General features: G+C 41.6%; 1 protein-coding gene and 1 long non-coding RNA gene across 3 annotated transcripts; one reads left to right on the top strand and one right to left on the bottom strand.

The window, feature by feature from the left end:
• Window positions 1-16,997: 16,997 nt before the first annotated feature.
• Window positions 16,998-240,279, bottom strand: PITPNC1 (phosphatidylinositol transfer protein cytoplasmic 1). The gene is made up of 9 exons (XM_061615570.1): window positions 239,498-240,279; window positions 133,334-133,482; window positions 115,971-116,059; window positions 113,884-113,891; window positions 91,362-91,433; window positions 60,163-60,258; window positions 42,442-42,597; window positions 36,549-36,612; window positions 16,998-24,485 (listed from the first exon to the last, which is right to left on the bottom strand). Exons 1-9 carry the CDS (start codon window positions 239,555-239,557, stop codon window positions 24,226-24,228), a joined length of 954 nt encoding a protein of 317 aa, XP_061471554.1. The 5' UTR covers window positions 239,558-240,279; the 3' UTR covers window positions 16,998-24,225.
• On the top strand, window positions 220,159-238,562 carry LOC133379737 (uncharacterized). Of its 2 annotated transcripts, none has more exons than XR_009761250.1 (4): window positions 220,159-220,227; window positions 226,984-227,104; window positions 231,023-231,117; window positions 237,228-238,562. It is a non-coding gene; the product is annotated as an uncharacterized LOC133379737 (long non-coding RNA). The 2 variants fall into 2 exon arrangements; XR_009761251.1 differs by lacking the exon at window positions 237,228-238,562 and adding an exon at window positions 234,547-234,624.
• Window positions 240,280-242,771: the final 2,492 nt, after the last annotated feature.

The following is a 242,771-nucleotide window of genomic DNA, read 5'->3' on the forward strand; positions in this document are numbered from 1 at the left end:
CTGTGCAAGATCCTTGCCCTTCTTGGCTAATAAAAGCTAGCAGGGATGGAACAGCCGGCTGGGGCAGGGAATTGATTAATGCCTCTCTGCGAGAGGGGGTGGTCCCTGGCTGCCTGAAAGAGGTGGTAGTGAGACCACTCCTTTTTTTTTTTTCAATTAATTTTTATTCTAATTTTCAAAACCAAAATAATACAAAAAGAAAACAACACAAATCAATAACTAATACAATACAAAAAGAAAAAAAATACATATATATAAAAATATTAACTTCCGATTTGTCATAGTTCAGCTATAAATCTATAATATATAACAAACCTATCTCTTAATAGATTATAAAATCACCTTCCTCCAGCGGTTATCTTAGTTGGTTTCAAATCTCATTAACATCATATCAATTTAATATTCCACAAAAAGTCAAAGAGAAGTTTCCAATTCTTGAGATATATGTCAATCAATTTTTTCTTCTAAATAAACATACCAATTAATCCAACTCATCAAATCTACTAAATCCAGTAATTTCAAATCACTATAATTCAACTATAAATCTATAATATATAACAGACCTATCTCTTAATAGATTATAAAATCACCTTCCTCCAACAGTTATCTTAGTTGGTTTCAAATCTCATTAACATCATATCATTTTAATCTTCCACAAAAAGTCAAAGAGAAGTTTCCAAACCTTGAGATATATGTCAATCAATTTTTTTTCTAAATAAACATGTCAATTAATCCAACTCATCTAATCTTTTAAGTCCAGTAATTTCAAATCGCTCTTCTGTCATTATCCATATTGGGTCCATCTTCCATCTTTACGCACCCAAAAATCTTGCTGTCATAGTCATATAATAAAAGTCTGATAGGAATTTCCTCCATCACAGATATTTTCTTACCATCAAATCCAAACGTAACACTGAAGTATTGTTGCAAAGCCGCATCTCTGCTCCTCTTTTCCACATGATACACTAGTACATCTCTTGAAGATTTTTCCATTGACACAAAACAGGGATTAATTCTGTTATCTTTCTCCATTTCGAGTTCCATCAAATCCTTCCAGTCCAGGAATTTTTTTGAACCGATAATATCTTTATCTCCAATCTCTTCAATTCCTTCAGGGACAGCGCTGCATTCCAAACTGTAATATTTATCTCCAGGATCCGTCACAGCCAGGAAATCCAAATCTTTTTTCATGTCCATATTTAAGCCAATCTCCATAGATTGAACCTTGCCTTTAATTTCTCTTTCATCCTTTTTTTGTTTTCCAGATCTATCTTTATTCTCCTTTCTCATAGAATCCTGAGTTTCTTTCAGCTCCTGTCTCATTTCGTGAAATTCAATTCTCCACGCTTGTCTATTATTTCTCAGTTCTTGTTTTATTGAGTTAAACCCATTCATTATTTCCTGAAGCATGTCTAGAAATAGAGTCCCTTCTTGTACATCCATGATCTTCTTAATTGTCATTCTTAAAACCAAAAGAACAAAACTCCTTCAATTTTCAATGTCCCAAGCAAAGAGCAGTTTATTTCTTTATCCAGTTACAAAGGAGTTAATCTTTCCAACCAACGTCACACGCTAGACAGCCTTATCTCTAAAATGCCCAAAAGTGTAAAAACAGCTCTAGTTCACAGCGTCCAAACAACTAGTAGCAGAGAGAATGAGCAGATTCGTCAAAAAAAAAAGTAGATCAGGAAAAATAGTCCCTTACATATATTACACAAAAATCGTATAAATCAAAAAGATTTCTTATCTCTTCCAATCAGAAATCTCTCATTCGTTGTAATCTTTAAAATGCAATTTTCCATGTCAGCTTTTTGCAATAAAAAAAAGATAAGCTATTTATATTTTCTTCCCCCTTAGTTCCATAAATAAAAAAGGAAAGTCTTACCTCACCTAGGTTATCTTAATTGCTGTTACTTTGACAAGTCTCTTTAGCTGTATAGATAAGAAAATGATAAATGTAGACAGGAGGATAGATGTTTGCCTGTTAGTCCGTTAAAAAAAAAAAACGGGTCACTTATCCAGCTGAGCTAGCATAAAAATCCACGCTCTGTCTGAACTGCCGGAAGACAGACAATTCTGACGAATTCCAGACTCCAACAATCAAAACAAAACTATGTGGTGAATCTCACGTTTCTTCCTTATCCGGAAGAAATTATCCCCAGTCAGAAAAGACCCTTCTGACTGAATTTAAAACTGGATAAGTTTCATCCAAGACGGAGGTCGTCTCAGAGGCTGCACAGGCGTAGGAATCCTCCTGGGAAGGTAGTGAGACCACTCCTGAAGAGACCCTCCCTGGACCCAGAAAATCTTAATAACTATAGGCCGGTAGCAAATGTTCCATTCCTGGGGCAGGTCCCTGAATGAATGGTGGCAGGCTAGCTCCAGACAGTCTTGAGACCGATTATCTGGATCCATTTTAGTCGGGTTTCAGGCCTGGTTTTGGCACGGAAACAGCCTTGGTCACCCAGTATGATGACCTCTGTCGGGAGAGAGACAGGGGGAGTGTGACTATGTTGATTCTCCTTGATCTCTCAGCGGCTTTCAATACCATTGACAATGGTATCCTTCTGGGAAGACTGGCTGAGTTGGGAGTGGAAGGGTGTGAGGCTTCCTTCCCTGGCTCTCCCTGTCAGGTTCCTACCTGCTCGTGGTTACTGCCTGTCACTAGGCACCACCAGGGACTCCACCAGTCCGGACCGCTCTCTCTTATGGTTTCTCTCCCCGCTCTAGCACAGATCTCAACAGATCCCCCTGCTAAGCAGCACCACCAGTCACGTTTTATAACCAGTATTCCCAGAGACTCTGCCTGAGTCTCCCTCAATCTGGTTACCTCTGTGACTGAGTGCTAAAGCTGTCTCCAATCCCTTTGATTTACTCAGACTGCTTATAATTCTGGTTTGCTCTGAATACTTGTGGTGTTATACTTCCCTTCCCCGCTGCCACCATATTATCCTTCAGCCTTGGTATTTACCTCACCCTCCCTTCTGGTCTGTGAAACCCCAGCCAAGGATCAGGCCTTTGGTAAACCAAATTAAGTATTTATTAAATAACACAGATAACAAGCTAACAAGATTTCTTCATAAGGCACATAAGCATATGGTTTTATCTAATACTAATCCGAACTCCACCCCCTCCTTCTCCACGCTCTCCTGACAAACCACTCTCTCAAAACCCACTCTTTCTCTTCTCCCCCCCCATTCACCTCACATCCAGCCATTTATACTGTCAGCCATTTTAAACATTCAGCCAATCATCCAGCATTCTACTGCCCATTCACTCCTCCTTCCTCTTTCATTCCACTTACCATGTATCTCCTATACAAACAACACTTACCCTATTTACACTAATAGAGGAACATCACATTTCCCCCCCCTTAAAACAACGGCAGAGTATTATTACTGTTCCAGGATTTATGCGTCGCGTTAACAAATAAAAGTCTCTATGGGGAAAATGTCTTTCTTTGTTCCTCCGTCTGGTCACGTCACTGCAGTCCCGGCCACTTGCCTGGAAAGTCCATCGGCCAGTACATTGTCCTTGCCTTTTATGAACTGGAAGTCCACTTGATAGTCCTGTAGGGCCCAGGACCACCTCTGCAGCATAGTGTTATGGTTTTTCATAGTCTGCAACCATAACAAGGCCCGATGATCCGTAGTTACCGTGAATCTTCGTCCCCACATGTATGGGTGCAACTTGTTCAGTCCCCACACGACCGCTAGGCACACCTTCTGGACCGACGAATAGTTCTTCTCCCTCGGCGTCAGCTTGCGACTCAGGTACGCCACTGGATGTCTGGTGCCTTCTCTCTCCTGTAACAAGACGACTCCCAGCGCTAGGTCTGACGCATCTGCAGCCACAATGAATGGTTTCTCATAGTCTGGTGCTATTAATATGGGTCCTTGGCACAAGGCTTGCTTCAGTAGATCAAAAGCCTTCTGACATTCATCCGTCCATACCACACGCTCAGAACACTTCTTCTTGGTTAATTCATGCAAGGGGGTTGCTATTTCCCCAAAATTTCTCACAAACTTCCTATAAAAACCAGCCACACCTAGAAATGCCCTCACTTGCTTTTTGGTTAAGGGGATCGGCCACGCTTGTATTGCCTCCACCTTGCTCCATAAGGGGGTGATTTTCCCACTCCCCACCTTATGTCCTAAATAGATTACTTCCTTTAGCCCAAACTGGCATTTCTTAGCTTTTATTGTGAGGCCTGCTTTTCTTAGGGCCTCTAATACTGTTGTCAGGTGTTGGACATGCTCAGGCACCGATTTGCTAAAAATGGCCACGTCATCAATATAGGCCACTGCAAAATCTGACATGCCTCGCAACACAGTATTGATTAGCCTCTGAAATGAACTTGGTGAGTTCCCTAGTCCCATGGGTAAAGTCACAAACATATAACCCATCTGGTGTACTGAAGGCAGTTTTGGCTCTGGATTGCTCGTCTAGTTCCATTTGCCAAAATCCTTTACAGAGGTCTAACATAGAGATAATGGTTGCTGCCCCCAATAACTCTAACATAGCGTCTACCCTAGGCATAGGATACGCATCTGGGACAGTAATTTTATTGATTAGCCGGTAATCAATGCAAAACCTTGTCGTTCCATCTTTTTTCGGAACCAGGACAATACTCGAGGCCCAGGGACTGATGGATTCCCTGATCACTCCTAATTCCAGCATATCTTCCACCTCCTTTTTGATCTCACTCAAAACTTTCCCATTCACACGGTACGGCATAGATCTGATTGGGGCATGATCTCCAGTATTAATGGAATGTATAACTATACTGGTTCGGCCAGGTTTGTTACTAAAGAGATTCCTATAGGTTTTCAAAACTCTCAGAATCTCTTCTTTTACTTCCTCCTTCACCTCCTCTGACCATTCCACTTGATCTACCCCTCCTTTGTCTTTGCTTTCCTGTACCAAAACTGGAAGTTCAGGCCCACTTCCCTCAGGGAATAAGGTAACTTGTAACACCTGTGCATCCCTGGTATGGTAAGGCTTTAACATATTTACATGAACCACTTTGTTTTTGTTTAATTGGTCTGTGGTGATTACATACGTCACTGTGTCAAGCCTTTCTCTGATGGTATATGGTCCTTCCCAGTTAGCCTGTAATTTGTCATGTTTCCTGGGTATGAATGCCATAACCATATCTCCCACATCATACACACGTTCCCTGGCTGTTCTGTCATACCAGTAACTTTGCTTCTGCTGAGCTTGACTGAGATTCTCTTTCACCACTTCCATCATTTGTTTCACTGGTTCACATTCATCCTTTCTCTCAGCAGGCATCCACAGTCTATATAAAATCCCATTCTCACACACAACTTGATTCCTCAGTTTGTCAGTGAAAGGAATCTGTTGGGTCAGGGCTTGCTCCTTTATTTGATTCAAACTGGTATCCTTATTCAGTTCTTCTCTGAAATGCTCTGTCTCTTCCCCAGAGACCAGCTGATACAGTTTGTCTCCTTCAGCAGGCCTGCTAGTGGTTGTTATGGCGACCTGAGGCTCGCTAACAGTTTCCACCCTGTTTGCTTCAGCCCCCCTTAACATGGCTTCTTTTTCTCTGCCAAGTTGTTGTCTGGTCACTACATATATTTTCCCTTGGGCTCCCATAACATCTCTTCCCAGTATTACTGGTTCTTGTTGCTGGGCATTAATGCCTACTTTATATCTGCCCTGTCGGCCTCTCCACTCCATTTTCACCAGGGTCACAGGCAAGCTTTCTGGTTGACCCCTCACTCCTTGGATATTCACCATTTCCTGAGGTAATATTTCCTCAGATTTTATTAAATCTGGCCTCAGTAATGTCTGAGCGGCACCAGTATCAAGCAATGCCCAATAATTTGCCCCTTGAACACACACTTCCTCTCTTAGACTCGAATCCAAGTCTGTTACTTTTGTCCAGTTTATCTGGCAGAACTGAACCTTTTTCGCTGTTTCTAAAGCCTTGGGCTCTATTTTCACTGCCCTTGTCTGAGCAGGATTACTAATGGGGTTGGCAACCTCACATTGAAAACGTAGGTGGCCTGGCTTCCCACATCGGTAACAGATTTTCTCCTCTGTTTTAGGGAACACAGACCCAAACTGAGGTGTCTTGTGCCCTTCTGATTTTATTTGAGGGTTTACTCTCTGTGGTACCACATCTTTTCTGCCATTGTTATTTGGTCTAGCTTTAAAATCTCTTTGTGGTTTTGCCATCCACCCAGATCTGTTTGAGGCGAAATGATCGGCCAGCTCTGCTGCTTCTGTTACAGTTTTAGGGGAACGATCTTTCACCAGCAACCTAATTTCGGGCGGCAATTGGTGGTACAACTGATCCAATATCATGAGGTTTTTCACCTCCTCCACAGACTGAGCTTTTGCACTTGTCAGCCATTTCCCAAATATGTCCATCAGTTTTGCCCCCAGCTCCACGAAAGACCTCCCTGTCTGTATCTGGCAGTTTCTGAAAAGCTTTCTAAAATAATCAGGCCCCAGTCTGAATCTTTTAAACACTGCTTCTTTGAATTCAGCATAGGTGACGGGCCTGTCTGAGGGGAAATATTGGTATACCTCTGCCAATTCCCCTTTGATCAGATTTGATAAATACTGCATGTATTTATCTTCAGGTAGCCCCCACAACTGAGCTGCCTTTTCAAAGGTTGTGAGATAAATTTGAGGATCTTGACCAGGCTCATAGACAGCAAAGTCCTTTGGAGTAATTTTTATTTTTGCTCCATCTCTGTCTTTCCTCGTCTCATCAGAATGAAACTTCTCTCTTTCAGATTTTAATCTTTCTGCCTGTTATTCCGCATCCACTCTCATTCTCTCAGTTTCCATCCTCAATCTCTCAGTTTCCAACTCCCTCTGCTTGTCTTTTTCCTCAGCCTCAAAGACCCGCTGTTTATCTTTCCCAAAAGCTTCCATCCTCAACTTCTCAGCTTCCATCCTCAATCTCTCAGTTTCCAACTCCCTCTGCTTGTCTTTTTCCTCAGCCTCCCATCTTAACTTCTCTCTCAAATATATATAAGCAGGATTGCTTAAGTATCCTTCTGGGGTCTCTTCCCTGACAGGTTGTTTTTGCTGGGCAGTTGCAAATCCTATAAGTGCTACCCTCAATTCATCTACCCCTTTACCCTCGTGAGGTAAATTGAATGTTATGCACTTCTCCACCAGCTCCTCTCTTTTCATTTTTATATATTCAGCCATGGTGTTTGAGTTCACTCAGTCTTTGCCACACACTCTTTGCCAGTCACTCTCACAAATAATCTTGTTTTGTTATTTCTGTTTGCCACACCACTGTTAGGGATTCTCTAGTATTCGTATCTCTGCTACAGCCAACACCTGTGACGTAGTCTCCTTTGTCACCACGTGTCTTTGGGATTCTCTTTGGTTCGTATCCCACTGCTACTGCCACCACATGTGAGGCGTCCTTCCCTGGCTCTCCCTGTCAGGTTCCTACCTGCTCGTGGTTACTGCCTGTCACTAGGCACCACCAGGGACTCCACCAGGCCGGACCGCTCTCTTATGGTTTCTCTCCCCGCTCTAGCACAGATCTCAACAGATCCCCCTGCTAGGCAGCACCACCAGTCACGTCTTATAACCAGTATTCCCAGAGACTCTGCCTGAGTCTCCCTCAATCTGGTTACCTCTGTGACTGAGTGCTAAAGCTGTCTCCAATCCCTTTGATTTACTCAGACTGCTTATAATTCTGGTTTGCTCTGAATACTTGTGGTGTTATACTTCCCTTCCCCGCTGCCACCATATTATCCTTCAGCCTTGGTATTTACCTCACCCTCCCTTCTGGTCTGTGAAACCCCAGCCAAGGATCAAGCCTTTGGTAAACCAAATTAAGTATTTATTAAATAACACAGATAACAAGCTAACAAGATTTCTTCATAAGGCACATAAGCATATGGTTTTATCTAATACTAATCCGAACTCCACCCCCCTCCTTCTCCATGCTCTCCTGACAAACCACTCTCTCAAAACCCACTCTTTTTCTTCTCCCCCCCATTCACCTCACATCCAGCCATTTATACTGTCAGCCATTTTAAACATTCAGCCAATCATCCAGCATTCTACTGCCCATTCACTCCTCCTTCCTCTTTCATTCTACTCACCATGTATCTCCTATACAAACAACACTTACCCTATTTACCCTAATAGAGGAACATCACAGAGGGACTGCATGGCCATGGTTCCGCTCCTTCTTGGTGGGTCAGCTCCAGAAGGTGGTGCTTGGGGAACGTTGTTCGGCACCCTGGACTCTCCATTATGGGGTTCCACAGGGGTCAGTTCTGTCCCCCATGCTGTTCAACATCTACATGAAACTGTTGGGTGCGGTCATCCGGAGCTTTGGAGTGTGTTGCCATTGCAATGCTTGCATTGGCTGCCTGTATGTTTCCGAGCTCAATTCAAGGTGCTGATTTTAACCTATAAAGCCTTACACGGCTTAGGACCACAATACCTGATGGAATGCCTCTCCCGACATGAACTCACCCGTACACTACATCCAAGGCCTTCCTCCGGGTGCCTACTCCAAGGGATGCTGGAAGGCTGGCAACAAGGGAGAGGGCCTTCTCAGTGGTGGCCCCCAAATTATGTAATGATCTTTCTGACGAGGTGTGCCTGGCACCAACACTGTTATGTTTTCGGTGCCGGGTCAAGACTTTCCTCTTCTCCCAGGCATTTTAGCATGTATTTTTAAATTGTGTTTTTAAATTGTTTTTGGGGTTTTAAAATTTGTATATTTGTTTTTAATGTTTTTAATTGCTGTAAACCATCCAGAGAGCTTCAGCTATGGGGCAGTATATAAATGTAATAAATACATAAAAAGGCTTTAAAAACATCTTAGAAAGCAATTCCAACACAGATGCTGACTTGGATAAGGTCTCTACTTAAAAGGCTTGTTGAAAGAGGAAGGTTTTCAGTAGGCACCAAAAAGATAACAGAGATGGTGCCTGTCTAATATTTAAGGGGAGAGAATTCCAAAGGGTAGATACCACAACACTAAAGGTCCGCTTCCTATGTTGTACAGAATGGATCTCCTGATAAGATGGTATCTGCAGGAGGCCCTCACCTGCAGAGCATAGTGATCGACTGGGTATATAAGGGGTAAGATGATCTTTCCTACTGTGGACGCTTAAGCATTGCAGTTTTACAAACAACACCTACCTAAACTGTAAAGTGTCTTACTTTGTTCAGAAGGGGTACCTGCTGTCACACCTGCTTCTCTGATGGGGGAAACGTTTTGTGTCCTCCACCTGTTCTGGTTCTTTCCTATCCTTCTCGGCAAAGAAACAATGGACACTGCTGTTTTAGTAATACTTAGTACCTAACACAGCAGTAGTCCTGTGCTTGCTCTCATGAATGTACACACAGTTAAGTCATACCTCCTTAGCAGTGAACAGAGAACTAGATCTCTGCTCATTCAGTAATGCCAGTAAGGCTCTCTCAATCCTCTTTTAAAACACACACACACACACACACACACACACACACACACACACACACACACACACACACACACACACACTGAGTGAGTTGCTGAAACTCACATTTAGTAGGCACTACATAAGGCTTTAGACCTATATTTGGTCTCATGAGTAAGCCCTACAGAACACAATGGGATTTACTTCTGAATAGGATGAATAGGATTATGTTAGTAACCAGCAATGCTTGGAAAGTTCATTTTTAAAGGTAAGAAAATAGGTCAGTTCAAGTTCATCCAAATGCACTTTTAGTTCATAATGATTTCTGCCTGCCACACAGCTGTTAGGCACAAGTGCTACTCTGTACTAATGCCAACCCTAAACCATACAAAAAATTCAAGAGTAAAAAGAAAACACACATTTGGGCAACTTAGTAATATATTTTTGAATTAAAATATATTTAAAATGAGCATCTGTAACTGTATGAATGTAATGGATAGAGTGTTGGACTAGGACCTGGAAGACCAGGGTTCAATTCTGCACCCACTTAAATGAGCACAGTGGGGCTTACCTCTAAGTAAAATGAATAGGATTATGATAGTTACTACAGCTAAATCATACCTCCTCCTCGGTACAGTTAACCATTACATATGTGAGACTATATTGCTTCTATGGAGAATACAGCAAAATGTTCAGGAACATTATATTTTATATAAGCTATGCCTGGCTTATTCTCTGACCTAGAGTGGCGTATTTAAGTATCATAGATAATAGTCATTGACTAAAGATCTCCAGTTTCTTTTTTAAAAAATAAAACCAATCTTGTAAACTGCAAGCTACTATTGCTGAGAGTCAAAGATGTGGCAGGTGGGGAAAACAAGAAGCCAAAACGTTAGACCAAGGCGTCTTTCACACCTTATGACCAGTTCTTAATACTGTAGCAGGAAGTTGTGCAGGTTCCTGCAGTATTCCACTGGTGCAGACACTCAGACATTCACACAAAGTATCTTTAAGTTTCTTGGGTTTTATAAAAGCAAGGATTTGCTTAATTCAAACTTCCTTCTCCTTTTCATACAACTACATTTACACAGGTTTGACTTCTCCACTCAGAGTGAAATTGGGGTGGAAGTGTGAAACAACCCCACACATGCCCTGCAGATTGGGTTAACAATGCCGGGATATCTGTGTTATCAACTACTCACCAGCTCTCTTCTTCCCCAGCCCTCTCATCATGAAGGACAGTCCTGGGCTCAAAAAGAAAATAAACATCTGGTCTTCACATTACTGCTAAGTTTTTTTGTTTTAATTAAAATAATTATAATAAGGTCTTGCTCTTATCCCTAATGGGAGTTAATTATCTTGCATAAGCCCATAATTTTTTTTCAGATACTTGAAATAAATAAAAATAAATTAAAATAAAATGGTTCAAGCCAATCCATTCTTGGGGCAGTTGGATGATACTTGGCATCTGTATAGCACAGGTTTGAGTGGTCACAGTGCTTCACATCCATACATATCTTGTAATCTTTATTATCTCCATGTTGTAGATGGGGGACTGAGGGCAAGATATCTAATGCCACCTAGTTAGTTCAGAGCAAAGTTGATCTCCTGATTTGTAGGTAGTCTTTTAGCCACTGGCTCATTGCAACTTTCATACAAATTATATGGTTGAACTGTGGAATACAGAAATGACCCGGGCAGTTGACACGATCGCTCCCGTGCGCCCTCTCCTATGTAGAGCTCATACAGCTCCATGGTATACTCTAGAGCTGAGAGTGATGAAGCAATATAGGAGACGGCTTGAGTGCAAATGGAGATGAACTCCTGATGGATGCAATTATACACTGGTAAGTGCCTATACCAGGTTGTATTTAGGGGCAGTGAGAGCAGCAAAAAAGCAATATTTTGCTGACATTATCAAATCATCTATCTGCCGTCCAGCGGAGCTCTTCAAAATTGTCCGAGGACTACTACATTCTGGCCCTAGGGACACAGTAGAACCATCTGAGGCCCACTGTAATGCCTTTGCTAGACCCAAGATAAAATATTTTGCATCCGTCGGGACTAGACTCCAATGTTATAACAGTTGAATCAAATGAGGTATCTGGAACACAGTCTTGTCCTGATTTTTTGGATGAATTTCAGTTGGTACAGCTTGAGGACGTTGACAAGGTGCTTGGACAGGTGCGTGCAACCACTTCTGTATTGGATCCTTGCCCTTCTTGGCTAATAAAAGCTAGCAGGGATGGAACAGCCGGCTGGGGCAGGGAAGTGATTAATGCCTCATTGAGAGAGGGAGTGGTCCCTGACTGCCTAAAAGAGGCGGTAGTGAGACCGCTCCTGAAGAAATCTTCCCTGGATTCAGAAAACTTTAACAATTATAGGCCGGTAGCAAATATCCCATTCCTGGGCAAGGTCCTGGAACGAGTGGTTGCGGATCAGCTCCAGACACTCTTGGATGAAACCGATTATCTGGATCCATTTCAATCGGGTTTCAGGCCCGGTTTTGGCACTGAGACAGCCTTGGTCGCCCTGTATGATGACCTTTGTTGGGAGAAAGACAGGGGGAGTGTAACTCTGTTGATTCTCCTTGATTTATCAGCGGCCTTTGATACCATCGACCATGGTATCCTTCTGGGGAGACTCGCTGATCTGGGAGTTGGAGGTACTGCTTGGCAGTGGTTGTGCTCCTACTTAGCGGGTCGCCTCCAGAAGGTAGTGCATGGGGAGTATTGCTCGGCACCTTGGGTCCTCCAGTATGGAGTTCCGCAGGGGTCAGTTCTATCCCCCATGCTTTTTAACATCTACATGAAGCCACTGGGTATGGTCATCAGGAGTTTTGGAGTGCGTTGTCACCAGTATGCTGATGACACACAGCTCTACTTCTCCTCTTCATCTTTTTCAGGTGAGGCTGTCGAGGTGCTGAACTGGTGTCTGGCTGCGACAATGGACTGGATGAGAGCTAATAAACTGAGGCTCAATCCAGACAAGACTGAAATGCTGTTAGTGGGTGGTTCTTCTGACCAGATGATGGATGTTCATCCTGTCCTGGATGGGGTTGCACTCCCCGTGAAGGAGCAGGTTCGTAGCTTGGGCGTTCTTTTCGAACCATCCTTGTCACTTGAGGCTCAGGTAGCCTCGGTGGCACGGAATGCTTTCTACCAACTCCGGTTGGTGGCCCAGCTACGCCCCTATCTGGACAGAGACAACCTTGCTTCAGTTGTTCATGCTCTAGTAACCTCTAAATTAGATTACTGTAATGCGCTCTACGTGGGGCTGCCTTTGAAGACAGTTCGGAAACTGCAGCTTGTGCAAAATGCAGTGGCCAGATTGTTAACAGGGACCAGGCAGTCCGAACATATAACACCGATTCTGGCCCGCTTGCACTGGCTGCCTATATGTTTCCGGTCCCAATTCAAGGTGCTGGTTTTAACCTATAAAGCCTTACACGGCCTGGGACCACAATACCTCATGGAACGCCTCTCCCGATATGAACCTATCCGTACACTTTGTTCAACATCGAAGGCCCTCCTCCGGGCGCCTACTCAGAGAGAAGCTCGGAGGGTAGCAACAAGAAAAAAGGCCTTCTCAGTGGTGGCCCCCGAACTATGGAACGATCTCCCCCTTGAAGTACGCCTGGCGCCAACGTTGTTATCTTTTTGGCGCCAGGTTAAAACCTTCCTCTTCTCTCAGGCATTTTAATCATGTAACATTATCACATCTTCGTACTTTTACATTTAATAATTTTAGTATTTTAGTATATTAGTATTTTAATATTTAGTATTCCTGTGTGTTTTTGAATTCTATATGTGGTTTTAATTGTATATTGATGTTTTATTCTGTTGTGAACCACCCAGAGAGCTTCGGCTATGGGGCGGTATAGAAATTTAATTAATAAATAATAAATAAATAAATATATGTCAAATCAGAATCCTCAGATCTTTTTAGACAATTGTAGCCATTTACGTACAGAGCAAATCTACATGGATTTGCAGCCCATTCCCTAAAGAGCTGTGTTGAGGTTTGGTTGAATGGATGGGAGCAGTGGTAGCAAAAGAGATTGAGTACCACAACTTTATAAGCCTTTTCTTGTGCAGCTTTCCTCAGGAATTTCATTGTGAAGATTTATATTGAAGTCAGTGTACGTTAGATTTCAGCCTTAATGTAGTTACTTTCAGTGCTTCATGTGTAACATGACAAATTTCTGGGCTTCACCTTTCCAGCAAGTCACATCCTACAGCCTCTGTTTTCTTCTTAACCCTAGGTGCAGCACTATGGTTATGGGTCCTTAGCAGCAAGATAAAGTAACATTGGTACATGCTCAAAGGCATGTTTTTCGTTATTGCATCATATGTTCTATGCTGAGCCCTGGCCTTAGAAACCAGTGTAGGGATAAGCCCTGGCTCAAATTGTGCTCAGAATTGGTTAGCAGCTTACCTTTTAAAATGGCAAGTTATAACTCTTAAATTTTTTAATCTGCAATTGCTTGATTTAATAATATTGTTTTAGAATTATTATTTACAGCTATTGTGGATTTTGTTGCTGTTACAGCACCGTGAGCACTGGTAAGGCCAGGCTGCATAGAAAAAAATAAAAATAAATAAGATATTGAGCCTTTTGCAGGACCTACATGTCAATCTTTTCAGAAACAGTTAATCTGAAGTGGTAAGGCAAAGATTTCCACTCTAACCACACACACATTTTGAGTTGAAAATACTATTTTCAAATGCAGATAATAAAAAAAAGTAAATGATACTTTTTTGCCCTTCAGTTGTGATCAAAACTTGCCACCTAAGGTGGCTACTTCACTTTTTCACATGGTGGAGTTAGCTCTTCATATTTCCCAAGTAGGTATGTTTAGACTTCGAATTTTCTTTGGTGATGGTATCCATTATGTATATCCTTATGTGTATTAATGAGGCTTCCCTACAGCCCTTCAACCAGTCATATGGATGGTTGATCATGCCAAAGAGGTTTCATTTAAATGTAGATGAGTTCTGCTGCATCTGATAAAAGTTTTCAGAAATGAACAACCCACACAAAGGCATGCATTTCTGTTATTTCAGAAAAAAATTAAATACATAACTTCTTTGCCAGATAAAACCGGCTCTAGGGGGAATTTTATTAAAATGTATTAGTATTAGTATTATTTGCAAGGACATATGCCTTTACTTTAGTTACTAACATTCAGCAGGCAGAGAAGTCCTAGGGTGTGGTGCTGATTCTGTGGTGGAAAAACCATAGCCATGCCAACCAGGAAAGAAGGTGGGGTGAGGCAGATTTTCCAGGTTGCCTCCCTATTTGGCATTTTAAAAGTGTTTCCTCCCATTGACATTAACTATGCCAACTCCAGGGCTGGCATACTTTGTCAGCCTATCTGAGGCCATGTTAGGGGTACAAGGAGGCTTTGGAGCCAGCTGATCTGAGACCTCCCTGGCAAGCCACATTTTCAGTTCCATTGCCCATGAAGCACCACTAATCGCAGTAGTGGCCAGTGGGGCTGGGTTGCTCTCCTGACTTCCCAACAGCATACATTACTGCTGCTTACTAAGAGGGGGAGGGGCAAGGCAGAGGAAAGCTTGGTGTGGGCAGTGTCGGGAGTGTTAGATTGGCTCCACTGCTGTGCTGAGGTCCCTGCTTCCTTGCCCCCCCTCTCAGTAACCAGCAGTGTCGCATGGTCAGGAGAGCAACGCAACCCCACTCGCATAGCCCTGCTGGCCACTACTGACTGATGGTATAGCATGGTGGTAGAGCTTTCCATCACCACACCGGAGAGGCCTCTACCTACATATCTGGAGAGCTAGAGTGGCATAATGATTATAGTGTTGGACTAGGACCTGGGAGACCACGGTTTGAATCAGTCTCTGTCTCTGAGCCTAACCTACCTCATAGGGTTGTTGTGGGGATTAAATGAGGGGAGAACTGTGTACGCCATCATGAACTCCTTGGAGAAAAGGTGGGATATAAATGTAATAAAGAAAGACAGAAACTAAATGTCTCCCACTAGGGATGCAAGAAAGCACTGTTTTCTGTTCCACCTGTCACATTCTGTACCAGTGTTGGATCCCACAGAGAAAGGGGCAAGGCTGGTCAAAGGTGGCTAGACCAGGAATAGCTCCAAGTGAACTGCAAAGGCTGGGAGCACACTGAGACTTTTTAAGCCCATCTCCAGACTACCTCCTCAGGCTCCACCATATTGTACAGAACTTCAGACCCTTAAAGGGACAATCCTCTGGTCTGAAGACGGGCAGTACTCCTCTGTTCTATAGCCTCCCTCCTGGTTTGTATTGGTGCTGCTGGACTGTTGATATGCAGTGGGAGGCATCTGGTCCTTCAGGCTCAGGGAAAGGTGCCCATGAGGGTTTGGGCTCTGCATTCAGGGTCCAGACACTGCCCTGTATTCATCACACACAGCAGTGTTTCTATTCTGTTGCAGTTCTTCCTCCAAAGCTGACAATATATGTCTTGCTATCTGCTAAGGTATGATTAACTATGTAAAGCACATTGTCATTACTTATTCCACTCCATTTCGATGCAAAGGAAACACAATGTAAACGGGGGGAAATGCTACATATCGTTCGCGGCCCGAAAGCATCTGCTGCTTTGAATTCAGGATATTTTGATTTTATTGTATTATTTTAATGATTGTGGGCCCCTTTTGGTGTCTTCTGGCCAAATAGCAGCATATAAACGTTAGCAGAGGAAATGGAAATGATTATTTTAAAAGTGCCTCCATTTCCCATCACTTTTATGATAAGACGAAGTACTCCAGTTCTCTACTTAAACAGTATTTTACCAAAAAAAAAAAAAAAAAAAAAAGCAACCATACGGAAGGTGCTGTAAATGAAAGGATTTCCCTAGGAGAAATGACAGAGCTCAGTGATAAAGCATGTGATTTGCTTGCAAAAAGTCCCAGCTTCAATCCCTGGCCTCTCTTTAAAAATGACCAGGTAGCAGATGATGGGAAAGACCTGCTGGAGACCCTGGAGATGGAGAGTCACCTCTGGTCAGGTTAGTTATTGGGCTAGATAAACCGTCAGTAGAAGGAAACTTCATAATACATTCAACTCATCTAAACTAAGTGGAACCATTCTCACATCTTTTTACAAATGACAAAGACCAAATGGAAAACAGTCAATAGAAGACAGGGTCTTTCATAGTGTAAATGATTGTGACTCATCCTTTGATGACTGCAGAAATGAACTCATTTCCTCCTTAGATTCCACTGATGACACATATAAAATATTATAGGAAGCCTTCAGGTGTCCCAGGCCTTGTACTGAAACCAGCAGGGTGACCTCTTAGTGCTGTTTCAAATTAAACAGCTAGCTATTTACAGCCAGAATGGTATGGTAGTCATTACAACTCACAGCAACATCTTCACAGAACTGATAGACAGCCCAGTGAAAAAGTTCTTAAGGTATTCTACAGTGTTTAATAAATATGGTGTTACCTTGCCTATTTTATCCTTCCACACTGGATCTGAAGAGGAAAACATTAAAAAATAAAGATAGATCAGGATCTTGTTGCTTGAATTCACAGAAAGAAAATAGGCAGCCATGGAAAGAAGATTGCTTGGTAGTTTATTTACAACAGAATGTAAGAAAAGGTAACTTGTAAAACAAGAATAAATAACTTAAAAGCAACAAGTGGTGTGTATGGTAACTATGAGACTCAGATCTTTCTACTTAGTCTTGTACTGTTTATCTCAGGGCACTTGGTCCTCCTTTCATGAAACTAGCTCATCTAAACAATGTAACACTAAACGTATCCACAAAACACTAATAATATACATAACATTCAAAGTCACAAAGATTGCTACAGAAATGAAATAAAAACTCATTTCCATAAGTAACATTCAAAAATCAGAGGAGGCTGTAATTCAAAGACCATGCTGTCCACACAAACTGGGGGTGGGTGAAGGCATAGGAACCAGTCAAGAATTGTTTAGCTTCAAGCCTTTATGAGACATAAGACATCTAAATTAAGTCTGAATAATGGCAGTCAGAAAGCTCCTATTGACAAGGTCATGTATCCTCCCGTATTGCATTTACTAGCTGTAGTTGATATGAAGTGCATATATTTGATATATCCTATATGACAGCATATTTTTAAAGTTTTGGTGTGGCAAACCACAGTAACTTTGATCTAGAGCAGTGAGTGGAATTCCAGTTTCCCAATGGGGTCTTCTCACCCTCTCCTCTGCACTTCAGCCTCCAGAACAGCATGGGATGTGGTGGTGGTGCTGCAGTGAGAGGAGGGAATTAGTTAAAACCTTCTGCTCATACTGGAACACCTTTGGATCTAAGCCAATGTGTTATGCGAGAGTGTGGCTTCTCTTATAACTGTTCAAATTAAAACCACAGGACTTTTTAAAGCGCATTCTTACATTAACAAAGGTTTTAAATATTCCATTACCAAGTGAAACATCACCTACTAAACAGAAATCTAGAAAGGAAAACAGATTGAAGATGCGCATCTCAAGCCATCTATTCTGGAGGAGCACCACTCCAATAGGGTGGTCTGCAATATGTTGTCTGAGGATTACAGCCTTGGAGATGATTGAGCTGTTTAATTCTGTAGATTTACTCAAATATGCAAGCATAAAGTCAATGGTATAACTAGCAGGAATGATATTTACTCATGTGTGAAGAGTGGCAGAGCTTAACTTTATCTTGTGGTAGCTCAAAACTTTTTGGCAAACACAACTGTTGCATGTATAATAATGTTTCCCACAGCAACCGTGTAGCGTTGACAACATAGTCTTTAAGCTACTCTAATGTGGGCACAATGAAGGTTTCTTGATAATACATACATGTGTTTTAAAGATGTATGTATTTTCATCCACACCTTGTTGCAAACACAACTGATGCATATGCACACTTGTTTTTCCTGTAGTAAGTGTGAACCCACTCTTACTGAGACTCTAATGGTAAGTCTTTAAAAAAACTTACTTTAGTTACTATTTTGCCTGAGTATGTTGTCAAGGTTGCAATTTTTTAAATCAACAATTTTGGGAATCTGTTTTACAGGTAGGAAAGGTTAATTTTAAAAAAGCAGTATATCGCCTTCATAACATGCACCTCCTAACTCTTCTCTAGCAGTACTTCAACATATACAATTTGCCAGTCACAAAAAGGGGTAAAGAGCCTACAACACTGCAATGTCATAATACTTCCGTTTTGCTGTGTTGCACCACACATTTAAAAGTGCCAACTAAAATCAGTTTGTTCCGCAAAACAAATAATATAAACATCCGCAGTTCTGTCTGTTCCTCACAATCACATCTAAAAATATACAGCATAATTTGTACAAATGAATTCAGACAAATTATCCTTGAAAACCTTTTTTTTATAAAAAAACATATTAGTGCAACAAAAATATGCTAGAAATGTAATTTAGTTAGTCTTGTGTTGGAAATACTTTAAAAAGGAGGTTGTCATAGCATGACAAAAACTCATTAAATAATTGATAGCTTAATAATGGCAAAAGCAGTGAGGGCAAACAGAATATGATAGAGGAGTCTACTGTGATCCGTGAAAACCGTAGATGATACCAGTTCTCTAGAAATCTAATGGATTACTTTTCTGTTTGCCCTCACCCCATATAAAAACAGAAAATGTGAGGCAGGAATGGATTGTGCTAACCCATCATTTAGACATGCAGTGGAATCAAACTTTTGTGTCTTACACATTAAGCACCAAATTTTGATAGCACATCTAAGTTGAACAAAGGCTTATAGCTACAACATTGAGTGGAGGAGGTAATGCAGAACATTCCATTATTTTTTTTCATGGCATGCCATTATCTTTCTGTTTCTGATATGCTCTATGCAGTTGATTAAGCAGCATCTTTTCTGAGATGTATTACTCAATTACACAAGTGCGTCCTCTTTTCCCAAGTGAAAGTAACACAACTGTACAGTATTAGGATGTGATACAGTTAAAACAAACCAACACAATAAAGCTGAATATTGTCTTGTCCTATTCATCTGTGCGGAACATTCTAAAAGGAGATAGAAGGATAGCAACATTTACTTGTATGTCTGGAGAAATTATCACGATTAAATTGGTAGCAATACACATTTGTTAGCTATAGCCACATGCGTAGTCGGGGTAGATTTATATACAAAACAGGTTGTGATAATAAAGGGGGGGAGATATTACAACAGCCAAACAGAAGACCAGGATGTTGAGAAAGATGAAAAATAAACCCTATGGGCAATAACTGAGAGAAGGTATAAAGCTAAACGTTAGGTGTATCAAGAACTATTGGATTATGTTGGCCTTGGGTTCTTGAAGCTTTCAAAGCTACACAATGTACAGTATTGTTTTCCCACCCCACCATTCCATGACTGAAACTACTCTAAAATCCTGTTATTACCTACTATTTAAACATGCCACTTAGAAGTCGGTGGTGGATTTAAGTCAGCTACTATTTCACACGCATAATCATGCTACCACACTTGCTAGAAATATATCCACTAATTTCTTTTCCCTTATTTCAAGATAATTACAACACCCTGAGGTCTGTATGTTTCTATTTGCCTCTGATGAGAATGTGTATAATCTCACTACAAGTTTATGACACATTCAGTACTTAGCAAGACCTGATGTAGCTTGGAGAGAGCTAATTACTAAGAGCTTTGCTAAAGAAAATGGTTAAGGATTAATTGCAGTTTGGAATTAATTATATATCCTTAACCACTGGACAGCGTGGGATGATTACGTAAGGAAAGAGACTCCTAATTTAACCTGTGATATTGGGAAGCAACTTTGATTCCTGAGACTGAAGGGTGATGCTACTAACAGGCCAGTAAGATCTTGCCTTTTTTCCAAATGTGTAACGACAAGGTGCAACTGATATTGTAATTCTCCATGGTTATTATAGTAAAAATAACAAACCCTTAGGTTTTAAGCAAGAAAGACACTTTCATTTGCACAAGGGTAGCCCTGCCAATTTCCCAATCCTGCTGCAGCCTCCCGTGCCTCATTCTACACCAACCTAGAGGATCTCTCAACCATTTATAGAGTGGCTTTTTTGGGGGGGGAGCGCAGGGGGCTGAATTGGGGAAGAGGATCCAGGAAAGCCCCTTGATTGAACCCATAAATTCTACTCTTCCATGAGAGAAATAAATTTAGCATGAAAGCAGCAGCCCAGGAATTTCTATGTTGGGTTACCCTTGAAAACGGTCCGGAAACTGCAGCTGGTACAGAATGCGGCGGCACGTTTGATTACGAACAGCCGTCGCCGCGATCACATCACTCCGGTGTTACAAGATCTACACTGGTTACCAGTTGTTTACCGGGCCCAATTCAAGGTGTTGGTACTAACCTTTAAAGCCCTATACGGTCTCGGCCCAGCTTAACTGAAGGAACGCCTCCAGCATCAACAAATATGCCGCCTGACTAGATCAGCCACTCAAGACCTTCTCTCAGTCCCACCAGTCAAAACAGCTAGACTGGTGCGGACCAGAGAGAGGGCATTTTCAATCGTGGCCCCCACCCTCTGGAACTCTCTCCCTTATGATCTTCGCCATGCCCCCTCCCTGCCAAGTTTTCGCCAAGCCTTGAAAACCTGGCTATTCAGGCAGGCCTACAAGATCCCTGGGGTAGCCTAATTTTATTGGTTTTAGCTATGGGTGGGTTCGGTTTGTTTTATATTGTAGTTCTTGGGTTTTTATGTAGTTTGTATGTTGTATTTTACTTGATCTTGTACGCCGCCTAGAGTGGCTGCTTGTGCGGCCAGATAGGCGGCCTAGAAATAAAATGTATTATTATTATTATTATTATTATTATTATAGTCTTTTTTGTTTCTCTAACAAGCCTTAGAAGATCTCTACATTACCTTCTCACATAATTTTTTGTGTTCTGTTGTGCACTGCAAAACAAAGACCGGATAGAAACTTCTCTGTCAACGTTTGCAGGGTAACTTCACGAGGTTTCCCTTTCTGAAGTCAGTGTGCTGCAATCATAGGCATTATATTCTGTTGGTCCATATACTAAGAGCTGAAACTGGGCCTCTTGCACCCTTGAGCAGGCTCAAGGCTTGTGGGCTACAAACTGCTAGCTGTGGCTGAAGAGACATAGTTCTTTAGAGAATTCTTCTCCCTTTCCAGAATGTTAGTTGGAATTCTTCCTCACACTGTATTATTGTCTTGTTACAGGATTTTTAGCAATAGAGATCCTCTCTAACTTAGTAGTAGGTCCATAGATCACTAGTAGAGCATCTGCTCTGCATGCAGAAGGTCCCTGGTTCAAACCCTGGCAGTGGCAGGTAAGGGTGGGAATGCCCCCTGCCTGAAACGATGGAAAGCCAGTCACTGTAAACAACATTGAGCTAGATGAACCAAAGCTCCAAGGATAAGGCAGCTTCCTAGAAGTCTGGTTTTATATGCTAATATAGAATTGTTCCCCATACTCCAGCCTGCTAATTACCATCAACACACCAAGCTGTGTGGGTGATGTACTTCCCTACCTGTGATGTAAACTGGTGGAAGAACTTCCTACAGAGTTTTGATGTCCCAGGGGCCATTTAGGGGACAAATATTAAGACATATAATGACTCTTGTTCACCAATTTTTTCTATAGTTCTCCCGGTCTTTGGTGCCAGAATGAAACAAGCCACATACTTGTAGTTAAAGTAATCCTTTGTTTTTGTCAAGAGCTGAAGAAGCCCACTCACCATGCTTAAGAACTCTTGTCTCAACTTGGGTTTAACTGCCTCTAGACCAGTCTTTGCCAAGCTGGTATCCTTCCAGCTGTGCTGAATTATGGCTTTCATCAGTTCCAGTCAGCATGGCTGGGGCTGACGAGAGTTGTAGTCTAAAACATCTGGAGGGTCTCAAGTTGGTGAAGGCTCTTCTAGTCTTGTGGAACAAACCAGTAGTAGCATGTTTATACAAAGATCACTAATCAATATAGTAGCAAATGGACCTTAATACTACCTTAAATTGCCAGCAGTTAGTTTTACCCTTATGAGGGGAAAGGAGAATCTGGCCTATAACCTCCTATCGCCTCCTCAGAATGGCCTACTTGTAAACCTCTCAACAGCTGACTTTCCTTCTAACATCCCCCCTCCCATCTTCCTTCCTGTTGTTTCTTCTGACAAGGGTTGGGGAACTATAGACACACCAGGCCAGGGGAAGGCCAGAAATAGTAAGAAAGCATACATGAGTATATAGAAGAGGGAAGCTAGTAAGCTTAAGAGATTGGGTTGTATTCAACTTAATCCTACTCAGAGTAGACCCACTGAAATTAATGAACCTAAGTTAGTCATGTCTATGAGCTTCAATGGGTCTACTCTGAGTAGGACTAGCATTGAACACCACCCATTGCTGTCTTCCAGCTTTCATGTCTCTTTCTCTCAAAGGCATTGTGTCTGTACAGGAAGTATCAATCTGCATAGGATGTGCAAGGCCACATGAATCAGCCTCATCCCTGCATGTGCCACCCCTGCTGTCTCTGTTCCCAACCTTTTTGTATTGAGGGGGGAAGGCCTGGAGGGGGCAGTCTACCTGAATTTGCTTGATAAAGCAGGGTTCCTGATTGGCTTCTACTTGTGTTCAAGTGACCTTTCCCTTTAGACCTTTCCTCTTCATCACTGGAAGGTGGGGAATGAGCAGGGTGGGGCTGGGACACGGAGTGAGTGTCTGTAGGTTGCACAGCCCCATGCCCCCCTACACAAACCATTTCCTGAACAGAACTTCTGTTTCTCACAAGCAAAGGAGGAGGAATTGGGTTGACAGGTGAGAGGTTAGGCAACATCCCTCAGAGTGGCATCAGACACCTTCAAATCACTTGCTAGCCATTCTTGTCTATCATTAGCAGAATGGGAAGATTTATAGCATAGAATAGCTTAACTCCTGCTCACAATGTACAGTAGCAGAAAATGGACTGAACTCTCCATTTGATTCAACAGGATTTTGGATCAGGTGTATTGGCTGGTTTCTCAGGAATTCTGGGGGATTGAAATAAATTGCTGAATTATTAATGGGACAGACTTCACTCATGTGAGCTTGGTGGGCTATTCAATTGCTTGTGTTCCTATCTCGCTCTCTGCAACAACACTACCAAATACCAACACAGAAAAGCTATACAACAGCACACAATAAAAAGGAGTCACAACTTTTGTGCAAGATACAAATAGTTCAAGGGTCTCAAAATAAGTATAATGAATTACAACCAGAGCTTGCTGGTTCTTTAATTTCGAAGAGCTTAAAGTGTGCAATAGCTACACCCCAAATCCTGAGTTGTATTCAGTAAAACAAAAATCTGGATAATTACTGTTGGTATTCAAGTGTTTATCAGTGAATAGCAGTTCAAAGGTTTACTTTAAGGTGCACTCGGCCTGAGAGTAAAAAGGATTTTAGAAATTGAGATATAATGGCTTGAAATGAGAAATGTCATTTGAACCTGTCCCTAAATAGTCCCTCATTCTCTCAAGATCTCCTTGCCAGCTTTATTAAATCCATATAACATCTCTAGTTATAAATATTGTTATTCTATATATGAGAATTACTTTTGTTTACTACAGTTGCTATGAAGAGATTGATTTTGCTTTTGCAAGCTATTTTATTTTGTGTTGATAGCAACATCCGTCATATGGCTTACAGCTGTAGTTTGAGAATCTGAGCACATGAACTATGTTCTTGCATGCACTTAGCTAACTAGTTTAAAGGACAAGCCTGGGAGGGGGACGAAGTCATACTTCCAGATCTGTAAAATCTGTTTACACAAAACAACTGCCATGAGCTTTGCAAATGCTATTTTTTCAGTCATGGCTTGTCATAAGAAACATGCTGGGCTTAGAGCGCTTTTTTGTCTGGATCTGGCAGCGTGAGAGTTTCTGGGGCAGATTTTTTCCGTGGCCGGTCTTTGGGAACTGCTAGAAATTCAGGTGCATCTGTGGAGAGAGGGGTAGATGGAGCACTAGAAGGAGCGCTGCGGATTGAAGAAGGGAGGGGGACATTAGAGATTGATATTGCAGGAGGGAAGATCCCAATTTTCTTGTTGGTGGCTTCCTGAGTTGCTCGTTCAAATTCTCGAACTTCGTCCATGGTCATGTCTTCAATGAGAAGAAAAGGAAGAAAGAAAAAATAATGTTAGAACCACTGTGCAAGTTTATTCCATTTCAAAGTTTTATTTAGGTGCTTGTCTAAATGACAAATTCTCATTCCACTGCAAAGATTTATGCATAAGAACTCCAAAGTTAAAGAGAGCTCTTTCCAGCATTTTCATAACTGGCCACTGAAATTTCAGGAGTCACATTTCAGGCTCTGTTTATCTCATCCTTGGAGCTCCAGTAAATTCTCACATTGAAACCAGAATTGATTGAATAACGGCAGAATCCACATATAAACAGAAGTTGCATCAGGCCTTGAATGATAACTCAACACAGGCAAACCATTAATTGCTTCCTTGCTTCTATTATAGTTCCTAGTGGACTGATTCTAAAAAGTTTTTTTGCAAATAGATACTCAAGAAAGGGCTTGCTGATTAATGTAAAAAAACAACTGATGTGAGTTCCATTGAAAATCGAGTTGTCTAGCATTCTGACCTTAAACTCCAATATAAGTGTTTATGAACAGAATGCTAGACAAATCAAAAGTAATTTTCTATAGTAAGTTAAGCTTCATAATTGAAGCAGCCAATTTTTATTTGCTGAACACACTGTATCTATTGAACATGTCTTTTAAAACACAGAGAACAAACTTTTTATCAATAAATAGATCCAAATCTCATTAAAGTCAGCTGAAAAGCTGCTTCTGGATTTAAAAGGAGAATATACTTCATTCAACTGTATCTGGGTTATATCATCATGGAAGCTCACATGATTGAATATTATTTCATATATAAAATAATCCTCCACAAAAAGCCCACTATATATCAAGGAGAATTTTTTTAGCCAGACAGGACACTTTTCCCATTAAAGTATTCCATCACGTGAACTTTCACCAGCCTGGACCTATGTCACCATCTCAGCAAAAATTAGGATTAGATGAAATTATTCTATAAAACAGCATGTATAGCTGAGAGGCAACCTTCCAGGGCTGGCACCAGAGGGCAGCCAGGCTGGGCCCTGGGCGGGGCCCCCTGTGACCTGAGGGGCCCCCATGAAGGGCCCCTCTTTAGGATGGGAAGGTAACACTCCTGTTCTGCAACAGCATTGGCTCCCAACTCTGCCACAGATTGCAGAGAAGGAGCTCCCAGGCACACACACCCATACAGTCAGTGTGGGCTTCATTAAGCATGCACATACACCCCACCTACCTTTCTAGTCCCTGTGAATGACATGCGTGCTGTGCGTGAATGCTTGCCATCAACCAAGATGGCGGGGGGGCTTCCCTAAGAGGCTCACACCCCCACCGCCATCTTGGTTGATGGCAGGCATGCGCACGCAGCACGTACGTCGTTCACAGAGACAGGAGAGGTAGGTGGGAGGCACAGGTGGGCTTATTAGCTATGGTGCCATGGGCCCGGGACACGCTAGTGCCCAAGGACCCAGTCATGCCTGGCTCTGGACCTGTGACCTCCTTTCCTACATACTCTCTTGAGTGTTAAGATCAGCAGAGGGGGCACTCTTGGTAGTTCGGAAATGGTGGTAGCCCAGAAGAGGGCATTCTCTGTGTCAGCCCCTAAATTGTTGAACTTCCTCCACACAGAGGTATATCCGGCAACTTCACTATACGTTTTTTGGCAAAATGCTAAAGACACATCCTGGCCTGTGACACTTGAAATGTGTGTTTAGGGCCCACCATATTCCTGTGATTGTAATTTATTTTAAGTGTTTTTAATATTGAATTTTAAACTGTTGTAACCCGTCCTGTGACTTGCTGATGAAGGGTGGGTAGTAACAACAACAACAATAGATTATTATTATTATTTATGTATCATCATCATCTTACATTCAGAGGGGGTTGTTCATAAGAGACCTGAAAGTGCTTTTCTTTTTATAAAGACTAGTGTATAACATTTCATACAGAAAATTATGAGATCACCATCACCAAAAAGAAGCTAAGATTATTGAGAACAAAACAATGGGAATTCTTTTCCATCTCTGTGAAAGGTTGCTCCTTCATGGATTGTTAAAGCACTCAAACCAAAATAATATAAAGTTGAAAGAAAAGTCAAACTCCACTGTTGTTTTTCTGGGCATTCACATACAACAGCAGTGCAAGAGCAAATGTTATAAGCCTCAGTCATCATCTTTCACAATGGACAAAATGGAAGCTTGTGCATATACATACACATAATTTAATACTAGGGTCTTGTGCAAATGATATTTACCTGACTAAGGCTTGCCCAAGAGTGATAAAGAGGGCTTGTATTAATCTTTTTTTTTAAAGAACCTGCTGGATGTACTGCAATTACAGTCTCCAAGGCAATCCCCACATGCACTGTGTGGAGATCTTGAGAGAACAGCTCCTCCTAACTGGCTTGTAGAAATTCAAACATGCTTTCAGCATGTTGCAGTTGGCATAGACATACATGCCGGTATCTTTTGGGCTGCTGTAAACAAAATGGCTAGGTTACAATGCAGGTAAGGAACCAATGGAAGTAGAGGTGTGGTGTTAAAAGCCATCCACTGAAACATCAGACGTGACAAACCATCTTCCAACCCCCAATATATGCTAATAAGCTTCCAAATGCAGTAACTGCAGATGTATTTTTACTTATTAGATGTTCCGTGTTAGTGAAATCAGGATTAAAAGGTAAAAAAAGAAAAGTAAGAGCTGGCATTTTGATGACCATGTCATCTGGACAATGCGGAAAACTGGTGTGCATGAGCAGCACCAATTCACACTAAACTCCCTGTCTTGAAGCTCCCTAACTTAGAAGAATCTGTGTTTGAGGAAACATGCCAGAATTGTTTTCACTCCAGTCATGAACTTGCTAGAATTCAGCTGGTGAATTCAAACCTGAAGGAATAGCACTGCTTAATAATGCCTGATGCAAAACACGTGCAACTAGGCCATAAAACATTTCCTTGTTTTGGCAGTTGGAAGGCCTTAGATTTTCATTCAGAAATTAATAAAATATCAGTTAGACACTCCTGCATAATTCCACCAGAGGGCAGAATTACTTCACCATAAGCATGCCCCCCCCACCCGAAAATTCCAAAGCATAATTCTACCTGGTTATTTTCCCTCTACCAATTCAAAATTCAAGATGGGTTCAGCAAAAGGTCATTTAAGATTTGCACGCTTCATATCAAATCCAGGTTGGTGTTTTGAATACCAGTAAAGGGTTTGTTTACTCAGGGCAAAACTCAGCTTGGTTTCAGTTTCAACTTTTCTTCAGTGAGATGGACTCACATGAAGGAAACTAAGAGAAGCTCAGTGTACAAATGCTGAACGGAAATACCAAACAAAGGCTCTTTTGAAAATATCTGTTATAGTCAAACCTCCCAGTGCCTATCAGCGTGCAAGAAAATCTTTTAATTACTTTAGCTACTCATCAGTTCTATGGGAAGAATATTGGAAAAAAGACTGGAAGAGAGCAAATTTGCATTGGTGTCAATATCATGAGGCTGCTAGGGGCTTTTCAACACTTGAAATTATTAGCTCAACTGATGCCAAAAACACATGATGGGAAAAGGCAGCAAAGGGGGAACAGCAAATGCAGCAGGGTAGGATGGCAATTGAAACCTGTGATCTTAAAAAAGATGAGAGTGGAGCTGAGTAGCTACAGTGTGCCAGAATTCCCACTGAAGTCAACTGGACCAATGATGGAGTAGGAATTTATTGCCTGTTCCTAAAAGCAAATATCTCACTTGCTTGAGATAATTGCACCAGCTCTACTATCTTCCATTTGCTCTTTAATTAATGAGCATTCACACGGTTTTGAATCAATAAAGCCAAAGCTCAGCACACCAGTCCGGAGATCTCTTGTTCACAAAGTTCTGCAATCATTTCAGTGGAGGGAGACTCTCCTTGTGCACAAGAGTGTACAGTCTGTTCCTGAAGTGCTGATTCTGCATTGCCTGATTCTGACCCAATATACCACTGACTTTGGTGGAATGGGCTGTACTGGTACAGCTCCAATTGACCCAGGGAGCTGGGACATGAAGTTGCCACCTAGTCCACCCAGTTGACTCTAACCTGACCATTTCATTTTCCATGGGAAATAGGTAACTATATCTGAAGCTATGTACAGATGTACCCCCAAAAATGAGTTGCAACATATATCTCCCCAGGGGATAAGCCCGGCTTTATGCTGTATTCGGGATACCAGGGACAGATGTGACCTACAAAGCAAATACTAATTCAGTTCATTGTCGTGTTTGCCTTTTAAAAAGTGCAGTGTATACATTCATTCACCTGAACGTTATTTTGAACACATGCATGCAAGAATCCATTTTTTTTAAACATGGAAAAACTGCTTTGAAGAGGGAGGAGGCACATGGCCTTGGGAGTCCCCCAATCAGTGCTGTGCACAGCTGGATCAGAGCAGGAATCATGGGTTTCCTCTGAGTTCGATCTTGAAGAGAAGATTGCACGTCTGGGGGAAAAAATGCATGAAGCATTTCTGAAGCAGGCTCACCCCTTAAATTTTATGTGTCTGCACATAGTCCGAGCCTTGTGTTGACCCTTCCATATCTCCGTTGAGAAAATGGCGCGCAAAAGGAATTCAGGGTGATGCTTTGCAGTGATGAAGCCTGCTCCCACACAAATCATTGTCATATGCAATCTGACCTAAAGCCCAACACTTTTATTTGTCTGTTTTTGCTCTAGCAGAGGGTGGGCAACATTTTTAAAGAGGCTACATACACTTCCTTTGGCATGGCTCTCTATTTCATCCACAGGAGATGAATGTTGATTGCAAACTTTAATGTTGGTTTTTTCATGCATATTTTTCTCATAGTCTCGGACATCCTCCATAGTCATATCTGAAAAAAGTTCAAGATGTTGGATTTTTTCTATTAATTCAATCCAGATTTTAATAAAAGGGAAGAGTCTAGGGAGAAATATCTTTCTAGCAAAAGCCAAAAAGCAGAAGCTGACTAGCTTTATGAGGAATCACTGATAAAGCTTGTTACGTTAAACCAGCCAAGGAAGGTATAAGAAGGTTGAGTTAAGGAATAATTGCAGAACAGAGATGCGTGGAAGCTGGGATGTTTTTGTGAAGTGAGCTCCGTAAGAAGGTGCGAGATGCAGGCTTTGCTAGAGACAAACATCTTCTAAAATAATTTAGAAGATTTCCTGGAAAAGAGAGGAAGGATTAAGGAACAGCTCAAAAATGTACTTACCTTGTCAAGAACTTTCCAAGAAGATTCCACATTATTACGTTTAATGACACATTATGATTTACAACAATATAGCTTTATCGTTTTAACACTACACAGCTCACATTTGAAAGATTATGTAAATCAAACAGTCTGTGGGATGACTGCAGAAAGTACCAGTGAATAATAGATTAAGTTTCAAAGAATTTGAAAGGTAAATCCGTACCAAACGTTGTGTGTGTGTGTGTGTGCGTGCGTGCATGCATGCACGCGCTTTGGGCATTTCAAAGCTCTGCAGGAGCTCCACTGTGAAGGGACAATGTATTCTCTTCAAAGGATCACATTCTCTTACATTCTAGAACAAGGGTGGACAGACTTGTTTTGATAGATCTACTTTGCTTTTTATTAGAAACCCTCCCCCTGCCCAAGATCTACCAGTGATGGCAAGTAGCAAAGGATATACAGTTAGAATTTTAAAAAACCCAAATAAATAGTGCTCCTGAGCACATTCTGAGTCTAGGAATTTATTTTCTGAACCAGAACTGAACTGACCCCGCAGGCCTTTCATACAAGAGTCCACCCCTGGTTAGCTTTCTTCATTTCAGCAGCCTGATTTAGGTAACAAAAGTCATTTTGTTGTTGCTATTGTTAAAGAATTGGGTGTCAGATCTATTGCAAATTAGCTAGAGATCTACCTTCTGCCCGTTGCTGTTCTTGCATATTTCATAGTATGGCTATCATTTATCACATCATCTTCTTGCCACAGTGTAAATGTAGTCCTAACAATACTTTCTATCACCACTGGCATGAGTCATGGATTATCATACTTTAATATTATTGTGCTTCCCCCAGCCTAGAATGTAGGAGCATTAAAGCATTGATCAAAGAAACTTATAAGCAAAGGAAACTGCATGATCAAAAGCACTTTAGCCAAGCAAAGTACATGCTTTTCATTAGCAATACTTCAGTTAATAACGAAATATTGTTTTCTTATAGCAAAGCTAATTGCATATTAAGATGCAAACCCAGGCTTATTTACCTGGAAGTAAAACCCACTGAAATAATGGAAATACTTCTGAGTAAATAAGTTTAAGATTGGGGATTAGATGTAGTACAATGATAGGGATAAAGCACTTGGGTCAACTAAGTTCACATTTTTTTTAAGAAAACCAAATCTGAGTTGTTATACATTTGTTCATTGAACATCAACTAATATACACTTAATAAATATCTAGCTGTAAATGTATAACAAACAACGAGGGAAGATTACCAATTAATTTTTAGATACCTGAAAGGAAGTCTTGCCTTATTTAACTTCTGTAGCAAAATATTAAAAAGTACCAAGCAATTATCTAAAATAATTTGCCATTATTCAGCAATCGCAGTCCAGACACAGGTTTGCTACAGAAGATTGTAGTGCTCCTGATTCTCAATGGCTGTTCATTATTATTTTTACTATTATTCCTACTTTGTGGGGCAGCTTCCCCCTTACGCCAAGGATGTCACTAGCATCCTGTTTCGCTTCAGTAGTTTGATATAAAGTACAAGCATAATGAAGATATGGAAAGCCTAGCTACTGGGGATGGGAGGAAGGAAGCCTGTTAATGTTTGTTTGCGGGGATGCTTTGAGACCAAATGCACAAAAAATGGTAAGACATTGCTGTGGGAAGTGGGTAACTGTGCACTATATATAAAAGGATTCTATGAGTGTGTATGTGGATAAGAATTTATTCTTTCATGTATTAAATTATTTTTCATTATGAAAACTGTTCCAGATTCTCACACACATGAGCATTATCCAACAGATGTATACAACAGCCAAACTACATTGTAAACCTCTATCACAGCAGTTCTGGTGTTTCATCTGGGGGACTGGTTTCGTCTGCATGAAGCACTACATAAAACTGCAAACTGAATGTGCCTCCTGTGCGTAGTGACTGCAATACTGTACCGAGTGTCTGAAAATCTATCATGTGTGTACAAAGCCGTTAGAACAGGCAGACAAAAGCCCCTTACAGGGCAGATCTGATTTTGGTTTAAAAAGAATCAAGGAGCTGCAAAATTAACTTGATTTGGTGCTCCCCCTAGAGAGAATGTATTCAAGGCATTGGATGGGCAGTTAAGGCTGGACCAGTTCTAATAGCCCTACATCTTTGTATCTTTGTTCTAATTTTCCTAAGGATGGCTGACAGTACTAATCCTGGTTCTGATGGTCTTCCTTTTATCAAGTCACCCAATCATTCCCTTTCTCTTTTCCATCTGTAAAATGCAGACTGCTAGGATGATTAATGTGTGAACTGTGCTTTGAAGATTAAAAAATGTAAGCTCTTTTATTGTCCAAGCCCGTTCTAGATTTTCTTCCTCCTCCTGCTGTATTTGCGGTAGTTTGAGGATAATTTCTTCTGCTGTATAATCCTATTTTGATATTTATCTTTCTGTAACCTACTTCTCATTTTTGTTTTTAACCCAAATTCTGTAGGCTTACTAGTGGTTCCTGAAACTGAAAACCTGAAAATAAACATCTTAGGGCACCTTCACACAAAACTGCAGGGGCAGCACCTCTGCGTGGAAACATCACCTGTATACTATACATGTACAATAACATGTGACAATTGCACATCATGGGTGGCTTCCAATATTAACCACATTCAGAGTAGATCTATTAAAATCAATGGACAAGTAATTTAAGGCCATTGATGGTCTAGTCCAAGTATGACCATGTGTTTTTCTGAGAATATTTAAACCCAGCCTTCTAATTGAAGTTAGAAGGCAGCTTACAATATATTTGAAATGCAATATAACAGTTGAGAGTTAGTAGAGCTGGCAAAGGGTATTTGAAATTTCTACCCCCTCATTCTCAGTTGTTTCAGCTGACACTCTGCAGCTATATCTCCTGGCCTGGAAATGGATGTTAAATCCATCACAGGCAATGTTTTCCTTGCTGGACTGCTGCTGAGGTCTCTCCTAGCTTCCACCTACAGGCACTGGGGGGTGGGGCAGTAAAGGTGTTACAAGTCTCTCTCCCCCCTCCCCAATCTCAGACGTTGCAACATGTGTCACTGGAAGTGCATATAGTGGTAAGCCATCACTGATCAAGGCTTCCTAGCACACATATTTACAGCAGAACAGGCAAATGTATTGCCACATGTTGTGTGGTCTATATAGAGCTTTCCTAAATGCAAGTGCCAAGCATATAGGAAAGGCTTGTTTCTGCATTCAGATGGAAACTGATTGTGCCTGGCACTAGCGGCAAGGGAAAGATGAGCCTAACAGGTTAGTAGCAAGGTGGGCTGTAGCCAGCTTATTAAAGAATGGGGACATTTTCAACCACTCCATGCCACTCCTTTAGTTGCCTTGCTTCCTTGACTGATATTGCTGAACAGCGTCAGACCAGAGAGTGGTGTGTGTGGAAGGATGCTGTGTTTGAGAGACTCTGTATGCTGCTGCAGCTGTGGCTGCTTACTCCACTTACTCCACAACTCTGCCATCCTGCTTTTTCTCTGCTCCAGGTATATAAAGGAGAGGGGCTGCCTGAGGCAGCGCCTCGGCATCGCGCAAAGTGCAACGCTGAGTGCGGCGTCGCACTTGGAGGCCTTGAGGTTACCTTGGAGAAGAAGGCCATGGAAGATTCTTTGTTTTTACTGCTTTGTTATGTTTTGTTTTTATTTTTATTTTTTTGCTGACTGTTACGTTATGATGCGGGAATCACCTTATTTTATAGTTAGTTACTGTAAATGTTATTTGTTATTTAATTTTGAGAATTGTTATTTACCGTATATTCCGGCGTATAAGACGACTGGGCATATAAGACGACCCCCAACTTTTTACCCTGATCCCTGTTTAAAAAGCCAGCGTCCCTCTCCCCTTTCTTCCCTGCGTGGCCAGCGCCCCCTCGCCCCATAGCCCGCACCGACCTGTGGGCGGGGATGCGCTGCGCCCCGGCGTGGCCTTTGCCCACCAAGAAGTGGACGTCGCTGAGCACCTCGTTGTTGAAGAGGAAGGCGAAGCGCTCCTGCACCATCGGCTTCGTCGCCTGCCAGTTGTAGGCCAGCTCCCGCGGCGCCAGCGGGCTGGAGGCGGCGGCGGAGGGCGCCGAGGAGGAGGCCGCAGGGGCAGCTGTTGGCAGCGGGTTCCCGCCTCTGCCGCCTCCCGCTGCTGCTGCTGCTGCCGCCGCCCGGTGGTTGTGCATCAGCGGAGGCGCCAGCGTGGCCTGCGGCGGTGAGAGCAACGAAAGCGGCCCACCGTTGGCCACCCGAGGAGGAGCAGCCGCCGCCGCCGCCGCGGCCCTGTCGCTCGCCTGAGCAGCCGCGGGCGGAGGAGCAGCAGCAGCGGCGGGAGGCGGTGCAGGCGAGGCCGCCACAGAGGAGAAGGACGTGGGGAGGCTGCTGCTGCTGCTGCTCCCCACCCCGGCCGCCATTTTGCGACGGAGGAGGAGGCGGAGGAGGCCGCGCAGGGCGCCGCCTTCGCCGCGGTGGAGGAGGCGGAGATGGCGGGGATGGAGGAGCAATGGGGATTCCCCTCAGGGGAGGGGACGCCGGGCCAGGCTGCGAGCAGGAGAAATACCGTATATTCCGGCGTATAAGATGACTGGACCCCCAACTTTTGAGAAGATTTTCCTGGGTTAAAAAGTCGTCTTATATGCCGGAATATACGGTAATTTTGAGAACTGTATTATTTGATTGATGTATTATGTTTTATTGATGTATTATGTTTGTGTTTTTTTGTAAGCCGCCTTGAGGGCCTTTGGGCCATAAGGCGGGTATAATAATAATAATAATAATAATAATAATAAGGGGAGACGAGGGAAAAGACTGCTTCTTAATGCAGACACCTTTGTACTGAGAAGGGACTATGAAGGAATTATTTACCAGATCATCCATCTGGTTTGTGCTCTCTTTTGGGAGCAGGGGCTGCTTTCACAAAGAACTTCTGGGGTGGCTAATGTGTGCTTATTATATGCTGGCACATTTGCTTTGGGCAGAGACTCAGGCTAAAGGGATGAGTGGGTTGTGGCACTCTTCAATATTCCGGGCACCTAAGCTGGTCTAGTAACTGAAATGGGTGTTATCCACACATTCACCTATATCATCTTCTGCCTTTTGCCATTCATTCTCCCAAATAAGCAGACAGGCTGGGTTGCTGCTATTTGGATGCAAACTCCCACAACCTTACATAGTTTCAGATTCACCCTTCAACAAGACTGTTCTTTTCCGATTACTGTCCTTAAATTGCAAGACACAGTGAGAAGAGGAACCTATATTTACTTGATCCTTTGCTGATTGTACTTTAATGTTTTCTTAAACTTCTGAAACTAATTACGTTCATTTTAGAAGAAAGTTCTTTGATATATTCTTAAATTTACAGTCAGTTATAAACCAAGTAAATAAAACTGCATTGGTATCATAATGCCTTTTGGAAAAGGCTACAACTGATTTATAGATATTTATTATGACAGACAATTTTACTGACTTTTAAAATAAAAAGATGTGCAAATTTATTGTACAATAAGAAAATGTTAACAAAAAAAAAACTGTAATATTTACAGTACCGATTCTTACCACTATTGCCTAACATATCATGGCTTAGGGGTTGTATGCTGCTGTATTAGAATAAGCGGGATTTAAACTGTGTCTTAGTTAAATGAGTTTTAAACATGTTCTCATTATGTTAGCATGCCTCTGTTTGCTTATCTATTCATGGTTTTTAAACAATACTGAAGTTAAAATTATGGACTAGTGTTGACATAACATAGAACTATGGTCTGAAGTTTGTAGGAGCCTACCAGGTTGAATATCGGCCCAGTATACCTGAAGGAGCGCCTCCAACATCATAAAGTGTGCCGCCCTACAAGATCTGCCACTCAGGGCCTTCTCTCGGTCCCACCGACTAAAGTGGCTAGGTTGGTGAGGACTCGAGAGAGGGCTTTTTCTGTGGCAGCCCCCACGATTTGGAACTCCCTCCCAATGGATCTCCGACATGCCCCTTCCCTAGATATATTTCGCCGGGGCCTGAAAACTTGGCTTTTCCATCAGGCCTTTACGACCTTTGAGACTTCCAAGGTGAACTAGTTCAATTGAACAATCTACTAAATACTGTAATTTTTGCATTGTACTGTACAGGCTATATTGTTTATTGTATTTTATCATGTTTTTATTGTACGCCGCCTAGAGTGGCCACTGGCTAGATAGGCGGCCTATAAATTAAAGTTTATTATTATTATTATTAATATCATGTGCATCCTAATAATGTGCAAATATTTGTTGTGTCCTGTCCTGGTTCACCATTACATGTAACCATTGGTTGAGGTGTACTCTAATAAAAAATTTAACCAATTCAGACTCTGGCTTAATTTCCACAGTTCTGTGGCTTGCTACCAATCCTTAAATTGTGACTCAGTGCTACTTCAAAACAGCCCTAGTTTAAAATAACATGAGGTTAAAGAGAGGTTCGATAATGAGATGTGGGGACATTCATACACATTACTGCAAGACTGTAACCACAACTCTCAATTTTGTATAGATTCTCAGATACAAATAAAAGTCCACTGGAGTGTTTGGATTAGAACCATACTCTTTAAATATTGAAAATGCATCAAGGAGATACCCTGATTTCATTCTAAAATTCCCTCTGCAGCTTTGGCTATGAAGGATACATTATGAGTGAGCTCGGTATATTTTGAAGGACAGTAAGGCCTATATCCACTTACCTATATTCACTTACCTGGGAATAAGCCCCACTGAACTCAGTGAAACTTACTTCATTGATTATACTGAAAGAAATGTAAAATCGGCCCTCTTTGATACTGTCTTAATGAAGGCTACTGGAGGACAAATAAGCATGCTATGCAGTGAATATGGCCTTAGATATTTCTTGTGTCTGTGATATTTTGAAAACATGACTTACCATACCACTCATCCACCCATGCAAAAGCCTGTCGGTGGCCAATCAGCAATACATCTTTGACCACCTGTAAATTGGAACGAGGATTAAAGACATCTCTGACAAAAAAGCATAATAATCATCAGGAATAACATCCTGCAAGATGTATACACTAGATTAGAGGTGGGGAACACCACTGGGCTCTCCAGATACTGCATCCTTTTGACAATGCTGACAGAGGTAGATGCACTGAGCGTCCAACAACACCCTAGAGGTATACAGGGTGCCCACCATGTTATGATACTGCTGAGAAAGTTGCACTGGCTGCCAGTTATCTGCTAAGCTAAGTTCAAGGTGCTGGTTCTGGTGTATAAAGTCCTATTCAGCTTAGGACCAGGATACCAAAAAGATCATTTCACCCTTTATATATTCAATTGATCACTGTGCTCTGCAGGATAAGGTCTCCTGCAGATATCTTATCAGGAGGTCTGCTCTGTATGATGTAGGAATCAAGCCTTTAATGTGGTGGAACCTACTCTTTGGAATTCCCTCCTATTACACATCAGACAGGTGGCATATCTGTTGCCTTTTTGGCGCTTATTGAAGACTTTCCTTTTTCAACACCCTTTTAAGTTGAAATCTTTCTCCCAAGACTTTATCACTGTTGGATTGAAATTGTTTTTACATATGACATTGTTTTTAATTGTTTTTAAATATGGAAATGCCTGTATCAGTGGGATTATTTTTATACATGGACTTGTTTTCATTCTCAGTGTTTTCACTGTGATATTGCTTTGAGATATTTGATGGGAAGTGATTAATGGGTTGTATCCAACGTGGTGCTAAGTCACGACACTGTCAGTGCAAAGATTTCTGCTTGCACAATGAGACTTCCCCTCTCCTCTCCTCTCCTCTCCTGTCCCTTAAATCTGCTCTTGGGGTTCTCCCAATGTTCTGGAGCAGATTTGGGGGCAGTGTGGGGCATACAGAAGGGAAGGAGGGGGAAGTCCCATTGCACAAGTGGAAATCCTTGTGCTGACAAGACACATTAGTTGAACACCACTCCATAGATGATAACAAACAAACAAGAGACCTAACACCATCTGAATGGTGACCATACCAATCTATAAATATAATGGCACATTTTAAAAGTAGGGTTTTCTGAAGAAAAACAGATTAAGTCACTGCTAATGTAATGTCTGTTTGTTGGGAGGGGCACATACAAAACAGTCCAACAAAAATTGGGCTAGGTAGCAAAAACACCAGTCAGAATGATGATGATGACACAGATGGAAAGAGATGCAAGGCATACCTAGATCTTCAGCAACTGGACTAATAAAATTCACATGGCTTTCATTTTAAAAATGTGTCTGTTCCACATATGAAAGGCCAATGCCCTTCAAAAATTATGCCCTATCCTAAGTGTTAGGCATCTCCTGGGGAAAAGGAAAACACAACAGCTTGTATCTTAGAGAAACAGAACAGCTTGTGCCTTAGAGAGATGATTTGCTGAACTTTTCTATCTGTAAAAAAATAATCCCATCAAGAAACCACAAAATGAGAAATGGCAAAGAATGCTTATTTGGAAACTAGTTTCCCCTTTTATCATACAAAGTTGGGAGGGTCTCTGCAGTTAAACATGATTCATTACCTATTTGTTTTATTTACGTTTAACCAAAACTTTACCAAGGGCGGTATGTATCCAGTGTCCTTGTTGTATTAGCACAAAGGTTTATGCTTGCACAGTGGACATTTTCCCCTCTCCTCCCCCCACGCATGTTCCACACCCTCTCCAAATCTGCTCCAGAGGGCTGGGGGCACAGATTCAGGAGGTGGGGGGAGAGGAGAACATTCCGCTGTACAAGGCTAAATTCTTGCACTAACAGAACAAGGGACTTAACAGTACTTTGGATAGAAGCCAATTTTTAAAATATTTTTAATATTAGAAAAATTGTACAAAATGAAGGATACTGAAACGCGTGCATCTTACCCTATACTGATAAGGGAAGTCATAAAAGTCCACTGCCTACACGAAATCACTGTATGTACCACAATGGTATACAAGTGTTTCGTGAATAACTATAGCCATGTTGTTTCAACATTCTTTGTTTCATTAATTAAAATAGTTGCGTAATGATTAACATATGTTTCAACTACAATGGAAAGCGAGACCGATAGCGAGATGAATAAAGCAGGTTTCAGGGAAAGAAAAACTGTAGTGGAACAGAAACAGCACAGACTGCAGTGAACACAGGACAGAATGATGTTGTACTTTGCAAATTGTTTTGTCATTGTAATAATGCTCCAAACATATTTTCTTTTGAAAAACGTCCTCTCAGTGCCTTTATGTTTTGGGAAATGTGTAAGTATAAAGTTTTGATCCTGCTAGTCATGCAAAGAATAACAATGCCACTGAAAGAAGGGATTCAAAATCAGGTTTGAGTTCTGTGCTCAAGGTGCAAAAAGCATGCACACATAGCTTGGGGCAGAAATGAAGACCCATTGTGATGGAGAGGTTAGAGCATGATTCCTTCCAGAAACTATCGGACTACCGCTCTCATTATCCCTGACCGTTTGTCATGCTGGCTGGAGGTGATGGAAGGTGGAATCCAACAACATCTGGAGAGCTCCACGTTGGCTAATCTTGGGAAAGAAGGTCAGTTTAGAAACTAGGGAGGTTCAGGGTCAAAACTCTACTCAGCCACAAAGCTCACTGGGGTAGCTGGGCCCAGTCACCATCTCTCAGCCTAACCTACCTCACAGAGGAGATAAAATGGGTGGGCGGAGAATCATTGTACCCTACCGAGTTCCTGGGAGAAAGAGTGGTATACTACTGCTGCTATTTGTTATTACTACTACGCACCACCTTGATTCTAATCATAAGAACTGACCTTTTTCTGAGCATGCATGGGATTTCATGTCTGGAATTTGTAAAGGAACGCTAAAGATGTGGCCTGTGGCTAGAATTGTCCATAATGACTTGTGCCAGCATACTTTGTACCAGCCTACCTTCCTAGTTCTCATGTGCTAATTGACTGTATAACCCAAGAGGGAAACGACAGGCAAAGCCAGCATATTATGTGCAGTTTGAAAGTGCAGATTGTCTCTGTGTTGTTAGGCGGTGGGGAATGTTTCTGGCCTTGTGTGAAAGTAGATAGAACTGGGGACATGGCATCATGCCACTCTTTGCTACATGATTAACAAACCCACAACATGCATATTTTTCTCTCTCTCTGACTCCCAGGAATGTCTTGGAATTTGAAATGGTCAGCAAACCCCCACCCCCCACATAAGGTATGCCTGGATCAAATCTTGATGATTTGACATCCCTGGAAAAATAAACTTTTAACCAAATCAGTTGGCTACTAGTCAGAGCTGTATTAAAATCTGTTTTTAAAGGTACATATTTCTGTTTAAAAAGGAAAGCCACATAATTTTTGGTGTGGAGTTATTTCTGTGTTTAATTCTTTCTGGGGGTTTTTTAGTCAGGGGAGGGAAAAATAACACTTCTAGTATAGCCACAATTCATTGCAGAAAACTCTCTTCAAAAAGCATGTCAGAAACTTTATAAGGAATATGGGATTAATTCAAAGATGATGGGAGCGAATTCCAAGGTCTTTGAAATGATGAAGAACTATTCCTCACAACTGTGAATTTATTATCTGGACACTTTGAGCATGCACCAGGATACCAAGCATCAAAAGGAGGAAACATGCTTGCAATGAAAATGAGCAACATTCACTTTCTAATATTACTCTCATAGATTCCTCATCGCATGTCCGACTTTGTTCTTCTTTGCCTGTTTTAGACCTTGAACCAAAGATAAACAAAAATGTGCAGAATTTTGAGCACATACATTATAACCAGCCCCAGATGAGCAAGAATATACATAGTTCAAGGGTTTTTCCCTCTCAGACAGAAAAGAATGTCTGACAGTTATATACTTTATGCGTAAGCTTCTTAGACTGGCTGACTGATGGTGCTGGAGAAGAGTAAGTGAGAGTGGCACGAAAGACACGAAGAAATGTGGTTCTGATTATTAGGTAGGAAGTTGAAAACCAGGTCATTCAAGGTAATTTCGTCTGAAATGCTATCTGTCCCATGCACAGCGCCGGACCTGTTATTAGATAAAGTAAGCACACCTGCCCCTCCCGCACATGCTGATGGAGCCACTCTCAGCTGCAGCCCCACTGAACATGCAGCTGTTGATGGCAACATGGTTGTGCTCAGTAGGCTACGCTGGGGCTGCCTCACAGCTGTCCCCTCTTAGATGCTAGCTGAACTGCTCCCAGCTGCAACCCTGCTCCCTGCTGGCCAATCAGAGCATTAAGCTGCCAGTGGTGGGGCTGGGATTGTCCTTCCTCTCTCATGTGCTCACTAAGCCATTCTCAGTGCGGACCCACCCGTACACTACACTCTAGATCAAAGGCCCTCCTCCAGGTGCCTACTCCAAGGGAAGCTCGGAGGGTGGCAACAAGGGAGAGGGCCTTCTCAGTGGTGGCCCCCAAATTATGGAATGACCTTCCTGACGAGGTGCGCCTGGTGCCAACACTGTTATCTTTTCGGCACCAGGTCAAGACTTTCCTCTTCTCCCAGGCATTTTAGTATGTGTTTTAAATTGTTTTTATATTGTTTTAAATTTTAAAATTGTGTTTTAAATTGTTTTTAAAATATGTGTTTTAAATTGTATATTTATTTTAATGTTTTTGATTGCTGTAAACCAGCCAGAGAGCTTCGGCTATGGGGCGGTATACAAGTGCAATAAATAAAATAAATAAACTGCAGCGCATACAGCTGCTGGCGGTGATTAGGCTGGGACTGCCTGCCTGCCCTCCCTCCGCATCTGGGCTGAAAGAGTGCTGTGGTGCCAAGGGTGTAGCCTTTTGCCGGGATTGAGCTGGCTTGACAATGCCAGCTCTGCTCCCCGCCTCCCCTGCATAAGTAGGGTACAGTGCAACAACAAATGACTGTGGGCAGCTGCAGCAACAATAGCACTCAGCTATCTTTGGCAAGGGCAGAGAGAGTGAGCGAAGGGCAAAGAAGTACTGCATGTGCTGCCCATGCTGCTGCGTGTGAGTACTGCCCGAACAAGGGTAAGTTGAACCAAAGGATTGGATATGACTCTGAATATTAGGTGCTGGGGAACAACAGTGGGAAAAGGCTATCGCCTCACGTCCTACTTGTGGGCTTCCCATACGCATCTGGTTGGTCATTACAGGAAACAGGATGCTGAACTGTAGTCTGATCCAGGAGAACTCTTCTTGTGTTCTTATGACTTAACATCTGGATGGCAGTAACTAAAGCCTCCAATCCCAGTGCATAAAAAGAAGCCTGAGAATTATTTACATTCATGCTTCACAATATTAATATTATGGGAGAAATAATAAACAATCATATTTGTATCCCGCTTTCTCCAAGGAACTCAGGCTGGGGTGATCCCATTTCATGTTCACTACAGCATGCTGAGAGATAATGACTTGCCCAATGCCACTCAGTATGTTTAATGGCTGAACAGAGATTTGCACTTGGGGTCTCCCTGATCCAGGCCCAACATTCTAGTAATTTCACCTTGCTGACTGTATGCAGCAATATGTTATATTCTTTAGAATAAACTGACAAATTATTTCCTGCCCTGTGTTTGCTTGTGCTGCTAATTTTCATCAGTTCTCCTGTGAGGGTGTGTGAGGTTCTTCTTGTATCAACTAAATTGGTTTCAACTGATGACATGCAAACTGTTTCAAATTCTGTGATGGTTTACACATTAAAAACCTGGCTAAATATATGGGCAGAGTATGTAATTGGAAACACTGAAACCAGATTCACACATCAACCTCTTGCTTATGCACACTGCTGTTTCTGTTCACATTCATGTTCAGGATAGGATGATAAAAAGCGAGGGACCCTGCCCTATAGTCACCTTGTGAACAAACTGCTCTACTCGAGTTTGAAGTCCCCATACTTCAAATTTCACAGACACCAGTTTGTAGGAACACATGATGGGCTCTTGAGTATCTCTCCAGCCTTCTTTTAATAGGCCTCTCCCAGTCTTCTCTGATTTGAAGTATTTAGGATCCTGCCAAAAATGAAAACAAAAGACAACTGTAGGGGGGAAAATGACTACATGTTGGAAAAATGTTTGTGCTAGAATATTATACACAATTATTAAGAAATGGGATAGACTATTAAGGCATATTGAAAGGGCTTTGTCCTGCTAGTAACAAGTAGGATTTCGCTTCAGCTGTGCTAATGTAAGCCAAGCCATAGGATCAGGAAATAAGTCACGCCCATTTTCTGTGACATGAGATACGTATGGAAAAGTGTCCAGTAACATCTCTGGTCACCTCTGACCTCCTCTTTTCATGTTTCAATATACAATTCAGCTGCCATCTGGTGAAATACCATGTAAGGTTCAAACATTTATTTCCACAGAGGTGTAATTAGGTTCCTGAAGTTCTTGGTCAAATATTAGACCTGAAATACATTAGACATTCCAACCACATCGACAACAGGTCTAAATCTAGTTTGGCTCAATAAATAAAGTACTGGATTTAGATGCAGTAGTTCATGGCTTTACTTCTAATTCATACTTGGTCTGTGTATAGACACCAGTTCTGAAGATCTGTGGGAATGACTTCCAACTTTAACTCTACCTTAGGACTAGCCCCAATCCAGCATTACTAGCTGGAAAACTGTACAAACAGACTGGAGAAAGAGGGAGATTAATTTTTTTTGGAGAAAAGTCTTATTAATTACTGTTCTAATTCCTAATTGCAGCACTTCTAGTTCCATTCTATTCTATGAACTTGTGAAAATGAGAAAAGCCAATAGCAGGAACTTAATCCTTTAAATGGGCGGTATTCAACTAAGACCCCTCGCTGGATCGTCACCTTCTAGTGGTGAGTGGGCTTGTGTGTCCCAATGGACCCTGTGAGCGATGCCGTCGGGAGTCATGTACTCCCAGCAGGGTCATCCACGGTGGTAAGGTCAAGGGAGAGGAACCAGACAAAGAATGATCCAAGAATGTCTTCAACGGCAGAACAGGCGGAGGATAACAACGTGTATGTTACAACAGATGTGAAGGTGGATGAAGGCTGCAGCAGATAAAAGCCTTCCAATCGTCGTGGTATCCATGCCATTGGATCAAAGCCTTTTTCTGTCAAGATTGTGTGTTGATCGTCATGCACCGATCTCCACACATAAAACAAATTCACGCACAGGCATCTTCCAACCAAAACAAAACAAAACAAAAGCCCCATGGCGATCGGCGAATGGCAACGGGGGCAGGACTGTGAAATCCAGAAGCCCCTAGTCATGGACCGGCACATGGGTGGTGGATACAGACTCAGTCGTCCTAGCTCAACGACCGAGGCGGTTGAGTAGTTCGGCAGCTATATCCATGACTGAGCAGACCTACTCAGGATCCACTCTGCTCACCCCATATGGGGAGGGGGCTAGAAAAGGTGCCTTAAACATAGTCTGCCTCATCTCTCTCCCTGACTGGATCACCGCGTCCAGTGGGGTCACCACTTAGTGGTCGCAAAAGACAAATGAACTTTGGAACATGGAATATACGGACATTCCTAGACAATACAGATAGTGAACGTCCTGAATGCAGGACTGCCATCATCGCGAGGGAGTTGAGACATTTTAATATTGACATAGCAGCACTCCAAGAAACTCGAAGAGCAGGAGAGGGACAATTGAAGGAAGAAAAAGGAGGTTACACCTTCTTCTGGAAAGAACTGCCTGAACAAGAACGACGAATACATGGAGTAGGCTTTGATATTAAAAATGATCTTGTGAAGCTCTTGTCAGAAGTTCCTACTGGCATTAATGAACGACTCTCAACTCTCCGAATAAAACTTGCCAAAAACCAGCAGGCAACTATTCTAAGTGCTTATGCACCAACATTAGATGCTGATGAAGACATCAAGGAAATTTTTTATACCCAGATGGACACCATCTTATCAGAGATACCTAAAGAGAATAAAATTATCCTCCTGGGCTATTTCAATGCAAGAGTTGGGCGTGATATTGATTTATGGCCAGAAACCATTGGGAAAGAAGGAGCTGGCAATGGCAACCTTAATGGAATTCTACTTCTGACTAAATGTGCAGAGCATAATCTTGTTATTACAAACACACTCTTTCACCAGAAAAATAAATTTAAAACATCATGAAAGCACCCTCGGTCGAAGCACTGGCATCTCCTGGATTACGTAATTATCCGTGCCAGAGATCATCATGATGTACTCCTCACTAGGGCCATCACAAGTGCCGATGACTGCTGGACAGATCACCGATTAATTCAATCCACTATGGCCATTAATATTGTTCCTCAACGTAGCCTCCAAGGAAGAAAACCAAGGTGTAAAATGAACATCCAGGCCCTTCAAGATCCTATTAAACAAGCCTGCTTTCAAACAACTCTCAAGAAATGTCTAAACACAGAACTCCCTGAAAACATCAATGAACACTGGAGTAAACTGAAGACTTCCATTATTGCAGCATGTGAACAAACTATTGGATACCAAACTAAGAAACATCATGACTGGTTTGATGAGAATGATAGTGAGATTGAACATATCATTGACAAGAAAAGGAAAGCCATCCAGATATGACAAAAAGACATTAACTGTGCCACTAAGAAAAACATCTATGCCAGTGCAAAGGCTGAGGTCCAAAGAAGAATTAGAGAACTTAAGAATGCTTGGTAGATGAAGAAAGCTCAAGAAATCCAGCATTTTGCAGATGCTCAAGATGCACAGGGCTTTTTTTAATGCCACCAAGGCCATCTACGGACCAACAAATCATGGTACAAATTCCTTACGCTCAAAATCCCTTACCCTACTGCAGGTAAAATCCTTGCAAGGATCCTCGCAAATCGCCTCCTACCTATCTCAGAGGACATCCTCCCTGAATCCCAAAATGGTTTCCGCCCTTCCAGGGGGACAGTGGACATGATCTTCACTGCACGACAGCTTCAAGAAAAATGCAGGGAGCAAAACTAACCTCTGTATATGGTGTTTATTGATCTGACTAAGGCCTTTGATACTGTAAATCGAACTGCTCTCTGTATCATCCTTCTGAAAATTGGATGCCCTGATAAATTTGTGAATATTTTGCGACTCCTCCATGACAACACGACGGCGACAATTTTGGATAACAATGGCTCTCAAAGTGATCCCTTCAAAGGGGGATCAGGCGTCAAACAGGGATGCGTCATTGCTCTGACCTTATTTGCTATTTTCATTGCTATGATTCTACACCTTGTTGAGGGGAAACTTTCCACAGGCGTGGAAATCACATATTGAACAGATGGAAAGCTTTTTAATCTCAGTAGGCTAAAAGCAAAAACTAAGGTAATTACAACCTCTGTCGTAGAACTTCAATATGCCAATGATAATGTAGTCTCCGCACATTCAGAGGAAGATCTTCAAACTATCCTAAATGTCTTTGCAGAAGCATATAAAAAGCTTGGCCTCTCACTTAACATCAAAAAACCAAAGCGCTTCATCAGCAAGTGCGAACTAATCCCTCTGAAGCACTATCAATCCTGCTTAATGGTGCAACGCTGGAGAATGTCAATCACTTTTCTTATCTTGGCAGCCATCTCTCTGTAAAAGCTGACATCGATGCTGAAATTCAGCATCGTCTGAGCTCTGTGAGTGCCGCATTCTCCTGAATGAAGCGTAGAGTGTTCGAGGATCGGGATATTCACAGGGAGACCAAAATGCTTATTTACAAAGCCATTGTACTACCAACCTTACTGTACGCCTGTGAAACATGGACCATCTATAAACGCCACTCCTAACTTCTTGAAAGATTCCACCAACACTGCCCCCAGAAAATTCTGCAAATTACTTGGGAAGATAGGCAGACTAATGTTAGCATATTGGAAGAAGCAAAGACCACCAATGTTGAAACAATGATCCTCCAACATCAACTTTGCTGGACCGACCACGTTGTTCGAATGCCTGGTCACCATCTTCCAAAGCAGCTACTTTACTCCCAACTTAAGGATGGAAAACAGAATATCGGTGGACAGCAAAAGAGGTTTAAAGATGTTCTCAAAGCTAATCTGAAAAAATGTAACATGAGCATCAAGAACTGGGAAGCCTTGGCCCATGAGTGTCCCAATTGGAGGTTGGCCATTATCAAAGGTGCCATGGACTTTGAAGAAGCATGAGTACAGGGCGAAAGGGACAAATGAGCTAAGCAGAAGGCACGTCAAGCAAATCCTCATCGTCACCACCTTCCATCTGGAAACCTATGTCCTCACTGTGGGAGGCTGTGTGGATCCAAAATTGGCCTCCACAGTCACTTACAGACCCACTGTTAAAGACCTTACCCTGGAAGACAATCTTACTTGGCCATGAGCGATCACCAATGAATGAATGATATTCAACTAAGTTTTACTCAGAGCAGACCCACTGAAATTAATAAACATAAGTTAGGTCCATTAATTTGAATAAGTCTACTCCTAATAAAACTTAGCTAAACATCATCCAATGTATTAAATAAAGCCATTTTAAACAAACTTTTGAACAAGTGTTCCAGAGCTGCTACAGGAATGAGGGAAGTAGGAGAAATATGTTAGTTTTCATGGGAATCAGGGCTGATAGGGAGTTGTAGTTAAACAACAGGTGGGGACCCAAAGGTTGGGAAAGGCTCTGATTTACTGTGCCTCTGATTTAGGAAACAGCATATATTTAAATTGATCTGTATTCAAGACCTGAAATATAGGTTAAACATAATCAGGTTGTATATGGGATGTATGACATCTATTTTAAATATGGTATAAAATGTGCTGGTTTTAAAACAAAGTTAGAAATATGGTTTTAATAGGCATGAGCCTTTCATAAAGCAGCCTCCTAAAATATAGATTTAGTGAATAACTACCAGGACTATTACAGTGAATTATAGCTCTTTACTTTTGATATTTCAGGTAGTTCTGCAATGATGGTACCAGATAGTCATTTACACTTTTATATTTTCCATATAAGTGCTCATTTCATTCACAATCATGTCAGTGCAACAGGCCTTTAGCATATTCAGAATGTATCTTTTTGAAAATTGGCACAATCTCCCCCCAACTCTAAAAAAAAGAGGACAATAATTACATTCGGATTCCTATTTTTCTTTGGACCCAACAGAAAATCAAGCACAGAGGCAGCAGTATTTCTGCCTTGTTAGCCCTCAATACTGAACGTGCTATTTTTAAAACATTCTGCACTTGGCATTACAGTGTACTGAAAACATAGAGCAATTTGTGCATTTGCTAGTAAAATTATTCTGTCAAAATGAAGCTGCCTCATAAATTATAGCTGACAGAAGCACAGAGGGAAGGGGAGGGACATTCTAAGCCAAGTTGTTAAAAGAGGTCTTAATATGGTGTTAGCGGAACTATTCTGTTCTGAACTAGACAGATGTTCGCTGCAACCCTATGACAGTTAAGCATGAGTGAGCCCCATTGCATTGAACAGGCATTTGTGATGATGCGGAAAGAGCACCAAAAACGGTTTTTAATTTAAAAAGTATTTCTTTTTAAAAAGTGAATTTACATTTGGCCTGAAGATTAAAGCAAATAGAGCTATAGGGCTGGCAACTAATGAGTCCAAAGGGACTTAAGATTTATTTTTTTGTTAACAGCACAGAACTGCACTTTCCTCCCATGGTAAACTGCTTTTGGAGAGCATTTCAACAGCAGTGTGGTGCTGTATGGCATGGTGGGGGTGGGGGGAATTGATCAGTAGCGGCCCTTTAGATCCTAGTCACTGACTTTGGGTTGAATCACATGTAGACCCATTAAAATTAATGAACATGAATAAGGGTACAGTTTAGCATTTTACTGTTTGATTAACTTTGGTCTGTCTTATCTGAATCAAGTCACATCACTATTTTATTAATGTTGATATTATATACTGTTATTTTAGGCAAAATCAATAGTGAGACACTATATCTGTGAGATATGCGTTCGCTATAGGATTTCCTCTTTTTTACTAGCAATGAAACGGTATCTGTTGTCACAGATGTGGCAAGCACACTTACCTGATATCCTACCATCTATTGAGTGTCATGCACGGTGATTTTAATACATGCACAGTGATTTTGATGCATCCTAAAAATGTATTTCCTTCTTAAATCCTGATTTATGACTTATTCAAGAACGCAAGATCTGGACTTATCTCGCCAAAACCATCAAACTGTCTCTAGAGAGTTTCCCAGGAAAAACTATGTATTGCCCTTGTTCCTCTGTCTATATAATTTTCATTATTATTTCAGGAACATTGGTAGTCTGTATATTACTATTTCAAAAGTACATAGTCCAGAGGGGAAATGGAAGAAGCCTTTTTCCTGGACCTATGCTAGCTAATCATGTTTTTCTCCGAAACTGAGGGGTAGATATTTTGTAGAATGTCTATCTGTAGAGAGTACAGAAAGAAAATTCACAAAGTTTTCATTCATATTAGCTTATCTCTGATAAGAACATAAGAACATAAGAAGAGCCTGCTGGATCAGGCCAGTGGCCCATCTAGTCCAGCATCCTGTTCTCACAGTGGCCAACCAGGTGCCCGGGGTAAGCCCGCAAGCAGGACCTGAGTGCAAGAACACTCTCCCCTCCTGAGGCTTCTGGCCAGGCCTGTCCTTAGCATGTGCGGGGCCTGGGGCAAAAGCATAGTTGCCCCCCACACATTCTTTCTCTCTCTATATATATATTGAGAGAGAGAGAGAGAGAGAGAGAGAGATTTTATTTACAAATATATGTAATTATAATATTTACAATTATTTATAATAAAATTCACGCCTCTGTTGTCTTCCTCCCAGGTAAGTGTGTATTGGACTGCAGCCTTAAGAGATTTTTGAGTAATGGTCCTTTCAATTGCCTTTTCTTAATTTCTCTCGCATTAGCAGAACAATTTCAGGCATGCTTACTCACAGTGAGTTCAACAGGGCTACTCTAAAAGATTGTGCATTAAACTGTAGCTTTAAAAAACTGTGCAAAACGTGGAGCCGGATCCTAGGCATTTTACTCAAAAGCAACCCCCAATGAGCTCAATAGGGCTTACTCCAAAGTGAGTGTGTAAAGGATTGAAAACTGAAGTGGGAAGCTGCACAAAAGGTTCCTCTGCAACCCTAGGCAAAGTTACTAGGGGAGGCAGGTCTGTCCAACTTTGGGGGAATTTCCTTTGCAGTAAATAAGTTAAATAATAGGGTTTGGGGCAAAGATGTTGAATCTCTTTACCCCACCCAAATCACATGGGATTAATCTTCCGGAGTCCCTGTGTTTCGGGTTATTAAGAGTTATTTAGACAGGAACCAGAAAAAGCAGGAGTTTAAAAAATCATTTGTATTTTCTTCATTATTTGCGATTTAAGCTGGAGCATATTCAAGAGCAGGCCTGTGACATTTACTGTAAGTCTCTCTCTCTCACACACACACGAAAGCTAGTGACACTGGCTGAAGGCAAAGGCTACAGCGCAGCTTTGGCCATGTGAGGGGCTCCTAACGCAGCTCGCTTCACAGGCCAGCTGAGCTTCTCCTTGGATAGCCTCCCCCATTAGGATTACAATAGGATACCCTTCCAGATAACAGCCATGGCGATCCTTACCTAGGGGAAGTCACATCAGGAACTTTTACATCCGATTAACCATGCTTTTCCGAAGCAAGGCAGTTTATACGGCTGCTGTCCTACCTAGTTTCGAGGGAGGGGGGCTGTTCCACTAAAATCAAGGGTCTTGCTTCTAGGAATGCCTAATCACATTGACCACAATCCGGCCAAAATTAAATGACTTATAAATCTCATTGCAGGCGCTGAACTTTCTCACTGCCGGCAGCGGCTTCGGCATGGCGGGCGGGCAGGCAAGCGAGCCCATCCCGGGCGGAGAGAAAGCGAGCAAGCGAGTGCTGTGCCCTGCCTGGCGTGGTGAAGGTGAGCAGGGAGGGAGGGAGGAGCCGGCTGGTAAGCAGATCGCCAAGCACGGGGGGCCCCAAAGTGCGGGGCCCGGGGCAACTGCCCCACTTCCCGCTGCCTAGGGGTGGCTCTGCTTCCGGCAACTGGTTTGCAGAAGCATGCTGCCTCTGACTGGGGTGGCAGAGCACAGCCACCATGGCTAGTAGCCACTGATAGCCCTGTCCTCCATGAATTTGTCTAATCTTCTTTTAAAGCCGTCCAAGCTGGTGGCCATTACTGCATCTTGTGGGAGCAAATTCCATAGCTTAACTATGCGCTGAGTAAAGAAGTACTTCCTTTTGTCTGTCCTGAATCTTCCAACATTCAGCTTCTTTGAATGTCCACGAGTTCTAGTATTATGAGAGAGGGAGAAGAACTTTTCTCTATCCACTTTCTCAATGCCATGCATAATTTTATACACTTCTATCATGTCTCCTCTGACCCGCCTTTTCTCTAAACTTGTAAGGGAGTCACTCCATCCCCTTGATCATTCTGGTTGCCCTCTTCTGAACCTTTTCCAACTCTATAATATCCTTATTGAGATGAGGCGACCAGAACTGTACACAGTATTCCAAATGCAGCCACACCATAGATTTATACAATGGCATTATGATATCGGCTGTTTTATTTTCAACACCTTTCCTAATTATCCCTAGCATGGAATTTGCCTTTTTCACAGCTGCCGCACACTGGGTCGACATTTTCATCGTGCTGTCCACTACAACCCCGAGGTCTCTCTCCTGGTCGGTAACCGCCAGTTCAGACCCCATGAGTGTATATGTGAAATTAAGATTTTTTGCTCCAATATGCATAATTTTACACTTGTTTATACTGAATTGTATTTGCCATTTTTCCGCCCATTCACTCAGTTTGGAGAGGTCTTTTTGGAGCTCTTCGCAATCCCTTTTTGTTTTAACAACCCTGAACAATTTCGTGTCGTCAGCAAACTTGGCCACTTCACTGCTCACTCCTAATTCTAGGTCATTAATGAACAAGTTGAAAAGTACAGGTCCCAATACCGATCCTTGAGGGACTCCACTTTCTACAGCCCTCCATTGGGAGAACTGTCCGTTTATTCCTACTCTCTGCTTTCTGCTTCTTAACCAATTCCTTATCCACAAGAGGACCTCTCCTCTTATTCCATGACTGCTAAGCTTCCTCAGAAGTTTTTGGTGAGGTACCTCGTCAAAAGCTTTTTGAAAGTTAGAATCTTAGAGCTGTGGTAGATAAGTCTCTATGAAGGTGCTCTTTGACAGTAAAAAGCAGAGGCTTATATTTAGTCTTAGTGCTGAGGTCTCACAACATTAAGATTATAGATAAGTTTCCCCACTTTTACTGTCAAAGAACAGGAAGCATTCTCTAAGCCATGGGTGGGGAATCTTTTCAGACTGAGAACCACATTCTCCTCTGGGTAACCCTTCTGATAAGTAAGAGTCACTATCATTATCAGAGTTTAAGGTCACATTCCATCCTGGTAAAAACACTTGAGGGTGCAAAGCAGGGTAGGGGAGAGGTTGTGTAACCTCGTGAGAGTTCCAATGGCCAGATAAAGAAGTCTGGATGGCTGCATTTGGCCTGAGGTCCCTGCCCCTGCTCTAAGCGCTAAAACTAGTGGTGTTAGCGCTAAGCACCACAGCACTAAGTAAGCTTCTGGCTGGTCTTTAAAAGGCAAAAGCTAGAGGCTTATATCTGATCTTTGTGCTGTGACAGTTCTTTGACAGTAAAAGGCAGCATTTCTATCCACCCTTCCAGCTTGTGTTCAAACCAGGAAGTTCAAGCCATGTGGAAAGGAATAGCTAGGGTTGCAAAGGAATAATCATCCTTTGCAGCAATAGGTTGAAGTTTGAATCACCTGATGTCTTATGATTTCAGGTAATTGACAGGTGGATTGCCCTACCCACCTGACAAAACGGCCGATGGACAGTGGTCCAGTTCTAGATCTGGCTTTCTAGATGGATCTAATTCCATATCCATGCTTTAGCCCCACAGATAAGACTGCAAATGCACAGGCATACAGCATGGACAGAGCTTTTAAGGAAGAAAAGTGACTTGCAGATCTGTCTGTGTAGCACTGCTACACTGCCAGCAAAATCTATACTGTAATTAGGGTTGCCAGGTTCCTGGCCTGAGACTGATCCTGTATCTTTAGGAGAAGAGAAAGTCAGCCAAGTGCAGGTGTTCTTGCAACACTGTAATGAGAAAAACCACAAGGTGGAATTCTCCCTTCCCCCTGCACAACTTTTAAAGATACAGAAGGCCTCTTGGAGGCCAGGCAGCCCTAATTGTAATATACGAAGGGGTTTTTTTGTGTGTGGCAGTGGTAGTAGGAAGCTTCTATCATGGAATAGCTGAGCTGACATGATGCCTTAGAATGCTCCTAAATATTGCTAGCACCAAGGAATGAAAACTGGCAACATGGAATTTTTACAGTCAGTCTTCTGTGAGAGAAAGGGGAGATCAGATGCGCTGAAACTAAAACCACACAAAGGCTCTAAAACTTCATAAGGGAGTGGGTTGGCAAGGTAAGCAAGCTGAGTGAGAAAAAGTCCTAGGAGGCAGAAGCGCTAACAGACACAGAGAACTAAGAGCCAGCATAGCTAAAAGGAAGGGGACAAACTCAACAGTAAACTGAGATAAGAAAGAAGCAGCAGTGTACTGACAAATTCAGCAGTGCAGGGTCCATTATAGTCACAGCCCCTCCCCCTCCCTTTTTGCTGCTGGGTTGAGAATGAGATCCTTGTTAATGCCTTCTCCCACCATAACCAATGTTTCTAGGAGCCAATGAGCATGAAACAGGAGTGAGCTACTGTTGAGCCCAGGGGTGTTGAGCCCAGCCTCTCTCCGGAGGATCAAGGAGGGGGAAGGCATGAGTTGCAGGTGCCTCAGCAGTCAGCGGCCATGGACGACCCAGCTGTTGTTGAGTCTAGCCCAGACCTTGAGGGAGAGAGCGAGCTAGCCGCCCCGCCAGTTCCCACGGATGGCCCTGCCCCTCAATGGGACAGCGCTCAGCCATCAAGCACCCCCACGGAGCCGTTAGGAGTATTCCGAAAGAGCAGTAACTCCTCCTGTGCCAAGCAGTATCCTAGAGACGCCTAATGCTTCCCAGCCCTCCGCTTCCCCGCCTGCAGATGAGAACCCTGTTTTGTCAGATGAGCCCATAGAGACTCACCCCCCTTCACTGCGCTCACGACGTAGGGAGAAGCGGACAGGGCAGTGGGCGTGTGTGCGAAGGAGTGAGAGGTTACGCTCCAAGACCTCTCCTATTTAAGACTGCCGCGCTGTGAATGGGGCGCTGAGTTAACTTTCATCACACGTTGCAGAGCATGTCTAGAGGGTAGTTAGGGACTTGCAGTGAGTTAGCATAGGGTCTTTTCTATGAGGCGCTCAGCCTTTGATGTATCCATTATGTTAATAAAGCAAGAGTTCCTTGCACCCTCGTCTCCAACTCGTGGTTCCCGCTCTGAACCAGACAGCTACTGAGAACAGTCTTTTCAGTGGCTGACTCACCTCCTTTCACTCTGATTGGCTCCTATCAGCAGGAAAGGACAAGGAAGCATGTTAGAAGTATCTTCTCAGTGACTAATACTCTCCCCTTTTCTGTTGATTGGCTCACAGGATGCTGGAGAAATAGAAACCCTGCTAGGACCCTGCTCCTAAAAAAGTAAGGGGTCTAACGATTACACCCCTGGAAACAAGGGAAGAGTAGGTGGAAAAGGTAAGTGGGAAAGAGAGTGGCATATACAATTAGGCATATTCTTGAAGATAGAATGAAGGCCAAGGGTTGTGGTCTTGATGTAGTTTATGCTCTATTACAACTGGGAATGACCAATATTGCCTTTCAGTTTTTTTGTGGGAAACTGAGATGAGGGGCAGCCTTGTCCCCTCATCTCCCTCCCTTTTTCTGGCCTATAGACCTTAGATTGCGACCTTCAGCCACTGTACCTTTTGCTATCTAAGAACTTGTGTGTTAACATACAGAAAGTCAACATAAAATGCTCAGTCTGAGCATTCTGTCAACTTCAGAATATTAGGCATAAACTGCGTTGTTGCAGGGAAATTAATGTTATTGATGGGGTAATTCTTCTGTTGTCTTATTCCATGTAGATCTATTGTATAACTTTGCCCATGAGCTAAAACAAATACAGCCTGCCTGCTGCCAAACCATATTTAATTTTGTATGCTACAAAATCTATCTTGTCACTTAATTTAATAGTGTATTATGAGAAACATGAGGACATATTAAAACATCATCTTTATATTGCTAACATATTGTACTGAACATTAAAATAAAATATATGGCATAATCACTGCACAAACTGATCCAAAGCTTGGCCAGCTTAATTATGTGTATATTCTCTGGAGCTGCCATTCTTACAGAACAAGAAAAAGACTGAGTAAAGTCAAGACCATATGCAGCTACGTCATTTCACAAGGTGATGTGTAACAACGGCCTAATTGCACAACAAATGTATTCCTTCACAAAATGTAATCAACAGCCTTTTCTCATCAATGTGGCAATGAACTGTTGAACACTGCAATGGTTGCTCTTTCTAGAATAATTTGCTGAATACTTCAAATATTTCCATTCATTATCTGTGCTAGGGGTAGAAAACTTTTTTTTCTGTTGAAGGCCGCATTCCCTTGGGGTTAATGTATCAGGGACCGCATGATGGTGGTGGGTGGGCCCATAACAAGTGGGTGCGGAAGTTGATTATTTGTTTTTAAGTACAGAGCTTCAGCACATTGTCCATAAACTCAGACGTAATGGAGTCTTGCTGAAAAGCTGCCTGTTGCTTCACCACTGATGCTTAGCTATGCCACTTCCATCATGCTTGCAGAGTCTGCCGAGGAAAACTGCCAGAGATGGCAGCAGCAGAACTTCTAATCTGGTTTCTCCATAGTCCGTCCTTACAGTAGCCTCTTGTCTAGAGTATAGGTTGTGCATCAGAACAATCAGATGCTGTGGCACCCCCATTTCTTTTAAAGCATTCCATAGTTATTAATGATCTACACAGTAAAATGCTTTGTTGTAATCTATAAAGCACAGGCTGATTTCCTTCTGAAATCCCTTGGTCCATTATCCAAGTTATGTTTGCAATATGATCTCTGGTGCCTCTTCCTTTTCTAAATCCACCTTGGATGTCTGGCATTTCTTGCTCCATATATGGTTAATAGCCTTGGTTGTAGAATTGTGAGCATTACTTTGCTTGCATGGAATATTAAGGCAATAGTTTGATAATTACTGCATTCCCTGGGATCCCCTTTCTTTGGAATTGGGATGTATATTGAACATTTCCAGTCTGTGTCTTTTGTCAAAATTTTGATTTCTCTAAATCTTTTGGAATAGGGCTCTTTGTTCTACCTTTTTTATTAGCCCCTTCTATTTCTATACAATAACTATTGTAATAGTTCTCTTTGTCCCTACATATTAGTCGCTGTATTATTGCACTTAGGGTTCTAATGTGTTCCTATCTCCTTTTGCTTTCATTCTCTCTTTAACCATTTTAAGAGTTTCGTCAGTCATCCATTGACTGTGAACTACTGAGCTCAAATTCAAGGTGTTAGTATTAGCATACAGTGCCCCACATTACTTGGGAATGAAGTAAGTAAAGGAATGACTTCCCTAATACCAACTATCTTGAGCCTTACAATTGGCAGAGGAAGCCCTGATGGTGGTGCCCCTCTGGCTGCTGCCCAGTTGGCGCTGACCTGTGACAGGGCCTTCTCAGTGGTGATTTTCCATTTGTGGAATGCTCTCCCTGGTGAGGTGTATCTGTCTCCCTCATTACTGATTTTCAGGAGAACTTTTTAACCCAGGCATTTGATGGCTGAAAGATACTGGCCATGGCAACTTTGAAATTAGTAACTGTAAGGATGTATGATTGATTTTTTTTTTAATTTAGAAACTCTTAAATGTTTTGCAATGCTTTTAGTTGGTTTTGAAATGATTTTAGTTGGCTTTTAAATTGTTTTGAATTGTTTTTATTTTATTTTAAATTGTATTGTTTTAACTTATTGATGTTTGCCATGCTGGGCTCCTTTAGGAGGAAGGACGGGATAGAAATTTAATAAAGTAAGTCATAGTCAGAGCAGAGCCACTGAAATTAATGACTAAACTTGAATATCACCCACTATCTCCTGGTAGACCTTACAAATAAGGGTGGAAAGCCAAGACCAAATGTTCTTAGAAGTTAATGTTACATAAAATCCTCCGATTATGCCTTTTTTTTGCATTAAACTCTTTACAGACTCATTCTAATAACAGCAATTTTTGTTACTACTTTTGCTGTTTAAATTCTAACCTCTTATTTGCTACTCATCGGTGGTGATGGGGATGAGGAAATCTCATATTGAGCTATAATTCTGCAAGAGAAACATAGCTGTGATGAAAATAATGAAGAGTTCTGTGACATATTATTTATTTACTAAATTTATATCCCACCCTTCCTCCCAGAAGGAGCCCAGGGTGGTAAGCAAAAATACTAAAGACATCTTTAACACTGAAGACATCTCATTGTGGTGGGAGTTCTCATAGGCAAGAGTATAGATCAGAGATGGGGAACCTGTGGTCCTGCAGATGTTGCTGGACTACACTAGCTCCCATCATCCCTGACCATTGGCCATGCTGTCTGGGGCTAATGGGAGTTGTAGACCAACAACCTCTGGAGGGGACCTGTTTCCCCATCTCTGGTGTAGATGAAGATACACCTTAAGGAGTGCCTCATTCCTTATAGTCTGGCTAGATCACTGAGATCGTCAAGGCTTGAGTTTTTGGAGGTGCCTCGTGACCCAGAAATCAAATCTCTCTATGCTCACAACAGCCCCTGTATGATGTAACACTCTTCCAGGAGAAGTGAGTCAGATGCTGACACTATACAGATTTTTGCATTCCATGAAGACATTCTTATTTCAGCAAGTATTTTAGGAATGCTAATTTTCATCTGGTAACTCTTAGTACTTTTTTTTTTGAGCCTATGGTGGATTTAATTCTGTATTTTATTCTGTTCTAAATTACTTAGAGGTCTATGGTTATAGGCAGTTCATAAATATTTTAAATAAATAAAATAATTAAATAATACCTAGGGTATCATTCAGAGAGTCAACCCCAACTTATCCATTTTTCAGAGCACATGTAGAGGACTATCTCTCCAGCCACCTCACTGGTTCTATGCACCGAGTGACCAACATAGCAGATATGCATGCTAAAGGCAAATGTTCTTCTAAAATACTGCTTTTCTGCAATTCAGTCAGGAGCATGTCTAGATAGGGTCCTTTTAACCGTGTCCCCCTAACTGAAATTTCTTTCCCTGAACTGTGAAATCTGAAGTGGTGTCTTTGAAGGCCATGCACAAAACACACATGTTGTGGCTTGGGATACAGAGGGTGGTATCCAACTATGTTGCCCCATCAGCACACAGATTACTGCTAGCACAGAGGGACTTCCCCCCCCATGCCCTAGCCAAATCTGCTCCAGAGTGTTGGAGGAAGCCCTAGAACATATTTAGGGGGTGTACGGGGGAAGGAGAGGGGAACATCCCTTTGCAGTAGCAGTAATCCTTGCACTGGCAGGATCCTGACTTAGCACTACATTGCATACAATCCAATATGCCTAGTGTACAGATTGCCATTGGAAATCATGTGGAATGAGGCATATGGTTGTACATTGGTGGATTCCATTTGTTGTTTCCACATTGCAGACCTTGTACGCCCATTATAGACCTTTTGCATTCTTATCCATTTTCCAGAGCACATGCAGTGTACATATCTCTCTGGCTACCTCACTAGTTCTATACACCAAGTGACCAACATAGCAGACAGGCATGCTAAAGACAAATATTCTTCTAAAATACTGCTTTTCTGCAATTAGCAACATTGTTGATATTCCATAATAATTTGTGTGAGCATTTTAACTTCTTAAAAGAAATTGTATCTTCTGTCCATAGATGGCACGTAAAGTTAAGAATCCCTAGGAAGCTTCTAGTCTTACTCAGCAAATTTGTTTGTGTAGTAACACATTCACAGTGAGTGTCCTCTTTAACAATCTTTTCAGAAGTCTCAAAGTACAGAAAAAATAATATCTTCGGCAGATCAAGAAGGATTTCTAGATGCTTCTGGCGAACTGCTTTGGGAATATAGAAAACGAGTACATGTGAACAACTCTGAACTGTAAGAAAGGCAAATCAGATAACTGGGTATGAAAGCTCTTTTCATTTTATGGAAATGAATTAAGGCTTGCTACTAAACATAGAAATTGCTTTAATGACTAAAAACCAATGAGCTTCAAGGCTTATTAGGTTTAATGCTGTATGAACAAGACTAAAAACGAACACACACACATTTGGGGAAAAAACGCACATACGGATAACAGAGAAAGTTTGACATGAAAATAAGAGTTCAGTTTTACAATCCATTCTGCCACACATTTACTAACAGCATTTTTACTCCACTTGTTGGCCAAAAACGTTTTCAGAGCAGCTTAAAAAAGGCATGTAAGCTTATATTCTAATCTAAAGGCATGACACACATATAAAAAAGGGGTGGGAAGGGAGGAAGAAAAGAAAAGAAAAAGCTTACTGCACTCAGTGTGCAATCCTCCTGGTAGTTGTGCTGGGCCAAGAAGATTCAGGATGTTGAGGAGGAGGGAGGGTGTTGGCACAGCTGGGTTGGGATGGGGGGAATCCCCCGCCTGGGTGCAGCACTGCCACCTAAACATAGCTGAGGCTGGCGCAGTTGAGCTTGGCACAAGGCCCCAAAAAGGGCATTTGGGGGGTGTCAGGTACAGAAACGAGGGGAGGGGGACTTAGGCCGCATCCTGGCCCTGTTTGGCTCAGTTCTGCATCTCCCAGTTCCGACAGACTCTACACCTGGAAAACAGGTGGTGGAAGGAAACGTGTATTTCATCCTTCTGCCGAGCTCTGCCAGTGCAGCCAGCTTGCTCCCCTCCCTGGGGCTCCTGATAGGAGACAGGATGTGAGACCTTCTGCTGCCTTCTCTTCTGCCGGCCAGCCTCCTCTCAGTACTTGACGAGTGGAAAAATTATCCTTAGCATTTAGTAGGACAACAACAACAACAAAAAAGGACAAAGCTATGCCAGCTTGGATGCAGGGCCGGATTATCCATTAGGCTTAGTAGGCTGAAGCCTAGGGGCCCGGAGCTCTTGGGGGCCCATGCAAGAGCTTCTGAACCGCCCGCCATCCCCCCGCTTCACTTACCTTTTTCTCCACTGTTTTTTGTGGTTTGCCATCAATCAAGATGGTGGCTGAGGTTTCCCTAAGGGGCTGAAGCCTCTGCCGCCACCTTGGTTGATGGCACGCATGTGTGCTACACGCGCGCATTGCTGCCATCAACCAAGATGGCGGCAGAGGCTTTAGCCCCTTAAGGAAACCTCAGCCACCATCTTGATTGATGGCAAACCTGTGCGTGCAGTGCACGCAGCTGCAAAAAAAGCAGAAAGATAGGTGAAGCGGGGGGGATGGGATGGGACGGTGGGCGGCTCAGAAGCTCCTGTCTTGTGATCCCTCCTGCAGCTGTTTCCGCGGATCTACCTAAGACAAGAAGGGCCCCCCAAACACCAATCAGCCTAGGGGCCCTCCTCAGCTTAATCCGGCCCTGCTTGGATGTCCAAATGGGCTCCTTGAACAAGGCAAATCTACACCACTCAAGAGCACAGAGTCTTTTACCTACCTCTGACTCTTTGTAATAGCGCTCGGGAATTTCATCATAGGCAATATCAATAAAGCAGACTTCTCTGTCAAGATCTTTGGCTTCGTTATCAAATATCTGCAAGATTTAAAACAAACACACTTTAAGGTCTAATGGGCATGTATTCTAAAGTTAATCATAAATGTTATGAACTGGCAACAGGTCCTCTTAAGGAACAAAGATACTGGTTTCAAAAACAACAGAGAGTTCTTGGCAATGTCTCAGGCTTGCAGTATGTCAAAGCAACTACAGTTAATATCCTTAAAGTATGAAACAAAATTCTGAAACATTTAATTTCACATTATCAGCAAGTTTTCCAGTTCTTCTGTCTTTTAAAAAACACTTTATATTGTAGTAATAATAGAAAAGTATATTGCTATGCAAAAATAAGCTTTCCAGTTGTTCTTGCAACAGACTGTTTGGAAATATGATATAAGCAGTATGCTCAGAGGCACAGCAGACATTTTCCACTGGTCCCTCTCACCACTGTAGCTCCCTATCTCTCCCAGTACCTTTTTCATAAACACCTCATCCCTGTCCTTGTTAGGGATGAGGGAGAAATTTGATTCAGTTCACATTAAAGCCAAATCTATCAAATTCGCACTTTCTGAACAATTTGAGAACCAAAACATGGCCATCCTTTAAAATTTGCACTTTACCCAAATTTTGCTTGGGGAACATTGCTCGGCATCCTGGACTCTCCAGTATGGGGTTCCACAGTTCTGTCCCCGATGCTGTTCAGCATCTACATGAAACCGTTGGGTGCGGTCATCCGGAGCGTTGGAGTGCATTGCCATCAGTATGCTGATGACACGCAGCTCTATTTTTCCTTTTCATCTTCTTCAGGTGAGGCTGTCAATGTGCTGAACCAGTGCCTGGCTGCGACAATGGACTGGATGAAGGCTAATAAACTGAGGCTCAATCCAGACAAGACTGAGATGCTGCTAGTGGGTGATTCTTCTGACCGGATGGTGGATGTCCAACCTGTCCTGGATGGGGTTGCACTCCCCCTGAAGGAGCAGGTTCGTAGCTTGGGGGTTCTCCTAGAACCATCTCTCTCACTTGAGGCTCAGGTAGCTTCGGTGGCATGGAGTGCCTTCTACCAACTTCTAGACAGGGATAACCTGGCTTCAGTTGCCCATGCTCTGGTAACTTCCAAGTTAGATTACTGCAATGTGCTCTACATGGGGCTGCCTTTGAAGATGGTTCAGAAGCTGCAGCTTGTGCAAAATGCAGCGGCCAGATTGGTAACAGGGACCAGACGGTTCAAACATATAAATATGATTCTGGCCTGCTTGCATTGGCTGCCTGTATGTTTCCGAGCTCGATTCAAGGTGCTGGTTTTAACCTATAAAGCCTTACATGGCTTAGGACCACAATACCTGATGGAAAGCCTCTCCCAACATGAACCCACCCGTACGCTACACTCAACATCCAAGGCCCTCCTCTGGGTGCCTACTTGGAGGGAAGCTGGGAGTCTGGCAACAAGGGAGAGGGCCTTCTCAGTGGTGCCCCCAAATTATGGAATGATCTATCTGACGAGGTGTGCCTGGCACCAACACTGTTATCTTTTTGGCACCAGGTGAAGACTTTCCTCTTCTCCCAGGCATTTTAGCATGTGTTTTTAAATTGTTTTTAAATTGTATTTTTAAATTGTTTTCTGTGTTTTAAAATTTGTATATTTGTTTTTAATGCTTTTTTCATATGTTTTTTATTTTTAAAGAAAATAAAATACAAACAAAAAAAACAAATAAAAAAAATTGCAAAAACAGATGACTTCCGATCTATCTTCGATCAGCTGTAACAGATACATATAAAGATACCTTGTTCACTAATAAATTACATAATCTCCTTTTTTCTCAATTAAATAATCTAATTAATCGTCAAATCCCAATATCACCAATTCATTTTCTGTGTCTCACAAAAAACTCAAAAAAGAATCCCAATCCTTGAGAAATGTGACTATTGTTTTTTCTCCCAATAGACACGTCAGCTTATCCATTTCTGCCAGGTCCATTAGTTTTAGTAGCCATTCTTCAATTGTTGATAATGTTGTATCCTTCCATCTTTGCACATATAGTAATCTCACTGCAGTAACCATATATTGAATCACTCTTCCATGATTCCTTTCCAATTGTACGTCCATCAAGCCCAACAAAAAGAATTCTGGTTTGAATTGAATATTAATCTTTAAAATTCTCTGAATTGATATATTTGACTGCAAAACGTTTTTGCTTGTTTACATGTCCACCACATATGGTAGAAAGTCCCTTCCTGTTGCTTACATTTCCAACACTCATTATGAACAGTTTTGTATATTCTTGACAATTTCTCTGGGGTCATATACCAACGATACATCATTTTATAAAAATTTTCTTTGAGATTATAGCACAATGTAAATTTCAACCCTTTTGCCCACATATTTTTCCCACTGATCCATTTGTATGTTATATCCAAAATTCTTAGCCCATGTTACCATACAGTCTTTTACTTTTTCTTCTTCCATTTCAATTTTTAACAAAAGTTTATACATTTTGGCAATTACATGTTCTTCGTTTGTACACAAACTCATCTCAAACTCAGATTTACCTTGTTCAAAATCAAAAATTATTTTATCAATTTTAAATCTTTCCATCAACTGTAAGAGAACCAATAAAAACTATAACCCTCTGCTGCCAGCTGTTCCCTCGATTTCATTTTGTATTCACCTTGTTCCTTTTCCAAAAGATCTTGATAAGTTAGCCATCTTTCTTTTCCTAAGATTTCCTTTCTATAAAAAGCTTCCTGCACTGAGATCCATAGTGGCATTTTAGTCCATAGCCTTGGTTTATATTTATGCCATATTCTCAACAGAGCACATCTTATAAAATGATTTTTAAAATCTACATTAACTTTAACTTTATCATATCACAAATAACCATGCCATCCAAACCTCAGATCGTGCCCTTCTAACTCCAATAACCTTCTGTTTCTCAACAGGATCCATTCCTTTGCCCAGACTAAACAACAAGCAGCAAAATACAATTTCAAATTTGGCAATGCCAATCCCCCTCTTTCTTTTACATCTTGTAGTAATTTTAATTTAATTCTTGTTTTTTTCCTTTGCCATACAAACTTAGAAATATCTTTTTGTTTTTGTTTTTAATGTATTTAATTGCTGTAAACCGCCCAGAGAGCTTTGGCTATGGGGCGGTATATAAATGTAATAAATAAATAAATAAATAAATAAATAAATAAATAAATAAATAAATAAATAAATAGTTCTCCAACCAAATAATACTTAAAAATGTATATGTTGGGGGAAAGGGTGCATAACAATGAATATGTTGGTGAAAATAACATAAAAATGTGTATTAGGAGAAATTGCTTGCAAAAAAGTGTATATAAGTCAAAACAACATGCAAAAATGTGATTATTGGGAGAAATTTGCACTGGAAAGCTGGAAAATTTTCATGAGGATTTAAAAACAAATTGCAAATTGCTGCAGAAATATGGAGAACTAGATTTCAGACTGGAAAAATGAGAAACAGAGAGAATCAAAATTGACAGATGCTTCCATCCCCAGTCCTTACAAAAAATAAAATAGAAATCCATATTTTGGAATCATAGTGTTCCACACTCAACACCTCAGAGTAATCAGAAGTTCTGGGAACAGTGCTACAGGGTCTGGCTTCCTTTGGAGGAGAGAGAACTGGAGATGTAACGTGTCTTTGTTGCTTTATTTATAAATATATAAACAGAGCCTCAGTCAGAGCAAAGAGGCATTCCTACAAGGCAGCAGATTTGCTATTCCACATCAATCACATCAGAGAGATGTCTTGCACCACCATAGTGCCTTTAAACAGCTCACTCCTTGTCTTTCTCTAGCGCACCTCTCTCTGATAGTGCACACTGATCAAAAGTTCCTGCTGGTGTCATGCTGGATACGAAATAAGGCACACTCTGGCTTATTGTGTTCTTTTTTGCATATGCACCACATGTGGTAAGCCAAGAACAAACCTTGGTCACTGCTTGTGAACCTGGGTTCAGATGACATGACAAGGCAGACTCTGGTTTGCTTTTTCTGCGGGACAGGAGGTGCAGGAAAGAAGAATTGCAGGAACTTTTGAGCAGCGTGCACCAGCATGCTGTTCATTCACATTAAACCATTTCTGTGCTTGCATGCATTGGATGCAATTTGGATAACTTTGCCGCCCTGGGCTCCTGCTGGGAGGAAGGGCGGGCTATAAATCAAATAAATAAATAAATAAATAAATAAATAAACTTTTTCAAGTTACAATCTGAACTTAAGTGAATGTAATAACTATCAAACTAGAAATCAAACACACACATTTAAATGATGTACAGTGTGGCTGCATAACTATTAGTGCTCAGCGCTTTGCTTAGTAGCACAAGTGTATCTTGATTTTTAGGTGAAACTCAAACATAAATTCAGCAAGGTGAACCTTTCCCCATCATCTGCATCTGCCTACCAGGGGGACAAATTCACCCGATGAACTTCTGTTTCATGCGCAGCTGCCAGAATAAAGTTTTCAATTTTAACCAGGCTATATAACTTTATTGATTTATACTGGTTATGCTGTATAACATTATTGATTTATATTGGTTAGCCATATTGTGCTTGTGATCTAATGGAGTACATGGTATGTGCATGTATTCCCCAATTCTGTCCAGCTTAACAAGATTAATACAAGTCTTAGACTTCATGCACGTAATATACATGCTACACTGGAAGGGTAGCACGGGTTGTACATGGCTGCACTGCCGGATTTAGGCATAAGCTAAACAAGCTACAGCTTAGGGCCTCACAATCCGCAGGGGCCTCAAAAAAATTCAGAATATTTTTGGGGGGCTTTTAAAATTTTATGTGTACTGAATATATATCTGGTGTAATTTTTTAACAAAGGGCCTCCAAGCTTTATATAGCTTAGGACCTCACCAAGTCTAAATCCGGCACTGCATGGTTGAAATGAATTTGAGGGGGAGGTGAGATTTGAATCAATTATTTTTTTACATGTAGGTCGATGTTTCAGCCACTATGTTGCACCAGCCCTCATATCTATTGTTCAAATAAGAGGTTATTTCCCATTTCTCTGAACCTCCTTCACCTGACACTTAAATCAGACTGACTCATTCCTTGAGTGCCTGAACCTTAATTAATCCATACTTCTTTCTTGCTCCATATCACACATAGCAGTTTTAACACCCCAGATTTATCAGAAGTGGAAAAATAAGGAGCCATTAGTGTGCAAGACTGATTTTTTAGGGCTAATTCTCTTGCTCCGTCTTCTAGCCAAATACCCTAGAATTCTCTTTAAATCTGTGGGGGAGATAATTTGACTGTTGTTTTTTTCAATCAAGCTGGAGATATTTACAAGTTTTTTATAAGACAGTTAAAGCCCATGGAAAGAAACATAAGGCTCTCAATCTGTGTTCCTATATTGGCAAGAATCAGGAAGCAAATGGCAAGAACATTCTGTGTTCCTAACAACGCAGGGATTGTAGAAAGGCCTAATAAATATTATGATATCAAAAAGAAATTAAGAGAGGTTTGGGTTTTTTTCAAAGCAATATAATATGACCAAACAAAATCAAGGATTTTCAAGTCAGATTAAAAGCTTCCCTTGAAAGCACTAAGTGGTAAAAGCATATTTGAATGAAGTACTGATTTTCAGCTGGTACACTTGCAGTGTTTCATTCACATTTTCCCTAGCACCCATAGTTTCTTTATAAGACTTGGGGGGAAGTAGAGGAAGAATGATATCTTATTTACAAACCAACATTAATTAATGGTGTGCTCTAAATCTATATTTGATAAAGAGACGCAGACTGTCTATGAAACTGAAGTTCTTTATCATGCTATGCTATCAAAAAGGAGTCTCTTAAACTGCCCTCTTATTTTTAAATGCACCCACTACAGCTCACTTCTAACTCAGTTATCAGAAATACGTGTAGCTTTAAAACTATTAATTCTCAGGCAGCCCTTGAATATGACAAGGAATAACAGAAAACTGCTCCATAACTGAGGGTCACCAGGACAATTTGTGTTCTCCAGAAACTTTGCTGTTTAACTGTCAAAACTGCAGTATCACAACTCAGTATCACAACTCAAGAAACATTTGCCAGGTATTACTTTCACAGTGGGCTGGGTTCACACATTACCTTAAACTATAGTTAAACTAAATTGTGGTTTAAAGGCACAGCTTCACTCCTCTCCTTCTCCCCTTGCTGCTGCACTGCCAGAAACCAAGCCATGGTCTGACTTAAGAGTTTCGTCCGAACCCTGGAGTCATGGTTTGTTTCTCTCCCAGCAGCAGCAGGAACAAGGGAGGAGCAATGTGCCCAAGAATTCAGCAGCATTCAATAAACAAACAAACAAACTATAGTTTAAACTACATTTTAAAATGAAGTACAATCAAGTCATTTGGCTTATTTTTAGCGTTTATGTTCATTGCCCACTATTGCCCTATATTCTGCATACTTGGATGAATATTCTGTATTGTCCAATGCTGGAAACAAGACTCTGAGCTAGTTGGAATTGCCTAATACTATTTATTTATTGACTATATTTGTAAGGCTGCCCAATTCCATATGTTTTCTGGCTGGCTCACAGAATTAAAAGTGTACAATACAATATAAAAAATAATAATACAAAAGTATGTTTTATCATTTTAACAGATGTCCAACATATTCCAAATGCAAATATTGCCATTTTTCTTTGTAGCTGGCAAATCTTATATAGAACTAATACATTAGTGGATATATATATATATAATTGCCTAGGTAATAACAGAGCTAATCATCTCACTCACACACGGACAGCTGGAGAACTACAAAAGATAAGTTTCTGTCATCGTGTGAATAAGTGCGTGCCCAGTTCCGGTGTTAGCCGGCAGTGAAGAACCAGAGAACAGAAACAAGTGCAGACTTTGGATAGTTTTAAGAGTCCTTTACTTGAGATAGACACAAGCAGAGCTTAGAAGATTACTTTTAAAAAGTAATAAATTACAGTTACAATTACTTGGCCCAAAAAAGTAGTAATTACCGTTACAATTACAATTGCTCTGAAAGTAACTGATTACTTTACTTTTTCTCAAAAGTAATCATGACAATTACATTTCAGTTACTTTAAAAAAAACACCTACAAGGTGCTGGCCTTGGCTGCTGCACATCTAAGAAGCCTAAAACAATATTAAAAATAAACACACACACACAGGGGGTAGTAGAATAAAAAAAATTATCCATAAGATTAACATAATGGCATAACAGAATCTCACATCCCCCCAAGCAATGAAGATACCCCAACTCTTGAAATCAAATTTTACACTTGAAATGCTTTTATAATATGTTTCTGTTATGTCTCAAAAGAACAAGATGCTCAAAGAGTATGTCAGACAAGGAATGTCTTTTTACAGTCATTACGTTGCCACCAGTACTGAACAGGCGTTCTACTGCGGCGCTTGAAGGCATGCCTGTGTTGTGCTGCAAAAAACACCGCAGCACACGTGGAAAGCCATGGAGTGATGACACTTCCCTGCTGGGAGACCTCAGGTACCTCACCAGTTCCTCCTCAGCAGTGTCCACTGCTGACTTCTTGACCTGGGGCAGAAAGTTAAAGAAGTCATCTTCTAAGTCATCTCCTTCCTGGTCTTTATCTGAAGACTGATCACTGTCCTCATTAAGTACACCCATCTTTATTTCAGCTTTCAACAAGGCTTCCATTGTGTATCTAAGAAAGAGAGAGGATATGTTAACACATATATGTTAGGAAACCATCATCTGCTCTTCATTTCCTGATGCTTGTCATGTCCCCTGGTTCAGGGTCCAGCCTGAGCCTGTGGATGATGACATGGAAGGTAGGAAGGTGACCAAGTCACCACACTCATGGGGCAGCACAGCAGACCCTTAAGGATTACCTGCAGCAACCCAAGGTTGTGATGAGGAGCCCCAGGAAAAAAAGGCCCAGCCCCTGCCTACCACCTTAAGCCCTCTGATGCCTCCCTTGGAGTAATCCACCCAAAGGGCTTCCCTAATGTTCTTACTTGTTGGTATGGGTGGTGGCCTGACACGATTCCAGCCAATCTAGTTTGAAGCGAGGGTGTAGGCAGGCTGCCAGAAAAAGCCTCTTGTCCTCCCAGATAGCTGCAAACCGCTTTCTTAGGGCTTCGCGCACACCTCTCAGCAGCTGAAAACAGTATGTGTACCTCTCAGGTTTGTTTTCCAGTCCTTCTAACTTGCGGTCCAGATTGCAGAGCGTTGGTAGCAAATACCCCATGAACATGCCGTTCTCCCGTTGCAGGATATCTAGGGACTGGGCTAGTGGCTCCATAATCTCTGTGTATTCCTGTACCACTTCAATCTCAGCAGCCCTGCAGAGCTTTTTAGGGTTGTACGAGGACTCTTACATTCTGGTCCTCGAGATACTATTGAAACATCTGAAGCTCGCTGTAACGACATCGCAGGGCACTTCCAAAATAAAATCGCACGCATCCGTAGGGACCTAGACTCCGATGTTATGACAGACAAATCCATTGAAGTGTCCAGAACACGGTCTTGTCTTTCATTATTGGATGAGTTTCAGTTGGTGCAGCTTGAGGAAGTGGACAAGGTACTTGGATTGGTGCGGGCGACCACGTCTGCTCTAGATCCTTGTCCATCTTGGCTAGTGAAGGCTAGCAGGACTACTACCACCGGCTGGGCCAAGGAAGTGATAAATGCCTCCTTGAGTGAGGGAGTAGTCCCTAGTAGCCTCAAGGAGGCAGTAGTAAGACCTCTCTTAAAGAAACCTTCCTTAGACCTAGATGACCTGAACAACTATAGACCGGTGGCGAATGTCCCCTTTTGGGGCAAGGTTCTGGAGCGGGTGGTTGCCGGTCAGCTCCAGGTGCTCTTGGATGAGACCGATTATCTGGATCCGTTTCAATCCGGTTTTAGGCCTGGTTTTGGCACTGAAACAGCCTTGGTCGCCCTGTATGATGACCTTTGTCGGGAGAGGGACAGAGGGAGTGTGACTCTGTTGATTCTCCTTGATCTCTCAGCAGCGTTTGATACCATCGACCATGGTATCCTTCTGGGGAGACTCGCGGAGTTGGGAGTTGGAGGCACTGCTTGGCAGTGGTTCCGCTCCTACTTGGCGGATCATCACCAGAAGGTAGTACTTGGGGAACATTGCTCAACTCCTTGGACTCTCCATTGTGGAGTCCCTCAGGGGTCAGTTTTGTCCCCCATGCTTTTTAACATCTACATGCAGCCTCTGGGTGCCGTCATCAGGAGATTTGGAGTGCGTTGCCACCAGTACGCTGATGACACGCAGCTCTATTTCTCCTTTTCATCTTCTACAGGTGAGTCTGTGGATGTGCTGAATCACTGCCTGACCGCGATAATGGACTGGATGAGAGATAATAAACTGAGACTCAATCCAGACAAGACTGAGACACTGTTGGTGAATGCCTTCCCTGCCCAGATGGTGGATGCTTACCCTGTTCTAGATGGGGTTACACTCCCCTTGAAGGAACAGGTTCGTAGTCTTGGGGTTCTTTTCGATCCTTCCTTGTCTCTGGAGGCGCAAGTGGCCACGGTGGCAAGGAATGCATTCTACCACCTTCGGTTGGTAGCCCAGCTACGCCCCTATCTGGACAGGGATGACCTCGCCTCAGTTGTTCATGCTCTGGTAACTTCTAGGTTGGATTACTGTAATGCGCTCTACGTAGGGCTGCCCTTGAAGACAGTTCGGAAGCTTCAGCTAGTGCAAAACGCAGCAGCCAGACTGCTGACGAGGACCAGCCGGTCAGCGCATATAACACCTGTTCTGGCCTGTTTGCACTGGCTACCTATTTGCTTCCGAGCCAGATTCAAGGTGCTGGTTTTGACCTATAAAGCCTTACACGGCGTGGGACCGCAGTATCTTGTGGAACGCCTCTCCCGCTATGAACCGACCCGGTCACTTCGCTCAGAGTCTAAGGCCCTCCTCCGGGTACCAACCCATCGGGAAGCCCGGAGGACAGTTATTCGATCTAGGGCCTTTTCTGTAGTGGCCCCCGAATTGTGGAATAGCCTCCCCGAAGAAATATGCCTGGCGCCGACGCTTCTATCTTTTCGGCGCCAGGTTAAGACCTGGCTATGCTCCCAGGCATTTTAAAGCGTTTAATGTTACAATTTTAAATCTCTTTGTTTCAGTTTATTTATTGTGATATTTTGTATTTCTGTACTTTTAATCTTTTGTACACCGCCCAGAGAGCTATTCGCTATGGGCGGTTTAAAAATGAAATAAAATAAATAAATAAATAAAAGCTGTGATCCTGGACAAGGAGCAGCGGTCCATTATGGCATGCATTTTTAGTGGCACAGTTGACAGGAGCTCATGTAGTTGCTTCAACGCATCAAAGGTGGAATTCCACCTGGTCTTATTCGGTACCTTCAGATACACACCACATTGCGCACGGATATACTCAGCAATCTGGGCTGACTGGTTCTGCTTGGACCACAACTTGCTGCACTTTCCCATCAAGGAACGAAACTGTTTCTTGAAAGGACCAAGAAGACTACTTTTGGAGGAGTCAGAAAGCATGGCCTCTATGTCTTGTGTTGCCACAAGGTTGAGGGTGTGGCTAGCACATCTCTGGTGTGGTGGTAAAACAAAATCCTCTCCTGAGTCTGCAGCTTCTTCCTCTGCCTCAGGTCCTGTGTCCAGGATCTCACAGATAGGCACAAACTCCACCTCAGCCTCCTCCTCCTCCTGGTTATCACCATCATTGTCACTGGTGCCTGCAGCTTCCACTGGTTCTTTGGCCATGAAAACTCTGAACGCTTTCACAAAGTTGGAGCCATTGTCTGTAGTAGTGCACATAACTTTGTTGTGGATCCTGTACTGCACATGTACATCATGCAGTGCTTTTGAAAGGACATTGTATGTATGGCACCCCTTCAGACGCTTACAAGCCAAGGCCCCGACCTCACGTTTCAGGGTAGTTGGGTTGATCCAGTGGGCTGTTACCCCAAAGTAACTCTTCTTGCCATTGGTCCAACAATCTGCAGTGGTTGCTATATATGCCACAGCACCCATTCGGTTTGCAAGAGTTTCTCTCATGTGGCATGCTCTCTTCTCAATTCTGTGTCTCAGAGTCTTGGCACATATGATGGTGAGATCTTTGGGGAGTCCAATGCGAACCAGATTAATGAATGATGGTTTGTCCACAGTCTGAAGTGGTAATGTCTCCTCTACAATTAAATCAATGATTCTCCTGTCGAGATTGCTCTGGGTGACAGGCTCCCTGCCAGATCCCCACCTCTCAAGGGTTGTCTGCTGCTGCTTCAGCATTTTGGGAGGAGGGGTGTCATGCATTGGTTCAGGAAGGCCACGTCTCCTTGCCTTTATTGCTTCTTCAATTGCTCTCAGCTTCTCAGGGTGTGTCCTCTGAGGAAGAAGAACAAAGCATGAATCCAAGAAAAAATGGAAGAGGAACTTCACAATTTAAACATAAATAGACAATGGACACTCTTTGAGGACCAGCATGACAAAGGCTTACCTCAAAATGTTTCTTCACATTGGATGAGGAGGAAACAGCTGATCTCAGATTTTTGATCCTTGGAAGGCAGTAATTGCATCGTACAACAACATTTTTCCCACTCTGGCTCACAAATGTACAAGCTTTCTCAAAGCCAAACCATGGTACTTGCTGTTCTGCAGATGTGGCTGTGGGCAACTGGCTCTGCTTCATGCCCTCCTCCTCCTCATGCACAGGGCCTCCTTTCTGAACCTCACTTTCTAGTTTTGCCTCCTCAGGATCAACAAGCTGTGACTCAAGTGGCCGCACTAACTGACTGCTGCTCTCAGCAGCAAAACCTGCAACAGGCGTCTCTGTAATAAACAAGAGATAATGCTCCTATATGGGTGAACTTCAGCTGTGATGTGCCCCCATCTCTTCCCCATGCTGCAAGATGCCCCAGTCAGAGTGGAAGTAAGCAGGTCAATAGCACAATTAAAAGAGATCCTATTTGCATCATTTTTGCTCACTGAATAACCCTGCCTGGGCCAGTCTAACCTACTATCTCACAGGGTTGTTGTGAGAACAAAATGAGACTAGGGTTCAAATCCCCACATAGCCATGAAGCTCACTGGGTGACCTTGGGCCAGTCACTGCCTCTCAGCTTCATGAAAACCCTATTCATAGGGTCACCATAAGTTGGAATCAACTTGAAGGCGGTACATATATTTTTTATTTTGAATATGATGATTATGATAATAAATATGCAGCATTTCAAATTAATTCTGTATGAGAAGCATTCCATGCCAAGCTTGGAAAACCAAGGATGAGGTATAAAATGGAGACAAAAATACTTTTGACAAAATGCCGTTTATCTTTTATATCTATATCTATAATTAGCAATACAGCTGAATGATGTATGTAAAGTATTTTTTCTTTCCCTTTTCTTTTTTATTAATATTTTAGTACTACTGCTAAAGTTCTGATGAAAGAATAAAGCATTCATTAGCCAAATTCAAATGATTAGAACACATCACATAAATTCCACTGAAGTTGGAGTTTTTGCCATAGAAAATGAAAAAAACATATAACCTATGATAGCCCAATAGACAATCAGAACTAATATAAAACCCTATTGCTTCTCATTTGCAAATCTTGCAAGATCTAAGGTAACTCTAGATCATGTGAGTTCAGGTGATGCATGTTATGTACATTTGTATAGATATTAGCAGAGATTGTCAACAGTCTATCTCTCTCTGGGACTGGGAATCTCTCTCTTTCTCACAGAACGTGAGTTTGAGAGCTGGGGGACTGAGAGGAGGAGCTGCAAGGACCCTACTTCTCACCTCATCTCTGCCAAGAACAAAAAAATCAGCCTTAAGCCATTTATTATACATCTAATGATTTTTTTATTTTTATTATTATTATTATTATTACTGAGACAGTTTTTGTCCCACATACAATTCAGTCTTGTGATTAAACAGGACAAAAATACAAATAAAAAGAAAGATGGAGTTCAAATAAATATACAATAAAAAGCTAGCCGGCATTTTAAAAGGCAGGAGTGCTCTGTCTGGATAAATACAGCACAGTATGCATGGGAACAAGGGGGAGAGTTCAAAAAGGGGGGGAAGGAAGAGAAGTAGGCCAGAGCTTGGAAAAGTTACTTTTTTGAACTACAGCTCCCATCAGCCTAATCCAGTGGCCATGTTGCCTAGGGCTGATGGGAGTTGTAGTTCAAAAAAGTAACTTTTCCATGCTCTGAGTAGGCCGAAGTTTCAGAAGTGCCTTGTGATTGATGGAGGGGGCGGCAATGAGGCAAGGAGAGGCAGTGGGGGGGCAGAAGGGGCCACGGGAGGGGGAGGCAAAAATGCCACAGGGGGCAGAAGGGGCCGCGGGGGGCACACACACACACACACACACACAAATCATCGTCACTCACCTCCACAGCTCTTCGCCATTCTGCTGCTGCCTTCTCCTCCGTTGTCCTTGCCCTGGCTTTTTCCTCCGGCGTCCATTTTTTCCTCTCAGACGCTAGCAGGCCCTGCCTATTCACCTCTTCCCTCGTGCCTCCTAACACAGATCACGAGGGAAGAGACAGTCTGCACAGAGGTCCAATCAGTGTGAGGCACATGTCTTGTGTTAACCAATCACAGCCAGGAGCTGACTTCCCCTTGTTCCCACCCCCAAGTAACGTCCAACCTAATGTGGAAACGTTAAAGTTGCAGCTGAAAAGTAGGGAAATTACTAGTCATTCCGTTACTTGCCAAATGTAATGGAATTACCCACTCGTTATTTAAAATTGTAACGAATTACAAGTAACTCGTTAAAAATAACGAGTTACTTCCAAGCTCTGGACACAAGCCTCAGACAGTTACAAACCAGCTCCGCTTTCCTCTCCATAGACTTTTCCCCCACACTCTGCTGGCTTTGCTGTCCAGCCTTTATCTCCCTGGTTGCCTTGGCACCGCCAGGTGTTGGCCTTGACAGGCTTGCCAAGCCTCTGCAAGCAGCTTAACCCATGCTCTGCTTTTCTCTGCTCTAGTCTTCATGGAAAAGCACCAGACAGTCATGCCTATGGGTCAACAGCTCCCACCTTTTCCATTAAGACTATCTACCATACATGTATAACTCCATTTTACATGCATTTCATTATCCATTTTCAGCAATACATTTTCAGTTTTACAGTTTCATTTACAGAGTACATTACAAAATACATCTCATATCCAGGATGCTTTATTTCACAGAGGATTTACAAACGCATATACCATCACCACTAGTCCATCACTTTTCTTTTCTTGTATTTTGGTCTGCTTTTTCCCCAGATCAGCTCATTCAGAGCATCTTTTAATGGTATGGTTTCATTTGCTTGACTAGTACCTGGTTGTTCAGTGTCTCCTTCTGCTTTCACCTCTTGTGCTCTGTCACGCAATGTGTGTGTGTTTGGTGAACCATTCCCACATATGTATCCTGTTCCCCTTCCTTTTTTGACATAGTTATATTGCGACTTAATACCACCTGTCTTTCACTGGGAACCCACACCCTATAAAACGCATTCTGAACTCCGATCACATTTCCCTTGTGTGCATTTGGAGCTAACTTCCCATGCCTTTTGCTTTTGGGAACATGAACCCAGCACTTAGCTCCAAATCTCTCAATGTGATTCAGCCTCGGCTTTTTGTCTGTCAGCCTCTCATATGGCGACATTCCGATGGCTCTATGCAGCACCCTATTCTGAATATATGCTGCATACATCATGCATTCTCCCCAAAATGCATTAGACAACACTGAGTCTGTTAGCATGGCTTTAGTCACCTCTTGCAGTGACACACTTCTCGTCTTTGCGGTCCCATTCTGAATCGGTGAACCTGGGGCAGTAAATTGCTGCTCTATGCCTTTCTCTTCCAAGAAATCTCTCAGGGCTTTACCCATGAACTCTCCCCCCTGATCGCTTCGTATGTGCCTAATTGTCACACCATGTTGCGTCTCTATCTTCTTGATAAACAGCTTAAGTTTTCCTTCTGCTTCATTTTTCCTTTTAAGCAGATACACATTACAAAACCTCGTGTAATCGTCTACAATGACCATAAAATACTTCGCACCTCCTTGCAATTTTTCAAATGGTCCTGCCAGGTCTACATGAATCAACTGATATGGTGCATCTGTAGTGCTGTCTGCTTCCTTGTTAATGTTAGCAATTGTGGATTTCGCCTGGCTACATGCATCACATTCATAATATTCACCACATTCTTTTATTTTCATGTCTTCACTATGCTTTGGGGTTTTCTCTATTGTCTCATAATAAACGTGCCCCAACTTCCTGTGCCAGTCATGTACACAGTTCTCATGTGGTTTGCTATTGGCTTTCAGTGTAGCACACCCTGCGTGTCTGCATTGCACATAGAACAGAGAGTCTTTCAAAATCCCTTGCATACACACTTCATTTCCCTTTACAATGTTACATCTCCCTTTTTCAAATATCACTGTGTAATTCATGTCATTAAGCTTCTTCACTGACAATATGTTACAATCAAGATCTGGTACAAACAACACATCAGTAATAATTGTCTTAAGCTTACATAATTTGACAGTCCCTTTCGCCACCACGTCATGTCTGGATCCATCCGCCAAAATCACCATCTCCGTCACTGGCCTCAAGGTATGAAACATTTTTAAGTCATTTACAAGACAATGAGACGCTCCAGAATCACAGATCCAGTCGCTTGGCTCTGATTTATGAGTTTTCGTGCTAATCAACTGTACGCTTGACTGCTGCCAGCTTCTTCCTCTATGCTTTACTGCACAGTCTCTGAGTAGATGATCCGTCGAGTTGCAACAATAACACGCTTTTAGTCCATTGACTCTGCCTTTGAACAACTTCTGTTTGCATTCTCTTTGCTCAGCTGCATTCTTTGCTTTGCATTCCTGGCGTCTCTGGAACTCCTGAAGCAGTTTGCCGCCAATATAATTCTCTGTCAACCCTGTGTCGTCCATAGCCTCGATCGATGTCACCAGCGGGTCCCACGTTTCATCCAAAGATGACAAGATTAGATAAACTTTTTGCAGTTGGCTGTGAATTATTTCTCTCTCCTCCAATTCCGCAAACAGTCTGTTAAATTCCATGAGATGCTCAGACATAGTTCTTCCTTCAACTAGTCTCATCTGACATAATTGACGCACCAGATATATTTTACTGCTCGCTGTCTGCCGTATATGAATTCTGTTCAAAGTCTCCCACACGTCTTTCGCTGTGTTCTGGTCCTTTGCATACAGCAACTGTGAGTCAGATAATGCAAGAATAATAAACGCTCTTGCCTTCTCGTCTCTCTGCGTCCAAGCCAGTTGCGGAGCCGATGGGGGAGCTCTCTCTATAACCTCCCAGAGGTCCTCTTTGATCAGGAAAGCCTGCATACGAAGTCTCCAGCTGGAATAATTATTTTCCGTTAGCCGCTCAAGAGGCATACCTGCTGCCAACATCGCCATGTTCAGCACTCTCCAACACTCGGCCACGCTCCTCAGCTTCTCTCAGCTTGCTTGCATCTTTCAGCCCCTAAGCCTGGGCTACAGTCTTCACAACTGCACTGGTTCTACTGGTTTGCACTGGTTTGCACTGGGCAATCTGGGCCCATAACCCCTGTCGTCATGTGAATAAGCGCGTGCCCAGTTCCGGTGTTAGCTGGCAGTGAAGAACCAGAGAACAGAAACAAGTGCAGACTTTGGATAGTTTTAAGAGTCCTTTACTTGAGATAGACACAAGCCTCAGACAGTTACAAACCAGCTCCAATTTCCTCTACATAGACTTTTCCCCCACACTCTGCTGGCTTTGCTCTCCAGCCTTTATCTCCCTGGTTGCCTTGGTACCGCCAGGTGTTGGCCTTGACAGGCTTGCCAAGCCTCTGCAAGCAGCTTAACCCATGCTCTGCTTTTCTCTGCTCTAGTCTTCATGGAAAAGCACCAGACAGTCATGCCTATGGGTCAACAGTTTCCTATAAGGATTTTAAAACTAGAATCTGCATTTAAGTACCATCAAGCAAACAATAGCCTCTTCTGCCTCATGCATGAAAACAGCCTACACTATACTTTACCATACTGATTGCCTGAATATGCCTGTGCTAGTCTCCTAGGGGAAAGGGGCACGCCAAAGGAGGTCTGTTCCACATCGTTCATGGGCCCTGCCTCACAAGGAGTCAACGAAGGCATCCATTCATCTCATCTCTGATTTCCTGCAAGTAAGTCTTTATTTCAGGCACGCTGCTTCACACATCTGCTTCCACCCATGTCCCAGATTATTTTCACTGATAAATACCTCAGTTAACAAAGTACCTGCTTTCCTGGACATTACTTCTTTAACAGAAACTTTGGTACCAGAGGTAGGAATAACATGGAAGGAACAGGGATAGGTTCCTACACCACAAAAAAACAGTTCAACATATTTCAGCAAACTTTTTTTTCAAAACTAACAACACATGTCTGAAATGAAACCACCAGGTCAGGTAAGCCTTGCACTTACAGACCACTTGAAGGTTTCTTCCAAAATGCATCCAGGGATGCCTGCCTTGCCTTTTTTTAATCATGTAGCATCTTGCTATAGCAATCTCAAGCTTTGAACACCATTCTCCTCTTTCTACACTTGAGCAGGAGGCCAAGGGGCAGCCACCAGGACGCCGTGCTTGGTCTCTCTCTCTCTGCCATCTTCCCCTACACTTGAGCAGACACGTTGCAGTAAACAGTGCTTCCAGGGAAGCCACAGGATTGTTTTCTGCAGAGGCATCTGCACCACCTGGCAAGAAGCACCATTTTAGGCATGCATGAGAGAGCTGCCTGCAGCAGCCTCAATCCAGTAGACAAGGAGCCACACTCTGTCAGAGTGTGCACCTCCTGCCTGCCCTAAAAGACTTTATTAAAAGGAGCTTCTTTCCTGGAGGACTTATTAACTAAGGTATTACCATACAGTCATTTAGCAGCCTGGGATGTGTAATTCCTTCAGTGAAATTCCTTCTCCAAAGCTTCTGATTCTTCTTTTTCTACTTCAGTCTCCTCAGGAGTAAAGTCCAAACCCCAGGAATAGACATATCCTCCCTGAATTGCTTCAGGGATCTGGGACAAGCTCTCACTAAAGAGGCCAGGGGTGTCCTGCTTCAATGATTTTGCCTTAAGTCCAGAACTCCTATGCCTCGTCATGGAGGAGGGAAATTGGGTAAACACAGGATACTGGTATTCATTCTCTGCTGCCATGCAATGGGGCTTAGGGGAAGAGCCTAAAGATTGTTTCTGGCAGGGGGCTTAGCGATTCCAGCCTGCTCCCTGTTTCCTTCCCCTTTTCCTTTTCTCTGAGGCTTTTTATATCCTCCATGTCTCCCCACCCTTCATTTTCCCTGAGACATGGCACCTGGGGTCCTTGCCAGGCAGATGATTGAGAGTGCCCTGCTCTGCTCCTCCTTCTCCCACAAATGGTGCCTCCAGGCACTGTCCAAACGTGGTCTCCTTAGGATCTGCTGCCTGATTGGTGTCTGGTGATGCAGATTGGGGCCTAGTTAAATGGCCAAGTGCAGGCACAGTCAGAACTGGTGAGCCCCCGCATCACAACTCCAACCAAAGGAATATTATTTAATTTTCTAGGACTAAGGAATTATTGTTGGAAATCTATTAATAACTTCAAGAACTCTCTTTATTCACTTACAGGCAAAAAAAACCTTTGCGGTTTAGGAAAGTATATATAGCCAACAGATATTTCTATCAAACTTTAAAAAGCAGGGGAATTGGGCAGCTATAGTGAATCCACATAATGAGAAGACATGATTTACTAGAAAAGAAAATAATGCTGGGGAAAACAGAAGGGAGTAGAAAAAAAGGAAGGCCAAACAAGAGATGGTTTAATTCCATAAAGGAAGCCACAGACCTGAACTTACAAGTTCTGAACAGGGTGGTTCATGACAGATGCTCTTGGAGGTCACTGATTCATAGGGTTGCCATAAGTTGTAATCAACTTGAAGGCACATAACAACAACAACAACAATAGTGAATCCACCAGGGGAGCAGGAGACCTGACCTGCTCTCTGAGATATTGGACTGCCCTACAAATTTGTCAAAATGCAAACACAATTTGGGTTGGTCTTTCACGGTCCAATCCACTTCCTGTGCAGCTTGGAAGAATTTGGTAACATGTGCCTCTGAGCATATGGTGAGTGGTGGTGGCACCTGCCATCTCCAAAGATGGAGTATTACATTTTTTGTGTGTTTGTTGGTGCTCTTCTTAGTTTGCTTCTTTCCTGTGTTACTACTGTTTCTACAGAGGATCTAACAAAAAAATATATTTCACTCATTCATCCTGGAAATCTGAGTCAAATTTATTTTGATTAATTTCAAAGCCTTTTTATTGATATGATGGTATACAATATGTACACTATTATCTCTGTGCTATGCAAGTACACAACTAGTACAATTATCTTTCACAGTAGTGTACTGTTTGTGTGGCTCATCTGGTACAACTGAGCAGATGCTATATTAAACGGATGGGTGTTGTACAAAAAAGACAGTTCATATTTATACCAGTGTATCATTTGGAACTCCTCTGAGCATGCTGGTAGGGTGAAGATGGGAGATACTGTTTTGGAAAAGGGAGGGAAAGGTCTGCTAGGCACTTTGATTTCTTCTTTTGCTTCTATAGGTAGATAAAGGCCCTTGCTTACAAGGAGGACAGATCACCAGTTCTAAAAGTTAGATCAACTGTGAATACCTCTTGCAAAATTCTGTAAACAAGGCAGCAATGCTTCTAAAATGAGATATTTCTTTTTTTGGCATAGCTCTGATAACATAATGCAAGTTAAGTGCTCTTTTACACTTTGTGGCATTGCAGCCTGACAGATGGATTCAAAGTACTTTACTGATCAATATGTACAATACTAAAAGCAAACATATTTTGAAGGCTGTAATGGAAGAACTCTCTCTCAGAGGTAAAATGCAAAGACTGCTGTACTGCTTCTTCAGAAGGAATAGCTTCAAAGTGGTCTACATTTATCAACAGAAAACAGGATATGTCACACTACACTAGTGGTGGGAAATCTGTGTCATTCCAGATGTTGTTGGATTACAACTCCCAGAATGCTGAAGTATTTTATAGAAAACTGGTTTTATTGCGAGATTTTTTTTCAAAAAAGCCCAAACTGGTTTTATTGCAGAATATTTTTCAAAGAAGCCCAACGCGTTTCAGCCTGTAATCACAGGCCTTCATCAGGGGATAATAAACTTTTTCAATAGTTAACCGAAAAATTTTGGTCCTGTATTGCACTGATAACTGATAAAACCAGTTTGGGCTTTTTTGGAAAAAAATCTCGCAATAAAACCAGTTTTCTATAAAATACTTCAGCATTCTGGTCTTTGACCCCCTTTTTCTACATATCGAATTGGATGCTCACCACTCTTTATCTGGATTACAACTCCCAACAGCCCAAGCCAGCATGGCCTAAGGTCAGGGATGATGTGAGTTGCAGTATAACAACATCTGGAGGGCCATAATGAGCCTTAAAGAGGGTTCTCCCTCTCCCCTCTTGTCCTCTCATGTGACCTGTATTCACTCCTGTCTTTGCTTAACCATGGTTAGTCATTTCATCCAAACTGACTGTGGCCCAGTCCCCACATAATGCTAAACCAAACCATGGCTTAGTTCTGGGTAGCACAGCAGCACAAAGGGAGGAGTGCTGCGGCAGCGATCTTTACTCTGGGAACCTCCATGTTTGCTCGGCTGCACAAAGCCACAGTTTGGCTTAGCATTATGTGCAAACCGGGTAAAACTGTTGTTAGTTGAAACAATCCAACTTCAGCTTGGATACTGATGGTTAAACTGAAACTGGATTGTTTCAACTAACGATAGTTCAGATTAGCCATGGTTTGCCTGAGTTTGGACAACATGCTAAGCTGCAGTTACCCTAACAGAGAAGCAAAGGCTTCCAAACTCCTCCTCATGGCTACACTGGAAGAGGAAGAGGAATGTGCATCCTTGAGGGTCACTATATCTTGTTCATGTAATGGTAAACTATAGCTTAGCATTACCTTCGAACTAACCTTCTGTGTTTCAGTTTTAAACACTATTCTCAGATATACTATACTATACTATATACTATACACTATTCTGATATTTATTGACTTTCTTTCACTTATGTCTGTGAAAAAAATCCAGGCTTGTAGCACTCAAAAGTAGGCAGTTAGGAAATGATACATAGCAAAACCTGTAACAATACAAACTTCTTTATCACAGACTTTATCACAGTCCTTGTTGTTCAGCACTGAATATCGCAGAAATGCAACAACACATCAAACAGTGAAAAAAATTCTGCAATTAATAGCAAAGCAAGAAACTTTTGCCTTTGACAAGGAGGGTCTTACTAGTGATTCAAACATGGGTGTGAATAACTTATGTAACAATTTTTTTTTAATTATATATTGAACTACAAAATAACCTTTTAGCCTGCTAAAGCAAATATCTTGCTAATAATTAATATAATGCTTAAGGATTAACATTAAAGGCAAATAGACACTATATATTGAGTTATAGTTTTTAGAACTAGACATGTTTTAAATTTTATATTTTTCAAAGCAACATTGTTTTTGTTTCTAAGGCAATCCTCAGCACACTTATTTAGGCAGCAAGTCGAACTGAACTCAGCTGGACTTATTTCCAAGTAAATGTACACAGGATAGGTTGCAAGTCCATCTCTTCATTGTTGCTGGTTAATTGACTGTGGTCTTCTCTTAAAACTGTACTTAATCTGCTATCCAGGATGCAACCACGGATATGCACAAGGGCCTTGCTGCTGGGCAACTGACCATGCTTAGCACTGGAGGAGGAGAACAACAAAGACAGGCAGGCAATAATGTTTACACATGTTTTAAAACTACAACCTAAGGTTGCTGGAGATTAGTCTTTTTTTCTTTTTTTTGAGAGCAAGTTACTGGCTCATCTATTGTGTGCATTTTGATAAGAATAATATATGCAGTGATTTTACCTCTTCTTCTTTGCAAAAAACAAAAACTAGGGAAATATATGGCAGGAGGCCAATGAGCTCCAACTTGTGATTTAATCTTTGTGAACTGGCATTAACCCAGAACTATTGGCTTGTATTCAGCAATATAGGAGCATCTGACAGCTCTTTGTGTCAGCATTTCCACTGTAAAGCTTCAGCTTTCTGGTGTTTCTGTCTTGGCCAACTAAATGGAGATTTTGTTTAAAAATTCAGTTGTATTTATTAAACTTCTTAAACACCCATTTGTAGGAAAGACTTGGGACGTACAACAATTAAAACTAAACAATATAAAACAATATAAAGTCAAAACTACCCCAGCAGACAAAACTTAAGGGATAATCAACTAAAAAAGGCATTAAAACAACTATTATATCCTGGGGGAAATTCCTGGGAAACATACTGATTGATGCAAATATGACACTTTCTTTCCAAGAGGAGAAGGATGAGGATTCGGGATCAGGAATTAGTCTTATTTTGTAGGAACAAGTTATTTCATACTCCAATGCCTTCTGATGGAGACTAACCAACCATTATAATTTGTGTAATCACACTAAATTAACTATTAATACTCTAAGGATGTAGAACCCTACTGCACCTGTTTGCTGCAGCAAATAATTTAGATTATGAATACATCTCATTTCACATCATTACTAAAAGCAAAAAAATCAAACATACATTTTGCTCTCCTCTAATCACAACATGGTCCTGTTAATTGAATTCAGTTACCTTATATGAAGCTTCATTGGAAACAGTGTTCTGCTATGAGGCTATGAAGTTCCATTTAAAATGGAATCTCAGTTATTCAATCTGCTCAATGGCTGTTTTTACAGTGATCCCAAACTTGTCTATCATAAAGACTGTTCCTTTCTTCAGAGAGTGCTGCTTAGCATGATAGAATACCTGAACGTCCTACAGTGAGACGAACCTAAATTCCCTGCATATCTTGGCACATTTTTAGCAAATGCAAAAAGGTGGGGAACTATGGGCTCATCCAGACGACTGTACAATGTGCGATATGATTGCTTTGTGTATTCATTAATTTTCGGTGGTCCATATGACGTCGTCCATTTTTGCACATTTTCGCACGGTTAAATCTGCTTTTGCAGTACCGCAAAAAAATGCAATACAGTAGGGCCCCGCTTCCCGGCATTCCGCTAATGTGGCGGCTTTCCTCCCCTCTTTAAAAGCCGCTTTTGTGGCATTCTCGCATCATTTTCACGCAACGTGCGCCATTAAAGTCAATGGGGTTCCGCCTTACGGCAATTTCCGCTTTACAACAGGGGTCCGGAACAGAACCCGCCATATAAGCGGGGCCCTACTGTATGCTTTTTTAAATTGGGAATCATCCGCTGTACCTTAAGGCGCTCAGATGCAATACTGCGGACTTTAGAGCTGTGGGCAGTCCATGGGCGTTTCCCCATACCCCTTCCCTCATTCCCAGCCAATCATGTATTTCCACTTTTGCACATGTGCACAAATGTCCGGGGAAAGCCCGGGAAAACTGAACCAATCAGAGCAATGGTGTGGTGTTGGGGGGGGCTCTGCAACTTCTACTGTGCAGCTACAGCCATTTATTTTTAGCCAGCCTGCGAACTGGGTGGCTGCTCCAGGTGAGATCTGCAATTGTGGTTGTTTGTAAAGCCCCCCTTTTCCTGGCTGGTCTCGCTCAAGTGTGGCTGGTTGGTGCAGGGAGCTCGCTTTGCTCTTTCCTCCTCGCTCAGAGACAGACAGACACGCACAGGCACACACAGCAGAGAAAAGCAAGAGCCTGGCACTTTGCAAATGGCCACGGGAAGGAAAGGGAGGAGGGGGGCTGAAGGCAACAGAGCATCAAGTTTTGCCCGAAGTGGTTGGGAAACTGCTGGGAAGCCTCTCTCGGTGGTTCTTCCCTGACACTGATGCCGCCACCGCCTACGCAGAGAGCGAGAGGCAGGCAGAGAGAGAGAGAGAGAATGGGGAGGAGCTGGGAACCGCCACCGAGCGCTGCACTCTAGGAAAGCTTGGGGGTCAGGAACTTGCAATGGAGCCAGAAGTCCCAGCTGGCATTCCTGTGTGGTATTTGATTTATTGGACATTTGGGGGGGGAAATGAAAGGTACAAGGACAACTTGAATCGAAAACGCGCCTGGGCGGGTGTGCAGAAATACGCAGAGTCACAAAGCTGCCATGTCACCCCAAGAAAAGTTGGTTCTGTAAGAAGGGGGGTGCTCCCCATTAAACTCTCAGCTTTCCTGCCATTCTTTACAAAAGAATCAAGTAGTAGCAGCTCCTCGGTGCACCAATACCTTCCCTTTCCATTCTGGAAAAATAAGTGGAATTGCCAGCCGTGTGTATCTCCAGAAACTGCAATATGCATAAAAGCAGAAAAGCATACAGTCGGTTTTGCGAAATATCACAAACACAAGCAAACAAAAACACAGGAATTATTGGCACATAAGTGGTTTGCATATTTCTTTTATCAGAGGGAACACCGCAAAGCCTGTGCTGGGTGCTTCAGCGCAGATTGACACAGCAGCGTGCAGGGCTGTTTGCCCGCATTCCCTGCCCGAGCCCAGAGCGGCCACCCACCGGTTGGGCCTGTTTGCTTTTCTGGGGGCGATATTCCTGGCGCCGAGCCGCACAACAGTCCAGGGCTGAACCCTGCAGTGAATGAGCCCAGGGGTTATGGGGGGATTCACCTGGCGATTACAAGCGCTGATCCCTTGCACTGCCCACAATCCCCCTGGATGGGCAGGGGCACCTGGAGACACCTCCCTGGCCGGCCCTGCTCCAGAGTGGCGAGCAGCAAGGGACTCCATTACAGCCACTACTACCGAACCATCAGGAAATTCAAACTTTCACGCTCTTACGTTCAAGCACATGCGCGTTATTGTGCTTCGGTGCAAAGGGGGAAAGGAGCATACGTCATATTGTGTGGACCAATTGGCTGATAGGGGGTGGTGTTACAGGCGGAGCTGGGAAAAAGCGAAAAGAATGTACGGGTCTTCCTGCTGCGTGTGCGGGTGCAAAGAAAGCGTATTTTTTAGATCGGAAAAGAGCGAACAAACAGGCAAAGTGGGGACTGTCAGATGACAAACCGAATATGGAAAACATGGATTATCTGGGTCAGTTTGGACGAGCCCTATAATTCTGAAGTCTTGCTTAATGCCCCCTCTTGAACACTGAAATTTATAGTGGTTTATAAATCTGTTAAATAAATAAATAGCTAGAACAACATTATGCTCAAGAAGCAGTTTGCTGTTTGCTTCAGAGCAAAGCATGGTTATGCACAATAACACTGATGAAGGACATTTCAGGTCCATTTACAGGGAGGTGATCTTTTTGTGAGGTCTTGAACGAACTATTAGGGGGAAGAAGGCATAACCTGAGGAAATTGGCAGCTTAGCTCTGAGGCTCTGTCTCTCACTTCCACAATTTCAACAGGAGCACCATTAAACTGACTACATCAGCAACTGATGCAGCAAAGAAACCCACAAGTATGTCTCAGGAGACTTTTTTTTTCCAGAAAGAGTGGACTTCATAGACCTACAGGAGGGTGGGGAAGATGATTTCAGCATCTGAAGCAGAGGACAATGAAGATGGGCCTATTGTGGTGCCTAAGTTTGGAAACTGAAATGACAACACAACTAGTAAAACAGCAACATGATTTTATAGTGGAGTGGACCTCTTCATTTAATCATTTGGAGCAGTGGTCTGCAGATATAACCTCTACAATAGATGGGATTGCAGATACTTTAAAAGTCCTGAATCTAGGCTACAAACATAAAGTAGCCTCCTTGCTAAGTGAACTTGAGGGCTGCAGCTCAAATGGAGGATATAGGGTTCATGGTGTTCCAGAATCTGAAAGAGGAGAGAAAGCATTGCAGTTCCTAATGGCCTTGGTTAATGAGCTACTTCCAGACTTTACCTTTGGAATAGAAGTTATTGGGTGGTGCACACAGAACCTGAGTATCAAAAGCAACTGCTGCAATTCCTAGTACTAATATGTGGATGTTAAGATGTGGAGGCCAATAGCACTGCTCAATCAGGATAGAATTTTTTTCCGCCACCACTAAGCAGTTTTGTCTCTCACTGTCTGCCAGCTAACCAAACAGGCTTTTTACCAGGTATACAAACAGCAGATTTCGTTAGACTAATGTTGAATGGGATGTATGCCAATAAAGAAAAAGTGCTTTTATGTTTAGATGATAAAAAGCATACAATTGCTTGGAATGGTGTTTCTTACTGATAATAATGAAAGGGGAGGAGTTTTTTCATGCAGGAACAATGGGTGTTATCAACCCACTGCCCTTGAGTGCCATGGTGCTCACAAAGGCTTTAATTCGCACTCCCAGGCAGGTGGCCCAGACTCTAAGCTTTCATTAAAAAAGAGTAAGTCTCTAGCCCTGCTAGAAAGAATGTTATGAAACAAAATGTGCAGATACCTTTTAACCAATTTTCCTGTTTTTGTCTTATTTTCTAGTATTCCTTGGAATCTCTGTAGTTTTTCCTAGCAATCAGGATACATCTTTCCTGTGGTGGGTTTGTATGAGATCAGAGACACCCTAGAAGTTATATAGCTGACTTTGCATAGTAAACCTGAAGTTGGGGGGAGAGGGGAGAATCAGCCATTACTCTCTAATTTTGTGTTATGCTTTGCCCGCCACATCAGCCATGCTGTGTTATGCCACACAGTTGTTACCTCGATCCATCAGCTTTTAGCATCCAGGTTCGAAACACCATTGCACCAGAAACCAGCTTTAAAATGTACTGTAAACGACTAGTATGATAAAGTGTTGCAAATAGTGCTGGATGGGTTGACGTGGCAAAACTGGCTATAAGATTTGCTAACGAATTTTTAAATGTTAAATTGATACTTGTTTATTTCCTTTGTTAATGTTTAATGAGTTCAAAAATTTTATTTACCTAGATAGCAACCTATGGCAAGAAACTCTGATGCCTTTGGCTTGTTTTCCTTTCCCCCATTTAAGAACCCTTGAAGTGTTCTTTAAACCCTTTCTTGCCTTTTCAAAGGGTATTGTCAAGCCTTGGTACATTAATGAACTGAAGGCAATGAAACAGGCTGGACAAAGGCTAGAGCACAAGTGGTGAAATACATGTTGCCAGGCTGACTGGGCATGAGTGAAACATCATAACCGTGCCTACTGTGTGGTGATGAGGGCAGCGAAGAAAGCCCACTTCTCTGCCTCCATTGCATCCTCAGGTAGCCATCCAGTGGAGCTATTTCATATTGTCCAGGGTCTGTTCATCTAGTCCAGAAAATGGTATTTTTTACCCTTCGGAAGCCCACTGTGAATTGTTTGCAAAACACTTTGAGGGTAAAGTTGTTTGCATCCATAGCTATCTTAATATCCCATCCACATTTACTGTAGTCCCCAGTGAGATGTCCAGTGCAATGTCAGCTGCAACATCTTGGGATCAGTTTCACTTGATGCAGCCTGCAACGTGGACAAGGTGCTTGTGACAATGAGGTCAACAATATGTCTTCTCAACCCTTGCCCTTCTTGGCTTATTAAAGCTCGTCGAGAGGGTATTACCAAGAGAATCCAGGGTATGGTCAATGTGTATTTGTGGGAGGAAGTGGTCCAAGCAGCTCAGAAAGAGGCAGTGATCCAATCACAACTGAAAAAGCCCACCCTGGACCCATTGGTTTGTGACAACTACTGCCTGCTTGCAGATACTTCCTTTCTAGGGAGGTGATCAAGAGGGTTGTGTCACAGCAATTGCAGGTACTCTTGGATGAAACATATTATCATGACCTATTCCAATCTGAATTCAGGCCTGCTTATGAATCAGCACTGGCTGTCCTGATGGGTGACCTTTATTGGGAGAACCACAGAGGGAGTGCAACCCTGTTATTCTTACTGGATCTCTCAGCGGCTTTTGATACCTTTGACCATGGTATCCTTCTCAGTCAACTTGCTGAGATGGATATTGGAGGCACTGTTTTACAGTGGTTCCCATCCTATCTCCAGGGTCGCTCTCAGATAATAGGATTGGGTGATTGTCTGTCAGTCCCTGGCAGTTGTGCTGTGGAGTGCTGCCGGGTGTCCCCAATGCTGTTTAACATCTATATGAAGCTGTTGGGAGTTGTCTTTAGGAGATTTGGGATGAGGTGTCAGCAGTACACTGATGATACCCAGTTCTATTAATTGGTAACATCTGAATCAAGGGAGGCTGGGCAACACCTGGACCAGTGCCTGGACTTGGTGGTGGGCTGGATGAGGGCTAAAAAACTGACTCTGAACCCTAGCAAGACAGAGATGCTATGGGTTGGTACTTCCCGAGTCCAGATAATTGGTCAGTTGCTTGCTTTGGATGGGGTTGTATTCCCTCTGAAAGAGCAGGTTCACAGCCTGGGGGTGCTCTTGGATCCATCTCTGTCACTAGAGGCCCAGGTGACCCCAGTGACTAGGAATGCCTTTTACCAGCTTTGGCTGGTAAGATGGCTGTGGCCATTTCTGGACTGGGATAGCCTGACCGCTGTTTTCCATGCACTGGTAACCTCCAGACTGGATTATTGTAATGTGTTCTATGTGGGGCTACCAGTCCGCATCTGTGTTGGAATTGTTTTTTGAGACATTTTAAAATATGTTTTGTCACTTGTTTGCCACCCTGGGCTCCTTCTGGGAGGAAGGACAGGTTAGAAATTAATTCAATAAATAGATATTTCCCTGCTGTTATGCTTGATAAATATTTCCCTAATTTGGCTGCATTTAAACTCAAAATTATGAGTATAATCCAAAATGACAAAACAATTGTTTGTGTTTGCTATATTTTGATACATCAATAAAGGTTTAGAAGCATGCATTTGAGGCCAGGAACAGATGTCCTGTGGTCCTCCAGATACTGATAGATCATAACTCCCATAATCCCTGAGCATCAGTTATGCTGGCTGGATCTGATGGGAGTTGGAGTCCAGCAACATTTGGAGTGACCACAGGTTACCCATTCCTGACAAAGGTTGTGCTTATACAACAGTATCATTTTTGCAGAATACAAATTCATAAGTGAAAAAGAATTTATTAATTTTAGGTGAATTCTCCAATTTATTGCAGCTTAATATGCAATGACAAAAGCCATCTGCTATTATCCAGCTGGCTTTAGTATGTTCTGGCTATTAATTTGTCAAATGCCATTGTTGTTATTCATCTTTATCAAGGATATGTACACTAGAAAATTGCCTCTCAGTTTCCATTTGATAAATGATCAGTTCTGAAACACTCATTTAAAAAATCTCTCCTATGATGAGGCCAAAGAGTGCATTAACATATATTATTTTCATTATGTGTAGAGGATTTATATGCATCTCCTAATGGATCAGCATTCTGAGTTACATATCTAAATTCTGTGGGTAGAAGAAAATCTGCCATTTTAAAGATGGAAACAGCTTTTGCCAATTGCTTCCAAAAATAATGGCTTTTAAGAATATTGTTTAGCTTTACTGATGACAAAGCTAAGTCCTTCTTAAGATGGTTTTTATGGCAGCATGTACTCATCTAGTAATCTAGTTCATCAATTATCTGATAGTAATAGAAACATTGAAGAGTATTGTGGCACTTTACAGACTAGTGTTTATTGTGGCACAAACATTCATAGACTAGAGTGCCCTTCATCAAATGTCCACGAAAGCTGATGCCACAATAAGTCTAGAAAGTGCCAAAATAGATACGTTAAATGCTGTAAGACTCTTCGTTGTTTTTGTCACAGTACACCAACACGGTTACCCTCTAAATATATAAAGCTGCTTTATATCGAGTCAGGTCATTGTTTACTATTCCCTACTATTATAACCCACCACAACAAAAACAGATTAAAAAAATAAAATTAAAATTAGCCCCACTGATTAATCAACTAAAGCATTTATTGATTTGATTAAAGTCTGCTGTCCTACTTGCTCTGTTGCACAGTACAGAAACAATAATGAACTAATATTACTTATTCACCAATAGGCAAAAAACCTTGTGGTTTAAGAACGTACCTCTAGTCCACAGATCTTTCTATCAAACTTTAAAAAGCAGGGAAATTGGGAAGCTATAAGTGAATGCACCAGGGGAGCAGGAGACCTGACCTCCTCTCTGAGATACTGTACTGCCCTGCAAATTTGTCAAAATGCAAACACAATTTGGGTTGGTCTTTCACTTGCTGTGTAGCTTGGAAGAATTGGGTAACATGTGCCTCTGAGCATATGGTGAGTGGTGGCAATACCTGCCATCTCCAAAGGAGAATTACATTTTTGTATGTTTGTTGGTGTTCTTCTTACTTTTCATTCCTGTGTTACTATTGTTTCAACAGAGATTCTAATCCAGAAAAATTTATTTCTCCCTTTATTCATCCTAGAAACCTGTGTCAAAGCCTTTTTTATTGGTCAGTGTCATGTGATGGTAAAGACAGCCTTTTGTGTTTCAAATTGGAGGTTATGTTCTATTTCTATTTTGGGTGCATTAACAGTTGAATCTGAAACTGCAGTTTGATGTAAAATCAGACTGATTACAATACTCTAGCTGTTGGAAAAAACTACCCAAGATGCATGTTTTCAGCCTGCTATGTTTAAACCACTTCGTTAAGGTAAAATGTGCATTAAAATACATATGTTAGTGAACATAACATAGAAAATGCATTATATTAAGGAAAATATAAATATTAGGGAAAATATACTTTGCAAAAATGTATATATTAGGCAAAATTGTGTACAAACATTTAGGATAAATTTGCACTAAAATGCTGAATGATGAATTTCATGAGCACTTTTTTTTAAAAAAAATCACAAACTGATGTGGAAATGCACAGAACTGAACTTAAGAGGGGGAAAATGAGAAAGCGAGAGAAACTTGATTTCATAAATCTGAAAGCTAGTCGTTAAATTGCACCTCAGCAATAGGAACTAGCTTCCTCAGATAACACATATCAGTAGCCAAATAAAGGTGGTGGGCGCTATGACCAATGAATGCTGTCTGTCCACAGTCCCTGCCACCTTCAAAGTAACCCCCCTCCCACCCCAGATGGAGGAAAAGGAGCTAAGAATCTCTGCTACGTATAAAATAGAAATCTGGGTATTGTTTGGAGTGAAGTTACATAAAGAAAAACTGTACAGATCATTGGGAAACCCTTGCCAAACATTGTACTGAAACCCTTTACATGTCTTTCACATTTAATCTTTAAGAAGAGTCAGTACTTACATTATCATTGATTCCTTTGTTGTCCTCATATTTTGTCTCTATGTGAATGGAGAATTTAGGCAAAAATGAACACTGCAAAGAAAAAAATAAAACTTATCAGAACTGCAGCCATTTATAACTTCAATCATATATCCATTACAATCCATCCATCCATTGAGCTGGGGGTTGGACTTGATGATCTGATAGGCCCCTTCCAACTTTATGATGATTCTATAACTTTATTTAGTGTACGACAGAAATCAATTCACCAGCCTCCATCCTGAGTATCAAGAGAAACTGAGTTTTTGGACCAACACTTTCAGAATCCTTTGGAAAGGGTGTTTCAGAAAGGGCAAGAAGAAACAGAATAATCAAGGCTAGAAAAACCATTCATGTTCCTAGATACCTGAAGAGTCAGCTTTACACTTTTTAGGTGCAAACCCATTGTTATCATTATGTCACATTCTTGCACTCAATCGCCTCAAAGCGACTTGCACGGGAAACATAAAAAAGACATCAAAAGGCTGGATAATTTTTTTAATCCATTAGTGCCAGCAAATTCCATTTCTACCTAGAATTTTTCAGCCCAGAGGATGATGCCACAGCAGACAAGCATTTTCCCAACCCTTGCTGGGCAGACAGACACTTATAGATGCTGGAATGGAAGCATCTGTGATTCATTTCTTGGGAAGTGTAGGCAAGCATTAAGAAAGAAAGAGCAGATCAGGAGAGTAGGAGTAGCAGGAATAAGGGGGAAGCTCTCCTCCAGGTGACCTGTTTATTCAGAATTTATCCTGATTTGTACCGAGTTTATGTTGCAGTTAAAATTATTTATGAGGCGGTTATATGACAATGAATATATAACAAAGAACATTCATTTTACATTCATCCTTATTTGCTTGTGAGGTATTTACACATCTTTCCATAAATCATTCATTCAACCCAACTTTTCAATGCATTTCTACTTCACTTTCCAAACTGCAAAAAGTCCATTAATTTTTGTTGTTGTGCTTTAATCCACTTTAATTGCACAAAACTAAGGTTTAATTGTACGCTTGAATTCCTCATGCACAATACTGGCAGTCTGGAGGCACCCAAAGGGAAATGTTCATCTTCTCCTAGCCTACTACTCTACTCAAAATCACAGCCAAATGATTTTTCTTGCTATATAGTTCCAAAGACGTGTTTGGAGAGGCTTTTGCATTAATCTAAACTTCTTCTTCTTCTTTTAGCAAGTAGCTTGCAGCTTTATGCTCAACAAACAAGAATGAGCTGAGACATTCCCCTTATAGATTGCAAATAGAATAAAGTGGTAGAGCACTTGACTGTCACGCAGATGGTTTGTATGTCATCTCCAATAAAAAAGGGGGGAACCATGGGAAAGCAGCAGTGATGTGAAAGACCATCTGCCAGAGATCCTGGAGGGCTACAGCCAGTTACAGTGCACAATCCTGGGTTAGAAGGCCAAATAGCCTTCTTAGGCATGGGGCAACTTGCCCCATGTTCCAGGGAGCATTAATAATTATGTTTTTGCATGGCCTTTATTCTTCAAAGACCTAAAAAGAAAATTAAAACCTTCTGAACCCTAATGTGCAAAATGTGTGTACAATCCATGGTATTTGATGCCCTGAAGAAGAGAAATTGGGGGGGGGGATGTTGCTTAACCAAGAGGTTGCAGCTGTGTTTAGCACATACAATGAGGTCATAATCATTTTGAAGAGTAAAGCTAACAATTCTTGTTTAAAAAAAGAGCAATGGAAACATTTAGAACTATGTAAAAGGCATCCACATTTGATAACTGTGAATCACAGTCTGAAAATACTTAAGCTTCTGGCACTGACTGTTGGAAGAGCAGATCGTCCCGGGGGCCATCTATACAGTATGCCACACTTTTTAACACTGCCCCTTCGTTGCAACAATTTGGTCCATTTTAATCATCAGTGGTCACCCTTCTTTTACCTCAGTTTTACTACACCCTCTTCTTTATGAGCTGATCCTCATCAGATTTCAACAGTATTGTTCTGAATCCAGATTTCGCTACAAATCACAGAATGTGTTTTGAGATTCATCACATGCACTCAGTAATTGACATCGTGCTTTGGCAGAGCTAGGAAATTGTCGATGCATCACGCAGAGTGCTTCATTTATTACAGACATTTTCCTTTAAGTGACAGCATATTCACGTATGTGAGAATAAAAATCAGATGCAAGATATAAATGCAGGGAATTATGTTTGCAAATGTATTGCATTTTAAGACATCGTTCTTTCTTGCCCCACCTCCCCCAAGCATATGTTCCTTCCAGAACAAATCTGGCAGTTTATGGGTACACATGGCACAAACAGGAATACACAGGGTGAATGTTCTAATTTCCCATTTCAACATCTCTAGGGGTTGCCAGGTGCTTCTTTTTTTAAAACAAGGAAATCCTCTGACACCATAAAATCTTAATGGATTTTAAAAGTTACATTTATGCAGGAAACAGCTAGCTTTTCAATTGATCACAAGCTCCAGTCTACTAAATTATTGGGAAAACTAGATGCAATATCCATTAAATGCTAACCAATTCCTTTAAGGTAGTGTTTCTTTTGAACTTTCTCCTGCTTCTGAGCTCACTCTAATTTGAACCTGCTGTATCTCAAAACCAGTACTCCATCTGTTTCTCAGGTAAGTGTGTAGAGGTTCTTGTGCAGTATCTGTGGACGGGGGTACTTCTCCATCAGCACTAGCCTTAGAAGCGGAAAAGAACATACCTGACACCCTCTTCCAGCCACAGATAGAAAATTATCATTGGAACAAAGCAACAGCTTTTCTAGAGATTCCTACTTACCAAATCAGGCTGGCATGATAGGATACTGGAGATGCAGGCATCCTCACAAATATGATGTGCAGAGCAAGACATTTTTTTTTTTGCAATATTGCGAAAGATAAGATGGCACTCCCCCTATTCCACATACAGAAACTGAATGGGCTGACAGCTGCATCTTAAAGGTAAAGGTAAAGGTGTCCCCGCACTTGTAGTGCGAGTCGTTTCCGACTCTTAGGGTGACATCTTGCGACGTTTACTAGGCAGACCGTATATATGGGGTGGGATTGCCAGTTGCTTCCCTGGCCTTTCTTTACCCCCCAGCATATGCCGGGTACTCATTTTACCGACCACGGATGGATGGAAGACTGAGTGGACCTCGACCCCTTTTACCGGAGATTCGACTTCCTCCTTCTGTTGGAATCGAACTCCGGCAGTGAGCAGAGCTTCGGCTGCGTTACCGCCACTTACCACTCTGCGCCATGGAGGATCTTCGCTGCATCTTACTTCATTCAATACTGGTGACAGAGCAACACCCTCCACTGCATCCAAGGGCAGCAGACTACCTTAGGGGACACAGGGTAGGCTCCATGCCACTTACAGCTGTGCCCTTGACTTAGCTGCCCTTCCCCACCCACAGCACCTGCTGGTTGAGGCAGCTGCCTCTCTTTGTCTATTGGTAGGGCTGGCCCTGAGTTAGGGGGCATTCAACCCACTCAAACCTGGGGGAAAGAAAGGAAAGAGATTCCTGCTTTGGGATCCTATATTTCACTGGAACTTTGCACCCCTTCTTCAGTGGTCATATTTGAAGAACCAAGGAACATTTTAGTGAGTTCGGACCTATGATACCCAAATCTAGATTGTATTGGGAGGATTCAACTACATTAAGATTTCTCTGCAAAGGCAATGAGATATGTTTCTACTGTCCCTATTTACCAAGGGCAACCCCATCACTAAAACTTGTCCCTGGTCAAACGCTGGCTTAGATCCTAACAAAAGTTCCACTCTGAGAGTGTCCTGCGAGTGGAGTTCCACTAATGCCAGGGTGACTGGCCTGTGGCCCTCCAGATGTTGTTGGACTACAACTCTCATCATCCCTGACATTGGCCATGTTGGATGGGGCTGATGGGAGTTGGGAGTCCAACATCAGGTTGGAATGATGGGATACTGGGGATGCAGACGCCCTGACAAATCTGATGGACAGGGCAAGATGTTTTGTTGCCGATCACCTCTTTCCCCTATAGGCCCTTTGAAAATCTGCTCTGGGGGGCAGGCAGACTGTCTGGAGCAATATCAGAGGGAGTGCAGAGGAAGGGGAGACTGGCAAAGAATGCAGCTCCACCCCGATTCCAGCAGAAGCCTCCTGAATCCCAGGTGCCCTCTGCAAAAGGAAGGAGCCCTTCTGTTTGTGGAAGGCTAGTTTGGATCCAAGCCATTTTGATTACCCCCCCCCTTTTAAAATATGCCATTTTTGCATAAATGCTCTCTAGAATTCAAGTTTCAGTCCCCATTCAGATCTCTCATTAAATCTCCAAGTGGAGGGGGGGGAATGTTTCTTGAGCCTAGTGGCACTTGAATGTAACAACATGAACATGGACACATAATGCCAGCTCAGTGTTTGTATTCTACTCCATAGACGATACACACATAGCTTAACACAGAGCAGGTAGAAAAGAGCTTTCAGCAACGCATCCTCGATGAAGGACTGTAGCTCAATGGCAGAACATCTGCTTTGCATGCAGAAGGTCTTGGGTCCAATCCCTGGCATCTCCAGGCAGGGCTGGGAATGTCCCCTGCTTGAAATCCTGGGGAGCCACTGCCAGTCAGTGTAGACAATACTGAACTAGATGGACCAATGGTCTGATTTGACGGGACTGCCTTCCAGTTGATCCCGACTTACGGCAACCCTATGAATAGGGTTTTCATGGAAAGCGGTATTCAGAGGGGGTTTACCATTGCCTTCCTCTGAGGCTGAGAGGCAGTGACTGGCCCAAGGTCACCCAGTGAACTTCACGGCTGTGTGGGGATTCGAACCCTGGTCTCCCAGTTCGTAGTCCACCTCCTTAACCACTACACCACACTGGCTCTCAGATACAATAAGAGATTGCTAAATAGTGTGAAAAGGATGCTACTGAAGGGTTAAGTATCATGGGCCAAGGCTGCCCTATACAGGCTTATTCCAGGCCACCGAAAGCTAGACCAAACCGGAAGGTTGCTGCATAATGCCCATGGCTTGGGCAGATCTAAGCCACTCTTACCATTATGGAGCAGGTACCAGGAATGGTTCTCTATGGTTTCTTATTGTATTGGGGGGGTTATACTATCTGAGAGAGGCTCTTACAAAGGAGTTTGGGCTGATCATGAGACCACAAAAGGGAAATAAAGTTGGTAGTGGTCACTGAAGCACATAGAGCCCAAGCCATTTTCAACAGAAAGCTGAAACACAAGAGAAACAGCCTCTGTCTTCTAATCCTGCTACTTAAAAAAATGGAAATGGACTGCCTTCAAGTCGATCCTGTCTTATGGCTACCCCATGAATAGGGATTTCATGGTAAGCGGTATTCAGAGGGGGCTTACCCATTGCCTCCCTCTGAGGCTAGTCCTCCCCAGCTGGCTAGCTCAGCTTGCCACAGCTGCACAAGCCAGCCCCTTCCTTGTCTGCAGCTGCCAGGTGGAGGGCAACTGGGCTGCTTGGAACTATGCAGCTTGTCCACAACTGCACAGGTGGCAGGGCACGTAACCCCTGAGCCACTCCCTGTGGGGGGGATCTTTAGCTGGCCCTTTACACCCAGGAGACACGAGAGGGGATTTGAATTCACAGACTGTGGATTCCCAGCCAGGCTCTCCTCCCCACTCAGCTATACCAGCACTTCTGACTTGACATAAGGCAGCAGCTTCCTATGGGCACTCAGGCAGAGGACAAGGGTGTTACAAGAAGACAAGAGTGTCCTTATTTTTATCTGAGAGTGTCGGAGGGTACAGAATTACAGCGGAAGATAACTAGTTAAACTGCCATGACGTCTTAGTGTGTAGTGTTCCCTGGATGGAAGGAGAAGAGAAAACAGCATATGGAAAACACAGAACCATAGTTAGATTTTCAATTCACTACAGACACTCTATTTAAAAAATAAATTAATTAAAGGCTATTTTTAGCATCATGATTGATTAGTGTTGCCATAGCAATAAGAAGCAACTGCAAGAACAGGGTATAATATAAGTATGCCAAGACACATGCCAAATAATTAAGGGCACAGAATACAAAACACATGGCATTTTTCAGTCAGCCAATGAGTGTCGGCTATAACAGCAATCTTTCCACAGCAATTGCATTTGAAGTGGATGAAGAGATTACAATGTTCTGAAATAAAAATATTGGAGATTAAACCAGATAATAATGTTTTTCTACTCTTCCACCTAAGTAGAACCTGTGGTTCCCAACCAAAGAAAACAATGTTTCATTTAGTTTCAACGTCCAGTGGGAACCTTTTACAGAAAATCTAAACAGATGCTAAGATGTCCCTCATTGCTCTGCCCTTTAGAAACACTAATTCGGAATCACTGGAGATTATTTCAGGCCTATTACAAACTAAATCCAGCTCTTTTCCAGAGTAGGAAAGGAACATTAATATAGACTGTCCAGAATTGCTTCCATCCTAGCTGTTTTCTCCAAAATTGACAAAATAAATTTACTTGGTTTTTTAATGGAAAATCTGTGGCAGCATTTATCTGTCCCATGTGGACTGGCAAAGTGCTACTGAGGCTTTTCAGGAGTACTGTCCCTTTAAATAGTAGCTTTGTTCCCCTCTCTCTCTTTAAAAGTAGCTTATGTTCCTGCAATCATTTGCCTCTTATTCACTTGTGTGATGCCAATCATTTATGCCCTGAACTACCATGTCTATCAGTTAGAATTACTACATCTATTAGTTAACACTGCAGGAAATTCAAGCCAGGTTTCAAACACCATGAATCATGCTCTTTTTCATCTTGAGTCTCAAGTGATCTAGAGGAGTTGATCCTGCTCACTGCAAGGCATGCTAAACACTTTCAGTTTAGGCAACTCAGTTTTCCACAGGGATGGAAATCATTAGGCCACCCTTCTCTGTTTCCAGGCTGTTCCTCCCAATTGCTTCCTTGCACCTGTAGTATCTGTCTTCTGTTTGGATCTCTGGGCTATCTTATCCTGTTGTGCTCTTTAACCATAGGATTGGTGGTATTGGCTTTAACTATTTGCTTGGGCTACATGAATCCATCTTGGTCCAAGCAGTTTGCTCCTATCTGCCTGCAGCCTCTATATAGCTTAGAACCTCTAATCCTGACAACAGTGATGAATAATTTGATCTCAAATATGCAAAATCTTCAAGGTTTAATGGTTGACCTTCAAAGCTGTGGCATCTCAATAACTGCTTGTTATATTCATTTTCATTAAGTTAAATAAATGAAAAAAACCTGTCCAGCTTTCTGCCAACTCACACACTTCTGGAATGTAGTTTCATTGAGCTGAAGGTGTTTTAGTGCCATTGTCACTGTCAGATGGAACCAAGTCTATCTGCAAGAGAAGGAGGCAGCCACTGCTGCTGCTGGTGCTGGGGAGGATGTTTGCTACGACTGCCTGTGGCATGTTGAGAGGGCCTCATATTTATTGATTTGTTTTAGAAAATTTCTACCCCCACCTCCAAAATGTCCCCCAAAGAGGCTTCTGGATTACATGTAGTAATATAGAAATAAAAATAATGGGGGAGGGAGGGAGGAAGAGAGAGATAGGTACAATATTATCAAAAAACATAAAAACAGTAGCATGAAAAGTGCATTAAACAACTGGGCCAGTTAAAAAATGCATCACCCTAGCAGGAGGCTAAAACAGATTAAAGGCGCAGTGGAATAAAAAAGTATTTTCTGCCTTCCTTAAGCTTCAAGAGAAAGAAGCTAACGAAGCTTCCTGCAGGATGGAGCTCCACCATCTAAATGCTGCTACTGAGAAGGACCACCAAGCAACCCTCTGAAGAAGGCAAAACATGGAGCAGAGGCCCAGATGTTGAATGAGGTGCAAAAGCAGATTTAAGAGGGAGGAAGTGGTTCTTCAGATAAGTTGAGACCATGACTTTTAGGGTTTTAAAGGTGTCCTGAAGTGTGTCCTGAAACAACTTGGAGGGCAGTCCAAATGTAAAATAACTGGTGTGATATGTTCTGAAAAGCGAATGCAATAAACTACTCTTCAGACACTTCAAGGGCAACCCCATGTGGAGTGCATTGCAGCAATCTAATATGGATACAATCAGGGTGTAAATGACAGTGGCCAGATCTGCATCATCTAGCAAAGGGCCCAGGTGGTGCACAAGCTCAAGCTGAGAAAACGCATGACTGGCCACAGCCATCACTTTGTCCTCAAGTAAAGTCGAGGAGCAAGAGCTCTCCAAATGGCAGGCTTGATCATTCATGGGGAATGCAACCCAATCCAGTACTGCCCATATCCATTCTCCTACTGACCAAAATAACTTCTGTTTTGCCAGGATTAAGCCTCAGCTCATTAGCCTACATCCAGTTCATCACTGTACCCATACAATGGTTCAGAAGGCCCACAGCTTCCTTAGCATTAGAAGAAAGAAAGCTGATTATCTCTAGATGAACTCCCCCAACAATTTAATTAAGATATCAAACAGCATTGGGGACAAGATAGAACTCTGCAGGACTCCATTAGTCAGGTGTAGCCAATGTCATGCCCTCTTGCTGGATTACAACTCCTATCAGCTGCAGCCAGCATGACCAATGGTCAGGGATGATGGGAGAAGGAATCCAACATCTTGAGGGCACCACGTTGGCTAAATCTGCAATAAGTCATTACTCAGGATTGGGACCTACTCCCCAGGTAAGACTGGAGCCATTGTAAAAGGGGGCTCAAGCTGCCCCAGAAGAATGCCATGGCCAATGGCACTGAAAGCTACAGAAAGGTCCAACATAACCAATAGGGTCATATTTCCTCTGTCCAGTTCCTGGTGTTGATCACTCACCAAGGCAACCAAAGCCATTTCAGTCACAAAAATGTGCCTGAACCCAGATTGGAAAGGCTCCAAGAAAAGACAGCAGAGATGGCGCCTGTCTAATATTTAAGGGGAGGGAATTCCACAGGGTAGGTGCCGCTACACTAAAGGTCTGTTTCCTATATTGTGCAGAATGAACCTCCTGATAAAATGGTATCTGCAGGAGGCCCTCACCTGCAGAGCGCAGTGATAGACTGGGTATATAAGGGGTAAACCAATATTTCAGGTATCCTGGTCCCGAGCTGTATAGGGCTTTGTACACCAAAACTAGAACCTTGAACTTGGCTTGGTAGCAAATGGGCAGCCAGTGCAATTCTTTCAGCAGCGGGGTGACATGTTGGCAATACCCTGCCCCAGTGACCAGTCTTGCCGCTGCATTTTGTACCAGCTGCAGCTTCCGGACCAACCTCAAGGGCAGTCCCACATACAGCGCATTACAGTAATCCAGCCTGGAGGTTACCAGTGCGTGGACAACAGTGGTCAGGCTATCCCAGTCCAGAAACAGCCGCAGCAGTCTTATCAGCCGAAGCTGGTAAAAGGCCCTCCTAGCCACAGAGGTCACCTGGGCCTCTAGCAACAAAGATGGATCCAGGAGCACCCCAAGACTATGGACCTGCTCTGTCAGAGGGAGCACAACCCCATCCACAGCAGGCAACTGACCAATTATCCGAACTCGGGAATCACCAATCCACAGCACCTCTGTCTTGCTAGGATTCAGACTCAGTTTACTCGCCCTCATCCAGCCCACCACCAAGTCCAGGCAGCGGTCAAGGGCTTGCACGGCCTCTCCTGATTCAGATGTTATGGAGAAATAGAGCTGGGTATCGTCAGCATACTGCTGACACCTCGCCCCAAATCTCCTGCCTGCTCCCAAGGGCTTCATATAGACGTTAAACAGCATGGGGGACAAGATGGTACCCTGCGGCACCCCACAGCACAACTGCCAGGGGGCCGAAAGACAGTCACCCAATGCTATTCTCTGAGAGCGACCTTGGAGATAGAATCGGAAGCACTGTAAAACAGTCCCTCCAATACCCAGCTCACCAAGTCGGGCCAGAAGGATACCATGGTCAATGGTATCAAAAGCCGCTGAGAGATCAAGTAAGAATAACAGGGTCGCACTCCCCCTGTCCTTTTCCCGATAAAGGTCATCCATCAGGGCAACCAAAGCAGATTCAGTCCCATAACCAGGCCTGAACCCGGACTGCGATGAGTCAAGATAATCTGTTTCATCCAAGTGTACTTGCAATTGCTGCGCCACAACCCTCTCAAGCACCTTCCCTAAAAAGGGGGTATTTGCAACTGGTCAGTAGTTGTCACAGACCAATGGGACCAGGGTGGGCTTTTTCAGGAGTGGTTGGATCACCATCTCTTTCACGGTGCCTGGAACCACTACCCCCCGCAATTATGCGTTGACCACACTCTGGAGCCACTCGGTCAAACCCCATCGGCAAGCTTTAATAAGCCAAGAAGGGCAAAGGTCGAGAGGACACATTGCTGGGCGTATCATCGCAAGTACTTTGGCTACGTCATCAGGCCGCATCAACTAAAACTGTAATTTTACACCTCCTTCATCTTGGTCCAATCCTGCTTTCCGTATATAAGCCCCATTTCCCCACAATTCCTAGTTTTTCTCTGTTCCCTACTTTTGCATTCCAGTCCCCCATGATTATCAGAACATCTTGTTTTGGTGTGTGATCAACTTCCTCCTGTACTTCTGCGTAAAATCTCTCCAATTCTTCTTCTGCGTTTGCCGTTGGAGTGTAAACTTGGATGATGGTTATGGTAATAGGTTTCCCGTTTAATCTCATTGATCCCATTTGCTCAGACCTTGCGTTGTAGCTCCTAATTGCTTTTGCTACATAACTTCTCACTATTAAAGCAATCCTGTTACTTCTTGATTTCTCATTTCCTGCATAAAATATTTTGTAGTTGTCTGATTTAAAATGCCCCATTCCTGTCTATTTTAATTCACTCACGCCAAGTATTCTAATGTTGATATGTTCCATTTATTGTTTGACAATTTCTAACTTTCCCTGGTTCATGCTTCTCATATTGCATATTCCTATTGTGTGCGTCGTACAACTCTGGACTCTCCTTTTGCATCTGTGCGCATCAGCCTCTGGGCTTCCTTTTGGCTTTGACCCAGCTGCATCATTACTCACAGCACTACTCGTACTTGTCCCAGTAGCTTGGTAAGTGCCTTCTGACCTGGGGGTCTCATCTTCCAGCACTATCTCGTGTTGCATGGTAGCTTGGTGGCCTGATTTTGTAGGCAGTGAGTAAAATAGACGGGGAAAGGATCTAGGAAAATGTTGAAATCACTGGTATTTTGCTTGCCAGTTGGAAGCTACGAATGATAAGGAAAGTCTTCGCTTCTCAGAGCTGATTATCTCATACTGAAGCTGCATTAATGAGAATGGGATTACCATGACTGATGGTACTTTCCCACCATTTCCCCTCAATTTGAGGTGTTAAACAAGTGGCATGTACTTGTGCCACTCCTATTCTAATGTTTCATTCATGATATTGTTTTGGAATTAGATGGCGACAAGTGTGTCTACCTGCTAAAGTGTGGAAACAACTTTCTCTTCTACTCTAGGCCAACAGCATGATTGTCTTTCCCATACTCGTTTCAAGCCAGCTTGCTATTCTCTCATATGTGGGACTGCAGAGAGACCACAAACAGGTTTCTTACCTGTAACTGTGGCTCAGTGTGGGGCCATCAGTCATAGAAGCCACTCTCCATATTGTTGTGGCCTGCTCTCCTTCTTATTGTTTCTTATTTATCTGCTGCGGCAGACCATTAGGAACCAACTGGGAAGGCAGGAGCCACAATCCTTTGGGTGTGCTCCTTGAGAGCAAGGTGGGCTTCCCAGCACAACTTTTTATTACATATCTCTGGAAGATTCCAAACTTTGCTTTGCATAGGCACAGAATCCATATTAGGATGTTAGGCCTGCATAACCAGAAGTGGCACATGGACCACTAATTTGGCTTCTGTTGTGGTATTTATTGGAGTCTTAAGTTGCAACACTATTTTTACTGTGAAGAGGGAAAAACCCTCAGCCACATTGTCAGAATGGTAACCACCATGAGAAGTATTCAGATTTTGACACAATCCCCAAAACATTGCCCAGTTGTGGGAGAGATGAATGGCACCTTGGGACTTCACCCACTTTTATTTCCTTTGGAGTGTCTGACTATTTGCAACACCTTTTATATACTCTATAGAAATACTTGTGCCTTTACCCCACAGGTGTCATATGATGACTTTGCTACTAAATTATTATATAGCTAGTTCTGAGACAAGGAACATCTCTAATGCATCAGAAACAACTCATACCATTTGCATTCAATACAGTATTAATGTGCAGTTAAGCAGGGACAGAAGCAACAGCAAAAGTGATCTACGTGTCTTCTTTTAAAGTCCAGAAAACGTATTAAACCACTTTCAATGTATCTAGCTGCTTTATACTGAGTCAGGCTATTAGTCCATCTATCTCAGTATTGGCTACTCTAAGGTTGTTCTCCAGTCTTGCTGCCTGAGACTGTGTAATTGGAAATGCCAGGGACTGAAATGGAAACCATGAAAAGTGTGTTTTCTTTGGCCCAAATAACTTTTTTTGAAGCTCTGATCTGCTTTTGATTCTGGTCAGATTGGTAACCTGTTCCTACTATCTTTGAAATGGGGGGAAGTGAGCACAGCTGCCTGCCCATATGGTTCACCCCAGGATTGAGGACAGAGGACTGTGTTATCTTCTATATTAACCATCTGCAATTGATTGGATTTTGGCAGTAATCAGAATATATTTTCTGCTCAGCATGAATAATGATAGTAATGAAAAAGGAAGGTTTAAAAGGAATTGAGTTAGCTAGCTTTTGGCTATTGTTTAGTTTGCAGGCTAAAAACCTCTCTCTTGGCTTTGTTGTAGTGTAACCTCAGTATAGGGTTGCTATATCAGAAGCATCCAAACACTGAGATTTCAGGGGCAGGCCCTCGTGATGTCATGGGGTAGGCCCTAGTGATGTCATGGGGACAAGCCCTAGTGATGTCATTAAACATGATACATTAAGCATCAGACACAGCTGCTTGGAGCATACAATTCAAACAAAAACAGTTCTCTGATTGGAAATGCTGAAAGATGGTGTTCCCAGGTCTAGTTGAAGTGACAGAACCATTCCTTCTCACCTGCTTAAGGAGCCTAAGTAGGGAATATTTAATCTAGCCTATTTGCTTCTGGCAAGAAGGGTTTGAGTGCCCTCAGGCCAGGCCAGTCACCAGAAGGCCATTGTAGGAAGAAATGTTGTGGAAATGTTAAATGGGAGCACTCAGGAGTAAAGATGGATGCTCCTGAAAGCTGCAATAATAAACACACTTATTAAGGGACTAAGCCCCATAGAACTCAATAGGACTTACCTGTGCATAGATGTGGTTTGGATTGTGCTGTTGGTAAAGCTTTACTAGGGATCTTCTGCAAAGATATCCATATCCAAGCAGGGTTGGCAAACCCCCTGCCTGGAATGCTCTGCCCCTGCCTTTTAACATGGCACCCGGGTCATTTGGTACCGTCTAGCTCAGTGCTGATGACATGGACTAGCATTGGCTCTCCAGGATTCCAGGCAATAGTCCTTTCCAGATATTGAATTTTCAACCTTTGCATGCAAAGCATGTGCCCTACCACTGAGCTGCAGCCCTTCCTGTTTAAAAAAGTATATTTTAACATTGTTCTTTTCAATTCACTAATGAATGCACCCCCCTCTAGGATGCACACCTTAACGTGGTGAGAGGGTTTGAGAGTGTTGAAGAAGCTGAGAGCAAAGAGGCTAGACTAGCAGGGGCACCCAAGGTGGAATGGTCAAAGCTAAGACACCAGACTAAAATGCATCCAAACTCAGAGGAAGGCAATGGTAAACCACCTCTGAATACCTCTTACCACGAAAACCCTATGAACAGAGTATCCAAAATGCAACATGAGATAGTGCTGAAAGATGAGACCCCCAAATCAGAAGGCACTCACTGAGCTACTGCGGAAGAACAAAAGACAAGTACGAGTAGCGCTGTGACTAATGACACAGCTGGGTCAAAGCCGAAAGGAAGCCCAGAGGCTGATGCGCACAGATGCGAAAGGAGAGTCCGGAGTTGTAGGACGCAAACAATAGGAACATGGAATGTGAGAAGCATGAACCAGGGAAAGTTAGAAATTGTGAAGCAAGAAATGGAACGTATCAACATTACAATACTTGGCATGAGTGAATTAAAATGGACGGGAGTGGGCCATTTTCAATCAGGCAACTACAAAATATTTTATGCAGGAAATGAGAAATCAAGAAGTAATGGGATTGCTTTAATAGTGAGAAGTTATGTAGCAAAAGCAATTAGGAGCTACAACGCAAGGTCTGAGCGGATAGGAGCAATGAGATTAAACGGGAAACCTATTAACATAACCATCACCCAAGTTTACACTCCAACAGCAAACGCAGAAGAAGAATTGGAGAGATTTTACGCAGAAGTACAGGAGGAAGTTGATCACACACCAAAACAAGATGTTCTGATAATCATGGGGGACTGGAATGCAAAAGTAGGGAACAGAGAAGAACTAGGAATTGTGGGGAAATGGGGCTTAGGAGACAGAAATGAAGCAGGAGACTTACTGAATTCTGTGAAGCCAATAATTTGTTTATTGCAAACACATTTTTTGAGCACCCGAAAAGACGACTGTACACGTGGACATCACCAAATGGTCAATAAAGGAATAAAATTGATTATATAATTGGTAGCAGAAGATGGAGAAGTTCTATACCTTTTGTGAAAACAAGACCAGGAGCAGACTGCGGTACAGATCATGAACTGCTCGTATCAAAAATCAGAGTAAAGCTAAAGAACAACAAAGCAATCATAATACCAAAATACATTTAAATAACATCCTAGAAGAATATAAAGATCAAATAAGGAGCATATTTGAGGCTTTAAATTTAGTTGACAGAGAACCAGAAAAACTATGGACTGAAGTCAGAGACATTATCAGGGAAGAAGGCAAAAAGACAATACGTCTAGTTAAAAAGAGAGAAAGACTTTAATGGATGACTGAAGAAACTCTTAAAATGGTTAAAGAGAGAAGGAAAGCAAAAGCAAAGGGAGACAGAAACACAGTCAGAACCCTGAATGCAACCATACAGTGACTAGTATGTAGGGACAAAGAGACTATTACAATAGTTATTGTATAGCAATAGAAAAGGACAACAAAAAGGGAAGAACAAGAGCCCTATTCCGAAAGATTAGAGAAATGAAACGGAAATTTAAACCAAGAGTAGGAATGTTGAATAATCAACAGGGGAACAAACCGACTGACCGAGATGAAATAAAAGGAAGATGGAAGCAATATACAGAAGAACTGTATAAAAGAGATGCCAGGATGACAGATTCATTCAAAGAGGAACCGTATGATGAAGAACCAGAAATTTTAGAATGTGAGGTGAAAGCTGCTCTTCAAATACTTGGAAGAAACAAATCACCAGGAACAGATGGCATACCAATAGGGTTGCTACAAGCTACTGAGACTGAATCTGTCCAAATTTTGACAAAGATCTCTCAAGAAATATGGAAAAATAAACAATGGCCCACAGACTGGAAGCGTTCAATATATATTCCAATTCTAAAGAAAGAGGATCCCAGGGAATGCAGTAATTATCGAACTATTGCCTTAATATCCCATGCAAGTAAATTAATGCTCAAGATTCTACAACAAAGGCTCTTACCATATATGGAGTGAGAAATGCCAGACATCTAAGCTGGATTTAGAAAGGGAAGAGGCACCAGAGATCATATCACAAACATACGTTGGATAATGGAACGGAGCAAGGAATTTCAGAAGAAAATCACCTTGTGCTTTATAGATTACAGCAAAGCCTTTGACTGTGTAGATCATGAAAAACTATGGAATGCTTTAAAAGAAATGGGGGTGCCACAGCATCTGATTGTCTTGATGCACAACCTATACTCTGGACAAGAGGCTACTGTAAGGATAGAATATGGAGAAACCGATTGGTTCCCAATCGGAAAGGATGTGAGACAGGGGTGTATTTTATCACCCTATTTATTTAATCTATACACAGATCATATGGAAAGCAGGATTGGACCAAGATGAAGGAGGTGTGAAAATTGGAGGGAGAAATATCAATAATTTAAGATATGCAGACGATACTATACTACTAGCAGAAACCAGTAATGATTTGAAACGAATGCTGATGAAAGTTAAAGAGGAAAGCTCAAAAGCAGGACTAGAGCTGCATGTCAAAAAGACTAAATGACAACAGAAGATTTATGTAGCTTTAAAGTTGACAATGAGGACACTGAACTTGTCAAGGATTATCAATTCCCTAGCACAGTCATTAACCAAAATGGAGACAATAGTGATGAAATCAGAAGAAGGTTAGGACTGGGGAGGGCAGCTATGAGAGAACTAGAAAAGGTCCTCAAACGCAAAGATGTATCAATGAACACTAAAGTCAGGATCATTCAGACCATGGTATTCCCGATCTCTATATATGGATGTGAAAGTTGGACAGTGAAAAAAGCAGATAAGAGAAAAATCAACTCATTTGAAATGTGGTATTGGAGGAGAGCTTTGCGCATACGATGGACTGCAAAAAAGACAAATAATTGGGTGTTAGAACAAATTAAACCAGAACTGTCACTAGAAGCTAAAATGATGAAACTGAGGTTATCATACTTTGGACACATAAGGAGAAGACATGATTCACTAGAAAAGACAATAATGCCAGGGAAAACAAAAGGAAGTAGAAAAAGAGGAAGGTCAAACAAGAGATGGATTGATTCCATAAAGGAAGCCACAGACCTGAACTTACAAGATCTGAACAGGGTGGTTTATGACAGATGCTCTTGGAGGTCACTGATTTGTAGGGTCGCCATAAGTCGTAATCGACTTGAAGGCACATAACAACAACAAGCTGCCTGTTAGCTGCAGAGTCAAACTCTCTACTAACTCAGATACAGAATTTCCAAGTGTAGATGAGCAGGTTCAACACTGTACCTTTTCAACATCTTATCTTTACTATCAGTTTCTCTGGAAATGAGGCAAGTTGTTAGGATCTTTCACTGTTCCATTATAACACATATAACACAGGAAGGCAGTTGGATTTTACGATATATTACGTATCTGTGGCACCATCTGTCTCTTTCTTGCTATCATCCATCCCAAGAAGTCTCCACTGAATATATTAATTCAGAGAATTGGACTCGTCCCTTGATATAATATATTACATAGCATTCTGTTAAGAATTGGTCTAAAATAATGATTAAGATCTAAAAGCCTTTTAAGTACAAAATAAAAACAATAACATAACAGTCAGCTAAAATCCCACAAGGGGATTATACAACCACTAGGATATAGTCAGGCTTGTGTTGTAGCGAGGAAGGAATCTTGATAACTGCAGACATAGCCATCAACACTGCATCTTTATTTACTCTTGGAATTCAAGCATAGTATCATATCCATGATATACAGGTGGTATTGATGAAGGCCTCTGTTGATCCTAGTAGTTTCTAAGGTAAGTAGATTTGTCCATAGGCTGCTGGGCAAGACTTCAAAGTAAAATCAGAAGGCCCAGATCATGGGAGTGCCTGGACAATATGTTCCTTATGTCTCACAATGTGAGCTCCAGCATTATGTACCAGCCTTCATGCAGTTGTCAAGGTTACTGAGAGTGAGGGTTTGCCGAGACCTCCTTGGCAATGATTACTACAAATAAAGATTATTTCCTGATAAGGCTGAGACCTTGTTGGGTGTCCTATGTGGCCTTACCACCTCCCTCTTGCCTGTCACATAAGGATTAGAAAACAAACCCGTGGGGAAGCTAGACAAGTGTTTATTGTCTCAAGACAATAAACAAGAACCAAACAGCAGCAGAAATCTCCTTACTTTATCTAGATGTAACTAAATCCAGTCCACTAGTGACTGACTTCACCTAGATGCAACAAAATCCTTTGTCACATAGTGACTAAACTATGTAGTGACACATTACCCACACATCCCTCAAATGATCTCAGGGAATGGGCTGGTTCACAGTAAGTGGTAGCCAATGTGGTATTCTGCAGATGTTGCAGCAGCATCCTGCACCAGCATTCTGGACACTATTCAGAAGCAGACCCAAGTCAAGCACATTACAATCCAACTGTGATGTAATTCAGAACTGCGTGACTGTGGCCAGATCTGCCTTCATCAAAAATACTAGTGCACCAGGCTCAGGTGAGCAAAAGTAGTCACGGGCACAGCCACAGTCTGATTATCCAGAACTAAAGTGGGCCTAGGACAGGGGTAGCCAATACGGTGCTGTTGGACTACAACTCCCATCCTTCCTGACAATTGGCCATGCTGATTGTTGCTCATGGGAGTTGGGATTCCAACAACATCTGTCCAACAACATCCAGACAGCACCATGTTGGCTACCCCAATCTAGGATCAATCCCAAGCTGCACACCTGATTTGAACTGCATCCAAAACAATGTATTTGCATTGCTGGACTAGACTTCCAACTAAACCAGAGGACTCCTTTCTTCAGTTAAGCATCTGTTTGGTCACAATGTAACTTACCCAATTAATTTAATGAAGGCCCCAAAAGTAGCCCTTTTCCACTTCATCAAACTATCACCTGCTTTGACCCTTTGTTTTGGTCAGGTTGATGTCAGGTAAGTACCTTTGTTATAGGTTGACAATTTTTGGATTGCAGTAGAAAGTAGAGTAGAAGGTTATTCTGTTCAGAATAGTGCACCTATAAGTATATTCACTAATAGGCAAAAAACCTTGCAGTTTAAGAACATACCTATAGCCCACAGATATTTCTATCAAACTTTAAAAAGCAGGGAAATTGGGCAGCTATAGTGAATGCACCAGGGGAGCAGGAGACCTGACTTCCTCTCTGAGATATTGGACTGCCCTACAAATTTGTCAAAATGCAAACACAATATGGGTTGGTCTTACACAGTCCAATCCACTTCCTGTGCAGCTTGGAATAATTTGGTAACATGTGCCTCTGGGCATATGGTGAGTGGTGGCAACACCTGCCATCTCCAAAGATGGAGAATTATATTTTTGTATGTTTGTTGGTGTTCTTCTTACTTTGCTTCTTTCCTGTGTTACTAATGTTTCTACAGAGAATCGAATCTAGAAAATTTTATTTCTCTCATTTTTCATCCTAGAAATTTTTATTAATTTCAAAACCTTTTTATTGGTCAATGTCATATGATGGTGAAGACAGCCTTTTGTGTTTCAAATTGGAGGTTATGTTCTATTTCTATTTTGGGTGCATTAACAGTTGAATCTGAAACTGCAGTTTGATGTAAAATCAGACTGATTACAATACGTTGCTACTTCAGCAATGACTCTAGCTGTTGCTATGTTTAAACCATTTCATTTAAGGCAAGGTGGGCACGGTCAATTAAAAACATAGAGCACACCTAGAATTTTGCTAGAACATATTTCACCTCCCACTGTTTTATCTTGTGCAAAAGAGGCACTCCTGATGTCCACTGGAGACTATTCTGCAGAATAGTCAGTGCCATTATTCCACAATTAGTTTTGTTTTTTTTAATGTAAATTTTGCAAAATGTTGCTGTACACATATTCACAGAAATAGAAACAAAAGAAAATGATTTCCTATAGGAAACGTCACTAAAATTGCAAAGTAAATCAGACATATTTAAAGTGACCATCTGAACGATATCAACTGAAGGTAGACCCCAACACTGATTTTATGCCTTCTATGTAAAATTTTACCATATATATATATATATATGATTTCCTATAGGAAACGTCACTAAAATTGCAAAGTAAATCAGACATATTTAAAGTGACCATCTGAACGATATCAACTGAAGGTAGACCCCAACACTGATTTTATGCCTTCTATGTAAAATTTTACCATATATATATATGGTAAAATTTTACATAGAAGGCATAAAATCAGTGTGTATTTTAATTGTGTTTTATGTATTTTAATTTATTTTAATCTTTTTGTGATTTTACTGTTTACAATTTTATTATGTACATGTTTGATTTTATTTTTGTAAGCCGCCCTGAGTACCCTATTATAGGGTAGAAGGGCAGGATAGAAATATTTTAAATAAATAAATAAATAAACTGTCTTAATAATGTTGCTTCCTCCCTGCTCAAACAAGGTCAGCACAGCACATGACTTCTTTCTATTATTTGGGCTGAGTGCAGGTGTTGCCACCACTCACCATATGCTCAGAGGCACATGTTACCAAATTCTTCCAAGCTACACAGCAAGTGGATTGGACTGTGAAAGACCAACCTAAATTGTGTTTGCATTTTGACAACTTTGTAGGGCAGTCCAATATCTCAGAGAGGTGGTCAGGTCTCCTGCTCCCCTGGTGCATTCACTATAGCAGCCCAATTTCCCTGCTTTTTAAAGTTTGATAGAAAGATCTGTTGGCTATAGGTATGTTCTTAAACCACAAGGTTTTTTGCCTATTAGTGAATTTCCCTGCTTTTTAATCTTGGAGGTAAGAAATGGGACCCTGTGCAAGTTTGCTGAGAATGGATTGATCATTTGCATCCTTATTGAGTGCAGTGGGATTTACTCCCCTGCAATCATGCTTAGGATAGGTGAAACTGACCACAGGGGATGGGGAGGGGAGAAGGAAGGAGGGGAGGAGAAGGACAGGTTTGATCATTTGCATGCTCATTGAGTTCAGTGGGATTTACTCTCGTGCAATCACGCTTAGGATAGGTAAAACTGACTGGGGGGGAGGGAGGGCTGGAGTGGGCAGGGGAGGAGAAAGAAGGGAGGGGAAGAGGAAGAGAGAGGAGAGGGGAAGGAGGAGAAAGGCAGGTCTAATCATTTTCATGCTTATTGAGTTCAATGGGATTTATTCCTATGCAATCATGGTTAGGATAGGTAAAACTGACCATGGGGGAGGAGAAGGGAGAAGGGGAAGGGGCAGATTGGAGGGGGGCAAAGGAAGGGGGAGGACAGGATTGATCATATGCATGTTTATAGAGTTCAATAGTATTTACTCATGTGCAATCATGCTTAAGATAGGTAAAACTGACCATGGGGAGGAGGGAGGGGAAGGAGGGGAAAGGGGAAGGAGGGGATTGGAAGGGGATGGGTAGGGAGGGGCAAAGGAAGGGGGAGGGAAGGGGCAAGAGGGAGGGGACAAGAGAAAGGAGAAAGGAGGGTGGGTTTGATAATTTGCATACTTTTTGAGTTCAATGGGATTTATTTCTGTGCAATCATGTTTGAAAATGGAAATGGACTGCCTTCAAGTCAATCCCGACTTATGGTGACCCTATGAATTGGGTTTTCATGGTAAGTGGTATTCAGCGGGGGTTTACCATTGCCTCCCTCTGAGGCTGAGATGCAGTGACTGGCCCAAGGACACCCAGTGAGCTTCACGGCTATGTGGGGATTCGAACCCTGGTCTCCCAGGTTGTAGTCTAACACTGACCCAGGGGAGGGGCAGGGAGGGGAGGAGGAGGGAGAGGGGAGGAGATTGGGTGCATGAGCACTGGGCAGAGGGGAAGCCCCTCTTTCCTTTCCAAAAGGAAAACATTGTGAACAGTATCATTGCTTTTCAGCGTTTCCCCCACCCTTTTAGTCTACAGCAGGCACATATAGCCTCCCGCCCAAATTTAAACCAAAGCTGTCCACACATCCACACTAGGCCTTTATTTCACTTTGGACAGTCATGGCTTCTCTCAAAGAATCCTGGGAAGTGTAGTTAGTGATGGGTGCTGAGGGTTGCTAGGAGACGCCCTGTTCCCCTCACAGACCTTCCATCAGAGTGGCTGACTATTAAACCACTCTGGCCACTGAAGGTCTATCAGTGGAATAGGAGTCTCCTTTCAGCACCCTTCACAAACTACAATTCCCAGGATTCTTTGGGGGAAGCCATGACTGTCTGACATGAAATAAAGGTCTGGTGTGGGTGTGGCCTCCTGATTAGCCAAGCCCAGCAGCTGTGACTCCAGCTTTTAGAACACTAACAGTGTATTACAATTAAAATTTACAGGGTTCTTAAGCAAGCACTTCTGAGTTCAGGACTATAAGTTTTGTAAGGTTTTGTTTTGAAATGAGCTTATGGGAAGCATCAGAATGGCATGGGGGTATTTTCAATTTAACATTGCAGAATGTGAAAAATCCACCCTAGCTATATTGTGGCTGTATAATTGGTGTCTCTTCTATCTTACACTCTTTTATTAAGTAATTTTTTTCCTTTATGAGCGCTGAGCCCAGATTTGTTTAATTTTGTCTGGAGAATGCAAAGTTTTCCAGACTCTGTATTCAGATAGAGGATTATTTTATAGGTTAATAAAGATAAAACAAAATCTGTCTCTTGGCTACCAACAAACCAACAATAACTAGCACTTTAAAGGCCTTGCTCTTTTTTTAAATTTTTATAGAGATTTCATTTCTATTATAACTACTGGGTAGCAAAAGATATCAAGCTTCTGAAATTATCATAATATTAAGTTAAATAATTGATAAGGTCTTCCTAATATTAGCTGCAACATCCTTCCCCTATTATATAAAAGAGGACCCATCTTCTATTGATCATCAGCACCACTATGAACAAACCCATTTTGGAGTCTACTGCTTAGCTTTACTACCACCTTTCTGAGAGTTAAATAGCATGACAAAGAGTAAGCAAAACTTACCGTGTATTCTGGCCCAAGTTTGTCCAATGGGAAGAGAAGAAAAGAAAAAAATGGCATAATTATTTTATTGTTCATACTGTGTTATTAAAATGTAAAGCCACATTAGTAATTGTGCTGACATGCATAGTGCAGTCCCTGTGGATTATATGGGATGGAACACAATGCAGAAAGACAGTATTTCTAATTGTTTCATAGCTGATCAGAGATGGAAGTCAGATTGCTGAAGCACCAGGCATATTCCTGCATAACTTTGCTCTTCCCCCTCCTCCAAATCCCATCCAAAAGCTGTTAAGGCCAGAGGGCAGCATTGCAGGGAGGAGACAGATGGTATACTCATCACCTGCAAGTGGCCTGGATCATTTTATGATTGGGAGAGGGGGAAATGTTACAATTCTGATGTAGAATGTATGAAAACAAAATGTATACACACCTGTTCAACAGAAGTGAGGTGAAGGCCAAGATTTATTTTGTCTTAGATATCCTAGCTATTTCTCAGTACTAGTGGGATATTCCAGTTTATGATTTAGTATATAAACAGGGCTCTAGTGTGGTCAAATTCAGGAAATAACAAAACAGACTGAAGTTGCACTGACAAATTAGATACTTATTTCATAACATTCTATAAGATCAAATACTGTCTTTCAGGAGGAATATAGTATAGGTCAGGCATTCTCCTCAGAGGATTGAAGCCAGCATTCCATATCCGAATTTACAGAAATTACATTTCTATTTATTATTTATTTTTCTATAGGTAAAATGCTTGACAGTAAGTGCATTTTCTGCAAGTCAGCAAACTGAGCTGTCCCCCCAATTCACCCCCTCTTCCCAGTATACACATTGGTGGTGAAAGAAAGTTCCCCCCGAAAGCAATCATTGTGGGAAGAGAAATTGGCTTGCCTCAGATACAATATGCCAAAGCAATTGTTGGGAAGGAGGCACCGTCTCTGAATCCTATGTTCCTCTCACCCTCTGCCCTTTCTTTGGCAGCAAAAACAGGGTCCAGTCCCTCTTTTGTGGGGATTTGGGCACAATGACTCAATAGCTCTTGGGACACAGGAAAAGCCTCCCCAGAGTCATCCTGCCTAAAGATTCGAAGGAACCAACACACAGGCACAGAAACATAGGAAGCTGCCTTACGCCAGGTCTGACTACTTGCTCGTCTTGTCTACTCTGAGTGGCAGCCACTTTCCAATGTCCCGAGCACTGGTCTTTCCATTCAATTGATTGGTTGAATCTGGGACCCCCTCCATGCAAATGTATGAGCTCTACTTACTGAGCCATGGTCCCTCCTGAGGATGATCCTGAGGAAACCAGTGCTGCAATTTACAACCTCTAAAGATATAGTAGTGGCCTCCCTAGGTTCATCTCACCCAGAAGCTCAAGAGAAAATGAGAGGCACTTGGGAAGACCATTGGCTGGAGGACTCTTAGCCTCACCCCACCTGACAGCTCCTTGTGCTGACTGCGATTCATTTCCCCATAACCAACAGAAATCTCCCACCCTTTGTGGGCTCAAGGCTGTGGTCACTATCCTGTGGTGCCGGCAGCGTTTTGGTAAAAAAAGAATAGGTGTTGGTACTCATTTCTTGGTAAAAGTGCCATGGCTGCCAACACAAAATGGCTGCCATTAGCAGCAAAAAAAGAAGTGCTGGTACTCTGTACCAGTGTGTTCTGTCACACACAAAAAGCTCTGGGTGCCAGGAACACTCCACAGTTACATGAGGGAAGTGCATGTGTGCAATTCTCACCTCGGAGGGAGATTTTTTTTTAATCCTCCACTCTTTTTCTGTAAGAATAGTAGGTTTTCTTGGTCTGTCTGCCCCCCCCCATCAACCCACCTCTATTTGAGCACTGGAGATGTCTCATGAAAATATGCCACTTTACAAATAGATAGAAGATAGACCTAGTAATTAAATTAAGAATATACAGTAGCTGAATTTGGACTTCCAGAAAACATTTCAGAATTTAGGACCTGCTTGCAGTTTTGTGATGAGGAACTTCAAAGGACAAATGCATCAAAGGACAAACATGACCTTTATCCTTAAAAAAATCTATCCCCACTGTTCATAATAATCCTTTGAAACGCACCTGTAATTGTGTATGGGTAGTAATTCCATGCCTTCTCTGTAACATAAAATATTTTGGGCACAACAGCTCTTGCCCAACTTGGGAGTTTGCTGCAAAGAGAAACAAAATCTTGGATAGCCAGTACAGAGAAACTGAGTTCATCCAAAAGAATTAATATACAGATGCAAGACATACTGACTTAGCATGAGGATGTATTCAGAGAAGACAACATTTCAATGCAAAATGCTAAACACAGACCTCAGAATTCACATAATGGTCATATAACAGCATGGGCTATAACAAGTTTTACATATTTTTTAGGCTCTAAACCATTGGCAGTCAGAGGAATACTATACTTCCTTTTTTGCTGCTACCTCTTCTTTTGTATCTCCTTGTGCAGTAATCTTCAACCTTTTCATACCTTTAACCCAAACAACCATTTGGAGACCCATTTCTTAATTTTTTTTACTATATATTTTAAGGTGATAGTGCTGCCGTTGCAACCCACCTTGAATCAGTCTGTGACCTGGTAGTGGGATCCAACCAACCAGTTGAAGAGACATTCTCTCTAGAGCAACCAAGGCTGATGGGACTTGTCGTCCAAAATATCTGGATGGCACCAGGTTGGCAAAGGCTGCTCTAGTGCAACAGGATGACCTCCCAAACTGAATGCAACATCCCGTTGATTTGTGAGGATATTCCTCACAATACTAGTTAACAATTTAAAACAGGCACAATCTAGCCAAAGTTAAATACATTTATATTCCATAGATCTTAGTAGGAAAAATTGGTACATGCTAAATCTCGGCCGCTGAAATCAGGGGGACTTCAAAGTGCTTAAGTTTGCCTGCATTGTATCCAAGTTGGTGAGTAGTTTTTTCCATTCATACCATCTGACCTGTTGTTAACAAATGGCTTTTTGTCAAAAGTCACCAATTTCTCATTCAAGAATAATGACCCAGAATAGTTAATATTTATTCACTTTGCCCCTTCCAATTTTTATTTTTATTTCTTTACTTTTTACTTTTGTTTTTAAAACATTGTTTAATGTGGGGAGTTGCCTTTCTTTTTTGGGGGAGGGGATCGCCTGCTTTTTAGGCAGTGTTTTGTTTATTTTGGGGTGTATGCAGGTGTTTTGCCTGTTGTTGTTTTTTAGTGCATCATTTTGAGTGCATTTTGTGGTGCCCATGACAGTTTCTTAGATTTGCAAATGTGTCTCCAGACCAAAAAAGGTAGACGACCCCTGGTGTTTAGACTGCATCTTGATGTATTATAAATAGGGGACATACTGCCTTTCACGGTTCACAGTCAGCATTTTTGAGATTCAAAGAATTCTTGTGATAGATAGAATAATAAGAAACTGCCTTTGTTGGCAGAAGGATTACACACTAGTTTTATTGATGGTATCAGCCCATCTAATTTAAATCTTCCAAATTAAAGCACATGCAAGGAACCTACAGCTGGTAAAGGAAAATAGGTATCTTGATGGATACAAGAGTGGCTGTATACTATAGCAAGCACAGATTTTTTGCATTCTGCAATGTTAAATTGAAAATACTCCCATGCCATTCTGCTGCTTCCTATAAGCACATTTCAAAACAAAACCTTACAGAACTTATAGCCCCAAACTCAGAAACGCTTGCTTAACAACTCTCTAAGTTTTCATGGTGATACACACAAGAGTCAGAAAGTTCAAAGTGTAAAAGAAGAGGAAAAAAATCCAGACCCCTGTTGGACTTTTTTCTGTCAGTGGTCACATAATTTGTTGAAATTAATTAAAAATCAGCCATGTTCACAGAGTACCTGTAATCCTATTACTGACCTTGCCCCATACTCTGATCATCATCTTCTGCAGTTTAAAGGTTTCAAAAATGCATGGCTGATTTTTAATTAATTTAAAGAATTTAACATTGAAGTCTATTATAACGTCGGGCATGCTCAGTAAGAACCAGCTGTCAGTGTTCTAACAGCCAGACTCACAGTTGTTTGGTTTGGCTAATCAGGTGGCCACCACCACGCCAGACTTTTATTTCACTTTCAACAGTCATGGCTTCCCGCAAAGAATCCTGGGAAATGGAGGTTGTGAAGGGTGCTGAGAGTTGTTGGGAGACTCCTAGTCCCCTGAGAGAGCTCCAGTGGCCAGAGTGGTTTAACAGTCAGGCCCTCTTCTGGAAATTGTAGCTCTGAGAGGGGACTAGGGCATCTTCTAGCAACTGTCGGCACCCTATACAAACTACACTTCCCAGGATTCTTTGGGGGAAGCCATGACTGTCTAAAGTGAAATAAAGGTCTGGTGTGGATGTGGCCAGGGACTGCTTTGGTTTAAATTTGGGTGGGAGGTTACATGTTCCTGCTGCAGAATAAAAAGGTGGGGAAAACCCTGAGAAACAATGATAATGTTCACAATGTTTTCCTTTTGGAAAGGAAAGGGGCTTTCCTCTCCCCAGTGCCTGCCCACCCTATCTCCTCTCCTCCCTTCCCCATCCCTCTTCCTCCCTCCCCCCACCCTTCCTCTCCTTCTCTTCCCCTTCCCCCACCTTGCCTTCCCTGCCCTTCCCCCAGGTCAGTTTCACCCCTCAGAGGCACATGTTATCAAATTCTTCAAGCTACACAGGAAGTAGATTGGACTGTGAAAGACCAACCCAAATTGTGTTTGCATTTTGACAAATTTGTAGGGCAGTCCAGTATCTCAGAGAGGAGGTCAGGTCTCCTGCTCCCCTGGTGCATTTGCTATAGCTGCCCAATTACCCTGCTTTTTAAAGTTTGATAGAAATATCTGTTGGCTATATTCTCAAACAACATTTTTTTTGCCTATTAGTGAATTTTTATTAGGATCAGCTTTCTTATAAGTGTTAAATCTAATAGCCACACCAGTGTTTCTGCACTTCCTCATAAACCTTTAGATACTGTATAAACCAGTCTTCCCCAACCTGGTACTTTTCATCATCCCTCACTATTAGCCACACTAACAGGGGCAAAATATCTAGAAGGCACCGGGTTAGAGAAGGCTGGTATAAACCCTGAATTACAATGACATTGTAGCCTTGCAGTTTATCTCTGTTGGGTGTTCTAAAATGTTAGATATGCATCACAATGAATCCCTTAAGGTTTGGTTCCCTTCCACTTCTGCAATTGTCTCCCCCTCACTGCACATACACAAATGTGAGTGTTTCAAGTGACTGACAAAAGCCCTAACACGGGGGGGGGGAATAAATATAGATATAAATACAGATATAAATCCTTCCCATGTACTGGAAAGGATTCAGAGGAGAACTACAAAGATTAAAAAGATCTATGTGGCAAATCCAGACTGAAAAACTAAAAGTACGGGTATGTTCAACTTAAAAAGAAGATTAATAAGGAGTTCACATACCATCAGCTATTTCTGTCAAGTGTTTCATCTAACACTTTCTACCTTCAATGAACACTTTCTACATCAACTTATGGGAAGCATGAGTTTTAAAATGGGGAGCGTTAAAAAGGTGGCAGAGCAGCTTTTAAACTGACTGAGGGGGGAAACCCGACAGGAGCTGAGGAAGGTCCAGTTTGGAATAAACCTCCCCCCTGGGATAAAGACCAAAGAAATTATGAAATTTTTGAAAGGGGTAGGTGTAGAAGTAGGCATTGTGAGAGCAGGGGCACAGGATATAAATTCAGAAGGGCAAAACTACCACAGGCCAAACCGCAAGTGCCAAAGACACTTGAAGAGAGACACTGCTTACAAGTGCCTGTACGCTAATGCTAGGAGCCTCCGAACCAAGATGGGAGAACTGGAGTGCTTGGTCTTAGAGAAGAGCATTGATATAGTGAGCATAACGGAGACCAGGTGGAATGGAGAAAACCAGTGGGATACGGTTATCCCTGGATATAAACTATATCAGAAGGACAGGGAAGGACGTATTGGTGGCGGAGTCGCTCTATACGTGAAAGAAGGCATTGAATCCAGCCAGCTCGAAACCCCAGAAGAGGCAGACTCCTCCACAGAATCGTTGTGGGTGGTGATACCATGCCCCAGGAGGGATTTAATACTGGGAACGATCTATCGTCCCCCTGATCAAAATGCTCAGGGAGACCTTGAGATGAGATATGAAATTGAGGAAGCATCCAAACTAGGAAATGTGGTAGTAATGGGTGACTTCAACTACCCAGACATAGACTGGCCGCATATGTGTTCCAGTCATGACAAAGAAGCAAAATTTCTAGATATTCTAAATGACTATTCCCTAGACCAGTTGGTCATGGAACCGACCAGAGGGACGGCAACCCTGGACTTAATCCTCAGTGGGGAACGGGACCTGGTGCGAGATGTAAGTGTTGTTGAACCGATTGGGAGCACTGACCATAGTGCTATTAAATTAAACATACATGTAGATGGCCAATTGCCAAGAAAATCCAACACGGTCACATTTGACTTCAAAAGAGGAAACTTCACAAACACTTCACAAAAATGAGGGGATTGGTAAAAAGAAAGCTGAAAAACAAAGTCACTCGAAAATGCTTGGAAGTTGTTTAAAAACACTATATTAGAAGCTCAACTGGAGTGCATACCGCAGATCAGAAAAGGTACCGCCAGGGCCAAGAAGATGCCAGCATGGTTAATGAGCAAAGTCAAGGAAGCTCTTAGAGGCAGAAAGTCTTCCTTCAGAAAATGGAACTCTTGTCCGAATGAAGAAAATAAAAAATAACACAAACTCTGGCAAAAGAAATGCAAGAAGACAATAAGGGATGCTAAAAAAGAATTTGAGGAGCACATTGCTAAGAACATAAACACCAACAACAAAAAATTCTATAAATACATTCAAAGCAGGAGACCATGTAGGGAGGCGATTGGACCCTTGGATGATAAGGGAGTCAAAGGTGTACTAAAGAACGATAAGGAGATTGCAGAGAAGCTAAATGAATTCTTTGCATCTGTCTTCACAGTGGAAGATATAGGGCAGATCCCTGAACCTGAACTAACATTTGCAGGAAGGGATTCTGAGGAACTGAGACAAATAGTGGTAACGAGAGAGGAAGTTCTAGGCTTAATGGACAATATAAAAACTGACAAATCACCAGGCCCAGATGGCATCCACCCGAGAGTTCTCAAAGAACTCAAATGTGAAATTGCTGATCTGCTAACTAAAATATGTAACTTGTCCCTCGGGTCCTCCTCCATGCCTGAGGACTGGAAAGTGGCAAATGTAACGCCAATCTTCAAAAAGGGATCCAGGGGGGATCCCGGAAATTACAGGCCAGTTAGGTTAACTTCTGCACTTGGAAAACTGGTAGAAAGTATTATTAAAGCTAGATTAACTAAGCACATAGAAGAACAAGCCTTGCTGAAGCAGAGCCAGCATGGCTGCTGCAAGGGAGTCCTGTCTCAGTAACCTATTAGAATTCTTTGAGAGTGTCAACAAGCATATAGATAGAGGTGATCCAGACAACATAGTGTACTTAGACTTTCAAAAAGCGTTTGACAAGGTACCTCACCAAAGACTTCTGAGGAAGCTTAGCAGTCATGGAATAAGAGGAGAGGTCCTCTTGTGGATAAGGGATTGGTTAAGAAGCAGAAAGCAGAGAGTAGGAATAAACGGACAGTTCTCCCAATGGAGGGCTGTAGAAAGTGGAGTCCCTCAAGGATCGGTATTGGGACCTGTACTTTTCAACTTGTTCATTAATGACCTAGAATTAGGAGTGAGCAGTGAAGTGGCCAAGTTTGCTGACGACACTAAATTGTTCAGGGTTGTTAAAACAAAAAGGGATTGCGAAGAGCTCCAAAAAGACCTCTCCAAACTGAGTGAATGGGCGGAAAAATGGCAAATGCAATTCAATATAAACAAGTGTAAAATTATGCATATTGGAGCAAAAAATCTGAATTTCACATATACGCTCATGGGGTCTGAACTGGCGGTGACCAACCAGGAGAGAGACCTCAGGGTTGTGGTGGACAGCACGATGAAAATGTCGACCCAGTGTGCGGCAGCTGTGAAAAAGGCAAATTCCATGCTAGCAATAATTAGGAAAGGTATTGAAAATATAACAGCCGATATCATAATGCCGTTGTATAAATCTATGGTGCGGCCGCATTTGGAATACTGTGTACAGTTCTGGTCGCCTCATCTCAGAAAGGATATTATAGAGTTGGAAAAGGTTCAGAAGAGGGCAACCAGAATGATCAAGGGGATGGAGCGACTCCCTTACGAGGAAAGGTTGCAGCATTTGGGGCTTTTTAGTTTAGAGAAAAGGTGGGTCAGAGGAGACATGATAGAAGTGTATAAAATTATGCATGGCATTGAGAAAGTGGATAGAGAAAAGTTCTTCTCCCTCTCTCATAATACTAGAACTCGTGGACATTCAAAGAAGCTGAATGTTGGAAGATTCAGGACAGACAAAAGGAAGTACTTCTTTACTCAGCGCATAGTTAAACTATGGAATTTGCTCCCACAAGATGCAGTAATGGCCACCAGCTTGGATGGCTTTAAAAGAAGATTAGACAAATTCATGGAGGACAGGGCTATCAATGGCTACTAGCCATGATGGCTGTGCTCTGCCACCCTAGTCAGAGGCAGCATGCTTCTGCAAACCAGTTGCCGGAAGCCTCAGGAGGGGAGAGTGTTCTTGCACTCGGGTCCTGCTTGCGGGCTTCCCCCAGGCACCTGGTTGGCCACTGTGAGAACGGGATGCTGGACTAGATGGGCCACTGGCCTGATTCAGCAGGCTCTTCTTATGTTCTTATGCTTACTGAGAGTAGAAAAAGAAGGAATGTTTTTAAACAGTAGAAAGGTAAATTTAGGTTAAAGATGGGGCAGAAGAAACTAGCAGTATTGCTACTGGTAGTTCTACAACAGACTATTCTCCCTAAAAAGGTTATGGAATCTCCTTATGGGAGATTTTCAATGTTCATCGGGCATGTCTTAGGGGTGCTTCACATATACAATATTCTGACTTTGGAATGATTCTCAGATTCTCTACATCCAAGGTGGTTTTATTCCAGAGAAATTTTGAGAACATTTAAGGTTTCTGCAGCTTGATTAAATATGTGACCAGTATATATTAGCTCTTTAATGTTTCTCATATTTAATTGTTTCAATGTGCATTGGGAATCTTTTGAATATTCTGTTGGCCCCTTGAGGATTTTTTAAATCAAAAGGGGAAGCTAGAACTATTTCAATCAATTAATATCATTATTTATAAATGGGCAGATTTTCTTCAAGAGGAATGTGATTTCTTCTTGCAGCTGGAGAAACAGGACATTCAAAACCTAATTCCATATGTTTGAGTCTCTGAAGTTCTGCTGAAGAAATCTCCAGGCGTAGAACTTACAACTGAGTCCCTCCGCCCCAGCTGACTTCATTTTTTGCTCCCCTGCATCTTGCTGGAGCTCTAAGTGTTAATTTGTACCTTCCAGCTTATCCCTCTCCTCTCTTACATCCTGGCCATCTGGCTCTTAGGGGGACAGACTCCAACAAGTGCAGAGCATTTCCTTGTCAAGGGGAAATCAAGGGGGGAAAGATGTACACAGCTCCTTTCTTGGAAAGAGAAACATGCGTTTGCTGTATTGTTTTGATGCTGCTTGCACATGGTGGCCTAGTTAATGTGACTATGGGTTTAATATGAATGAGCAGCATGCTCAAAAGTCCCTGCTTTGCTTCTTGCTGGCTTCTGGCCATATTGTTCTGAGAATAACAAGCATAAAGCCTTGGCTTGTTGTGTCATCTGAACTCAGCTTTGTGGCTTCTCTTTTCTTTTTTTTCCCAAACAAACCATGAGCAGTAACCAAGGCTTGTTTGTGGTTTATCACTCATGGATTCTTTGGGGAAAACAAACAAGTCTGTGTTGGGTCAACATGACAAACCAAGGCTTGTGGTTTGTTGTTCCCAGCATGGCATGGCCAGGAGCAAAGTGGGGACTTTGGATTAACTATGGTTTAACATGACACGCAAACACAGCCTATGTAAAATGAGCTACTACATTTAAAGCTGCGTGTGATATGTATGTGATACCATCTGCTAAACAACTGTTTGACAGAGCCTGTGTACTGTCCTCAAGCACTCTTCTTAAATGAATAGGAATCATTTTAGAAAATAAAATTAAAAGATTTATGCTTTGTACAATGCTTTCCTTTCTCTCTTCAATTTTCTTTGGCAAACATTATTATTCTGACCTTTTGTTATTTGGCTCTTGTAAAAGACTGACATCTTAAACATTATCTGACAGTAATTCCCTTTAAAATATTATTCTTGTGGTTGATAGTGTTTTGACTGAAAGCATGGATATTAGGAGTACATTTTCTACTCATGATCTCAGCTGTATATTAATGTAATACAGTGATATTAATGACAATCTCCCTGGCAGAGAGCTACATCAGATAGGCCTATTCTTATTGCACAACCACAATAATCTGTTGCATCTAAGACAGCACTTTTTAAACTTTATATTGTCAGGGGGAAAACACTTTCCCCATCAACTTGTCAGTAAGGATGGGGGAAGAAATTTGATTCCATTCACATTTAAAGGTGAACCTACCAAATTTGCATTTTCCAAAACTATGCAAGAACTGAAAAAAATAAGCCATAATTTGAAACTCACACATATCTGAATTTTACAATAAGAGCATAAGAATTGCCCTGTGGATCGGGCCAGTGACCCATCTAGTCCAGCATCCTGTTCACACAGTGGCCAACCAGATGCCCATGGGAAGCCTGCAAGAAAGACTTGAGTGCAAGAACACTCTCTGCTCCTGCAGCTTCCGGCAACTGGTTTTCAGAAGCATACTGCCTCTGACTAGGGTGGCAGAGCACAACCATCATGGCTAGTAGCCATTGATTGATAGCCTTATCTTCCATGAATTTCTCTAATCCTCTTTTAAAGACAACCAAGATGATGGCCATTGTTGCCTCTTGTGGGAGCGAATTCCACAGTTTAACTATGAACTGCGTGAAGCAGTACTTTCTTTTGTCTGTCCTGAATTTTCCAACATTCAGCTTCATTGAATGTCCAAGAGTTCTAGTGTTATGTGAGAGGGAGAAAAACTTTTCTCTATCCACTTTCTCCATAGCATGCATTATTTTATACACTTCTATCATGTCACCCCCAAAAAGCCCCAAATGCTACAACCTTTCCTCATAGGGGAGTCGCTTCAATCCCTTGATCATTCTGGTTGCTCTGTTCTGAATCTTTTCCAACTCTACAATATCCTTTTTGAGGTGAGGTGACCAGAACTGTACATAGTATTCTATAGATTTATACAATGGCATTATGATATCAGCAGTTTTATTTTCAATACCTTTCCTAATTATCCCTAGCATGGAATTTGCCTTTTTCACAGCTGCCACACATTGAATTGACATCTTCATCGAGCTATCCACTATGACCCCAAGGTCTTGTTCCTAGTCAGTCACCACCAGTTCAGATCCCATGAGAGTATACGTGAAATTAAGATTTTTTGCTCCAATATGCATAACTTTACACTTGTTTACATTGAATTGCTTTTGCCATTTTACAGCCCAGGAGAGGTCGTTTTGAAGCTCTTCACAATCCCTTTTTGTTTTAATAACCTGAACAATTTAGTATCATTAGCAAACTTGGCCACCTCACTGCTCACCCCTAATTCTAGGTTATTTATGAACAAGTTAAAAAGCACAGGTCCCAATACCGATCCTTGGTGGACTCCACTTTCTACAGCCCTCCATTGGGAGAACTGTCTGTTTATTCTTACCTCTGCTTCCTGCTACTTAACCAATTTCTGATCCACATGAGGACGTCTCCTCTTATTCCATGACTGCTAAGCTTACTGAGGAACCTTTGGTGAGGTACTTTGGTGAAAGCTTTTTGAAAGTCTAAGTACACTATGTCCACTGGATCACCTCTATCTATATGCTTGTTGACACTCTCAAAGTAAAAGTATCTAAAAGGTTAGTAAAACAGAACTTTCCCTTGCAGAAGCCATGCTGACTCTAGCTTCAGCAAGGCTTCTTCTTCTATATGCTTGGTTAATTTATCTTTAATAATACTCTCTACCAGTTTCCCTTGGGCAGACATTAAGCTAACTGGGCTGTAATTTCTGGAATCCCTCCTGGATCTCTTTTTAAAGATTGGTGTTACATTGGCACTTTTCAGTCCTCAGGTATGGAGGCAGTTCTGAGAGACAAGCTTCATATTTCTGTTAGAAGATTAGCAATTTCGCGTTTGAGTTCTTTGAGACCTCTTGGGTGAATGTCATCTGGACCCGGCAATTTGTCAGTTTTTATTTTGTCTAATAAGCCTCGAATGTCATTTCTCATCAACCACTATTTGCCTCAGTTCCTCAGACTCCCTTCCTACAAATGTTAGTTCAGGTTCAGGGATCTGCCAGTATCCTCCACTGTGAAGACAATGCAGTTCTCCAGCCAAGTAAAGTGTACAAAAATACATGTACTAGGGTAAAGTGTGCATTAAGATGTGCCTTTATATTTAGTGAAAATAACAAACAAAAATATTTATATAACCTTTACTTTATAAGCTTCCAAAGAACCCCAAGAACTCAATTTGAACACTACTGCTCTAAAAGTTTTGACTAGACCTAAGAACAAACTGAACTTTAATAAACCTCTTGGAACTAGATTAGCTTGCAGCTTACAAATAATATGACTTAATACAAGAGTTGTATCAAGTTTCTCAGAAAGCAATACAAACGTGAATTCAATTTGAGTCGAAGCCATAAAAATAATAAAGTGTGCTAGGTTTTGGAGTTCACTGCAGGGTAGAATGAAACCTCAGGGAAAGGTTCTCTGTTTTTTTTAATACACTGAACAGACCTGCAAGTTTTAGCTGTGAAATTAATAGACAAGTTCCATCTGCAGAACACAATGGGGCCCATTTAGTGCTAACTCACACTCTAAGCAATTTCATTGATTTAAAGGGAACAATGCATTGAAGACAATACTTTCCAATATCAGATTGCAACTGAAACTGTGCTGGGCAGTGAAATATAATTAGCACTCCTAAGGCATTTGAAAGGATAGAGCAGAGGGCAAACAATGAGCGTTTTCTGCAGGAGACAGCTTAAAATTGCTTGAATTTACTCATAATGGTCTAACGAGTCATCCATCATGGTGAATCATCCAGATGTGTCATCTCTGACCAACATAATTCCTATATTCAATTTTTTAAAAACTAATTAATTCTTGGAACTGCTGTATGAGCAAGGAAATGTCACACACATAATATTATATACTTGCCATTTTTAGCAAAAGTGTCACTTCTAAATTAATATCAAGCCAAATCAAGAGTGCCTTGAAAAAGGCTGCCTGGAAATTAAAATGTTCTTAAGAGCTATTTTTTCTTTAAAATGCATCATATTAGAAACTGCTACTAAAACAATGTACTGGCAGCTTGCATGGGAGAAAGTATTACATTATGGATAGAGGTCCTATGCTAGAATATATGACATGACTTTTTAGAAAATAGTGGAACTATACACTCCAGAGATACAGTACATAAAATGAAGGTATAAAGACGTGTTATTTTGCTAACAGATTTGCCTTAGGCAACAATCAATAGTCAAGGAACTGACACTTGCCTAAAGGCAATATCATATAGTAACAAGACAAGTATGATGGTGAAACAGTTTTGTGGCTAAGAATTTGAACACTGTAAAACAGAAAGAGAAAATATAAAAGAGAATCATTCTTCTCTTTGCTAAATGTGACCTAAGAGCAAAAGATACGGCAAAAGGTTGGAAAAACACTCCAGCTAGCATGAGGCTCTGCATGCAGGCAATACTTTTTGATCTGACTGCTTCTGCTTTACAGAGTGAACCAAATATCCAACATTTTTTCCTAGAACAGGATTAAGATAAAATTTACCACAAAAGCATTTCAAGACTGAATTCTTACTCCAGCTGGGACATGTATATTCAGTGGAGGCTACTCCACTAGGGCTACTGGGGTGCAGGCCTTCCAAGGAGAATGCCATGTTGTTTTTAAAAATCTGCTCCCCCCCTCGGCAAAATCAGCAAAGGTAGTTCCTCCACCCTCAGAAGTTCAGGGGTGGGACAGGGCATTCTCTGTGGCAGCCCCTAAATTGTGGAATTTTCTCCTCACAGAGCTGCACCTGGCACCTTCACTGCATAGCATTCGTTGTATTCTGAAGACCCACACTTCACCCTGGCCTTTGATGCCTGAGAGAGATATTTTTAGAACCTGATCTAGGTTTGATTGTAATTTATTTTAAACTGTTTAATGTTGTATTTTGCCTTGTTGTGACTTGCCCTAGGATCTTCTGGTGAAGGACAGGTAATAATATAATATATATTAAATAAACAAAATTATGCATGGTGTGGAAAAGAGGAATAGAGAGAAGCTTTTCACCCTCTATCATAATACTAGAATCTGGATACAATGAAGCTGAATATTGGGAGATTCAGGACAAACAAAAGGAAGTACTTCTTTACACAGTTCACAGTTAAAATGATGTAATTAGCTGTCACTGGATATAGTAGATGGCTTTAAAAGGGGCTTAGACAAATTCATAGAGCATAAGGCTATCAAAGGCCACTAGTCATGATGGCTGTGTACTACCACACGTATCGGAGGGGGTATGTCTCTGAACACCAGCTGCAGGGGAACACAACTGGGGAGGGAAAGAACTATTATGTTCATGCCCTGTTTGCAGGCTTCCCACAGGCTTCTCGTTGGCCATTATGAGAACAGGATACTGGCCTAGATGAGTGGTTGGTCTGATCCAGCGGGGCTCTTCTTCTGCATTTGACCCTTAATGGAACTTATAAGTGGTAATGTGCTGCATTGTGCTATATATATTATAGTTCTCATGACAGATACTTGGAATTCGGTGCCCCTGTGAAAGCTAGCTAACCTATTCCTGATCTTATTTGTTAGCAGTTAATCCTAGGCTGGATCTGAAGCATGTTGGTTTAACACAATTTGTAATTGGAACACAGCTGGTAATTCTGTTGCTAGCTAGGGAAAGGGGACAGCTGTCAGGAGCCTAGGGTAGTGTCCTGGCCAAGGCCATTGTAATCAGTCTTGGACTCACTGGTGTATTATTTTCCAGTATGTTTAATGAGAAACTTCAGTCTAGAATGCTTCATGGATCAGTTCCAGGTTAGACAAGATTCTGCATCTCTACACAGCATAATCAGGCATTACTACTAAAAGCTAAGACATTGCTGCAGCAATTGCTGCCCCCCCTTACAACCCTTAAGTAGGTTCAGGCAGGTTCTTTCTACTTGCATGAGGAAGGTGTCACAGAATGGGAATGTGTGCACATGCGATCACTCTTCTAAGGTGGAAAAATGGGGGCCAGGTTGCCTGAATGTCTGGGTTGATGGGAGCCATGGCACTTTATCGAGATCCTCCTCCCCTAGAGGAGGTGCGTGTGGCAGCAACAACTTGGCAGGAGCAGTGGGGGGTTGGAGGGGAGGCAAAGGGATGGGCTGCTATCAGCCATCATTCCATCTATTGTAAATGGAGCTAAGAGGAAGGAGCTGTCACTCTCAAACGTACTGAAGCCTATTGTCTCAGCACTTCCTGGTTGCAACTAACTAAGACCCTCTCCCATGTCCCATTCTATATCTTCGTTGTCTTCTTCATCACTCCAGGACGGCTCCACAGGGCTCCTTACAGTGATGTAATGGACACACTATTGCTGAGCCTACTACCAAGGGTCACAGGTACACAGAAGCTCAATAAAAGTAAATGGACTGAAGGAACAGAGGTGAATGCGCAAAGCAGCAACATTCAGTTACACTGCCAGTAAGAAAATAATTGAAATAGTTTAAGCATTTTTTTAAAGAGCGATATAAGCCTAACATTTAGAGCCAGTCCTAAATCTGAGTAGAAGCAGTAACCCTCAAGCATTGTCTAACCTCAGAATATGCATATATTATACATTTATTTAATTAATTAATTTATATCCTACCCTTTCTCCCAGTAGGAGCCCAGGGTGGCAAACAAAAACGCTATAAACACTCTAAAACATCATAAAAGTATATTTAATAAAATATATTAAAACAAAACATCTTTAAAAACATCTTTTTTTAAAAAAGTTTTAAAAACACCTTTTAAAAAAAAGTTTTAAAAAACATCTTAAAAAGCAGTTCCAACACAGACGCAGACTGGGATAAAGTCTCTAGTGAAAAGGCTTGTGGAAAGAGGAAGGTCTTTAAAAAACTGCAGAACGACAAGTTGAAAAGAAGATATATTTTCTCCCATTAACCTTGTTGACAGAGGTCTCTGATGCTCAAGTTTAGTGGTCATTCATAATGTCACCTTGCTTCCCTGACATAAACCTGTTGCCACCCAAACAGGTCATTGCTCTTGTGGGAGTAATGACTGACGATACCTCCATAATCAGTTTTCTGGGTGTTGTGAGCTAGACTGACTTTATACACACTGTTGTTGCTGAACAAAGGTAGGCAAGTATAACTGTTGTGTCAGACAGGATTTAATTTTAAAAGCACCTTTTCCCCACTTAAACAGTGCAGCCGGTGCTCTGGGAGTTTCAGGCAAATAAATCTGCTTTACAGGCTATCGTCTGAAGGCACATAAGGCCAACTCTCTGCTGAAGCTAAGCAGGATCAGTTCTGGTCAGTGCCTGGATAGGAGACTGCCTGGGAACCATATGTAAGCCGCCTTGGGTTCTATCATGAAAAGAAAGGCAGGGTATAAATGTAATAAATAATACAGATTTTTAGAAGAGAAAATTCTTGGCTTCAACTGTAAAGATGGCACCTTTTATCTTCTATTACACTTTACACATTAGAGAATCTGAGGGACCACGACAAACATGAATTAATTAGCTTTCCCAATCTGTTGAAGTGAAAAACCAAGACTGATTGTCCTCAGCTTGGGTGGGACATAAACCTCATGAAGGACCAGACTGCTGAAGCTAACCTCCAGCACCTTCTTAACTTAAAGGATTTTACTGGAAGATTAGTGCAAGTGCAATCCCGACTTGAACCTTTGATATCTAAGGGCCTTTTTTCCATGCAAGCAATCCTTAACATTTCACAGACAAACTGATGTGGATAAATATAGTGTGCAAAATGGATTTTAACAGACATATATAAAGTCTGGAGCTTTTCCCAGGGCTGTTCATCTTATAAATAATCCATGAGTAGAATTCTCTTCTACGCATTCCAAATATTTCTAGCTCTCCATGATGCTATAAGCAGCATTCAAAAACTTTGGCTTGGGTCAGAAGCCAGCCATTATTTGTGGGCACCACCCACCCTTTCCCTCATGAAACTTCTGGTATGCAGAAGGGACTCTCATATTGCGCAGAGCAGGCTGAAGCAGGACAAGTCTCTTGTGCTGCTTCTGCCCATTCCAAATCCCAGCACTAGAGAAACCATACGCCCACCTGAAAAACCCTTCCACACTGGATTCTAACGAGGAGATCTAATGTTGCATTGGAGCAGCAATTCCTTGAAATTCACTGAGACTCCATGGGGTGGAGGTGGGGGGGGAGCATCTGTGTGCTGCTGTGTTTCCTGACAAGGACCTGACTAAGACATAGCCTGTCACCAGAGGCAGTTCCCCTGGCAACTAAATTTATGGGGGCTTGCTTACAAAACTCCTTCTCTTAAAAACACTTTAAGCATCAGTGTATCTTCACTCCTACCTGGTCTTTATTTATGTCACCCTATCGTTTGTTTTCTCACAGGAATCATTCTTATACTAATCTATATGGAAAGGTTAAGTTGTGCTGACTTCTGCCTCACATGCCAGATGTTGAATTAGACAGATAATTGCACAAGGGCAAGGGCAACACTAAACATAAACCCTAAAAAAAAACTGTCTTAACAAGAAATGGAAAAGGAGGAGGAAAATGTGTCATTTTCAAAACTACTCCTCTGCTCCCATGCTACATTTCTTTTCAATGGCAAATGCTGTGCATTTGGGAAGAAACTCACATTGCTAAATTCTATTCAGTAATAGACAAAAAATCTTGCGGTTTAAGAACGTATCTATAGCCAACAGATATTTCTATCAAACTTTAAAAATCAGGGAAATTGGGCAGCTATAGTGAATACACCAGGGGAGCACGAGACCTGACCTCCTCTCCGAGATATTCTACTGCCCTACAAATTTGTCAAAATGCGAAAACAATTTGGGTTGGTCTTTCACAGTCCAATCCACTTCCTGTGTAGCTTGGAAGAATTTGGTAACATGTGCCTGATAAAGTTTGATAGAAATATCTGTTGGCTATAGGTACGTTCTTAAACTGCAAGGTTTTTTTGCCTGTTAGTGAATATCTCTGCTTTTTAATCCGGGAGGTAAGAAATGGAATCCTGTGCAAGGAGGGGGAGGAGATTGGGTGGGTGGGCACTGGGCAGAGGGGAAGCCCCTTTCCTTCCCAAAAGGAAAACAATGTGAACAGTATCATTCTTTTTTCGTGTTTCCCCCACCTTTTTATTCTACAGCAGGCACATGTAGCCTCCCACCCAAATTTAAACCAGAACTGTCCCTGGCCACATCCACACCAGACCTTAATTTCACTTTAGACAGCCATGGCTTCTCCCAAAGAATCCTGGGAAGTGTAGTTAGTGAAGGGTGCTGAGAGTTGCTAGGAGACGCCCTTTCCCCCTCACAGAGCTTCAATCAGAGCGGCTGACTGTTAAACCACTCTGGCCACTGGAGCTCTGTCAGGCGAATAGGATTCTCCTCTCAGCACCCTTCACAAACTACACTTCCCAGGATTCTTTGGGGGAAGCCATGACTGTTTCAAATGAAATCAAAGTGTGGTGTGAGAGTGGCCCCCCGTTAGGCAAGCCAAGTCGAGAGTGTGGCTTTTAGAACAATGGATTCTTACTGAGCATGCCCAACATTATCATTGCGTTCAATGCAAAATTTCTTAATTTAATTAAAAATCAGCTAGGCATTTTTTAAACTTTTAAACTGCAGAAGATGAAGGTTAGAGTATGGGGCGAGGTCAGTAATAGGATTACAGGTACTCTGTGAACATGGCTGATTTTTAATTAATTACAACAGATTATGAGAACTCTGACAGATAAAAGTCCAAAAGGGGTCTCGTTTTTTCTTCTGTCTCTTTTTACACTTTGAACTCTCAATTCTCCCTGACTGTTTTGCGTATCACCATGAGAGTTTAGAGTGTTGTTAAGCAAGGGTTTTTTGAGTTTGTAAGGTTTTGTTTTGATATGAGCTTATGGGAAGCATCAAAATGGCATGGGGGTATTTTCAATTTAACATTGCGGAATGCGAAAAATCCATGCTGACTATAGTATGCAGCCACTCTCATGGCTACATAATTTGAGACACAGTGGTTTTCCATCTTCCCCTTACCTGAAGCAAGCAAACTGCACAGGAACATTTTACTTGCAAAATCTGCATATGCATTACAGGATGATGCAATGGCAGAATGGCTGCAAAAACACTTACCTGTTCAGATAAACCCGCTTTTCGGTCAGTTGTCCATTCCCATAATTTGGATCTTCATATGGTTCATTTTGGACCACTTCTACCCCTTCACCACGATCACTTTGCTCGTGGCTGTGTTTACTGATCATGTACAGTTGTCCAATTCTGTACTGCAAAACAAAAAGGAGAAGCAAAACATTAGTCTTCTGCATCAAAAAACAAAGTAACCATCATAGTAATCAACATAATCAAAAGTGATCATTGAAGAAAACTGCTAACTACCCTGAGAATGGCTGATCACTGTAAATAACCAAGATATGTTTATACACATGGGCTTTCAAAAGAATTTATAACCATCAATCAAAAGTTACAGTATCATAGGGGCTGCTTCAGACGTTTGTAAATTGTTCTACATAACATGGCTCTAAGGACAAAGCTTTCAAGAGGGAGGTAGTAACAGGTGATCTACCACATACACAGATGCAGCCTCTGAATCCTGACAGCAATTCACATTAAGTTTGCGCCATCATGATCACACAAAATTGCTTCTAGATGTGTCAGTTGTATTTGTAAATGTGCCACATCTGACATTTCTTTCTAATGCCTGTGTCTGTTTGGGCCATTCTTCAAACAGCACCTCAGCTCACCTGAGATTATTAAAAATAGTTTTTGATTATAGAAGAACCTCAAGAGTGCTGAACGTATTTGTCCCAGAAGTGTGCACAACAATTTACATTAAAGGGTTTTTAAAAGAAGGAATGTAACACCTAAGGTAATGTTTTCAAAAGATCTTGAACATTCCTTTCAATTGATTTGTAAATATAGTCTAACAGAGCAATCCAACTCATGGGAAGCCGGCAGAAGGGGTGCTGGTGGAGGAGGAGCATCCATTTCCCATTCAGGAGCTGCTGAGCTGGCAGAATGTCAGCTCAACTGGAAGCTGCACGCATAATTGGAAAAGAAAAAGCTGGTTCTCACGAATACCCCTGTTCCATTGACATCCATTAGAATTATTTTCTTAGACTGATCTTCCCTTGGCATAACTTTAGCCCAGATCAGAACCTGCAGGAGCACTCCGAATGGGAGTTGGATGTTGTATAATTCCCCCCGCCCAGCCTGACACACTCCTGGAATGTCCCTTTTTTGGGCCTTACATTGGCTTCCACTGGCAACCCTTCTGCCTGGCTGGGCTTCCCTGGCAGGCCCATGGCTGGGACAGCAGCGTCCCAACTCCACCACAGTGGAGGGGCATCTGCCAGCATAGCCTAGCAGAGCCAGGACCCTACTGGCTCTGTCAGGGGTCCGCCATATCCAGCTCCCCTCAGCCCAGCATCAATTTGAGTTGGATTGCACCCTAAATCCTCAGAAATTCATATTCAGGGATGTGAAACAAAACTAACTATTTCTTGCAAAGATGCAAACCTCAGCATGGTTTAAAGGAGGACATCAGTTGTTAACTATCCACATAAATATTAGATAAGTACAGAAGTGCAGTGTTTAATTACTTTCAGAATAGACTGACTTAAGTTTAACAGAGTTAAATTCAGAATTAGCTGAGATCATGAAAATTAAACATAAAAGCAAGATGTTTGGGCGTGTTTTCTTTAATCATTACTTCTCTATACTTTTTACAAAAGTCATGTCTCTATATTTACTATGCATATTTCAACATTAAAAGGTTATTTTTATCTGTATTGAAGAAAAAAACCTCAATTTAAAAACGCAGCAAATAGTAAAAACTGTTTATCAAGTATATATTTTACTTATAGCTCAATCATTCTTCAATCATTTGCAGTGTTTCTAAGCTCTTATCTACTGTGGTATCCTCCTTGGACCTCTGTCTAGTATGGACCCGAGGGCATACTTTAAAATGGTTCCAGTTCTATTTGGCTGAACAATGTCAGACAAACCCTAAAATCCCACAGGCATTCAAAGTACTGTACAAGACTAAATATCAGATGGCATATACGTGAATGATGAGGAAAAAGGAATTTGTACTTAGGACTTTTCCAGGCATTTTTTGTGTATGTGCAATACACACTTGTTAGTCATTAGTTGCATAAAATCCACATGTCTTCCCTACCTCACTTATTTGAGTAGGATCAGTGCAACAACTGAGATAATTTAATCACAGATGACGAAGAGGTATAGCATGGTCCTTGTGCCCCCACGTATCATATAAAAAGCCAATGCTTATATTGTGGCATTAACCTTGTGAACCAAGTGTTGTATTATTATTTTAAATTGTGCCTGCACATAGCACAAGAGGATTTTGTTACACAATTAATGCATTCATAACAAGAATTTTGTTATTGCAGACTACTTAAGAGCTTGTAGATCCTTTCTCTGTTTTCTCTGTCAAATTGCACAACAGCAGATTGATTTTTATATTCAGTCTCACCTCTATGGAAGTCAAGGACAATTTTACAATTGATTGCAATACAGATTATGTTAATATATTGTGGAATATGGAGTTGGCATAGGATTTCTCTGAAACCAGGAAAGGGAAGAAAGGGAGATGGATTATAGCTTTACATTTCTGACAGATTGTCAACAGAGGGTTCCCAGGTACAAGCTGCCCTAGCCATAATATTATAAATTAAAATGTTCGGCAAAGGAGGATGCCAAGCAGGGACGGAAAAATACAGCCATTTCCTGAGATATGGTGTTTTCCTAGAGAACAGTGAGGCCCAAAAGTGCCCTAATTCAGCATCAGAATCTGTTAAAATGCTGCAGGGATACAAACCAGTGTGGCGTAGTGGTTAGGGTGCTAGACTAGGCCCTGGGAGACCAAGGTTCAAATCCCTTCTTGGCAGAGCTTGGAAAAGTTACTTTTTTGAACTACAACTCCCATGAGCCCAATCCAGTGGCCATTCTGGCTGGGGCTGATGGGAGTTGTAGTTCAAAAAAGTAACTTTTCCAAGCTCTGCTTGGCCATGAAGCTCACTAGGTGACCTTGGGACAGTCACTGTCTCCTAGCCTAACCTACCTCACAGGGCTGTCATGAGGATGAAATCAGAATGGGGAAAACCATGTTTGTATGCCACCTTGAGCTCCTTGGAGGAAAGGTGGGACACAAATGTGAATAAATAAATAAATGGAGTATTTATGTATGTTTGGTCTGCTATCTCATTCCATATACTGACAGTCTGAGTTGGCTTATAACTCAGATGTTTGAAATTATAAAGAGAGAATTATATGTGCGTTCTTTTTACAGAAAAGGTTGAAAAGAACGTAAGTATAGAATGTGATCCAGCAAGATGTATGCATTTTTAAGTCATATTCATTTTAAGTGTACTGGGCACAGTAATCTGAACCCGAGCTGGGGAGCAGCAGGGTCCAGCAAGCAGGGGGGCAGATTTGACACTGCATCCAAAGCCCTGCCGCTCGTATACAACCTGCCGGGGTTGGCGCACGCGGAGGGTCGCTTCCCAATGGATCAGACAGGGAACTCACAGACGGGGCGGGATCTGCCTCTGCAGGAGGGATGGTCGAGGAAGTCTGTGGACTGACAGAGCCCCCCCCTCCTATAACATCCCCAGGGACCCCATCTTCATCTGATTCCTCTCCCTGATCTAATTTCCCTTGCGCCTGGGGCGCAACATCATCCCCCCCCTCCATGCACCATCTCCCTCCACCCCCTGGGCTTGGGCTTGTCCAGGTAGGAATCATCAGCTGATTCCCACGAACGCTCCAACTGATAGTACCCCTTCCAGTGGATCAAGTACCGAAGCCGCCCTCAGCGCCTCCGCAAGTCCAAAATCTGTACCACCTCATATTCATCTTGTCCATTCACCACTACCGGGGGGTGGAGGCACCTCGGGCTCCCGGTGGGGATCAGGGGGTTGCTCCAGGGTAAGCAGGGAGCGATGAAACACCAGGTGTATCTTGAAGGAGGGAGGCAGCCTCAGGTGAAAAGCCACTGGATTGATCTGCGCCTCAACTTCAAAGGGCCCCACCTTTTGGTCCTCCAGCTTATGGCAGCGCTTCCTAGTAGGGAGATAACACGTGGACAGCCACACTCTGTCTCCCACACAGATCACGCGCCCCTCCTGTTGATGTTGATCTGCGACTCTCTTATAGTCCATTTTAGCCCTCTGTAACTGTTCCTTCAGCAACTGCTGCATTGCCTTAAGCTCTTGTACAAAGTCCTCAGCTGCTGGAATGGCAGGGCTGGCATGTGGTGCGGGAAAAGCTCGAGGGTGGTATCCCAGGTTGGCAAAGAACGGGGTTTGTTGCGTGGTGGCGTGCACTGCGTTATTGTAAGCGAATTCTGCTAAGGGCAAAAAGGACGTCCAGTTGTCTTGCTGGTAATTGACATAACAGCAGAGATACTGCTCCAATGTGGCATTCACCTTCTCAGTCTGACCGTCCGTTTGCGGGTGATGGGACGATGACAGTCTCAGCTCACTCTGCAGGAGTTGCCACAAGGCGTGCCAAAATTGAGCCATAAATTGCGGGCCTCAGTCTGAAACTAAACTGTCTGGGAGGCCGTGCAACCGGTAAACATGCTGCACATACAACTGAGCCGTCTCTTGTGAGTTTGGGAGTCCTGAGCACAGAATGAAATGAGCCATTTTAGTAAAAGCATCCACCACCAACAACACTGTTGTCTTCCCCTGAGAGGGTGGAAGGTCTGTGATGAAGTCCATAGTTACCATCTGCCAAGGGCCCTGGGGTGTAGGGAGTGGCTCCAAGAGTCCTGCTGGCCTTCCTGTGATGTGTTTAGCTCTTGCACATACTGGGCAGGACTGGACATAGCTCTCCACCTCCTGCTTCATCTGAGGCCACCAAAACTCCCTTGTGACTGTTTGCAAAGTTTTAAGGGTCCCAAAGTGCCCAGCAGTGGGGGAGTCATGACACTGATGCAAGACTTTGGCCCTCACGTCCCCAGGGGGCACATACATAGCGTCATAGTGATACAGCACCCCGCCCTTCAATATATAGCCCACTGTACTCCCAGTAGGCTGCCCCTCTAATTTGGCATGCTTCTTGAAAAACAGATCTTGTTCTTGCGCCAAATGCAGTTCTTCCACCCAGGAGTCCTGGTACACCCCTGCCACCATCTTCTCAAGGGGTATAATCAGTTGCTGCGGTCTTGGAATTGGATTCTCCAAGTATTCCAGTTTGTGGGACAGAGCATCTGCCCACTTAATCTGCACCTGAGGAATGTAATGGATTTTGAAGTGGAAGCGAGTGAAGAACTGCACCCAGTGCACCTGCCTCTGGTTTAGCTTATGGGCAGTGTGGAGGCTCTCCAGGTTCCGATGATTGGTGTGCACCTCAATCTTGTGCTGCGCTCCTTCCAAAAGATGTCGCCAAGTTTCAAATGCATCCCGAATGGCCAACAACTCTTTTTCACACATGGTGTAGTTTGCTCTGAACTTGTCAATTTACACGAAAAGTAAGCGCGTGGTCTCAGGCCCCCCCAGCGCTGGTTGTAAAAGCACCGCTCCGATGACCACGTTCAATGCATCCACCTCGACCACAAAGGGATGTGCTGGGTTCGTGTGTTGCAGTATGGGTTCCAAGGCGAACCGAACCTTTAACTCCTCGAAGGCTCCTTGTGCGGCGGCGGTCCAGTGAAAGGGACCCAGGCCTTTCAGGCAGTCTGTGAGGGGCACAGTCTTGTTGGAGTAATTAGCAATGAACCGATGGTAGTAGTTGGCGAACCCCAGGAACCACTGAAGATCTTTCTTTGTTTTGGGAGGCTGCCACATGAGGACACAGTGCACCTTGCCAGGGTCCATCTCCACCCCAGTAGGAGAAATGCAATACCTCAGAAAGTCCAGAGTGGTTAGGTTAAAGCTGCATTTCTCCAGTTTGGCATACAGATGGTGTTCCCTGAGACGTTGTAGCACCGCCCACATATGGCTCTCGTGTTCAGCTGGGGAGTCTGAATAGATTAGGATATCGTCCAGATACACAATAATGAACCAATCCAAATAGTCCCTAAATATGTCATTCATGAAGCTCTGGAAGACCCCTGGACTACTGGATAGTCCGAAAGGCATGACCAAGAACTCAAACTGTCCATATCATGTCTTGAACACTGTCTTCCACTCATCTCCCTCCTTGACTCATACGAGACTGTAAGCTCCCCTCAAATCCAACTTGGTATAAATCTTGGCTGACCGCAGTTGCTCCAGCATCTCTGTGATGAGTGGCAGTGGGTAGCTGGTGGGAATGGTGATCTTATTCAGCTCTTGGTGGTCATTACACGGGCGTAGCTCTCCATTTCCTTTCTTAACAAACAGCAAAGGGGCCCTGGCCAGAGACTGGGAGGGTTGAATGAAGCCCCTCTTCAGGTTAGTTTCCAGGAATTCTCTTAGCGCTGCCAGCTCCGGTTCTGACAAGGAGTAAATCTGCCCTGCAGGGATGCGTGCCCCTGGCATCAGATGGTGCAGTTGTAGGGTCGATGGGGGGGCAACTGATCGGTTTCCTTTTTGTCAAACACATCCCAGTACTCCTTGTACTTGTCCAGCAGGACGACTCCCTCCTGCTGTATGATTCCAGCCACAACGTTGGAGGAAGGCTTCTTCCGTGGTTGGCAATGCTGATGGCAGTACCCCGCAGTAAACACCACCACTGCTTCGTCCCAGAAAATTGTGGGATTGTGCTGAACCAACCAGGGCATTCCCAACACCACCGGGAAGCGAGGCAGGGAAGCCAAGTAGAATGACAGTCTCTACACATGACCCGGGATTTCCATTTCTAGCATCTCTGTCACCCTGGTAACAGTTCCTGACTTTAAGGACCGCCTATCAATGGTCTCAATGGACAAGGGCTGCTCAAGCATTTGGGTGGGCATGCCAAGCTCCTGAGTGAAGTCCCAGTCCATAAAACTTGATGAAGCCCCATTGTCGATCATGGCGCTGACCTGGATACTCTGCCCTGAAGGAAGAGTCAGTCAAACCAGCAGGTGAAGGGCGGGCTGTGATGGGAGGGGTTGCTGGCGAGGCTGTGGTGTCTGTTTTGCTCCCAACTCTTTGACCTCTATGAGAGCTGGGATTTAGTGTTTTCCTGTCTATCTGCAAACATAACTGGATCAGCTCTGCCAGGCTGCCGGGCAGGGAGGTGCATGCCAATTCATCTAGCACCTCTGGGCTAAGCCCATTCTGGTAGAAGTACATCAAAGCAGGGTGACTGTATTCCACCTCCTGGGCTAAGGTGCGAAACGTGTTAGTATAAGTCCCCACTGAGCCCTTCCCGTTTCAAAGTTCCTAGCTGGAGGGCGACCGTCTATGCTGGGGGTCATGAAAAATCTCTGTCATAGCTGCGACAAAGGCAGTATATTGACCCAAGACAGAGTCATTTCTCACGAGGTACAGGGTAGCCCACTTGGTTGCTTCCCCTTCCAGGAGACTGATGATAAACACCACCTTCACATCATCATTTGGGAACTTGGCTTGATGCACGCATATGTATAGTTCACACTGGGCAAGGAACGTGGCGAACTGGTCACTCTGGTCACCATAGTGAGGAGGTAGTCCCACTGGCTCCTTGGCTCTGATGGGTGGTGCGGCCGCCGGTGCTCGAAGGTTTTGATTCTCGAGTTGGAGATTCTGGGTTACTGCCTGGAGATTCTGGACTTCGGTGTACAAGGCTTCAATGGTTCCTTGAAGTCCCCCTTCGGTGGCGGCGCTAGCCTCCATGGTGTCAGTCATTGAAGCATCAGTGAAGGGAGGTGATGGTTGAGTCAAGCTGTCCTGGCTAGAGCCCGAGACACGAGACAGAGGCAAGGCTTGGTTTAATTCTCATTTTATTAGGGTGATGGTTACATCCAAAGCAGTGCGCTTCATAAACCTGTCTACTCTAGCTCACTATTTTCCCTAGCTAAGCTACCTAAACAGTCTCTGCAGCATGTAGGAAGAGTTGACTCATCACTGGGTACTCATCACTGGGGTGGGCACCTGATTAAGTAGGGAAGGTCTTCGCCCATAACTGACAGCTCCTCTGCAGTTTCACCCTCTGGGAGTCCCGCTTCTCACGCCTTCGCACATGGGGTGAGGGGGGGCGAGCCTCCAACATCCCATCCAACAATGGGGTTTCGCTAGGTAACAGTGTGACCTCATGGAGCGGGAAACTGGTTGGCAGGGAAGAGTTTGAAGTGCCAGGTGGGGATTCCGGTGCATGCGGGGTTGGCAGATGTGGAATGTCGCTTCCCAACAGCTCAGATGGAGAACTCACACACGGGGTGGGATCTACCTCGGCAGGAGGGATGGGCGAGGAAGTCTGCAGACTGACAGAGCCCCCCCTCCTATAACGTCCCCAGGGACCTTGTCCTCATTTGACTCCTCTCCCTGATCTAACTCCCCTTGCGCCTGGGGTGCAACACCTACTTCCACTGGTAATGTGGTGGTGGTGGGCCCATGCATGACACACACTTGTTAAAAAAAACTAATCTGTTTTGTGCAAGCCTGTTACAGTATATCAGAAAACTTGTATCTCAAAAATAAAAATAAAAAATAGCCGTTCTCACAGAAAGGTAAACAAATACAAATGCCCACGACACAAATTGTGTAGTATTTTAAGTAGCCTATCACTGGCTCTGGTTTTGTAGGATATTTTTGGCCCCACAGCTTTATCTGGGTTATACACAGACATATGATTTTTGGGGAGGGGACTAAGATTTGATGGTGTAATATCATAGAGGCATCATTGCCTGTTCCTCCAAAACCTGCAAAACCTGTTTGACTGGAGACTACACTATGCCAAAGGATGGAGTAGACCACAAGAAAGATGGTCCTACACAGCAGTTTGTGGACTCAGTGGACAGCATCTACATGATAATAACAACACTGCTCCATGCAGCTATGCTCTTTAAACAGGGCTGGCACAAGAAATTTTGCTGCCTGAAGTAGAGCAAATGATGTTCTCCTCCCAATTCTTACAAAAGGCTTATCTGTCTAGTAGGGAAGTACAAAGTTTAGTAATGTCTGTTCCATCATCAATTTGCCTTAAGCAGAACTGATTCCTTTCCGCTGCAGTTTGGATCCTGCCAAATGCAAAATGTCTCCCTGACCCCATCAGTGGAATTTCATGTATTTTGTCATGCTTATAACATTTCACTCTGAAGTTTTCCTGTGTGTCTTTTCAAAGTAAATGAAGTAGTTAATGGCCCATCAATATTCCAAGTCTATTTGGGATGGGGGGTGGGGGGACAGAGTCTTAGTAGCACAGGTTTCAATCCAGGTAAGTAGTTAGGATTGCAGCCTCAGCTCCACACACACGTTGCAGCTGTTCAAATCTGCCCTGGAATTAAGTCCCACTGATCCTAAATTACTTCTGAGTAGACCATCCTATATTACAGTTCAAGACCAACTTCAGGAAACAGTTATTACAGAGTGGGTGGCTAGAAGGGTGGTCTTATCAAAAGCAACGGGCAGGGATGGATGTATTTCTACACCTGGTCTCCCATGGTAAATAGAAAAGTCAGCAGTTGTTCAGATTTGTCCTGGAAGTAAGTCCCATTGATCCTAATAGGATTTACCTCTGAGTAGACCTGCATAGGATTATGTTAAACTAGAGGATGCATTGTACAAACTACCAACTCTCTTTTCTATTACGACCTGCAACAGTTTTCTCTCTCCACTACACCCCACCCCACCTCCATTGCTGATTTTTTTTGGGGGGGGGTGTTCTTTGCTTTGCTTAATATCCAGCATGAAAAACAGTTGTAGTAAATTTGAACCCTGGCTCACACAAGTTTGTGTTACTTTGATTCAGAGGTTGGAAAAGTTACTTTTTTGAACTATGACTCCCATCAGCGCAATCCAGTGGCCATGTTTAAAACAGTAAATTGTCCAAGCTCTGCTTTGATTGGTCTTACTGCTTTCCTGCTCCTGTTACTCTTGGGCTGTTTCCCCTGTTGCAGTATCCAGTGTATGCAGAGGGAGCTCTGCATGAGTACCCTTTAAGCGTGGCTAATGCATGTATGGCTTAGTTTAGGGATAGACAACTCAGTATATTTCTGTTCCAAGTCAATTTTACATGTGTCCATTCAATCCCATTTCCACATTAATTTGTAGATTTAAAATATATATATATATATTTCTGTTCCAAGTCAATTTTACATGTGTCCATTCAATCCCATTTCCACATTAATTTGTAGATTAAAAAAAAATGAAATACAGATACTAACCAGTGTGGTATAGTAATTATTGTCAGGTGTGGCTCACCCAGTGGGGTGGAAACATAGTAGTAGCTTCCTGGCAATGGGGTCACTGCTGCTTATCAAGATGGTGAGCCCCTGAGCATGCACAGAGTGAGCAGGGGGAAAATGGTGATTTCAAAAACCCATTTCACTCTGTGCACTCTGCCCATGCTCACAGACTTAGGGAAACATTTTTTTTAATTATTTGGTTGGGAAAGGGATGCCTCATTTTTTGGCGGAGTGTTTTTCATGCTTTTTTAAAACAAAGAAATGGGTTTCACAAAACACAACTCTTTTAGACTTTTTAAAACCCATGTAGTTTTAAAGTGTTCAAAGTATAGTAAGTAAGTTTTTGAGTTTACCGGAATGCTTCTCCCAACTGGATTTTTGAAAAACAAAAATGAAGAAATCCAAAAGCGTTGGGAAGGCCAGAAGAGAATTTTAAAAACGTGCTTCTATTGAAGTTGTAAAAGCTAGAAAACCACTCTGCTGTGGTAAATAGAAAAGTCAGCAGTTCAAATCTGTTCTGGGAGTAAGTCCCATTGAGCCTAATGGGATTTACTTCTAAGTAGACCTGCATAAACTAGAGAACACATTCTACATTCAGTTCAAAACAATGTGCTTTTGGACCACCCATGAGCCCGTCATAATTATTGTCATGTTCTCCCATTACTACATCACCCTGATTGTTCAGAAATATTGCAAAACAGCACTGTAAACATGAAGAATATGATGCTGTCTGTGTTTTACTAGTGAGAAAGCCCTTCTGAACACTGCAGGACTTACTGTTGAGTACACATACATCTCACTCTTGGCTTGGCTTCATATTCATGTCCCTAAAGGTTTCAGGATATGGCTAACTGATAGGCCTTTAGCTACTTCATTTACATTGAAATAGCAAGGCAGTCAGGGACAAAACACAGACCTACACAGAAACGTAATTATTTACTGATAAATCCACTTTTAAAAAATTCCAGTGTTACCGAAAGGAGAGAGCACTCAGAACAGTTCAATCCGGTCCTGAAATGTGTGCGAGCATGCAGATCAGGGAATATCCAGACACATCTGGCTCCCATGAAATTCTATGCCATCCCTACTGTCTACTAGGGATGTGCTAGAATTCCACCCAATTTGGATTTAGTACTGAATTTTCCATTAATTTGCTTATTCTCTGTTGTTGCATATTGGATTTTTATGTAATGATTTTCCACAGCTATTTTTGAAAACTGATTGTTGTTGTTTTTTAAATCCACCTCTAAAGTATTGATATTAAGAACAATAATTTTATGGATATTTCCCAATAATTTTATGGATATTTCCCAATAAGTTTATGGATATTTTCCAATAAGTTTATGGATATTTTCTTTCATTTATCGATATTTCCTTTCAAAATATCGATACTAATATCAATATTTTTGCGAGGGGGAAAAAAGCAGTGGCTAGCAGACAAAGAACGGACTTAAATCCATATCGGCCTGTTAGGCTGACGAAATGCTTTCGAACCAGCACAGGCCAACGGATCCCATCCCTACTGTCCACCACTCTTGGAATGCACTGTTGCTGCTGGCTTCCTGACACTCATGAAGGCCAAGACTTACCACAGAGAAAGGATCCCAACACCCAAGATGGGGTTGGAGACAATCCAGGTATTACCACCAAGAGGAATGGATGTATATGAAATCCCAACCCAAAAGTGTGGTTTCAAAAGGTGGGAGGTGCAGTGGTACGAGAACCTCTGGGGAGAACCACACGTATAGCGAAAAGGGAGGATGAAAACGGAAGGGATTAGGCAGCATCAGAGACATCTACATACCCTTCTGTATGAGTACCTGTATGTGACCAAGACAGATCCGTGGAAGAGGTGACACAGACAGGTGAGGAAGAAAAAGTCCAAGCAGCATCTGCAAAAAGGTAAAGGTGTCCCTGCACTTATAGTGCGAGTTGTTTCTGACTCTTAGGGTGACGTCTTGCAACGTTTTCAAGGCAGACCGTATATATGCGGTGGGATTGCCAGTTCCTTCCCCGGCCTTTCTTTACCTCCCAGCGTATGCCGGGTACTCATTTTACCGGCCACGGATGGATGGAAGGCTGAGTGGACCTCGACCTCTTTTACCGGAGATTCGACTTCCTCCTTCTGTTGGAATCAAACTCCGGCCGTGAGCAGAGCTTCGACTGCATTACCGCCGCTTACCACTCTGCGCCACGGAGGATCTGCAGCACAGTGTATTTCAGGGGAGGCCCTGCATTAAGTTGAGATGGTTCAATGTATCTTTTCGTTCTCAGAACAATTAAAACAATTTAAAAAAAAGATGTATGGCTTCAGTCTCTAAATGCATTCTTGCTCTTTTTAAATGCATTTCTGCTCTTATTAACCTAGCCCAGAGGAGGCTCAAGGCTATTGCATGTAACTGCCTATGAGTATGCCTAGATATGCCTTCAACTGAACCTGAGTATTTAGTGTCAGCCCCAGACTGCCTGAAGTGAAACACCAACATTTTTCTGCAATATATTCTTGTGGCTGTGTGACAAAGCATACAATTAAGAGTCATTTTAAAACTGAGGAAACCTCCCCATTCTGAATGGAGCTTCAGGACTGCGAGGAAGGGAGCTATATGTTTCTGATGGTTCCTTCCATAAAAAGCCCTAGATGCATTCAGGAGGGGGAAAGAGGCAACGCAGAAAAGCTGAACATAACTCCCAAAAGCTTTTGGTTTAGAGGGAAGATATAGTATAACTTCCACTACAGCTTTGTAAAGCAGATGGAATGGGGTGCTATGCAGGGTCGGCTCCAAAGGGCAGCCAGGTGGGGCCCTGGCTGAGGGCCTCATGGCCCACAGGGGCCCCTGAAGGGCCCCTCATTATGGTGGTGGAGTAGCACTCCCTTTCTGCGGCAGGCTTCCTGCTGTGGATCGCAGGGAGGGAGCTGCCCACCCACTTGCCGGCCTGCCCATGCCCGCTTGCTTGCCCTTCCCCCACCTGCTCTCTCTCTCTCTCCCTGCTTGCTCGCCCACCGTCCTGCTCCCCGCTTGCTTGCTCGCTGTCCCGCCCCCGCCCGCTCCCTCGCTCACCCTCCCCCGCTCGCTCGCCCACTGTCCCACCCCCTTTGCCCGCCCAACCTCCCATTCCACCCATCTGGTAGGTAGGTGGGGTGTGCGTGCATGCAGGTGCCAGGGCCCAGGGCAGGCTGCCAAGGGCCCTGGCATGCCTGGGGCTGGCCATAGTGCTATGAGGTACAATGGGGCTGGGAATATCCTAACTGTGGCAATGTAAAAATCTGTTTGAGTTATTTCATGGTAATCTTTTTTTTTAAAGTCACATCATTCTTAGGCATCCCAAAGTCAGCCTCTTTTGGTTATGCACAGGTTCTGCTATTGGGGAATGAATTCTAGGAAGTGTAGGCAGCCAGCGATGTTATGGAGAGCTGCGCAAGGATTATGAGGGTTTTTTTTTAAAAAAACAAAGAATCCACACTCTCCCTTCAGCTACCTTATAACTTTAATCAGGCAAATACCATACCATATCAGCCCCCTCCGGGGATTTCTGCAGAATTTGTTCCCCAATTTGAGGGGAATTTTTTTGTCCCTAAAGGTAAAGGTGTCCCCGCACTTGTAGTGCGAGTCGTTTCCGACTCTTAGGGTGACGTCTTGTGACATTTACCAGGCAGACCGTATATATGGGGTGGGATTGGGTGATTGTACCAGCTTTGACTGCTAAGACAGCTGTGGCTGTTTCTGGACTGGAATAGCCTGACCACTGTTGTCCATGCATTGGTAACTTCCAGGCTGGATTACTATAATGAACTCTATGGGGGGCTGCCTTGAGGTTGGTGCAGAATGTGGCTGTATGACTGCTCACTGGGGCAGGGTATTGCCAACATGTTACTCCACTGCTGAAAGAATTGCACTGGCTGCTCATGAACTACTGGGCCAAGTTCAAGTTTCTAGTTTTGGTGCACAAAGCCCTACACAGCTTGGGACCAGGATACCTGAAAGATCATCTTACCCCTTATATACCCAGTTAATCACTGTGCTCTTCAGGTGAGGGCCTCCTGCAGATACCATCTTATCAGGAGGTCCATTTCGCACAACAAAAGTAGTTGACCTTCAGTGTTGTGGCACTTATCCTTTGGAACTACCTCCCCTTAAATATTAGATACGCGCCATCTCTGTTATCTTTTCGGCGCCTATTGAAGACCTTCCTCTATCAACAAGCCTTTTAAGTAGAGACCTTATCCCAGTCTGCGTCTGTGCTGAATTGCTTTTTGAGATGTTTTTTAAAGATGTTTCTAAGATGTTTCGTTTTAATATGTTTTAAAGTCTTTTATTTTTAAGATGTTTTAAAGTACTTTTAGTGATTTTGTTTGCCACCCTGGGCTCTTTCTGGGAGGATGAATTAATGAATGAAAATAAGTCCAGTTGAATTCAATGGGTCTTACTCCCTGATAAGTGGGTTAGGATTGCCGTCTAAGCCTCATTCATTTCAATTGGCCTCACTTCCAAGTAAATGTGAAGGACTGCAGCCTTAAAACGGGGGGGGGGGGAATCCATGCTCATTTCTGCCCATCAGAGCCTCTGCAAATAAGGGGGGCAATCTGTCTCCTCTTACTATTCACTTTGATTATTTAAAGTGTCAACACCTGGAGAAACAAAGCTGTGAACTGTCTCCAGGCAGGAGCTTCAGAGAGTAAAGGGAGCAGAGAATCAAACAGCACAAAGACAGTCTGAACAATTTGGAGCCCAGATTGTACAAGCAGCCCCCTCCCCTCTCCCTCCCCCACACCTCTCTTGCCAATGACACCCTCTCCCTCTCTGCTTAAGAGCATATTGATTGCACCAGCTGTCGCTCACCAGAAAAAATGATTGCTGGCTTTAAAAAAGGTGATGGGGGGGCAGGGAGCTCTTTGTGTGTGTGTGTCTGTGTGTGTCTGTGTCTGTGTCTGTCTGTCTGTCTGTCGCTTCACCAATAGGATTTGGGGAGGAGGGAGTGGGAAAACTAACCAGGTAATTTGCATCAGCAGAGACATCCCCTCGCCTGGTGGGGACAGCCAGCCAGACAGCGTGGAAACACAAGTGCAGTAATGTTTACAGTGATGTGCAGATTCGAACTGAAACGCAGCAGGGAAAAAACGAACCTTGGTGCATTTTAAGACGGTCATGTAGACATAGCCTTTAGTCATTAAGGGACAAAGAGGATGTGACAGTAGCAGAGCTGTTTGTTTAAACCCGGGTCTCTCCAAGTGATATATTAAACTGTGTGTGTGATTTTTACAGTAAAGGGGACACATGGATGAGAAGACCTGAACCCTCCTCACACCTATCACTTCCTTGTTAACTCTTCCCTCAAACAGTTCTTCACCTAGATGAGCTCATTTCCAGTAGTCTGGCTGAGGAAAGACATATCTGTGGCAACCAAGAGGTCTTCTGTATCTTTAAAAGTTGTGCAGCGGGAAGGGAGAATTCCACCTTGTGGTTTTTCCCATTACAGTGTTGCAAGAACACCTGCACTTGGCTGACTTTCTCTTCTCCTAAAGATACAGGATCAGGCTCTGAGCCTGGCAACCCTACTCTAAATACCCACAAAACAAAGCAAAACTAGACTTTGCAATATTCAGTATTAATTTACAACTGCGTAACAACTAAAATCAAATTAAAAATAAAAAGCCTGAAGTCTTTTTATGACAATTGTTGCTAAAACAAATAAACAGATCACAGAACAACACAAAGAAGGATGTGGGAGGATTGTGTATCAAACTACAGCAGAAATCAATTTGAGGTTTGTTCCTTTTTTAAAAACAAAGGCTACATTCACACCATACATTTCAACAGTCATGACTTCCTTCAAAGAATCCTGGGAAGGATGCTGAAAGTTGTTAGGAGACCCGTATTCCCCTCACAGAGCTCCAATTCCCAGATTTATTGTTAAACCACTCTGGGAACTGTAGCTCTGTGAGGTGAAGAGGGGGGTCTCCTGATAACTCTCAGCACCCTTCACAAACCACATTTCCTAGGATTCTTTGGAGAAAGCCATGACTGCTTAAAGTGGAATAATAGTGGAATTAATATATGGTGTGAATCCATCAAAGTCACTCACGTCTGCTTTATAGACAAATTTAGAGATCCTCAAAAATTGATAAGACTCTAGCAATATACTTTCCAAAGAGGGTTTATCACAAATATTATGTTTCACACATTATTAATCTATAGTTTTAAATAAGACATTTGCTTTCAACCAGGAATCTATAAATTTCAGTTAGGCTTGGTAAGCTATCTCTGGTGTATTCAACTAAGTCCTACTCAAAGTAGAACTATTAAAAGAAATGAAACTAAGTTGGTTGTGTCCATTAACTTCAATAGGTCTACTCTGAGCAGGACTAGCACTGAATACCACTGTTTCTAGTAACGTGTTAGGCTAGGCTCTTTCATTTCCAGCCCCACAGAGGCAAAGTTCATAAATGCTTTAGGGGGTGCTGCGGCCTGCTAGGGGGTGGAACAGTGGGCACTCTGTATGTGCATGGCATATGTTCTCCACATATGGCTCTGACTCTGTAAGCCTGGTGCCAATTTGAAACAGGCATCCTTTATTTCCCTATGTTACAACTGCCAACTTTTAAAACAATGTGATTCCTATGAGTAAATATTTTCTTTGCTGGCTGCAAGAATTAAATTTATGGTTGCCGATGGAAACTGTACTTCTGGACCTCTGCTTTGAACCATACGTAATCTTTCTTTTTCTGTTAAGGAGAAAAGAAACACCATCTGCTTTGAAAAGAACAAAGCTTTTTCATATATAGTCTAAAATATGAAAGTAATGTTTAACTTTGCTCTAGCTCTAGCTTTCAGCAAAGCAATTTTTGCAAAGTCTATTGTTACAAGTCGTGCTTCAGGTAACCCATTTCAATTATATTTAAACACGTTTATTAGAGTTCAGTTATCATCTCAGCAAACAACAACATATTTTTTGTGAGCAAGAAAAAAAACCATAGTTACTCCAAGTAAATTCAAGGTCTAATTTTCAGTGGAATGCTAATGATGTGAAAAAGAAAAAGGACATTGATTTTAATGTTTCAGTTAGACATCACAAGAACTTGTGGCAAAACCTATCAAATGCTTTTTATTTATTTGTGTGTGTACTGGTAGCTTACTAATTTTTGAAGCACAGCTTTCACTCCAGTGGAACTTTTTGTGAGTCCTGTTTACATAATGTATATGTGGAGATGGTGGTGGGAAGCAGCATTGTATCCACTGATCCTGGACTTCAGCCTCCATATGTTAATCATGCACATACAATCTGCATGGTCCTAGGGCAGCCTTTCCCAATGAGTGGGCCACCAGATGTTGTTGGACCACAATTCCCATCTTTCCTGACCATTGGCAATGCTGGCTGAGGCTGATGGGAGATGTGGTCCAACAACACCTGGTGGCCCACTAGTTGGAAAAGGCTGTCCTAGGGTGTGATGAGGCCCAGCATTTTGCAATGCATCCCACTCATGCATCCAGAGCCTATTTAGAGCTTTGGAAGAACATGTGGATAGTAGGAGGAAGGCCATCAATCACAATCCCACTCCCTTGCTGTCCGCTCATTGAGACCTCCAGATATGTCAGATGACTAGGGTTCAATCTCTGTTAAATCTATCACACAAGTGTCTCAACCCAGTATCTGCTAATTTTCCTCTTCCTGCTGTGCCCCCTGGAACTCCATAATTCATTTCAGAAGACCCTCTCCAGGTCTCATGAGCTGCTTTTTTCAGGGTTGCAGCGGAGGGGGGGGAGTCCATTTGCATGAGTGTCCTTATGCTTATGCTTCTCTGGCTACAACACATTGAGTCGTTTGAGCATAGTCAATAGTTTACAGCCTTTCTAGAAGGACTCATATTAGAGACTCTCATGCAGTTTACAGCCTTTCTAGAGGGACCTTTTATGACTAGGACATGTTTAATAGGCAGTTTGTCAAGAAAAAGATGTATATAGGAACTGGCAGGTCATATTGTGGAGTAGGTTTTAAACTTGGATGATCTAGTCTATCTCCAGGGTGTAGCAAATGTACACGTAGCTCTGTGTATGCAAAGGGATGTATGGGGAAGGAAGCAAGTTTGGCAGAAAAGGAAAGGAATAATGTTGTTATGTGCCTTCAAGTCGATTACAACTTATGGCGACCCTATGAATCAGCAACCTCCAAGAGCATCTGTCATGAACCACCCTGCTCAGATCTTGTAAGTTCAGGTCTGTGGCTTCCTTTATGGAATTAAACCATCTCTTGTTTGGCCTTCCTCTTTTTCTACTCCCTTCTGTTTTCTCAGCATTATTATTTTTTCTAATGAATCATGTCTTCTCATTACATGTCCAAAGTATGATAACCTCAGTTTCAACATTTTAGCTTCAAGTGATAGTTCTGGTTTAATTTGTTCTAACAGCCAATTATTTGTCTTTTTCTCAGTCCATGGTATGCTCAAAGCTCTCCTCCAACACCACATTTCAAATGAGTTGATTTTTCTCTTATCTGCCTTTTTCACTGTCCAACTTTCACATCCATACATAGAGATCGGGAATACCATGGTCTGAATGAACCTGACTTTGGTGTTCAGTGATACATCTTTGCATTTGAGGACCTTTTCTAGTTCTCTCACAGCTGCCCTCCCTAGTCCTGGACTTCTTCTGATTTCTTGACTATTGTCTTCAGTTTGGTTAATGACTGTGCCGAGGTATTGATAATCCTTGACAAGTTCAATGTCCTCATTGTCAACTGTAAAGTTACATAAATCTTCTGTTGTCATTACTTTAGTCTTCTTGATGTTCAGCTGTAGTCCTGCTTTTGTGCTTTCCTCTTTAACTTTCATCAGCATTCGTTTCAAATCCTTACTGGTTTCTGCTAAGAGTATGGTATCGTCTGCATATCTTAAATTATTGATGTTTCTCCCTCCAATTTTCACACCTCCTTCATCTTGGTCCAATCCTGCTTTCCGTATGATATGTTCTGTGTACAGATTAAACAAATAGGGTGATAAAATACACCCCTGTCTCACACCCTTTCCGATGGGGAACCAATCGGTTTCTCCATATTCTGTCCTTACAGTAGCCTCTTGTGCAGAGTATAGGTTGCGCATCAGGACAATCAGATGCTGTGGCACTCCCATTTCTTTTAAAGCATTCCATAGTTATTAATGATCTACACAGTCAAAGGCTTTGCTGTAGTCTATAAAGCACAGGGTGATTTTCTTCCGAAATTCCTTGCTCCGTTCCATTATCCAACGTATGTTTGCAATATGATCTCTGGTGCCTCTTCCCTTTCTAAATCCAGCTTGGACGTCTGGCATTTCTCGCTCCATATATGGTAAGAGCCTTTGTTGTAGAATCTTGAGCATTACTTTACTTGCATGGGATATTACGGCAATAGTTCGATAATTACTGCATTCCCTGGGATCCCCTTTCTTTGGAATTGGGATATATATTGAACACTTCCAGTCTGTGGGCCATTGTTTAGTTTTCCATATTTCTTGACAAATTTTTGTCAAAACTTGGACAGATTCAGTCTCAGTAGCTTGTAGCAACTCTATTGGTATGCCGTCTATTCCTGGTTATTTGTTTCTTCCAATAATTTTAAGAGCAGCTTTCACCTCACATTCTAAAATTTCTGGTTCTTCATCATATGGTTCCTCCGTGAATGAATCTGTCATCCTGTCATCTCTCTTACAGAGTTCTTCAGTGTATTGCTTCCATCTTCCTTTTATTTCATCTCGGTCAGTCAGTGTGTTCCCCTGTTGATTATTCAACATTCCTTGTCTTGGTTTAAATTTCCCTTTCGTTTCTCTAATCTTTTGGAATAGGGCTCTTGTTCTTCCCATTTTGTTGTCCTTTTCTATTTCTATACAATAACTATTGTAATAGTTTTCTTTGTCCCTACATATTAGTTGTTGTATAGTTGCATTTAGGGTTCTGACCGTGTTTCTATCTCCTTTTGCTTTTGCTTTCCTTCTCTCTTTAACCATTTTAAGAGTTTCTTCAGTCATCCATTGAGGTCTTTCTCTGTTTTTAACTAGAGGTATTGTCTTTTTGCATTCTTCCCTGATCATGAGTCTGACTTCAGTCCATAGTTCTTCTGGTTCTCTGTACACGTAGCTCTGTGTATGCAAAGGGATGTACGGGGAAGGAAGCAAGTTTGGCAGAAAAGGAAAGGAATAATGGGTGGGGACAATTAGATAATTATTGTTTTACATATAATATCTGCAGTATTTAAGGAACAGATCTGTAAAACGTATCTCCTAATATATGTCACACACAGTCCACTTGTGTCAGTGTTCATACAGCTGCTGGATATTGTCTCGCAAAAGTCAGACATAACACTGAACCATGGTCTGGAGAGCTTGTATTTCCAAACTCAACCAGGCTTACAATGGTGTGCAAGGAGCCGAATAACCCAGGATTAGAACTCGCTGCTTGAAATTGGTTTGTGATTTTTTTTTTTTTGCACTAGGCATCATGTGTCGTATCCTGGTTTAATCCTAATTTGTTGCATTGCTCCATCCCTCAACCTGCCTGACTACAAAGACACAAAGAGCAGCTTACAAATGAAAATGCTCATATGGCTACTTGACTGACACCAGCACTTTCTCAGACCACCCCACTGTGCCCGGCAACAGACTTCTTTCGCTTGCTGACAAGCTCTTCCTCTCCAGCCAAGCTGCCTAGACTGACCAGTAAAGTTCTAGTACTGAAAATAACTTGTGTCTTTATTGAAATAATGTCCACAGATGGAGACAAAAGTAACAGGTCAGATGGAAATCAGGACAGTGGGTGCAGACTTCAGTTCTGTTCAGTGTAGTGCAAGAGGTTGGAGGCTGCAGGGAAGAACAGATCATTTGGGATTCCATACAAGTAGGGAAGGAAGAACACGTTAATTTCGGTTTAAACACATTTTTGTATGCAGTTTGTACTAACATACACATTTGCCAGCAATTTCCCCATATATAATACATTTCTGGATGTTATATTCACAAATATATTCATTGTTATGCACACTTTCCTCTAATATTTGCATTTTTTAAAACATTGGTTGGAGAACTGCATCATAAAATTTGGATCGCGCAAATTTTGAAAGATGTCTGTGCTTCAGTTCTCAAATTGTTTGGGAAAGTGTGGATTTGATATATTTGTATTTAAAACAAATTTCTGAATCAAATCTCTCCCCCATCCCTAGTCCAAACCAGGCAAATGTGTCAGTACACAGGATTATGGAATCTGACACACATTCATCATAAGGTTTACATGAAAATGCTAAAAATCCAGAACAAGAAAAAATGGTTATTCTTTTAAGGGTAGATTGGAAGAAACGTTCTAGTAAATTAATGCTCACAGCTTTATCTGCAGAAAGCAAATATACCTAAACTATTTAAATCTCCCCCAACTTTACTCACAAAGGAAACATTTTCCTTGAAAGGTGGAACAGCATAGTCTTGCTCCTGTCCAAACTTTATCCACTTTTGAGGCAGAGGTTTGTATCTCTCTTAATGGACTAATTCTCCTCTTTCCAGCCACAGACATCACCTTCCTCAAGTGACACAGACCTGACAAAGTAGAATGCCCTCAGAGGGGATCAAAAACAGCAGCACACTACATAATGCACTTAAAGACTGTACGAAGGACATTTCCTCAACAATAATTTGCTACCAAGTTCCAGTTCCACAATTTGAATTCCCTCCAACCAATAATACCTGTCTCTTTCGTGTACATAGTTACATAGGCCCTGCTTCATATTCTGTAAAAATTTAGCACAACCCACCCTGTAAATATGTGATGTTCCCCATACACGAGGCAAATGGGAATGAGATGTGGATGGGAAATGAACAATCTGTCACCTTTATCCATTGCATGGTGCACCTTCCTTATCTTCATAACAGCGTGATGGATATGTGAAGAAGACTGGAGTGCCTTTCTCCATATCCTGGTACACCATAGGACACCACCAAAGAAAACTGGCTGAAGCCAAGCCTAGGTGTTACCAGGCCTCATTCAACTGTGGTAGGTCCTCAAGAGTGTGGGCCTGGCAGACCACTAAGTTGTACCAGTTGCAAATACTGGGTCCATACCTTATGACCCCTTCCCCAACCATACTCTCCCTCACAACTGTCCAGTGAGGAACCATCACGAGAAATTAAAGATGGATGGGGTGCAGATTGTCTCTTAAAATCCAGGTTTATCATCCACAGCCTGGATCCTGCAATGTGTTCATAATGCTGCTACTGCCATTGTTATCACATCTCCTGTGGCAACAACTTAGACTCCACCTCTGGTCCAGATGCCAGAGAAATTCTGACATGTCAACATGCTGATTTATGAGTGGCAGGTCTGCCCAGGCTTTTTATAACTCTTCCTGTAGGTTATCCTAACAGACACACAAATGTCTGGCTACATTCCCACTTTCTCCCTGCTAATGGCTGTGAACAAAGCCCCTCCTTCCCACAAAGGCAATGGTGGCTGGTGTGGGGGGGGGGAGAGGCAGCTGAATTATGCTGCACAGTGATTCTGCCTCTTCTTGCTGCTTGTAATTGGGAATCAAATCTTGTTTTATCTTCATTTTTTATGTTATAAATAATTTCAGATTAAAGAAAAGAACTGGCTGTGCTTTGCTTTGACAATGCTTTATGTGACATTTAACAATTTATGCAGCTGTTCTATCCCTGCTGTTTAAAGGTTACATTTGCTAGCCTTGTGTTTCCCTGTGACACAAAAAGAATGCACAATTAGAAGTCATATCCCCTAAATGGTTTTAAGGATGCTAAATCCAGTTTCTCCATTGTGTGCCTCTCACAGCTGATTGTACTTAGTGCCAAGAGATAAAACGCTTTGGAGTGTCCACCCTGAGTCTTGCTTCATCTGACATCAACACAATACGCCAAAACCTACATATTAGGCTGGGAGTTATCCATCTTCGCTGTTATTGTCTGAGACAAACTGAGGCTCTGTTTTGAAGGAGGGTTAGCAGTCTTCTAATAGTCTTGACTCCGAAGAAATGTTGCTGTTATGAACGATTATGGTGCATATATTACTAAAACATACTCAGCATCAGGCATTGCATTATTTTTCAGATTACAGGGCTGCCCTTTTGGAATGAGGACCCCTGGGTCCTTGGTTCCAAGGCGAGTTTACATCACTCTGTGGGGCACTTTCATTCTAGCTATCCATAAACAGACTCACTCATTCCCACTTCTTCAACACACACACACACACTGACCCCAGTGCAAGGCTTTTGCCTGCTTCTTTTGTTCCTCCCTTTCCCATGCTCAGTGCTTGGCTTTCCCGCCACCAGAACACTTTTTCTCAAGAGTGTAAGTGAAGTTTCTTCCCCTGTGCTTCCAAAGAGCTTTGCTCTTTGTTTCAAAGCATTCTATTCTGGTCTAAAAAGATGCCTGTTTGGGATCTCTGTACGTACTCAGCCTCTTGCCTGAATGGCTTCAAATGAAGGGATGGCATCAGCAGAGATACTGAGTTGCCCACCTCTATCTTACACATATCTGGACTTAAAAAATTATGAATAAATGCTTGAGTGCCAGTAGCAAATGCAGAAGACAACTAGGTACTTTCACATAATCTTACTCAAACCAAATTTGCACTCCCTTTACCACAAAAGGATTTGGGGGGGGGAAGGTGCATCCAAGAGCTAACACAAACTATTCTCTGTTTGAATAGTTGAAATTTAGCTCTTGTTTCAACTGTTTTTATATTCTGGTTGAGGGCATACAATGCAAACTTAGCAGAAATAGGATTGCTACAGAGCTAGGCAAAGTAAGTATTACTGTATTAATAACAGCAGCAAAATGTGGGCAATGAAGGCCAAATGTAGAAGGATCCTGTGGGACCTTAAAGACTAAGGCTGCTTCCAGATGACCTGTTTATTGAGCATTCATCTGGATTTGTTTGCACAACATTTTCAGAGATGTTATACTACATCAGCTCCTATGCACTAAACATTCATTCTGATTTGTTTGCAGGGAGGTTATACAACATTGTGTCAAGCAATTATTATCTTACACTTTAATTCAATTTTTCATCATTTTCCTTACCACAAAAAGCCCAGTTTTGGAAGGAAATGGGTTTATTGTGCAAGAGCATTAAATCAACTTTAAGTACACAACCATTATGTGACTGAATCCCACCCCCAAACAGTGACAGTTTGGAAGCACCCTAACAGATTTATTATGACGTAAGTTTTCATTAACAAAAAGTAAAAATGCCACAATACATCTGTTGATCTTTACGGTGTCACAAGACCCTTTGTTGTTTTTAAAGCAATTCTAAGTAATTATTTGATATGCAAACGGAAAACTAAAGCAAACAGCTTTACACAACATGGTTTGGTGAATAGAGAAGCAAGCAATTCTATACTATTGTTTGTTTAAATGACTGGAAGCTCAAATCATGATTTGAGTTCTAAAGTACAGTTACTAAAAGCCATGGGTTGGCGGGAGCATGCAGTTTTGGCAATGGGCTGGCAATGAATAGTAACAAAAATGAAAGAAAGGGACTGATACTTCAGTTATGATAGCTCACCATCAGTTATGATAGCTCACCATCAAACACCTTAGGAAGTTTTTATTCTAATACACATTTGCAAAACTTTATGACATGGTCTGTGCACTTTTATGACACAGTGTAAAAACCTACCACCTGACCAAGTCTATGTGGCCACTCCAGCTCAAGAGAAGTGCAAATACCCTACAAAGAGAGGCAGGCTGGAAAGCTATTTCCTGCATCCCAGCCCTAATGTCACAACGAATACAGGAAGAGAAAAAGAGGTGTCAAATATTGCTATTCCAAAACAATGGGAATAAGTGGGTGTGGCCTGACAACATTCTTAGTGTTACTACCATCTAAAATGTTTTACCTTTCCCCCAGTTTTCTTTTAAAACACAGTGCATCAAGATCAGCTTTCTCAGCTCTTGCTTTGGTGATGAGATGCCAAATTGGAAGTGCCAAAAGCTGGTTATAAAGGTATTGACAAGAAGGTTTTGGCACTGTTATATAGCACTACTCTAGCCTTGCAGTCTGCACAGGTTTCATGCCGAAGGGATGAACAGATGCACCCCAACAGTTGAAAACAGACCCCCAATACAAACACAAAGTAGCCATTAAAACCATGTGTTAAGTGATTACTACTACCCACATGGAGAGGTAGTTGTCTATAGCCTACTATTAACCAGGGAACCTGGGATGTGATGTCTAGTTGGTGCTAGAGGCATTTCATATTAATGCTGTTAGGGTTACCATCATTTTGTCATCTCAAAAAGAGTACATTTGGCTTCGATAAGTGAAAAGTAAGAGTATGCTGTTGCACCAACTCAAAAAGAGTACATGTACTCTTAAAAGAGTACGGTTGGTAACCCTAGCTGGGATGACTGCATGGCTAAAGGAAAAACGAGTAACCTCTTCATGTAGGTAGAGCTGCCAAATTTTAACTTTTTCACTAGCTGCTGTATGAATACTGTCTATACCCTTTTTATTTGATTTATATTTATTTATTTATTAAATTTATATCCACCCTTCCTCCTAGAAAGAGCCCAGGATGGCAAACAAAAACACTAAACACACTCTAAAACATTTTAAAATAAAAGAGGATGGTCTTCAATAGCTGCCAAAAAGAAAACAGAGATGGTGTCTTGTCTAATATTTAAGGGGAGGGAAATTCCAAAGTGTCGGTGCTACAACACTAAAGGTCTGCTTCCTATGTTGTGTTGAACAGACCTAAGATGGTAGAGTGCAGTGCTCGACTGGATATATAAGGGTAAGACGATCTTTCAGGTATCCTGGTCCCAAGCTGAATATATAAATTATATAAATAATTTCTAACATGCATTTCGCCAAAGTATACAGAAAACCTAACAGATCATACAATACAAATAGATACAACAACAATTAAAGAATAAAAAGCAGTAATTAAAACATGAGAGGCTAAACTAGAAGGATTGCTGTAATATCGTCATCTTTACCACATGATGAACAGCAAGCAGTGAAAGGGCCAAGCACTCCTCCCTAGGCAAGCTGTTCCACAATCTGGGTGCCACTATTAAGAAAGTATAGCACTGACTTTGTCATCTCCAATAGTTTTTTTTTTAAGCATAACTGCAACAACCAAATTACTATGAGGTTGCCTAATGAAAGTGGACACAGGGGAAATGCCAGGGGCCAAAATCTTTCTCCACATAGCCCACACCTTTAATGCTGTGTGCAAAAGAGTTCTCCATTGTTCAGTATCTCTGTTTATTCTTCCCTCAATTGATCTCTGTCAGCATAAGCCCTCTGTATGCCACTCTTCAATAGATAATCACTTATTGTTACTAAAGCTTTCAATTCAAAGGTGGTCATTTCTCAAATAAGACACATACAGCAGCAAGTCTGGTACCTCCTATAGGATTTCTAATTTAAGCATGGCTGAAGGAACGTCAGATTTTTTTTCCCCCTGCCACAAATTTATTTAACATTCTTTGCTAGTCTCACAACATCTTGGACACTGCTACTGATGTTGTCTGGGGATAAAGAAGTCTTGGTAACATGATAATTTTGACTTGACTGCATTTGAGGTACTGATAAGAAATTTAGGATTTTTTGCATTCCTTCCTATCTCTTTTTTTTTTTTTTCAATAATTTTTATTCAGATTTTCATAAAACATACAAGACGAAATCATAAAACATTCAAAGACAAAAAACAAAATCAAAAATAGTTAAACAAAAAAAAAAGAAAAGAAAAAAAAAACAAAAATAAAAATTAAAGAGTAAAATATTGACTTCCCATTTGTCAAAGATCAAATCAGTTATAAGTCTATAATATATAACAATCCTGTCTCTTAAGTCATATTATAAAATCACTTTCCTCCAGTAGTTATCTTACTTAATCATCAAATCTCATAAACATTACTTTATTCTTTCCACAAAAAGTCAAAGAGAGGTTTCAATTCTTTAAGAAATATATCTATCAATTTTTTTTCCAGATAAGCATATCGATTAATCCATCTCATTACTAATTATGATAATCTTATTGTCATAACCATAGTCAAAATAAACATTTCAATTAATCCATCACATCAGAATCTGTTAGGTTCAGTAATTTCAGTAGCCATTGTTCTATTATCCCTATTAGTTCCATTTTCCATCTTCCATCTTCAGTAGTCTTGTTAAGTCCAGTAATTTCAGTATCCAATCTTCCATTATCAGTATTCCATAAAAATCTTGCTGTCAAAGCCATAGTCATATAGTAAGAGTCTGATGGGAATTACCTCTATCCCAAATATTTTCTTGCCATCCATTCTGAATAGGTTGCTGAAATACTGCTGTAAAATCATATCTCTGTTCTTTTTTTCAAAATACACTGGGTCATCTCTTGAAAGTTTTTCCATTGTCACATGGCTGCAGTTAATTCCATAGATTTTCTCTATATTGGGCTCCATCACATCAATCCAGTCCAGAAGATTATCCATGCCATTGATAACTTTATCTCTAGAATCTTCATTAATTTCTTCAGAGATAACATTGAGTTCCAAACAATAGATTTTATTTCTAAAGTCCATAGACTCCAAATCTTGTTCCTGTTCCACGTTTGTTCCAATCTCCGGGATCTCCTCTCTCACAGGGACCCCTGTTCCAGTCTCCAGGGTCTCCTCTCTCACAGGGACCCCTGTTCCAGTCTCCAGGGTCTCCTCTCTCACAAGGACCCCTATGTCTTTAATCTCCTGTGTCTCCAAACAATAGATTTTGTTTCTAAAGTCCATAGACTCCAAATCTTTTTCCTGTTCCACGTTTGTTCCAATCTCCGGGGTCTCCTCTCTCACAGGGACCCCTTCCAGGGTCACCTCTCTCACAGGGACCCCTATATCTTTAATCTCCTGCTTCATTTTACTCAATTCAATTTTCAGCTCCTTACAACCCTGTCGCAGGTTTTGTTTCGTTATCTCAATCTCATCCATTATTTTCTGAAGCATAGTTATTTCCAGATTCTCAGCCACTTTCTTAATTGCCATTTTAAAAGAAAAATATAGGAAAACCACTTCTTATTTCAGCAACAATTGGGTTAATACTCCAAACTTGGTGACATCACAGTATAAACAGAGCAGACAGCCTTATCTCTCCATGCTTAAGTAAACAAAATGCAGTTCCCAGGATCGAAACAATTAATGGCGGTCGTCAGGAAACAGATTCGTCAAAATAAAATAGACCAAAAAGAGAGTAGTCTCAGACAATATAATATTCTTCAAAATAAAAATCTGGAATAGAAATCCCTCTTCTGTGTATATCTTTAGAATGCAAATCCAGGACAGCTTTTTGCAACAAAAACAGAGATAAGCTATTAATTAGTGAGTAGCAGAGAGAAGTTATGGCTCCCCAGTGAGATGTCAAAAACCGATCAATCTGGCAAATCTCTTTTAAACAGCAACAATTTAAGTCAAGTAAAAGAAAAATATAGAAAGAAGGGTGCTTGCCTGTTAGTGCGTTCTCTCTTAGAAGATAAGATGAACGTTCGCTTTATCAGATAGAGCTTGTTGTTGAAAATCCGTCCCACCTTCGTCGGCTGGACCTCGTCCCATAAATTAATGAGATCTGGTCGTCCCAACAAAAATAGGCTTTGAGGTTAATCTCTTCGTTTCTCCCTACCCGGGAGAAGTTTAATCAGTCAAAAAAAAAAAAATCTGACTGATATATCTGAATAAGCTTCTTTTGAGGCAGGAGCCCGTCTCAAAAGCAGGCACAGGCTAAGTCACCCTTCCCGGAAGTCCTTCCTATCTCTTTTTAAAGCACTCATTAAGTGCATATAAATGTTTCTTTTTTTTTTCAATTAATTTTTATTCTAATTTTCAAAACCAAAATAATACAAAAAGAAAACAACACAAATCAATAACTAATACAATACAAAAAAAAATACATATATATAAAAATATTGACTTCCGATTTGTCATAGTTCAGCTATAAATCTATAATATATAACAAACCTATCTCTTAATAGATTATAAAATCACCTTCCTCCAGCGGTTATCTTAGTTGGTTTCAAATCTCATTAACATCATATCATTTTAATATTCCACAAAAAGTCAAAGAGAAGTTTCCAATCCTTGAGATATATATCAATCAATTTTTTTCTAAATAAACATGCCAATTAATCCAGCTCATCAAATCTACTAAATCCAGTAATTTCAAAACACTATAATTCAACTATAAATCTATAATATGTAACAGACCTATCTCTTAATAGATTATAAAATCACCTTCCTCCAACAGTTATCTTAGTTGGTTTCAAATCTCATTAACATCATATCATTTTAATCTTCCACAAAAAGTCAAAGAGAAGTTTCCAATCCTTGAGATATATGTCAATCAATTTTTTTTTTCTAAATAAACATGCCAATTAATCCAACTCATCAAATCTACTAAGTCCAGTGATTTTAAATCGCTCTTCTGTCATTATCCATAATGGGTCCATCTTCCATCTTTACGCACCCAAAAATCTTGCTGTCATAGTCATATAATAAAAGTCTGATAGGAATTTCCTCCATCACAGATATTTTCTTACCATCAAATCCAAACGTATCACTGAAGTATTGTTGCAAAGCCGCATCTCTGTTCCTCTTTTCCACATGATACACTAGTACATCTCTTGAAGGTTTTTCCATTGACACAAGACAGGGATTAATTCTGTTAACTTTCTCCATTTCAAGTTCCATCAGATCCTTCCAGTCCAAGAATTTTTTTGAACCGATAATATCTTTATCTCCAATCTCTTCAATTCCTTCAGGGACAGCGCTGAATTCCAAACTGTAATATTTGTCTCCAGGATCCATCACAGCCAGGAAATCCAAATCTTTTTTCATGTCCATAATTAAGCCAATCTCCATAGTTTGAACCTTGCCTTTAATTTCTCTTTCATCTTTTTTTTGTTTTCCAGATCTATCTTTATTCTCCTTTCTCATAGAATCCTGAGTTTCTTTCAGCTCCTGTCTCATTTCGTAAAATTCAATTCTCCACGCTTGTCTATTATTTCTCAGTTCTTGTTTTATTGAGTTAATCCCATTCATTATTTTCTGAAACATGTCTAGAGATAAAGTCCCTTCTTGTACATCCATGGTCTTCTTAATTGTCATTCTTAAAGCCAAAGGAACAAAACTCCTTCAATTTTCAATGTCCCAAACAAAGAGCAGCTTATTTCTTTAACCAGTTACAAAGGAGTTAATTTTTCCAACAAACTAACGTCACACGCTAGACAGCCCTTATCTCTTATCTGCCTGAAAGTGTAAGAACAGCTTTAGTTCACAGCGTCGAAATAGCTAGTAGCAGAGAGAATGAGCAGATTCGTCAAAAAAAAAGTAGATCAGAAAAAATAGTCCCAGCCATAGATCAAAAAGATTTCTTATCTCCTCCAATCAGAAATCTCTCGCCCGTTGTAATCTTTAGAATGCCATTTTCCATGTCAGCTTTTTGCAATAAAAAAAAAAGATAAGCTATTTATATTTTCTTCCCCCCTAGCTCCGCGAACAAAAAAAGGAAAGTCTTACCTCACCTAGGTTATCTCAATTGCTGTTACTTTGACAAATCTCTTTAGCTGTATAGATAAGAAAATGATGAATGTAGACAGGAGGATGTTTGCCTGTTAATCCGTATAAAAAAAAAAACAGGTCACTTATCCAGCTGAGCTAGCATAAAAATCCTCGCTCTGTCTGAGCTGCTGGAAGACAGACAATTCTGACGAATTCCAGACTCCAACAATCAAAACAAAGCTATGTGGGAAATCTCACGTTTCTTCTTTAACCGGAAGAAATTATTCCCAGTCAGAAAAGAGCCTTCTGACTGAATTTAAACTGGATAAGTTTCATCCAAGACGGGAGCCCATCTCAGAGGCTGCACAGGCGTAGGGATCCTCCTGGGAAGTCCAAGTGCATATAAATGTTTCATAGAATAGTAGAGTTGGAAGGGGCCTATAAGGCAATTGAGTCCAACTCCCTGCTCAATACAGGGATCCAGTTTAAAGCATACCCAACAGCTGGCTGTCCAGCTGCCTCTTACAGGCCTTCAGTGCTGGAGAGCCCACCACCTACCTAGGTAATTGGTTCCATTATTGTACCACTCTTAACAGTTAAGACGTTTTTCCTGATGTTCAGTCAAAATCTGGCTTCCTATAAATTGAACCCATTATTCCGTGTCCTGCATGCTGTAATGATCGAGAAGAGATCCTGTCTCTCCTCTGTGTGACAAACTTGAAGAGTGCTATCATATCTCCCTCGGTCTTCTCAAGGCTAAACATGCCCAGTTCTTTCAGTCTCTCCTCCTAGGGGTTTGTTTCCAGTCCCCTGATCATCTTTGCTGCCCTCCTCTGAACCTGTTTCAGTTTGTTGCATCCTTCTTATAGGGTGGTGTCCAGAACTGGACACAATACTCAAGATGAGGCCTAACCAGTGCCGAACAGAGGGGAACTAGTACTTCACATGACTTGGAAAGTATACTTATGTTAATGCAGCCTAAAATAGCATTTGCCTTTTTTGCAGCCACATTGCACTGTTGGCTCATATTCAGCTTGTGATCAACAACAATTCAAATAAAATACAGTTGTTCTTTTTTTTTAAAGGCATCAGTCTCAGAAGTGCCATGGAACCAGTCCTTCATGATAACTAGCACACTGTTTATTCCTTCAGCTTTTATACCTAATTAAACCTGGGGCAGAAAGAATGTATAGAGATTTGAGCAATGTCAGAGAAATAAGCTTACAGTAAGATTTGCATGGAAAATGGATACAGCAGTGATTGATCCCATGACAAAAACTAAGATAAATGAGTTGGTTGCATCTGTCTCATTTTATCTCTATTGGCTTAGCCTTTTTATAACTATTTTTAACCAATCATAAATCTGGACCTCAACTAGGATGACAGTGTCCTTTTCAGCCTAATTGCTCAGACACAGAAAGATGGAGTGGAAAAACCCTGTTTTGTATAAATAGAAACACTGAACTAAATGTGAAGTACGGGAACTCAGTTATTATGCAAATCAGACATAATAAGGCAGATATTAGTATTCTAATTATTTCCAGTGTTGGTACAAGGTGCAATAGTTGACTGTGAATGAAATAATATTATTGAAAATATTCCTGTTTGGTCAGATTATTTACATACATGCTGAGTAATTAATAGTGTTTTTTTTAATAATTAAATTGGCCTGTTTTCTTCTTCATAATTTGCCCACAAGCAATACACAATTCTCTTACCTTTTTTTATGCAGAGTATGTAGACAGATCCAAATACACAACTTTCATCCTATAGCTGCAATTACGTTTTCTCTTACTGATCAGCTTTGACTGACAGAAATTATTTTGGGATGTTAACTAACATTCTCCTTATTAATGTCTTCGGTGGAAAAAGACTTAATCTAGTATACAGAGGCTCTTGTATGCAAGAGAGCAAGCTTCATTCAAGCGAGCGACGGTGCACATTCAGCAGCAGGCAGAGGATACGCGGAGCCCAGTACAAGAGTTCAAGAATCAGAAGTTCAGAACTAGACAAAAGCAACTCAGATGTCCCAACAAACTGTCATGTCCCTCCCACCAAGTTTTTAAAAGGCGAGGCAAGCTTACTTGCAAGACTCTCTCCCCTTTAGGGAATGGTGCACTTGGAGATGTGCACTTCTCTGGGGTGGGTTCATCTGTTCCCATAGACATAGGTGTGAAGGGTTCTCAGTGACGGAACAATGTCATGCCCCCCCCCCAGCCTCTAGCCTCTGCATAGCCACCCTTCTGGCTGATCAAATTCTTCCACCCTTCCCAATGAGGCTCAGCTCTGTGGGAGGGGCGGAGAGGAGAGCCAGTAAGTCTCCTTCTCCTTCCCTAAAAAAGTTAAAGGGGCAGAATCCCTGCCCTCCATCCGGGATTACTATGACTCAACCCCATCCTCTCTCCCCCCCCCATCTGAGACTGCCACTCCAGGCCAGACCCTGACTGAACTGCGGAGCTCATGACACAAATTACATTTCTGTATATGTATTATTACTTTTTGACCTATCCTTCACAAAAAGGGGCTACAGGGGTTGCAAAATATAAAAATACAATAGCTAAACCAGTTAAAACAATTTAGAGTCTGAAAAATAGAATGGATCCTTAAAAAATTATTTCCTGTGTGAAAACCTAGCATAAAGTAAGTTCTTGTAAGTTGCCTAGAGACCGTTTGGTATTAGGTGACTAACAAATGATGATGATGATAATGATGATGATAACATGCATCTTCAGCTTACAATGAAAGCTATGCACTGAAGGTGCCAGATACACCTCTGTGGTGAAGTTAATTCCACAGCATAGAATGCGCTCTCCTGGTCTGTCATCCTGTAGGAAAGGAGGTAATCTTTTATGTACGGTAGGGTCCCGCTTTGTGGCACTCTGCTTTACAGCGTTCCACTGATACAGCGGTTGTCAACTGCAGAAAGGCCCTGCTCCTATGGCGCTTGTTCCAGTTTTACGGTGTTTTTCAGGCGTCGGGCGCCATTTTTGTCAATGTTAGTCAATGAGTTCCGCTTTACATCGGATTTCGCTTTACAGCGGCGGTCCGGAACGGAACCCACCATATGAGCGGGGCCCTACTGTATTTTACATCTATTACAACCTTATAGTTAGTTTGTTGCAAAGTAATCCATGTGTGCTGCAGATGTTCCTTTTTATTCAGGACAATTCCAACTGAAGACTTTTTTGGGTCACAGGTTGGACTCAACATATGTGCACCAACTGCCCATACAGGATATTCTGATGATACAGTATATTTTGGAAATAGTTGTAAATAAGTCAACATGTGGAGACAAGCAATGTGAATGTGGGGGAAAAAATCCATGTGAAACATTATACCTTTTCCCAGGACCACTGCTTCATGTTCCTCAGGCAGTGTGGTAAAGCTTACAGGAAAGCAGGGAAGCTGGCCCATACAGATTTCCACATCTTACCCTGTGGCAAAATTCACTAATTGCCAAAAAGCCTTGTGGTTTAAATAACATACCTATAGCCGCAGATATTTCTGTCAAACTTTAACAAGCAGGGAAATTGGGAGGCTGTAGTGAATGCACCAGGGGAGCAGGAGACCTGACGTCTTCTCTGAGTTATAGTACTGGCATACAAATTTATAAAAATACAAACTAAATTTGGATTGTTCTTTCAATCCACTTCCTGTGGAGCTTAACCTGTCCCTGCCACTCTTGACCGATGTCAAAGGGCTGAGCCTCCTGTGGGAGGACTGGAAACGGGGTGCACATGGAAAGGCAGGGCAATTATTCAGGTTTGGCAATGAGCTCCCAAGAATGGGGGGCTTGCGTTCTGAGCACTGGCTGGTCTCTGTTATGTTCCTGGCTGCCCTGTCACAGAAAAGACCATGGCAGCAGCAACTGCCACTCAAGGCAGTGCTGGCTCTAGGGAACAGCACAGACGCAGCATTTTAGCTGGCTCCGGAGACCAGCTGCAGGAGTGAGAAAGGGGGAACTGGGCTAAGAGAAAAGTGGGCTTCTTCCTTTGCTGGGTGTGGGAACCTTCACCCAATCCAGTGGGGGAGGAAGAAGAGCATGTGGGAGGCTCCTTACCAACCGCCTTGCTGGGCAAGTCATTTGCAAGGGACTGGATCCCACCCTTTCCCCCTCTTTTTCACTGTCACTACCACTATCAAGGCTCCAAGGGGTAATCGGCAGCCATGCAACGGGAGCACCTAGCTAGGTGGGAAAGTGGGAGGCCCCCTCGCTTCTTCCCCACTTCCCCCCAGGTCTCCAAGGCACTTTATCCCTCCCTCAGGTTGCCAAGGCACCTTTCTTCCCCCGGGCCTTCTCCCACAAAGAGGAGGTGGGTGGCAGTGGCAAGCCACACAGGAAGGACAGGCTTGGGCAGCTCCTCAGCAACCACCCTGCTCTTCTGCCACTTCTCTCCTCCCCCTTCTCCATTGGTGAAGTAGCTGGTGGTGGAGGCAGTGGCAGCAAAGCAGGATGCTTGCTGAAGAGCAGCCCTGGCCTATCATTCTGCAGCTCACCCTGGCTGCCACCCTCCCCCGGCACTGCTGCTGCCCAGGGCAGGGAATAGGCCAGCCCTCAAATTGGTTGTCTCTGAGCATTAAGAGACTGCTCTGACCTGGAGGGAAGAAAAGGTTGGGAAGGCATGAAGGACAGCCACTGCCGCTACCTGCTGCTGTCAGCTTCGATAGCTTCTTCACTGCCACTGCAATCACCAAGGCTTCAGGGGGCAATTGGCAGCCCTGCAACAGGAGCACCTAGCCAAGTGGGGAAGTGGAGGGCCTCTTGCCTCTTCCACCCCTCCCCCCAGGTCACCAATGCACCTTCCCCCTCCCCTCAGTTTGCCAAGGCACCTTCCCCCCCAGCAGCTAGCATGCCTATCCTGATTGCACAATGTAAGTGGTGGCTGGTGGTTATGTGCCTTCAAGTCGACTACGACTTATGGCGACCCTATGAATCAGCGACCTCCAAGAGCATCTGTCATGAACCACCCTCTTCAGATCTTGTAAGTTCAGGTCTGTGGCTTCCTTTGTGGAATCCATCCATCTCTTGTTTGGCCTTCCTCTTTTTCTACTCCCTTCTTTTTTCCCAGCATTATTATTTTTTCTAATGAATCACGTCTTCTCATGATGTATCCAAAGTATGATAACCTCCATTTCATCATTTTAACTTCTAACGATAGTTCTGGTTAAATTTGTTCTAACACCCAATTATTTGTCTTTTTCTCAGTCCATGGTATCCGCAAAGCTCTCCTCCAACACCACATTTCAAATGAGTTGATTTTTCTCTTATCCGCTTTTTTCACTGTCCAACTTTCACATCAATACATGGGATTAGAGAGGGGGACATTGCTTTCTTCTGCACATGCAGTGCATAATCCAGAGTCTCAAGTTAATTTTTTAAAATTAATATAAAATAAATGAAGCTCTTTTTGTTTTTAAACTATGGAAGATGAAGCTCTGAGGATGGGCTAAGGTCACTGATAGGATTACAAGTACTTTAGGAAGATGCCTTGCCGAAAAAATTCTATCACCTTTCTTTTAGACTGTGGGTTCTCTGTGTTTTTTGTGTGTCACCATGAAAATCTCTTGGGTTGTAAAGCAAGCATTTCTGACTGCAGGACTATAAATTTTGTAAGATTTTGTTTTGAAATGTGATTATGGGAAGCAGCAGAATGGTGTGTGGCGGTATATCTTATCCCTTATATACCTAGTCGATCACTGTGCTCTGCAGGTGAAGGCCTCCTGCTCATACCATCTTATCAGGAGGTCCTTTCCGCACAACATAGGAAACGGACCTTTAGTGTGGCGGCACCTACCCTGTAGAATTCCCTCCCTTTGAATATTAGGGAGGCGCCATCTCTGTTATCTTTTCAGCGCCTTTTGAAGACCTTCCTCTTTCAACAAGCCTTTTAAGTTGAGACCTTATCCCAGTCTGCATCTGCGTTGGAATTGCTTTTTAGTATGTTTTTAAACCTTTTTAAAAAAAGTTTTTAACCTTTTTTTGTTTAAGATGTCTTCAAAGCTGTTTTAAAAAATGTTTTTAAAGATGTTTTGTTTTAATGCATTTTAAAGTATTTTTACGATGTTTTAAAGTGTTTTTAGTGCTTTTGTTTGCCGCCCTGGGCTCCTGCTGGGAGGAAGGGTGGGATATACATCAAATAATAATAAATAAATAAATCCAAGTTAACTTGGTGGAATGCGATAAATCCATACTGGCTATAGCATACATGACTATGGCTGTATAATGAGCATGCTCCCAAGCAAAAACAGATTTTGCGTTCTATTGCTGCAGATATGTTAAAAATTTCTGCCTTTTACATTTTAAAAGTGTTATTATAGTTATACAAAATCTACTTAAAATCAACAGTATTAACAAAAACATTATATGAAAACAAAACCTGAACGATTTAAGGCCAGCAGACAATATACACTAATTTCATCTATATCTGCTATAATCAATAGGTTGTATCCAAAGTTCAAAATAGATCCACTGAAATAAATGAACATAACCACCTTAGCTTTGTTAATTTCAATGGATCCACTCTAAGTAAAACATAGTTGGATACAGTGCAATAATTTCTATAAATAATAAATAATAGGAAAGATTCCACATAATACTGTTTATTCTTAATATTCCTAATATTTTATATGTCACAAGACAATTTATCAAAATACACCTATACCAATTTTATGAACACCCTATATACATTAGTGTCCATATTATGATTTTGATTCATATAGAGAGTAAGTTAATGGAATTCAAAACTGTTTCTGCTTTTTTTGTTTACCGTCTTTAAAATGCACTATTTTGGCCAATTTAACCATTTAGGCTACCATACCAAAATGTATTAATCCATTTTTGTATATAGGTATGCTGGACAGCCTCCATTTGGCTGCTATAGTTATTTTTTGCTACGGTTAAAAGGCTTCCTACCAATTCCACTTGTTTGGATCATATCACGCCGCCCTGGGCTCCTGCTGGGCGGAAGAGCGGGATATAAATCAAATAATAAATAAATAAATAAATAAATAAATAAATAAATAAATAAATAAATAAATAAATAAATATCCTTGAAAAACACAAGCAGAATGCATAGAAGTCCATTTGCAGAGTGCCCAATTATTCTGTTTATTTGCACAATAACGTCTATTTCAACTATTAATGGAGAAGGATGAGGAACACAAACATGGGCACCAGCCTGCCCTGGGCCCCCTGTTCCCAGCCCCTCCCAGAACATGAGGGACTGCTCCACCTACCTCTTCTTTCTTTCTGTGAATACGTGCAGGTCACTGCCATCAACCAAGATGGTGGTGGAGGCTTCTCTAAGGGGCTGATACCCCCACCACCATCTTTGTTGATGGCACATGTGTGCTATGCTGCGTGCATGCACATGCCTGCCATCAATCAAGATGGTGGTAGGGGTATCAGCCTCTTAGAAAAGCCTCTGCTGCCATCTTGGTTGATGGCAGCTGCATGCACAGCATGCAGGGCATTCACAGAAAGGGAGGAGAGGTAGGTGGAGCGGGTGGGTGCTGTGGGCCCACACGGTCTGTGGGGAGGGGACTGGGAGCTATGTCTCTGCAATCTGCGGCAGGGTCAGAGTCCATCCTGCTGAGGATCGCAGAAGGGGGGTGCTACCCCCACACCCTTCAGGGGCCCCTATGGGTCACAGGGGCCCTTGGCTAGGGCCCAACCTGGCCACCCTTTGGTACCAGCCATGCATGGGGCACCCGCACTTCCTGTCGTCTTCTCCAGATCTCTGAGCATCTTAAACTGATCTTATTACTTGAACCACCAAAGGGCTTATAAGTAATGTTGTTCATGGAAGTTTATTACTATTTGTTATTTTTCTCCCTAATTTTTATTTCCATCCACAGGGCCTCAAGCTGCTACATTAATGGACAGGATAACTCAGGTATATTTGTATTTTTCAGCAATGGATTGTCCAGTTTGCAAATATGCTGCATGAAGTGCTTCAGTTTGATGTAATGCCATCACCTGACAAAATATCTTAAGAACACAAGAAGAGAGCCATGCTGGATCAGGCCAGTGGCGCATCTAGTCCAGCATCCTGTTCCCACAGTAGCTAGCCAGAAACCTATGGGAAGCTCGCAAGCCGGATCTGAGCATAAGAGCACTTTCCCCTGCTGTATTTTCCAGCATCTGATATTCAGAAGTATACTGCCTCTGACTGTAGCCATTGATAGCCTTATCCTCCATGAATTTGTCTAATCCTCTTTTAAAACCACCCAAATTGATTACCATAACTTCCTCCCTTAGGAGCGAATTCTTAGTTTAACCATATTTAACTATTGTTTAAATATGTGTTTAATGAAGAAGTACTTTGTTTTGTCTGTCCTGAATCTTCCAACATTCAGCATCAGTGGATGTCCATGAGTTCTAGCGCTTATGAGAGAGGTGAAAAAACTTGTCTATCCACTTTCTCCATACCATGTTTCTACACTTCTGTCATGTCGCCTCTTACTCGCCTTTTCTCTAAACGAAAAAGCCCTAAATGCTGTTCCTCATAGGGGAACTGCTCCATCCCCTTGATCATTTTGGTTGCCCTTTTCTGAACCCTTTTCAACTCTACAATATCCTTTTTGAGGTGAGGCCACCAGAAATGTACACAGTATTCCAAATGTGGTCGCACCATAGATTTTTATAATGGCATTATGATATTGGCTGTTTTATTTTCAACTTGTTCCCTAATGATCCCTGGCATGGATGTTGCCTTTTTCACAGCTGCTGCACATTGGGGTGACATATGGCAGTACAAAAGCCAGAGTCCAGGTGCCAGAGACTAGACCTCCTGGTTAGCAATACTAGATAAGAATTCTGGCTTTTAAAAGTCCACAGATCCCTCCCTCCTAACAAATGTAACTGAAATCTACAAGAGTTGAAACCTGAATCTCACTATTTAGAACATTTATCAGCCAAACACACTTTTAAATTCTGTAAGATATTATTGCTTTGCTGTAAATGACCTTGGAAGACTTGTAGAGTCTTCCAAACACAAAATTGCCACATTTCATTCCTCTGTATTTTAAAACCACACTGTATATTCAAGATCAAGACAAGTTTTAAATGACCAAATCTCTATTCCAAAGGCTCAGATTGACATAAGTGAGAGCTTTACCATGCAAACTACATATCCACTTCTGAGAACCACTTTCTATTACTTGAAGGCTTAACTCAGGCAGGATGCTTCAACCTGGGTTGACTATGCTGCTCCACATAGATGATAGCAACAAGTGTGTTTCTGGATTTTGGTGATGAGTTGAGAATGCAGAAGGTAGATAGCCACCTACATTTTCCTGGAACGCTTCCCACATTATTATACACAAATTTAAAACAAGATTGAGATAAAAGGATGAAAAAAGTAGCCTGAGACTCCTAGAAGGAGACAGAATAGAATAGTTGTCTGGAAATAAGGAGCCTTCCATGAATGGACTGGATATAACCCATGGTATTACTTTAAAATATTTTTTAATGCAGCACTCAGAGCATCTGCAGAGTACTTGTTCAAAACACTGCTATGTTTAGGTACCCTTGTTTCTTTCTGCACCTGTCTCTCTGGTCTCTAAAGCAACTCACTTAAACATTATCATGCTGCAAAACAAATAGTCTAATCACAACTGTCTCCTTAAAAAAAAGAACTTTCTGATTTAGATAGATTACCACGTATGACTGAATTGCAATATCTTAATCTATGAACAACTGAATGGAGAGATTTAATGGCACCCTGACCTTTAAAATCTCTCTTAGGTTCTTGCAGTTAAAATTGCTGTTTACATTGCATAGTATTACAAGATAAAACAAAATGAAAAGAATGAATCATTCAGTGAAAATATATCAACAAGATGTACAACAGCATTGCCACAGAGAAGAGTGAAACACATCACAGACTCAAGCTTGGGGCCTAATAAGAATTCTCCAAAAAGGGCCTGTCCTTGTAGAAGATAACTTGGCAGGCTTCAGTAACTGTGGCTGGATGACTCTTTAATGAGTTTAAAAAAACACAGACTTTTTTGCAAGCTTGGTCAATTTTATATGGGGAAGCAGCTTGGTAACTGGAGGTGCCCCCTTTCTTCAACTTCATACAGACTATTTTTAGTAAAGGATGGTGGGGATAACTTGTATTAACAGAAGAGATGTATGCATCACATTTATAACCAATGTTTTCCCCCAATCTTGGATGTAACTGCATGTGGCCAAGGCAGCCTCCCATCCATGCATTAACAATTAACTGTTTACCTTTAGCACAGTTGTTACATCAAGTGCTTTTAAACTATGTGTTGGGACCAGTAAGTTGAATTGATCTTTGAGAATACTCACAGATTTAAATGTTGTGCAGGGCTTGCTCTCACAGAACAAGCATTTAAAACTTGATTATATAACTAGATAACCTAGAAAGGTTTGTTGCAATGAGACGGGTAACATCTCATTTACACACACTTCTTAGGGCAACTTTAAAAAAAGTAAACACAATTACGTGAAAACAGCTTTAGCACCAAAAAACAATACGTATATCTTACTGGTCCCTCTGAAGTTTTTATGTTAACACTCAAGTGTCAGCAGGCCAAAACAGGGTCAGCCATCACTGCCACCAGTGGTGCTTTTTACAGAGCAAAGTAACATCCTGTATTATCACAGTGTCTCTTCATGTGTTTTCATAATGATGCATACATGAAATGTGGCAAAAAAGGACAACCATGCACAGAAATATAAATCTATAAATATATAAAACTAAGATATTGTAAAAATAATCCAGATTAATGCAATCCAAATTCATACAAACTTCCTCGGGCAACTTTTAAAAAAGTAAACACAATTACCTGGAATTCAAACAGCTTTAGCACAAATAAACAACACAGACTGCCACATGTGTCCAAACTTATATGAGAGTGTAGTGTCTTTTATGTTTGAAAACGCAAATATCCTGAAAACTGCATGGTAGTTGTACATAGGAAAGGGAAAATTTCTCCCTCCAATTTTCTCTCACACCCTTTCCGATTGGGAACCAATCAGTTTCTCCATATTCTGTCCTTACAGTAGCCTCTTGTGCAGAGTATAGGTTGCACATCAAGACAATCAGATGCTGTGGCACTCCCATTTCTTTTAAAGCATTCCATAGTTATTAATGATCTGCACAGTCAAAGGCTTTGCTGTAATTTATAAAGCACAGGGTGATTTTCTTCTGAAATTCCTTGATCCGTTCCATTATCCAGAGTATGTTTGCAATATGATATCTGGTGCCTCTTCCCTTTCTAAATCCAGCTTGGACGTCTGGCATTTCTCACTCCATATATGGAAAGAGCCTTTGTTGTAGAATCTTGAGCATTACTTTACTTGCATGGGATATTAAGGCAATAGTTCAATAATTACTGCATTCACTGGGACCCCCTTTCTTTGGAATTGGGATGTATAGTGAATGCTTCCAGTCTGTGGGCCATTGTTTATTTTTCCATATTTCTTGAGAGATCTTTGTCAACATTTGGACAGATTCAGTCTCAGTAGCTTGTAGCAACTCTATTGGTATGCCATCTCTTCCTGGTGTTTTGTTTCTTCCAAGTATTTTAAGAGCAGCTTTCACCTCACATTCTAAAATTTCTGGTTCTTCATCATAACGGTTCCTCCATAAATGAATCTGTCATTCTGGCATCTCTTTTATAGAGTTCTTCAGTGTGTTGCTTCCATCTTCCTTTTATTTCATCTCGGTCAGTCAGTGTGTTTCCCTGTTGATTATTCAGCATCCCTACTCTTGGTTAAATTTCCCTTTCATTTCTCTAACCTTTTGGAATAGGGCTCTTGTTCTTCCCTTTTTGTTGTCCTCTTCTATTTCTATACAATAACTATTGTAATAGTTTTATTTGTCCCTACGGAGTAGTCGCTGTATTGTTGCATTTAGGGTTCTAACCATGTTTCTATCTCCTTTTGCATCAAGAAACCAAAATGAAATTTGGTCCTAATATCTGTCCACTTCAACAAAAAAGGCAACTGAAGACAAGATATAGCTGTGCTAAGATCTGCTGAAATACAACAATGGAGAAACTGACAGGTCAGTGCATTTATGTGACTTGGCTTCCAAAGTGAATGAGATTCCTTCATTAAGTGCTGTTTGTGCAACTTAAAGCTATGGATTTCTTTATGTTAGACACAGAGTGTTTCCTGTTCATAACTGAAATAAAGTGTGTGTCCATCCTTTCATTAGTGCTCTTCTCCCTGTTTTTATTTTACTTTATATGCTTCTTGGATATATTTATTTCTCAATGGCAGGGCCTTGACAACATAAGGTGCTGGGGGTGGGTCTGAAATCAGGACTTCCATCAATCAACTTCCAGCACCTTACCTGAGGCATCACTAAACCTCTGGGTCCTCAGAAGGCCTGTCAGACTAGACTCTATGGTCAAGGATACCCTCTAGGCTGCAGTTCCAGCCTGAAGAGAGCTGAATCCCCACACCACCTTAATATTGCCAGCTGATTTCACATGAGGTTACACCATACCCTATAAAAACCTCGTAGGCAAGCCAGCCTCTCACTCTGAGCACTTCATGGAGGTCAATAGAGTATGATACTCTTTAGATGGTCTCACAGTGCTAGAGACTCACTTATTCATTAGGGGTTCCTTCATAATTGGGTGGATACTTAAATGATCCATGCACATAGGCTGGGCCCAGTAACATCCAATGGTGTCAGCCCAACTGTGCAACAGAACCTCCAGAGCAGACTGGGGGGTACAAGGGGGTAGGAGAGGAAAGGGAAGCCCCATTGCATCTGCTGGCAAGATGCTGGATATCACTCATAATTTGGACACACACCCTCTTGGTGCCATTTCTGTGCAAATGGGCCTCACCCACATGCTTGTATCATTTTAAACATTCTCTCAGTCATCTGATTGTTGCTAACAGGTAAGTGGCTTCCTCGCAGCTGAGAGAAGTCCAAAGGCAACTGTGCCATAAATATGAGCATATATAGAGTATAATAATACTCTCCTGATTATTCATTCCAAAGTAGCTATATAGTACCCAGTCTCTGTGCACTTCTATGATATCTCCTAGGGATTCCCTATTATTTTTGTATATAATTGCCTCTGAATTTTACAACCTTTTAAAATGAGGCCAGATTAAATTTCTGTAATAGTAATTTATTTGGTTTGATGGTTAGTTAATATTTTTGTGTAATGATTGCTATTTGTAAGCAGTCTGGAAAAAATACCATGTGAAATGCAAAAGTGTTTTTTCTCTTTGAAAAGTTTCCCCATTTATAGAGCGATGCATACTAAAAACTTTCTAGATGTTACCAAAGATAGTAATAAGTGCTTCTTCAAGGTCAAATTCACACTTGGCACAAACAGAAGTTGTCAAGATTTCCATGCAGCAGAACTTGAGCTCTAAACCTTCCTCTATGGAAAATTATACTGCAAATAATTACAAGTGCCAATACACTCAAGCATCCATCTTCTTTTTCCAGAGTTCAGAAGATCTGACTTTTTTAAACACAATGGGAGAGCTGCACAATTTCCCCAGGTGTAGATGGCCCACTGTACTGTTTGTTTTCTGTAAGTCTGGGACCTCTTAGGGCCTGCATAGATTCTCTAGCCATTTCCTTCCATATGGGCATCTCTCTAAAAATCAATTCTATCACATAAAAAGAAAGAAAGAATTGAAACATCTTTTATTTTTCTCTTTCCCCCCTAAACTGCAGTGTGGGTGTCAATAATGATTGGGGGTGAAGCGAGCCCTTTTCCTCTATCCCCACTCCCAAAGAAAATCCCATGTTTAAAAAAACTCATTATGTGGAGTCACACCTGGGAGAATATTAGGGTCAAATCTCTCCTTGACATTTTTTGTTTCTGCAGGGTAGGGAGATTTTTACATGGGGTGGCTTTCAAACAGGATTCCCCATATGTAGATTAAATAGTGCAGCCCGAAGAACTGTGTACCGCAGCGGCAGCACATGGGGAGGAGCAGAGTAGCAGTACCGTGCTTGTCGGAGCAGGGATGGGATGGGGTGAGGTGGTGGCAAGGTTAACAGAGCTTCAGACTGGCAGCAGTGGCAGCCCTGCAGGTGCACACAAGACTTGCCTAAGACATTAGTTGAGCCAGTCAAAGCAGGAATGTGGCTGACACATTTATATGGTATATACAGTAATGATGCATACAGAAGTAGATGCGTTCCTGGACATTACTTCTTTAACTTTCGTACCAGAGGTAGGAATAACACGGAAGGAACAGGGATAGGTTCCTATACCACAAAAAAGAAGAGCAGTTCAACATGTTCAAGTTCAGCAAACTTTTTATTCAAAACTAACAATACACATGTCTGAAATGAAACAACCAGGTCAGGTAAGCTTTGCATACAGACCACTTGAAGATTTTTTCCAAAATGCATCCAGGGATGCCTGCCTTGCCTTTTTTTATTATTACATAGCATCTTGCTATAGCAATCTAAAGTTTTGAGCACAGTTCTCCTCTCTGTACACTCCAGCAGGCAGGCAAGGGGCAGTCGCCACCACCACCCTGTGCTTGGTCTCTCTCTGCCATTCTCCCCTACACTTGAGCAGAAGCATGTGTAGTAAACAGTGCTTCTAGGGTACCTAAAGCACTGTTTACTGAGGAGGCACCTGCACCACCTGGCAAGGAGCACCATTCCAGCCACACATGAGGCCGCTGCCTGCAGCAGCTCCAATCCAGTTGACAAGGAGCCACGTTCTGACTATGTCAGAGTGTGCACCCCATCCCAAAAAAGATTTGTTAAAAGGAGTTTCTTTCCTGGAGAATTTGTTAACTGAGGTATTGCTGTACTGAATCAAGCTTGCATCCCATAACAATTCACCCACAGATCAATGGCATGTGGATTCATAATTGATGCTACAGCAGCCTTTCCCAACCAGTGTGCCTCCAGATGTTGTTGGACCACAACTCCCATCAGCCTCAGCCAGCATTGCCAATGGTCAAGAAAGATGGTAATTGTGGTCCAACAACATCTGGAGGCACACTGGTTGGGAAAGGCTGTGCTACAGTGTGCAAAATGCACTGGCCTGTATGCTGTATTTCCTTTTTTATAAAGCAATATGCCGGTGTGTTCATGCAAGCACACATGCGTGCACACACATACATCCAACACATTTCTCCTTTCAGCCAATAAAAATTTTACGAAAAGATGTTTGGATGCTTTTGTGAAGTGATATACAATTAATCTGTATGTCCCTTTCCTTTGCAGCATATGAGCTATAGAACAATAAACTGACAGGCAATATAATAGTAATTAAGGCACAAGGCAAAAACCAATGTGACAAAACCAACATAAACACCTAGATATACTCCCTATGTAATGTTCTGCTGTATATAACCTAGAATGGGATTTATGAACAAAACTGTGGCTGTGTATGCATAAAGAATCCATGGACTGGCATATTCTGTTAAAATATTTTTCAGAGTGTTATTTCTCTAACTTCTTTTAGTTCACCCTTCCAGTTAAATATATTTAAAAACAGCAAATGGAAATACATCACTTAAAATTCAGAGGTGGTTTTTTTTAAGGCATTTCCTCAACTTTTAATTTTTATATTGGCGGTGACCTATGTTTGTCCTTAATGAGGAGAGAAAATTTGAATAATTATGTAAGCCTAGTCACCTAAGTAATGGGCCCTCTGTTCATAGCCACAAACTACAAACTGGACCATACTTTCAAGAACTCTTCATTTATAGTTTGTTAAGTTCAGTATTAATTTTTGCACTCTGTTGTCTTCAGACAGCATGTTTGGATAACGTAATAGCAGTTTGTAGAAGAAAATTAGTACAGTTTACATACAAGGCTTTCCCACAGTCATTAGCCATAATAAGCCATAATTATCAGAAGCGGGTTTGGGTTTTTTTTAATATTAAAGTTGTAGAATGGGACTCTAGAGATTCCAGTTTTATTTTGCAGATCATCCATAGACTTTCTATGTAATCAATGGAATCTTGAGCATTCTCAGTGGGCATAGAATGCTCACTGACAAGTTATGGGGGGAGACTAGGTGGGAGGGGGAATGGAATGGAGTATTCTGAATATGAGCATTCCACACTGCAATATTTGGTTGTTGCAGCCACTTGAAAATTGCTTCCTTTACTGCAATGAAGGACATATGGGAACATGATTTGGGACAAACGTTTGAGGTACTTAAAGAAATGTTTGGCACAGAAAACAGTTAAATCAGTATCTATAATGGTTAGTCTAAAATAGATTCATAGATGGTATCTCACGCCTTTGCATCTGGCACATATTACTAGTTCTAAAGGATATAATTGCTGGAGGGGCTGTAAGAGTGGAGGTTCATATATGCACACGTGTTGGGATTGTCCCAAATTGCATTGTTTTGGTCATGGGTTTTTACAGACATTAACATTATCACAAATCAGTAAGGAAAAACTTTATTGCATAGCCATAGGCCATCACATGTCACACACCACAACACAGCTCAATTTTAAATACAAAGTAGAATACATAAAATATTTATAAAATACAAACGAACCAAAGAAGCCTCGGTTAAAAACCTAGTTCACCGCTTACCAATCAGCGGGCTGTGAAACACAACTTTATTAAAGCGTATCTCCCAAACAATATATTTTGCCCGAAGCTTTTGCGCCGCAAGGGCGAAAAGGTCAACCCTATAAGTGACCGAGGGATCCTTATCAGACAAAAGAAGGGAAATTACATGATGTTCCAGGGCCAAACACGACCGGGGCAACAAACCAGTCAAATATTTAGCTCGGGGATGTAGATACAGAGTAAATAATGGGGCAGGTCTTCGACTACCTCAGCACCGCAGATGCACAGTCGCTGGCACCGTGGAACCCGATTGTAACAGCTGTCCAGCACCGCATTTGGCATCGTTTGGAATCTTAACGCCGTAAATGCCTGCCTAAGATTTATCGATAAGGGCTGAGCCAAATATCTCGCTCTAGAATGGTCGTGCTTAAAGACGCCGTACCATATGGAAGATTTGGAATTATTAATTGCCAGTCTGTCTATCCAGGCACAGTGCCCAAAAATTCCCTCTCGGAGCCTTATTCTGTTGGGGGAATTTAGCTGTTCCTGTGGAGGGATATGATATAAATGATAGAAACTATTTAGTCTGGAAGAGCAAAACTTATCCACAGCAGCCACTTCAAAACAAGATTTCATTAATATCTTGGTCGGTGCGTCCTTTATAGATCTCCAATAATTAATCAGGGCGCAATGAATTCGGGCTCTAATTGGGCGTAAACCTGACTCTGCATGAAGTAGCGCAGCTGAGGTACCAGTGGGTAGTAACAAAAGTTTTTTCAAGAAGCTATTTTGAATAACCTCTAGGGCGGACAGATAGGATTCCTCCCAGCCCCAAAACGCTGCTCCGTACAGAATCTGTGCAAGAACTTTGCTTTGGAAAATTTTCAAAGCAGGGATAAGATTGCCACCAGCGGTATGATAGAATTTGAGTATGGCTCCACACGATCTTAGTGCGGCAACTTTGGAGAAATCAATATGCTTTTTCCAAGAAAGATTGTCCGCAAAGTGTATGCCCAAATACTTAAAAACTCTGCATTGCTCTACTTGGTGCCCACCAATTGACCACTTGAGGTTAAGGTGCCTTTTGCCGAACACCATCACCTTGGTTTTCGAGTAGTTGATCACCAGTTTTTCCTTTGCGCAGTTGACATCAAGGCTCGAAAGTAGTCTCCTTAGACCTTTGTGGGTGATGGATAATAAAATCATGTCATCTGAGTAAAGGAGTATCGATACTTTCCGTCTTCCGAGAGAAGGGGGGGAAAGTCTGGGCCCGATAATTCTGTAACTATATCATTTAGATATAAGTTAAAAAGAAAAGGAGCTAAAAGGCACCCCTGCTTTACCCCCTTATTAACTACGATAGGGTCTGTTAATGAGCCAGAGATTCCTACCCTTACTCTTGCGCTAGTATTAGAGTACAATGCTCTTATGAGAAACAAGAGCCTCCTGTCGATATTAGTTTTGGCCAGCCTGGCCCACAACGTAGGCCTATCTATAGAATCAAAAGCAGCTGCCAAATCAACAAACACTACGTAAAGATGTTTTGTGGGGACAAACACACTCTGTCTAGCTAGAAAGTAGAGTGTTAGACAATGGTCAATGGTACTTTGCCCTTTCCTGAAGCCAGCTTGTTCAGGAAAAGTGATTTGATTATCGGCTTCCCAGTCTTCAATCTTAAGCAGGAGATATTTGCTGTAGAGTTTCGTGCCTATATCAAGGAGACTGATTGGCCGATAGTTATTAGGATCCTACCTCTCCCTTTGGATTGGAAAAACAATACTCTGGTTCCAGCCCTCCGGCAGAATGCCAGAGCTGTTAATTTGAGTAAACAGCTTGGCCAAAATAGGAGCCCACCAATCTGGGAAGTTTTTAAATATTTCCGAGGATAACATGTCCTCACCCGGAGCTTTGCCCGATCTAAGGGTAGTTATAAGCAATTTAATTTGCGTGGCCATTACAGGGGGCCATTGGGGCATGGTTAGCTCTTCTGGGGGGGCAAGTCTTGGTATCTACTGATGGGGACATATAAAGTTTGCTGAAATGGGCATGCCAGACATTTGCAGGAATCTGACCAGTTATTAATGGTCTGGGTGCATGCATCCCCTTGGCCACCAAGTCCCGGAATTGGCTCTCCTTTCTTTCCATCACTGCTTGTCCTAGTTGTTGCCACTGAGATCTAGCATATATTTCCTTTTTTTGTTTTATCAGTGACTTATATGAGGATCTCAAAGATACTAAAAGGTCATGAGAAAAGTTCACGGGATTTCTAATTGCCCACCGAGCATAGTTCATCGTCAATCTCAGTGCTTGTTTACATTAATAGTCAAACCATCTATTACCCGAGAGCCAAGAGGCCGTAAAATGTTTTTTCTGAGTCAACATAGGTCTGAGGTGGGACAAAATAGATTGATATAACATCAAAACATCAGCCTCTGTTTCTAGGATTTCTTGTCTAAGAGATTGAAGGGTGTTACTGGCCAGAAGATGCGATACTGAGGAGTGGACAACAATGGACCACCGTAGTCTCCGTTCTGCAACTTGAATTCCCATGAAGTTTAACAGGGGAAGAGGTGGCATAGGTTGCAAAAACCTCAGAAACGACATTAGGGGGTAATGGTCGCTTTCCACTCTGTTAATCACACCAAACCTTAACACCTCTGGGAATATAGTATTAGACACAAACACATAGTCAATTGTACTGGCACCCCTGTTAGTCAAATAAGTGAAAGTACCATTGGTCTCATCAATACCAGAGCCGTGTAAAGATTCCAAATGGTGCAGCTGCAGTAGCTCCACCAATCTCCGACCCTGCTTATTAGACATTTGATCCTGAAATACCCTGTTAATCAGAGGGGATTGAAAACTAGGCCCCTAATTCAAAGAGACCTCTGATGTGAACCCAATACCCCCCATCCTAGCATTGAAATCTCCACAGAGAATCAATTAGGGAATTTGAGCTCCAACTACAGCAGTATATCTGACAATTGGTCCCAGATACATCTGTAACCCACATACCTAGCTATGGCAGGGGAAAAATAAACATTAATACAGATGAGAGATCCTATGGGCTTCCCTGTTATCCTCAGGGTCTGAACATATTGTGGGCAGTTATTGTTCAATATTTGAATCTCGACCGGCAGATCCACAGAGATAAAAATGCTAAGACCACCACTACCACGTCCTTTAGAGTTATATTTTACTGCTGGGTTAGAGAAGGCTCGAAAGCCATAGAGAGACAAATCAGGACGTAATCCCTGCTCCACAATTGGCTCTTCTTAATATATGGGAGGGAGGGAATGAAGATTTAACATTTATATCTTTTATTTCTTTCATGCTTTTGGCAGCAAGGATGGAAATAGCTAGAGGATGGAAATGTGAAAATAGTCTAATGCGTGAGGCATGGATAAGCAGGCTATCGAATATAGCCGTGTTAGAAAACTGACTTTTGTATTAAAGCTAGTGAAAGAAAGGCTAAGCCACTAGATTTCTCTGCAGCTTGGCATCCATTTATGGACTATGTTACATTCCACAGACAAACCCTGGAAATTTAGCAAACTTTTATTCAGTTATGGGATAAGCTTTCATTCTCCCCCCATAGTTTGGTATGTCAATTTAACTCTTTAAACTTTGAATATTTGGATCCAAGAGTCTGAATATCTTTCTTGGTACTTATGTCATACCAGACCAAACAGGTTTCATCCCTAATAGTGGATTCTATCCACAGGGTATTAAATGTAGTAAATATTGCATCTGTGGCTAGCTCCTCAGTGACGATACAGCAACTCTATTCAGCATTCGCAGCATCACTTTGCATTAATGAGCTTGCTTCCCCTGGCATTACTCTCCAGCACAGAACCAAGCAAAGGTGCCCCCTGTCACCCTTGTTATTTGCCCTAGCGATTGAAGTTATGGCTACAAAGATCAGGACTCATGCTGGGAGTATGGGAGTGACTTCAAATGGGCATGAGCACAAAATTAATTTATTCACTGAATATATGCTGCTAATGCTGAGTAGACAGCAAGAGGCCTTAGCTCTGTTAGAGGCTACCCTGCAAAGGTTCCAGGAGATGGCATTGTTGGCAATAAATTGTTCTAAGTCGACTGTGTTGTCTTTTGACCTGTATACAGCAGACCAATCTCAGCTTTTTGCTGACTTAGCTTTTCCTTCCTGTTATAGAGGTTTTAAGTACCTGGGGGTTGTCATCAACAAAGATCTTGGTCAACTAAGTTTATAAAACTATGGACATCTTCACGGCTCGATACAAAGGGAAACTGCAGGGCTGGCAACATTTAAACCTCAGCTGCCTATGCTGGGCTGCTGCTGTGAAGATGTCCATATTATCAAAGTTTCTATAATTATTCCAGACCCTGCTCACTTCTGCCCCAACAGATGGGTTCAATAAATGGCAACGTCTCCTTAATGGTTTCATAGGTGGAGGTAAACACAATAGGGTGGGTAATTTGACATTGTATAGGCCCAGGGTAAAAGGAGGTATTGGGGCTCTTAATTTGGAAGGCTATTACACATACAGATCACAATAAAACTATAACCATAAAACTATAATAACTCTGCATTAAATGAGGCTTATGGAGCAGTTGCAGGTCTGGAAATAAATTAATCCAAATTGGAAATTTTATGCATCAACACCACTGAAAACTTACAGCAATATTTGAAGGTACTAACAGGATTTAAACTATGTCCTATTCATTTTAAATACCTAGGAGTACAAGTCCCAAAACACTGGTCCCAAATATGGAAGCTTAACTTGCTCCCATTGATAAAGAAAATTAAACAGGATTTAAAACACTGGTCCTTAATTAATTTATCATGGTTTGGATGGTTGGCAGCCATCAAAATGACAGTATTACCAATTCCTATATCTATATCAGGTGCTACCTATCCAAATATCCTATCAGTTGTTAAGTGGGTGGCAGGAACGTTGCCTGATCTTTGTACATTTAGATAACAAACCCAAACTTAAAGGTATTATACAAGAATGCACACCAGGGAGGCTTGGGTCTTCCCAATTTGTCCTGGTATTATGAAGCTGCTCATCTTCAAAATATCATGCAAATGTTACACGACCCCGAGGAATGCATATGGCTACATATGGAACATGCAAAAAAGGACCTTCATAAACACCCAGCACTACCTCTCCTCCTCAGACATAAAAAATAAACAGGAAACATTAACCCCTTTTGGGGGGCAGATTTAGAAGTATGGGTGCAGTGGAAAAAACACCTGGCACCAGATATATCTCCGTTAATACCATTTTGGCTTCACCCCTTATTCTATAATAACGATAGCTCTCAGAGATTCATAAAATGGAAATAAGCAGGCCTTTATTGCTTGAGAACCTTTTATGAAGATCAAAAACCTCTATCTGGTATTCAATTGTCCGCTAAATTAGGGCAGGGAAATAGAGACTGGTTCGGGATACATCAAATCTCACATTTTATTTCAAATAAAACAGTGCAAGCCCAAGCTACCCGTAATGTTACCCCCTTTGAGCACGTGGTCTGGAGCATACCCCCAGGCTCAAAAGGAATACTCTCCACGATATATAAACTGATATGCAACTTTCACACAGGTAACTTACAAACTCTAAAACAACTGTGGGAAAGCTATACAGGAATTGTAATAGAAGAAGCTGATTGGAACAACATGTGGGCAAAAAAGCCATTACTGTCAATATCTGCAAAAGTGAGGGAAAACACATTCAAAGTACTCCATAGATGGTACTTAACTCCCCTGCGTTGCCACAGAATAAATCCCCATACATCACCACTATGCTGGAGAGGATATGCACAAATAGGTACATGGTATCATATGTGGTGGTTGTGTAATGCAATTCAAAAAATTTGGATTAATGTATTCGAAGAAATAACATTACTGCTCAAGAGGTCACTTGCACACCACAGCTGGCATTACTAACACTTTTTTTAAATGATCAAAGTAAACTGCTACATAAAGAACTAATTAGAACTGGTAGCTGCAAGACAAGCAATCACTCAACACTGGAAATGGTTGGATGCTTTAAGTTTGGACATATGGAGAGTCTTGGATAAATTTCTGGACTGGAATGATGTGATGGAGTTTGACATAGAAAAAATCTATAGAATTAATTATAGATATGTGACAATGGAAAAACTTTCAAGAGATGTGCCAGTGCATTTCGTAAAAAAGAAGAATAGAGATATGACTTTACAACAATATTTCAGCAACACATTCAGAATTGATGGCAAGGAAATATTTGTGATAAAGGAAATTCATATCAGACTCTTATTATATGACTATGGCTATGACAGCAAGATTATTATGGGACACTGATAATGGAAGAATGGCTACTGAAATTATTGGACCTAACAGGATTATTATGGGTACAAGGATGGAAGATGGAAGATGGAATTAGCATTGATAATGGAAGAATGGCTATTGAAATTATTGGACCTAACAGATTTGATAAGATGGATTAATTGACATGTTTATTTGGAGAAAAATTGATAGATATATTTCTCAAGGAGTTGAAACCTCTCTTTGACTTTTTGTGGAAAGAATAAGGTGATGTTTATGAGATTTGATGATTAATTAAGATAACTACTGGAGGAAAGTGATTTTGTAATATAATTTAAGAGACAGGTTTGTTATATATTGTAGACCTATAACTGATCTGCGACAAATCGGAAGTCAACATTTTATTTTATTGTTTAATTTGTATTTTTGTTTTGTTTTGTTTTGTTTTTGAAAATTTGAATAAAAATTAATGATAAAAAAAAAGTTTGGACATATGGAGACAAAAGGTCTGGACATTGGCTCTGATGGAAAAACTGACAAAACAAGTATGTGCACTCAAAAAAGACCAAAACGAAGATGAAACATGGTTATTGAAACATGGTTTTGCTTTCTGTCCTATGCAAACACGCATAGCCGAATAATGCACCCACCAGCAACTCATGTACAATTGTGGAGAGAAGTTTTGGGTTAAGAATTAACTATATTGATGAATAACCAGAGTCATATCTCAATGCATTTGCCTTGTATCCTGCAAAGGAATAGGAGACAAAGTTGTTGAGATGTAATTGTAAGGGGAGGAGAGAGGGAAGGGAGGTGGGGATAAGTTTTAAATACTTATCAGTTTGTAAATATTCAGTAAAATATATTTAAACCAACAACAACTCTGCACTAAAAAAGCAAGTTTTTAACAAATCAACAATATAAAACAATACAGCCACATGAAAGTCTGAAAGAGCCAGGCTTTAACCTGACAACAAAATTTAGTAGCTAGGAAGCCCAATACAATAGTGTGGTTGCCATAACAGGGAGAGCCTTCCATAGTGTGGTTGCCATAACAGGGACAGCCTGGCCTCCTACCATCACAGTTTTCACTTTTATAAAAGGAGAATACGTATGGGAAGAGGAGCTCCCTGAACAGTTTCTCTAGGCCATCGAGGGAGGGCCTCCTGTTATTTGTGCTTAGAAAGGAAATGAGCTGGTCATTTTCTGTGCTTAACTGAAGCTTCCAACCCATATTTGAGGAAGTCCCACACAGAGCAAATTGCAACAGTTCACAAAGATTACTGAAGCACTGGTGGCAGAATCTTATCTGAGAGCAGCAGTTGCAGTTGTCGGATCAGCCTAAACTGATAAAAAGGCACTTTTTGCCATTGCTGCCACTCAAGACTCAAAAGAGCAAGCGATCAAAGAGTACTTCAAAGAGTACCTTCAGGCTGCAAACACTGAGAGTATATGACCCATTAAAATCTGCAAAACCACTGTCCCACCATATTTCCATGCAACTAACATCAGCACTTCCACCTTGACTGGGTTAAGCTTCAGTTTAAATCAATTTTAAAAACATTGGTGGTACTACATGTGTTCTGACTCATCAAAACGTTTATTAAATTAAGTTGGCCTTGTGAAGACATAATACATTGAGACTCAGAAAATGGCTTGCTGTTTTCAGAAAGGCTTGCTGCACTAAACCTGCAAATGTCTTGCAGCACACACAACAGGAATCAAGAGCCTCTGGCTTGCAGATGGGATTGGTGGGCGTGGCTTGTAGCACCTCTGAAGCTCCATGTGATGGCAAGACTCCACCCTTCTCCCTTAAAGGAGGGTCAGGGTCAATGTCAAGCATAATATTTATTTGCCTATCGAGATGGATGTAAGAAGGAATTGATTTCTGTTCTGACCCGTGTTTGTGCATGCAGCCCTGTTTCCATTCCAGTGCATTTCAGTTTCCAACAAGAACTCTGGTGAAATTTTACATAATTAATTATATTATTATTAAATTATTCCACAAGATGCATTTCAATGCAAAGGAAACATAATGCAAATGGGAAAAAGTCATCAGTTGTGTATAATTTCATGTTAAGGACACCATTAACAGGAAATCAGCACTTTCAGGGCTGCAACAGAAGAGTATGCCCATTTTCAAATCCGTCTTCTTCCAAAACCTACATTTTGCAAAAGTTATGCACAATTGTGAAATATTCCATCTCTGAAGAACAAAACTGTTCCATATTTTTGGACTGCTTTTCAGCAGGAAGTTAACAAAAAGTGCAGCACTGTTGGCATAGATTTTGGAGGAAGCTCTATGGCAGAAGGAAGACGACTTTGGGAAAAGTAACTGTTTCCAAAACAAACACGTTTTACTGGTACAAAAATGTCTGCTAATATTATGTAGCAATATAGGAGACTGACTAATTCCAAGAAAGAATCACAAGAAACACATTTTTCTGTAACTCTGATTTAAAACTACAGATTCTACAGAAGACAAGATGTGGTTAAATCCCCCCCAATATTAATTTGATATAAAATATCTCTACTACCTACCACTGTCTTCATTTTATGCTTCTTTCTAATGAGTTAAAAGTGACACATCTACTATGGATAGATGTCTTTGAGTTGTGTCATGCCAGAAAGGTAGTTCATCTCCAGAAAACTCATCAGACTTCAAGTTTTTTTGTCAAAGGAAAGCATCAGTTTCTACTTTCTGAATGTATAGAATACAGAATGTTTTGAAAGATAATTTGACAGACAATTTCAGAAGGCTATTAACTAACAGAGCCATCCAAACCCTCGTTATGCCAGGCCTTGGTGGGTTTGGATTAGGGATGGCATCTGTTGGTCAGTTCGAAAGCAATTCATTGACCTAATAGGCTGGTATCAATTCAAGTTCATTCTTTGTCTGCTAGTTGCTGCTTTTACTGATGTTTTTCCGCCCTTTGGAAAAAAACTTTATTTTTAAAAGGAAATATTGATATCTTTAAAGGAAATGTCAATAAATTAAAGTAAATATCAATAAATTGAAGGAAATATCAATAAAATATCAATATTAATATCAATATTTTAGACAATGATTTTAAAAAAACCAATCTGTTTTCAAAAATACTTTAGTCGCAGAAAATCACTACATATGATCCACAGAGATAGCAAATAAGCAGATAAATGGAAAATTCTATACCAAATCTGAATTGGGTGGCATTCTAGCACATCCCTAGTTTGGATTAGACACAGGTGTCTCTCCATGCAGATCTTCTGGCTCCTGATTTCTTGGTGGCCTCCCACTGGTCACCAAATAGACAGGAAGCCCACTAGTGAGTGTGAGCAATGGCTCCAAAATGAGATGTTCTGATGGCAGGGAGGGGCTGAACCAGCCTGGGATCTACTGGATCCTGAGCCTGTATCACCACCATCACATGACAGCATCAGGGCCAACCATCCTGCTCCCCACCTTCCACTGTGGAAGCCATGAGCAATAGGGCTGAGGCAGTGGCTCTGCCACTCCGCAAAGCTCTGCAAGACGGGGAAGTTTGGTAAGAGATTTAGGGCTTAATCCAAAACAATCCTAAGAAAAAGTAGGAGAAAACAGATAAGAGGACAAGTCCTCTTATGAATTGTAAATTGTTAAAGAACAGAAAGAAGAGGATGAGCATATATGGACAATTTTCACAATGGAGTTAAAAAGCAGTGAAGTCCCACAGGGATCTGTTTTGGATCCAGTGTTATTTACCTTTGGTACATAATCTGAGGTAACATACACAAGTATTCACAAAAAGTTGCTCAGGTTACTGAATAATCTAGTCTTTTAACTAGAATTCCTAGAAAAATACATTTCCTTCTTTGTCAATTTTGGAAAAGTACAACTGGGAAAGTATGCTAGACTGTTTCGTAAATTAGATACAGCAATATATATTTTTCTTGAAGTGGAAAGTAATGTTCACAGACAGCTTTCCCACACCAGAACATTTAAGAATCTGAATACTCACTGAAATCCAGTTATTAGCAGCTTAAATTTATACTAGCAATTCTAGTTTTAGCACTAAAGGATATTACAACCTTATTAAGGTAAACCACCAGAAAATCTAGTAATTAAGCACTTAGGAGTTTTATTAGCTTCATCTTTTTTCAGATTTCAAAAGGCAGTTGTTTATCTTCTTCATGCCAAATATAAGCCTATGTGACTCTTCCAAAACAAAAACAAACTAGATATAAAATCCACATTTGGAACAGTTTAGATATTTTCTAACTAGAAGCCAACTGAAGCCTGCTCTGGACAAACTCCAATTATGTAGAAATGGGACCCAAGCTATAAACTTGGTAACTATCTGAGAATATCTGAAAATAATCTGAGGCCTGGCAATCCTCAAATACGCAAAGCGCTCGACCCACAGCTTCCATTTAGATAATTCCTGTTGTAGTTCCCACTGAGAAGCCCAATTCTGTGTATATTTCAAGAACCTAAAGACACACATGCTTTTTATTAGCATTTGAAAGGGATGACTTCCCTAAGCTTTATGATTAATGAAAGTGAGGTGGTCATCCACAAGCTCTGATTTGCTTCAAACTATTTTTAAATCAGCATGGCACGTACCATATGGCCTTATACCATCTATCAGGCTGTCACCTTCTTGAAGCAGTACATTTGATGCAACTATAAAGAAGATTTCACATAAGAAATTGAAAGCTTGAAAGAATTGGAAACAAAAGAACTACACACATTCTAAGAAAGACATTATTGGATTTATGCCCCAGTTTTCATGTATTCTCATTCTGAAAACTCAAATTAATCCAACCTGACTTTTAAATTTTTAATAAGTCCAAGGGATAATATAATGAAAATTTCTTTTTCTGCTCAAATTCTACTGGAAGACTAAGAATATAAACAAAGCAATAAAAGCAAATATATTTGTATGTTCAGAAAAATCAGATTATAGCCTAGACCAGCCTTTCCCAACCTTTGGGTCCCCAGATGTTGCTACAGTTCCCATAATCCCTGAACATTGCGCATGCTGGCTGGGGCTGATGGGAGTTGCGGTCCAACAACATCTGGGGATCCAAAGATTGGGAAAAGCTTAATATGTGTTGCTAACTAATCTAATAAAATGAAACAGACAAAGACTCTTTTAAAAAATCATATGCTGACTGGTCTCTGGTTTTATGCCTGCAGGTCCACAGATGACAGTCATTGTGAGAATGCATTTGCTGGCAACTTGAAGGAGCTATTTTAAGTTATTATGTGAGCAAATGTTGTAGAATATTTTGACATTATTGAGAAGACTGGAGAAATGACAACAATTAAAACATAAATCTCAAAACTAAAAGATAATTCAGCAAACCAGTACTTAGTTGGTGTAATGAGAAACACATATGGTAAAGTAAGTGGTTCAAACAAATAATCAACAAATAATCATCAGTTTTGCCAGGACCATAGTGAAGTCTCTTGATATCATAGGCTGCTAGAAAAGTATTGAGACTTTAATAAACCCAAGAAGTAGAGTGGGTGGAAATGTATTGCCTTCAGTTGACTTGAGGAAAATCAGAGCTACAGCCAACTGAATTCTCAGGCAACAAAACTCAAATTCATTGCAGATCAATATGTGTGTTCATGTAGGATGGTGTGAGGGAGTAGAGAAGGAAACAGTAATAAGTGCTAGATATCAGGATATAAAGGGTCCATCAGACAGCATACGGAATGAAAACATATGGCAAACTACATCCAATGTCTTTGGAAAAATTTCATGAAACAGGTTTTGGACTATTTGAATTATGTGGAATACTGCCAAAGAGTTCTTTTTGTGCATTATAACTTATTTTCGTTATCGGTACATTACTCCTAGTAGTTTGCTCTTTTTGCCTCTCTGTTCCAATAAGGAGTGTCACAGGGCAGCGTCTTGTTTCTCCTTGAACTCCCAATAGACAGAAACTGGCACATAGCTAGATGAACTGACAAAAGAGAATATCTGAGGTTGTGGCCACACAGAGCACAAGGCAGAATCCATGAGCTTTGATGCTAGGGTCCTACATAAGGTGATGCTGACCGAGGGCAGGGATGCCGGGACTACAAACCCGTAAGCTTTTCACTAGGATCACTAAAGAGGTTCGTCTACGTTTCTGACTGTCAGGGTGGGAGAGCTGGAATGGTGTGATTAACAGAGCAATCCAAAAGGGGAGTGGGAGGGAGAACAAAAAACAACAGAAGTGCCATATCCAAGCCCTATCAGGCTCACAGTGGCAGGGCAGAAGGGGGCATGAACTCTCTCCCCCCCCCAGTCGTCGCTTGTTGGGGTAGGGCTTGTTTGGGGTGGGTTTTTTGTTTTGTTGTTTGGAACAAGTTTTCCTCCCATTGATTTCAACAGGAGGAAAATAAATGAAGCCAGCTCCAAGGGGTATTTCTCCAGAAAACACCTCCTACTTGCCCTCTCCATTGTCAGAGGGGAACTGGCTGTGGACCTTTCTGCAGCTTTGCAGAGGAGGCATTGAGCCCTTCTTCGAGGATGGACCTCTTTCTTTCTGCCCTCTGAAAAGGGAGATTAAGGGCTTGTCCAAACTGACCCGGATAATCCATGTTTTCCATATTCGGTTTGTCATCTGACAGTCCCCACTTTGTCTGTTTGTTCGGTCTTTCCCGATGTAAAAAATACACTTTTTTTTGCACCCGCACACGCAGCGGGAAGACCCGTACATTCTTTTAGCTTTTTCCAAGCTCTGCCTGTAACACCACCCCCTATCAGCCAATTGGTCCGCAAAATATGACGTATGCTCCTCTCCCCCTTTGCACCGAAGCACAATAACATGCATGTGCTTGAACGTAAGAGCGTGAAAGTTTGAATTTCCTGATGGTTTGGTAGTAGTGGCTGTAATGGAGTCCCTTGCCGCTCGCCACTCTGGAGCAGGGCCAGCTGGGGGGGGTGTCTCCAGGTGCCCCTGACCGTCCAGGGGGATTGTGGACAGTGCAAGGGATCAGCACTTGTAATCACCAGGCGAATCCCCCGTAACCCCTGGGTTCATTCACTGCAGGGCATTGTGTGGCTTGGTGGCAGGAATGCTGCCCCCAAGGGAAGCAAACAGCCCCCCTGGGCTCGGGCAGGGAATGCAGGCAAACAGCCCCGCATGCTGCTATGTCAACCTGTGCTGATGCGCCCAGCACAGGCTTTGCGGTGTTCCCTCTGATAAAAGAAACATGCAAACCACCTCTATGTCAATAATTCCTGTACTTTTGTTTGTTTGTATTTGCGATATTTTGCAAAACTGACTGTATGCTTTCCTGCCTTTATGCATATTAAAGTTTCTGGAGATACAGATGGCTGGCAATTCCACTTATTTCTCCAGAACTGCAAGTAATGACGTGTCATGTCTAGGAAGGTAGAGCACCAGTCTCTATGGTTCCGGGTGGCTGAGACGCTCTAGCAAACCACTTGTATGCTTATGCCAATAATTCCTGTTATTTTTTACTTGTTTTGCGATATTTCGCAAAAACAACTGTATGTATACAAGACACAAGGCTGTTTGCCACTCTCCCACTTGCCATCAACAGCAGAGGGTAAATGCAGAGCTTTTATAGAGTGCAGCGCTCAGCGGCGGCTCCCAGCTCCTCCCCATTCTCACTCTCGCTCTGCCTGCCTCACGCTCTCCGTAGGCGGTGGCATCGGCAGCGTCAGGGAAGAGCCACCAAGAGAGGCTTCCCAGCAGCTTCCCAACCACTTCAGGCAAAACTTGATGCTCCGTAGCCTTCCCCCCCTTCCCCCTTTCCTTCCCGTGGCCCTTTGCAAAGCACCAGGTTCTCCACTGTGTGTGCCTGTGCATGTCTGTCTCCTAGCGAGGAGGAAAGAGCAAAGCGAGCTCCCTGCACCAACCAGCCGCACTTGAGTGAGACCAGCCAGGAAAAGTAGGGCTATACAAACAACCACAATTACAGATCTCACCCGGAGTGGCCACCCATTTCGCAGACTGGCTAAAAATTAACGGCTGTTGCTGCTTCTGCGCAAATGCACATTTTTGCATCTGCGCATTAGAAGTTGCAGAGCCCCCCCAACACCACACCATAGCTCTGATTGGTTCAGTTTTCCCGGGCTTTCCCCGGACATTCGCGCACATGCGCAAAAGTGGAAATACATGATTGGCTGGGAATGAGGGAAGGGGTATGGGGAAACGCCCAAGAACAGCCCATGAAATGCCCACAGCTCTAAAGTCCGCGGTATTGCATCCGAGCGCCTGAAGGTACAGATGATTCCCGATTTAAAAAAGCAAATTGCATTTTTTGCGGTAATGCAAACACGGATTTAACCGTGAGAAAATGCAGAAAAACGGGTGACATCGTATGGACCACAGAAAATTAATGAATACACAAAGCGATCATATCGCACATTAGTCGTCTGGATGAGCTCTAAGATGGATCCTCTACCCAATAGACACCATCCCAGGGACCATAGGATTGCCACCTAAAAAGAGTTTGCTTCTTGTGCTATTACGACACAGGGAATTTAGTCTGAAAGGCCCTCTAAGTACAGTAGTACCTCAGTTAAAAAGGTATATGCATTCCTGGACATTACTTCTTTAACAGAAACTTTGGTACCACAGGTAGGAATAACATGGAAAAAATAGGGATAGATTCCTACACCACAAAAAAGAAGAGCAGTTCAACATATTTCAGCAAACTTTTTATTCAAAACTAACAATACACATGTCTGAAATGAAACCACCAGGTCAGGTAAGCCTTGCACTTACAGACCACTTGAAGGTTTCTTCCAAAATGCATCCAGGGATGCCTGCCTTGCCTTTTTTTAATCATGTAGCATCTTGCTATAGCAATCTCAAGCTTTGAACACCATTCTGCTCTTGGTACACTTGAGCAGGAGGCCAAGGGGCAGCCACCAGGACGCCGTGCTTGGTCTCTCTCTCTCTCTGCCATCTTCCCCTACACTCGAGCAGACGCGTTGCAGTAAACTGTGCTTCCAGGGAAGCCACAGGATTGTTTCCTGCAGAGGCATCTGCACCACCTGGCAAGAAGCACCATTTTAGGCATGCATGAGAGAGCTGCCTGCAGCAGCCTCAATCCAGTAGACAAGGAGCCACACTCTGTCAGAGTGTGCACCTCCCACCCACCCTAAAAGACTTTATTAAAAGGAGCTTCTTTCCTAGAGAATTTCTTAACTGAAGTATTATTGTATGTTGTGAAATATTTTGCCTCAGTTTCTTCCAGTGACTACTTGCTGCAGCAAGATCCCTCTGCCTCATTCTGGGCAATTCCCTCTTTGCATTGCAGCACCATGAAGCTCCCACTGTTCAGGAGAGCTTCCAACACTTTGGAGATTCGTGGTGGGTGGGTAAAGGGTGTTGCAGAAGTGAGGAAAACAGAAAGATCAGTTGTGTAAACTGTCTTTCGCTCACACAACCATCCAACACAGCCCAGAACATTTAAAATAATGAAGACTATCCAAAGGGTTAATGAACAAGAACATGCATAATGGCAGTTGCAACAAGGCAACTTGGATATCATTAATAAAACAGCTGACAAGCCAAACAAACTATGCTCTAAAATACATAGCATAGGAATGCTCTTGTTATATAGCTGTTCATTTTCAATGCATCACTGCCACACCATGCCTTGTCACTGGGAGCAAAGCAGAACCTTCCAAGTTCGAGGGTTAGTGCCCTAACTGGAGTCATTTTTCTTTTCTCCATTGTACAGCAGAGACAGATCTGTTTCCATTAATTTAAGGCATGTCCCAAATGCAAGGGAGTCGGTGCAAGCGCTCTGGCACATGGCTAATTTTTTATTTCGTCTGCCAAGTTAAGATGATTAGGGAAAAATAACTATTCTTGAGATGTATGATGTAGTAAACAACATATATTTTTTTTTACAATAATTTTTATTCAAATTTTCATAAAACATAGAAAACAAAATCATAAAACATTCAAAGACAAAAAACAAAACAAAACAAAAAGGATTAAACAATAAAATAAAATAAAATAAAATGTTGACTTCCCATTTGTCACATATCAAATCAGTTGTAGGTCTACAATATATAACAATCCTGTCTCTTAAATCATATTATAAAATCACTTTCCTCCAGTAGTTATCTTAATTAATCATCAAATCTCATAAACATTACTTTATTCTTTCCACAAAAAGTCAAAGAGAGGTTTCAATTCTTTAAGAAATATATCTATCAATTTTTCTCCAAATAAACATGTCAATTAATCCATCTCGTTAATAATTATAATAATCTTATTGTCATAACCATAGTCCAAATAAACATTTCGATTAATCCATCTCATCAGAATCTGTTAGGTCCAATAATTTCAATAGCCATTATTCCATTGTCCCTATTAGTTCCATCTTCCATCTTCAATAGTCCTGTTAAGTCCAGTAATTTCAGTGTCCAATCTTCCATTATCAGTATTCCATAATAATCTTGCTGTTGTAGCCATAGTCATATAATAAGAGTCTGATGGGAATTTCCTCTATCCCAAATATTTTCTTGCCATCCATTCTGAATAAGTTGCTGAAATACTGTTGTAAAGTCATATCTGTGTTCTTCTTTTTTACAAAATGCACTGGCTCATCTCTTAAGAGTTTTTCCATTGTCACATGGCTGCAGTTAATTCCATAGATTTTCTCTATATCAAGCTCCATCACATCATTCCAGTCCAGAAGATTATCCAAGCCATTGATAACTTTATCTCTAATATCTTCATTAATTTCTTCAGAGATAACGTTAAATTCCAAACAGTAGATTTTATTTCTAAAATCCATAAACTCCAGATCTTTTTCCAATTCCACATTTGTTCCAATCTCCAGGGCTTGTATCTTCCCTTTATTTTTTCTTTTCTCATCTCTGATCTCATTCTCCTCTCTCACAGGGTCCCCTATTTCTTTAAGCTCCTGCGTCATTTTGCTCAGTTCAATTTTCAGCTCCTTACTACCCTGTCGCAGGGTTTGTTTCGTTATCTCAATCTCATCCATTATTTTCTGAAACATAATTACTTCCAGATTCTCAGCCACTTTCTTGATTGCCATTTTTAAAACCACGAAAACAAAGCAAAACAAAAATAAAGAAGAACCACTTCTTATTTCAGCAACAATTGGGTTAATATTCCAGGCTTGATGACATCACAGTATAAACAGAGCAGCCTGCCTTATCTCTTTTGTGCAAGAATGCAAAACAAATTTAGTTCCCAGCATCAAAACAGTTAGTGGCGTCGTGAAGAAGCAGATTCGTCAAAATAAAATAGACCAAAAAAAGAATAGTCCCAGACAATATAATATTCCTCGGAATAGAAATCAGGAATAGAAATCCCTCTTCTGTTTATTATCTTTAGAATGCACTTCCAGGACAGCTTTTTGCGACAGAAACAGAGATAAGCTGTTAATTTCGTGAATAACAGAGAAGAGCTATATCTCACCCAGAAGTTGTCCAAAGCCGATCAATCTGACAAATCTCCTTTTGCTGCAACAATTTAAACCAAGTAAAAAAAATAATAGAAAGAAGGGTGCTTGCCTGTTAGTCCGTTCTCTCTTTGAAGAAAAGATAAACGTATCGCTTAAGCAGATAGAGCTTGTTAGAAAGTCCGTCCGGCATTGTTGGCTGGACCTTATCTCATAAATTAATGAAATCCAGTCCTCCCAACAAAAACAGGCTTTGAGGTTGATCTCTACGTTTCTCCCTGCCCGGGAGAAATTTCATCAGTCAAAAAAAAAAAAATGTTCTGACTGATTTATATCTGAATAAGCTTCTTTTGAGGCGGGAGCCCGTCCCAAAAGCAGGCACAAGCGAAGTCACCCTTCCCGGAAGTTTTTGATGTAGTAAACAACATATTGTATTCATCTAAAATGTCCACTGAGGCCTAAATATAAATTGCCTCTAGCTTTTGTTTTCCTTTTCTTTGAAGAGATCAATGTTCTTTATGCTTCATGTTGCTGCTCTTCTGATTAACTCCCTGACTAACTTTGCAGAGTTCTTATACTTATGTATAACCTACTCAGGTGGGGGAAACCAGTGGATAATCAAAGGAAAACATGTTCCCTGTCAATTCCTTTCAGACATTCACTGAAATATATCGTAGACAGAAATGACATACAGAGCACATTGTTTATGTGGCTACACCAAAATGATTAAGTAAAAGGTTTACAAAGATAACTTTGGTTAGTAGAAATGGAAACAGACCATTTAAAGAATACAAAATGAAAAATATGACAATCCCCCCCCCGGCACATTGTTTGAATTAACATATCACTTCCATTGGTGTTTTGTCTGGCAGAATGAAACACCGTTGAAGACGGATAGAGCAATCCACCCACTTGCAATGACTCACACGGCTAGGTCTTGGACCGTATAAAAAAAATGGAGACAGTAATATGATCCTTCTGTGTGCAGAGAACTCATAACTTTCACACCTCCCCTGAGCTCTTGCTTTAAACAGACAATTTTCTCAGCTTATTTCCATTATAATTTCAAAATCACCCCTTTAGATCATTTCAGAAAATGTCAGCTGCACTGGGCAATTTCCCCCCTAAGCAGTATTCCTCCAGCCAAGCAAGCTGAAACCTCGTTGGATGCAAAGCAGTTGCTTTCTTTTACTCTTCCAACCACTGAATTGCTGTTGGAATACAACATCATGTAATAAGGGTATCGGACAAGTAAACTATAAAGTGCACTTTCCCCAGAAAAATTGATTGAAGGGATGCAGAATAGATCAGTGCCTCTGGATTCTGTCCACCATGCTATGACCGGCTAAGTACTTCCAGCAGGATTTGGCCATCCATCAAAGATCCTACTCATGGATTGACATGAGACATTCAGCCAGATAGTCTTATTGACATTCCTACCCAAAGCAGTTAGGTGTACCTAGCCAATTAATTTCAATTGATTTAATTAAGCAAGCCTAACTTCATAGGCTTGAGGTCAGGTGACAAACCTTTCAGGCTGCTTGATAGTACAAAGCTATAAGCTTAGTGCACTGCAGTCTATCTCATCTTTAGAATCAAGTTAGCAGTTGTAATACCATGGTGATCTTGTTATCCAAATTTCCAATAGGTATACCATCCCACATTTATTTATTTACCAGCAGCCTTGTTCCCAGTGTTGCTCAGGAAGTCTAAGAAACCAAAAAATCTGTGCAGTTTTGAAATCAATGCAGTCTGCCATCTTGATTCAAAATGGTGTTCAACTGTATCCAAACTTAAATGAACACCTGCTCCTTGATCTCAGAAATTATCATGCAAAATTTGGTTACAATATCTTAAGAGTTATCTAAAATGCATAGCAAACAGACAAATAACATTCCAATATATATAGTAGATTTATTTCTTTATTAATTATTTTGCCAGCTCAGCACCTCGACAGCTTCCTTGGACTGCAGAGAAAAGAGGGAGATATTTTGTTGCTAACTCCCTAGACCAGCCTTTCCCAACTAGGGGGCCACCAGATGTTGTTGGACCACAACTCCCATCAGCCTCAGCCAGCATTGCCAATGGTCAGGAAAGATGGGAATTGTGGTCCAACAACATCTGGTGGCCCCCTAGTTGGGAAACGCTGCCCTAGACAACCTCTCCCAGGAGTTTAATGTAGATGTTAAACATGGGGACCAAGGTGAAACATTGTGGGGCTCCATAAGCTTAATAGTCAAGGTGCAAAACAGCAGTCCTGCAGCACATCTTCTGAAACTGCCTTTCCAGGAAGAGAACCACTGCAAAACAGTGCCCCCAAGTAGACCCAGCAATTCCATGAGACATGCTCAGGCAGTTGCCAGGATCTAACCACTCTGAGAGGGTGGGATGGCCAACCCCGATGCCAACTCTCAGCCCCATTTTTAAAAAATGAAATGAAAAGCCTTACCTGGTTGGGAGGGCACTTCCAGCTGCCATCCTGCCATCTTGGGTTTGCCCCCAACGCCCCAGAGGTTAAGTCATTCAGGAACATTCAGGGGGGGGGGAGGAAAAATATGTCTCTCTCACACACACACAGTCAGATGCTATATTTTTGTGGCAGTGGACAGCTACCTCCCTCACAACGCTCTAGAGTAACACAACGTCCGGGGAAGGGGGCAGCAAGATGACAGGTGGAAGCTGCTTAGCAGTGGAATGCTCAGGGCCGCTTCTAAAGGGCAGCCAGGTTGGGCACTGGCCCGAGGGCCCCGGAGCTGCAGGAGCCCCTGAGGGGCCCTCCATTCCCCTTTTGTGATCCATGCCCTCCCACTTACCTGTCAGATGGCTTTTTAGCATTGCCCTTAATGAAGATGGCGGCTGCAGCTTCCCTAAGGTACTGAAGCCACCGCCGCCATCTTGGTTGATGGCAGAGATGTGCACGTGTAGCAAGCAAGTGTGCCATCAACAAAGATGGCAGTGGAGGCTTCATTCCCCTTAGGGAAACCATGGCCACCATCTTCATTAAGGGCAATGGTAAAAGACTAGACAGGTAGGGAGGACGTGGGGGGCGTGGGGGCGCGTACACACACACACACACCAGGGCCCAGGGCAAGCTGATGCCCAAGGGCCCCCGCATGCCTGGAGCCGGCCCTGGGAGTGCTGAAATTCATTTTTTAAAAAGGGCCCAATCAGGACTTCAGATGTGGAAGGGGGACACTTTGCCACAGGCCCCTCAGTCCTTCAGCTGGCCCCGAAGCAAGTTCCATCCAGAGCTTGGAAAAGTTACTTTTTTTGAACTACAACTCCCATCAGCCCCAGCCAGCATGACCACTGGATTGGGCTGATGGGAGTTGTAGTTCAAAAAAGTAACTTTTCCAAGCTCTGGTTCCATCCCAGTGAGGCAGAGCAGAAGAGCACCATGGTGGATTGTGTCCTGGCTAACGCCTACGGTGTCAGCCACAGGAACAATGGACTTTTTCTTGTTTCCATTACTGAATGGGCATGGTTCACAGAGCAAGCTACAATTAATACAGTTGTCTAAGTCCCACTCAAGCATCTCTAGACATGGCTACACAAGCACTGATGTTGTTGCAACAATTGGCTATGTCTCCAGAACTCCCTTAAGTAGGAATGGGGCAGGCACACTATGTGCATGGGAACTATCTCTTGGATTGGGACTGGGCAAGCAAGCAGGCACTCCTACAGATATGCTGAACAGTGGGCTCAACCTGTTTGCACTTGCCATCCTGCAACATGTCCTTGGTGATGGAGGTGGGGATGCCTCAGCCAGCTACCTCCACATTCTCCTGCCACTCAACCAGCAAGTCTCCACCAGAAGGTGGGTTGGGGCAGTCTGGGAGACAACAAGCACTCTGGAGGCAGGGTGGACAGGCAGTAGCTCATCACACTGGCCAGGTTTGATGCAGCCTGCCACTCAGGGGCAGGGCCATCACTGGGCTCTTCCCTAAACTCACCAGTCTCCCTTGCAGACCACTGGGACCCTCCCCTGGATCCCAGTCCTCCTCTCATGAGAGCCACTCTACCAGGAGTTTTCCATGGCCTCATGACAGATGGTACCAAAAGTCACCGAGAGGTCCAGTAGAACCACCAGGGACATGTTTCTCCTGTCCAGTTCCCAACATAGATCATCTACCAAGATGATCAAGGCTGTCTTCATTTCATAACTGGTCCTAAAGCTGTATTGAATTGAACTACATAATCTATATCATCCAGAAATCCCTACAGTTGAGTCGCAGTTGAGGGCAGGAGGGCACAACTGTATTTTACAAAGCAAATCTAGCAGAACTGGAGATAGTACAGGTGTCTAAATCTCACCCTTCTGTCTTGAAGTCTAGCACACTATCTGTGTCAGTTGCTCGTGGAAAGTAACTGGATTCATGCATGACTTTAAAATAATGGATGTATTATTTTTATGACAGTAGTCTGTAATAACTGGCTTGCATTTATAAATCACTATTATGTTGCTAGCAGTTTTAGCACAGTACTGCAATGCACTAATTATTGTATTCCTGCTACACTTGTAAGGCTTCTGTTTAATGTGGTGTGTCCACATTTCAAACTAAGGAAAATGCAACTGGTGCCAGATCTCAGCTGGAACTCTGTAACACAGCTGGAAATGGAGTTTCATCTATTCAAAAGGTCTACTCCTTCAGGATGCTGGATATCTTTCTTGTTTGGAAAGGCTCAATCTGCCATGAAATGCAGCTGGTTCCACTAATTCAGTTCCAAAACTGAACTATAAGCACATTACTTTTCTAGGAATGAGCCCGATGAAATTATATTACTAAACGTTCTGTGTATTTTAATATCAGTACTGTTAATATATTTTACAGTCTACTAGCAAGTCATTACAAGCAAGATGAAAAACAAAGTTTATGTTAACATCTATTATTTAATTAAGCACCGACACAATTTTGAGCATGGAAGTAACAGTTTTCCCAGTTACATTTACAAATCATGGTGGCATTCAGATTTAACCTTATGAATATAAAGTAAAAGCAAAATCTAATTTTGTTTGAAGATATTTTTAACAGAACATTGTGGAGCAGTCACATCACCATGAAGCCTGTGAACTATCAAAGATAAACTATTAGAAACTATTTTGTATGAGTTCTATAAAACAAGTGGATAGTTCTGCCCAGTTGTGAGCAGATAAATGGCTGTGATCCAACCAACTTTTTCATGGGCGTTTCCGTAACTGTTGTTGGTAAATAGCAGCTTTCCAAACATATGTACTTTTAGTACCTACATTGCACACCATTCTCGTAATTTGTAATAAGAGGATTTTGATCTTCCCTTATGTGAGTCAACTGTACATTATTTGAAAAACATTGTCTGCACACAAAGGGTTTTAACATTATAAAATTTCTCCTGTATTGATGAGACCCTGCTCCAAATTCCATCTTATAGGAGGTACTATCAACCTGCACCAGGAGAAGGACCTTTTCCTGTAAGAACCCTAAAATTAATGCAATTCCCTTCCTAGGGAAAATTCTACCAGCCTTCACTCTAGTTTGTACAGACAAGCAACAATGTTGTTGTTTCAGTCGGCTTCTGGGAATTAACTACTGCACTGTTCTGTTTTATTTTGATTGCTGTACTATTGTTTTCCATTTGTATTATATATTTGTTGCTGCTTTTGTTATTTTAATTGCTGTAAATCTTTATGGAACTGCATTTAATTGTGGTATAGAAATATTTTAAATAATAATAGATTCAAGATTATGGCAGAACAGACCATGGATTGCAAAAGGTAAATAGTGGACTGACCACTGGCATCAGTCAGCAACTTTTACCAGCCACTATTTGTTATTTTGGAAGTTACCATGCTGTTGCGGCCTGAAGATTATGGAAAATGATGAAACTGTTGAGAATCTATAAATGCTAAGTACCAGCAACATATTGCATATAGTAATAGTAATCTAGACCAGGGCCTATGGGTTGTATCCGTTTTGTAGTGCTAAGTCATGGCCCTGTTAGCTCAAGGCTTACTGATGCATGTCTCTTAAATCTATTCTAGGGGTTCCCCAAACCCTCCAGAGCATATTTGGAGAGGTTGTGGGGCATGTGCAGAGGGAGGAGAAGGAAAAAGTCCTGTTGTGCTAGCAGTAATTCCTGTACTGATGGGACATGTTAGTTGAATACCGCCCTATGTATTTGTGACGAAAATGATAATAATTTAATGCATTAGTCAGAAAACCATCTCTGTCGTCTTTGACAGAAAAACATGACAGCTACTGAAAACTATTTTTCTATGCCCTAGAACATTGCATATTATTAAACTATATTAGCCAGCAGCAAATCTCATGGCCCAGATGTTTTAATGCTTGTGGCATGTGTCTAAGGCTGATAAATAGCTGTGCTGTCATCAGCCATTAGAGAAAGAAAAGGGTTTTTTTTCTTCAGCGTGCTCCATTCCTAAAATTATCATCATTAGCTTGATCATGTTAAAACGCCAAGTGATTATTGAGAACACAATCCTATGTTTTAAATTTGATTTCACGTATTTGAGTACTTGAATCACGAGTTCTTCCAACAACATGTGCATATGAGCATGTGGATGACCAAAGAAAAGCCTGTAGTGGGAAATAAGATGTAGCCTCATCTGAGTCTGAAGTCCAGTGGGTGGAGAACCTCTGGCTCTCCAAATACTGCTGGATTACAACTCCCATTGTCCCTAACCATCGTCACTGCTGGCAGGGGCTGATGCGACTTATGAGTCCAACAACATCTCGAGGGCTATAGGTTAGCTACCACTGCTATAGCCTGATCTGAGAGCACTGTGCAACAGCAAACGGAATACCAAATGAATGAGCTGCTCATCCCAGCACACCTCCACCAGCTAACCACAACCTACACCTGACAGCCAATTGACATTTTTAGAGCTAGAGATTGTAACCCACACCACTTCAGGAGAAGTGTAATTTCCAATCTCCCTTCTCCATGTTCCACTTATAGGAAAGGTACACTATGCATATACCCCAAAGGGGGGCATCTCTGTGGTAGGTGCCCCAACTCTGGAATATCCTCCTGAAGGAGTCATACCTGGTGTCAACACTATATTCTTTTTGGCACCAGGTCAAATCTTTCTTTACTTAGCCAGGTGTTCTAAATTGCTGCATTTCAGCTGATTGTAACGTTTTTATTCCTTTCAATTTTGTCGTATTTTTAATTATTTTGTTATTTTTAATATTTTATTGTGCATTTTAATTTTTTATGTACACTGCTTAGAAAACATACATATGTGTAGACAAGCATAAGTGGTAACAAAATGCAGAGCAATCCTATATTTACTCAGAAGTAAGTCCCATTGTCTTCAGTGAACTTTACTCCAAAATAAGTTGCAACCGATGAATTAATTCAAACATTTTGTAACATTTCTATATACAAGCATTTGCGGTAATCATTTGTCCTCTGTTCTGACCCTCTGGAAGGAGCCATTGATATTATCTGGGTTAGGGGAAAAAAACCCTATTTTTAAAGTATTCTGTAATATCATGTGTTATCTCTACAAAAGATGGGTTTAATTAATTGTCATGAAGTCCAGAGGTGAAAGAACAACCAATGACAACATAACATGTAAATACATGTTACCTGCCTAGTAAAATAGACCAGTTCCTTCCTTCTGCATATTTGTTTTAAAGAGATATTTCACCCAAAGAGCTAAATGTTTGTCTTACAGTAGCATGTTTTTAATAGATTTGTTTTTACATACTACATCATTTTTACCATTTTCTTTTCTTGCTGTTCACAGGAGTGATTTAATGGTTATTAAATACCAGCATAGATTCTTGACACTAGTGGGATTACAGCAGTATAAACAGTCATTTTATGATCCAATGTTCTTTAATCAAGTTATGCCTATAAATAAATAGATGTAGTAACAATGGATCTATAAAAAATGAAGGAAATTGTCAAATTCTGTAAACACAGAAAATTATTTCTGGAGATTAGCCTTCCATAATAATGGTTTAGAAGCAGGAATGGGAATCACACGACAAATTGCATTCCAGATAGTAAACTGAATGTGGAGCTACACAGCTTTCATGAGGAAGAAAATTCTGCAAACTGTTCTTAAAATCTAATTATTATATTACTAATACAGCTGCTGAAGTTAAAGTAATATCCATTTCCAATAAACATTTTATGTATCTCCCTGCAGATATGATATGGACAGTGTGGCCTGCCTGTGAGTTAGTCTTATGTCTCTGAAGGCTAATAGCAAGGATCTATATTTTGAAGGCAAGGCAATAAAATCCCACTGAAACTGAACCCTCAAGATTTGACCTTTCTTGAACTCCTTATAGTTTAAATGCTATGGCTGGTCCCCAGTCACAGGGGGAACAGAGGTCATTTTCTCAGTTATATAGCAATCTGAAAGATACTGCAAACTTGCCAGGCCCAGGCATAGCAGCAGAATATCTCCAGATAATGGCTCTATCCAGGAGCAGCACAATATAGGAAGGATAATATTTTCATTCTCATGTAAATATTTGTTTTGTGCACCTTTCTTGATGTAGGTGCAGAGAAGAAGGTGACAGAGAGATAACCTGAAGTTCATTCTTTCAGACTTGCTAGTTAAGCTGAATTCTCATTTGAAACAATATAGTTTTAAAAAGGGTGCTCATCCAGATGTTGAAGAGCACAGATTTTTTATACCAAGTTCCTTTGCATGCTTTATAGTACTACTGTCCAAGGAAAATTAATGAAAGACACAATACATTTGGGCATCTCATGGCTGTGTCTCTCACAACTAGGGCTCAGTACTTCGCAGTGGCTTTTAAGAGAAAGATTCACAATTAGTATGTACATTCAAGATACATTTGCTAGACATAGTAATGATGCCACAGAAAAGAACATTTTTGCTATATAAATTTACAAAAATCCAATTTAAATAAGCTGAAAACCAGAAACAGGATAGAAGTACCTATTTAAAACAGCTTATTATTTTTTGGAATCTTTTATTGCAGAGAACATTAATTTGCCAAATTCTCTTCACTATCAAAATATCTACATCAGGGGCAAAGAGAAATATTTATATTCATTATATAAAAATAAGTTATTCAAATATTTCACAGTAAATTATGGACAAATTGTTATAATATAAATTCGAAGTGATTTGCTGTTGTTCATATCAAATTATCAAAATAATTCAAATGCTTTCCCTGTTATAAAATAGAAAAAAAATGCCTCTTACCCTATTCCAGCGAGTACATTTAAAATAAACTATTTGTTCTTTTGGTTTGCTGCACATATTTTCAGGACTGTTCTCCCATAACGATGTTCAAGAAAAATCTTTTTAAAATTTAGAATATAATAAACCTAACAGTGGCTTCCATTAAGTATTTGATATCCTAGATATGATTTTCCAAGCCAAGAGAGAAACAATAACCCTGAAAGACATATATATATAAGTGTATGTATGTGTATATATCAGAAATTGTTAACAACAAAGGAATGTTAATAATCTGGTGATGTGAACAATCACCTGATAGTTATTAGCCCATGGTGCTAACCATGGCTTTAAAAAAGTGACCAAGTATAAGTGTTCATAGAGCAAATATCAGCTGCTTCTCTCCTCCCCAAGTCCTGCTGTGCTACCCAAGGCTATGCCATGGTTCAGCTTAATGTTACATACGAACCTGACCTCGTATTTGTCTCCTCCAGACAAACCACAAAAGTAAACCAAGAACAAACCTTGGCTATAATTCGTGGTTTTTCTGGAGCAAGACAAACCACAAGCCTGTTTGGACATAACACTAATCCAAAACCATGGCTCAGCCTTGAGTAGTGTGCAGCAGCAAGCAGAACCAAGGGAGCAGCCTGTCTTATCTCCCCCTGCCAAAACACACTCTTCAGGAGGAGTTATTTTTCCTTTAGATTTTCTCATCCTGCACTCTATCAGAATCCCCACTTCCACGCTCTGCCTGGCACAAGTAGAAATCCTAATTCCACACACTGAGTTAAGCAAACCTGTTACTAGGGATCTTATTCCCTCCGCCCAGCCTTTGTTTACAAATAACCTCAACCCCTCTGGATATTTTATAGTATCTAAAGATCCCAGGTATGGGTTGTTCTTCTGCTACCAGTAACTGGTTTTCTCTACTGGAAATCTCACTGCCACCAGTAATAACCATTTCTGCTCTTATTTTCCTTATGTCAGTCACCTGTGTAGCTTTGTCACTAGTCAAAGTTAAACTTGTTCTATTTGGTAACTGGGCCAAGAACCAGGCATGTGTTAAATTTTATTTATTTAACAGATGTAGGAAATATAAACAAGTGTACTCAATATGCAGGTTACAAGATAAAGATTGTGGTTACAAGATAAATATACTCTTTGCTACATCTCCCCAGAGAATAAAAAATAGAAGCCTGCCTGACCTACCCATCTAACCAGCCTCTCAACCTTCCTCCCAGATATGTTCACCATTCCCCATTCACTCCGCCAACCAGCACACAGCATTCCTCAACATTCTAACTCATTCTCTTCTCCTCCCCCCTCTCTCTATACCACATTTACTTCATGATAGACTCCTTCTAAACTTTCCCTCTTTAATTGATTATAACAAACCATGAAACTGAAACATTACAGAGCCCAGCAACTGTGATCTTCACTCCTGTAAACCCACACATTTGTTCATTCAAACTAAAGCAGGTTTGGCTTCACATTGTGTGTGAACCAGGTCACTGACAATATCTATGAGTACAACGCCATAATTACAGACATTCACCACATGAAGGCAAGATTGTTAATATTTCTGCTATTATTATTAGCAGGAGTGAAGACTCTGGTCCTCCAGACATTGTTGGACTCCAACTCCATCAGAGTGGATGGAAGCTGTCGTCCAACAATATCTGGAAGACTACAGCTCCACCATCTCTGGTCTACAGACTATTCATTTTGGTCATTCACAGTAGCAAATATATAAACCAAAGACAAATGACATTTGGTAATTTTATAGTGCAATCCTGTGCATGTATATTGCAAGGTAGCTCCCACTGTGTTCAATGGGGCTTACTCCCTAAGTGTGTGTTAAGGGTTACTGTCAGTCAGGTGTTGGCTAACCAACAAATGTTGTTGTCTTAGTAAAATACCTCTTAACTAGGTTTTATTTTATAACTTTAAAATATTGAACAGCACTGTATTGACACCATTTTTGCATTTTTCATGGTCTAATGTTCCACAACAAGTCATGATCACTAGCCAATCTGAAGTCGTAGTTTGTTGTTGACTTTCCAATGGTGACTTAAGAACCATAATCCCTCATTCAGATGTAAACAGAATCCACGGTTTCCTGGTTTGTTTATCCTGCTTGTGCCAAAGAAGGCACGAAGTGGGAATGTCTGGCAATGTAAACCAACATGCTGTTCACTCCAGATAATTCATGATAAACCAGATAGTCTAGTTTATTGTTAGATGCAAATGCGGTCAATACCAATGTTTAATATTTGTTATTGTGCAAATTATGAATATTTACACTGCCAACCTAACAGCATGGCCATATTATTTCCATGTTATGAAGGAAAACTGGTTAGCCTAGTAACCACCAACCCTTGGTTCTGAAAAGTTCTGGACACCTGTCTTCAATTAAGACTAAGTACCCTTGGCTAGTGTTTCTATACAGTAATACCTCAAATGAAACCTCCAGGAGCAAAGCTCATAACTAAGACTTTTTTAAAAAAGGTGAAACTGACAAGCTTTGCTTTGCTATGGATAAGCTTTCAAGCCTGCACCTTTGCTTAAAGGTGAAATTGACTAGCCTGGGTCTTTGCTTTGCTGTGGATAAACTTTCAAGCCTGTGCCTTCACTTTGCTAGGGTGAAAGTGACAAGCCTGTGTGTTTACTTTGCATTAAAGAGATCTCTTGCTTTCTCCCAGGGCTGGGGAGGGAAGGATCCAATACGATTCAGAGGAGGAGAGGAGTGGGAGTGGGTGGGTGCCCAATAGGTACTTTCTAAAGCCCCTGTTGAAGCTGTCCCCAGCATCTATGACTGGTTGAGGGAACTTATCCCTATTCTATCCATGTTATTCCTACCTCTGGTACCAAAGTTTTGGTTAAAGAAATAATGTCCAGGAACACATCTACTTTGTTAACTGAGGTATTACTGTATATGTGTTACAGGCAAAGGCTTGGTTATGTCTAAGTACTTTAGAACAGAGGCATGATCAGATACAAAACTCTGAATTAAGAATCCTGTAAATATAATGTGCTTTTAATTGGCTAATTAAATAAGAACACAATATCCCATTTAACAATCTTCAATATTATATGCCATCTACCCACACTACACATTGTTCTTCAGCTTCATCGGACACAATTGTTAACCTTGGCAGTCAAGAATTAAAAGAGCCTGTGTTAACAGGCAAAGGCAAAAGTAATTCTGTAGATAAAGTCTAGGAAGGAAACAGTTACAGTGACTGATACATAATGGTGTTAATTTTTTGCTTAAACTGAAAGGCAGTATATTTTGTCTACAATCAGAAAGGACAGCTACATATGACAAGTAAACCTTTCTCCCTAACTGAGAAATATTAGTAGTAGGAAAGGTTACAAATCCACCTAAGTGGTGATGTGTGAGTTCTAGATGCATGTCTATTTCATATACCTTGCCAAAGCTGAAGTGTACGTGTTGGGACTTTCCCTGTTATACTAGAAATGCAGAAAGTGATGTACAAGGCTCTCTGACATCTGTTATTGCTGCTTCTGGGTAACATCCAGAGCTTGGAAAAGTTACTTTTTTGAACTACAACTCCCATCAGCCCAATCCAGTGGCCATGCTGGCTGGGGCTGATGAGAGTTGTAGTTTAAAAAAGTAACTTTTCCAAGCTCTGCATCCCAAACTGCCTTGTTCTTAACCACCTTTATTGGAAAAAGTATCATTTCACTTGTCAATACATCATTTTCAATCTAATTTCAAAATGCCCATTTAATTGTCTACATAAGCCTCTCTAAAAAGACAGTGAAAATTGATTTATTTGCATTGCATTGAACAAAAAAGCACACAGGTCTCAGTCTTTATAGACCAGATGAAATGTTATTTGGATGATGCTACCTAGCTAACGGGAGTGAAATAAGCAGGCATGCCAACACCAAAGGCTCTTCAAACACACACTTAAGACTGTTTAAGAAAGTATATTAGATTAACCTTAAGGCCAAACAACTGCAGTGGCATATCCAGGGCCAATAGTTACTCAGTAGATTCCTTCAGAACATCAGGCAATCAATCTGAACCACTGCTTTTCTGGAAGAAGCCAAATGTGTAGCAATCTTAAACAAAATACAGAAAATTAATCAGAAATGCAATCAAAATAGCAAACTCTCAGTTCATTGCTATGTAAGAATTAAAATGGTTCAAAATCAATATTTAAAAACCAGAGCCTAAGTAAACTGTCACTTTGGTGCTATTAGAGAATTAAAAAGATTAGGGTTAGAGATGCAAAATTATCGCATGAATTTTCCATCAGTCCATGAGAATTTGAATATATGGTGCTGAAATAACAGAGATATAGTTCTCTTACTTGAATGATTTGTCATCAGCACTCACTAAATAGCGAGCACTAGAGACATTTCTATTGAAATCTGGATTGGCTGTTAGATTAACCTGTAAACTCAGCCCCCTTAGGAACACTGGAAGCTGCCTTCTACTGAGTCAGACCATTTGTCCATCTAGTTCAGTATGGTCTACACTGACTGGCAGCGACGCATCAGGATGTCAGGCAGGGATTTCTCCCACCCTGTCTGGAGATGTTGGGACTGAACCTGGGACCTTCTGCGTGTAAAGTAAATGCTCTACTAAACTTTGGCACCTTCCCAGGCATATAAACATGTGAAGGAAATGGGGTACCTACACCATTGTTTCATTCCCACTGCCACTGCCCCCCGTGGTCCATTCATTGGGAAAACATTCAGAAGAGGGGTACCTTCTTCTACATGCGTCACACCCTTCACAATTTATAACCAGGTCATGCAGTTTTGTGGGAGTTTTATGGTTGGCAATAAGTTCAAATGAATTTAGGTTCACCAATCCAAAAAGCAATGTGATCCATGTATAGCTGGAAACATACAGACACTAGGAAGAGGCTATGTGGCAGCTAAAACCAAGTGTCGCTCTCTGTGCCACTCTAGCACCTCATAAGAGTCACTGGCTTTCTATTCATTGCACCTGGGGAATCACCAATGGTCAGGAGACACTATAGCTCAAGGATTCAGTAGTTGGCTAACTGGACTTCACCTGGTCCGATAAAGCCTCCGATTCTGGCCCCATTTCTCAGTCTGAGCAACTAGTTTCTTGAATAAGACCAAGCCGCTATCATACCGCTGTAGCAGCTCCATGGTGACCTGCTCACTTGCTTGATGGAATATTTGTCTGATGCTTGGTGCCTGCCTTGATGTTAACAGATAACTATACATGTTTCATTGTCAGACGGAGGACTACAAATGGCATCACATGACCATTGTCCAAAGCATGGCACTGTGGTATTTTGCAAAAAAAACCATACACCCTTGATAAATTCTAAAAGTGTGCAATGCCTTATTGACACTGACGCAATAAAACATCAGCTTATCTAGTCCGGTATTCTCATCAATAACCATTTAAATTTTGCAGTAGTTATCTAGAAATTGTTTTCAGTCTTTCTGCCCTACTTTTCTTCTTGACAAAGCCTTGGAAAGGCTGATTTGTGTTGTCTCCTATTGCTGAACATAAATGAACACTTGAAATACCAGTGCTTAACTGCTTACTTAGCCTCAACGGCTTGGGGATAACTAAAGAGCAACAAATATATTGCTGTATCAAAGTCAATCAAATGCCATATAGATTATGACAATGGCATGAAGATAAAACATAAGCAACTCTAATAATCTGATAAGTAGTCACCCGCTGCTAGTGTGGTACTAAGTTTGATACTAGTGTTAGTGCTATTATTAGAGGTTACTATGTATATTATTTAAGGATGCTAGATAGAATGGTAGACTTAGACCTGAGATACCTAATCAACTCCCAGATCTTACAGGTTCTCTAGCAGTCATGGGTTTCCGTTAAAAAAATGGACATCATCAGTGCTTCCTTACAGAAATGTTGGATATAGGGATGCAATTTGTGTCATGAACAGCAACCCTGCCTTACATCAAAAGAAAGGGAGAAATTATAGGTTTCTGTGAGTTTGTAGGATTACAAACCGTGTTGCTTAAGCATACATACCAAAACAGCAAGAGTTGCATCGCTAGTGAAGAGTCCAGAAAACATTAGCTTTCTTACAAGGCTGGTTCAATAAAGATTTTGGTTTCCAGCTATTTGAAGTAGCCTGCAATGACCCCTCCTCCTTAGCTGTGGGGATCTGAAGCTTTCACTTCCACATCTAAACAAGCAATTCCCTATTATGTCCAACAGGGCTGTGGAGTCGGAGTCGTGGAGTCGGAGGCAGAGTCGGAAGCAATTTTGGGTGGAGTCGGAGTCGGTAGAAATGTACCGACTCCAACTCCGGCTTCAAAAGAAAAACTTATAATATTAATGTTCTGGATGAGGTTACACTCCCCCTGAAGGAGCAGGTGTGCAGCTTGGGAGTCCTTCTGGACCCGTCCTTGTCACTTGAGGCGCAGGTGGCCTCGGTGGCACAGAGTGCTTTTTACCAACTTAGGCTGGTAGCCCAGCTACGCCCGTATCTGGACAGGGAACATTTTGCTTCAGTTGTTCATGCTCTGGTAACCTCAAGATTGGACTACTGCAATGCACTTTACGTGGGGCCGCCCTTGAAGACGATTCGGAAACTGCAGCTTGTGCAGAATGCGGCAGCCAGATTAATAACCGGGACCAAACGGTCGGAACATGTGACACCTATTCTGGCCTGCTTGCACTGGCTGCCTATATGTTTCCGGGCCCGATTCAAGGTGCTGGTTTTAACCTATAAAGCCTTACACGGCACGGGCCCACAATACCTGATGGAGCATCTCTCCCGATATGAACCTACCCATACACTGCGCTCAACAGCGAAGGCCCTCCTCCGGGTGCCTACTCATAAAGACACCCGGAAGGTGACTACAAGAAAGAGGGCCTTCTCGATAATGGCCCCCGAACTATGGAACACCCTTCCTGACGAGGTACGCCTGGCGCCTACATTATTATCTTTTCGGCGCCAGGTGAAAACCTTCCTCTTTGCCCAGGCATTTTAATATTTTAATATTTCTATCTTTTAGTATTTTAGTATTTGTATTAATGTTGTAAAGATAGTTATGTTTTATCTTTTCTGAATTTTTTACTTTTGATTTGTATTTAATATGGGTTTTTATGTTAATTTTGTCTTTGTTGTATGTATAAACTGTTGTCTTGATGATTAGGTGGTTTTAAAATTGACTGTTTATATATTTATATTTGATGTACGCCACCCAGAGAGCCTTGCTATGGGCGGTATAAAAATTAAATTAAATAAATAAATAAAATAAATAAATAACAAGAAATGGCCCTCAAACTTGGCGTTTCTCTGGAAAGAGATAGTATTAGAAAAATAGTGATTGAAGAAGCCCTTAACCAAAAGGAAGAACTTAAAAAAACTCTCAAGGGATGCTTTGTATTTCTTAAAATGGATGCCTGCACATGCCACAGAGTGAACTATTTTGCCATCAATGTCCGATTTGTTTGTGACAAGAATGAAATAGTTACCAAGACACTGGCAGTAAAAGACACAGAGGCTCATCACACCAGCGAGTTTCTCCAGGTCTTAGTGGAAAAGGTTCTGCAAGATTATGAACTTAAAAAAGAGCAAGTTCTTTGTATTGTAACTGACAACGCTTCAAACAGTACAATTAAACTAATGAATGCAGATAATGAAGGTGACCAACAGCTAGAAGAACACTTCAGAGATGTAGGAATGTTTGAAATTGAAGAGCATGCTCCTGCAACTGAGGAACCGAGGAACAAACTGAAGTTGCTACAAAACAACAACAAAATTTGTTATTACTAGTTAATATACATTTGCCATTTATGAAGGAGTCGGAGTTGGACAGTAGAAAAATAGACACGTCAGAGTCGGAGTCAAAGGTTTGGTGTACCGACTCCACAGCCCTGATGTCCAAATCTGTGGAATTGTGGCTTGTTAGAACAAGCTAGAATCAAACCAGAGTTTCAGATCCTGGTTTGTTCACTAACTAGAGTTAAACAAACTGCAGACTTTAGACATAACAGGGAACTGTGGTATGTTTAAAAATGGAAATAAAAGCTTCTGATCTCCTCATGGCTGTATGCGTAGGAAACCATGGTTTTCTGTTACACATCTGAACTGGTTAAGACAACAGAAACCTGTACAACTTCCAAAGTTTATTTTTGTAACTTTTAACACTTTGATAACTTAACTGCTTCTAATTGACTCATGTAAGCATTGCCCTAGAATGAAATGAGGAAGAAAAGTTTACACACACAAATGTCTGTCAACATTTTACTCTTTTACCTTCAGGGAAAGAGTATTCAAAAGAGTTAGCCTTCGCTTGAAGCAAAATGTCAGGTAGAGTAAAAGATCCTGAAACCTGAGAAATAAACCTCAAGTAACTAAAATAGAGAGCCAGTGTGCTGTAGTGGTTAAGGTGCTGGTCTATGACCTGGGAGACCAAGGGTCAAATCCTCACATAGCCATGAAGTTCACTGGGTGACCTTGGGCCAGTCGCTGCCTCTCAGTCTCATGAAAACCCTATTCATAGGGTCACCATAAGTCGGAATCGACTTGAAGGCAGTACATTTCAACTAAAAGTTATGTTCTTCATTCTTTTGCTTCATTCAATGAAAGTGAATGTAAAAAATTATCTTTTGTCAGGAAATGACTTTTTCTCATTTGTTAAAGTGACTACTCTTGAGTATGAAGAAAAAATGCCGTTTTAATTGTTCTAGCTCAATCATTCTTTTATTTATTTTATTTATTTTATTTATTTCATTTTTAAACCGCCCATAGCGAATAGCTCTCTGGGCGGTGAACAAAACACTCATTTGCAGCATTTCTATGCTGTTCTGTACTGTGGTATCCTCCTGGGATCTCTGTCTAGTATATACCCAAGGACATACTTTAAAATGGTTCCAGTTCTATTTGGCTGAACAATCTCAGACAAACCCTAAAATCCCATAGGCATCCAAAGTACTGTACAAGACTAAATATCAGATGGCATACACATGAATGATGAGGAAAGAAGAATTTGTACGTAGGACTTTTCCAGGCATTTTTTGTGTATGTGCAATACACATTTGTTAGTCATTAGTTGCATAAAATCCACATGTCTTCCCTACCTCACTTATTTGAGTGGGATCAGTGCTGTTCACTTCATGGTTAACACTATTTTATACTGTATTTTACAGTACAATCTTCCAATCTTTTTAAGAACATAACCCCTTCGGTGTCTCTGTCCATTTTGATTTGAGCAAGATAAGCAAAGAGCAGTTTCATATGTGAGGCCAGAATCAATATGTACTTAAATTAATCTACAATACCTGTATTGGCTAGAAAGTAAATCTTACTTAACTTTTGCATTTTAGCACACATGTAGCACAAATACTGCAAATGAGACCAAATTGTCTACTAAAGGTAACACAAAATGAGCTACTGCATAAACTGACAATTAAAAATTAACCCTCTTTTTTTCGTGGTGTTTAGGCTGATACTCATTTTTTACTTACAGAGCAATCCAACTCAGGAGAAGCCAGTATAAGTTGTGCTGGAGCAAGAGAAGCAGGCGTAAAGTTCCACCACTTCCAATGGCCACTCAGGAACCTCTGGGTTGGCTGAATGCTATCTCAGCTGGGAGCTGCGTGCAGGGACCAGAATGTAATTGCCTGCTTTCCCAAATGCCCCTATCAGGAAATAAACCCTGTCCCTTGACTTTTATTGCAATCATTTTCTTAGACTGGCCTTTTTCCCCAGCGTAACTTTTGCCTGGATTGGGGCCTGCAGGAATGTTCCAAACATGAGCTGGATGTGGCCTAAATCCTCTCACCTCGGGCCCTCCCTTGACATACCCCCGACATCCGCATTTTTCAGGCCTTACGCTGGCTCAAACCAGCTCCATTTGCACCGGTCTCAGATGAGCCAGTTGAGTCCCAGCTCAGCCGAGCTAAGGGACTTATGCCAGCGTAACCCAGTTCAGCCAGGACCCAGCTGGCTCAGCTGGAGATCCAGCACATCCAACTCCCCTCAGCCCAATGTAAATGCAGGTTGGATTGCACCCTTACCTTCTCATGGTTACGAGGTAACTGTAAACACAGAAAACTAGCCGCATGTTGTGAATTGTATGCCTATCCAACTGTTTTCTGCCTTTAACTTATGAAAGATTTAAAATTCTTTATTAGCAGCTTTCCACAACTCAGATCTCTGAAAACTCTTGTGCATGAAAAACAAAAACAAAACATACAATTGAGAATCTAGATTTTATGGAGCAAATTTACCTGCCATTTTTGGACTTTATGCTACTAAGAAAAAAATAATTGTGGTTCTGTCAGGTGATCAGTGCAGTATATGATTTGTTAAATGGAAGGTCTTAGTTTTAAGAAAACACAGATATTTACTCCAATTAATTACATCCACATGCTGTTGTTTAAAAGGATTCCAGATTAGCATTCAACTGGCCTTGCTGGATTATTTCTTTCATTATATTTTACTGTTCTACAACAATCTTATATACTTCTACTAAGAAATGGCATTTATATTTTAATTTGATTGTTGTTTTAACTTTTTGTAAGCCATTCTAAGAACTGGTGGAGGTATATATAAAGTAAAATAATAAATAAAGATGTCGCCTTCATTTACATGAGTCTGGGCATAAACAGGCTCTATATAGAAAAGAACAAAGCTTTTCTTCTCTGGAACGAGCCAATTATCAGCTACGACACCCTTCCCTCTGCAAGTGAACACACTAAATCCAACTCAAGCAGCTAATTCATTCTGGTTCTGTTTACCGCACTACTTCAAAATTATTTCAAGCTTGTTGAAGCTAAAATATGAAAATATCATTGTAAAGAAATTGACATATTTACTTGAACACTACCTTAAAACAAAACCAGAGCCGAAAAGGTATTAGACAAACTCTTTGGAAAGAGAACCTTAGTTACAACTTCATAAATATGTAACCACCTGTTATGCTGTTATTTTGGTGCCAGTGTATCTATTTTTGTCTTTACCCCTGTGTGACATGCAATACCATGGTAACATAAACAGAGGTGTCTGTCTCAATGATGAGGTTAAGCTATAAATAGTAAAGTATACTCTTATGAGATCCTGAAAGTTGCTAACTTATACACACCTGTTCTTATGACATAACAAGTCCACTACAAGGTGCTCTGCCTAATTTCAAAATCACTCAAATGTAGAACATTTGAGTGGGCAAATCTGAAGAAAGCAGAGGGCAGAGAAATATTAAGCAGAGTGTGGCACAGATGGGATGGGGGAGGCATTCCAATATTATAGTAAAGTTCTTCTTTGTTCAAAACAAAGGCAACATCATATAGAGAAATAGCAGCAAATGAACTTGAGTTGTTGTTATGAACATATATGTTTAACTTTACTATTGTGAGTAATCCCAATGGCAGGCATTCTTCCTGTTTATAAAGTTATGCCAGAATGCCACAGAAGTTTACAAACCACTGAAATGCTTCCCAATTTTTCTATCATGGGACACAGATCCAAATAATTTGCTGCTTCAAGCAAGATACCTGAACACCACGGTTTACCTTGTATAGCCTTGATTTACCATAAGAACACACAAACCTGCTGGATCAGGCCAGTGGAACATTTTGTCCAGCATCCTGTTCTCACAGTGGCCAACCAGATGCCTATGGGAAGCCCAAAAGCAGCAACTGGTATTCAGAAGTATACTGCCTCTGAAGCAGAGCACAGCCATCATGGCTAGTAGCCATTGATAGTCTTATCCTGCATGAATTTATCTTAGTCTCTTTTAAAGCGATGCAGGTTGGTGGCCATCACTGCCTTTTGTGGGAGTGAATTTGATCGTTTAACTATATACTGTGTGAAGAAGTACTTTCTTTTGTCTGCCCTGAACCTTCCAACATTCAGTTTCATTGGATGTCCAAGAGTTCTAGTGTTGTGATAAAAGGAGAAAAACCTTTCTCTACCCACTTTTTCCTTGCCAAGCATAGTTTTATACAGTTCTATCATGGCACCTCCTATTTACCTTTTTTCTAAACTAAAAAGCCCCAAATGCCACAACCTTTCCTCATAGGGAAGTTGCTCCATCCCCTTGATCATTCTGGCTGCCCTTTTCTGAACCTTTTCCAACTCTACAACATCCTTTTTCAGGTGAAGCAACCAGAACTATACACAGTATTCCAAATGCTGTTGCACCATAGATTTGCATAATGGCATCATGATACCAGTAGTTTTATCCTTTCCTAATTATCCCTAGCATGGAATTTGCCTTTTTCACAGCTGCCACTATGAAAATCCAAAGCACTTTATCAGAAACCAGCTGGTAGGATCTCATCCCAAACGGTGCAAAAAATTCAATCAAATTTAAGACGAAAACCAGGAACACTACAAGTAGTAGGCTGGCAAGACTTGGACAAGAATATGGTATCTTCTTAATCATGGGAAAAGACATCAGATTAGGAATAGAGAGGATACAAGCTCTAAATCTGACTACAGTATAAGAAGTCAGTACAGAAAAAGCTCAGTATTAGAGCAGTGAGTAGGGGAAGAGGTGATGAGACAAAAAAACAACAAAGTAGACCAAGGTAGGTCTCCTAAGGCAGGCATGGGGAACCTTTGGCCCTCCAGATGTTGCTGAACTACAACTCCCATCATCCCTGGCCATTTGACCATGCTTGCTAGGGCTGATGGGAATTGTAGTTCAGCAACATCTGGAGCCAAAGGTTCCCCACGCCTGTCTGGGTATACACAACTGAAATGAACTCAGTGCTAAGCAAGATTCCCCCCATGAATTGGCTGAAGAGAGAGTGAACCAAGCATGCACTGTTTGAAGCAGCTTCCTCTTCTTTAAACAGGGGGTGGGGGAGGCTGCAAACAGCGCTGCAAAACAAGTGCCTGTTTCTTCACTGCTGTGTGACAACTTGGAACTGGTAAGTCTACAACAGGCGAGAAGCCTGCTGTCATTTCCTAGAAGTTCTCATTTATATGTGTACTGTATCATATCAAATTACAATATATATTGATCAATTAGCTTTAATTGATTAAATTGGCATATATTTGCGTATGATTAAAACCATTTTTGAAAAAATGCTTTTTTTGTTTTTTTTAAGAAGATGCCTGCTATAATATACACTGGCAAAATGAATTTGTTAAGTCTTTGATATACCACAAGACTGTTGTTTTTCCTGCAATACCAACTGACATAGCTACCCCACTGAGAATGGGTTCATAGTGTTGATAATTCTACAGTACGTATAAATGTTTTGACTGCAAAGAAAAGTATACTGTTATGTCTCCTATACCCTCAGTATAAAAATACATCTTAATATATTACAGCTGTATGATTGTTTTCACATATTGTGTCTAAGTAACAGCAGTAGGTAATGGGATGTTTTATCAAGCGGTTAAACTACATGTTATTTTAAACCTGCCTTTGAATCTCATGCTTAGGATTCCCCATTTTTTTCCTTTCTTCTTGAAAGCAGCCCTGGTAGCCTTGCATTCTTGAGCTGTTGTATAGTTACTTACCAGCTTGTAAACTTCAAGGTCAGTTTAAGGTCACGTACTTGTGAAGGCCTTGTGATGAAAGCAGATATGAGTACTCAAGAGAGATCAGATCTCTTTGTTCAAGCAAGTCTTTTTGCATTCTTGGAGGTAGGGAAATACACACGAAGTAGAAGCAAAAAGATTGCAGGATAATTATTTTTATCTTGGGCTCCCATCTTTATCACTTCTGCAGGTTTGGAAACTTAACATGAAATAAAGATTTACACTATTTTTTATTTAACTTTAAATGCCATGAAGGGAAAGGCTATAGCTCAATGGTAGACCATCTGCTTTGCATGCAGGTTTCAGGTTCAGTCCCTGGCATCCCCAGGTAGATCTGGAGAGATTGACATCTGAAATCTTGAAGAGTCAGTGCTAGCCAGTGCAGGCAATTCTGAATCAAATAGGCCAACTCACTATAAGGCAAATTCCAATGTTCTATGAGGTGCACAGATTAAACGAGTGACTTCATTTATATTAGCCAATTGCTATACTTTAAAACAATTTGATTAGTTTTTCCAGAGAAGTCTGAATTAAAGCCTAGATATGTTATAAGTGAGAACCCAGACGCTAGTTATTTCTTCCCTGAGTACCTAATCATCAAGGTGAAACACAGCCTGACTCCTGAACTTTGTGTCAGTCTGTTTAAAATGCAAAACAATGCATCTGATGGCATGTGACCGAATATTTTTGATAAATTTGTCATCATTAGCAGCACTCATGCCAGCAAAGAAATTAAGCAGAAATGCAATAATGCTTCATTAGAGAAAGCTTAACTGCCCTTAATTAGCAGGCTTTGCAAAATATTTTTCAGACGTTTTCTACAAGCCCAAATAAAGACATTAAGCATACACTGGTATTCACACAACTGTGTAGAAGAAATGATCATGAGCAACACCTGAAACGTGAATAAAACCATTAGCAAAAAGACTATGTGAATTATTCCAATATGAGCAGACAAGGAAAAACCTTCTCTGACCAAACCTGAAGTTACTTGGGAACCATATAGGACAGGAGTCACTAACATGGCATCCAGAGGCCGAAGAGTGCTTTTGAGTGTTACCCTGGTGACCACATATCTTCTGAGCTCCCCTCTCCTGCTCATTGCCCCCTTGGTCATGAGGCACTGAGGATGACTACTTTTTTCTCCCTTCGACAGCTGGAGGTTAAAAGAGTATCGTTCTTTTCCATTTACTCTTTCAGCTCTATGTGTTTTTTTAAGGCTCAGATTAATTCTACCTATTATGCAACTTATACCCAGGCCCCTGGTATATACACACGTTCTCTTTTTCTGTCTCTCAGGAGTGTGTTTGTGAGATATGAAGGAGGGAGGGAACACGTGACCAGAAGTGGTGGCGCACACAGCACACTCAAAAATCCAAATGTGCCCACATGCCTAAAACCCTTGATATAGTGGAATAACTATTATCATTATTATTATTATTATTATTACCAATAATTAGGCTGGGTATGAGAGCCAGTGTGGTGTAGTGGTTAAGTTGTTGGACTACGACCTGGGAGACCGTGGTTTGAATCCCCACACAGCCATGAAACTCACTGGGTGACCTTGGGCCAGTCACTGCCTCTCAGCCTCATGAAAACCCTATTCATAGGGTCGCCATAAGTTGGAATCGACTTGAAGGCAGTACATTTCCTTTTTTTTTTACATACCATGTATTTAAAGAAACCTGGTAGCTGTAGTTTTTTAAGGATACTGGAAATTGTAGCTCTGTGAGGGATAAATAAGAGTTCCCAGGATTCTTTTGGGGAAGCCATGTGCTTTAAATGTGCTTCTAAAAAAGAGAAAAGACCTAAATTCTTCCAAGGAGTAGTTGACCAAGAAAGCAGTATTTCAGACTCTGTTGAATGTCTCTTGGGAGATTAGCAGTGATTACTTCCCTAAAACTTGTGACTTTCAATTTATTGATTTCAGTTCAGTAACTCCTAAATGTCTATTTAAACCTCTATTCTATAAGTGCATAAAACATTGAAATTGAAAAGTCACGATTTGGCTTGTGTGTATTTTTAAACATTATAATTTTATATACATATGTGTGCGTGCGCGCATGTGCCTATATATACACAGGCACACACACAAATAAGATAATAAATGCTTAAAAATCAAAAACAAAAAGAGATGACCTGATTTACTGTAATTAGTACACTCATTTATTGTAATTAGCATACTCAGAGTTCTAGATTTTGCAAATTCAGAAATCACTTCAGGAAGGGCAGAAACAGAATGTTATATACGAAACCCTTATCATCATGTAACACTAGGCCAAATCATAGAATGAAGTGAATATGTGGGCTTCCATAGAGGAGATCACAGCCACTTTGCCTATCCCTGGTTCTTTTAGTTTAGTGCAGCACAACAGCTAAGCCAAGGTTTGGCTTACCATGTTGTCCAAACAAAGGCTCGTGGTTAAGTTCTCTCCTTCTTAACCTTGAGCTGTAGCTAAGGTTTGTTCTTGGCTACAGCTCATAGTTAAGGAGAAAGCTTAACCACAAGTCTGCATTCAGGTGACATGCTAAACCAAACCTTGGGTTAGGATCATAAAGGAACAAAACAGATGCAAGCTCCTCCAGATGTTTTGGACTACAACTTCCATCAGCCCCAGCCAGTTGTGGTCAAAATTGGGTGTGTGTGTGTGTGCATGGGGGAAGCAGAGGAAAGGAAAGTCCAGTTGAGCAAATTAAGTTCATTGGATGTCCCCCTTATCATCTATTTCTATAGCACCATCTGTGTACATGGTGGTTTAAAAAAACCCCACCAGGTTTGTCATGTACCTACACTAAGAGGCATACAATTGGAAAACAGACACAGGAAAATAGAAGGGGTAAAACAGGGAGAGTATATGTGGTTATTTAATTACAGTGTATTTGTTTAGCTACAATAGGGTATTGGGAGAAGGAGTTTGCTCCAAGAGCTTCTTGGGAAAACTGATTTTGAAGAGGGGCTGAAAGGAAAGGAGCAAGTCACATGGAAGCATTCTGTAAACATTTCAGACAGAGGGTGCATCGAGAAAGTAAAGGATGTGTCATTTTGGGAAGTAGGAGACTGTGATGATGATGATGTTATTACCTGCCCTTCACCCTGAGATCCAAGGGTAGGTCACAACAATTAAAAATACATCCTTAAAAACTATTTAGAACAAGTAACAATCACAATAATAGGATGAGTCCTAAAATATACATCTGAGGTGTCAAAGGCCAGGGTAAAGAGGCGTGTCTTCAGCATTTGCCAAAAACTGTATAGTGAAATTGCCAGATTCACCTTTGTGAGAAGCAAGTTTCACAATTAAGGGGCTGCCACAGAATGCCCTCTCCCAGGCTGCCACCATCCTGAGCTTCTGAGGATGGTGAAACTATGAAGAGGACCCCCCTCTGCTCATCTTAACACCTATCAGGGTCTGTTGGGAAGGAAATGGTATTTCAGATATTTGGTGCCTAAGTTGTTTAAACATTAATGTGATCATTTTAAATTGGGTTTGGAAACAAACTGGCAACCAATACAGATGTTTTAAAACAGGAATTATATGAGATCTAAGTGGAACCCTAGTCAGGAATCTGGCTGCTGCATTTCAGACCAGATGAAGTTTCCAAATCGTCTTCAATCGCAGCCCTGCATAGAGTGCATCAGATGCCTCAGAGAGCTGGAGTTCCAAAGAGTGATGGCCACAGGGAGTGAGTTGTCAAGAAGAGGTGAATAATTGAAGCGGCAAGAGTTAGCAAAGGACTGAATGGGGGGGGGGAACGGGACAAAGTGAGAAGTGGCTAAAAGAATTACAAGGTTTTGTGCCTTGGTCATGAATGCATGAATGCATTTTTTCTTGCCATGGATTCTAGTACATGGCAAAGGTTGGGGTTGCATCAAGTGCTAAGACTTCCTCACATTAGCCACTTAATAGACTGGTCACCTGTATTAGTAATCTGGGGCAAGTGATATCAAGTAGGAAAGGAGAAGCTGGAGCCTTTTAAGGAACTTCTTGCCTTCCCTGTCCCCCCCCCCCACGTTTCATATTTCTATTTCAAGTATTTATGTATTTTGAGGGTATTAAATATTTACAGTTATCTGAGGCAGTTTTTGAAATGCAATTGTTTTGGTGTGTTTGAGGTTTTTCTTAACAAGAAACCATAATTATCTCTTGAAATTTTAAAATATAAAATTACAATTCTGTGCATATGGTGTGGTAAAGTGTGTTTTTATGTGGCTGATCTTGATTTTAAGGAGTAAATTGCACTTTAGGCGTGTGTGTGCATGTGCACGTTTGTATAATATGTAATGATGTTAAAAAATTAACCACAAAATACATGTGGATAATCCAAAATAGCACACAATAGAGGGAATGGATTCAGAGGACAAAATGCGTGCAAAGGTTTCCAACGTTCTGTTTCTGAATTTAATCAATTTTCTATAAATTCTAAAAGATATTGCAGGTTTGTGGTTTTCTAGTTTATTAATGTCTCAAAGAAAATAAAGTTTACTTTACTTTTTCATTTTAGATACCTCAGCAAGATGAGAACCATGAGTAACTTGTTGGTTTCTGTTCCTAGGTTCTCAGGCATCACAGCTAATGTGACCTATACATTATTTGATTAAGTAATGGTAAAAGACGAGAACTATCAACACCTTGTACTACTAATATACAAGACCAAAAATAAGTCAATAAGATGCTACATCTTGTGGGAATTTGCTCCTACAAATTGTAGTGATGGCTTTAAAATAAGATTAGACAAATCATGGAGGATAAGACTATCAGTGGGTACTTGTCGAGAACCAGGGGACCCTGGATCCAGGGCTGGGGAAGCCCCAGGATCCCTTCCCAGTGCAGAGTGACTCTGGGGGGGGGAGTGCACACCCCCAGCTCCGCAGATGGGAGAGATGTCAGATGGGGAGGATGCTCCTGAAGATCTGGGGGGAGGAGACATGCCCCACCACTCTCCGATTCTCACAGGAATGTCGCCCGCTCACATGGAGACCCTTCCTTTGCCGAGCGTCCCAGGAGAGCCGTTGGAGCAAGACCTCACATGCGCAGCAACTCTCCCCCCCCCAGGAGTCCTTGGCTGGCCCTTCAAACGCCTCCCTGCCAGAAACATCTCCTCCCCCTTCAATGGAGCCAGCACCTGAGGAGTCTAGACTGTCTGATGAACAGACGTGTGTCACCCCGTGCATGACGCCGAGAAAAGAGGCTTGGTCAGAAGGAGGCACCGCGCAGGAGTCAGAGGTTGCAAGCGAAAACCTTTCCTATATAAGCCCGCACCCCCTGTTGTGGGTGCCAAGTCAACTTCCCTTACATGCTGCAGAGTAAGCCTGAGTAGTTAGTTAGGGATTACAGTGAGCTAGTTAGTGACCTCTATGAGACGCCTTGCCTTTGATGCTACTTTAATAAAACAAGAATTGATTCCAGTCTCGCCTCCGTTTCATGATTCTTTCTCTGGGCAGGACAGTACTAGCCATGATGGCTGTGTACTAGCTCCTATATTTGAGACACTAAGTTTTCGAATACCAGTTGCTGGAAACTATTGGACGGGAGAGTGTTCTTGAGTTCACGTCCTCCTTATGGGCTTCCAGTAGGCATCTGGCTGGCCACTGTAAGAACAGAATGCTGAACCAGATGGGACTTTGGCCTGATGCAGCAGGGCTCTCCTTATCAGGAAACTGAGATGGTACTCTGCTAGGACTCACCAGCTGAAACTTTGTATCAAAGAGCCTCTTTGAGACCAATTACTGAAAAGGTTTTAGAAGCAACATTGAAGAAAGAGCCGAGGCTTCAGTTTTTGTGTATTTGTTGTTGTTGTTATATGCCTTCAAGTCGATTACAACTTATGGCGACCCCATGAATCAGCGACCTCCAATAGCATCTGTTATAAACCACCCTGGTTTAGCTTCTCAAAAAATCCATGGATTAGTACTGATCACTTGCAGTCCTTCTCAAAAATGGCTACAGAATGCTCAGATGAAAAAAAGGTTGGTACCTAGTCCATTATAAGAATGGAAAAGGCAAGCATCATGAACAGTGAGGTGTGAAAACCCCTTTTCAGGCCATCCAAGGTGTCTATCACTCAATCATGTAGGAGCAAATTCCTTAGTTTTAACCATGTGCTGTGTGAAGTACTTTCTTTCTTCTGTCCTGAAGGTTGGAAGAATCACTTGCTGCAGCCCCTAATCATTTCGGTCGCCCATTTCTGCATTTTCCAGCTCTACAATATCCTTTGTGAGGTACTGAAGACAATATTTCAAGTATAATTGCACCACAGGTTTGTATAATGGCGTTATATCGGCAGTTTCGTTTTCAATTCTTCAAAATGATCCCAAACATAGAATTTACCTTTTGCACAGCTGCAGTACCCTGGATTGACATCTTCATTGCGCTATCTGCTATGACTTCAAAGTCTCATTACTGGGCAGTCATCACTGCTTCAGACTTCATTAGTGTATATGTAAAATTAGGATTTTGTGTGTGTGCTTATATTGAATGTTTGTTATATTGTTTACCCAGGCATTTGTTCCTGCAACCTGGAGATCACTGGACAGAAGAATGTTTTTAAGTCATAACTGTGATTTAGAATGTTTTAAAACTATTTTAGAATGCTTTTATTTTATTGCTGTGAATTTCTTTTGTTATGTTTGCCACCCTGGGCTTCTTTGGGAGGAAGGGCAGGATATATACAACCAATAAATAATCATTTCATTTGCCATTTTAATGCCCATTCATGCAATTTGGAGAGACTGTTTTGGAGATCCGTTTATACTTACTCTCTGCTTCCTGTTCTTAAACCAGTTCCTGATCCACAAAAGGACTTGTCCTCTTATCCCAGGGATGGGGTACCTCTGGCCTTCAGGCCACTCATTGCCACCCAAGCAGTCCATCTGGACCCGCGAGGCCATTTTCCTCAACCCATGCCCACCCACCCACCAGCTGACATCATTAGTGATGTCATCTGGATAGGAGGACAGGGTTTAAACCTGCAATGGCTGTGCAATCCCATTCCCAGCAGGGAACAAGACTTGCACAGCCAAAGCAGCAGTGTTACTTTAAAGAGGCTTTTGCAAAGACTTTTAAAACAGCTCTGGCGCTCCCATTTGTTCAAACCGGAGTGTGGGGACTGTCTTAAAGTCTCTTCCAAATCTCCTCCCTTCCTCCATTAATTTCCTGACATTGGGGACAAAAGAGGAGGGGGAGACTTGGAAGCACCGGGGGCGGGGGTGGTAAATCCGGTGCTTCCCATAACTGCCTCAAGCATTGGCTTCCTTCTTTCCCTCCTGGGGTGGGGGTAGGAACAAGGGAGAGAAAGCTTTCTTTCTCTCCTTCACATCCCCCTGCTGCCACCGCCACCGGCAATGGCGCTCAAGCAGAGTAGGAAGCCAGCGTTCTCAAGCTCCTGCTGCTGTGCAAAGCACAAGAGGAGCTTCTTTCTTGGATAGCAGCTGGGGATGCTTGGGAACTCCCGCAAGGAATTTTGGCAGGCACCTGTCAATCACATGATGGCATAATGACATCACATGATTTACAGGCAATCGGCCACACACACTTGTCAAACTGGGCCCGCAAGGCCAATTCTGATCAGGCCCATTGAGCCAAAAAGGTTCCACACCCCTGTCTTATCCCATGACTGTTAAGCCTACTCAGGTGTCTTTGGTGAGGGACTTTATCAAAAGTTCTTTGAAAGTCTAAGTACACAATATTGACTGGATCATCCTCTCTATTGGGGGTCACCAGACTGGCACCCACGAAGGCATTCACTGGCGACCCTGGACAGGGGCCCAGACTGTGCTTTCTTTAAAAACAAAAATAAGTCACTGGCCTTCCTAGAAAGTAAGTTATATAGGATAAATGTGCAGGTGCCCTTCTAAGCAATTTCTGTGAGATGAGCCAGCCTGGCTGCTCTTGCTGCTGCCTGAACTTGAAGAACTCAGACACAGCTATGGTTTTTTCTTTTATCGTAGTAAGAGAAAGTTTCAATTCAGTGTGCTTCATGAATTTACCTACAGCTTACTCAGAACTCAGCATCTCTCTAGGTCTAACTAGGCACACCTTCGCTGCACTAAGAGGTTGACTCAGCAACTACTCCCCTCCCCTCACTTGGCATAAGTAAGGCTGGGCAGGCACCTTGCTTGCGTGTGCTGACTGTCACTGTTGGGACCGTGCGTGCAGACAAAGTCTCCACCTCAACTTTTTCTGTTGAATTTCCTGCCACATTCGCCTCCTGGTGCGAGGCGAAGGCAGAGCCCCTGTCACTGTCTCGTCTTCCCACTCAGAGGGAGGAGGGCTGTCTGAGGGTGCTGCAGGCACAGGGAGAGGGGAAGTATCAGGCTGGAAAACAAGCAGCTGGCCAGGCTGACTCTCCACAGGGGTATCTGGAGCTGCTGGGGTTGAACTGTCAAAGTCCAGAGCTGGGGTGCCTTCTGAGTCTAACTCCCTGCTCAGCCCCTCACTGGCTCAACCATCCTGCTCTAAGTCCTCCTCCTCTTCCTCCACTTGTCAGTCCACACCTCTCCAGCAGGGCCCCCGACACCTGCTTCCAGTATTCTTGGTCAGTGAGTGAAGTCAGAGTGGTGACTGATACCAGGCAACAGGAATCCCTAGGATCCTAAAGAGCTGCTGTTTTCCCCTTTCCTTTAATGCACTTTCCTACTTCTGTTTTATTTTTCTAGTTCTTGGAATCTCCGTAGTTTGCCCTTCCTTTTTCCTTAGCAACCGGGACGCATTCATTCTGTGGTGGGTTCCTCTGAGATCAGGTAGTCCCTAGAAGTATAATTCGGTGTATACTACTACACAGTAAGTGTGGGTGGATGTTTCGGACCGCCTCCCCAAAATAGCAAATGCAAAATGTAAAAACTTTGCAAAAGGTTTGCTGTGCAGGAAGCTAAAGACCACACACTCATTACTATATAGTTAAACTTACAGTATAATGGTATACACGACTTCTCAGAAGTATGTATCTTTGCATTTACTGGGGTTTACTCCCAGGTAAGTGGGTACAGGCTGGCAGCTTAGGCTTTGGTTTAGGGTTGGCCTTGAGGAAAAACAGGATTCTTGTGCCTTTAGCAGCTGCATGGGAGGTGGAAATTCAATAGATTCTTTTCTAATATGGGACACCAATTAAGGACAAAGCTTCACCATGACAGTACTATCTGTAATTTTGTGTTATGCCACACCCCATGGAAGCGATCTTGTCACTGGTGCCAACAGCATTCTCTCAAAAATCAAAATGGCCCACTTGTCTAAAAAGATTTGCAACTGTTCTATATGCTTTTTGACACTCTCAAAGAACTCTAAAAGGTTAGTTAAACAGGACTTACCTCTGCAGAAGCCATCCTAGTTCTGCTTCAGCAAGACCTGTTCTTCTACATGGTAATTCTATATTTAATCATGCTTCCCTGCAATTTTCCCAGAAAAGACATCTAATCGGCCTGGAATTATGCAGATCCCCTATGGATCCCATTTTAAAAACTGGCGTTACACTGGCTACTTTCCAAGTTACATATTTTTGTCAGAAGATCAGCAATTTTCACATTTTTATTACATTTTTTATTATACAGAACTAAAGGATACAAGAATAGAATAATGTAACAAGAACCTCAGGGGAGAATAACAATAATCAAGAAATGCAAGCAATTTCACATTTGAGTTATATAAGAACTCTTGGGTGGATGCCATCTGGACCCAATGATTTGTCAGTTTTTAATTTCTCAAAAAGCCTTAGAACTTAATCTCTTCAGCTATGTGCCTCAATTCCACAGAGTCCTTCCTGAGAAACTTAGTTCAGGCACAGGGATCTACCCTACATATTCTACTGAGAATACAGATGCAAATAATTCATTTAGCTTCTCTGCAACCTCTGTCCCCCCCTTTATTTATATTGGATTTATATCCCACTCTTCCTCCCAGTAGGAGCCCAGGGCGACAAAGTTTGTGTTCCTTTTTGTTGTCATTTGGATGAGGCATCCATTCTCTGAAGGAATGACATCCCCTTGACTCTGGAGGTGCCTTTCCTGATCTGCAGTATACTTTCTGAGTTTCTATGATTGTGGTTTTGAACAACCTCAAAGCATTCTAAAGAGATTTTAACCTCTTGATTTTCACTCTCATCTGCAGTCCAAAGTGCTGTGTGTCTTTAGCCTTGGAAAAATGACATGTGGCAATAATATCCTGTGGTTTGTTACCTTTGAAGGTAGAAGACAAGGATCTATGCACACCTCCTCTCTGCAGAGTCTCATCTGACAATTTTGGGAAAGATACCAGCCATCCCTGTAGAAATCCTTCAAGGTCTGAATCCTTCATTCTCTGTGGGTCTCCTAGAACATTGCTTATTCCTGGGGAAGCAGATCTCATGGTCACCAAGTCTGTACCAAAGCTCACACTCCCCCTGTATTTGATGGTTGTGTCCTCAGTGGTAGTAGGCACTAGCTTGACAATCTCCTCAGCTTCACCAACCTGGTCTGTTAGGATTCCACTGGGTTGTTAAGACTAATTTAAGGTCTTCCTGAAGAACTCTTACTGGTTATGGAATTTCCTCAGGTTTACCATCTCATGTGTTTTCCCTCCGAATCAGAGTTACCTGATGGGAGCAGGAGCAGCTATAATGTGTGGCATAACATGGTACTGCACAGTTTTATGAAATCTTTAAGCAAATTAAGCTTAGCAGCCAAATCCTGGATCCTCCAGTGCCAAATGTTGGCATCTGGGTGGTAAATAGTATTACTCAGGCCATGGGGTTGGGTAGGGGTGAATCACATGCATGGTGAAAGTGACCAGCCCAGATGCTATTGAGTGGAATGAAAGCAAACCTTGGTCAAGCAGACTCTGGCTAATGGTTTAAGTAGGCAGGAAGAGGAAAAGCAGCACCACAAAGAGTCAGACAGAGAGGAGACAGGCTCCAGTGATTACTGTAAGTGGTTCACACAGAGATTTAATGTGGGATGGGTGCCACCTGCACTCCTGTTTAATTTGCACAGTTTACATGACATTGCAGACAAAGGGAAGGTGTGTTACTGCTTTTCCCTTTAAATCCAAATCAAAGCAACCCACTGAAAATGCGATAAGTGAAGGAAAAACCATCTCTGCTTTGCTGTGCTCCTCCCATGTAGGCTCTTTCCTCTGAAGCTTTTTGCTGGAGGATGGATTGTTACTTAAGATACTCCCCTTTCTCCACCCACTAAACTCTCCATGAATTCCATTTCACTTCCTGTCGCTCAAGAAGCAACTTCTGATTGGCTGCTCCCAAACTGCTGCAGTCCTCCATTCGTTTGCCTCTTGCCCAGTAAACTGCCTTCACTCCTGTTCTTTCGAACTCTTTCCACCCAAATTCCCTCGGGCTTTGCAAAAGCAAAGCTGAACTATCCCCACAACTTTCCTGCACAGTGGGGGCAGCGGCAGTGCCTACTTTTCATTGCAGAATTGTTTCTCTCTCTCGCACACACACAAAACCTATCTCCGACTACCTAATTTAAAAAAAGAAAAAGGAAGAAAGGGTTTTACTAGGAATAGCGGGTGTGTGTGTGTGTCTAGTCAGCATAATGTCAATTTCACACAGAGGTGCTCTCCTGGCCTCAGCCTTTAAGCCCAAACAGCCATGAGGATTGCACCCCCCTCTCCATTCTGAATTCCATATGCCCAATTTCCACTATGACAGAAGGCGTGCGCATACACATACAGACACACACACACACACATTCTTCCACTAAAAATTGCATTTCATAAGTACTTAATAAAAAAGGGGGGTTGCTATAAATATGTCAGGAGGAAATGAAACTGACAGAATAAAGTTTTTCGTGTAAATTGCACCCCCACGCTATCCCGGCTTCAGCAAACTCCCTCCACTTTTCTCCATTAGCAATACTCTGGAGGGAGCAATCATGTAAATTTGGGGGTGGGGCCACAAGGAAACAGCGATACTAAATGTGACTGGAAAACAGCAGATTGGAAGATGAGTGAACATTGAAAATCTATTGCAATGGAGGAAAGCTTCATCTTTAATAAGACGTTTAGCTCCCGTGTGAATCAGCCCTGTTAAAAGATACAAGATTCATTAGCAGTTCCAAGTGACTCTCATGAAACTCCTTGTACCCTAATAAGGCTCAGGAATATATAATTTCCCCAAAACAATTAAGTAAATATAAAATAAAACACCTGACTTTGCAGGAGCCCATGACATCATTTACCAATACAGAACTGATTTTTTTTTTAATGAGAAAAGGTGGGATGAGAGAAAAAAGGGAATCAGAATCAGGAAAATTTGGAGGATCAAAAATACACTGCACCTCAATGTAAGGGCTCATCTTTTCTTTTCTTTAATTTTATTTTTGCTTAGATCCATGTTTTGTTAATGTATTTTTGCTTTTTCTGAGGCCTTTGAGCCCAGTCTGCCTGTTTGTCTTCTCTTTCAGAGAAGAGATTTTGTGCTTTGAGCATTTTCCTCCTTCAGTGTTTGAGGCTGCTCTTGGTTATTTACTCTGAGCCAGCCTGTTCAGGTTTGGGTGTTTGTCTCATGAACAGTTTTGAATGGATGCAGTTTTTGTAGGGTTTTGTTTTCTCTAAAATTCTTTGCATTTCAATTTTTTACTTTGTTTATTCTTTTGTGAGACTCAGACTTTGCTATTCTAATTTTGCCTCTATTTTTACCTAAATTTATATCCCATTTGGACTATTCTGGATCCTCTATATCGGATTTTATCCTGGATTCATTTTCTGAACTTTCCCTGAGTCCACAGAAGCTAGTTCTTTGGATCCCTGTTTGGATTAGTAGCTATAATTTCCACCAACGCTACCTAAATCAGATGAGGGAAACCTTTGACTCTCCAGATGCTGCTCAGCAACAACTCCCATCAGCTCTAGCAAGCATGGCCAATGGCCAGAGATGACAGGGAGTTGCAGTTCAGCAATAGATGATGGACCAAAGGTTCCTCCCACCTACTCTAAATCTTTACATTAAACTGCTGTAAGGCTGGGAATTTAGTCAGCTTTTAACTAGTTTGGACTGGTGGGAGTTTTAGGAGGATGCAGTTTAGGGCTTAGTAATATATATACTTTATTGGTAGCTATTTGGCTGTTTTTATTTGCCAATCTAATATTGTTTTCCATTTATAAATTGCTCACTTATTTTTATTCATATATTCTTTTTATTCTCATATTTCAGTTATTGCTGAGCTTGCAAGTTTTCATCATTTCTGTGCTTTGATGTAAATTATTCCTTTCAATTTATTTTATTTTTAATCTGATTCTGGTCCTTTTCTGATTTTCACCACTACCTCACTGGAGCAAGCTCAATGAAGGGAAATTTAAGAATCTTGTTTCAGATAGCTGCTGATAGTAGCTCACCAGTAGATTCTATGAGTGGGTTTGAGGACCACAAGCTCTAAGTGGCCATCTTGGCAGTGATGTCATTGCTCTTCCTGAAAAACTATGGTGTATTTAATATTATTTCTGAGCAGGGAATGGTATAGAGATACTGTGCCCAGGATTTGGAACTCCTTGCCCTGAAAAGCCCAGACAGTTCCTTCACTTATGATATTCTTTTAGCTGATTAAAAACTATTTTACTGGGCTCTCAGCTTGAACAACTCAGTATTTTGCTCCCTGTTATGATATTGCTTATCTCTTCCTGCATGCTCAACTACATGTCTTAATGATGGATGTTTAATTGTATTGTTTTACAAATACTGATCTGTTTTTATTGATACTATTAACTGTCTTGAAGGTACTGTTGAACAGAAACTGTGGACTTAAAAAAAAGAAAAGAAAGTATTCTACTTACTTCAAGATAACAGAAATATGTTAAGTAGTCTTTTCCTACATTTCATACATTTGTGTGAGAACTAGGAACAATCAACTCCTTAGGACAAATATATATTCAGACGTTTCAGCAAGTGCCATAAAATCAATACTAAATTATGCCATAGGGAATGTTTGTATTATAAGCAAACATTAATGGTTCTTTTTTATACTTAGATAGGTATAACACCCATTTAGGGTTGTATTTTTTTGAATAAGAAATTGGCTTTAGGCTTACAAATCAGCATATCTTCAGTATTAATTGGGCAATCCTGTGAAAGTCCAGCTGCAATAGCTATGAGAGGACTACAATGAGAGGTCTATCAGCTAAGGTGCCATGATTGCCCAAGAAAACATCTCTTGGAAGACCTTCTGTCTTCATTCTCATGACTTAATGCAAATTAACAAACTTGTGGGCTTCCAGAGAGGACAAACCATAGGACAAATATTGATTACAGATTGTGATGAGCCCAGGTTTGGATGACACTCCAAGACTAAGCTAAACCGTGGCTTAGTTCAGCACAGCAGCAAAACAACCCAGGTAGGAGCAAAGTGGCTGCAACCACTTTGCCAGAAGACAGCATGTTTGTTCATTTGTGCTAAGCCATGGTTTGGCTTAACATTATGTGCAAAATGGTTCTGGGAGCAGACTAGTGAAGCTTTTTGCTGATGTATATGAAACTAACAAATGGGACCTACAACTAAATGTTGCAGCATGGTCTGCTCCTGTTTATGATATTCCAATCCATTCCATTCTTCTCCCCACCCAGTTTTCTACCCCCAAACTGTTAGTCAGCAATTTGTACTCCCGGAGCACACTCAGCTTTCATTGGGTTGCTTTTATACTTCTGCAAACCATAGGGTTATCCTAATCCTACAGATATCTTTCTCTTAAGTACAGATGATGCAATTTTGGCTATATGGGAATAGGCACTCGGAAGACTTAAATCCGTATTAGTATAACAGTTATGATTTATCAATGTTCAACTTTATGCATTGGGACAAAATTATACTGTTAACAGAAAACTTTACCACAATACTACTAAAGCTGAGATTCTGACATTTTACCCCACTCACTCAAGTCACATATATATTAACTGTTCAAGGAAAAAGTCCCTTTTGGTGATAAATGTTTAAAGGTCCTATGTTCCTAAAAAAATTTTAAAACTGGAGGAAAGCAACAGGACAGCAATGAATCCAAGGAAAGCAACCGTTAGTTATTAACATATTAACCATACAATGTACTTGAACATTTACCATTGTTTTCTGCACAAAATGACAACATTTAAAAAGACTGTAGAACACTGTCAAGATTACTTAGGCTAGAATCTTAAAAGAGGAACAAATTTTGGAGGTGTCAATAAAAACACTCATCAGGTCAGCAAAATTTAAATAATTTTTCCAGTTTCCTATTTTATGTTTACTGAATAAAAATGCATATTTATTGGTTGCTCTATCAAACTTCTAAAACTAATTAGCCTCCATAATACCAGGGGCACAATCCGAAATAGCTTGACATGCAGCGAACATATCTTTTATTTCTACAGAATGTGCATTTTCTTAGAGGAGCAATTTGCTGCTTCGATATACACCTGAAAGGGTTTTATTTGTATTACACCTAGATATTGTTTTAAACTAGGTTATTTTAAAGAAACTGTTGCACCCCAGACGCAAGGGGAATTAGACCAGGGAGAGGAGTCAGATGAGGACGAGGTCCCTGGGGACGTTGTAGGTGGGGGGGCTCTGTCAGCCCACAGGCTCCCTCGCCCATCCCTCCTGTAGAGGCAGATTCCGCCCTGTCGGCAACTTCCCCGCCTGAACCATTGGGAAGCAACCCATCGCGCGTGCCAACCCCACCCATGTTGGAATCTCCGCCTGGCACTTCAAATGCTTCCCTGCCAACCAGCTTCCCGCTCCCTGAGGTCGCACCGACACCTAGCGAAGCCCACTGTCAGATGGGTTGGCTGAGGCTCGCCCCCCCTCACCCCGCACGAGAAGGTGCGAGAAGAGAGACTCTCAGAGGGTTGAAGTGCAGAGGAGCTGGTGGTTACAGGCGAAGACCTTCCATACTTAAGCAGGTGTCCACCCCGACTTCAATGCTGAGTCAACTCTCCCCACACGTTGCAGAGACTGCTTAGTTAGGCTAGTTAGGGCAAGCAGTGAGTCAGAGCAGACAGGTGCATGAAGCGCATTGCTTTGGATGTAACCATCACAATAATAAAGCCTTGCCTCCGTCTCGTGCTCTGGGCAGGACAGAAACAATATAACAAACTTTCAAGAAATATAATTTAAATTAATATGAACTGTTATTAAATTAACGTTTTCCTCATCCTGGTAGCCATCCAGTTCAGATTTGAAAGCATGTATAATTTCACTGTTAATATACTAGCTACATTAAATATTCAGGATCTAGGAGGCATCTCTAAAGGTAATGCACAGCTAAATTGTATGCATGGAAGTAAATCCTACTGAGTTTAATAGGGCAACTTTCACGTACGGGCAGGATAGCAACCTTAAAATGAAGCTCACTGAGACTGCGTCACTGCACACTAACATTGCAGAAATAATATTATTGTATGCTTATTTTATTATTCTCTCAACTTCCAGGGGAAATATATCACATCTCTCTTTCTGCTGGTAATGGGCAAGAAAAAAACAGCTATGTGAATAAGAACACACCATTGATTTAACATCGGAAGACAACCTATCAGGAAAGCTTTGGAGTGCAACAAATACTCAGCAGACCAAAGACTGCCAATCTATTTCTAAACATCCACAGGACAAGCAGAATCTGAGCCTCCTCCCCCCTTTTTTTAAAAAAAGAATTCTGAATTGCCAGGAAGTGTTTACTCAAACATTGAAAAAAACTGTCCATACCTTGTTGAAGATAGCCAGCTATTATCAAATCATTGTAATTGTTTGGGACAGTGAGTTCAGCATAGATACTGTATAACCAAATATGTACCTACATGTATACTTAGAAGTAAGCCCCATTAAGTTCAACAGGACTTACTCCCAAGTAAGTATGTTTAGGATTGCAGTCTTATTCACAGTATTATCTAGCAGCATACTGTACCAATGCACAACCACTGATTTCTTTGTTCAAAATGGTTTTGCATTTGACACACTTTTAAGGCACTACAGGAATACTTCAAGCTGCCCTTGAGAAAGCATCAATGGTTTTTCAGATCTATGCATAACAGCCAAGGTTTAAATTTTTACTCACACTTAACTACAAAGTACATTTTAACCTACATTCGTAAACAGTCATTTGGCTGGTTTTCTATGATATGCAAGTATTGCTCTAAGCAACCAGGCAGAAAAACTTTTGAACATGGAAAGCAAGGGGGGGAGAGGGGTCCCTTTCAAGCTGTAAATGTCCCCAAATCTAATATGCATGGGTTAATTTTTTGTGGACTGGTAACTTCTTTAGAATTATTTGCAAGACTCTTTTAAACACCAAAGTGCTGGTTTTGCTGGGTAGAAGAAGATAAAGAACTGCTGAAAGAAAAATTAACACATCAACCAACTACACAACCTCCATCACACACAGTATGAACTTGATGGTTCCCACGCACTGAATTCTGGGTAGCCAATAGGTATATACAGATGCAAAGCAGATTGCACTGGCAAACGCAAGTCTGCATTTCTATTTAATCATTTTAGACAAATAAGGCAGAAATGTGGTAAAATGTGGTACTGTCAATACTATATTGTACTGCTTCTGTTGCAACAGCACAAATGTTACATGCTACAAAGTCCCACAGGCTTCCAAAAATGTACAGAGTGCAGTGATATATTTAATCTTTTTACAGAAAAAAGATACCTGCAGCAAACAACCTAGCAGCGGTATTCTTATTACTATTCTATATATTTCTGCATCAAGAAACAAAACAAAGTTCTACATAAAAATATGTCTTAAGCTCCCCCTTGTGGACTACAGTGTATGGTGTTTTTTATTTTAAAAAGAAATGCATTTATGCATTACCAAAAAATGATAAACAAACTTTCATAATGACTAGTTTGCCATTAAAACAACATTCATAACTTTTTAGTATGACTCTGAAAACAATTAAAGGTACAGTCAACCTCTGCATTTCCTAAAAAACAAAGGGGAAATCTGAGGTTCGCTACCTGAGCAATCCCAACTTTTTTTTCCAATAAATAAGAACATTTATTAAAGCTGTAGCTGATACAAAGACACCTGTTGCCTTCCGAGTATAAAAATACCATGATCAATATACTTCATGTCATATCATTTTACCTGTTTGTCTGCCACTCGCTCTCAATATATGTGGTTTTACTTAGATACTCTGTGCAGTACACTTATTTAAATTCACAGTGCTTTAGTTAAAAAATGTCAATAATGGAATGGCTACATTAAAAAATCTCACTAGAAGAACATAATCACACTTACAAATGCTACTTACATATGGGAAACTTTGAACAATTATCACACATCTAAATCTGAAGCACGGAAAGAGTATGTTTTGAGAACAGGGTCATCTTTACCAATTTTTTCTTCCTTTTGAAGTTTTATTGGATTAATTCTTGCTACCTTAATTTCACTCCAAATCAGTCCTGTTCAAAGTGTGTATACATCTTTATGTTTGCATGCGTGTTCTTAGCAAACCTTAGCAGCCAATCCAAACTTTGATGACACAGTAAACTGGTATATTTACTTTTCGCTTGCATACACTTTCCTTCTATTGCAACAGAAATACGATTCTCTGATCTCTAGTAGGATAAAATCCATTTTAAATAGGAAAAAGAAGTCAATAAAATAAAGCTGTCATTAACACACACCCCACTCTAGACATACATCTAAGAAAAACTGTTAAAACAAAGCACTAAGCATGATCAGCCACTGCACTTACCTCTTCAACTGTCAACGGCATACAGATCCGATACTCCTTCATGAGCATATTCCTACACATTAAATGCAAATCAGCAATTTAGAAGAAACGTAATCACAGTGCACCCCAACTGCAGCAAAATAATTTTTTTAAAAAAAATTTAAAAATGAAAAACCATCAAAATCTACAGCACACCGTAGTATGTGTGTTTCACAATGTTGGTAGAAATTGCCACTGCCACCATCTAGAAAGCTGACCTAGCAAAAAAAAGGGGGGGAAACCACACCAGGATTTCTTCTGTCTTCCAGTTTTTCTCCTTCAAACTGAGATCATGTGATTTTTCACACACACATACACAAAGGAGTCTCAGACATAAAATGCTATCATAGTGAACGGAGAAGCATCCACTGGAAATGCATTAAAATTTACTATTTCTTTGCAGTTACATCAAGACATTTCAAGGGGAAAAAGGTAAAAAATAAATGAAATAGTCCACAAATGTTAATGTCACCAGCAGTGGCAGAACACTGGATCAGCAGCAGCAAAGACGCGATGCTTATTTCCAAGACAAAGGGTTTATAACGTCTCCTTCGCAGACTTGTAAACAAGGCTCTCTCCGCCTTACTCTACGAGAGCTACCGTTATGCATTCAGCATTACTGCACCGGGAGGAAGCGACAGGATATGTCTCGGTTTTTCCTCCCACCTTTGATCGTTCTTGGGGGCTGGGTTTTCCCCACCAGAGCACTGTGTACGTACTGGTCGGGTCGTATCTGGTCGTGCTGAGAAGTCTCTGCAGCAGCAGCCTTAGAAAGGGTGTGAGAGTGTGTCTGACATCAGCAGCCACAGCAGGAAGGATGGCCCCATCCGGCCAATAGGGAAATGGCATAGCAAAGAATGTGAGCGTTTTAAACAAAACAGCATGTCTCTGCTAAAGTGCCAGCAAGCAAATGGAAAGCAAATTGCAAGTGAATTCTGGGCAGCCACCATAAAAACCCAAAGATATAATTGCTCCCCTCTTTTTTCTTTTTGTTCCAATGCAAGGGGAAGCAATTGAATGAAACCGATATATGGCAAATTTACAGACAATTCCGAACAGTGATAGCTCCTACACTAAAAATGTGTCCCCAGAGATCTGGGGAAACTTCCTTTACCTGATGTGTTTAGACATAAACCTAAACATGAGAAACAAGAAACTCCTCAATGGATGCAACAACTCCTGTAAGAACTTTTATGCATGGCGTTTTTTATTTCTATTGGATCAACCAAGAATTATTATTATTATAATTATTCTGGTCCCAGCTCTGCTCACTCTTCTACTGGCCGTTCAGAAGACTGGTGTTCTGCTGTCTGCTATTTCTACACACTGGCCATTTGGGGAGCCTTGGGGCACAATGCATTTCACACATCTGCTACAACTGTACTAGAGCATTTTAATAGTAGCAAAGCATTTCTCACGGCCTTTGTGATTCCTGTAAAACCTCTGGAGGCACTCCAAGAAAACCAAATGAGTCATGGAAAGAAGAAACTATTTAAAAGGATAATCGGCAAAAGAACCTGAAGAGCTCCCTTCCTGTGTGATTCACTCATTCAGCTCCATCAATCTCATGAAAGGTCTTCTGCTCTTTGAAAAAATGCCACCCTCTTTTCCTTAATGCCTCCAATTGCTTGGAGCTGCCTCCCACAATGCCTCAGTGCAACAACTTTACTTCCTGCAAGCCCCTCTTCAAAATTAGTATTTTCTTGGAAGCCTTTGAAACCTCCTTGTCCCAAGACTGATCCCATTTGTTACCAGGCCAAGTTCAAGGTTCTAGTTTTGGTGTACAAAGCCCTATGCAGCTTGGGACCAGGATACTTGAAAGACTGTCTTATATACTCAGTTGATCACTGCGCTCGGCAAGTGAGGGCCTCCTGCAGATCAGGAGGTCCGTTCCACACAACATAGGTAGCGGATCTTGTGGCACCAACACTTTGGAGTTCCCTCCCCTTAAATATTAGACAGGCACCATCTCTGTTATCTTTTTGGTGCTTATTGAAGACCTTCCTCTTTCAACAAGCCTTTTAAGTTGAAACCTTATCCCAGTCTGCATCTGTGTTGGAATTGCTTTTTAATATGTTTTTTAAACCTTTTTTTAAAAACAGTATGTTTTTAACCTTTTTTTAAAAGATGTCTTGAAAGTTTTAAAAAATGTTTTTAAATATGTTTTGTTTTAATGTAGGTACAGATCATGAACTGGTCGTATCGAAAATCAGAGTAAAGCTAAAGAAGAACAACAAAACAAATACAATTTAAATAACATCCCAGAAGAATATAAAGATCACATAAGAAACAGGTTTGAGGCTTTAAACTTAGTTGATAGAGAACCAGAAGAACTATGGAATGAAGTCAGAGACGTTATCAGGGAAGAATGCAAAAAGACAATACGTCTAGTTAAAAAGAAAGAAAGACCTCAATGGATGACTGGAGAAACTCTTCAAATGGTTAAAGAGAGAAGGAAAGCAAAAGCAAAAGGAGATAGAAACACGGTTAGAACCCTAAATGCAACAATACAGCGACTAGTACGTAGGGACAAAGAGAATGATTACAATAGTTACTGTAAAGAAATAGGACAACAAAAAGGGTAGAACAAGAGCCCTGTTCCAAAAGATTAGAGAAATGAAAGGGAATTTTAAACCAAGAGAAGGGATGTTGAATCAACAGGGGAACACACTGACTGACTGAGATGAAATAAAAGGAAGATGGAAGCACTACACAGAAGAACTGTATAAAAGAGATGCAAGGATGTCAGATTCATTTACAGAGGAACTGTATAAAGAACCAGAAATTTTAGAATGTGAGGTGAAAGTTGCTCTTAAAATACTTGGAAGAAACAAATCACCAGGAATAGATGGCATACCAATAGAGTTGCTACAAGCTACTGAGACTGAATCTGTCCAAATTTTGACAAAAATCTGTCAAGAAATATGGAAAACTAAAAAATGGCCCACAGACTGGAAGCGTTCAATATATATCCCAATTCCAAAGAAAGGGGATCCCAGGGAATGCAGTAATTATTGAACGATTGCCATAATATCCCATGCAAGTAAAGTAATGCTCAAGATTCTACAACAAAGGCTCTTACCATATATGGAGTGAGAAATGCCAGATGTCCAAGCTGGATTTAGAAAGGGAAGAGGCACCAGAGATCATATTACAAACTAACGTTGGATAATGGAACAGACCAAGGAATTTCAGAAGAAAATCACCCTGTGCTTTATAGATTATAGCAAAGCCTTTGACTGTGTAGATCATGAAA

This window comes from Rhineura floridana, chromosome 3, assembly GCF_030035675.1.
Source record: "Rhineura floridana isolate rRhiFlo1 chromosome 3, rRhiFlo1.hap2, whole genome shotgun sequence".
NCBI lineage: Eukaryota > Metazoa > Chordata > Lepidosauria > Squamata > Rhineuridae > Rhineura > Rhineura floridana.

What these genes read in the sequence shown, in the direction of transcription:
- PITPNC1 (XM_061615570.1), bottom strand. Translation starts at nt 239,557, where the DNA reads ATGTGTAGGAATATGCTCATGAAGGAGTATCGGATCTGTATGCCGTTG. An exon ending in GCTATTACAAAGAGTCAGAG is followed by an intron (nt 42,598 to 60,162) that starts GTAGGTAAAAGA and finishes CATTTTTGGCAG; the next exon opens with GATCCTAAATACTTCAAATC. An exon ending in ATGGGTGGATGAGTGGTATG is followed by an intron (nt 24,486 to 36,548) that starts GTAAGTCATGTT and finishes TTCTCATTGAAG; the next exon opens with ACATGACCATGGACGAAGTT.